Source organism: Haemaphysalis longicornis, unplaced genomic scaffold, assembly GCF_048455015.1.
Source record: "Haemaphysalis longicornis isolate Haplotype H1 unplaced genomic scaffold, Haemaphysalis longicornis Haplotype H1 scaffold_12, whole genome shotgun sequence".
Lineage (NCBI taxonomy): Eukaryota > Metazoa > Arthropoda > Arachnida > Ixodida > Ixodidae > Haemaphysalis > Haemaphysalis longicornis.
Window position 1 is genome coordinate 51,697,193 of NW_027526225.1, and position 274,161 is coordinate 51,971,353.

At 48.2% G+C, this 274,161-nt stretch overlaps 1 protein-coding gene across 1 annotated transcript; it reads left to right on the forward strand.

Annotated features, from left to right (window-relative positions):
• The first annotated feature begins 27,900 nt into the window (after positions 1 to 27,900).
• On the forward strand, positions 27,901 to 221,318 carry LOC144162644 (tyrosine-protein kinase SYK-like). Its single transcript, XM_077693264.1, has 18 exons — positions 27,901 to 27,985; positions 110,388 to 110,650; positions 130,831 to 131,030; positions 136,430 to 136,617; positions 142,642 to 142,777; positions 148,648 to 148,797; positions 156,252 to 156,470; positions 159,826 to 160,119; positions 172,471 to 172,728; positions 175,411 to 175,639; positions 176,321 to 176,440; positions 177,947 to 178,053; positions 185,556 to 185,622; positions 204,300 to 204,381; positions 205,083 to 205,284; positions 207,729 to 207,869; positions 211,045 to 211,157; positions 215,547 to 221,318. Exons 1-18 carry the CDS (start codon positions 27,975 to 27,977, stop codon positions 215,614 to 215,616), a joined length of 2,850 nt encoding a protein of 949 aa, XP_077549390.1. The 5' UTR covers positions 27,901 to 27,974; the 3' UTR covers positions 215,617 to 221,318.
• Positions 221,319 to 274,161: the final 52,843 nt, after the last annotated feature.

The window sequence follows — 274,161 nt, forward strand, 5'->3', positions numbered from 1 at the left end:
GAAAAAGTCATTGGCCAGGGACGTGCCCTTCAATTAGTTCTTCTGTGGTATTTCGAAAGCCGATTTGAAGTATTTTTATCTCGGACGTACCTCAGGGTAGGCCGAGTGCCTGCTCGAGGGTTTTGAGTGTAAGAAGCTTGTATTTGTCGACATCGCAGTCTAATGGTAATTGGTGAATCAGCCTTGGTTTTCAACAGCCGCCATAGCCATTGGTCTATCCTTTCGAGCGGGCATACGATGATGCCGGGCGGGTACGTTGGCGTCACAGCCAAATGAAAAACAGTGAAATTGCCATCATCTGCCTCATACAGAAGGCAGCTGTCATCTAGCTTAGCAAATACATTTAATGTTTTAAGACATTGAGCCTACCTTAATGTTGATCCTACCGACAGGCCAAGCAGCGCCAAACTAATTGTACGTCAAGCTGCGTGCACCGGTTGTCGACGTTTTGCCAAGTTGAAGGCCACAATGCTTTCGCTAGGCCCACTTTAAGTGAGTTACAGCCATGGAGACTTAGTGGAGTAGGTCTAGGATGCATGGTAAACGTGCATTCCAGGAAGTCTGGGTTCAATTTTGATTGTATTAAATTTCTACTAAAATATGTTTTACACTGAAATACTTTAGCTTTAGCTTTCAAGACCCCTTTCGCTTCTTGTATCCGACAAGAATTTCTTTTCAAATAAGGTGTATGTTATAACGTGTTCCTTGTTTATTGTTGAAATTTATTGTTTGCTATTATCAGTGGGGCGCACGATTGCGGCTTTAAACTTGGGTACCCTCGTCTGTGTAATGTTACTGTACCATTTTTTTGTAATCAATAATGAACTGAAATTGAAACTAAAGAATCCGCCTGCAGTTTTACGCCCAAATGGTCATTTCATGACATCGCACTAAGAGTCGGCAGTGCTGTTACGACCGAAAGATGGTAAATAGATACGCCATCAAGCACGCACCACGCCTCCGAAATAAAACGACAGACAGACAGACAAAGAGCTTCTATTTTTTGGTCCTGAGGAACTATGTTGGGATTGTAGTTGCGGGCCGCTCCCACGTAGGGACAGGAAGGCCGGGGCCCTCCGCCCCTTCGTAGGCCCTCTTGGCGGCCAACAGTTTTGAGGGCTTCCTCCCAATCCTCTTTGTACTTAAACACATAGTCGCGTATTGCAGAACATTGCCAGATGATGTGATTTAAGGAGCAATGCGCCTCTCCGCAGTCGGGACATGCGGGTCAATGTTGAACGCAAAATGACTAAACCTGCCCCGCGAAGGGAAGGACTTCGTCTGGAGCGTTCTCAAGGCCCACGACTCAAACCGAGTAAGCTTTGGATGAGGGGGTGGGTAGATCCTCCGAGAGAGAAGATAGTGAGTTACGACCTTGTGAAATGTTAGAAGCGGACCCCTGAACCTCTCGGCATCCCGGCGTCCCGAACCCCTGAACCTCTCGGCGCCGCGGTCAGATAATCCGCGCGCACTGTCATGGGCGAACTCGTTGGCGTTGGGAATGTTGGGATGGACTTTGGTCCCCATATGGGCCGGGGACCATTTGATTGTGTGATGTCCAGCGGCACCCTCGCGACCAAAGATTGCCGTAACATCCCGCGAGATCGATCCCGAGGCAAATGCTCTAACCGCAGCCCGCGAGTCCATAAAGATATTCGGACGCAATGGGTCCTTCATGGCCAAGCTGATGGCGATCTGCTCGGCCACCGCCACGGAGACTTTCCTGACCGAGGCAGAGTTGGGCATCCTGCCCCGGTGGCCTACGGCGACCACCACAATGCAATCAGAGCGGCCGTACTGAGCCGCGTCTACAAAAATCGCGAGCTCAGGACTACCTGCGACAGAGTTCAATAGAGATCGAGCCCGAGCCTTGTGGCGCCCTACACTTTACGTTCATTTACCGTCATTGGGCCACAGCCAATTGATTCCAGGATGCGCCTGCCGACCCGTGACTGTAGAGACGCACCCCCTGCGGCTTCAGTCTATTTTTTTCCGAGAGGGTGTTGTTGGTGCCCAGTTGCATGAGCTTTTCCGCGCTGGTGCTTACAGGCAAACCCAGGACACGTTTGATGCTTCTATGCATGAGTGTGTTGATTTTGCCCTCCTCAGATTTGGACCAGTCGCGAGCGCCGAGGCGACATAATTGATGCGGCTCATGAGAAACGCATGATAGAGCCGAAGGAGATTGCTCTCGCTGAACCATCCTAAGAGTTTCGAGGCCCTAAGATTAAGCCTGATAATGTGCTCTGTCTTGGAAATGATGTAGGCTATAGTCTGTGTATTATGGCCCTTGGATTCTAACAGAAGTCCGAGGACCCTGATGGAATCGACCCGAGGTATCGTTCGGCCGTCCCGTGTGGGCAGGCGATAGGGACCCACTCCAGTCGAGTAAGAGCCCTAACGCCCCGCGGGATTGGCCTGTAAAGCAAAAGCTTTGACTTGGCCGGCGAAAGGCTCAGCCCGATTCAGCTAAAAATCTTCTGCGATGTCCAAGGCGCTTGGGAGCGCCTGCTCCACAGCGGCGTCGGACCCGCCCATACGTCACAGGGTAATGTCGTCCGCGTATAGCGCATGGTTGGTGCCGCGCACTTTGGCGAGGCACTCCGAGAGGCCATTCATGGCGACATTAAGCAAGGAAGGAGAGAAAACAGCCCCTTGTGGGGTGCCCCTCGTACCCAGGGTGAATTCTCCGGATTTAATCTGACCAATTTTGTTGACAATGTATAGACTTAAAAACATCAAGTGTACTTGCTAAACAAGATGACAGCTGCCGTCTGTATAAGGCAGCTGATGGCAATTTGACTGTTTCCCATTTAGCTGTGATGCCAACGTACCCGCCTGCCATCATCGCATGCCAACTCAAAAGGATAGACCAAAGGCTATGGCGGCTGTTGCATACCAGGGCGGCCGTAGATCGGCGATCCCTAACGAAGCAGCTCACATGTGCGTGGAAACGATGACCCAGACCCATGCCTGAAACCGCCTCGAGTACGAACTTGTGCGAAATGTTGTCAAACGCTTTGGCGAAATCCAGGGCTAGGATACCCCCAATGTCCCTGGTGTAGTCATCTATGATTTGACGTTTGATCAGGAGCATTACATCCTGCGTGGACGATGCAGACCTAAAGCCCACCATGTTGTGGGGCAACAGTTCTTTTTTTTTTTTCAATCTACCGCGACACCAGATTGTAAATAGCGTGCTCGGCCACCTTGCCCAAGCAGGACGTGAGCGAGATCCGCCTCAAATTCTCGGGCTTGCCAGGTTTTGGGATGAGCACCACCGAGGCGGTCTTTCACGATTTGGGGACGAGTCCCGTTTCCCAGATTTTGTTGATCTCTTCGGTGAACTTACCGTTGGGCTTGCCATCCAGGTTACGTAAGAGCTTGTTGAAAATACCGTCCGGCCCCGGGGCGCAGCGTCCGTTTGTGCTCGAGGAGGACCTCCCAGATTTCAGATTCAGAGAACGGGGCCCCCCGGTAATGAGTATAATCCGCGTCCCCCGAGGGGCCCAGCGGGAGGTATGTGTCCACCAGCTCTTTAAGGACGGCCGCTTCCGACACTCCCTTTCTTTTTCGGCTCTGAACTTGCCCGTAAATGGCCAATTTTTGATTGCATTTAGTTTGCGAGTCGTCATTGCTTAAGGAGGTTCCACTTTCCCCCAACACGTACCTGCCCGTCAACCGAGGAACAGATCTCGTTCCACTCCTATTTGATCAGTTCCTCAGAGTAAGCCTCAATCTCTTGACTAAGCTTCGCGATCCTCTTTCGAAGCCTGCGATTCAGCCTCTGCGTGTTCCAGCGGGCAAGGATGGAATTTTTAGCCTCTAAGAGGTGTGCAAGGTGATCCTGTCCACCTTCAGATCTGTTTTGACAACCTTGGCCGCGGCTTTGGCATCCTCCTTAAGAAGTGGCTCAAGGAGGGCGCTACACAGGTGATGAGGCGCGCCGTAGTGGACGGCTTCGGAATAATTTGGACTACCTGGGAATCTTTAACACGCGCCGCAAACTATCGAACACACGGGCGTTTTTTGCTTTTCGCTTCCACTAGAGAAGCGGCCACCGCAGCCCGGAATCAAACCCACGTCCTCGGGTTCGGCAACACAACACCTTAGATTGTGTAGTTACTGCTTGGTTATGATCAATATAAGTGACGCCTTTGTCATTATTTAATGTAACAAATGTACGCATCCAACGAATCAAGTTTAGCTAGGGCAGGTGTTTGTTTTTTCTTCTACGTTTGTTATTGTGTACACGTGGAGAAACAAGCAAATATATGGTTCATTATTTGTTTTCGCCGAATACTTTTATTCTGTATGGTTTAAAAATTACCACCGGTTAGTGGATGGGCACACAATGGTTTGCTAGTCTGGCTGCCGTCGTCCGTTTATTAATCATTTCTCTCTCTGCCTCTTACTTTGCCACGAAGAAGGCAGCTCTGTCCAGGTAGTTGATTATGCCCTGGTAGGTCGGCGCAGTTGCCGCGGCCAAGGATGAGAAAATGGCACTTTCCTCTTGCAGTTTCTCGTTTTTTTCGCGAACTTCGGCGGCAGCTATAGCGAGGCCACTGCCATGGGGTCACTCAAAAGCGCCTGAATCCTGTTCTGGGATGAGCACTGGGCAACGTGCAAGAAGTGAATGAACTTAGACAAAGTTCGGAGAAAATTGCTCATCCGGCCGTTATACCAGCCTTCCACCACATTAGCAGTGCGAGGGCCTTGTGCACCGAACTGTCCCAAGATGTCTTTCACATTTGTGCTGGAGAGCCAAAAAACCGCCCACGCAGTTGGCGAACAGCCGCGCGTTGCCAAGTGGGCAAGTGATCGTCTTGATGTGATGAGATTTTTCGCAAATTCCAAACGGAATTCATTTGGCACGAACGGGCGGTGACGTACCTTCCCAAGCCATTCCTGCACCAGCAGGTTGTTCTTGCACGGGCTCCCCAGATCGAGCTCATCGCGTTTGGTGTTAAGCACCTTCTGAACTGTAAAGCGCAACCACGACTCTGAAAATAAAAGATAAAATAAATAAACGTAATAAACATGCACATGACGTCATGCTGGTATTAATAACCTGCTCGTGCTGAGCTCATTTGCGCTCCCAAATTGTTGCTTTTTAAAGCCTAATTTCGCTTGTACAATATAGGGATCGCTTTTAACGCCTCTTAAAACAGGAAGCGTGAGCTCGGTAATAATCTGTTGATGCGTCAGGCCCATTCAAAGATCGGGAAGAGGATTCAGATGTCATGTGCATGCTAGTGTGCGTGTTGGCGCATGTGTGTGGGTTTTACACGAGCAGCTCACGCGACGGGGAAGCTAACTGTATAAAAACACCCCAAAGAGCTACCTGTCATCCAAATAGCGCACTGTTCCCTGAATCAGGCTTTTCTAATACATTTATTGATGACGATAGTTTTGTATAGTTTCGCTCCGCTAAAACGACGGGCCCTGGATGTCGACGGGCGCGCGCGTTTTGAAAGGAGATAGCGCTTAGTAGGTGATGCCGCCTTCTTTTTCTGACCTAGCTTGTTTATCGTGGCTGCAGTAGTTTACAATCAGATGAAGTCCGAAATATCACGGGAACGTCTAGTGTCACATTTAAAATACTCGCAGTAACGCGCTCTCTGCGCCGCGCGTAGGAACAGCTGTCTGCGGTGATATGGCGCACGGGTAACTTCCGTTCTCGTTCTTAAGTTGTACAAGAGTATAGGACACATTTTATACCACTACCTCAGCGCCTAACGTTTAGGCTTCCCTTTCACGCGCCTCAGGATTCGTGATCGCACATATTTTCTTGGGTAAGTTGTTCAGTCCTGGGATCTCGTGTTGTACTGATCTTTTTTTTTTTTTTTTTGAAATCGTAACTAGCGATCGGGGCACCTCTAAAAGGTTGCGGAACGCTATAGTCTCCAAACTTACTTAAGCTTACTTCAGCGCGTAACACTGACTCCGCGTTTCTTCCCCCTCGTAAAGTAAAATAATTAAGTCTACGCCTATAGTATGCCCGACGACGCATGCATACCCTGTCAATTAGGTACTGCGTAAGCATTGTGTTAGTCATTTTACACAAACGAGGTGTTCTCGGAAATATTTACAGAAATGCAAAGTTACTGATGTCATCCCCCGTTCATCGAATGATATAAGGGAAACAACTTATACACCTACAAAACCTAAATATGTATATATTGTGACGTTACCAAGAAATGTGCGAGGTTTTTTCAGTAAGCAAAGTTCAAACCTGTGCTCCGCAACAATCAAGGAGTAAACACAAGCGTTGAACAAGCGCCAAACAAAGCGACATGCACGGCCGAGCGTCGTGAAATAGAATGGCGCGGCGTTTGCCAGGCGAGAATTTATTTCTCAGCGCTATTCTTTACCGAACCATTGAATTAGATCGAGAACATTGTTGATCAAAGAAGAAAATTCTAGGCTAGTGAGTACCGGGGAAAACCTCCCTATTAAAGAAAGTTCCCCGGCGCGGCACACGACAAAAGGAGAAAACCCTGCCTTAGCTCGAAGAATCTAAAACAGCCCGGCACGGCCAGGTGTTCTCAGCAATATACACACAAACAAGATCTCAGCAATATATACACAACTGACACGCACCTTATATACATCACAACTTATATTCGCAGACACGTTATAATTTCAACTGTTCGAAATTACGCCGCGACTAGAAGTTTCTCTTCCCGGGTGAGGGTGAACCTCTCGCCCTGTATGGGTCCGACCTCCGCAGGCACTCTACCGTGCGTCTCGGGTTATGGGTTTCTCAGACGGCTTGGCGGCCTGTTGGTTCTTCTACTTTGCCGTTGGGCTGGAGGTGATTTGTTACAGTTTGGGCCTCTCGGCTTGTTGAATTTATCGACTCGCCTTAGCCGCGTCAAAGGGTCCACAGTGAGTCAAAAGATTCAATATTGGGCCTTTTGACTCGTTGGATCTTCTGACTCTTTAGACCTTTTGACTCTGCCCTGCCCCCCCCTTGCCAAATACCTGCCTCTTCTTTCTCCCTATTTCACTCCTCACGCTCTTCTCTCTTCCTCTCTAGCTCCAACCATCAAGAGCGCAAAGGAGGTTCCTCGAATTCAATTTTCCCGCGTCCGCACTGCTCGCGCGCCTTCGGTTCGGACATTGCGCGCCTTTATTTATCTTTTGTTTTTTGTTCTGATTGGTGCCAGAATCATTTTGTAGTGTTTGCTTTCATCGCGTCTCTTCTGGACACCGTTTTTAACGCGTAGTTTTTGCATTTTCCATCGTAAAAACCAGTGCAACGAGAATTCAAGGAACGCTGCAATTCCGGTTATGTACGTTTATCTTAAGAAGTGCGCAAACTTCGCGAATCGGTGGGACGTACAAGTATAAGTACGGCTGTTTCCTTGAACAAAGCTCATTTGCGAGACAGCGCCATGTTTTGCGCAGGCCTTCGTTTTCTTTGGCACTGTTCTCACCGCGTACGTTTATTTTACCTCAAATACGCCTAGGGTATTCTTTCCGGTCTGTAATGTGGACATATGCGAACCATCCTAGCGCACTACGTGTTTTCGAAGTGTCCTGGTTTCATACGCTTCGGATTCGACCATTCCTTCATTCTGTCCGGGAGGACGAATTGAGTGGCAGGCAGGAGCATGGACGGACGGACGGACGAACCGACAGACAGACAGACAGACCGACAGACAGACAGACAGACAGACAGACAGACAGACAGACAGACAGACAGACAGACAGACAGACAGACAGACAGACAGACAGACAGGACCCACAGGCCGACGGACGGACCAATATTCTCCGGTTTAGCTAGCTCAACAAAGACTATCGTCTCGTATTTTCGCGACATCCAGGAGGACGCCTTGGACGGTCGTGGCGTGGCACGTGGCATTCCAATCCCCGCGCGTAATTCAGGCAGGACGATGCGAAGCGGAAGCGTGCGCCGCTCGGTACGTCTCGGCGGGATTTATTTAAGTGGTCAGGGGACGCGGAGCAGACACTAATCCATTTAAGCTCAGCAATCTGGAGGGGGGAAAGTGCAGAGGCGTTTGAATGAGATTCGGGCTGACGTGCCGAAACCCCGAGTAGCCCTAATTAAACCCCAAACCGGCAACGCTCCGCGTTTACTGTAGGTGGAAAAGTAGGTTTAAGTGGCGTCGGCGGACAGATGAAGGTTTTGAATTCCTTGCCGTATGTGATGGTTCTCCCACAGTAATCTATACATGTTGGAAATAGCTTAATTATTTTTACTGCGAAAATTTTGAAACTGCTGAAGACATAACTAACAGCGCACATAATTTTCGGCGTATATTTGTTCAATAATATTGTCGCAAGTCCGCCATTCTTTTATGATTAGCTTTAGAAGTTTTATGTTTATTGATCCCACAATGGCGGTGATTCCTCGTAAACTGCGTGAGCATACAACGAACCGCGCAGTTTCAGCAATTGATTACAACGATATTGAGGATTGGAGAATTATGTATTCCGAGCTAATTAGAGCCCAAAGGAATACATGAGGAGGAGGAGGCAAAACGTTTATTGAGAGGAAAAAAAAACTGTGGGCGAAGAATCACCAGAAGACAGAGGGGGATTTCCGGACACCATGCATGGCTTTCGCCCCCACTTGTCAACCCAGGATACCCTTTAACAAATTAAAGAAGAAGTGATTGACAACCTGATTACCACGCAAAAAAGCGTCATTCTTACCCTAGACGTCAAGGGAGCGTTTGACAATGTGTCGCATGCAGCCATACTCGAAAATCTCCAGGAAACTCAATGTGGAGAGAAAAGCCTATAACTATGTAAAGGACTTTTTATCCTCACGGATGGCAACTGTAAGCCTAGGAACCCTACAAAGCGGAAAATTCGACGTACAAGCAAAAGGAACACCCCAAGGCTCAGTGATCTCGCCTCTATTATTCAACCTTGCAATGATCAAATTACCAGAATCACTAAAAACTATCCCAGGGCTTCGACACGCTATCTATGCGGATGATATTACTTTCTGGACGACGACAGGGTCAACCGGCACACAACAGGATGCACTACAGGAAGCAGTAAACCACACGGAACAATACCTCAGGAATTGTGGCCTTTCCCTAGCTCCGGAGAAATCAGCACTTCTAATACTAAAGAAACGGACAAGAGGACGACGACCACCGGAGAACCTCGACCACGGAGTGACGCTTCATGGGGTCGTCATTTCAAAGGTGGACACGCTGACAGTCTTGGGACTTGTCTTCGCAAAGGACGGCGCGGGATCAGCCACTGTCCAAAAATGACAGTCTGCCCTCTCCCAGGTCACCCACCTGATCAAAAGAGTGACCAGCAAAAAGCACGGGCTAAAAGAAGAAGACACGATAAGAATGATCCAGGCAATAATCATAAGTCGAATAACCTACGGAACCCCTTACCTAGGACTGAAAACAGCAGAAAAAGAAAAATTAAACGTTTTAATTCAACAAACATACAAAATGGCGCTTGGATTACCGGCCAAAACCTCAACCGAAAAGCTCCTGCAACTAGGGGTGCATAATATGTGGGACGAACTGACAGAAGCGCACCAGGCAAGCCAACTGGAACGGCTCAAGCTTACAAAAACGGGCAGAGATACCTTGTGCCGCCTAAACTATCAGGGCCCAATAGAAACAGAAAACCAAAAGCAACGCATCCCCCTCGATTTAAGGACGCACATCGAAGTAGCAAGCATCCCACGAAACATGCACCCCGTCTACCACAAGAAGCGTCGCGAAGCCAGAGCGAAAGCACTCCACAGATCCTACAGAAATGATCAAAACTCAAGATACGTTGATGGGGCAGTGTATCCAAGCCAAATAAATAAACGAGCCCATACAATAAGCGTACTAGACTTCAAAGGTTCCCACCTATCATCGGCAACAATCAAGACGGGAGGCACGGACTCGGCGGAGGAGGCAGCGGTTGCGCTTGCCGTCACCACAGCGCCGGAAACCAAAGAGCGAATCAAAGTGCTCACGGTCTCTCAAGCAGCCTGCAGGAATTACCAAAAAGGACGAATTTCTAAAATGGCGCTTCGAATATTATCCAAGACTTTTCAAGCACGCCGAAACCCAATAGACATATACATCGTGTGGGCACCGGGGCACGAGTCCCTAGAAGGTAACGCAGCGGCCGACGCCGTAGCCCGAGACCTCTCACTCCGGGCAGTTGCCTTGACGGGAACACACGTCTTGCCCGGAGTGCCACACAGCCATCCCATCGCCAAACGAAGCAAAGACATCTTGGAACACCTCAGGCTTACAAGAAGGAAATACCCACCTCCACATTCAAAGCTCACCAGAGAAGAATCAACACAACTACGAAGACTTCAGACAAACTCCTTCCCACATGCCACACAATTGCATATGATGTACCCCACATCATACTGCTTCGAATGCCAGTTCTGCAGCGGAACGCCCAACACCCTATACCACATGGTGTGGGAGTGTAAGGGCGTCAAGGAACTACCGGAGGTCCGGGCGCCATCACCGGAGCAGTGGGAGGCCGTGCTGACCAGCGCGGTCCTGGAGAACCAGCGTGGTCTGGTGAACCGGGCTCTTCGTGCTGCGGCAGGCCATGGCATCCCGGACTAGGGACGCCAACCAAAGGGGGCGATCACCTCAAGACCAACGCAGGAGATCATCCTCCGCTCCTTTACCATTTATGGGAAATAAACGTTTATACTACTACTACTACTGGCGTCCTCAGTTCAGGAGGCCGCGCGCCGCCGCTGCTCGCGTGGCCCGCTGGATCAGGCTGAGCTGCTCCTGCATGTCCGAGCTGGTCAACGCGCATTCCCACTGCTCGGGGGAAGGGGAAGGGAGAGGAACAGGGTGTTGAGGGCACAGGAAGACGACGTGGGCAGTGGTGGCTGGAACTTGACAGTCTGGGCAGTTGTACTCGAAGCGTGAGGGGGAGATGTGGGAGAGGATGGTGGAGTTATAGTATGTGCCAGTTTATAGTCTGCACCAGATTCGTGATTCTTCGACGGACAGGGTAGTGTGGGGCGGAGGATATTTTCGGCGAGCGTGGCGGTAGTGGGATAAGATGTCGGTGAAGCAGGGTGGAAGAGGATGGATAGTGGCCGTCGTAGAGTCCGAGCCGCCTGGCCCTGTAGGGAACGCCCAGAAATGAAGCTCGCGGGCTGCAGCATGTGCTGCTTCATTCCCATGGAGTGAGGCGCGTTTCGGGGTCCACACGATTGTTATTGTAGGTAGGTCGCGAATGGCTTTCAGGAGCTTGAGCATCACCGGGGGTACTCTTCCCTGGAGGTAATATCGGCAGGCTTGTTGAGAGTCTGTGATTATGGTTAGGTGGGTGGTCGGCGTGTGAGTGGCCGCTGAGAGGGCAATGGCGGTGGCTTCAGCAGCGTTCGAAGAAAGATGAAAGACGTTAGCGGCGTTGAGAACGGTGCCCTCGTTGTCCGTGACATCTAGGGTCGAGCGGGGGTGTGATGGGGTTTGGGCGATGTCGCTATAGCGAGCATCCGGGGCTGAGGAGTACTTTCGTTCAAGGTGCTGCACTCTGGCTTTGCGTCGGCCTGGGTTGTATACGGGATGCATGTGACGTGGAATTGGTGCCACCTTGATATTGGTCCGGATATGGGGAGGGAGGGGGTTAAGCTCGTTATGAGGGTTTGGCGTGGGGTGGCCTAATGCCCTGAGGACAGTTCGGCCCGTAGGAGTGAGGGACAGGCGTGCCAATTGACTTGTCTGTTGTGCTTCGAGGAGTTCAGAGAGGGTGTTATGCAGCCCCAGTTGAAGCAATTTCTGTGTGGCGGCGAAAGCTGGGACGCCTAGAGCGATCTTGCAAGCCCGGCGAACGAGTGCATCCAGCTTGCTCTGTTCTTGAGGTTTGAGGCAGACGTAGGGGGTGCCGTATGTGAGGCGGCTTAGAAGTAGGGCGTGAACGAGACGGCAAGTGTCCTGTTCCCTCAGTCCATGTTGGTGTGTGCAGATTCGCCGGATGAGATGGATAAGTTGCGATATCGTGCCCTGCAGTTGTGGGAGGAGTGCTGCTCCAGACCCATCCACGTGAAAAGGCACGCCGAGAATTCGCAGGGGTTGAGGCTCAGCCGCCATTTCTTGTGCGACCACCGAAAAGCGTGTCAGAATGCCCGTTGGATCGTTTCTGCAGTCACGTTAGTAGCCTGTTGTCGGTCACCTGGTGGTGTAGCCAAGGTGGCCTGGTAGTGACGCAGGCTAGAGATGTGGGTAGTGAACGACCCATGTAGTTTCCTAAAGCCTCTGCCTCACCAACAAAGGTGAGTTTATGCATGCGGGCGGACCGACGCTGAAGGACAAGGTCATCCAAGTTGCTAACTTTCATACCTTCAGTCTTGTTAAAACTGTTGAAAGTTGGGCGAGTTGGTAATGATGCATATAAAAAAAAAGAACTTCGCGCAAGTTAACCGGGACACAAACACTTGAAGACAGCACAAGCGCAGACTCGCAACTGGTTTATTATTACACACATCAAAGCCTTAAATGCTCGAGTGCCCAATCGGCACGCCCCACATGCGTGACAGTTCTCGGCGCACTCAGCCGCACGTACAAAAAAACCGTAACAATAAAACCACAAAACAAACTTTAAGACGCACCAATGGCGAAAAACAACAAAGATAACCGCATTACACCTGGGTTAAACCCCCTCCCCCCCTCCCACCCCGAACACGCATGCCCAGAAGAGGCACCGAAATCGCGCTCGATGCGCATCTAAGTATGCGACTTCTCGACCAAGTAGAACGATAGACGGATGACTGATGCAATCGGAACCAGCTTTTATGATCTGGCTGGCTCTACAATTTCCCACGTTTGCTGGTTCTTATGTCGCAATGAGATCGCTGTGCGCTGAAACACAGGGACACAATCAGGAATGCATGCGCGGCAATGGGAAGACAAGTGGCTCAGGCCACGTTTTCCTTTTAAATAGTTATGTTCTTTAGGCCTGACATTTAAACAGCGTCTCGTTTGATTTGATTGATTGTAGGGTTTAACGCGCCGACGCAACGCAGGCGATGAGGCGCGCCGTAGTGGAGGGCTCCGGATTAATTTGGACCTCCAGGGGATCTTTGACGTGCGCCGAAATCTCGCACACACAGGCGTTTTTGCTTTTCGCCTCCATCAGAAAAGCGGCCGCCGCGGCCGGGAATCGAACCAGCGCCCTCGTGCTCAGCAGCGCAATGCCTTAGCCACTGAGCCACCGCGGCGGGTGCGTCTCGTTTGCCCAATGTATACTTTCCCACAGGCAAGTGGGATCAAATAAACGACCCCCGTAGCACACGGTAAAAACTTTTTTTGGTGATTAATACCACATGTTCCCTGCCGGTTTTTTTTCTCCTTTTTGTTCATTCTTGGGCAGATCTTACCCAAAGTATTAGGAGCCGAAAACACTACGGTAACGTTATAACGTCCTGCCACTTTTTTTATTTTCGGGTTTTCAAAGAGTGTGGTAAGGGTCTACGATTTAACTTTAAATTGCCTAGAGATCGAGTGCTCCAGTTTTTGAATTTACGGCTGACTTTCAGAGAAGGGCACGTGTGCTACAAGTACTCTCCGAGGTCTGTTAATGAACTTTTAAGCTTTGAGTCGGCGCACTCTACAGTTGTAAAGCAGGGCACTGCCCTTTCCTGCCTGAAGTCGGCCTTATCCAAATCCTGCGAGCATTCAATGGCCACCAGCGTCTTAGAGCAGGTGGAGAAGCTAACAAAATCTGCGTACCCTGATCATAAAATTTCCAGGGCCAGTGAAAAGCTGCTAAAGCGGGTTAAGTCTGACAACGAGGCTGAAATACCAAAAGAAAAACCCAAAAACTTCGCCGTGGTGTCCTATGTTCATAAGATGTCTCACGGAATGAAAAAAAAAAAAGTGGCAGGGCGGTATAACGTGAGCGTAGTTTTTTAGGCTCCTAAGAAGTTGGGTGATCTGTCCAAGAGTGAACAGGAGGAGGAGGAGGAAGAATAAACTTTATTTATGCGAGGCTTAGGTGCTGCTGTCTGGGCACCCGCCTGGGGGGGAGGGGTCCTCTATTCCGAGATACCCTGGCCTGCGCTGGCCACCCGGGCCCTCTCTACCAAGCTACGCTGGGGGGAGGGGTCGGAGCTGGTCAGTTGTGCAACCCACTGCTCGTGAGTAGGTTGGGGATTGGGAGTAAGGGACGGGGTTTGTTGACACCCCCATACCAGATGGGATAGAGTGCCAGGATGGGGGCAGTATTTGCAAGATGCGGGGTAGAGGGTGGGGTACATTGCATGGAGTAGGGTATTGTGGGGGTAAGAGTTTGTTTGTAGTCTCCGGAGTATTGTACCTTCGGTTCTGGATAGGTGTGGGTGGGGTGCTGGGTATTGTTGGCGCCCGCGCCGGTAGTGGGCGAGTATATCGGCGTAATTTCTCAGGGGCGTAGGCTTGAGGATGTTGTCATCTTGAAGTTTGTCACCCTCTCGGGAAACGGCCCGGTGTGTATGCGCGCGGGCGGCGGCGAGTGCCGACTTATTTCCTTTGAGGGTTTCGTGGCCAGGTGACCAGGCAATCTGTAGTTCAGGAAGTCGCTTAATTTGTTTTAGTATAGCCAATGCTGTAGGGATATTCGTCCAATCAAGAAATTGTGGCATGCAGCTCGGGAGTCTGTCAGTATAACTGTGTAGTTTTCGCAAGTGGTGGCGGCTAGGGCGATAGCAACTTCTTCGGCTGTGTCTATACATTTTGTAATGGTCGTGACTGCGGTTAACTCTTTTCCGTTGGCGTCGGTCACACTGGCAGCGTGGGCAGATTTGGGGGGGGGGGGGGGGTATGGAGAGGCTTCTGCATAGCGAGAGGCTTCTGCATAGCGAACACAGGGACACTGATTGTGTCCCTGGCTTTGAGCGCACAGCAATCTCATTGCGACATAAGAACCAGCAAACGCGGGAAATTGTAGAAGCCAGCCAGATCATAAAAGCTGGTTCCGATTGCATCAGTCATCCGTCTATCGTTCTACTTGGTCGAGAAGTCTCATACTTAGATGCGTATCGAGCGCGATTTCGGTGCCTCTTCCGGGCATGCGTGTTCGGGGTGGGAGGGGGGAGGGGGTTTAACCCAGGTGTAATGCGGTTATCTTTGTTGGTATTCGCCATTGGTGCATCTTAAAGTTTGTTTTGTGGTTTTATTGTTACAGTTTTTTTGTACGTGCGGCTGAGTGCGCCGAGAACTGTCACGCATGTGGGGCGTGCCGATTGGACACTCGAGCATTTAAGGCTTTGATGTGTGTAATAATAAACCAGTTGCGAGTCTGCGCTTGTGCTGTCTTCAAGTGTTTGTGTCCCGGTTAACTTGCGCGCCGTTTGTTTTTTGAGATTCAGTCTTTTATCGGGCATTTATGTTAACCAAGCGGAGGCATTTTTGTTTACAGCCCTGCGCACCGCTAACGAAAAGTTTACTTTTCGTTGAAAAATTTTTTGAAGAAAGTCTAAGTTGTTTTCTTACGTGTGATTGAAAGCAAAGGTGGTCTTTTTTGCACTTCTAAAACTAGACTAGCTACTTCATCAAGACTTTCGGAAACTCAAACGCTGCTCACGTGACTAACAAAGTCCTCACGACACTTAACTCTGCTGATGAGCTTTGATGCGACAGGATTTTGCTTCTCCCCGCACACGCTGTCTAGCATTGACCGCATTCGTGGTGCCAGGTAGGCTATTTTTATTTGCTGTTCACCCACATTTACTTATGATGAACCGTGATGATCATGCACTGAAACTGCGTGGACAACATTAAAAATTCGATGCCTCCGCATTGCTCGAGAGGCCAAAAAGACAGCAACAGGAACAACGATATCCGCTGTTGATTTCAATAGCTTTCATCAATCACAGTGGTACGAGAACCCGCCCTCTATAGGAAGTGCACTGTACAAGATAGCCACGCCCCAGCGGTTCTTCGCCCTCTGAAAGATTTTTCAACGCCAACACGGCTGGGAAACGCCGCAGCGGACAGTTCGAATTCAGACCTCACACGGACGAAAGGAACACCGAAAACAGTCTGTGAAACCATGCAAATGCAAAATGCGCTTGGCAGCAAAGAATTTATCCTGAAAACCACCACGAACCTAAAAACTAAAATCAAATGTATACTCAAAGAAGCTCCAATGGCGAGTGCAGACACCCCAAAGAAATAGAAACGGACGCTCCAACAAACAGTGTCATCACTCAAGGAGCAAACGTTTACGGAAAGCCACATGGAAGTTCACTTCTTTGATATGCGACAAGAGAGAGACAACCTTTAATAGAAAAGGATGACCACTGGTCACGATGGGGGAAAGGAATTGGGAGGGAGGGTAAGAGAAAATAAACAAATTAATGCTGGTCAAGAAAACATTTTGCCTTGTTTCTCCTGGGGGGACTACAAATTAGCCCCAGATCGGGGCGCTGCCTTTTGGTTCTTCCTGGCGATTCTTGGTTTTGTGTGGTCACAGTTTGGTTAAAGGTGGGTACGCATTTACGAATTGATAAGAACATTCACACAACACACTTTTTTTCCTGGTTAACATATAAAACTTGTTTGGCACACATTCGTCGGGGCTAGGCGACATGATAAAATAAACGATACAAACGACACGTAGATACGCTAAAAAAATTTAAGCGAAGCACCCTGGTCTGTATACATTAAACTGCTAACAGATGGTATAAATAAAACTGCTGAGAGACAGTCCTCTTGTATGCACACTGTGTTCTGATTTGTAGAAGATGAAGCTCCTGGCCCATACCGTCTCACTATCATCGTCATTGTAACTTAGTCATCGCCATTAAAGGGGTTCGTTCGGGGTCTCACGGCTCCGTTCCCGCAACGAGGTGGTCGCTCCGCAACCCGCTGCGCAGGCGTACAAAACGGCTTTTAAGAATGCAAAACATACTTTTTATCACCAGACACTACCGGCATTGCTATCTACAAATCCACAGAGATTTTGGAACGCTGTGAGCATGCGTAGTACAAAGCCTGTGACTTTGGAAACCGAAAATAGCGTTTTCGTTCCTCATGAACAACCATGTGTTCTTTTGAATAATGCCTTCGCTTTACCATTCACCTAAACTAAAGGAAACGCTCGGTCTTTCTAACGTTCGTTCAATTTTAGAGTACGTTTGTGTGGCTTGGGATCCAGACACTAAAATATGTACTAATGCGCTAGAAAGGGTTCAGAAACGAGCAGCGCGATTTGTGTCTGGTAACTATGATTTCACTAACCGCTCTTCGTGCATTCGCGAACATTTGGGTTGGCCTCTCCTGCAGGACAGACGCAAATTCTTAAGATTAAATCTATTTCATAATATTTATATTGGTGTCACTGGTTTAAATAAAGACGTGTACATTAAAGATCCCACTTATGTATCCTCTCGCCTAGATCACTCCCGCAAAGTATGCGAATACCGAAGTCGTATAAATACTTACAAAAACTCTTTCTTCCCGAAAACCACACACGAATGGAACAACCTACCAGAATATATTGTTTCCACCCCGCCACCCTCATTTCGAAATGCTCTATCACAATTTTTGTTGAAATGAAAGATGCCAATTTCTGTCGGCATTTCCGTTTGTGTTTTACTTTTCCTTGATTGCCTCGTGTTCGCAAGAATGTGTACACACTATATAAGCTGAGCATGCTGACTTGTTCTGTTATCGCTATTCATACCCTGTATTAAATTTCAAGTTTTATGTCTCATCCCCCCTACTGTAATGCCCAAATTTGGGCGCTGTAGGTACTCGAATAAATAAAATAAATAAACAATACACCGACATATTTTCGTGTTATGCCCGGTAAAAATTCTCAACAAATGGAGCCAATATCGATCGACTCGGTGGGGGTACTCAAATTGATGTTTAAACTCAAAGTTTCATCGTCGTCCGGAATTGACGGTATCAATTACAAAGTCCTGAAAAGTACTGACGGGTTTTCATCTATTATCTTGACTATTATTTTCACCCAGATATTACAGAGCGCCACACCGTCCGATGACTGGAAGGTCCTCACAGTGGTTGCGGTACACAAGACTGGTGACGTCATTGTGCGTTCAACTACCGACGCATATCTTTAGCCTCGATGCCCTGCAAACTGTTGGAAAGAGAGAGAGAAAACGTTTGCTGAAACATTAGGGACGGGGTATGGGAGAAAAAGAGTTAGGAGAGGTGGGTGGCCGTCCTAGTCCGATAGGTCGCGTGCCACGGCTGCTACCGTCGCCCGAGACATCAGCGCCTCCTGGTCTTCGAGCTAGCAGCTCTGCAACGTGCACTCCCACTGCTCAGGGGTATGGGATCTGGGTGGTAGAGAATTGGTGGGACACGTGCAGACGAGATGAGCTGTGGTGTAATTCTCATCGCATTGCGGGCAGTTAAGTGCGTAGTTACTAGGAGAGATGTGGTGGAGATGGGGGTGATTGTAATACGTGTTGGTTTAAAGTCGGCGCCAAATATTGGCGTCTGCGGTAGAAAGGGAAGGGTGAGGAGGGGGATAGGTAAGTCGGGTTGCTCTATAGTGCTAGAGGATGTCAGTGTAGGTTTGGGAGATTGGAGCACATAATTTATTCCAACCTTGTTAACTACAGGTAGTCCAATTCATTTTTCTCAGCCCATCAGCACGGTTTCCTAGAAAATTGCTCATGCGAAACCCAATCGATAGCTTTCATTATTGATTTGTCCAGAGGGGTGACGCAGGAAAACGAGGAAATCAGGTGTCTGGCTATCAAGATGTCACCGAAGCGCCTGCTGCGTGAGCCGTGCTCGTGGAGCAAGCTCCCACTGGCTGCGCTCGTGGCGCGCTTCTTTCAACACACTCCCGCGGCCACCAAGTTGAGCAGGGACTTGTTTCACAATATCATTCGCTGCACCGGTCGCCGTGTCTTAAGTCCCGATGACAGGCAGAGTGAACACGATTGCGAAACTCCCTCGCGTCCGGGCAAGCTGCTAGAAGGCAAGCTGCTAGAAGGCAGGCAGCGAATTGTCATTTAAAAACGCGACGTCTCTTAGCTGGCGGCTGAACTGTCGCCTCGTGAGCGAATTCAGGCGGAGGGAGGTGTCGCCAAAGACGCTCCGTGATGGTTTAAAGGTTCTGTGGTCGTATGCGCAGCTCGCTGCCAGTAGACAAGAGTTCCGGCAGGCCGAGTTTCTACGACAGGCACGTTGCTCTGCTTGGCCACAAATGCACCAGTGCTATTTGGCATGGCTCCGCTCGTTTTGACAGGCTTTTCAAATGCAACTGTGGCGACATTGTCCGTGCTCAGGATGGCGCTGTCATCTAAGCGTTTCAAATGCGTTCCGAGCACATTGAAAGCAGGCTTAGAATGGTCTCTAAATGACGAAAGGTTGGAGACTTCAAGTCCTGGCTCTTCATTGAGGATGGATACTTGATACTGGCAGTTTACTTTGCGGTCCCCAAGATCAAATGGTTGGATGGCGGGGTCGTTGGACGTGAAGTTTTCCGTTATGCCCTGGCTCCCGATGGCTTCCAGCCGGCATCTTCACGAGAAATCAATGTTTGCAGCTACGTCTTCCAGGGGCGATCCTCCGAGAGATAAATAGAGCGCGCTCGAGTGAGTGCTCGAAGGGGTTCGGTTGTCGAACAGCACACCTGGAATGGTCCAGCCCAGAACTGTCTCCACGGCTGTGAAAAAGGGAGAAATCCTAGAAACTTTTCCTGATGCCACTTTCCAATACGCGTCTGACCCGATCAACACGCTGACCTGGTTTTCTTTAAACATGGGTGCATGTCGGACATCAGCAGCAACGTGACCAGCGGCCGCCACGGCCGGGAATCGAACCTGCGTCCTTGGACTCAGCAGCACAACACCTTAACCACTGAGCCACCGCGGCGGGTTAGCAATATTTTATACCCCGAAACTCTGGGACGGTAACCTTTTTTCCCGGCAAGCCACGTAAGGTTGGTGTTCTATTCCGATCATCTCACAGAGCCAATATTAAGTTTGCTCTATGCACCAACATAATTACAACAGAATAGCGAGCTAAACACCGTAGAAGACAGGCACGTCATACACAGAAGCACACAAGAGCTCACGCTCACACCGCCACCATTAATATCGTAGGAAAGTTAGGCGACGATACAGTCAAGCCGCCCCGAATAGTACCAACACTCTCATTATCGGGCAGAATGCATTGCGCGAAAGTAATGCCAACTCAAAAAACGAAAAGAACGTTGACCCTGAAATCAATCAACGGCGTTGAAAACGCAGTGCCGAACACACATAGGACTCACCGCAGGAATGAAATAGATGCACACACATAGAAAGAAAACGAAATTGCCGCTACTCCATCCATTAGCGCCGCGACAAAGACTTGCAATAAACACACCAAAGTTCTGACACTACGTTTTTCGGAAACAAAAGCAGCAAACACCGCCGCTATCATTGAACATCCTTGTCACAACAGGGTTAGAACAGTCATCGCAATATGACAGGTGGTTTATTTTTTTTAATTGCCGAAGTTTGCTGTTCAGCATGGGGAAAAACTATGTGTACAGGTGCACTCCGGATTCCAGAAGGAATCTGAGCAGGGAGCAGGAGTCGATTAGTCGTCAGAGCTTTTCGGAGCTACAATCCGGACGTACATGTCCAGAGAAGAAGAAAGACGAATGTAAAGACTTGCAGGTGAGCCCGGTTTGCTACCCCGCACTTTGGGAGGGCGTTTCAGGGGATAAAACAGGGGGCAGGCGAAACGGAACTAAGCAAACCTCTGCTCACGCCAACCTCAAAGGCAACTTCTGTTGGTCCCCGGAGCCTCAAGGCACCAACGGGAACTATGAAACGAGCCCACTAGCCCTATGTTGCAGTGCACACTTCACAGAGAATAACAGCGCTTGTCTTGTGTCAATCATTCTTTCGTGCCGTTTAAGCGCTGTTATTCTCTGTCAAGTATGTACCAACAAGCCCGCACTACCACGCTTTTGCAGTACACACGGCATTTCCAGTGAGTGGCCGAGGACCTACGACTCCATGTGAGAACAGCGGTACACAAAAAAAAAAAAAAAAAAAAAACGTCGGACAAATAACATCCAACAATAGCACCGTTACAACACTATCATACACGCTTTCAAGAAATTAGCAACGGCAGTCAGGCAGGCACAGACATCCTCACTCCTATGCGGCCTGTACACGCTCCACATAAAACGGAACTAAGGTGGACCCGCACGCCACGACGATGAAGGGCATCATAGAGTGAAACACGCACGCTGAAAATGCCCCAGGGCGCGAAGCTCCAGATACCCATCCCACTGACCTCTGCCCCTCTACCCTGACTTGGAAAGGCTGGCTCACCCTCCACTCCAGCAAGAGAAGAAACTGAGAAAAAAAAATTCACAGCATATCCACGGGGTGAATGATGATGAGTGGGCGAAGCTCCTGAGGGGAAATCATCGGTAAAACCGTGACTCTTCAGTGAAAGTTCGCCCACTACATTTGTGTCCGAACGTAACGTCTAGAAAGTCTCGCTTAAACCGCGCGTCGGCACCTTGGGGCAGAGCCCTCCTGATGCGTTTTGCAGACGCCTCACGAGCTCTCACTGCATCGGGGTCTGCCTGCCGATACGCGCGCTTTCTCGCCGCTTCCCGTTCTCTGACGTTTTGGAGATCCTCTTCGCGCCGCAGCCGTGCCGCTTCGCGTACGGCAGGGTCCTCGCGCCGTTGCCGTGACGCTTGGGCCTCTCGTTCTCGAACGCTGGGATCTTGGCGGCGTCGTCACGCAGCCAGACGACACGCTTCGGCCTCCCGCTCTCGTACGGCAGAATCTTGGCGGCGGCGTCGCGCAGCTTCACGGAGCGCTTCTGCCTCGCGGGCTCGCACATCTGCAGCCTTATCCATCGGGCGACTCCGAGCGCGCGCCAACAGCGAACGGATTTTATTACAACGCTCCCCGCCATCTAGTAAACAATCCAAGAACTAAACTAGAGGTAGCCCCGCCATCTAGTAAACAATCCAAGCGCATCTTTTCATCATATACAAGTACCGCCATCTAGTAAACAATCCAAGAACTAAACTAGAGGTAGCCGCGCCATCTAGTAAACAATCCAAGAACTAAACTAGAGGTGGCTACATACATACGTCGAGGATGGACAGACCCACGCCTTAAGGAGCTTCGCCCCTAAAAAAACCTGAAGGAGCGGCAATATGATCATCACGGGCTGAGACAAAAATTACGCCATCTTCCCGTGGGGAACCATGAGGATGATGCGAAGCATCATAGGGGTCCCGTGTAGGTTCCATTGTGTTGCCGTTATGTTGTTTCGTTTATCGGAGCACGAATGAGAACGTAGTGTGAACCCCAATGTAGAGACAGAAAAATGTAGAGAAATGTAGAGACAGCGAAGAGACCGACACCCGCGTTACCTGACCGAACACCTCCTGGTTCTCATCTTTCTTTATTGCTTGCTCACGCTCCTAGCCCGCTGCCCGCCATCTTCGTCCTCTTCTCCGGTTGAGCTGCAAGGCGCGTGGCGCTTCCCGCCACAGCTTTTCCACGGGAAACTCAACATCCTCCTCTAAAGGTCGTAGAACACCAGTTGAGGGGCACGGGCCTGATCTGTTCCCCGAACAAGTCGGATTTACTGATCATCATCATCACCAGCCTGTCTACGCCCACTGCAGGGCAAAGGCCTCTCCCATTATTCTCCAATTACCTCGGTCCTGTGCCAACTGTGACCAATTTATCCCCGCAAACTTCTTGATCTCATCTGCCCATCTAACTTTCTGCCGCCCCCTGCAGCGCTTGCCTTCTCTAGGAATCCACTCTGTTACCCTTAATGACCAGCGGTTATCTTGCCTTCGCATTACATGCCCTGCCCAAGTCCATTTCTTCTTCTTAATTTCTACTAATATGTCTTTAACACCAGTTTGCTCCCTGACCCACTCCGCTCTCTTCTTGTCCCTTAATGTTACACCTATCATTTTCCGCTCCATTGCCCGCTGAGTCGTTCTCAATTTAAGTTGAACCCTCTTAGTGAGCCTCCAAGTTTCTGCCCCGTAGGTGAGTACCGGTAAGATGCAGCTGTCATACACTTTCTTCTTCAACGACAATGGTAGGCTGCTATTCATTATCTGATAATGTCTGCCATATGCACCCCACCCCATTCTGATTCTTCTAATTATCTCTGCCTCATGGTTGGGATCTGGGGTCACAACTTGGCCTAAGTATATATATTCGCTTACCACTTCCACTGCCTCGCCATCTATCTCAAACTGCTGTGCTGTCCCGAGGTTATTGATCATTACTTTGGTTTTCTGCATAATAATTTTCAGGCCCACGGTTCTACTCTGTTCGCCCAGTGCGGAAAGCATGCTTTGCAATTCGTCCCCCGAGTTACTTAGCAAGGCAACGTCATCAGCAAATCTGAGGTTACTGAGGTATTCTCCATTAACCCTTACTCCCACCTTTTCCCAATCCAACGTTCTGAATACTTCTTGTAAGCATGCTGTGAATAACATTGGAGAGATTGTGTCCCCTTGTGTGACACCCTTCCTTATAGGTATTTTACTGCTCTCCTTATGGAGGATGATGGTAGCTGTAGACCTATTATAGATATCCTCTAGTATTCTTACATAATGCTCATCTACCCCCTGGTTCCGTAATGCCTGAATGACTGCTAGGGTTTCGACCGAGTCAAATGCTTTCTCATAATCTATGAAGGCTATATATAGGGGTTGAGTATACTCAGCGCACTTCTCTATCACCTGATTGATCGTGTGAATATGGTCCATTGTTGAATAACCTTTACGGAACCCTGCTTGTTCTTTAGGTTGACTGAAATCTAAGGTTGCAGAGATTCGGTTAGCGATTACCTTGGTAAATACCTTGTAGACGACTGACAGTAAGCTGATCGGCCTGTAGTTTTTCAAGTCCTTCATGTCGCCTTTCTTATGGATTAGGATGATGTTCGCGTTCTTCCAAGATTCCGGTACCCTTGCGGTCATTAGGCATTGCGTATACAGGTTTGCCAGTTTTTCAAGTACAATTTCTCCGCCATCCTTCAAGAGGTCTGCTGTTATCTGATCCTCACCAGGTGCTTTGCCCCCTTTCATTTCTTTCAAAGCCTTCCTTACTTCTTCGGTCGTTACTGGTGGGATGTCTATCTCCTCTGAACTACTGTCTCGTTCGGCATTATCCTGTATGTCCCGGCTACTGTACAGATCCCTATAAAACTCCTCGGCGAGGAGTTTTATAGGGATTTACTGATAATCCCGCCGAAATCCAGACCGAAGCAGGAGAGCGACATCAGCCTGTGCACGAGCAACGGGCAGGCGATCCCGAAGATAGCGAAGATCACGGTGCTGGGGTTCCTGATCGAGCGCAACCGCCGGAACAACGACACGGTCACCCGACTGGTAGGCAAGGTAGCGGCCGCAACGCAGCTGATCAAGCGAGTGGCGAACAGAAGATCCGGGATGAGGGAGGACAGCCTGCTCAGACTTATCCAGTCCTTCGCGATAAGTCACGTCGCCTACGCGGCGTCCTTCCACAACTGGTTGGTTCAGGAGCGCAACCGCCTGAACGCGGCCATGAGGAAGGCGTACAAGGCAGCCATAGGCGTGCTCGACAGCGCGTGCACGGAGAAGCTCTCCCAGCTGGGAATACATAATACGCTGTAGGAGACCATGGAAGCCCAGCGGGTCGGCCAGATAGAGCGGCTCAAGGGTTCGCGAACGAGGAGGACCATTCTCGCCCGGCTCGGAATGGAGACAGTGGCCGGCAAGCAGGAAGAGCGCGAAGTCCCGGCGGCAGTCCGAAACGCCGTCCGAGTGTACCCGTTACCCAAGAAGATGGATCCGACCCACAACGCCGACAGAAGAGCGGCCAGAGCGAAGGCTGTGTTGGAACATCACCTGAACGTTCCGGGCACCAGATTCATCGACGCCGCGGAGTACGGCGACCACCGGTGCTTCGCGGCGGTAGTGATAGATGGGAAGACGGGAGTCACGGTGAACGCCGCGAGCATCGTCACGAGAGACGCGCAGCGAGTGGAAGAGCTGGCCATCGCGGACCCCGAGACGACAACGGTGCTTAGCGACTCAAAGAGTGCGGTGCGCAACTTCGCCAAGGGTTGGCTATGCTGTGGAGCAGTGCGGGTGCTTCGGGCGGGCGAACATCGGCGGACGCAAGGTGACAATCAAGTGGTTCCCCGTCCATGCGGGGAACAAGGTATTGGATCTCGCCACCAACCACAACGAGACGGCGAACGCAGTCGCGCGAGGATTAGCTGGCCGCGCGGCAGCAGTTGAATCGTCTGCAGAGTGGTGGACCGAGACGAAGGACAGGTACGATACCTTTCAGGGTATCACCAAATATTATAGAAATAGTAGGAGAGTGCTGGCACCACCTCACCCCGAGCTAACCAGGGAGGAAGCATCCACGTTCAGACAGCTGCAGACGAATTCAGTGATGACCCCGGTCGTCATGAAGCACATACAGCCAGAACTCTATACGGATGACACGTGCGTGTTGTGTAACAATGCTAGGACCTTGACCGCCCACTTACTGTGGGACTGTGAAGTGCGACCTAACGAGGCGGCAACCAGGACAGACCTACCGCCGTGGATCCAAGAAGCAGTGCGCAGTTGTGACAAGGACACTCAACTATCAGCCGTCCAGCAGGTCCTGGCAGCCCTCGAAAAGCAGCACCGGAGCGAAAGCTGCGGGGCGACGCCCTCCCTTACGGGGAAGCGGCGTCCAACCCCGTAGCGAGTAGCAAAGGGGTGGTCTGAGTAGGGTGACGTCGGGATCGACGAGTGACTACGTCCGGGCGCAGTGTACACACTGTGTCTGTTGCAGGCATTCAATAGTCTTCCTTCCTTCCTTCCTTCCTTCCTTCCTTCCTTCCTTCCTTCCTTCCTTCCTTCCTTCCTTCAGTTCGTCGTTTCCGTTGACGTTCAGCTTCACGTGCCTTCGTTGTATCAGTAGCTTCTTGACGTAGTTTGAGGCGCATTCGTAGCAGATGCTCCCGTCCTGGTTTGTAGCGCAGTGGGAAGAGCGCCACGTACCTCCCGTTGCGGCCGGAGAGTCGTGGTATCGAAACCGGGCGCCCCCTAACTATTTCTTTTTAAAGTGTACTGCGCTGACGTCAGGCCAAACGCTGACGGGGCTGAAGAGACGCGCATGCGCAGTAGAGTGCGGACGGCGGACAACAACAATGGAGGGAGGGACACAGCCCCGTGCATAGATGCTCCGCATCTATAAAACCTCAGCTAGCACGTCGCAGTAATGAGAAGAGTTAAAGGAGCCATGAAGACAAAATACAAGTTGGGTTTATTAGAAAGACTGCTTAGTCCTAATAACAATGATACCAATATCATCGCAATCTTCGAACAAATAACGGAGATATTAAAGAAAAGGTGTGAAGCAGTCGCGACCCCCTAGCCAATTTCCCGCAACTTTTCTATGACGTCACGGAACCTTGCTTGTGCGATTGGCGGCCGCCTAACTGACCTTTCACGACGACACATGACTGGAGGTCTGTAATGGGGCCTGTAGTTCCATTTGACCGCATCACTTGAATGCTAACGTGCAGCTAACGCATTGCAAATTATGTTCTATCGTTGGCCCGTATGACGTCATTCTTGCTCATAACAAGTCACTGTAGCGCCAAATTTGAAAGTTTTTAAATACTTCTTGCTTTTTTTTTCGTTAAAGAAACATCTTTTGTGGCTCTAATGGTTCTGAGTGAGATACTAAATCCTAGTTCTTTCAAATTAAACGAAGTTGTATTTTCTCTTCATGGCTCCTTTAAGAATACAGCAATTTCCTAAATTTTCCTGGCCTGTCATTGCGCCGCAAGTGTTCACGGCTTTCACTGTTTCACAAAATCTTTCACCCCAACCCCATTTTAGAAGGACAGCTTTTCACAAACCCCTCCTATATTTCGTCCTGTTTGGATCGTGGTGGGCCATCTAGTCGAACTAATCTTTATCCCGGCTCCTTCATTCCACGAACAAGCAGAGACTGGAACCACCTTCCCGGCACCATCCCCTCCATCACGGACGTAAATCCCTTCAAGGTCATCACCCATCAAGGAGTGCTTTGAATGCATTTTTTGCGCATTTTTGGTTCTTGTTAAACCCCACTCCTTTCTGTAATGCCTTCGGGCCCTGAAAGCAAATAAATGAAATGAAATGAGTCTGTGTTTTTTTTCTGTTTCCTTCTCTCTCACACCCACGTCCGCCACCGGGGAGCGCGACGTCGCCCCTATTCGTCTCCGTGCTAGTGTACTCTTCAACACGGTGGGCCATAATATGGCAAAGCATTATCGCCACCTGAACGAAAGTATACGGCTAAACTATAGGGACTAGCTGAAACCTTTTGGCCCTTCTCTCCTACGTGCTTGAGGGTAAAGTTATTTGAAATGGGTACCTAACTTCATGTAGTTACTTCGCGTGTATCGCAGTGATGGATTTGAATGGCAAGATTGTACAACCCCCAAATTTTCTATGTGTTATTCCGGTTGCTGTCTGTGGATGAAGTTGGCTTCTAAACAGTCGAAATTCACTGCACTCGGGTTTTAACGGCAACCCCAGCGAAGATTGAACCTTGGCGAGACGCAGTGGAACCAGGCCTCCTAATTAAAAAGCTCTTGAGAAACAAACAACTACGCGACATCTGAAATAAAACAAGCCCGTTTCAATGACACCGCTTCTTTTTCAGCGATTTCTTTCGAACGGGACACGTCCGCGTCCGTCCAGCAGAACCAGTCGACGTCGGGCGAAAGCGAAAGCGATTTTATCGAAATGTTGTTCGACTGTCGGCTGTACTTTTTCAGCGTCGGGCTGACAGCGGCGCGGGGGCCGTCCCCTCGACCGACGGGCGTCTGCTGGCCGCCGCGTGTTCGGGCCCGGCGCTGGGAGCCCGGATTGATCGCGAGGCGTTGCTAGGCGGCGGCGTGCAGAGCAGCGCCGTGGCGCGGTCGGACGGGGCGGTACGACGCCGGCGAGCTCATCGGCGGAGCGCCAAGCCCGGGAACCGGCGCGCCATGACCATCCGGTGAGTACGGGACACGCCCGAAGACAACGCCCTTTCTGTGGGACCCGCGGGGGGGCCCCGGTCCCGCCGCGCGCGCGCGGTCGCAGCTCGCCACTCGTGGCCGCCTGTTATCTCTCTAACGCTAACCTAACTGCCGCCGCGGCGACGTCGCGAGAAGATTTAATCCGGGCGCTGGCCGGCCGGCTATCCGCGATGTCGGACGTCCGGAACGGGGAGGCACCGCTTCTCCGACACCCCCGTCTCTTTTGCGACACCACTCGAGTTCTCGCCGCAATCTTAAGAAAAGTCTAGACTATAACTGGTTTATTGTGGGGACCTGTTAAGCGCGCCGCCAGAATGCGAAGGTTCGTTTGAATTAGGACGTTGACCGGGTCGTCGCGTAAAAAGGCAGGCGGAAAGGAAATGGCGTGGAACAGTGCACCCGGTCACTTACTTACACACTGTGAGGGTTGTCTGGCGTAGGAAATTGAGTGAATAGTCAATGCTGTGGTTAAAATATTATCAGGGATATTCTGTTGGCCTGCGAAACATCTTTTCTCGGCGAAATCTGAGTGACGCTTGCGGCTTCCCGCCATACTTCCGAATGCGTTCCCGAAGCCGGTCGCGATAGGGAAGTTTGTACCCGTTTTCCCCTTTCTTGGTCGTGCAACACGTTCATTTTTTAATTCTTCCAATCAAGGAAACCTGTTCCAGAGGGCGCAGCGATGAGATTATAGAAACTGCTGTGATACACTGCCTCGGTTTGGTTGTCAGACGACCGCGCTGGTCGCAATGTCTAATCATGCCTTTTTATAGGCCCCCTAATTGTGTATCGTTGTCGGACATTCGACAAGTTTCGGAAGTACGTCGTTATTACCGAGAGGCTTCCGTTGAAGTGCTTTAACCAGTACCCGACCGCCAAAACGCACTTGCGTCGTCAGCACTCGACGTAGCTGGTCATTTATGAATTTTGTTAGCTTGCCCCCCCAAAAATTTCAGCCTATATTTGGGTAATGCTCACGCGCAGCAGATTTCTAGGAACGTATATTGAAAAAAAAAATCCGGAGTGTCAAAACAACCACGAAAACAGTCATATACCGGATAAAATTGCGTCCAAAATATAATTGTTGACGCCTTGTAGGTACAGTGGTTGACCTTTCAGTAGCAGTGTCAAAGGCCTTCATTGTGTAACTTCCGCCAAGGCTATTCGGGCAATTTTGTACTAGAAACAGCGTAGGCTTACCACATGTATAAATAAAAAAAAAGGAATAGTGGGCAAAATACTAGATTTTCTGCTCTGATATAACGTAAGCAATATATGGTAGGTATGGAGCTTTTCTTTATCTATTTATTTTATATCGACAACGGTAGAAAGTGGTGATGTTTTCACGTAGTGATACAAAACGTTGATACAAAACGTTGTTTTGGAGAGAAAAAAGAAAGGCTGTCTAGTATTTTTTTCTTATGTCCTTTTGTTTTGTGGCTTATTACTCGTTAGGGGCGCGCGTTCTCTTACGCTACGAATATCTTGGGTCGCTATCTCCTTGCCCCGTTCCGCGTGCATTTCGCTGCAGCTAACGTAATTATCAACATATATTCTATCATGTCCGGTTTTCAAAAATAAAGTGTACCGAAGTTGTTATGGCATCACATTAAAAAAACTCAGCTGTATTAGAGTACTAGACAAAACCTTTGCAGTTATATAAAAGAGAATTCAATTTTTTTTAAATATTACCCGCACATTTACCAAGGTCGTCGGTCATTATTAACAGTGGCGGGATATGAATTGACCTCAAGTGATATGATGCTGGACCGATGCATGTCAACTAATTCAGAATTTTTTTTTTTTAATATCGCACCCGTTATTTTGCAGCGTCAATCTATTATAAAACAGAGCATGCGCGTTCATCTTCGAGGTTGGGAATTTATTGCGTGTTCACGCATCATAACACGCAGAGTAGAGTCACACACAACGTAATGATACCAATCGAAAAGCGCTCATGTAGCACAGCCGGACCTTAGTTTTTGATTCCGCGCAAAGGCTGCAAAAATGGAAGTAATCAGCTATATCCTGCACTATAGGCACTCCGAAAAGCTGTCTTGACTTCGCTTGATAACAAAACGAAACCTGCAATCAAAAGCAGCTTAGCCCGGCTGGATGGCCTGAATCACTTTTGATGGACGCCCCGCATCCTTGATTTTTACTTGGCTGCGGAAAAAAATTTCTCGATCCGCTCTATGACTGCAACGCCTCTGTGCTGTTCCGTTCTTATTTTGTGTGCCCCATGTTTGATTCGAGCGCACGTTTCAAAAAGGATAGGAGAAAAGCGTAGCAATGCGAAGGTTCACGATACAGCGGAGGCGTGATATTCGAAGTTCGTCTACACCTTGCAGATGCTACGGTATGCGGTGAAACTCTTGCAAGTGCGTTCAAATAAACTGGTGCTGGTATGCGTATTGCCGTTTTAAAACTGCGCGAAATTGCCCAGTGCGACAGTATGATACGCGTGAAATGTGAATTGTGTGTGGGGTACGGGGGGGGGGGGATATCGTGGGGGACCCGAGGTGTCGTACCACACTGTATTTTATTAATGACGCTGACCCCATTTCGACTAAGTATAAGAATGTAACCCCAAATGTCGCTGTTGCTATGTTGAATCCTCCCAGATGGAAATCGAAGCATTACCGCTGTTGTAATAAGATAATAATAATGAGAGAAGCGTGGCAATTTGAAGCACATTGTGCACAAAACTGAAATCAAAGTAGGAAAAGGTTTAATTAAAGCGCGTAAAATTTCCCTTTCAGCACACACTTTTCGGGATAAATCACTGAGGTGTAGCCGTCTGGCTCATCGCTGTTTCTTCAGAAGCCATTACTCTGGAGTTATTCAATGTAATAGGATAAGGATTTTGCACAGCTAAAGTTGGGGGCGAACGCTTGCATCGCGTGCCGTTTAAAGTACATTGCTTCACCGGGTTCCCGTATCATAGAAACTATCAACTTTAAACATTTGGACAGTGACGTTTCAGAGCTAATTACACACAAAAAAAAGCCATTTATATTTCCGTAAGTCGTTCTTGCAGTGTTCGTGTTTAGGCCAGTTTTCCGCTCAATGCGGTATAACATTTTTCTACAAATGTTTTACTGGCCAAAGCTGGTGCTGCGCGCGATCAAAAAGCATGTTGTAAACACCTCAAAACCACCACCATACCTTCGTCAAATAATGGTTCGGTGTCACTGTTTCAGCCTCTTTATTAGGGAGGAGCGCAGCCCTATTTTCGGAAAGAGCGTACATCATAGCACGGTAGAAGTCAGCATGTGTCTCTTTCAATGACACAGTTCAAGAAATGTCTGCAGCCACATCTGCAGAAACATCTGCAGCCACACCAGCCCCACGATTGCTGTTTCCAATTCATACTCCAAAAACTAGCTGCTAGGCAACTTTTGGAACAAGCCGTGACTTGAGTAAGAAAAGCCTCGTGTGGTTGCACAAAATTCTTATGCGCCCCCCTCCCCTTTTTGTGTCTCGCACAGCTAGTATTAGTTAGCTATACATTTGCAACACTCAGCATTTATTTTAGTGAGCAGCGCGTTGGCACCTTGTACAGGCGCATCGCGGCGGCGGCGGTGTCCGCGTACCTGAGCGAGTGAACGAGGCATGCCAGACTGAAAGAAAACGGAGGGGCAGCACTGGCGAAAGTGTGAGGGGGAGGGCGCACACGCTGCTACGGTGTCCTCTCCCAGCGCGTCGCCAGGGCTCAGTGTGTCTCACTGCCTCTCCCTCCCGCTTTCGCCATGCGTCTCCGCCGTGGAGCGCCCTCCCTGTCACACTTTCGCCAGTCGATCCTCCTCCATTTGTAGCTCATCAAAACCACGTGACATTCGCGCGGGAGGTTCGACCATGATTTGCAACGACATGCTCGGAGGCAGCTAAGCGCTGCGAACAAACGGCACAGTAGTGCGCGCCGCCGTGCGTTCGTTGATCACGTGATCGCTTCCCGAGCCGCACCAGATGTGCGCCGACACTGAGGAGACTGCAGTTCGCTCTGCGCACAAAGTTCGCCTCAGGGAGTACAGTAATCGTCATGTGATTTCTTAACGTTTCAATATATAGTTTCATTGAATAGCACATTTTATAGGACTACTTAATTACTTACTATGGCGTGTGCAGGGTCGAACGCTCATAGAAGGCATGCAGATGCAAGAAAGGTTGAATTGAACATATGTTGACAAGATAGAATTGTTACGTTGCCCTGTAAACGTGTGTTCGTGTGCGCTGTGTAAGCTGAAACCCCTTCAACGCCATCCACAGCAAAGCTGCACTTGAAGAAACTTCGCTTTGACGAATACTACGGTTAAATAAAAGTTTCTAAAATCATCTGCCTAATACTCATCTACTATAGCTTCACTCGAGCGAAATTTATCGTGAACCCATGTTTGTTAGTATTCCCTACAGTTGACTAAGTTCAACTGCTACCATAAAAGCTAGGACTCGTGTTGCATTTTGTGTCTTTTTTGTGTGAAGAAAGCAATCACTGCCGGTGTTTTATGTTGCCCGCAGAACCCGGCAACGAGCATCTTAGGACAAAGTAACTGAAAACAAGCACCACCACCACGCTGATTTGAATTTGAGATTGTCCGCGCACGGTTTTCAGGGAAAGGCCTGGAGTGAGCGGTTGAAAAACACTCCAGGGAAGAGGGAGATGCAGCGCTGATTACCCGCCTTTTTAATTCGATACGCCGTGGAAAAAGGAAGACCACGTGGGAAAGAAACAGCCGATGACAGGATACGGAGTTTCCAGTTTAATTGCCTCCTTTTGAAATTAGCAGAGCTGTCTAAAAATGTTACGGTTGTTTACGCTGCCTCGCTAACATAACTTACTTCCCCACCTGACACACAAAATAAAGTTGACGCTTCTTGTATTTCATTTTGACTGGGTAAATTCAAGTAAATCTAGCGTATTGACTTCTCTCACGGTGCATTATTTACTGCCAAAAAAAAAGAGCACTCCAGCGATTGAAAGCCTTTTGTTTGATTATTCAATAAATATGCGATATGGGGCAAGTCACGTGACATTTGTAACTGATATCGCGTCCGTTCAACATTATTCTGTGCTTTTATTTTTTTAGTGCTCTCTCTACAAACAAGCGGCAACCTGCTCGCCATTGTGGCTAAGCCTGGCACTACTGCCGTGGCAGTTGTTTATTTAATGGCGCTAGAGAATGCCCGTATATGAGGGATTTGGGCGTTTTTTTTTTTAAATATTCGGTTATAGTCAAAATTTCTCCACAACCCTTAGCGGCATCGACTCTAGTGTTAGTGTGCATGTTTGCAAGGAAAACTCCAGTTTGGAGAGAGAGAGAGAGAGAGAGAGAGAGAGAGAGAGAGAGAGAGAGAGAGAGAGAGAGAGAGAGAGAGAGAGAGAGAGAGAGAGAGAGAGAGAGAGAGAGCTTTTCAGCGTGAAATGGAAAGTCAGCCCTGCGTGGTAGTGTTTGCTAAAACAAATGGGAATGATCGCAGTGATGTGGGAAGAATGTGCAGATTGTGAAGACAACCGTGACATAGAAAACAAAAATAAAATATCAAAAACGAGGCGCAATGCTCGAGCTTAAATTTCTAGCATATTAAGATTTTGCGAACGCTGACTTGATACCGTCGGTTACAGCCGCCCTTCGTCATCGTCTTGTACTAGGCACTGGACAGATATATTCGGCTTACTGATTGGGTTAAATTCCGGCACCGACCGTTCGATAAAGACACCAAAATTGTTCTACGCCAGCTATCCACCTCTTCCAGCATCCTGCAATCTACCTGACAATAGATTCCAGCGTACAGGCGTGGAAATTATAGAGCGAGCGAAGAAACCACAAGCGGAAGTTGCAGAGAGGTTCCGGGTGGAGTGGCTCTACGCGGGGTGTTTTGGTTCCTCGTTCCGGGAAGCCGGCCAGTTTACATCCTCGACAGGGAGATAAAAACGAACGGCTGACTTTCTCGCGTGGCATGCCTTCGCCGAAAGCCGTCGTACGCAACCCCCGTACTAACTCGAGGTGGAGCCCAATGAGAGGGTTTTTCGTGCTTCATGGTAGGATTTTATAGGTACTGAGAGGAGCGAGCTTAGTTCATTGGCAGGGTCTTTACAACCAACTCTCACCGAAGCTTTTCCGGTTGTTTACTCACACAAGCATTTTTCCGCCTTACGGATAAGTAAGTTGTTTTGCGTCCGCCTGAAGTTGATCTTACGCCCTTTCTCTCTCGCCAGACGTCCTTGGACATTTTTTGACGTGCCTGTCGTTCATTTTCCTCTTCAGATAATTTCAAATGGCTTTGATGGAATGGCTTTGATGGATTGTACTGCCGATTGTCAGGCCACTTGAAAAAATTAAATTTGGAATGAAGAAATTTTACGTGGGTAAATAGTATTGAAGCATAGAATTGTTCGGATACAGTAACACGTCGCGAAAATACTATTTAATGAAAGATAGTATATTGCCGGCACCTTTTATGTACCTTTGTCAAAATTTATGCGAGAAGATGTTCTAAACAACATCTGGACTGAGGCCTTCTTTAACAGCCTAAATCTATATGTTTTACGGTCGAGCTAAACACGTCGAACGTTTCGTTTCTGACCTATTATTCGCGGCGAAAGGACGGAAAAATGACAAAACAAACAAAACGATTTCTTTCCCACACAATCTTCACAAGGCTAGGGAAAAACGCACAGATAATGGTGCGAAGTTAAACAACCTCCGGATTGGGAAAGTTTGCATTTTACTATCAAAACTCCTGAAATGCATCAAATTTTATACAGAACGCTCATGGAACAAGATTGACGGGAGCTTGCACCAAGATTATATTTTTACGCCCCGCTCCCCCAATTCGGATATCTTGGCTTGGCGTCCACGACGACAGTAGCTGGATGTAAAACCACATGAGTAGCAAACGGGGCGCTCGCGGTGGCGGCTACGCGTCACAAGAGTGTGCTGCATTAAGTGGATTGTGGAGTGTGTGGCGCACAAGTGTGTGGACCACTATTAAATTATCTCTGAACCTCCCCGCCCTTACCAATTCCGCCGTAAAGTTTCTCGACTCTGCCTTTTACATACACATTTTTATAATTTCCCTTCACAACGAAATACAGTCCTCCTCGCCCCCGCCCGCTCATCACGTCGCCTCTTTAACTCATTAAGTACACAGCGCCTACATGGGTCAATCAACGCTTTTAACAAATCTTTTTTACCTGCAGCCATAGAAGATTGGGATAACCTGCCCGAAACCATGGTCAACGAACGTGACCCCTTAAAATTCAAACAGTTAATCGAAGCATATTACAGTTGATTGATTGATTTTAGGATTTAACGCGCCGACGCAACGCAGGCGATGAGGCGCGCCGTAGTGGAGGGCTCCGGATTAATTTTGACCACCTGGGGATCTTTAACGTGCGCCGAAATCTCGTACACACGGGCATTTTTGCTTTTCGCCTCCATCAGAAAAGCGGCCGCCGCAGCCGGGAATCGAACCCGCGACCTCGTCCTCAGCAGCGCAACGCCTTAGCCACTGAGAAGCATATTACAGTTGTTGTAGTACCTTTTTTTATTGTTACAGTTACTTCATGTATATATGTATTTGCAAATGTTGCTGCCATCTCATTATGAACCTGCCTCACGTGTATGCCCGAACCATCGACCATCACCCATTGCGGAATTGGGTACTTGTCCTCCCCTTATGAAATACCCCGCAAAGGGCCCTGAAGGGTACAATGAATGATGATGATGAATAAAACTGCCAATAGAACTGCTAAGAACCTAATGAAAATCACTGAAGTCGGCGATAATCTTGAGAGATTTTTTGAAGATCTTATTTAACAACCTGTCTACCTCACAGCGACGCAAACAGATTCCAAGAACTCCCGGACCCTATTTTACGCACTATACATTTTTATAAGCGAATTCGCTGTGGTGGATTTGCGAGTTCATTTTCTTGGCGTAAAGGTAAAAAGACCGAAGAGAAAATGTAGGTGTGGCATAGAGATCGGGTACGTCAGCTGCGAAAGAAATCGATCACGCCGAAACGCAATGTGGCAACCCACGTACTTTGCGTAAAGTTGGCTTTGTCGCACGTGTACACCGTGTGTGGTGGTGCACGCTCTACAGGACGTTCGTCTGGTGTGCGCTCTCCGCGAGGCGATTGGCAGTGTTACAATGGTATTTCCGATTACTTCATCTACAGAATGCCTCCAGCATTGCTGCAGCGAACTGTTGCCACGTTTACACGTCATTTTCATCCGAGTCATCAAACAATGTATTCGATGTCTTTTGGGTGTTGTATATTCAGAGCAAGGTATTTCCTTCGTGTACTTCCAGAAGATGGACTTCATGTTTGAGCAAAGTTCTTACTTAAAGGTAACGTCTTGAAATCAAGTTGGGCCTGAGTTCAAGTTCAAATTGTGCTTTGGTCAAGCTCGATAAGTAATCTTAGGTAGATGCGACAACATCAGGTCGCGTCGAATTCCGTTTTGCTACGAACCTATGAAGCCACAAGAACTAAGTTCATAACTTTCATTAAAAATATATTCGTCAGTTCTTAATTTACAGTAGTTCTATAATTGAAAAGAAATACCGTAGAAATAGCCTTAATTTGTACATCAAAGCAAATCTAACCGGTGATAAAGCTGGTTGTATTTTAGCATTTCGCATACTTTCTCAGTGGTAGGCTTTCGCGCAGATACACAACTTCTGCGGGGGCGCATGCTCTACAGGATGTTTCGTGTGGTCACGTTGCGCAGCGACTACCCGAATTTGCAAAGGAATTTCTAATTACGATATAAAAAAACTCTCCCATCCAATTAGGCGAACATTCGGCGTAGTTTACGCGCAATTTTGGGGGGACCATTGAAGTTTCAGGCCAATCGGAAACAATATTTCATGTTGGCACTCTTCATAGCTATTAGAGCTCAGCTTGAATTAAGTGACTTGAACGTGCGATGTGTGTACGCTAAACGTGATGCAGTAAAGCCTTTAGTACAGACTCTGATGATGATGATGATTATGATGATGATGATGATGATGATGATGATGATGATGATGATGATGATGATGATGATGATGATTGCCTGAATTCACGTTCGCACGTTTATGGGTAGGCAATGGGTGATTCGTTCGGCCGAAGAGCAAGCGGATATGTGGGCACACGCTCGCGAGCGTAATTGCGAGAATGCTCGTCAGCCTAATCGTAAGCGTGCTTGGGAGTGTGATGCGTACACCGAAGTTCGTGAGCCTTAAGCGGAGGCCAATAAGCGATGAAGGCATGCCATGCACGAGCAAACGGCCGCCAAAGCCAGTGAGCATTCTCGCGAGCGTGCCCGTGTGCACGCTCCGGAGCGACAGTGGTGCGGATCCCGAGGTTGTGTAAATAGAAGCAACATTAAACGTAGATGTACTATAAGCTGCGTTTGATGAAGCTCTGCCTTAGCTATCGTTGCGCATGCGTGTTTACCATCAAGTTTCGCGTGTGTTTCCTTTTCGTTTGGGAAAGGGACGTTTGATTTTTTGATTCCACCGAGCTGTTTCTATGCCTATAACTACTGACTGCGATACTGCAAATTTATGATGGAGATCGACCCGAGAGTAAGACCCCTTTGAATCTGTTTGCACAGCGATGTGTCTCTGGCTGGTACACGCCAATGGACATGTCGCGCGGTTGGCTCAGAATATTGGACGCGACGCAAATGCTTTTGGCAGTGAGACTGCATCCAGCGCGCTCATTAAGGTTACGCGTATGCTTATATCTACGCTGCGAATCTATTACCCCCCTCCCCTATTTACCGACAGGACCACATGTTATGTTAAATAAGACAGCAACGTTTCGGCTCCATTTTTCTGGCTCTAATATGGGCGCAGCTTCGCAGAAAATTACAAGGCATGCCTTCAGTGACCGCTTAATTGATATTATTAGACACTCGATTTGTCTTCCACTTTGTTCAACACACCTCTCAGCTACAGTGTTCTCGTAATTATACAAATCGATTATGCATTTATGTTGCCAGCCCTAGGTTGGTATGCTTCTTGTGTGCAAACTCACTTTGGTGGCAGGTCACAGAAACGCGCGTTATATTCAGGAGCGGATTGCTAAACACTGATCCGCAATTTTTTTTCTTGTGTTTGGACGTGGATTTCAATATAGCAATTCGAATATGGTTGAGCAGTTGGGTTGAATTAGATTTAACCGTATGTAGGCATAAAAAAGTCTCAGTGTACTTGTGCTTCATCTCTCGAAAATTTGAGCCAATGTATACAGCAAACGTCCTAACACGTGTGTACATGTCTCAGAAACAAAAGTAGCTCTTTTTTTATATTTGTATCTAGATTAAAAATGCACTGCATAATGATTTACACCCTCAAAGGAATCTTTCACTCTTACAACTTTCACTCTTTCACCCTTACACCCTAGCAAAAAAAAAAAACGAACAAAGGAAAACACCCTTTAGACTGTTTTGTCATTTAAAACGCCTTTGCACCCTAGCAAGAACACAAAAATACACCCGTTCAAAGGGTGTTTCGTCGATTTTTACACCCGTTCAAAGGGTGTTTTTCTTTCCTTTTCAGTGTGTAAGGGTGTCAGTTGGAGACAAAAAGAGTGCAAATAATTTGACAGCGCATTCATCGAGACTCAAAAACAACGCAATTAATAAAACACCGACAGCTTCACCTGATATGCTTCGGAAAGCTAGTCTTCTCATCCGTACAACAAGTTTATATTTTTTGGTGACGCGCGAGACGTTAGTTGTAATTTTTTTGCTCCCAGAATTTCAGTCGCCACAAAAAAAAAATCAAAAAACAAAAAACACGTCGAAACCTTTCCGGCCGGAAGCGCACGCGGTTATTCTGTTTTCTTTCGGCCCGAGGCCGAGAACGCTTTTTAGGTCCATCAGGGCTGCCTCCGATCTGATAGAGTCAGCGCACGTCAAAAGGAGGACATCCGCCGGAAGCGTGGAATAATGCCAGGGATTCCCGCTTCCCTCGCGCTCCTTCGGAAAGACACTGTGCTCTACATAATGCATGTCCAAAGCCCCCGCGCTCGCAGCAGCGACGACTGCAAAAATAAAAAAAGAATCAGCGCTCGGGGGCAAAGAGAGATACCTCCCTCTGCATATTTACCGGAAAACATCTGAAGGGTATCCGCTCTCGTCCTGACAGGGCAAGAAAAGCTCTCAAAGGGATGAAATGTATTACACGGTGAGAGCCAAAGCGAGAGCAAGAAACGAGGTCTGGGGATAAAATTAGCCTCCGCGGGAAATCGCACGCCGCTATCCTCGAACGCAATAGCGCTGCTTCAGTTGAATGCGGGCACGCCTGAGGAAACCGATACTCGCAAAAAAGATGGAGCATCGCCGCAGAAGGAGGAGGAGGGAGAGATGGCCAGAAAAGAACCCATCAAAGGGCGAGGGTGCGCGGCGGGATTGCGGACGAGCTGGGCCATCATACGTGCTTAGATGGAACAACTGAAGCGTCCCTCGTGAGCGGCGCTCGGGCGCTGGAATCGTGTTCGCGTATAGGTCGGGCACAACGGAAATGAAAGATTTCGTCGAGATTGCGCTCTCCCGCACAAAGTGCCGCTCCGCGCAAACCAAATGAATTGTCGGCGTAGTTTCGTTTTCAGAAAGCTGCCTCCTTTGAGATGGAGTTTCCACAACATGACTGACACCGGAAGTTGCCGAGGCTTACCAGTGGGCCTCTGCAGCAAGTAGCTTAGAAGCAGGCATGGAGAAACAGCTTTCTGGTTTTGCCCTGTTCATGTACTATTATGAGCAATATAAAAGGGAACACAGGAACGCGTCGCAAACAGCCTCGAAGCAGACTCGGAGCGTTACGCGGATGGCGCTGTGAAAAACAGAGAGGGGGAAGGGAGGGCGCTCTTCCACTAACTGTTGGCACTCCCACCACGCTGGGATTTCTAAAAAGCAGCAACTTACGTCATTTCACCGATGATATAGTATCGTCGGAAAGCCGATAAGACGCACGGCGGAAATGGGAACAGTTGTTAGAACAGCGTCTCCCTTTCCACTTTCTTTCCGACGGCGGCCGCTGCGTATCACTCATAGCTGGGTCTGAGGCTGTTTTCCACGCGTTCATGTGTTCCCTTTCATATTGCTCATAATAGTACCTGCCTTCGTTATTTAGTATCCAAAGCACTGGGCTGCTGAATTCGACTTCGCTTATTTCATTTCCGCCCCTGGCGGATTCTTTTTAAGAGAAGTGGAAGACCGAACTCTAATCCCAAAAACAGAAGACGCTTGGAATCATTGGTAAATTTTTCTACAGCCCTCCAGGACAGCGTACCTCAGAGCCCAAGTGTAACTTTGGTGCCTAAACCTGATATTCAAGCCTTGCGAAATATCTACAGCTCTACACGTTGCACGGGAAACAGTTGTTACACACTTCGCTACAGCCATTTCTAGCCAGCTAAGACGCCTCCAATCTTCATCACCATGCACGGACGAATCGATCTTCTTAACGGCCGAGATTGAAAAGACGTCCAAACAGTAAGCTGAAACTGACCAATCAGTTTTCGGTAAAAGAAATATGATGCGCAGGTACACGAAAAGGATATTGAGGAGGATGGAGCGCCGGTCGATGAGGCGATGCGAAGGAACCTCTCTTCCGGGCGTTGATTGGCACTTCCGCACGCAATATGCTGCTTCGCGTTCAAAAACACACCAAAAAACTACTCCAAAAGTTCCCCTTCCCTCAACAAGCAAAAAGAAAAGGTTCACGAAATGGCGGAGTGTTGTCGATTGAAATGAGAGCAACGGGAGAAGAAGAAAGCGAGCACGAGAAATTTGTAAGGATGTACCAAAAGTTAATGCACCGAGAAAATGATAACATATGCATCCGCTTTCTGCATCTTTTTTTGCGGGGCCCTGAGATGCCGTGCTTTCGATGGACGAAAATGAAGCAATAACGTTCACCGCACGCGTAGCTGCGATGCGGAATTGAGTGTTGCGTTGAACGGGCTTTTGAAGCACCCGGCGAGGGTATATGTGAAATCGCTTCGAAAGGGAGCTTCGGGGGAGCCCCGCCCGCTACGACGCGCCTTCAACGTTGGGTCCCATGCAAATAGGCCTAGGGGAAATAGGGATCGGGGGAATTTCGAGCGGCCTCGCTGCATAAGAGAAGCTTCGCACCTTAGCCGCCTTCACTGCGCAGATAGGGGAAAATTGGACGGGTGTGTTTATACAAGAGCATAAGTAGGGATTAGTTACTTTATTTGCGTAGCAGCAGAAAACGTAGTCTCTTCTAGTTTTGCTTGCGCACCAAAATGCAATAAAGAAGGTTGAAAGTTTGGGCTACGTTGTAGGGTGATATTATATTAGTAAAGGGCAAACCAAATGAAAAGAAAAGAAAATTTTTTGAGCGTCAATTTCACATTTTGCTGTGTGTTCACGACGCCGGGACAGACCGTTACCAATAGCAGATACAATATATATATATATATATATATATATATATATATATATATATATATATATATATATATATATATATATATATATATATATATATATATATATATATATATATATATATATATATATATATATATATATTAGAGAGAGAGTGTTGTCGATATTTGAGAGAGAGAGCAATTTCGCGTTACCTGAAACACAGTTAACTCACGCATTTTCGAATGACCATCCTACTGTCTTTTCTGTTTACGTATTAGTATCTGGTTTTGTGGGAAGGCGTTTGGTGCAAACTGGATCATTTTAGATGTCGCCTGCGAACATTTGCAGACAATTACATAATAATACTCTCAAACTCCGCATCAGGTATCGCGATATTTCTTAAAGAAGTTACGGGGCGAGCATTTGACACACCATTCGCTATTAATATTCTGGAACTCCGCCTGAAAGTATCTTGCTATTCTTAAGGATGTTACAGCAATCTCGGAGATTGCGTTACGAAAGCAGCTTGGATCAAAAATAATGTAAAAGGAAGCCAACAAATTCGAAAGGCGTCTTATACAACAGCGCAGGTTTCAAATCGATAGCTCTGGAGCCGCTTCGTAGCCCGTACCCGCTCTGTCAAAGCTGCGAGGCCACTAAGGCCGCTTGTAAGGGTGACGAAATACCAACAGCCACTTGAAGCCGTAGAATACGCGTCGGTGAACGTCACATCGTTGCAGCATACGGTGAGCATTACTGTGATTGCTGTTTCCCTATTGCACGAGTAACTTGAAAATGTAGGAGAGGCATTCAAGTCTGCGCTGTGCACCATCGGCGGCCGTTTTACAAAATTACGGTCGACCTTCTGGGTGGCGTTATCCCACTCCAGAAATATCCAAATGTCATCTGTTGCGAAACTACGTCTTGGAACGCGACGTCTGCAAGCCCCTCCCGAATTTCACAATGGTTTTGTTGTTGTCTACTGGCACGAAATCTACAGTTTGAAGAAAGTGTAATGACCATTTCTGGAAGAAAGATGCTTAAAACGTGAAGCTTTCCTCGATAAAAATGCGAAGTACACAATAAAATCGGACAAAGATCGAGTCTACGACAACGTCCGGCTAACTGAAGATGCTGTTATGATTTTCTGTTAGTTTGTGATTGGGTCATCTGAATGTACTGATTCGGTTAGCTCGACGTTGTCGTCTATGTGGGCTTCCCATTGGTTAAGCGTGTGGCGTGATAACTGTTCCATCTGTGCACCTGGCTTCATCATCATCCTCATCATCATCGTCGTCGTCGTCATCGTCATCATCATCACTCAACCGTATGACGCGAAACAGCATTCGTCTACCACAGTGGAACCCGTTATGCACGTAAAGACATTCCATTGCTTATGCTGTTTGTAGTTGATGTGCCCCTGTCGAAACCCATTTTGTAAAGTGGGCTTTCTTGCAGTAACACTAGCCTTTAGGCAGTGCATTTTGGCGTTTCATCATCGCCACAGGTGAGGCATAGAAGCCTGCGCTCCAAAAATAATGAAAATGCTGCAGCTGAATTTCAATATTTGGATGCTTGTTACAGTAATGTAAAGCGTTTTGACAATAAAATCGCGAACTTTTCAGGGTTTCACAGGGTTAAGTGATTCCGTAATATAATAATTTTGTCGTCGCCTCGTTTGTAGTTTTTTTTTCCTTGTATATAGCAAAAGAAATGGCTATTTCTCGTACCAAGAGGCGATATCCTGGGTCACTTTGTGTTACATACCCCTTGGGTAGTTGCGCAACGCCGTGAACTGAAGAACTGTGACCCCACGTATCACAATTCCCGCTTTGGGAACAAAATTTCCTTCTTTCTTATTAACAGCGAAGCTGTTGATACCGGCCGTAATTCCTGCGTTGCGAAAAACTCTCGAACGCATACCCACTTAGCGAGATTGGCTAACATTGGCCGAAACTTTAGCGTTCGCCGTAATCGTGGCAATACGTACTAGACACAAGAAAAACAAGTAATGGCGGACGCCCCTGGTTAGTTCGTCCTCGGGTAGTCGTTCGCACGCGCTCGGTACCGTAGAAGAGACCCCGCGCGTGCGACGTCTAAAAGACTCTGCTTGGGAGACGTCACCGCGGCCGCTGCATCCTCTAGAAGCCATTATGGATACTTGGAGACATGGCTACAAGTGTGCCACTGTCCTTTCTGAGACGACTTGCAGATGCCGCCACCGACCCCTCGAGTCGATTACGAAGAGCTTGTGGAAGTCTACACAGCTGAGGATGACTTTGCATACACTCCTCGCCGCGAAGAAGACGACGACCTCTTCGATGCATGTGACGACGATTACTAGCGTACCAGCATATGACGACGACTGACATTTAATGATTACTAGCACCGCAACTATGCACATAAAAAATGATACTGAAACTTAATTATGTGTCCGCAAATTCTCAACTACAAAAGCTTCGCCATTCACGTCTTTCGGGTGAGCGCAAGGTTCGCAAATTTTTGCCACAGATTGCTTGAGCGAAATTTTGTAAACTGAGCAAAAATATTTCGAGTTTCAAGAGCCCCGCTCAAACAGCTAAAACTTATATTTTCTGTATCTTTCATATATATAGAAAATTATTACAATTATAATTTTCTCTTTTATTACAATTACCTGGAAGGACGTGAACTTACGGGGTAAAAAATTGTATGCACAGTTTGTTTCCACATAGAATGTCTTTCTTTGAATACATTTTGGCGCGACGTAACAATCAAAAAGGGTAATTTTTTTAGTATAAGCAAATAAGATATTCAAACGCAACTGTACTCCCTGCTTGTCTGCTACCTTCCCTCCCTCATAACTTAGAACAAAAGAAAACGAACCCTAAATTTATCCTTGAGTGAGCTGAATAACAACAACAGAAAGATTACGTATGAGAGGCATCGAATCCCAGCGAACGATTTAATCTTTGTTTTGCGCAAAATGTCACTCGCAGCACCACCTCCCAATCCTTTTTTATGCGGCTGGGGAAGCGCGGGTAATGGAGAGGGATTCTTCGGAACAGCCACCGTCACTGGGAAAAAAAACGCCTTTTGACTGTCGAAATCGCAAAGCTGCCAGCTACAGACCGAGGCGGTGTTCCAACGTGCGTCCTATAGGAACCGTAGATATCCCGGCCTTATTGCTTCCGCTATTTTTATTATCTCGTTCACATTGTGCGTAATTTTACCATATTCATCTCTAAGTGCGTACATTTTGCCTCTGCCGATAGCGAGCTTTCTCCTTGTTGCATTCAAGCATCCTCCTTTTTCCAACGTTTGCTCGGTGACCGCCTTGTTGGACGCAGAATGTCATTGGTTTTACTTCCGTTTATTAATTTTTACAGCACAGCTAATGCAATTTTATCCACCGCAGTCGACAATTTCACGTTCTAACGCTTCGCAATAAGCTCCTTTTTTTATTGAGTTCGTTTTCCAGATTGTTTGGTACACGCTACATCTCCAACAGCCACTGCTGACTCTTTGATTGCTGTTGTTAGGTTGTCATTTAAGGTGTCAGCGCTGCCCTCACTCTTGCCGTCTAAAACCTCGAATTTCTTCTGGAGGGTTGTTTTAAACTCCTGCGTCCTGTCACTGACTGACGTGATGCTGGTATTGTGACTTTTTACGAGCTTCCACCTTTCCTTTTTGAGACTTAGCCATGCTTTGCACTTTACCATCCTATGAGCACTGCGCTGAATCTTGCTTAGAACATCCGCGGCCAGCACAATACCTTGGTTGTCACTCAAAATGAAGTCAGTTTCGTTTTTTGCCATCCCGTCAAGACTTTTCCATTTCCATTTCCTACTCGTGTGTTTGCGGAAGAGTGTGTTCATTATTTTCAGGTTTAGATAAACTGCCAATTGCGCTTGTTGGTATATGTTCATGATTGGAAAAGCGCTGCTTAAAGAACGAAAACGAAGGAAGAGACACAAGGCGAAGTGCTACTAGGAACTGAATTTTATTTTGAAAAAAAAAATAAATAAATAAAACGAACATTATATACAAGGTACAATAATAAGAATGTGCGTCATCACCAAAAACGTTGATGACATTATTATATTTCAAACGTCAATACATTTGAACAAATGAAACATCGATAGCAGAAAGCAGCAAATAATCAGCAAATAACCACAAGTCACGGGTAATGAATACTAAAAAAAAACACAACCAAACCCCTCCCAAAAACGCAAACTCGATATCCGATAACTGTACAGATGGCTGGCTGACACAACTAGTCGCTCCTTTCCTAATGTGAAAAGCTTTGATTATCGCTCTTGTGGATCGCTTTGCGTGCCTATCAATGACGGCCGTGTCGCCTAATTTAGATTTACACTTTTTTTGTGCACTGCTTGCAGTGCAAAGCCAGGTGCGAGTACGGTGCCCCTTTCAAAGAGCTTTGATGTTCGCGCAGGCGAACGTTGAGGCATCGACCTGCCTGGTTAACGTAAACCTTCCCACATGTGAACGGAACCCTGTAGATAGCATCTTTCCTGCAATCTACAAACTTTGTGCCATGTTTAATGCCACAGCCACCTTTGTTTGCACCTTTGCTTTCTATCACCCTTTTTACTGATTGGCGAATTATTGCCAACTTGTTTTTTGGCGACATCACCACACGCACCCCATATAGTCACCCTACTTTCTTAAGTGGATGTGAAATGTTACGTAAGCATGATATATGTCCGCCCCCCTAGCCTGAGTACCTGCCCTAAGCAGCGCTAGTATTAAAGCAAGAGTGTAAAACATGGTTATATTAGTCCTTTTTGCTTTTTGGTATGATGACATGTCATCACCCCGCTTCAAAGGGGTAACCAATAGCAATCATCATCATCATCATCATCATCATCATCATCATCATCATCATCATCATCCCCTTCCTTTATTTTCCGCATCTTTTGCCCTGCTTTCTGCTTTTCTTATTCCCGCCTATGCTTCTCACTCGCCAATAGGACACACTCATCTGGATAAGCGGCTGCCCTAAGGCGGTCATCTGAGCGGCAACACTTCGCTCAATAAAATGTTTGAACGATTTTGTCAAAGCAGGAGGCAGCCACGTCGTTCTTTACTGACTTCGAATGATCCGAGTCATAACTCAGCATTGGCTTTATATATTTGCGCTGGTACACCAAGCGGATGGGGAAGAGCATAGACTGAATCGCAAGATCTAAAAACTGGATATCGCTTCGGTTTGGTAACTCAAAAGTTCTTGTTCCTTGTATACAGTGTAATCCCCCGTCAATACGTTTTTTAGCGCTCCTGGAAAACAAAAACTTCATAACCATGAAAATGCAACAGTGAGGAAACCTTCGAAAATGAACGAAAACAGTGTAGATTTGACTTGAAACCATATATTTCTGAAAATTTGACTTACGTACCTTAAAAAACTCGAGAATGTAGGATTGTGGCTTTTTGCGATTGCTGGAAAACACCACGCGTGGCAATGCAAGGTCCCTAGCGATGTCGACTCTCTTCCGCACTGGTTGCTTGTCTACTGCGTTTAGTACGTAAAGCTTTTCCTGAAAAAAAAGCGCCTCCCGTCTTCGCGACGCCATCAGAGGACGACAAAGTTCGCGGGTGCAAGTTCAACGGGGTTCTCAAATCTTCAAGCGCTCGATGACGACGAGAGCGCGTGCAATTCATGCGGTGGTGCTTTTATGGCAAACACGCACTTCCGACATTCCGAAATGAAACTTCCGTTGTAAGTGCAGTGATGATGGTGATAGCATAAGGTAGTAACATAGTGCCATCTAGTAGTGACGAATCGCACCGCGTGCGGCTTCATGCAGTCGGTTCCGTAGCGAGCCTGGCCAAGGCTCGTCAAACGTCCAAATGGCGGTCCACGCCATGTTGCCCGCGTGGGGTGGGAGTGTCAAATTGCGACGAATGATCCGGGAACGTACTCTGAGCCACGACGTAACAGTCAGGATTTTAATAAATGGGGCTCTATGTGAACTGCACCGGGACTAGACAAAAACAACGCAGCAGCCGGGAAAACGCAGCACTGAGGAACGTAAGAGCGGGTTTCTGGTGTATATATGTTCGTTTCTTTTTTTTTTTTCAAAACAAAATTCATTTGCTAGTAGCACTTCGTGTTGTGTCTCTTCCTTCGTCTTCATTTTTTCAGTAGCGCTTTCCCATTCATGAGTTTCAGGTTATTGCTTTCTGCAAATCCAACCAGTGCATCTCCTCGACTGTTATGGGTGCCCATTCCGAAATTTCCCGCTGGTTTTCCTTCAACTGTGTTTGCACGTACGCTTTTTGCGTTAAAGGGTCCTTGTAATAGGAGTTAGCAAAAGTAGGTGCAAACAGAATAGCAGAAAAATCAGTTGGAAATTTCGGAATAGGCACCCACAACAGTGATATTGTAATATTGTGAACTGGGCTGTTCCCTTATTCATTGCTGACTCGACGTCTTCGCAGAAACAATATGCGAAGGAATGAAGGAAGGAAGGAAGGAAGGAAGGAAGGAAGGAAGGAAGGAAGGAAGGAAGGGAGAAAAGGAAGGAAGGAAGGAAGGAAGTTAGGACAGGAGGGAGATAAGGAAGGAAGGAAGGAAGAAAAGGAAGGAAGGAAGGAAGGAAGGACAGGAGGGACAAAAGGAAGGGAGAAAAGGAAGGAAGGAAGGAAGGAAGGAAGGAAGGAAGGAAGGAAGGAAGGAAGGAAGGAAGGAAGGAAGGAAGGACGGGAGGGTGAAAACGAAGAGAGAAAAGGAAGGAAAGAGAAGGAAAGACAGGAGTGAGAAAAGGAAGGAAGGAAGGACAGGAGGGACAAAAGGAAGGGAGAAAAGGAAGGAAGGAAGGAAGGAAGGAAGGAAGGAAGGAAGGAAGGAAGGAAGGAAGGAAGGACGGGAGGGTGAAAACGAAGAGAGAAAAGGAAGGAAAGAGAAGGAAAGACAGGAGTGAGAAAAGGAAGGAAGGAAGGACAAGAGGGAGAAAAGGAACGGAGAAAAGGAAGGAAGGAAGGAAGGAAGGAAGGAAGGAAGGAAGGAAGGAAGGAAGGAACGAAGGAACGGAGGAAGGACAGCAGGTAGAAAAGGACGGGAGAAAAGGAAGGAAGTAAAGACAGGAGGGAGAAAAGGAAAGGAGAAAAGGAAAGAAGGAAGTAACGAAGGAAGGAAGGGAGAAAAGGGAAGAAGGAAGAAAGAAAGAAAGAAAGAAAAGGAGAACAAAAGAAATGAAGGTGGGAAGAAAGGAAGAGAAAAAATGACAAAAAAAGTAAGGAAGATGTAACGAAGGAAGGAAATGAAACATTGTTTGCAGAAGCTAAACACAAGAGCTGCGCATCCTTCCCTCGCGTGGGAAAAACGTGCGAGGCCGGAGCGTCATCCCAGCACGACGCGTTCTCGGCTGAAAAAAGGCGAGGAAAGGCCGGGTACCGCCGCGACTTGGCGTATAGCATTTTCGCGCCCCGTGTCAAGCCGGGGGGAATGCACTAACCGAATACACCGTGGCTAAGAAACTGCACGGCGGGGCGGCGGCGACAGCGGTCGGGGGCGGGCGTATCCCTCTCTGGGAACCAGGAACGGATCCGGGAAGGCGGAGGGAGGCATAGGGGGAGCTGAAGGCAGTGCGTCAAGCAGCGCCTTTTAAAACCCGCCGTTAGCGCACGCGGCGAGAACGCGGTCGTCACTTCGAGCCAGAAATGTGCCTCGCCGGGGCAACAACGGCATCAGCAGCACCGCAGGCGTCGCTACGGGTGCGTGCGAGAACGAACACCCCATAAGCAGCGATGCCTTCTATCGTCACCTCCGCAGTGTGGCCGGTGACGGTGCCTTTGCTCGTCTTTGCGACCCAATTGTACTTTCAAAAACGTTTTCCTATTTATGATTAAGACATTTCAGTGGGTAGGGAAAGCGTTTTGGCGGGGTACCAAACATCTCGCAAGGCTTGTAGTTCTAGGAGGCGTTTCGTCGGGGCTCGCGGTTCCCTCCTCAACGAGCTCGGCCCTTTTTCGCCAACGAGGTTTCTCCTTGGTTGAGTGACTGGCGACGGAGCGGCGAACGCGGCCACGCCGCCGCGCTGCGACCTACTTCGAAGCGCTGGCGCGCGCGCGCGCGCCAAGAAAAGGCCCCCGAGGCGCCAGGAGCTCCCTGCGCCTTTCCTTGTTTTCTTTGCGGGACGCGATTTTCTTGAAGAGGATGATGCTGGCTCTTCGCCCCTTGAAGCGCGAAGCGCAAGGTGGCTCTAACGCAGCCGAGCGAGCCCCGAAATTCTTGATTCTTCCCCGAAACCCCCCACCCCGCGCAACCTCCCCTTCTGCGTGCTCTTTTTTTTTCACCTCCACTTCACCGCTGTTCCCAACTACCCTGGGCGTGTGCTCCCCTTTTTACTTATTTATCCCGCCACGTCCCTGCGTTGTGTCGTTCTCTTCACCCTCCTCCCGCGACGGTGAAGCGACAGGTTTCTCGAACCACGTCTGACAAAATATAGCGCCAAGATATAATAACGTCGCACCCTTCTACAGAGCGAGAGAGGGAATAAACAGCGCACCACCCGCCGTGAAGGAAGCGACAGCATTCGCGGCGACACCGCGGGGGGGAAATAAAAAGTGGCGCGCTGCTAGCGTGACTGCGGAGACAAATACAAGCAGAAAGGTAAACGCGAACCGCGGCACAAAAGAGCGTCGTGGTGGTGGTGGTTCTGGGGAGTGTCGAAGTGACGAGCGTTGCTCCCAACGACGGTGCTGACTCGGGAAACAGCCGCTCCTCCTCCTCCTCCTCCTCCTTTTTCTCATTGAACTGGTTCGAACCAACATCTGCGCTCTTCTTCGTGACGCCTCTCGTGCCTTTTCGCCGTCTCTCGCTGCAGCCGGCCGGCGTAAAGGAATCCGACCGACGAGCGCGCTCGAGCTGATGCGAATGAGACCCGAGAGTAATTAGGGCCCATTCGGTGCTTTGAAACGGCCTCCTTTGTTCTCGGTCTTTTTTTTTTCTCTCTTCTCCATCCTAGAACTCTCCCTCTGGTTTCCCTGGGCCACCATTCGCGAAAGACGCATTTACAGACCAGAAAGGCTGATTTGGGGAAAATGTGAAAAGGACACAATCGTAGTGTTTAGCTGGCGTTTTTTTTTTCTTTAGAAAAAACAATCACGGAAACGTGCTAAGTAGACGCGGTTGGGTGCTGTGTAAGCCCACAAAATCCCCATCCGTGATTTGTGTCGTGATCAGCAAAGTTTACGTTTTAAGATACATTTAACAAGCTTCGGGGTTTTACGTTTTTGTTTCATCGGCGTGGTAAGCGTAGAATGAAGCAAGCGCGTCAACTTGGGATAATAACAGAAGCGGGGTAACTTGAGCACCACGATTTAGTTACATCTATCCATGACCCAGAAAAGTTTTGACTTCTCCATTTCGCTACCGTTGTAACCGTATAACATGCACCAAGTCTTATTGTTATTATTTGCTCCGACACTCCTATCGGTGAAGCTTTCGGGCAAAGTGTTTAAATAAGTGAATAAATATGAAGTAACTGGTTCGTTTGAGGAATTTTCGAAAATACGCGAAGAGTTACGGCAGCGACCTATTCTCTAGATTTGAATGAACGTTGCCTGTGCGCGTTTCACGTATGTATGTAGTGTGTATGTCTGTATGCATGTATGTATGCATTACGCATGCATATACTTGTGTATTCCTGCGTGCGCATGTGTACGTATGTGGTGAGTGAGTAAAACGCTTTATTACGAGAGGCCACGAGGCCTTGCGGGGAAGTTAGGATGGGGGAGGGGGAAGAGAAAGGGAAAGCTCACAATTCACACAATGTACACAGTTCCAGTCTTGGGGTCCTATTCACAAAATGCAATGCACAGTTCACACTATCGACGTTGATCGTGGATAGGTCTGGTCAGTCCGGGACAGTCTGTCAGACCGCTACACCAATTTGTAGAGACCGTTTTCAGGGGCGTACTGCGTGATTACTTCTATAGTAGCGGGATCGTTACGGACACGACTAACACACTCCAGTTCAGTCACGGGTGCAGGGCCTACAGTGAGGAGCTGAGGCGGTTACGGACGAATATAGGACAGAGCCAAACTAAATGGAAGAGATTTGGTATGCCATCACGATTACAGTGGGGACATCGGCGCAATTCAGAGCCTGCTGGGGCTGTGCACTTATGTATAATGCGTGGGGTATACGCTGCATTTGCGTGTACTTTATTGGCGAATACCTCGCGCGAACGCAAGAAGGGCTTGAGAGGTAAAGGATGCCAACCAGTATTTCATCTTGCAAACGTTTGCTGCTTTGTTTTATGAGGAGGCGTAGCTGGAGTTCCAATCTGCTTCGAAAGGGGTGAAGGGCGTAGCAAGCACCGTGGGAGGTGATTGTGGGCTCTCCCTGGCATCGTCGTAAGCCATGCGGTTGCCTTGTGTGCCGGAAGCATGTCCCGGAGTGCAAACAATGAGAATTTTGACGCTTTCCATTTGTAGGTCTGGTATCGTGGTCAGGAAATTTGTTGCCGTAGTGTTCGGAGAAAACTGGCGGTTGAATTCTCGGACAGCAACGCAGTAATCCATGATAATGCGATTTTTTCGTTCGGGAGGTGGACGGAGTAGTCATAAATTGGCCGGGTGACTGCCAGAATGCCCAGAAGTTCTACTACTTCTGCGAAACCGTATGTGTTGGAAATTTTCCCGGGTCCATTCAATTCCGGCAAGTGTGTAGATGTCCAGGCAATGGCCTCCGTCATTCAATTCAAAGACACGTCGATGTAAATGTCAACTTCGTCGCCTGCCTTGTCATTTGCGAGCGCGCGAACGCCTTGTTGGCGCACTGTTCGGTTACTGCACTGGATCGGGCGTCGAATTCCGGTGGAGGGCGCAGACACGGAGGGATTGCTGGTGGCGAATTGCTGCTTGCTGCTACAATAGTCGCTATTTAGGTGGTCCATTTCTGGAGTCTTTCCTTGTCGCGAATGGTCCAGATGATATTGGAAGCGTATTTTGGTTTCTTGGATGAGGTTAGTGGTGAGAGGCGAAGGGGAACTGCTTCGTGTAGAGCATCTACCCGGGTGAAGAAGGTGAGGGCGCTAATCAGACAGAGAAGGTGCCGATACATCTTGCGGAGAGCACCAACACGTGACTGTCGTAATTCATAAATTGGGAAGCCGTAAGTGAAACCTTTATGTGCCACGGCATGGGCGAGCTTGGTACAGGCTGCTTGGTGCGCCATATTCATTAGATATCATGGTATTTAGGCGTAAGGTGGAACGCCATGCTTTTCTAAGTGAGGCTATCCACTGTTTTTGGCTATTACAGCTGCTGACTGGAACACCCATCAGTCCGTGGTACCGTTACGATATTCAAGGAGAATATACCTTACTTGAAGGCAGATAATTTGTTCCTTGCACCACGTTTACCATCGACGCTGAGCAGTCCTGTCGTTGTGGGGGATAGCTATAGCTGGACCTAAGACAGCGTATGTTCTCAGCTCAGGGCTGCTGCTTGCAGCTCTGTTTGCATAGTTTCTTTTGAGTCATAATCGGTGGCTTCTGTCCACACCACAATATCCTCCGCATAAGGCGCGAACCGAGGGCAGTGTCCTGTGTTCAAGGGTTCGGGCAACGCGGTCCGTTACCAGATTAAACAGGAGAGGAGCTAAAATAGACCCCTGTGGAACTCCTCTACCCAGATACAACGTTGGGGCTGGCAGTTCTACCTGGATAGATGAGTCCCTCGAGTCATAAAAGAGGGTTAAGAGGGATCGGCCTATGTTGAAGAAAGCTGCGTATCCTGGCCTGAGCTTTTTGGCTAGAGAAGGCGAGGGCAAGTTCTGAAAGATTCCTGGTTGGCTGACATTATCAAATGCCTTGTTCATGTCTAAAGCGACGACGTAGTCCGGCAAGGCCTTGCGCGAGGTCCGATTAATAACCCTCCTGAACAGCCATAAATAGCCGGGGGTAGCAAAGTGGGGGCAGAAACCCGTAAGGGCGGGATAAAACTAATTTGTACCCTCCAAGTCGTGTATGGGTCGATCGTAAAGCATACGCTCGATAAGCTTACATATTACATGGGTAAAAGTGATTGGACGACGATTCTTAGGATAACGAGGATCTTTACCGGGCTTGGGTTATAGATGAATCACCGTTACCCTCAGGGAGTCAGATATCTCACCTGAGTCTCAGGTAGGGTTGGCCAGATGTAGTAGAGTATCGAGGCCTTGCGGGGGAAGGTTCTGGAAATCCTGCAATTAAATGTGATCGTGACCAGGAGCACATTTGGGCTTGCCTTGAGAAATGCCTACCTGCGGTCCGCCCAAGGCGAAAGAGGAGTCGCCTTCCGGCAGGGGTTGATCAATGTTAATGATCGGTAAAGGTGTGAGGGTTGGAGGGTCTGTGACGGTCTGAGGGAACAACATGCGAATGATGGTATCTTCCAGTTATGTGCAGTTTATTTAAAGACACATCTCATCCAGGATGGGGAGACGCACTTTCGCACGGCCGGCCATGTTGCGGAAGACGCCCCGAAGACGAGAGAGACCAAATTCATGTCCGAAATATTTACAGAAATTTTGCCAATTCTCATTCCGTAATGTGCCCTGACATTCGCGAATAATACGATAACGATGTTTCACCTGCATCAGGTGATGATGTCGTTTTCCTTGTGTACGATATCGTTTAGTTAGCCTTTCTGCCTCGCGGAGAAGTTGGAAGAATTGGTTATCAGGACAATCCACATCTGCCGTACTGGTTACTTTTTCAGCTGCGAGCGATCGTGCTTGTGTTAAGGAGGAGATGAATTGAATTGCGAGCGATATGAGGTCCAGCTTCTCTGACGGTAAACACGTGTAGTGCGGAGTTTCTTGCTGGCAATTTTGAGCATGATTGGGTCACTACCCCATGTGCTGTTAAACGAGTGCCATCTCTTCACCACACCGGGAGCAGCTAGGGTGGGGTCCGGTGTAGTATCTCTATGAGCGTAATAAAGGCCAATGAGGGGGGGGGGAGGGGCGCCATATTTGTTTCTTAGTTGAAGGGGGCTGTACTCAAGAGGTTGCTCTAAAAGCCTGCCTCGACGGTTTGTGGAGCAGTATACTAAAAAATTGTTGCGGGCATAAAGGTCTCCCCCCGATAATAATGGGACCGGTGAAACGTGGTGAAAAAGTTAGGGATCCAGCCATATTGGGTTGAGGAAAGGGCGCTCGACCTTGGTTTGTAGTAAACACATACTAGAAGCATCGGCTTGTGTCATGGTGGCGCAACAAGGACAATAACCAGTTCTCTGTCGCCATTGTATGCTTGGTCCCAACGGTGCTTGAAAGCGTGACAGGATTTGTGCACAAGTAGCGCAGATAAGTCTGGGGTAGGGCCGTGTGAGGCTTGAAAAAGTAAGATCTGAACAGCTGGTATAATCTAAAATTTTACAATCACCGCGTGTTTCCTGAGGCAGTAATGCCATAGGACGGAGGGTTTTCACCTGGAACTTCAGGAGCGGACCGGTTTGCGAGAAACTACGGCAAGTACATTGTAGTATGTTTTTATTAGGCGATAGAGCTGGGAGAGGAGGGGGGGGGGGGGGGGCATTGGACGGGTAAAGTTTTAGGGGCGTAGCACCTATGAGCTCGGGCTGTCGGCGTCTCCTCTCGTCACGGTAAATGAATTTCTCAAACGATGGCCAAAAAACAATTGTACAATGAATAAAACCAGTTAAAAAATAAACTATCATGATTTAAACTAATTTAAAATGCAAGTAACATAATTTAAACTAGTTTAAAATACAGGAATGATGATGATTTATTGCATTATTGACAAAAATTTGCTTAATTCCGTCTCGAAATGGGTTTCAAACGCAGATTTTTTCCGGTAAAGCATACTTCTTAGCACGCTACAGCGTGTGACACGAAGACAATTTACGGCCAGACTGTCTCTCATTTAATTGCTTAAACCCGGTTCTACGCAAGTGAGGGCGCCACCGCATCAGCAAGCGCGCGATTGCTCCTCCCACCGGCGCTTCTCCGGCGCCCAATCAGCGTGCGTCGTGTCACAAGAAAGAGGCAACGATGCGGGTTCGCTCCAGAAGCGCTCTTCGCTACGATTAGCAGCGATTAGCAGCGATTTTGCTCTGGGAACACCGGCGCACATTGCATGCTTCGCCCCTCCCCAGGTTTCACGTTAGTAGAGATGGCCCTGCATTTTTTCAATCGTTTAGTTTTGCTGGGAGGGGGCGTTGTGGTCTGGAGAGTTTCGAGTGTTTCATCACCTTTGCCCATGTACTGGCGCTGTTTCTTTAATAGTGGTCACCTGATCCTGAAGGGCAACTATTTCGCTGGACGCTTTCTGCCATTCTTTTTTGTTTCAAATATGATACTAGCATCGCTTTGACTAGGCATCCTGGGTAGTGCTAGTGGGTGGCTTTCGACGGCTCGTGCGTGAACGGATGCGGCGCGCTGTGCCAGAACTACTTGGCCCAGTGGAGGGCGATTGACTGCGCGTTGCGGTCGTTCGGAAGTCGGCCACATCTTTTTGTAACGTCGTCATGGCCGAGCCCGTTTCCGCGAGGCTGTGATGGAGCTGGGCATTTACAGAGATGTGAGCGTTGTTAGCGGCATCGTGAAACATTACCGCTGCATTTTCGGTTAACCAGCGTTGGAGGCACTGCGTCCTATTATTGAGGCAATGGCATGCCGAGGGATTCGTCTAATTCGAACTATGTCAAAGGGTTTCAACTGTAGTGTGTAGCGCTGCCGACTCATCCGATCAGTCTTTTTGGGTCTGCTCTTCTTCTTTAGTGGGATGCATTGCCATTTGTCGTCTTCGTCATTGCGGTTGTCCGTGACTGGTTCATCGAGAGAGAGAGAGAGAGAGAGAGAGAGAGAGAGAGAGAGAGAGAGAGAGAGAGAGGGAGAGGGAGAGGGAGGCAGCTTTAATGAAGAAGTTAGCCTCCAAAACGGCGGGGCTTGCTACTTCAGACTGGTTCCTCAAGGTCTTGCTTCTGTCCATCGTCGTCTTCAGCATCACCGCAGTTATCTGCTGCAGAAGCGTCCTCGTATGGGGGAGGTTGATTACGATGGACTGAACAGGCTCCGTGCTCGTATGCTGCCGGGGGCAGTAGCGGTGGCTAGTTCATTGTCGGCGACGGCGCGTCGTTGTTTGCTGAAACCGGAGGTGCATCCGTGCCGCCTGTTGTAGCCGCGACAGCTTCAGCATGTGGTGCGGTACTGGAGCGCACGAGTGGGAACTTTAGGCCTGATGGGCGTCCGGCTGTCTCGTAGGGGACTGTTTGTGGCGCTTGCGATGGTCTGATGGCCTTGGTGAGCGCAAACTTGGTATCAGTCGATGCAGCACATGATCACGAACACGGAGATACAAAACCAGCAGGCAAAAAAAAGGCTATTGTCACGCACAGGTCGAAAAAAAAACGGCCGGTTCACAATGTAGCGGCGCCACCTGCGTCATCTTCTCCTTCTCTTCCTGTACGTATGTCATCATCATCATCATCATCATCATCCCCACCACCAGCCTATCTAAGCCCACTGCACGGCAAAGGCCTGTCCCATTATTCTGTGACCAATTTATCCCCGCAAACTTCTTGATCTCATCTGCCCATATAACTTTCTGCCGCCCCCTGCAACGCTTGCCTTCTCTAGGGATCCACTCTGTTACCCTTATGGATCCTCTGTTACTCTGTTACCCTTCATTAAGGGCACGTATGTATGTTTTGCATATATATGCATGCACGCATGCATGCATTCTTGATGGTTTTTTTTAATTTTTCTTTTTTTGCTCAAGCGTGAACAAACAACTTGCGTTCATAGAAATACATAACAACTTTTAAAGTGCCCCGGCATGAAGGTTTCAGTTGAGGGCGGGATTCCCTTGAATTCAATCATCATGGGCTATTCAAACTTCTTACTATCTAACAACAGTACGGTGCCATTGAGAACATGCACTCCTATCCAACAAACACACTTGGATTGGTGATAACTTCGGTCAAATTCCGCGCTGTGTTTGACCTTACTGTACCGGTTCACCCTGGGACTTGTACAACCTGCCTGTGCAAATGAAACGGCTCATTCTTCAATCGCCTGAAACTTTTCTTCAACCCCGACGTGCATTTATGGCATACGCCATAGCCCACAAGGAGGTTATAAAGTGCCCTCATTACAAATGATATTCTGTGCCATTTTGAACTCGTTTCATTTCCCTTTTTGTAATAATTTTGTGCCATTGCTTGATCCTTTAAAATTCTGAGCGTTCTCTGTCGCAACTGGTTTCAAGAGACAATACATTTCATCAAAAATTAAAACCGGTTGATTTCCTGGGCCTCGAGGCCATGTTGCGAATTAGCGCGTTTAGCGGTGAGATTTCGCGACCACAAAGCATCTTTGCCGAATATTGCTACCACGCAAGCAACAACGAAAGGACTCAAAGTCGCTCAAAAAATCAGTTTTCCCTTGATGCGCTTTCGGAACTTCCGGGTATCTTTTGCTTGCCGAACGTGTCGTCGCAACAAATTTTACTGCTACTGCCTGTGCCCCGTTTCTCTGCAGCCATAAAGACGCTTGATGTCCTCCCTAACGACAGCAAAACGAAAGCAAAGTTTATGTTTTAAAGAATATGGATGAAGTAGCATCTGCTACGCTGAATAAATCACGGGGCCCCAATCTTTGCAGGCGATGGCTGTAGCTTCAACAGTGCTTCCAGGCATGAACGAACGAAAGTAAGCCTTTAATCAGCACCGCTTCAGGGTTCCTGCAAAATTAATCGGGCTCCGAAGCTGGGGGCCTTACAGTAAAGCGTTCCCTCCTTGGTACCCGGAAATACTGCCAAAGCTTCGCAATCGCCAGAATGGGGCTCAGTGATTGGCTCAACGCGGAAGACAATACATCTGCATTTTTTATTGCTTCCTTTTGCTTATGAAGGCGAAAGCACTCTATGGGAGGGTATCCAACCCGGCATTTCGTTTTGGTGTTCAGCAGAAACTGCTCCCCATAAACGGCTCCTATCTTCGTCGACACTGTCTTTAGAGAGGACAAAAGATAAATCTACATAATCCTTTGCGTCGTCGTCTTTGTCGGCGCAAGAAATAGGTAGAGAACCCCAAAAACTCGTGACGTCACATCCTCCTGGCGTGACTACAGCGCCACCACCACCCTTCAAAGCCCGAGACGTGGTCTCCTTCCGTTCGCGCCAGTGTCGTGACGTCACTTCCTGCATGGTCCGGCCGTCGTGCAATTCCCATTAGCAGAACACCAAGAAGGGGGGGGATCTTCGCTCGGGGCTATGCTAAACGTTGGCACAAAGGATCCTTGTTTTTATCGTTCTAGAGCTGTGGTTCAACGCAGTTATCAGATAACCCATTCACAGCTGTTATGGCTGAAAAGATATACCAACTAATAACGTGTCGACAGCGAAGGCGAATTTCCGGGCTTTGAGAAAATCAGAGGAAATGTTTTCAGTGTTATGAGAAAGCGTAAAGGTTAGCTACCGAGCATAGACATTGACATTCTGCTTGCTTAGTGACCCCAGAGTATAAGCACAGAGCATGTTTGTCGACCACCATCGAAGACGCGGGCCACGTCCGAAAACTTGTCGGTAGCAGGCTCTTAAATTATCATGTCTTCGACGTGTTTCGTAGCGCGCGCCTCAGAAATAAGACACCTTGCATTCCCAGCTCTTCCGAAGTACTTGGGTGTCTTCAGAGCTCATATCTGAGGACGAAAATACTCACCGAGCAACTAACTCCTCGGCGTCGTACGGACAGATAAGGTCCCCTTCGGAAACTACCGGCTGGACTTTGAAACGTAGCCTTCCGCAACCCTTCTTGAGTAACGATGGTAATAGTAACAATGTTAGTGTCTGGAAATTGGTTAGGACTTTGTCTGGAGTAACAAATCACGCATCCATGAATCCCACTTCCCTGGTTGCAGCACGACGACGACGGCTCAAGGTTAAAGACATCGACATTTTCCGACTTAAACTGTTTGGCGCTAACCCCAAGGCTGCAGTGCAGGCCGCTACATTTTGACCTGACGTTCGTTCGGTGGACTGGGTGTTGCGAAGCGATCTTCCTATGCGACTCAAAGCTAATCACAAGGGAGTCATCGCGTACAGATAAAGCCCTAAATTAAGTCTTCAAGAGCCAACCTAAAGTCACGCACTTGAGAGGGGCCCAGAAGCTTGGACCGCACCAGCCATCGGGATTTTGCTGCTTAAACTGCTCAGCACTAATCCGGAGGCAACAGTACAGGCCGCTACATTTTGAACTGACGTTCATTCGAAAGTCAGGGTTTCGCTAAGCGATCTCTTTATGCGAAGCAAAGCTAACCACAACAAAGTTACCACTTACAGAAGAAGCCGTAAACTGAGTGAGCAAGAGCCAATCCGAAGGGACGCGCTAGCGGAGAGGGGCCCGGCAGCCTGGAACGGCACCGGCCCCGCTGTCTCTGGGGGCGGCACGTGCGGCATTGTCCCATCGCGCTCGGCGGGCCGAACTTTCGTTGGACCGATGCCCCGACCTAGGACCTCTACAATTACGACGCGGCTGTTCCAGCGTCCCTAATTAAGAGAAAGGAACAGACCCAGTTGCGGAACAAGTCCACAATTACGACTCCCCGTCGGACAAATTGGTTTTTGAGGAAATCCCCGAGGTGGAATAGGATCTTCGGCAGGAACAAAGACGGCGGCACCGGCTATAATTGACCCGCGAGATTCAGCGCCGTCTTCTAGGGCCGCATTTCTTCCGCTGCAGACTCCTTACCACCGACAAGAGTCCTTGAGAAGGTCCTTCCTTTGTTGCCTCCTTTGTTGGTCCCACCCTCAAGGCGGACGAGTGTCGCCGGAAAGCTCGTGAATATCTCGCAGTTCTTTTGCCGACAGAAAAAAGGAAAGGTTATTCTGATTTTACCGAGTTGCCCCTCCAGTAATGAGGGATGGAGAAAAAAATGTGAAGCAAACTCTTGGGAGGAATTCTGCGATAGCGCGTGAGCACCCTTGCGCATCCGTCTCACTTAGACAGCGTCCTCTCAACCTTTCTTACGTGTCTCATTCACTGTAGTGAGATGCCGCCGCACTACGCGAAAACAATGCTAGAAAGTCGACTTTACAAAGAAGGAGTAACTGTGAGTGGGCATGAAACGCCCCTTCGAAGTGGGTGTTACTTCTTACGCTCATGCATTGCCGAGAAAACTCCCTTTTAGGAGCTGCATAAGCAGCTATACCAACTTGTGTAAGCACGTGGCCACTTTTAAAGCGAAGCTTTCAAAGCCTTACTGATGGCGACATTCGTCCGAGTGAAACTCGGAACAGGAAAGCCAACTTTACAAAAAGGTTTTTACAAAACTATGATTGTGATAGCGAGAGCCCATCAAACGCCTACAAAATAATAAAACAAAACTCTTCACGTGGTCGGAATCGAACCTCTGTTCCTCGTGTTGCCGATTGCGCTATTCTGGCATCGTCGAAGCAGTTCGGATTTAAAGCGAAGCTTTTGCGGTCTCACTGATGCGCGGACGAGATTTACAGATTGAACGACGAAGCGACGCACAGTCCTGCGCATCTGCGATAAAAGCTCACAACCCCAACGACAGCGAGCGACTCCCTCACGAATAATCCGAGTGCTTGAAGCATAGTTGTCGTTAGACGAAGGGGCGTCAGATATTTTTAAATATCTCCGTAAGACTCCATGCAAACCAGTGGAGTCCGGCACGTTACGTTATGGCCGAAACACTTTTCCAGGGAAACACAGCAAGAATTCAAACGTATTAAAACTGAAATCATCAAAAGGTCGTTTTTTGGCAGACAAAACAAAAAAAGGAACGGGAACATTACGTAATACATTCTGTTTATACAAACTGAAGAGAGAGAGAACCTTATTGAAACGATAGGACAGGCCTTCTGGAGAGTAACCTTTGCAGCGGGTGGCCATCCTATTCCGCTAGGCCGCGTGCTGCGGCTGCTATATTCGCCCGAAAGATCATGGCCTCCTGGCCTTCCAGCTCGCAGCTCTGCAACACGCCGTGACACCGCTCACTAAGAGCGTATTTAAGAATTTGTGGGTGGATCTGTACTGGTGGGCAATTCGTCCCTCCCTCTCTTGAACGTAAGGGTCGACCTAAGCGCACATCTTTGTTTAACTTCAGAAGTCTGCAACGCGACGTTTGTCACACGCTCCTCCTCCACCATTCCAACTGCGCCTAGCGGTCTAACTCTCTCGGTGGTCATGTTTGTTCTCTCTATCACCGCCATTGACAGCCTGTCGCTCCTTCAGTTGCCCACCAGTATCCCATTCCCATTCCTTCGCCTTTGCCGCCCACGCTAGTTGCAGATTCCATCTCCGACGAGTACACACTGTCTCGAGGGCCCCAAGACCCGTCGAGGCAGCGCAGCTAGCGCTCCGTGCTTCTACTTGTCTCCATGGCAACGCGTTCGGAGTTCAGGAGGCCCTTCGCGCGTTACCTCCACTCTCTCGTTATCTGCTCCGCCGTCACCACGTCTGGTTTCAGAGCGACGTGAAAATTAACACAACCTGGAAAATTTTGACGTGTCTCATCTATTGGTCGCGGCATAATAAACATGTTTTCCAGAGCCAATGGTGACGGTAGGGCCCCCTACTCGTTTGCGCTGCCTAGACAAGGTAGCTAGCACGGGGCCCCGCTGGCCGCCAGGGTCCTTTCCACGAACCGGCGCTGGGTTGAGAGGTCGGAGCTGTGGAGCAGGCCCACCACTAACGCCGTAGGTATGATTGGGAATGTGGGCGAGGGAAAGAGAGCGTCGGAACTCTACCACTAGTCTGTAAAGAAAAAAGGGCTTGGGGCAGAATTTGCATGAAGGGGTATAGGAAGCGAGGTAAACGGCATGGAGCAGGATACCGTTGGAGGTTACTTGGATGCGGCGGAAGAGAGTCGGCGTGGCTGGAGCTCTGAACATTGGGTTGAAAATACTTGTTGTGCAGAATTTCTTTCGTCACTCATCATCTCTTACTGTCACCATCACAGTAAATTTGGAAACGCTGTGATATATACTGAGCAGCATACTCGGTACGGCAGACACATTCTTGGATAATGTCAGATGATACATTTTTGCCGTTGGGTGGTTGTCGGTCCGGATCAGTGAATCATCGCAAGCCAGATGTCTCCAACACGAGACACGTAGTCTATTCCATTCAGTTTAATCGACATTGAAATCACCTACCGTCACCACAGGGCCAGTGTCATCGCAACTAACACACGCACAAAGAGCGCATGCCATGAACCTTTTTGACATCAACGTAGCTCATCGTAAGCGAATGCGAAATGCTTTGTAGCATGGGTGCTTTCTTAGCTTTGCTTTTGTGACGTTAGGGGTCGGCACATATGCTGCGGTCATTTTCTTTGCTTCTTCTTTGTAGTGCGCGGCGTTTTCAATCCAAAGACCCTCGAGTAGAACATGGAAACTCGGCGATATGCAGACACACGTTAAAAATTGTGTACCAGGCTTTTTTTTTCCCTTTCAGGGATTTTATTTCATTGCCAACAGTAAATTCGGCTCACAGCGTTTCTTCGGGAAGCTTCTTTCACACAGTGATGTTACTTTTTAAGCGAAAGCTTTTCTGGTGGGACCGATGGCGTCTGTCAAAAAATTGATGCGTTTCCACATAGACCGGTTGGTCGACCGAAAAGCTCTGATAACGTCTCTGGACACACGGCGCATGCGTGAAATCGGTATTCCATTGCGTCCAAACGTTTACTTGAAAATCGCGTAAGAGGAACGGTTTCAGATAACACAATACAATATAGTCCACTTATAACAATATCCACGTGCCAAGAAAATCCCATCGTTATAAGCGATGATTGTTATATGTGGGTTGCGAAATAAAAAGATGGAACAGAGCTCAAGACATTTCATTCGCATGCCATCAAGCTCGTACTACTACTAATTTGCGGAAAAGAAGCCGCAGTATGCCACCTTTATTTGCTGCGTGTGAAGCTAGCGCAAATCTTTTCCAAGAGCATCTATAGGTGCTTCACCTAGCTGAGGTAAATGGCCTTGGCGGAAACAAGGTCCCCGAGGGCCTGTGTCACGTATTAGACCTCCTACGAAGACACTACCCGAGTAGGCTGCGCAACCACGTCGAGTCGTCACTGTTGCACTTTTGGTGCACAATATAACCGGTTTCAATCGTTATATCCCATATCGTAGCACTGGAACATTGTAATGAGCGGTTTATTTTACCATAGAAAAAATACAAAAGTTGACGGTGCTGCAGCTGTTCGTCGTTATATCCGATATATTGTTATAAACGGTATCGTTATAAGGGAACTCGACTGTATACGCACCGATCGTGAAGAAGGAGTACAGTCGGTATGCATTTAGGTCGTTCGTAGATGCGTTTACTTAGTACGCAAAAAAAAAAAAAAAAATCGTCGCATGGGGTCGTTCTTCGATTGCGATTTGGGTCTTTTGAAGGTTCGACGATGGATTGGACGCACTTCCGGCGAAGGTCGGTCGCACTTTTAACGAAGCTTCTGACACACTTTTGACACAGTTGTTATGCCAGAAAGCTTTCGCGCTTCTCGTAACTTTTTTTTTTAAGAAGGGATGAGAATTTTGTAGGGTTAGTAAGTAAGCTTCGTGAAATGGTTGTACGGCTTCTCGCCAAATGCATCACACTCGCGTGTTCTTCTGAGTGCTCTCGCAATAGTGACAGAGGCTAGCCTACTTTATCCCTGCGTGAGTTGCATAATTCCTCTTTTGAAACAGCGAGGTACATAACGCTTTTGTAGCAGTTTCAGAGCGCCTGCTTTCCTGGTGATATCTGTAAAGCAGAAGAGAATGAAGGACAGCTGTATAAGCAGCCATCTTTAGCGTTAATTTTATTTGAACATCGTCTTCGAGTACGCCTTACAAAAAGCTCACTTGTTACACTTGGTATAAATATTAGGCAATAGTTGTATTGACAGAACCTTCGTCCGATGGAATCGAGCTAGAACGACTGATTGGGCGAAATTTTCGCCTTTGTATAAAGCATCTACACCGTTATCCCTATTGCTATGGGTTATTTATACAATGGGTTCTCTTTTATTTTTTTGCTTCTCCGTTCGCTCTCCAAAGTAAGTCGCATCTTGAGGGGCGGTAATGTATTTAATATGCATGTTACTGCCTTGTTGTGCTAAAAAATATTTAATGGCGTTCATGAATGCGAGTAAAGGTCAGCTAAAGGTTATAAGTGAGTGCGCTCAAATTTTGCGCAGCGCTGGCATTCGATAGTGACTTTTTGAAAAAGGAATAATTGCTTGTATAAAATGGTCTGATTACATTGTACTAAGCTAACGGCCACCCCCTCCCATTCTGTTATCCCCAGAATACTTAAAGCGTTTGGGTTGGTTTTTGAGTAAACGAGCTGTTTCGTTCCGGACATGAACCAAGATACTGCCGTAAGATTCACTGTGCGAAAATAGGGCCTTGAACGGCGTGTCCGATGATTTTGGTCAAGCAAGAACCTAGGCAATAAAATTTGGCAGCCTGATTTATTTCCTCCTTTTACTTGGAAGTGACGCAACACTCCGTAATAGGGAGATTGGGACGTGTTTCTTAATATATTTTATTGTGAGCCCAGTGCTCTAGCTGTTGAAGGGACAACGCGGCTGTGGCGAGTTTTGCAATACATGGACGGAAAACACTCAAACAACAAAACGGGAAGCGTTTTTCGCTAACGATTAATCTACGCACGATTGGCAGTTTTATGCTCATATAGTATTCTCTTTGTTTTTTAAAGACAAGAAGCTTCTGTACGGCAATTTTATTTTCAATTTAAACCGATTAGTACCGAGCTCGTTGTGGGGTCAACGGACTACGATGCTGAAAAACTTCCACTCGATCGAATTTTTCGTTCGATGATTTTAACTTATGAGAGGTTCCTATATTATTTTACCATAAAAAGAGGGGTGAGGTCACTTTACATCCCGGGGGTATACCATTTTATTTTTAGCGCTTCCGAGAGAAGGCATACTGAATAAGTGGAGTGTTGAACATCCCAGAAAGAGAACTAGGGTTGCCGTTGGCTCGTAATACAACGGGATTTGCAGATATATAAAGTATAAAAGCTGAATAGTTGTGAGAGCTTTAAGAAAAAGAATCAATGGACAAATTACGGCACAGTCCCATTTCTTTTCTGTAACTCTTTTTTGTTTGTTTGTTTTTTAGCCTACGCTTTTTTGTACGCTGCTTGGAGACTTCAGCAAGCAGCAGACGTCACCGGTGCGAGTTGAAAGAGAAAAGAGGCCACGAAAACAAAATGAACGCTTCGATAATTCAAACCATTGATTTATCCCATAATCATCATACCAATTTTATCGGAAACTTCAAACAAATAATGGATGTAATAATGAAAATAGATGAAGAAGATTTCGGCGTTCGTTAAAGATCCCCAGGTGGTCAAAATATATCCGGAGCCCGCCACTACGGCAGGCCTTATCGCCTGTGTAGCGTCGGTGCGTTAAACCCACAATCAAATGTATTTAAAGCTGTGATGACTCCCTAGCAACTTTCCGGTAACTTTTCTATGACGTCACAGAATCTTGTTTGTGCAATTGGCGGTCCCCGGCATGAGCCACCGCCAAGAAACGTGATTGGCTGATTGTAGAGGGGCTTGCGTTTTATCTGCACGTCAGCACGTCAGTGCTGACGTGCAGTTAGCACACTAATAACTGTGTCTTAGTGCTGGCTACGATGACGTCACTCTTGATAATAACGCATCCCTGTGACGTTAAACTTTTCGCGTTGTTTCGCTTAAAAAATTAACGAAGCTCACACTAACGCGTAAGACTGGAAGGTAGCGAAGCTGTACGCAACTTTCACTATCATCACGACGGTTTAAGTCCACGATTCAAGCCGATTTGCTTCTTCTTCGCTGTCGCCACTACCTTTCATTGTTCGTATAAGTGTGAGGTTTTTTTTTTTTTTTTTTGAAGTGATAATCATTGGTTATCACTTTGAAGGGGGCGTAAGCTATGACGCGTATTTCTCGTTCCGCGAAAGTGTTGCCACGATTCCGCCGAACGGTGGAGTTCTCTGTTCTTGCCAATCTTGCCCAACCTCCATAATGGTATACAATTGGCTTGACAAGTGTGCGCCAGGGACGTTGGGCGGTCGCCGCGAGGCACGCACACACGAGCGGTCGGCATTTTCGGGGTTCTTTTTTTAACTGCCGGGTGATCGCTAAAATCTTTGCCAATCTCCCTAAGTGGTATGGTTGGCAGACGTGCGCAGACGTGCGCAGGGGACGTTGGGCGGCCGTCGCGAAGCAGGCGCACACGAGCGCTCGGCATTTTCTTCGTCTTTTTTAACTGCCGGGAGGTCGCCGCTAGACCCGTGCGCTCGCTCGTGAATTTCTTGTTATTTTTAACTGCGGACACGAAAAATAACGATTTGCTAAACAGCTTCGTTGTTAAAACGTCTTTCATGGTTAAAGCATCTTTCGTGGCTAAGTAAAGAACTGAACCCTGGTTGTTTCAAATTAAACAAACCCGCGTTTTGTCTTCATCGCCCCTTTAAACGAAAAGCCAGCCACAACGATTGATTTTTGTTGGCGCCTGAGGAAACGAACGCCGCCGAATAGCGGTCAGAGCACAGTTGCTGTCGCAGCCCGAGGGGTGATCGAACAATCAACTGTTACCCGAAGAGGCGTTCCTCGTTCGATCGTTTGTCAAAGTGCGGCTTCGAGGTTTAAGCCATATAACAAGGAGTTTTCAGCTGTGCTGTTTAACCGTGAGTTGTTTACAGCGCCCTTTCTAATTTAGCGACCATCAGAAACTCAAGAACCGTACTCAGGCAAGTTTCGGTAGAACCTACCATAGCCCACTTGGTTCTCTTAACGCGTCTCGGGCTTTAATTGAATTGACAATGACTATTCCAAGAACTAGAAACCACTCGTGTAAAGCTTCATCGATATCGAAGCCATGCTGTTGACCGCCTCTTATTGGAGATCGAAAGGGGGAATTCATTTTTCTCCCTTCCTTTTTAAAATTGTTCCTCACAAATGGGAAGTCTGCGAATTCTCGTAAACTGAGGGTTTCGATGAGAAGGGCCACACAAAAGCCACTGCATCGGTCGAAAGAAAAAAAAAAACAACAACAAAGCGTTCCCTACCAATCTGGCTTCATGCCCGCAGTCCGATTCGTTGTAGCGGCCCACTTTTCACGGCGAATTTATCTCCACGAAGGAGGGACAAAACGTTGTTCTGACTCGAGTGACCCTTCTCAGACTGCGCTGCGGGAAAAAGAAAATTAATTTCCCTCGCTCCTTTCCGGCGTCTTTTGGCCGCGATGGTGCCCAGCCCCTTAGCCAGGGGCACATTGTTAGCCACCGTTCTCTGCGCCAGCGCCACTGCCTGGCCTCTTTTATGGTTTGGAAATAAAGGCAGCGCCGCCGGAGGGAAAGAAGCTTTTGAAAGCACCTCGAGTGGAAGGAACATTACCTCAGGCCGCTTTGTTGTGGGGCCGAAGAAGAACCCTCGTCGTCGTCGTCGTCGCCGAGAGACTCGTTTTATGGGACAGGAAAGTGAACGTGAATGGTGCGCTGCGCCTAAGTAGGAGGGCAGATGCTTACGCACCTGTTGACGTAAAGCATGGAGCGAGAAGGCGCTCAGCTGGCCGACTGAAGTGGGTCGTGATTGACGGGCCGATCAGTGCACCACGGGTATCCTAAGTGGGATAATAAGGGCGAGAAAGTACATACAACAACAAAAAGCAACGAAACGGGGAATGTTCGAATTTCGTATTCCAAACGGCGGTGAGGGTAATTTATTTCATTTTTTATGTATGCACGGAGATTATGGGTAATGAAAACACCTCCCTCATTCTCGGTATTTTGTCTGCGCTGTTTTTTCTAGCATTTCCATATTCCAGTTCTCACAATAAAAGAGGGAGGAGAAGGGGGACTTATACAAATTTAAATATGTATGTATAACTTATGGAGAGAGAGAATAATAAAACTTCGACGATTGTGGAAAAACATGAGACAAAACTTTGGGCATGGTTGCGGTTTCAGCCCTGTGCCAATGTTTAAATAAGGATACTTACCTTAGTCATATGTATGTACGTATGTATGTATGTATGTATGTATGTATGTATGTATGTATGTATGTATGTATGTATGTATGTATGTGCGTATGTATGGATGTATGTATGTATGTATGCATGTATGTGCGTGCGTCTGTATGTGCGTATGTATGTATGTATGTATGTATGTATGTATGTATGTATGTATGTATGTATGTACGTACGTCCACCATGACCCACTTTGACATTCACATTTTGATTTTAAAAGCTCCGCACTGAATAATTGACACCAAGTTGGGCTCTTCACCTACCAGCAAATGTTTTCTTCCGGCTGCCTCTTTTTTTTTCTTTTTTTTTTGACGGCCTGCGTAAAAAAAAAAAAATACCAGCTGCTACAACGCTTCAGCATCATCGATCAAGCAATCAAAATTCGCCATTAGCGCCGGGCAGTCTTTCCCCCTCCACGCGTCGAGCGAGATCGAAAGCTTCAGTGGCCGGCCGACAGCGTTCACTTACTCATCTACCCCGGTGTCAACATTTCCGCGCGCAAATTACTCCTCCACCCAAGCGGCGGCCGCACGGGGGTCTGTTTGGCGGCCGATATTAACAAGTCCTCTTCCGCGGGCCCGCTTTCCGCGCGTGCCGCGAGCGTAACTCTACACAGCGCCTCGCGACCATCGAAGCTGAAACCCCTTTTGGCGGCCGATGGGAGAAGGCACTTTGGCGTCCCTCGGTCGGAGCCCTTCTTGCGAAGCCGCCGTTCGGGCCAATTCTCGCGTACATTTGCCCCCGGGCGCCTCCTTGGTGTCGTCGCTCGTTGGGCCCGAGCGAAGAGCGATGAATAGCGGAGGGCGAAAAAGCCCCTACACGTGGCCCGAAAGAGAGTCAGCCAGGGGCTGCATTAAGAAATCAATCCCTGCGCGCTCGCACTTTGCAAGAAACGATCGGCGCCGCCGCCGCCGCCGCCAACGGCCTCCCTTTCGCCATTACACCGATAGACGTCGCCCGGCCAGAGCGGTTAGTCGTGCGGCTCGTGCCTCTAAGCCCCCTCTCCCTCCTCTTCCACCCTCCGTTCCCGCCTGACTGTGCGGACCCTTCGTTCAGCTCGGAGCGCCGTATTTTCTGCTTCCCCCATTACTTCCCATCGAGCTTGTCTCTTAATTCTCCTTTCCCCGTTCCCTTTCTCGGAGGGACCCCTTCTGTCTTTATTCTTGTTCTGTTTTTGTTTTTCTGCCACTGTCGATTAACTTTTTTTCTTGGGCTCTCCGCTTTTCGCCCTGAGTTTGTTTCGTAACTTCAATTTTTGTTTTGTCAACTCCAAGTCAGGAGAAGGATATGAAAAAAGTGAAGGTAGGGGGCGAACAAGAAAAAAAAGTGTTCCCGTTCTTTTTTATCAACGTCACAGCTTGCTCTACTTTGAAGAACTCCACCGTGTCTTGGGTAATTTAGAGGTAGTGAGAAGAGGCAAAATGGCTTAGTGGGTAAGGAGGTCAGCCGACCGGCGCTCTTGGCTTTCTCCGCTGAATGATGAAAGGGAAACAGCCTGGAAACGGTCCCGTAATTACGCGCTTACACTCCCCACCAGGCGTAGCAGAACAGAAACTAGGCTGTGTGACATCGCCCACCAATTAAAGACTCCCTCCCTCCCTCTGTCACTCACTCACTCACTCACTCACTCACTCACTCACTCACTCACTCACTCACTCACTCACTCACTCACTCACTCACTCACTCACTCACTCACTCACTCACTCACTCACTCACTCACTCACTCACTCACTCACTCACTCACTCACTCACTCACTCACTCACTCACTCACTCACTCACTCACTCACTCACTAGAACTGCGCTTACAAGCGGATGCGATTCACAAGAGAAGATTGCATCAGAGGTTCAGGAGTGTCTTTAATAACCACCCAGAAGAAATATAAATGGGGAGAACGAGCACAACATGCGAGTTAAGTAGGATAACTCTGGAGAATAGAATGACCAGTTTTACAACTTAAATAACTCGATAAACTACCCTGACCTCACTCAATGCGGGGAAATTTTGTTGTGATTGCAAGTGGAGAGGCTACTGTTAGAGTTAAAAAACAAACAAATAATACGTCGTTCAAAGGCCTGCGGTTATTAACATTCGTAATAGATCCAGTTGGAACCGAAGCACTGCTTTCTGTTGGTCGCATTGTGCAGATATTGGGGCGCCGTGAGCACAGAACGGCAGCATAGTCAGTGTCAACGTTACGGCTCTCGCAACTAACTACAAGGCACTGCATACGGGCAACTTGTTGGCGTCATGTCTTAGGTGATCGTCACGATGCCGTTTGGATAATATAAACCCACTTAATGTTTATTAACGACGCGAGAGCAACAGCAGGAACAACAGGGGAATGCATGCAGATTTGCAGAGCTCTGCGCTTATTCTGACGGCAGTCTCAACCGACGCCATAGCCGGAATGACTAGACGTTTAAAACTACCCTTACTACTACAGCGCTGCCTACGACAAGGGCTCCCTACGACAGCGCTACCGCATCGATGTGACGCCACGCTTTGAAGCTAGTTTGTTGGGCTAAGCGCTAGTAGTTAAAGATGACCCATGCGGATGCTGTGTGTTTGTATCCTCATTGCTATGTAGATAAGCCCGCACAGTAGCACATTAAGTCGCCTAATATGGTTACGAATTACCTTAGCCGATGCTCACGGCGAACTTTCGTGACGCTACAATCTCAGTCTCTGCTTTAGGTACAAGGGTGTTGTCAAAGTTTAGCTCTCCACCTCACTGCTTTCCGAAAAGTGAGGCTCTAACAAGGTTGCGGTAAAAAGTTGTCAACGCTATTTTGAGGGGTGCAATGGGAAAATAGGGCTGACGAAAATAATCCGAGCAGAAAGCAAAATGAGACATAATGACTCCGTACCACAACAACGCTTTATTTCACAAACACTCGAACGGTATGTCGAAGTTGCCAGTGAAGAGGGAGACGCAACCCTTCAGGGCATATAGGTACACCCACCACTGAAGACCGCATTTTCATACTGGCAGCTCATTGTGTTTATTATTGTCCAATGAAGCACAAGCTTGTGCCTCTGCCGGCTTCCCTAAGCTGAAAAAAAAAAAAAAAAACATTGTGAAGCAGACGAAACCAATGGCGTATCAGTTCACCTCAGCTAAACCAGAGTACGTATTATGATACCAATCAAAAGTGGCGGAATTAAGCTCCCCCAGAGTTTCCGGACTTCTTCAATCGCTTTCATCACGACCGAAAAAGCCGTGCTTAGGATGAAGGAGGCTTATGGCCAAGCAGTGATCGTCAGCTTGCGTAACCACCCTGCCGATCACGTGACGATAATGTAATCGAAACGGAGCTGTCTCAGTAATTGTACCCTCACTAATTGCACATTACAGTTATCGCGTCTGCCTTCATTGTCGAAACTGGTTCACGATAATCGAAAAAAGAAAACGCCAAGCACTGGCCCGTATTTAACCGGACCTAGGATATCAGCGGTTTTAGAAAAGGAAAAACAGGGCGTGACTGAGAGAATGTGCACGGTAAGCTTTCCGGTTCCTTTATTTTCGGGATAAAAATAATCATCAGGACACTGCGAAGAAACAGGCTCACCACGGTCAAACAAACAAACACAAGGCGGCGATGTCGAGACTTTTCTTATATCATGAGAAACTTGTCTGGAGGGTTTTCGACTTTATGCTTTTCCTCAGAAGCGATTCCAAGGCATGAAGTGAAAGCAATCTCTCGCACATAGCGTCACAGATCCGCGAACATTGTCGTTGTTTTTGTTGTCAGTTAACGGGCCTTGTGAGGTTTTCCGGCACTTCCTCAAAATAAAGTTTATCTCTCTCTCTCTCTCTCTTGCCGGCAAATGCTCCGCCCGATCAGCGCCTCTTTTCACAACTATACGGAGCTTTACATAGCCTTCCGTCCTTAAACAACTGCAGGACTAGGCGCCAGATGCCGCTCCTAGTGATCCAGTGCCCGTTAGGAAATATGATGTCCTCCAAAGGATACCGCGGGTCGGCTCTCTTTTAAAGTTCTGTAAACCAAACATCGCGCGCCGCCGCATGCCCAAGGGAGTGTCAATGACGAATTTCCCTACGTAGCCTAGCACACCAAACAATGGAGACGGTAGTGATGAGTTTCGTCTTGGCTTATAAAGCTACGCCAATGTACGCGCTGAATTCGTCCGGATGCGAAACACCAAGTGACTGAAAAGGACCCGCAAACAATTTCCCACAAAAGCCGTTAAAATTTAACACGTGGCTGCTGTGATTTCGCATTGTTCTCACCAATCATCTACTGACCACGGGGACGGGAACCAAAGAGAGTGCAACACACGCAGCTTTCAGCCCAGAATAGGTACGTCCGGTTCGAACAAACGGCCCTTCATAATCGCGTGTCAGCGAGGATTCGGCCCTGCCGGGGTCGGTCAGTCGGAACAAAGGGCGTCTCTGTTTATACGGAAGGACAGAAGGAGCGTCTGACGGCGACGGTCTGCGCGAGGCGTGGTGTTGACAGCCGAGTGGCGCTGCCGCATGACGCCAGCAAGTTGTACAACAGGCTTCAGCAGCCTTCGCAACGCGGACGCACTGGATCGTGATGGGAGCGAACACCAGCTGTGCACTACGTGAACGATAAGCTGTACTCCGTCGCGACGGCAGCTTTGTCCTTGGAGGAATGATTCCTGCTATACTCGGTGACAACTTAAGAACGGCACCAGAAGTTGCCGCTGTGCCTTATCACCGTAGCCTGATGTTTCTCCGCGCGGCGCAAGTAGGGCGTTACTGGACATATTTTGAACATGGCCTGGGCCGTTCCTGTGATTTTTTGGACTGAATATGCTTATAAACGACTCCAGTGACGACAAACAAACTGCGTGAGACAAGGCAGACGATATCACGCATTCATAGCAAACGCCTTTCAAAACGCGCGCGCACTGACGTCACGGGTCCGGCGCTTTGGCGGAGTGATACACTACATGAGGTGGTGCCGTTCTTGAGTTATAACCGAGTATAGCACACGCGCAACTTAAAGGGATCGTTGAGACAAAATGCAGCCATGTCGCATTTAAAAGAACTAGCTTCGGGCTACTTACTCAGCTTTGGTTTTGCCACGAAATACGTTTTTACCAGGAAAAAACGCAAAAAATGCACAAACGCTTCAAACTTGAAGCGCTCTAAAAACGCTAAAAACGCGGTTATTAGAAGAGGCCGGATTATATGCAAACGCCTATTTTGACCTCGCGCTCCCATCGCGCCACTTTGATACATCAGCACGAATTAGGGGTTAAAAAGGGCCTCAATGGTGCGTTTGTAGTGAGTATAAATGCCTCTGTTGGCGTTTGAGCCGAAATGCCTGTCAGTGCCTATAAATGCCTATTCTCAAAATCGGCGCCTGTGTGAACACTATTCAGTTTTAAGGTTCGCTTTTAAGCGCAGTTTGAGATGATTATTCATGTTACCAGGCAGCAGTCACTGCTCCGACCTCTGTGGAGTTCAACCTAGTCCTTCAGTTGAACCCACTAACCCCCGAAAAGTAACCGCTAGCAGAAGTAGAATGGGGCGCTCATTCTCAGTGGCAACAGGCACAATTATCAATCCAGAAATCTGGAGATGCTGGTGGTTTGATATTGTTCCCACAAGTTTCACATTTATTCCTATACTAAGGTCCGCATTCTCTCCAAATAGATTTCTTTAGACATGTGCCGCTGCATTGTCGTTTCTAGAAGCATACTCAAATACAACTGTATTTTCTACACGACGGTTGAGCGTCCAACACGCCTTTTTTAGCAGATCACTCCTATACTGAAGAGACAACGGCGAAACATCGCTGCGCAGCTGAATTTCTCTACGCCTCAAAATTCACACGTGCCAACAAGCTCAAAAACACGTTTTTCCACCCAAATATGTTCGGCTGCTGAACACCTTCTGAAATATTGTCTTCAAATGTGGAAGTGTGCTTGGTGGAACGTCTGGCCTAAACGATTCTGGTAATATGATTGTATATAAGAAAGTTACCAGACATGTACATGGCTGTTTTGATGTAGAGCGTGTTAATTTCTTGATAAGTCGTCTTGAACCTATTTTTGCGTCCGCGTTTGTTGTGTCGTAATTAAAGTGCGTGAGAAAAAGAAAGTAGCAATTTGTATTCAGTCTTCTCAGCTGTCATGTATTGTTTTTCGTGCCTATTTTCACTATACGAGGCGCTCGAGCAAGCGACAGCGGCCATTGAACACGAAAGCGAGCAGTGCGCTGGTTGAATGAAGCCAATCGAACGTACGTCACTTGTCCAACAGTATTATGAGACAATTGAGTGGCTATTGCAAATGGTTCGCGCCTGTGCGCCATCATAGGCAACAAAATGTTTTGTTTTCCTGTCATGCATACAAGCCGGGCACGTCTTCGTTTGAAATTTTGCGCATTTAGTAACAATTCATTTGTGCCAATATTTACGAAGTTGGAGGCCTGAACCGTTGTGTTTCCTGCTTATTTTTGGCACCTAAAACGCGCTTTCTTAATCCATAAAAATCCTGCCTCTAGTGATAAGCGTGTTAAGGATACGTTAGCATCCAAGTGATGCGATAACACGGAAATGCCGGCCCAGCTAAAATCGCGCGATCATGTTTCTTCATGGTGACTCCAGTCGGTGGTCGTCAATGTGAGCCTCAAAATTGTGACGTCAAAAAAAAAATCGCCGCAAAGTTGCTGAGGGTCGCAACTGCTTTATCTGTTTCCTTAATATCTAGATTATTTCTTCGGAGTTACAATAGTATGTCATTTTTATCCGGGCAAAGAGGTATTTTTAGCAAACCAGACGTGTGTTTGGACTTAATGGCTTCACTAAATGCGAACACAGCGAACAGTCGCTCAAGAACTTAAACTCTTCCCCTGTTAGTTGAGATCGTCCATCTCTCACTAAGACACCTGTTTATCGCTTGCATATGCATTAACATTCGCTGCTTTTATTTGATAAGCGCACGAAGATTTATTGTGTACACAATAGAAAAAACTAAGCTTATCAATAAAGACGCATTTATACCACCAATAAAGCTGTAATGAATTACGAAAATTGCGTTAACTGGACATACAGAGGAAGGAAGACAAACAATGAGCAAACTCACAGCTATTTATTTGAAGGAAAATAAGTTGCCTTAAATAGGCTTCTAACATAACATAAAACCATAAAAGCAGATAGTAAAAGCGATAACAACACCACAGTACTAAGATCCCGCCTACCTCATGCTGTCTAAAAAACAAAATTCATGGCTAAAAGGTGATAATGATGGTTGACGGATGCGCTCCTCGCGATTTTTTTAATGAAGTATGCTTCTGTAAGCTCACGCACCACAGTGTCACGGCTTCTATCAATAATAATAGTTTCTTTGAGGCGCGGCGTACAATCCCAATCACAGCAATAAATGGGGAAGTGTGATCCAGCTACTGCCGTTCGTTATTGATAAAAATCGTGTTCTCTGAGGCGATAATTATTGCAGTGTCCACTTTGCCCAACATATACCTTGTCACATGTGAGCGGTGTCTGGTAAACAATGCCAGTTTTGCTGCCCACGTAATTCATGGCATGTTTCTTCCTGCATGGATTAGGCTTCTCATTTTCGCTGATACGGCTGCACAACCCACCTAGCTTGCGTGGTGCGGAAAACACAATAAGCAACCGATATTTCGTAGAGACCCGCTCAAGGTTGTCAGCTACTTTGTGGGAGTACTCAAGTCTCGTTTTCTTTTCGGCTGTGACCTGAGGTTTGGCCCGCTTACGCTTAAGTTTTTCAAGCAACGCCTCTGATACAGCCGACAGTAGCGAATGAGGATACCCGGCATCTAATAGTCGAGAGACCTGGGCGTCAAAACTGGCTTGCGCACGATGGGTACAGGACTTTTGAATACAGGACTCCAAACACATCAAGGCAATCGCACGTTTTACAGTTTTTGAGTGAGCTGATTTAAAGCCTTTTGGTCGCACGGGGACAAAACATCCAACACACATGTTTTTCCGCTACGCAGAAGTCAATGTTTAAAAATGTAATGCTATGCCCTTTTTGCATTTCGTGCGTAAACTTCAAGCTGCCGCCCAAATAATTGGAGGTCTCTAATACTTCTGCAACGCTTTCGTGGTAACTCAGACCCTCGCGCCTTTGCAACACAATCAGGTAGTCGTCTACGTATCTAAAGATTTATTAGAGCACTTCATTGTCCATGGCTTTAGACGTGAACTCAGAGCGCAGACGTACATCTCTGAGCACAGAAACGCTAGAAGAATTCTTCCAACTGACCCTGCGTAGAAACACGACTGCCTCTTACTTTTCAATACAAACACACCCACACGCTGCAGTCAACGCAAAGTTAAATATTCAATTTTAGGTAATTTGGCTGCTGACAGCGATAATTATTATCCAACTTTGTGTCCCCCTGGCGACATGACTTATTTGCACGGGCGGTCTTCGCGGGACAACCAGTGCCTTATGTTAAGAAAACCATGACGTTTAATTTTGAACACTGGGTATTTATCTACCAGTACTTATATATCCATTCCTATATACCAGTAGAGTAACTCGCTTGTACTCAGTTTGCTTTACTTTAACCTATGGTCCCCACGGCGCCCCAGATTCCATATCTTGAAGAGGAAAGGTGACGTGCGTGGACTTCGAGATGCCCGTACGTTCTCCCCCGTTACTTGTCTGTTCAACGAAGACAGGCAAGCTTCACATTCTGCGATAAAGGCCACTTTATGATTTTGTCGCGGGCTGTTTTTTCGGCATTCCTCATTGATTATACACTCTACCAAGCCACCGCAAATTCCAATTTCGTCGATAAACGCAATGTGCAGGGGTTTTTGTTTGAGCGAACAATCGTTGGTCGAACGTCCAATACACTTGTTTGGTAGAAGAACTCCTGGCGCTAGAGGAAACACGGTAATAGCAATAACTGGCCTTGCCTCACACCACTTTTCGGCACAGTACCATTTGTGGCGCGGCCGCAAAAGCGACATCCCCGCCGTAGTAAATGGTTGGCTTTCCCCCACAACGATTCATAATGCGGCAAAGTACCCTTTACAGAGCGATCATCGGAGTTAAGCACTCTTGCGTAAAGCGCAATCTCTGGGATATTCGAGGGTAAGCTGTAACATCCACGACACTGTGCGCGATAATAACAGTGCGGTGAAGAAGACCCCACCGAAATTAAGAATGTCATGCTCCCTAAGGATTTGGCAAGGTTCCAGTGATCTGCGATACCTGAAATTGCTAAATGTTCTGATGTCTATTCGCAACGCTACGCAGTTGTAATTTCAAGTATTTGTAACCACGTTGCGTTTAGTACGGAGACCCAGATGATTTTTTTTGTAGTCCGCTCCTGGTCAAGCCGTCATATACGAATATATTGCCCACCTCACCTCTTGATATTTCGCACATTGTAAGTGAAACCGTTTTCGGCGAGTAAAGATGTTGTTTCCCCCCCTCCAAATCAATTCTCAACCACGGTGTTAATGTTAACCCGTCTAAGACATCCTTTGTACTCCTATATAACACAGCCTTACCTTTAATAGGTGCACCCCAGCTCCCTGTAATGCGCAGCAAAGAACGCGTTTGTAGATAACAGAATGAGCCACCAGCGTTGCCGTAAAAAGTTGTCGTCTGATTTCGCATCTACGCAAAGCCACCACCCACAAAAAAACATAGATACAAAAAAGCATGGTGCAATCTTCATATTTTGTGTAGATGTACTTGAACTACAAGGGAATCAAGTGGGCTTAAATGCAACTGCTGGGGCTACGTGAGATTAAATTACTCCGACGGGAAAACAGCCCCCGTCCTCCATTCACAATTTTGGAGAACAATTTATGCTTGGGGACTGACCTAAGCTCGTGTAATTAATTGGATTTCGTGCCTCGCGGACCGCTCTCGCCTACACGGTTCCCGCTTCATCGTTTCGATTTCTCTCTCGACAGCGCTTGGCCAGGTGACCCTGTTCCTACGGTGAGACAGTTATCAGAGCCCCAGAATCCTGCAGCTTCTCCCTTGACATATCTCGCCGCAAAAGAGAAGAAAGAAGCGCTCGACCTGGGCCTGTCCTTCATCAGTCCGCTCCTCTCGTAGCCGCCCGCATCTTTCCACCAGATTCTCCCCGTCCCATTTTTTGTCCGCCTTCAACGAACCTTTCTCCTATGCTCGTCTCCGTCTTTTTTTCTTCGTTTCTCACTCCGTTTCCCGCTCTTTTTTTTTCTTTCCCCCGGAGGCTCCTCCTTTCCCCGCCTTTCTCTAAGCCTTTCCTCCCAATTCACATCGCCTCCCCACCTCCGCCTCCCTGGCTTTCCTTTCACCCCGGCTAAGCCTGGCGTTCCCGTTCTTGTCTTTTCTCCGCGTTTCTCTCTTGTCCACTTTAATTCGCGCAGCCCGCTTTCTTTTGGTCGGGGCCGTGGGTGCACCTCCTAGTGAAGAGAAGGCCAGTGAGTCGCATTTAAGCCCTTCTTTTTGGCACGGCTTATTTTCGGAAAACTCTGAGATACGTAAGCAACGTTTTAGCTTTTGTTGATTCAGGTTACAAGAGAGCTGGTTATATTTAGTGGTGCCCAGTTGACGGTGGGGCAGGCCTTTTCGCCTGTGGGTCGTTCGTCGAACACGGCAGAGAGGACGCGGCGCCACAAGCAGCGGCAGCGACGGCGGCAGTGGAGCCAGCAGAGGCTTCTCGGGGCCGCAATTCGCGTCCATCGATCAACCTTTTATTTCCCGATTGCTCCGCGGAATCCCCTGCAAGAACGCCGCTGCCGGCTATTATGACCGAAGGGGCCGGGTATAGCGCACGCACGCACGCTCGCTCGCAGCGGACCCGGCGGGCAAAACACACTCGCTCCCTCTCGAGTGGAGAGAAAAGCGAGTCCGCGGGACGTTTTTCAAGATGAATCGCCGAGCGTTTCTTCTTGTTTGGCCTTCTCCGATGCTCTTTCATTTCTTTCTTGTCGTCTTTCTTTTCTTCTTTCCTCGATCGCGGTTCGAACGCGAGGTCGGTTCGATTGCGAAGCTGACTTTACTTGTTTTTGCCGGTTGTTTTTTTCCGAAGCAGGATTCCGCGATCGGTTTCGGCCAGTCTCCTGTTTTTTTTTTTCTCTCTCTCTCTCTCTCTCTCTCCCGCCTCCGCCCGCAGCTCTAATGGTGCTTTGTTGCGGTCCGACAAGTAATGCCAGCCGAGGAACGACAATGCGCCCGCGATGTTCGCACCGAAGCGCTCTCTGTGAAAAGCTTTCGGCATACTTGCGGACGGTATCGCAGTCAATACCGCTGCCATGGTCGCCAAATGGAAATCTCTTGCTTTTGTAAAAGCAATCGTCCCTCGTTCTTCTTTTCTTTATCTTTTTTTTTCTCCTCTTAAAGCACGTCCTCTCATTCCTTGCTTGCCTGCTTCGTTTTCGCGCTTGAATGTTTTTCTTGCAAACGACGATTTAGAGCAGAGACTTGTCGGACGCGGATGAATGTTCCCTTTTTTTGTTGGCATTCTGTTTTAGAACTAACCGTGCCAAAAATAGATTTAACGGGACGTTGGTATGATACGGGCAAGCTTAATTTCATTGAAGGATGCCGGCGATCTATACTTGGAACTAATAATTTTCTGCCCCAAAAATGATGTTGCATTTTTTTTTGTCGGGAATGGTGTTGGCGACTTTTTTTAAATACTTTTACTATTGTGACATCCATTTGCATGTGCGTACTATGGCCAGTAAAATCGACAGTTGGGCTAGTTGGTGTTGGTGAATCGTTAAGTAAAGTTAAGACAGGACGTCGGATGAGGAGGTGAGGAGTAGTGCCGTCGTGTGTATCTCCTCATCTTACGTTCTGTCTCTAGCGTTACCTAACGATGTGGATGGTCGCCTATAAGTTCGTCAATGTTCGAGGCACGTCATAGGTTAACCTGATACTATCTAAACATAGTTTCGTTTGTTCCTATCACCAAATATTTACTTTGAAAACAAAGACAGTTTGTTTTGTTACAGCCCAGTACTTAAAACAAATTCGAGGTCCGAGAGTGAAATCTGCTGCTATTGAGGCGAGCAGAGTGGCGTCGAAAAGTTTTTTCATCTTGGGAGTCCTCCTTGCACCAAGAAAAGAAACGCGGGACGCTCAATCCAATTTTCCGTTTCTTTTCCTTCCAATCTTAGTCCGTTAAAGGCAATCATCACTCATCTCGAAAGCGCGGCAACGTTCCAATTCAAACCGCTTCTTCTTCGGCTGCCTCCGTCCAGTCTCTCGAAGATATGCTATCTGTAATAACTCACGAACTTGAAGCGATTACACACGCGTGTGTTTCTTAACAATTTTTTTTTCCGCACGCTGAGTATTTCGATAATTACATCAAATGGCCCCAATCTGCACTCGTTCATGAGGAGTATGCGTTCATCGCTCCCTATTGCAATCATTTGTCATTTTCTAGGGAATCATTTCTTTCGGAGGGCTCTGTGCGCTTCCTTTCTAAATGTCCCAGCTTCCATCAAAATTAAAAACAACACACAATGATTTCTTTGGAACGTTGCGTCGGCCACTGAAAAAAGAACAAAGAATGAACGACGCTGTTGACATTGATTAACAGCTTGCTTACGATGCACTGCATGACAGTACAGCATTTGTTCAGCTTGATTGAACACGCCGTGGCGTTTCGGAGCAGTTCTTGCGTATAACCATCTTCCCGACCGAAACGAATGAGCGTTGGCCACTCGCGTCCCCTGACTATAACAATGTTCAAGGACATTGCTGTTCGCGTCTTAAGTGACCTTTTTTGCAGCCCAAGAGAATTTAGGACGTTGCTGTAGTTGTTTCTGCCGCAACACTACGAGCACTCATGGCATAGTGGGATCAGCACCTCAAGGCCGAACCTTCTCTCCACCAATTAGTGATCCATGACTGGTCGTCAGAACTAAAATGTCCCCGCAGAACATTGGAAGTAGTCAATACGACGAGCAAAAATAGGTCAACAGGTCCTCGGCGGGAGCCTTATCTTATGTGCAATTGTTTTCTGAGCAAATCGATAGTTGATGCTAAAAGGATTTACGGGCTGGCCGTTACTTTTGGCCTGCTTAAAATCATTGCTCTCACGCTTGTTTGTTCGCCTAGCATAAGTAATACCTTCACGATCATCATCATCATCGTCACTAGCAGCAGAAGCATATATTTTTGTCCGCTGCAAGACGCGGGCTTCTTTTATACACCTGCAAGCGTTCTGTATTGCAGTATCTTAATCCACCCTCGTCCCCCAATTTCCTTCCCTCATCCCTCAAGCAAGTTAATGCCCTTTATCAACCTCTAGCCCTCCCGTACCCATTCTGTTATCCTGGTGGTTTACCGGCTGTCACTACCGGGCCTTATGTGCCGCGCAGAATGGCACCTTTTTTAACAGCAAAACCTTTCTTAGTTGGACCAATGTCAAAAAACTAATGTGCCTCCCCATAGACCGGTTTGTCGACCGAATAGCTCTGTATAGATCTGTCGACACACGACGCAAGCGTGAAACCGGCATTCCATTGTGTCAAAAGGGTTACTTGAAAACCGCAAAAAAAAGGAACGCTTCTAGATAAGACAATATACGCATCGATCACGACGCAGAAGTACAATATTATACCTTTATTTTATATTATGTTCATATTATGTTTACATGATATGGCCATATCATATATGACCATAGTATGTTCCTGCTATCTTCAACGAATTGCCTGACGAATTGTTCTCTTCAACAACGCGGAAACACTTGCGTGCTGCTATGCTGGCATTAAAAACATGCTGAAGTATGTATGTGTATGCGGTGATTGGCAGCTATTTCTTTGTTCTCTAATTGTTTTCTTCTGATGAGGAAAATGCCACCCATGTAGCTGAAACCCATGCTGATTTATTGTATGTTTGTTTGTCTATTTGTCTTCGTCTTTTCTGTTTGTTGGTTGTTGTTTGCTTACCTTTTTTCTTTCCTCCATTTATTTTTCGTCTTCTCTCTTTTTCTCTTTTTTTTCTTCTTCTCTTTTTTTGTTTCCTTGTCTTTTTTTTTACCTTCCTATTCAGTTATTACTGTCAATGAGTGTTTTTTACAGAAGTTAAGGCCATTGCTGCCGGGCGACGCCGCATAAGCCCACCTGTAGGCTTTGGTGGCCCCATTTTTTGCTTCTGTATGTACTCCTTGATAATAAACAAATATTATTATTATTATTAACCCTTTATTTCTCAAACCACTTATCGGTATACATTTAGATGCTTCGTAGATGCATTTACTTAGTGCGCGAAAAATCGTCGCATTGCTTTGTTCTTCGTTTTCCCTTCGGGCCTTTGAAGACTTGTCGATCAACTGCACGCGCTTTTAGTGAAGATTTTGCCGCAGCTTTGACGTTGTTTTGTTGTTAAACAGCTTTCGCGCTTCTCTCAAATTTCTTTAGTAAGGGGTGGTAAAATGTTTCTCTTTTTTAGTTTGGTCTAAAATGTCACAATCGCAAGTGGTCTGCCTAGTTGACGACAAATCAAGAGTAAATAGGCTCAATCCAGCGCGTCTTCATTACATTGACCACGGGCAAGAATTTATACCAGCACATTGCTACACTCGGTCAGAAGTTCCTTTTATAGTCCTGTTGGTACGCCCTCCTCTTAGGGGAGTAGCACAATATACGCTCCTCTTTAATGCCTCCTTTGTTTGGCAATGCAAACGTGGCTACGTGCAGAGTGACAGTAACCGACAGCAGAAGAAAAAGAAGCAAAAGGAAAAGGGTAATCTCAATAATGAGAAGACAGATCCGGCAATTGTACCCTGGTGCTTTCGCAATACTACACCATAAAGAGTGCTTAAATGGTCCATGAAGTCGGAATATAACTTTGTTCAGTTTGAAGGACCTAGACATTGGTAGCCGATTCAGCTCCATTAAAGCCACCAAAGACATTTTTAACAAAAAAAAAACACAAGAAATGCTAAAAATTTGCAAATTTAGCGCTACAGTGACGTATCATGGGAATGAATGACGTCACATGGGCCAGCAGTAAAAACATAGTTGTCAATGCGTTAACTGCGCCAGCATTAAAGTCATACGATCAGACGAGAAACTAGAGGCCCTACTACGATCACCCAGTAATGATTCTTGGTGGTCGCTGAGGTCGTGGCTGGCGCCAATCACACAAACAGGATTCTGGGACGTCATATGGAAATCACCGAGATATGGCTGGTGAGCCGCCATTGTTCCTTAGGTGTTCCTCAATGTACCGATTATGTTTTTTGAAGTACGTGATAAACTGATATCGTTGTTATCAAGACGAAGGAGTTTCTTCCTTAACGAACCAAACTTGAATTTTCATTTTGTGGGCTCTTTAAGTGTCCTGGGAATTTTTTTAAATTGATCTTTACGCCTACGAAGAAGGTCGACAATTGTCGCGTTGTGCGCGTGTGGTGGTAATCGGAAAAGCGCTAACCGCGTGAAAGACGCAAGCCCAGGCACAGTGGGGGCGATGCACCCGATGTGACGAGCCGTTCAGAGCCCCGCCGGGAGGAGCAGTGCGGCAGGGATTGCGGCACGCAGTCGTCCGTCACCGCCGGCTACGGAGGGGTCCATCGGGCGAGAGGCCATCTTCCCGGGAGCCCGGCTTAGGCGAGCGGTGGCCGCACGCTAAGCTGATTAGGGCAGTGTCGCGGAGGAAAGACGTTGCATCAGCCACCCGCCGACCTCTGGGCGGCCCTGCGGTCAGGAAAATCACGACGTCGGCGGTGTCGCGCATGTGGAGGCTTTGATCCCATCCCTTTTCAATTTGGGAGACGCTGATTTATCGCTCCAAGTTGATGTTAAAAAATGAATAGCAAAAAAATGAATAGCAAGAGAAAAAAAGGGTAAAAATAATTTGAGGTTGGGAGAGCTTTGCCTGGGAAGACGCGTGACGTGGTACTTAGATGAAGAGAACGTTGCAAATAATTACAATGCATTTGCGCATGCGCGCACGCAGGCATACGCACACGCACACGCACACGGACACACGCGCGCGCGCACGCACGCACACACAGTGGTATCCATCGCTACAAAAAATATGTAATGCGGGGCTTTCCTCACTCTCGTCGAGAAAATGACAAAAAAGCTTTGTGTTGGGAATAGTAGGGAATAGTGCGGAAGTCTACGAAAAGCTACTGTGCCTTACTGCATTGAAATTACCTGCAGCAAACTGTACGAAACTTCAAAACTGCGGGGAGTTGCTGCTTTGAATAATCGCAGGTAGTGTTTTCTCTCGTTGGTTTTGTCACACCTGCGACATGACTGAGCCTCTAGCATTTTTTCTCGCTTTGTCTGATCGTGATTTATTGCTCCTTGTGACTTGTACACGGAGGTTGTGCGGAAGGTGTGGTAATTTTTGTGTGAATTTTCTTGTGCTCGGTGGGAATAATTGTCGTAAAATGTGCAACAGGGAAAACAAAGAAAAAATGAGAGCTCCAATAACAGTGTTTGCAATTTGTTACTGCAAACTTCGAAGAAAAAAAAACTTGAGTTCTTTTACTCTGTGGAGGTGGATGGCAAGCAAAGCATTTTAGGGCACCCCATTAAGGTTGCACAGAATGTAGGGGAAATGTACGAGCAGGCCTTATTTCGCTTGAACGTTGACGGCGGTCATCCTTGTAAAAATGACGCACACACGCACCTTTGTTTTGATTCTACTGACCTTGATAATTGTACCTATTGAAAAGCGGTCTAGTCAAAATGGGCATTCAAACGTTATAAGACGTATGAATAAATTAATGAATGAATGACTTTACTGCGTCTCTTTGACGCACTGAAGCGTATAAGCTTGACGTATAAATCATGTTTCGAATGGCGCGCGATTAAGGTGGCGAGTCTGGTGACCACGTGCTTACGCGCACATACCGTGACGCTTGTTTTTAAACGTTTCGCGCTATAGAGCAGGTCGCGCTAGAATGGCCCGTAGAGCATCGGGAGTTTTCGTTCCCAGACACCGAAAATAACCCAATCGCTAGCCATATAACCTTCGCCTAAAAGCCGATGACATCTAAGCACTTTTCATTGCTTCTAAATACGAAAGAGCGAGGGAATCGCCACCGACCACGCTTCGGTAACCGGCCGAAGCAAACGTTTTGTGGGCTTGCGAGAGCAGCGCGTCTCGTTTGTGGGTGAGAAAAAATACTTCTAAAAGCACTTTGTATTGGACGAATTTGGAACGGCATGTAATGGAAACTTCGCTTCACGTCGGTTGCCACCTATGTGTGAGAATCCTCTTTTTTTTTCTGTAGCGGACGCCGTGCCGGACGCCTCTTTTCTCTGTCGGTGGGTTATTTAGGGCTTTCGGTTTAATGATATTGATAATACGCAAAACATTAAGCAGCGGCAACTCATCCATTTGATCGCCCAACCATCGTGTGGCTGGTGAGCGTCTGGTTGCCGGCTGCCGACCAAATCCACCGCTGTTGCAAAGTACTGTTCTAGTATTATAGTGCTTGTAGTTCCGTTCGGTTATTTTAATGCTAAGATAGAGCTAACGCGCTACTACCTGCTCTTAGTATTCCCCTTGTTATGACACTGTTGACATCGTGTAGAGCGACATTTGGAAGTTTTTACCCTATTTTTATCTTTTGTTTTGTAAAAACAGTATACTTGCGTTTAAAAAGCTGAACACCACTTGCCGCGCACGCAACACATTCATTACCACCGCCGTCTTGAAATATTCAATAAGTCTTGTTGATTCCTACCATACGGCGACATGTTTGCGCTAAACATTACCGATGTTGATAAACTTGCTGCTATAAACGTGTTATGTAAAGTAAAGTGGCTCTCAACTCCTATAATTCGCAAATTACGGGGCAAGCCGAAAATAGCTCAACTAACAAGGCGTTTGACAGTGAGAGCAGGGTAACTAACACCTTCCGGGTTTTGCGGTGATGCTTTGTATAGGATGTTAAGTGTTTGTCATGTTAACCACCAGGTGAGCCCAACATAATGACGACGGAGCGGTGCAGACTCAGATATAAGGGTTGCGATTGTTGAACCCGTATTGTTGAACCCACCTTGGAGTTAGATAGTCTAATAACATTGGTGAGGTACTTACAAAAATTGTCACAAATAACTAGCAATTAAAGTTTTAGTAACCGCCTTTCTAAACCAACTGCAATGAAACTTCTGCTAAGTAATGAAAGCATTAATATTCTTTAGGTGAAATTGTAATCGCACAAAGTGCTATTAAGTGATTAAATAGGAACTTAGCTTGATCCTATTTTGAAAACTATCTCGATTTCAGGCATCGTTATCACTTGCTCGCAATCGTTATTACGTAGTGACCAACCATTTGTGTCAGAGTGCATGAACACAGTAGGGATTTCGCTGCCGCCCATAAATAATGTATATGTTTACGAATCTATATTACAGAAAACATGCACCACCTGGTAACAGTTCTTCTCCAGAGCATAAATAAGTACGGTTCATGCAAAAAGCAGCACATAGATCGAACAGACTTGGGCTGAAACGGCGGCTCGAACGAGGCATAACTAGAAGCGCCCAGGCGCGAATGAGAATCTAATTAGGGCATTCGGGAGTGGAGGCGCACATTTTCCGTTTCAGCCGCGCCAAAGTAGAAGGCTTTGAAAAAGTTACAAAACATTCCCACTTCTATGAAACTGAATGGCGGCGAAGCCCTTTGCCGATTAGGTAGTTGATTGGGTAATGAGAACCACTGGGGTGGGAACTTCTTGACGGTTCCGCCTCTTTTGGGCCGCATGGACACTAGGTCTGAATGCAGCCCAGCTTTCGCGCTATGAACTGTCAGTGCGTCTTGGGTGACGCCACTTCCGAACGCGTCTGTAACAAGTGAACTCACTTTCAGCCACGACGTCACTGATGGCGTCGTCCCCGACTGTGACATCACGTCCGCCGCTGAAGATTTGCAGCAGCCCTCCACCCTTAATGAGCACTGTTTGAGCAAGTAACATCGCAGCAAGCAACCTCGAGCAGGCGTTTTTCTCTGCGCTACTCCACCACGCTGCATGTGACGGACTGGGCCAAGTCACTTAACGTCATTGCCTTAATCTTATCGTTCGCCTTCAAGTTGGCTCTGCCGCATTGCGTCTGTGATGTCGTGGATGACGCATGTACAAAGTGTTTTGCCCAAAGATCCCGATATAGCTTCGTGTAGAAGTTGGCACGTATGCCGCACGCAGAACGCAGGATAAGAAATTCTCCTTGTAAGCTCACTTTCCCGCAGGAAGGATAAGCACGTGGCAAAGCACCCTTTACAGTGGTTTTGAGGAGAGCTCTTAACACAAGGAACAAAACAACGAACGCTGCTGATGAATACCGTTGGCGTGGAAGGCTGATAAATGGCGCCTGCGATGTTGCTCGTGCCTTAATACGAAACGATGCTTTCATCTGCGATCAGATGAATACCAATGCATCCTCCCACTGAATACAAAAATAAAACAGCTACAATTCTTTCTCGGCTTTATTTTCTCCTTGCCTGCTTCAGAGGGGTATCACAAGAAACTACCGGAATAGCCCTGGAATAATCGAAAGTAACCACGGCCATAGATTGCATCCAGAAAAAAACTAAAATATGCTATGAAAAAGTGCAAGAAGGACTCTCATTGGCATAGGAATTGTTCTCTTATTTTGTCTATTTACAAAAGGCTCTGGCAGCAGGAGTGTCGCAGGTGTTTATATCACAACATCCAAGGAAAAAAACAATCACCGGATCTGTTCATTGACACCTCTGCAATGAAGCTAAAAGAACTCCGTGTGAATGTACGTAGCGGCATTAAAGTAAGCGCAGCAGTAAGTCGATTTGAGGTCATCTGGTAAATTCGAATCTGACACCGATGCGCCCAGTGATGAGGTGACTTCCCCATCACTGCCAGTCCATCGCAGCTTCTGTATTTTTCTACAGCAAAGAAGGAAAAAAAGCCCTGAAAGACAGCCTCGCAGCTGCCGCGAGCAATGCCTCTTGTCAAACAGACCCCGCATTTTGCTTCTACACTTGGCTTCCTCCATTGCTAACGCGCCTACATTCATTCTCGTTGATTCACCGTGTTTCCCGCCGGCTCGTTACCCTTTTTGCTTCTCGCGTACCACTGACACAGCACTCGTCAAGACTGCGCCGGGGGAACTTCCGCAAGCAAATTTGCAAGCAGCGAGAAGGGCGCTCCGGAAGGAAGGAAGAGGGGCCCGCACAAACAAAGCAAACGCAGCCGGCCGCAGCAATCGACATTAGCGCCCGGGAGAGAGGGGTCGGGAGGAGGAGGAGGGGGGAGAGGAGAAGCAAAGCGACAAAGTCGCCACCGTTCGCGTATAATAAGCGTCCAAGATTACCGAGATTCCGGTTTTCGCGGGGAGTTGGTGAGGGGAGGGAACGTGATGCGCTGCAGCAAATGAGACCCGCGCGCGTCTGCAGCGAAGGATGCGGAGAAGAGGGGCAGAGCGAGGTTTCAGCGGCTCGGGATTTTTGGAAGGGCCGGCGCGCGGGTGGCCGAGGGGTGGGTCGGTCGGCGGGTGCGTGCTCACGCGGCAAGGCGCGTGATACCGTACGAGGGGGGCGAAGACAACAAAACCGAATTATAAAGACTGCACGACCAGGACTCGGAAGGAAGGAAGCGAAAGAAGGGGGTGGGGCTCGTCTCGTACGACGGAGTTTCGAACCTCGGTCTCCACCCTCCCTTCCGTTGTCGCTCTTTCTCTGCTGAAGCGCATCGACTCGCAGAGGGAGCGGCGCAGATGCGACCGCCCTGCACGCCGGCTGCGCTCGGCGTCACTTTGTAGATTAGGGAAAGCCTCCTGACGCAAGTGTCGCCCTCACCCTTCCAAGTGATTGGGAACAGCTGTTGGTCTTTGGGGGCATTTTTGTAGTTCACCTCAGACATTGAAAATGACGATACGGGGCCTATCCTTAGTGGGGCAGTAATAACTAGATGCACCCTTCTCTAGGGAGCGTTGCCTCGAATCCTCTCGCTCTGAGCTCCATCCAGCGGGGGAAGGGAGCAAAGAAGGGTCGAAGCCGCCGGATCGTCCTGATCTCCCTCTTTCCACGTATTTTCTTTCCCAGTGGTGTGCCGTTTCTTTTTCGTCGGTTCAGCTCAAGGAAGACTGCGCGTCTTGTAAGTGACTCGGCCCAAGTGGAGGTGACCTCGACAACTTGAAACGAGGCCACCCGTCCGAAAACGATCATTCCAAGGAGCGAAAGAAAAAAAAAAAGATTGTAAAGGGAGGTATTCTAGATGTCGAAATTAGTGCATTTCCTGGGCTAGGTTATTTTACGAAGTAATGGAAACCGTCGTAGCGGACTCGCCCCAACCTGAATCTTCTTCTTTTTCCTCTTCCGTGAACCGCTCCTTGGACGAGATCCCTGGAAAACGGAAAGGGACAGAGGAGAACTTGTCAAAGTGCGGAGAACAATCGGACACTGTTATTTTACTTCAGAAGAAAAAAGAGGAACGTCTTCCCTAACTGACCTTTACTCGGCTCGTCTTTCTAACTGATGATACGGGCAAACAGGCATCGACGAGAAGAAAAGAAGTCGAGTAAAAAGGTGCGCCCAGATAGGGGGCAGGAAGGAGTGCACGCCTAAGAAAAGAATCCGGGGAAATGGCTCGTGCTTCCATCCGGGGGAAAAAAAGGAAGGGGGTGACAGGGTTTGTTCTCTCCGCCTTTTCTTCGTCGCCTCCTTTCCGCTTCCTTTCCCCCGCCCGCTCTTTTCGGCCCTCTTTTTCCGCCCGAAGATGCTCGTCGCGCGGGGCTCGCGTGCGTTCCGCTTGGCCGGCGTCCTCCAAGGCCCGGTTCTGGCCCCCATGCGGGTCACGGCGCCGCTCCCCCCACCCTGACCACGGATCCGTCGGAGCGTTCCTATCGGAGCCGACCCAAGACCCGGCTGCCCCGTGGGACCCATTCGCGAGCCGCGTGGCTGTCTATTGTTCGCCAAAAGGTGCCGAGCTCGGGCCTGACCACCCGGAAACAGCTGACGTTGCGCGAAGACCCTGATTCGCGCCCAACAGCTGGGCGGCCGCCGCTCGAGCACGATCGGGCTTCTGCCGATGGAGCGGAAACTCGGCGGTCACACACGCACAGACACCAGGGAACGTCGACAGCTACACCGAAGCCTTGGACCGGGCATGTTCGGCGGGACACCATCGGGCAAACGAAGCACGCTGTGTCCGTGCGTCGTTTAACAGGACAAGAATCACGTTTAAGGGCATTTACGGAGTTCTACAGTATGCAACAGTGCAAACGAACTTACGGAAAATACTGCAGCGCCAGTCGTTGGTAGCTGCATTCACCATTTTAGGCGAAAAGAGCTGACTACGACGTGCGTCGGATGTGCCCTTGCCTCACGCGATGTGTTTTGTCAGGGTTTTTAGTAGACGGGGTCACCACAAAACGAAAGCTCAGAAATTGCCAGGGAACCTATAGCAGTGCCCCCTGATAAAAAACAGGCGCAGAGGGAATATACTTAATACAAGGCGACCGAAGCGAAGGAGGGTGCGATGGGTTCGTGTCAGCAGGACACAAGGCAGAACTTTGTCGATCGCTTCAGTAGAATCCATCTCTGCATTTGCGCAATGCGCCATTCATGCACTTCTTTATTTATTCGCATGAAAACCTTTCATTCGAAAAACCTTCCATTGACGGTGATGACACTCGTGAGACGAGAATCTAGGGTTCCTCGTCTCACGAGTTTCAACAACAGGAGCGTGCCCGTTTCTGCCATGCCAACGTGTGAAGGCGCCATTCAGTGTCCTTAACGGATTGTTTCAATTCTTGACGATCCGCTAAGGCAAGGACCGGCTCGAAAGATTTTTCGACTGCAACGTAACACCTTAGTGCAAAAAAAAAAAAAAACTACTCTAAGCCATTTAACACTCTAGGACAATTATTGTCGCAGTATAAGCTATTAGCACTCTAAAGCAGTTCAAGACTCCACTGATCGGTGCAACGGCCAGTGCAATGATCCAACCACACAATGTAGCACAACGACATCTCGGAGTACAGATTTTATGAGCTGCGGTGGGCTGCGCAAAATCTGGCGCCAAGGTTGAATTACTGCAATAGGAGATTGTACTCGTGCAGAAATATATATTTTTTTGCAGTCAGTTCTGTTAACTTATCCTACAACGGCGGGAAAGTTCATTCTTCCCACTAGGTGTAGTTCTTAAAGGGGCCGTGTAGACAAAATGCAGGTTTGGTTTATTCGAGAGATTGCCTCGTTAGAATAAAACTGACACAACTTTCAACGTAACTTTCACTCAAATAAGCTGCACAATGAGTTACACCGATAAAACCCGTTCGATACACTAGCTACTTTTTCGCACTGGACTTATGATGTATGGCAGTTCGAACCTATGAACATATGGCAGTTTGTAGAGATCGGCCGATCGCGCCAAAATCCAATGCGGATTAAACAGGTTAAACAGGGATGATAAGCTTGCAGAACGAGGTATTGGCGCATATTATTCTTATAGCAGTAAGAATGTTGGGATAAGCAACTGAATTTACAAACGGACACGTAAGCATAAGCACCAGTGCGTACGGGGCGCACTATGCTGGTTACAGCTGCAGAGCCGTCGAGCGCGTTGAGCTTGTCTGGCACTACACTTGCCAACTGGCGCGAGCGGTACTGCCACTTACGTGAACCTTCCTGTCGAGTCGTACGCAATATTTAACAACACGATTACTGTCAAAATTAACGATAAGTCAGGTGCAAGTGAAGTAAAAAAAACATGCCCGAACAGTGGTTCTTCGGCGGAATCGTTACGTCATCTATTAAAGGAGGCGGTAACCTAGCTAACAAAAAAAAATTTTTGTCTTGGGCGGCAGCTTAGTAAACATACCAACCCTTGCCTTCTAATCCCGCCTTGGAAACGTCGCTGTTGACGTCAAGCAACACACGATGCGGCAGGAGAATTGAAATTTTCGCTTAAAGTGTTGAATTTCTCAGTGAATAAAGGATCGTTTGCCACCGGATAAGCCTTGAGGGGACTATAAAGAACCAAATCGTTGGAACAAAACAAACAAAGAGGTCTCCTCGGCAGTGCTTCACTTCGGGACCTCTTTCTGTATTACTCCAATGTATCTGTGCACTATCATGAAATTAATAAAATTTGATTTGATTTGATTTAATTTGAAAGGAAAAACTTGTGTTTCCTTTTCATGTCCCCTCCAAGCAGTGCAGGTGGCTTTGGATGTATTAGTGCAGCTGGCTATAGATTCTAATGGTATCGCGTTGCGATGCGCTGATTTTTTTATTCTTGTTTTGGCCTTCTCTGTTATCTCTGCAGCGTTCTTTATATTTTGACGTACAGTCGGCCGGAAAAGTAACCGGACCACCGCTCACGCAGCCGGAGCGGCTGCTGCGGCGCACCGCGGCGCTGTTATCTCGCTGTGCTCGCTTACGACGAGAGTGGCACGCTTGACGCCAAACTTCCCCTCGCCCTCGTGCGGGTGCTTGCCACGCTTGATAAACTTCTAGTGCAGCGTTCGCCTTTAATCCAGCACATGGCGCAGTCGCGCTGCAGCGCACGGCCGCAGGGCCACAAACCGCGGCGCTAGGAAGGAACGAAAACCCGCTCTGCTTTTTGTACGCGGTTTATGTTCGCCTCATGCTGCCTATCACTGCCTGTAGGATGCGTCCACCGCCGCTGGATTTTGGATAAGACGGCACAGTGCACCGTACCGAAGGCTACCGTGACGTTCGTTTTTCCACGCCGGAGCGATGTTATAGTGTCGAAATTGCCTTTTCGGCATCATGTCCGGACGTGGGTTTAATACTACTTACAGGGAGACCTCTGAAGACCGATTTAATTAGCTAGTAGGATATTCTTTCGGTGACGAATTTTCTTTACAGGCGTACCGCCAGGATGAATGATTTCGAAGACGAATCGCAAAACATCAGATATTCCTGAAACTTTATTCATGAAATCTGACAGTACTGGCATTCAGCGGTCCTCAGTGGGGCGAAAAGTTGCCGGCTACAGCGACGACTTGGCCGACTCGCCTGGGCATGGAGTCGTACAGCGCCGCCACTATCTCGGGACGCCCGCGCAGCGCTTCCCACTCTTCCTTCACGGCGAGCCACAGCTGCTCCGCTGTGCCACCGCAAAGGCGTCGTGAGGCAAGCGTCTTCTTCAGCAGTCCCCATATGTTTTCGATGGGGTTGAGATCAGCCCCGTTAGGGGGCCATGACAGCTGAGGCACGCCACAGCGCTCCAGGAGTGCGCTCACACTGCGTGCTTTGTGCACGGGTCTCCTATCATGCTGGAGCAGGTAGCAGCCATCCTGGAACGGCCCGTCCAGGACGTACGGGATCAGGTGCTCGGTGAGGACTTCACAGTACCTCGCCCCGGTGAAGGAGCCCTCGATCCGCACGAGTGGGCCCAGGCCGTCCCGACTGATGGCACCCCAGACACTGACCGAGCAGCGGCCGCTGCTGAGCACGCTGTGGGTGTAGGCGGGGTTATACCTGAGAGTATGGGAGAGCAAGCATTAACATCTTTCGGGTCCAAAAGCGTGGAGCGTCCTCATTCCGTTGCGGAAATGAAATAAAGATGGAGGCTCAAATTACACAAAATTTAACATTTTACCCACACTGATATGGAATACGCGCGAATGAAACACTTAAATGGTAGTCAATGCTGTACCCATGTCAAGTCAGGTGGTAAGGGGAAAATGAGGTGGCATTCTCCAGACTACGACGCGTTGCAAACCATCCATATAGGTTATTGACAGGTTAATCTAACTTAACCCGCGATTCCTGTGAGCCGCAAGGGTGCCAGTTCATACCTGCTGTTCAACGGACGCCACACACGCTGCTGTTGGTCCCAGCGTGTGCAGAAGGTAGACTCATCCGTGAAAATCACCTCCCGCCACTCCTCTGCCGACCACTGCTCGAAAGCTCGGGCGAAGTTCAGTCGCTCCTCCCGCTGCTTCGTTGACAGGTGCGGTTTCTGAGCGGCAATGCAGTTCACGAGACCCGCCTCTCGCAATCTGCTCCCGATTGTGTCGCAGCAGCAACTGAGATCCAGAGCATCGCGGATCTCCCTGGAGTTGAGAAATGGGTCGACAACAGCGGCAGCAACAATCCATTCATCCTCTGCCAACGTGGTCACCCTCGGCCGCCCACTGCGCTGAGCATCACAAATTCTCCCATCTTCATCTGTATACGCTGTAAGAATGCGGCTCACCGATGTTCGGCTCCTACCGGTGCGGCGGCAGATTTCACGCTGAGGGACACCTTCGTGGTGAAGCCGGACGATCAGCCTTCTCTCCTCTATCGGCACTCGGGGTGGCATTCTGGCGAAGTAAAAAGCCCGATGCGACCGTTCGAGCTTTTAAAGGTTTTTTACGCTGCAACTGGCCAATGAGCAGTCCTGGTTCAATTTTTACATTTTATTTATTAGAATGGTGTAGGCCAGGCGCTTTACGGTGGGTTCTGCTTTACAGATATGGGTGCGCTCTGCTACACAGATATGGTGATGTCCTTCCATTGGCCAGTTGCAGCGTAAAAAACCTTTAAAAGCTCGAACGGTCGCATCGGGCTTTTTACTTCGCCAGAATGCCACCCCGAGTGCCGATAGAGGAGAGAAGGCTGATCGTCCGGCTTCACCACGAAGGTGTCCCTCAGTGTGAAATCTGCCGCCGCACCGGTAGGAGCCGAACATCGGTGAGCCGCATTCTTACAGCGTATAGAGATGAAGATGGGAGAATTTGTGATGCTCAGCGCAGTGGGCGGCCGAGGGTGACCACGTTGGCAGAGGATGAATGGATTGTTGCTGCCGCTGTTGTCGACCCATTTCTCAACTCCAGGGAGATCCGCGATGCTCTGGATCTCAGTTGCTGCTGCGACACAATCGGGAGCAGATTGCGAGAGGCGGGTCTCGTGAACTGCATTGCCGCTCAGAAACCGCACCTGTCAACGAAGCAGCGGGAGGAGCGACTGAACTTCGCCCGAGCTTTCGAGCAGTGGTCGGCAGAGGAGTGGCGGGAGGTGATTTTCACGGACGAGTCTACCTTCTGCACACGCTGGGACCAACAGCAGCGTGTGTGGCGTCCGTTGAACAGCAGGTATGAACTGGCACCCTTGCGGCTCACAGGAATCGCGGGTTAAGTTAGATTAACCTGTCAATAACCTATATGGATGGTTTGCAACGCGTCGTAGTCTGGAGAATGCCACCTCATTTTCCCCTTACCACCTGACTTGACATGGGTACAGCATTGACTACCATTTAAGTGTTTCATTCGCGCGTATTCCATATCAGTGTGGGTAAAATGTTAAATTTTGTGTAATTTGAGCCTCCATCTTTATTTCATTTCCGCAACGGAATGAGGACGCTCCACGCTTTTGGACCCGAAAGATGTTAATGCTTGCTCTCCCATACTCTCAGGTATAACCCCGCCTACACCCACAGCGTGCTCAGCAGCGGCCGCTGCTCGGTCAGTGTCTGGGGTGCCATCAGTCGGGACGGCCTGGGCCCACTCGTGCGGATCGAGGGCTCCTTCACCGGGGCGAGGTACTGTGAAGTCCTCACCGAGCACCTGATCCCGTACGTCCTGGACGGGCCGTTCCAGGATGGCTGCTACCTGCTCCAGCATGATAGGAGACCCGTGCACAAAGCACGCAGTGTGAGCGCACTCCTGGAGCGCTGTGGCGTGCCTCAGCTGCCATGGCCCCCTAACGGGGCTGATCTCAACCCCATCGAAAACATATGGGGACTGCTGAAGAAGACGCTTGCCTCACGACGCCTTTGCGGTGGCACAGCGGAGCAGCTGTGGCTCGCCGTGAAGGAAGAGTGGGAAGCGCTGCGCGGGCGTCCCGAGATAGTGGCGGCGCTGTACGACTCCATGCCCAGGCGAGTCGGCCAAGTCGTCGCTGTAGCCGGCAACTTTTCGCCCCACTGAGGACCGCTGAATGCCAGTACTGTCAGATTTCATGAATAAAGTTTCAGGAATATCTGATGTTTTGCGATTCGTCTTCGAAATCATTCATCCTGGCGGTACGCCTGTAAAGAAAATTCGTCACCGAAAGAATATCCTACTAGCTAATTAAATCGGTCTTCAGAGGTCTCCCTGTAAGTAGTATTAAACCCACGTCCGGACATGATGCCGAAAAGGCAATTTCGACACTATAACATCGCTCCGGCGTGGAAAAACGAACGTCACGGTAGCCTTCGGTACGGTGCACTGTGCCGTCTTATCCAAAATCCAGCGGCGGTGGACGCATCCTACAGGCAGTGATAGGCAGCATGAGGCGAACATAAACCGCGTACAAAAAGCAGAGCGGGTTTTCGTTCCTTCCTAGCGCCGCGGTTTGTGGCCCTGCGGCCGTGCGCTGCAGCGCGACTGCGCCATGTGCTGGATTAAAGGCGAACGCTGCACTAGAAATTTATCAAGCGTGGCAAGCACCCGCACGAGGGCGAGGGGAAGTTTGGCGTCAAGCGTGCCACTCTCGTCGTAAGCGAGCACAGCGAGATAACAGCGCCGCGGTGCGCCGCAGCAGCCGCTCCGGCTGCGTGAGTGGTGGTCCGGTTACTTTTCCGGCCGACTGTACGGTTAACTGCATAGTTTTCTTTTCGAGTTTTGTTTGTAGCTTTCTCTTGTATCTGTTTTTTATTGTTTTTGGTTAGCCTTATTACTGATGTCCCCGCGATCTCATACATTCATTCTTCCACCTAGTAGTTGTCCCAATCGGCCGTAGCAAGATCTGCGGCTAGCAGAGATGATATCACGAGTTTGCATTAAAGATCTCTCCCCCATCTCTCTCTTTCTCTATGTCACAGACAGACACGCCCGCACGCACACACACAGGCACACACTATACGTCATACATAACCGCAATGACTTAGCCGCCTCTCTGCTTAGGTCAAGGAAAAAGCTCGATAATGGGTCTTTATGGCCGTGTTTCTCTAAATGGCACTATGAAGAAAGGAAATGAGAAAATACGGAGCCATTCTACCCTGTGAAGGCGGATGACCAGTGGAGCTTTTTTAACACACGACATAAAGGTGATACAGAAATTAGGTATAAATCTACGGAGGTTGAACGCGGTTCAACCGAGTTTTCAGAAAGATAGCTCTGTTTTGGCGCCGAAAGCCTGCAGTCAGCGCGCACTCCTGTTCTACCGCAAGACGAAACGCAGACGCAGATGGTGCTGTCGCCGGCCTTGGCGCGAGCGCGTACTGAACTTGGATGCAGCCAGCATCCCCTCGTATCATTTTCTGATGACACGCGCTCTTACTCCATCCCCCGAACTCCCTCCCTGTACCCCTCCCAGTGAACGAACCACGGATTAGACGCTTTCACTGCGCAACCGCACGAGGCGCTGGTTAGGCCTTGCTTGAGTTGAAGGTCATACGGACGCTACGAGGAACGAGCCGATTTTTAGGTTTGACCTGGAGCAATGAGCTCCGCTTAAAAAGCGCCCAAATACACAAAACTCGCTTCGTTGTTTGTACTTACTATCTTGGCGTCTACGCACACAGAAATTTGGTGAACAGCGTTAAACCGCGCAGAATTGCACTGCGGCATTGCTCGTAACACAAGTATTGCCATATCAGCATGAGCGGCCGTTTGTCTTCTACACTTCAACTCCACAGAAGAACATGCCTTGTGTTGAGGCTACTTTCGGGTGAAGGTGTCGACAAGGAACCAGCTTACTACGCCCTGTGGACCGTGCCGTCGAAATGTCGTGTTCTTTTCGAGCACTTCCGCTTTCAAGGGCTGCCATCTTGACACTTTTAACGCGTAAGGATTTCGTAGAACACAGTTTGGCCGCGAACAATGAACAAACTTTACAGGCATAACCTAACATAAAGCGAAAAATGGACGTGCGCACAAAAGAATGCCGGTGTAACACAGCGATACCTAAGCGATCCTGCAGAATATCCCAATATTTACTGAAGCGACTGTTACAATTACGGTCGCTTTCATTTAGTTTCTTAGCCAATTCCTCTCGCCGATGAAGACTTTTACAAGTGAACGGTGATTCTTTTGGCATTAGTGTGCATTTCTGCTTATGCTGAATAAAAGAATAAGACACTTCCGCAAAAAAGAATTTTGTCTTAGCAGTTTTTGCTGGAAAACGGCACGACACTGTCAGGCAGGTACTACCGAGCAAGTTATGAATACGCGCTCTGCATCCAACATGCACTTACGTAATTAAAGCTAACAAGAAATCGGAGCAAAGAAAAAACAGTGGTTTTTGTCGCGATAACAATATTCCGGGAAGAAGCGCTGCTCATTACGTCGCGGCCATATTGCAAGCTCAGGTGAATTTGTTAATGATAACTGCCAGAAAGCTCTTCCAAGCGGAAACGTTCCTTCTTTCATTCTCGACACAATAGAAGAGGAAATGACAGCCGTTCCGCCTGACTCTACACTGCGCGTTGAAATCTTTCTTAATATCTCGCTTAGCTTGCTTGGGTAACAAGAATAACGCTGATGGGGCAATTAAACTCTGAAGAAACGCCGCTTCTTTTACACACTGCCGCTGAGTTAGGGCCTTTGTAGGGCCCCGAACAGACGGCCCTAAAAAGGCCCTGTGCAAAAACACCGCCTTGTGCTCATTAGAGATATTTTTTTTTCTTCAGCGGAGCGGAAGTTTAGTAAAAAAAGGAGATTCGAAATGCTGACATTTTGTCTAGCATACCATGCCATACTTATCTCCAACCTTTATGATATACAAAACTGCTTTGATTTGGAGGGTAAGTAATGGCCTCTTCAATCTAGAGATAGAGTGGAGATCAAACTTTATTCAGCGAAACAATTATTTAAAAATCGATTTGGGGATGTTTATTAATGAGTGACCGTGTGAATTATCTCTATCAAAAAAAAATGCCGGCCCATCTCCAATGACGTGAAACCTAGGCAGGCGCGAAGCATGCAGTGTGCAAGTGTATTCTTGGTGCCTTGGCGTTTCTGCCAACGGAGATGAAACCGTTGGGGGAGGGGGGGGGTAGAGGCATACAGCTTTGCTCTAAAAGCCTAATCTCTTTGAAGCACGAAGCGTTCTAGAGCAAGTGATTGGAAAACAAGTGTCCCGGCGTGTATATATATAGCGCAACGTGCAAACTATTGTCCCGGTGTTTTGGTGACGTCACTACATCGAAGATGACATGGCACGTCGACATGAGACGACGAAAGCCCCAGCCCCTAAGGGGCTTCACTCGCAATAATCGAGGCTTAACTAGATACGCACACCTTGATATGGCTTTAGCAGCCCGCCACATAGCATTTTTCGCACTTCCCTCGCACCCCGGACAAACCATGTTTCGCGTTCTAACCACCTCAGTGGTCTCGCTCGCTCGCTTTAGCAGTGCCATTGGCTGCTCCTTGCGTTGTGCGCCAGTGTGACGTCACTGTCACGCGTAATCCATCCTCTCCTTCCGCCCACTCGGCCCTGCACTCTCAGCACGCCCCATTCTACTATACTCGGTGACAGCTTGTAAAAACGGCACCGGAAGTTGCCGCTGTGCCTTATCACCGTAGCCGGATGTTTCTCCGCGCGGCGCAAGTAGGGCGTTACTGGGAATATTGTGAACATGGCGTGAGCCGTTCCCGTGATTTTTTGGACTTAATATGCTTATAAACGACTCCAGTGACGACAAACAAACCGCGTGAGACAAGGCAGACGATATCACGCATTCATAGCAAACCCCTTTCAAAACGCGCGCGCACTGACGTCACGGGTCCGGCGCTTTGGCGGAGTGATACACTACATGAGGTGGTGCCGTTCTTGAGTTGTAACCGAGTATACCCGTGCCGACGGCAGCGGGGTGCGTCGAGACGCACTGCGACGGGCGCGCCCGCAGCCTCTTTAACTTGACCTAAAGCCTGGCAACGGGGTGGGAAGCGATGCGAACGCAGCGCCGGATAGGCTCCCCTCTCCCTTACCGCACGCGTCCTCTGTTCTTCAAACGCCGACTGTATACGTAACATCGCGTCCGCTGACAATGGCAGAACAGCCATTTTGCGGTGGCCCGCTCGCTTGCCCTTCCGCGTGCTGCCGGCCTGAGCACTGTCCGCCGGGCAGCGCCGCTTCACGGAAACGATACGAGCGCTTGAACAGCCTTCGCACGGTGGTGGTCCCACGCCTCAATGTTTAACGTCCCTAGAACTCCTAGTAGTCACTACTACTTCCATTCGAAAGCGGCTGACCCGACAGGCAGGGTTACACAGACGGCGTTGGTTCTTCTCTCGCCGTGTGTCCGTGGCATGCCTATTTTACTGTTCGCGCAGTGACAAGGTAAACACATTTTCAGGAGAAAGCCTTAGATCTCTAGTTCATTAAAGCTCGCGAGGCACAATATATAATTGTCAGCTACGCAGAATCACCTAGAAAATCGGAGCGCGAGGTCCCAGCCGGGGATCGTGCAGGGAAAGGAAAGCAGCACGCGCCGGAGCAAGCTCGGAGGAGGACTCTGAGAAAGGGCTACTCCGGTTTAGTTTTGAACACGTGGGTATCTTTAACGTGCGCCGAAATCTCGTACACACGGCGTTTTTTTCTTTTCGCCCCCATTAACAAACCGGCCGCCGCCGCAGGGAATCGAACCCGCGTTCTTGTCGATGGGGGAGAACAGGGTGCTCTTGGCCATGGCTGAGAAAAACGATATTCGGAGGATGCTTTCCTGATGGCTTCTCAAGTGCTGCGAAGTTCGACGGGAAGTTCAGCAGCGTATCAACGGACGGAGCGACTAGGCTTTTTCGTACGATTCTAAGAAATTTCTAAACAATCCCCGTATTTCTTTTCCTTTTTTTTTTGTTTTGCTGCTATCTTCGGTATATCCCAAGCACTATGGTCGCATCGTGAAAGAACGAAATGTTACTTTCTTTGTCAGCAGCTTCGCGCTGATTGTAGACCTGCGTCAATGTTTTGAGTGCGTCGCATAAAATAGGGTGACGCGTTGCCTGACACCCGTTTTGTTTGTCAGCACGGTCGGCTCGTTTTTAGAAGCCTCGAAGATGTGGAAAAAACGTCCATTATACTCGTACTATGGTGTAACGTTACAAGATTTAAAAAGCAAATATTTCGCAACCCAGTTTATCCAAGTAATTTTCGCTATAACTTCAGGGTAAAGGTAACTTCTCTAAAAATGCTCTTGTGAAGTTAAAAAGCGCACAAGGAACACAAACACGCGATTGTTCGTGTTCTTCCTGTCCGTCCCTCGTTCCCTGTGCGCTTTTTAACTTCCCAGATGTGCCAACTAGCCCAACTTCAGGCATTGCTCCAAAAGCAGTCCTTTTTAACCACAGAGCTGGTGTGGGTCGGGCCTTTTCGTATGTCTGCTGTAGGTCGTGCGTCACGCAAAGGTAGAAGCAGGTGCCCACACACACCAGTAGAGGGCGCAGTGCTCTCGCGGCCTAGCAGAGACTGACCCTCAGACCCACCGGTAGAGGGCGCAGACGTTATATCAAGCCTTGAAGTGAAATAGAGAACGGTAGGCCCTTTGGCCTCAGGTGCGCATAGAAAAACAACTAAAGAAGCTGTGCACGGAGATATAGGCTGGGCTTCGTTTGAAGTTCGAGAAGCGCCGAGTAAAATGTGTTTTGAGAGGAGGTTTAGAGCAATGGATCGGCGTAGGTGGCCAGCTAAGGTGTTTAGGTACCTATGCTTGAAAAGCGTGGACACGCAGTGGCTAGGGATGACTAGAAGGCTAACGATGAAATACCTAAAGAACAGTGGAGAATGCAAAACAGCCAAGGTAACCAAAAAAGAGCCAAGGCAGATAGAGACGAATAAATGGAGAGAGAAAATTGAATCTAAAACGTCGTTAGAGATGTACAGGGCTGAGAAATTGGAAATCATAAAGGAAAATTTCTGCAATCATTCCCTGGGCAGTGCTTTGATTTTTGAGGCTAGAGCAAGTTGCCTGCGAACTAAGAGTTTTGTGGGGAAGTATTCACAAAATGATGGGGTATGCGTGGTCTGCGGAAAAGAAACAGAAATTATGCGGCACACAGCATTAGAATGCGAGGGTATCCATCCAAATCTACATGAGTAAAATATTCGGCTTCCAGAAGCCTTAGGATTTAAGGGTAGCACAGAGGAAGTTAACTACAAGGCTTTCGAGGCGACGAAAAGAAGATTAGAAAGTTGGTGGACGAAAAGCAGAGAGGGGAATATTGCCTAGGACAGTTACCACCTGTAACAGGAAAAAAAATATTTTGTTCCTGCAGAGCTAGTATTAAACCAAGAGTATAAAACATAGGTATATTGGTAAGATGACACGTCATTACCCCGCTAGAAAGGGGAAATCAATAACAATCATCATCATCATCATCAAGGGGTTCCTCTCCGTTCCTCCCGCTAGGGGAGAGAGAGGAAAGGGAGCCTTCCGCTGCTGACTTCTGGCTGCCGACTCCTTTGCGCGAACCGTAAAATCTGCGCGGCGGCGGCACTGCCGTTCTCGGCGAGCGCCCGCTGGCGTTCGAGCCGATACAAGAGAACCACAGCTGCGCTGTTTCAGCAGTTTTCACACTAGATGAAACTAGGCTTAATTTTTTTATTCTGCAGTGTATAACTTGATTGCCACGAAGACCCCAGCTACCATGCACTGGCTACGCCTCATTGGCGGTTAGGCGCTTCGTTGGTACTTTGATCTTACGCCGTCTCAGAGGGGGTTCCGCTGCTGTCCAAATGTTTTCTAGGCGTCGGCTGTTCATCGTCCACAGTAAATCCTCAACGCTGGCGAAGGCCCTAGACCTTTTCCTTAGGTGTCTTTATATTCTATCAATACATGCGTATTAGGGCTGCAGTCACAAAGCAGGAATATTTCGATGCAAAAAGAAATAAAATAAAGAGTTCCGTGGTCTCAGCCTATGCAAGAGGAAGAGGAGCAATAGATTTATTGGCGTTGAGCGAAAGCCTGTTTTTCGATTCCGACAATTGGTCGCTATGGTGGGCTGAATCGTTACAAATTTTGCTGGTAGCACAAGACGAAACACGAGGGTGACAGGGCGAGGGCTGTTCTTGTCACCAGCGTGTTTCGTTTTCGTCTTCTCCCGCAGAATCATTCCTTCGTATGCTATCAACCAGCTAGCCAGCAACCAAACAGTAATCAAACTATTTCTTCAGCAGACGCCGAAGCGAGAGAAGTACGAAGTACCAGGCTGAACATCACGTCAACTCAAGTCTTCCCAACACGATCGAACGTTAACCGGGTACTTTAAAATCGCGTCTTGTCGTCCCTAAGCAGTATGCGGATCAAATAAAACCCGCGACAGTGTACTTAGAAGTCTGCAATGTCAGAGTATGAAGCTCATACAGATGTGGGTCTGGAATGGACTCCGGTAAACGCGCCGTGGTTGCATCTATAAATACACAACCTCCATCCGCCGTTAAGACTCATTAGTGAGCCTCCCACAGCCGTTCGCTGCTGTCAGAATCGCGAATGAGGATCGTCACAATGACCCGGAGGAGACGGCGGACACATCTCTGTCGAGGTTGCTATAAAAAAAATATGTTTAAGAGGAGTTGGGGAAGGGGGGATTTTATCGTGAAGCACGCTTCAGTGTCGTGCCGTAAGTGCGATATCCGCGGGGACCAAGCAAAGCGGCTCTCTTACTCGGATACTGCGTTACTATCCTCGTAGCTGCTTTCTTTTGAAGCGAAGCTTTCAGCCTGTCACTGATGTCGTCTGTCGTCCACCCAAGATGCACTGCAAGAAAGCCAACTTTTTCTGTCGATGTTGATGACCGTGGGTGAAGTAAAGAAAAATTACAGCTCTTCCAGTGTTGCGAATCGAACCTACGTCCTTCGCGTTATAAAAGTTATAAAGCCGACGCCTATCTGATTGCGCCACTCTGGCATGGTTGAGGCAGTTTTGATTTGATATGGACATGCAAAATTAGGCAGAAAATGCAGCCCTCCGTCCAACGACGACGACGAAAGCCAACTTTATCTGACGATGATGATGATCGTGGGTGACGTGAAAAAATTACAGCTCTTCCAGTGTTGCGAATCGAACCTACGTCCTTCGCGTTATAAAAGTTATAAAGCCGACGCCTATCTGATTGCGCCACTCTGGCATGGTTGAGGCAGTTTTGATTTGATATGGACATGCAAAATTAGGCAGAAAATGCAGCCCTCCGTCCAACGACGACGACGAAAGCCAACTTTATCTGACGATGATGATGATCGTGGGTGACGTGAAAAAATATATATAAAACGCTTCCCTCAACAGCAATAAATCATCATAAATAAATAGCCTCTGCTTTCTTCTGGGCTTGCTAGTTCTAAAATCTTCGCGCTCCCACATTGTTGTCGTTTCGACAGAGAAGTAGTGCTTTTTTATCTATCTTTCGGTTGGTGTTGTTGTCCGGTAGAGAGTGACTCTCTCGGTGCTAATTGTATATCTGTTTTGCACAATTTCACCCTTCACGGATCCTTTGAAGCGAAACGCAACCTCAGTTGCCACAGAACGCGCGTCATTTCCAAAAAAGCGACACCCTGTCTCGCACGGAGCGCCAACACAACACAACACAAACACAGCACAAATTTTTACTCCACAGCAAGCGCATGAAGCGTTATATCAAATTACCGCGACTATCGCTTCAGTTACTTACAATACGCACGCGTTGAAGCAGCGCAAAGAAGCGCTGACTATTTACCTGATAATGATGCACATCTGTACCTGTCTTGCCTCCTTTATGATTAATGCGAAGACGCACACGAAACTTCAAATCATTCCCGCGCGCCCAAAGTTAGGCTTCTGCTTCCTGGAAAACTAACGATCATTCCACGCCGACCCGAACGACGCATTTTTCAGCTCAGAGTGCAAAACGGTGTAAAAATGAGAACTCTCGCTGCCTCCGCAACCATGAATATTGTCGGCTGAAAACCGTAGGCAACACCTGACAGGTTGATTTATGCGCTCGAGTTACCGGCCCCACTAAATATCGCAGCGTGCGCGCTATTCCGAGCCAGAAAATCATCAAGAATGTATCTCATCTTCCGGAAAGCGCGTTCTTCTCGCCTCCTGCCGCTCGCATCGCTCACGCAAGTGTTCAGGCGTTTTCGTCTAGCTAGCGCACGCTCACGCCACGACTCTAACCGTTGCGTGCGTAGGTAAGTCCCCCGGAATTTCCTTACAAACACTCTTTTCGTATAATATTTCTTGTACCCCGCAGCGATATTTCACGATAACAATCAAAGCTGCTTTCTCAAGAGAACGAAGGCGAAGCTTCCTCACATGCAACCTGAGTTACAAGTCCAAAATCCGCACTGATGACGCAATCTGGTCTACGTCGGCTTCATAGTGCGAAAAACCCAGGTTCGACTCCGACCACAGGAAGTCTTTCTTTTTTTCTTTCATTTCTCGAAACGCTTGATGCGCCTTCGCTTATCATTATCTTTCTTTAGTGAAACTGTCAGCCTTTCCTTAATTGGGTGCGCTGTTAGAATATACGGGGAGTCTACTCAAGAGAGCCAACAACCCCACCGAATTTACAGGGCACAGGTGACGAAGGGGGTGGCCGTCTGATGTGCGGATTTCGCCGACCGGAGCGGTAACAATGAGTCAGAGCCTTGAACGAAAACAACACAAAGACTTATATTTGGACAGGCAAAACACTGTACAAGCACGAGGACATGTAACGTTAACGAGAGACAACTTAGACCGAATACAAATGCGGGAAACAGTTCAAATACAAAAGGTACAATCAGGAGCGTTAACAAATAGATATTACGAAGTAGGGCAGTTAACTAAAAAGAAAACGAACAGTTCGATGCATATGAGAGACAGAGTCCCACAATATTCCCCGCCCGGGCCGGACGATGCACCGCTATCGGAGGCGATTCGGCTACCTGTGAAGCGTGGCTTCCTCGTGATCGTCCGAAACGATCACGGTGATTCGAGACCCGGGAGTACGTTGGAGTCCTCCAGGGCACGGGTCGCCGATGGTGTGGTGCACAAACTGGCAGGGGCCGTTGTCACATCACGACGTCCAAACGTAGCTGGTTTGCTTAGGCGCGGCTTCTCTTTTCATAACTGTGCCGGCGCGGAGAGAAAGGGCACAACACAGAACGCGCCCGCCGCCGGCGAGCGAACAACTTCCCTCTTTCTCCCTTCTGGAATCATCGGCACGCCTTAGCTCTGGCAAAGCTACGCTCGCCCCCTCGAAAGAACTCGAAGCTTCGGTGAAAGCTGAGCGGCGGAGCTTTTATTTTGGTATTTTCTTGCCGGCGAGCCGGCGAGTGGTCGGGGTTACCGCCTCTTCGTTCGAGAGAGTTCCAGTGTTTTCTCGGGGCGAATAGAACCGAAACTGAATGAATCGGACGACTGTAACAAGAATTAGGCGCTGTACAATAACATAAAAAAACTATACGGTACTCTTGGACGTCGTACGCTCGAGTTTGTGACAGAAACCCATTGTGTAAAGTTGACTTTCCTGCAGTGCGTTTTACTCGGAAAAACGACGCCATAAGTAAAACATAAAAAGCTTCGTTTAAGAAAATCTTCTCCTTGCAGAGATTTTTTTTTAACAAGAAACTTCAGCGATGACAAGTGCGCTCGAAGGCTCAAATACAAAACAAAACATAAAGCACGCCAAGTTCACTGAAACAATTTCACGCTAGCGGGGAGGAGCGCTTCGTGATTTACACCAGCCGCGGACGTACTCCCACCAACAGGTGGGCTCGACGTGACGTGGCCGAGGAGCTCGGAGATAAGGTGTGACGTCCGCTACCGGGCGTTTCCGTAACATACGGCTGGCGGCGCCCGTAGAGAGAGAGAGCCCGCACGAAATCCGTATTTGCCGAAGCAGCCCGAACGGCTGCGTGCCACGGTGAGATAAGCGTTAAAGCGGCCCCCCGAGCGAACGCTTTCTAATAAAAAGGCCTCCTTACTTTAAAGACGGCGCTCTAGACGGGTAGGAAAACTATTTCGGTCCTTCAACGGCCCAAGCGGGAAAGGCGTCACTGAGAGCCCGATCGAAGAATCCGAACTTTCACCGAGGAAAAGGGTAGAACGAAGAGTGGCGCTTGGGTGCGATGTTCCCAAGCCTTCTTATTCTGAGGGTGTCGACGGGCCGCCGGATACTCTAGGCGCTGCGAGCTGGTCGCGGTGGCTTTGTTGACGCTGGGCGCAAATGGCTTCCCGTGGCGGCGGCGGCGGCGTCAACACCATCGCCAGTGTTCCGTTTTCGGCGGAAAATGTTGCCGCCTCTTAACTTTGTCTCTTTCCTGTCGCGGCGGCAGATCGCAGGAAACGGCGCGTCGTTGCGAGAGGAAGTGGCCCGTTCGACAGCAGCGGCCCTCGTTTTCGGAAGCGAAACGGCGCCCCTCATATCTTCACCTGAGAGTCGAGGGGTTAATCCCCGTAGCCCACTCGGTCTTGACCCTACCGCTCTCCTTGTTTGAGGGGGTCCTTGAGGCTCCCTGGAGAGCTGCCAAGGAGGGTGTTTATGCTGTTGGTCCCCGGTGTCCAAGAGGCGTTAGACGCTGCTAACGGGGCATGCGTCGGCAATGGTAGATTCTAATTTATTGCGGGTGAAGAGGAACGTTACACCGCTGTTTCAAGGGTGAAAAAAAAAAAAAAACTGCACGTAAAAGACAAGACAATAAGGACGGATGCAGGACAGGGCGTCCTGTCTCTTCCTTATTGTCTTGTCTTTTACGCGCAGTTTTTTTCACCCTTGAAATGAGGCACCAACTAGCCCTGAGATTACACCGCTGCTTTACATGAGCTCAAACTTCGTCAATAAAAATAACTTGTTTTAACAGCGTTAGCTTTTAAATCAACAACTTGCTGGCCGTAGTGTGTGGCGCCTGACGCCTTAAAATACCAACAAAACGCTGAACGCTCGTGCGCGCGTGCCTCGCGGCGACCGCCGAGCGTCCCCGGCACGCGCAGTAGCTATAGCAAAAAAAAAAACTGGCGAAAACCCCGAGGTGCGTCTCTCGTTGCCTAAAAGCAGCAACGCCAGAGCTGGCCCAACACCTGCTCCACGGAAGGTCGACGCAACTTCAGGAACCCCGCGCATGCGCCGTGCACGTACGCGCCGCCACTGCGCCCCAGCTACCATCAAGCGCTACCGGGCATGTAATGCTTGGCATGAGGAACACGTCGATATTGATGCATACGATGATGACTACTGCTAGCACAGTGCAATAGCGACAACGGAACATGTACATAAACAACTTCAAACTTGCACAAATGCGTGGTGATGTGTCCTTCAGTGCTCACGTAGAAAGAACCCCTGCAGCTTCGCTATGGTTCAAGCCTTGCGCGACTTAACGCAAGCTTGGTCAGTTTTTTCGGTCTACCATTAAGCAAGTACTAAAGAGCGTGAGTTGAGATACGGCGAATTAAATACGTCTTTTTCTGGTGGCAACATCAATGTACAACTTTCGAGAATGTTAGCAAATGTTAGTGATGTTGGGGTAAGTGAGAATTGGGGATGCTATTGAGAATGCTGGGGACTTTAGTGGGAATGATCTCCGCCGTGTGTGCTATACGAACCCACGAGACTATTGCATTATTTTTAGTATCTAAATGGGCTTAGTGCTTCACAAGCGTGTCTTTTTCCGCATCCATTCGTGTGTAATCTGAAAAGTGCTAATAATGTTTTGCTCCGTTGTTCCTTTTAAAGACGGTAGTATTTCTTGGGCTACTTAAAGTCGGAAATTTTGGTCTATGTCTGTCAGTCTGTCCCTATAGATTCAGCCACCCGGGCAGAAGGTGAAGGTATTTTGGAACGGCGAGTTTACATAGGCAAAAACTTTTGCAAACCACTAAACCTGCAAACACACTTCATACCTGCCAGCATTGTTCAGCAAACAAATTTCACCATCTTCCCGTAGGGGAACCCTGAGTAGTATGCGAAGCAGCCATGGGGTTGGCTCAAGTTCCCATTAGTTTTCAGTTCGATTGCTGCGTTGCGGGAGGAGAATGAGGGGAGCGGAGCGCGCGCGCGCGTCATTTAAACCACGGAGCTACAGTGCACCCCCAGCCGAGTATGCAGCGGCTACCGTCGCGTCTCTAACCCTACGCTGCTTCACATTATCGCGCGTGGAACCGCAGGTGTTGCCATTCGTTGCGCAATCCCGGATAGGAGAGGAGCTTCGGAAAGGAGAGGAGCGTCGGAGAGGAGAGAAGGAATGCCTCGCATACTACTCAGGGTTCCCCTACGGGAAGATGACGACGGTGGCTGAACGCGAAGCTATCTCGGGATGGATTCTTTGGTTGGCCAATTCCTGCCACAATCATCATCAGCGGTGCCTGGCCGCGCATGCGCAGTGGGGGTGTGGACGCCGCACAACGGCGCCCACTCAACGGCGGAGGGAACAGGCTCGACCATAAGCTGCTTCGCATCTAAAAAGAAAACATTAGGCACATTTGAGGGAAGTGATATTTGCAGTGTTCTTTTAATGAAAATAATGGTTGCTTGGTTACACGCACGAAATAAATCATTTATACATTTTATACAAATAGAGGAAATAAAAAATTACGCGTTGGAAACAACGTTTTGACCCCAAAATACTAAAAAGCGCTTGCGACTAACCCTAGTACTCTTGGTGGCACTCCAAGAAGTTTAACAGTAACGAAAGGTCCCAGTAGATTGCGCGCGAGTAGTAGAACGCGAGAAAATTGACTTGAACAAACTTCCGCCGTGTTTATCGTGGGAAGAACGATACGTGAGCGAAAGAGCGTGACAGGCAGGTAGGAAAGAGAAAAAAATGCGATTACGCTGCATGGGTGGCAAAAGACTATCGTCTTTCGTCGATAGTTACAACAAAGCGAGCAGATACGCGGCCAAATTTTTAGTACCTGCATTTCTGTTAATACGCCAAATGTGTCCGAGGGGGCCCGTAACAGGCAGCATTTTGAAATACATGACTAACATCATAAATAAATGAAGTTAGTAACTAAAATCACGAGTCATGACGGATAGACAGACAGACAGACAGACAGACAGACAGACATCGGGGAGGTGAGTTATGGGCCCATGATACCGCTCTGTGTGACGAGACCCCCTTGCACACCCTCCCCCGACAGGGCTGGCAGCAGCACCGGTGGCGTGACGCTGGCGGCCGAGCCGTGCTGCGAGGGCGACGAGGGGGGCGACGGCGGCGAGCCGCTCGAAGAGGCCGCCTGCTTCTACGGCGCCGTGAGCCGCGAGACGGCCGAGTGGATCCTGTGGGAGCGCGGATGCGCCGACGGCCTCTACCTGCTGCGCCGCAGCGGGCCCGACTACGTGCTCTCCCTCTGCTTCGACCGCAGCGTGCTGCACTACCGCATACGCAGGCTGGCCGGGGCAGGTGAGTCCGCCGCTGTCCGCTACGACGCTACGAACGCCTCCATGGCCACGAGGCCTGCACATATTACGTCCTACAGGTTTAGACTGCTGAGATCGAAATGAGTGGTAAAATATTCTCAATATTCTCATAAAATGCGTGCACTTGACATGGTCGATCCTCGAGCCTCCTGGGCATTTATTTTTTTCACTGCGACCTGAGTGGCGTTTTTCACAATAAGCACCACATATGCCTGTTCGAATACCAAAGTTGCAGCTTCCTGTCTTCTAGAATATCTGATATGATATGCTCGCGTTGAAGCCAGTGATTGAGAAACTCTACTGCTGCGTCCCAGCCGAAAGTGGGCTTCGAAAATACCCCGACCACTCGTGCCAAACTCACCCTCCTCACCACTTCACGCCTACCATCGCTTTACTGCGTGCCCCTTTGCCTCATTATGCCCGCCTGGAACGCAGGTGTCACAGAGCTGCGTTCACCTTTTAACATGTGCGAATTACGGGTTTTTATTTCGAGGACAATTCAAGAGGATAGATGGATAGATCCATGCACGCACATTAAGCGGTGTGTCACTGGCGCTTAGAAAAGTCTGGGATTATTTTCATAAATGCGCACGCGTTTAAATATTACAACAATTGTTCAAGTTACCTTTTTCTCCCTTTTTACGAAAATGGGCATGTCGTGGCTTCCTTACCGTCGCCCTGGTATACAGAGAGTCATTTTACTTTACCGATGCCCCGACACTGCGTCAAAATTAACTGGAAGTCAGTTTCCTATTACAGGCTTCACAAATTCCTTGGCGGTATTACCGACAGAGGCGTTGCATGGAGCGTACATTTGTCTGTTCTAAAAAAAGAAACTCACCAACATTGCCCACAAATTCCCATTTCTTACTAGGAAGACGTGGGGAACATGTACAAGAGGAATGCTGCAGCTGTACTCTGCGCTTTTTTAGGAGTCCTGCGTTAAAACTTGCCAGTGATTTCCAATATATGCTTCACTGGCATTCGGGTAATACAAAGCACCCTTGCGAGGCTCTGCATACTTGTATTGGTTTTCCGCCTCTTACATCAGCTGTGGGCACCATTTGCATTGCTCAAGACCACCCGATAGCAACTTATTTGGCTACCTAGGCGCTACGTCTGTACATTAGGCTTCTCACAGGCTGCCATCTCAGCATTTGGCGCAGCTCCCTCATGGTGAACCACGATCTACGTTTTCAGCCATTGTCACAGCGCACAGGGGTGAAATACCGTCGATTTTTACTGATTCAATGCAAGCCGTTCGAGACCTCCGGAAGGTACTTCATCAAGTGCCCATATACCAAACCACCCACGCGAAGGCTGCGACGCTTAGCTTCAGAGTGAAGATTACTTGGGCCCGGAGGACGTCGACCCCTGGACAGCAGCAGACGGATGCGATGACTCGTATACCTCCCACGAAGCATCCACTGCCCTTATTTCCAGTCCACGCAACTTCAAAGTTGGTCACCGACAAAGAAGGCCTTCGGCGCTCTGCCCGCGCACTTATTCCACTGTGTGAATCAAACCTCCCTGGTTGAAGAAAGTGGTTATCGCCGACCAAAGGTTTAGTTAAAAAGGCTAAAAAGACGTTTCGGCTTCCATACGGAAGCCTTATTCACTGCCTTATTCACTCCACCCCGAAACGTCTTTTTAAAATTTTAACTAAACCTTTGGTCGGCGATAACCACTTTCTTCAACTATGTATCTTTCACCCGACCACACGAGTTTTCGTCAAACCTTAGATTTCAAACCTCCCTGGTGAGCGCACCCGCCGTGAGGAGGTGGCGCTACGAAGGATTCGCGTCGGGGCTGCTCTTACACCAGCTCTCACCCACACATGGCCCCCGGATCGACGTGCTCCGTTTGGCCGGACATGTCCATTTTGCTTCACGTCGGCATCGAACGCAGAACTTCACCATCTTCTATGGACTTGCCGTGGTCTCAAACGTTCCCGACAGCAAGTACTAAATAGCGTGGGACTCAACCTACGCCGTCCACCGACTACAGACGCTGGCTCTTTGGGCCGTATCACCGGACTTCCCCAGTGAAAACTTCCTGTTTGGGTACATTTAGGCTCGCTCGCCCCCACCGTTTCAAGCTGCAGAGCAAACTTTCGTAATTAAAAAAAAAAAAAAGGTACGCCCCTGCGGTTACACGGTGCTCCCCGCTTTGGTGCCTGACACAACCTGAGATCCAGCTCATCGTTCCGGGCATTGAAAAAAAAAAAAAGCCGACTTGCCACCACTGGCCCTTCAACAGCTTACTATGTTGGTACGGCATGAATGCTACAAGGACCGGAAACATATTACACGGATGCATCAGTTATGTCATCCTGCTCACCAACACTTTAATTACAACGCGATTCCATGTTGCCCATGCCACAAGCTCGACAGCTACAGAAGTTGCAGCCATTCGTGGGTCTCTTCATCCCGTTATTGGAGCGACTCCTCAAACGTGGGCTATATCCTCGTGCTCTAATGCCGCCTTAGAAAGCTTACGCGCAGCCCTGCGCTGCGGCCTCCTCCACCACCTGGTGACGGAAATTAGAAAAAAATACCATCAGGCTGTCACAGATGGCCATGACATAATATTCTAGTGGTTTCCAGGTCAATGCAGAATCATCAGCAACGTATTGGTGGATAAGGCTTCTCGTATAGGCTACTACATAGAACGCAGCGTCCTGCTTCCGCACTCAAGTACCGATGCCGCGAGGACGCTTCATTCCTCTTCACGTAAGATTGCCATGAAGGAATGAAACACACCGAACATTTCGAATCCCCTTCTCTATATCCAAGAACCCCTTCTAAAGCACCGTCGTCGGTGTAGGCTGTCTCGACCCCACTCGACTTTTCTGTGTAGACTGTGGTTGGGAGTAGCCTTCTCAAAAGCCTACTCCTTCCTCATCGGGATGGCCAGGAGCGCCCACTGCGATGCCTGTGTGGCGGAAGAGACAATAGAGCATGTGCTGCGTCGCTGTTCCGAATACACGTCGGAGAGAAGCGTGCTTGCCCCCGCGCTCAACCGATAGGGCAGTCTACCATTTTCAGCGGAGAATATCTTGGGTCATCGGTCTCTTCCATCGACTTCGCAGAAGGTGACAAAAGCCCTTATACGCTTCCTGATCGATATGAGTGTACACGAACGATTGTAGTGCCTACAACGGCACTAGAGTGCCCTCCCTCCCTTTCCTATTCCTTCCTCTTCCTATGTACTCTTCGTTATTCCCCTGAACCCCACTCCCCCAGTGCAAAGTAGCCAACCGGGATCTGCACTTGGTTAGCCTCGCTGCCTTTCTGTCCCTTTTTCTCCTCCTCTAGCCTGGAAACGATAGCCTGACCTAGTGTCACTATATAAGGCACTAGCCTGACCCTAAAGCAACCAGGCCGTAGACGCCTGTTTGCAGGTGGAAACATTTCTAAAAAAATGTCGAGAAAAGTGGAAAAAAGGCGGTTGAGATGCGTTGGAGTTACCTGAGTCGGTCCGTTTTCTCTGCTGCAGAGACGTCGCTGAACGAAGGGCGGGAATGCGCACCGGGTGAAAACTGCTCGGGGTCTTGTAACAAACAATCCATGCGTCATATGACAGGAGGGCTGAACCGTCATTTCCAAAGTTTATTTCAAAAAGGCCCTATGAATGCTGGTTGTAACGCGCATAGCATTCTAGCTGCCCGTGACGTCACCACCGACATTCCTACCTAGTGACGTCCCACGCAGCTACTCTGGGTAAGCTCATCAAAGCTTTGCTAAAACTAACTCACTCTTCGAAACTGATGCGGTGAAGCTAGATCTGGGGCGGTATTCTCGTAACTGTCCTTTTTGAAAACGTCCCTTTTGCGTCCCTTTCATAGTGACGTACTTCCGGTTAAGCAGTGGGCCTTTGATTCAAATGCCGTAACTGTTCTTGCAAACGCATTTTAAAGAACTGAAACCGTATCAGAGTATCTTTTATGTGTTTATTGTTCGGCGAGTGAACCAACAATAAGGCGACGAAAAATCGTCTGCTCCAAATCGTCTGCTCCCAGTAGCCACGGCTCATAGCTCCGCCGTGCTTGCATGGCGTCACATTCAGGTGTTCGCGTTTAGCCAATCAGGGCTCGCTCAAAAGGGACACTTCAAAGGGACACAAAAGGGACAAAACACGGGAATGCCGCCCCTGGGCATGACGCGCTGTAGTGGAGGTCTCCGGATTAATTTTGACGACCTGGAGATCTTCAACGGGCGCCATAATCTCGACACCCGGGCGTTTTCGCTTTTCACCTCTATCTGAAGAGCAGCCACCATGGCCAGAATAAAACCCGCGCCCTTGGGCTTAGCTGCGCAATGGCCTAGCCACTGAGGCACCGCAGCAGGTCTATTCGCGTTATTTTTTCAATACACGAGGTTCACTACAATGCGGGCCAGCTCTTGGAGAAGGCGCTCCGGATTACAATGTCTTACAAAATACAAGCACTTGATTATCAGGCGGAAATATCCAAGCGTGCTTAGAATTAAAGAAAGGGTAAATAAATTGAAAACCAGGTCAAAACAACGTTAACTTGCAATAAAAGTAACAGTAGCAATGATGGCAACTAAATATCACTAAAACGGCACTAAAATATGGTGAAAAAATAAACTGGCCCATTCCATTCCAGTTTATTAAAACCGCTCAATATTAACCCAAGGAATCATTGGAATATTGAATGGCAACAAGAAGAACTTAAGAGCACACATTCAAGTGGGTAAAAAGAGTTCACAAAAATTTCCGGCCCACTTTTCCACAAACTACTACACCTCGCGGGTTCATAAACACAGATTTTCATTATACTTTCAAGCGTTTGCCCCTACAAATAGTCATACATGTAAATACAACCTGCCAGCAGACAACTTCGACCAGTATGTAAAAGACTTCGCCATAACAAAAGACCGAATACAACAACACTCTATGTCAGTAGAGTAATTTGTCCATAAGAAAACCCGAAATAATAAAGAATACTGAAACGTCAAAAAATATTGAAGAAATCACAGTCCTTATTTAATTAATTCATTTATTTTTATTTAAATGGTGGAGGAAAGTCGGCCTAAATTCGTAGATTATGGTGCGAGAATTTATACGCATCATTCTCGCAACTAGCAGGGTTTAATAAGGCAAAAAAATGCCAGAAACGTGAAAACAGATGTCGACGCCCCGTTCGCTTTTGGGCACTACGGTTTGGTGACATCACAAAAGTTGTGAACGGTGAGAGCTCATTGGACAAGCAGCTCTAAAAGTTTTCGTGAACTAAACCGTCCTCCGGTGATTGGGCCCGTGAAATAAATGCAAATAAGAGCTTTTCGTGAGCACATCTTATTTTAACAACACAACTAGAGCTTTTACACAATGTGCGAGGCAGGCTGCTTCCGTCACAGTTCAGTCAGTGCCATCATGCTTTCAGTTTCATTTTGAAAAAGCATTGGTGTGCAATTAGCGAAGTCAATAACGTACCACGGAGAACGCCCGAGCTTGTGCAAGCATTATCCCCAGCAGGAAAGGGCAAAAGTATGCGCTGCAGGTGGTTAAAGGAGCCATGAAGACAAAATACAAGTTTGGTTCATTAGAAAGACTTCTCTGTCCTGATAACAATAACACCGATTTCATCGCAAACTTCGAAAAAATGACGGATATATTAAAGAAAGCGTGTGGAGCATTCGCGACTCGCTAGCCAGTTTCCGGCAACTTTTCTATGACGTCACAGAATCTTGTTTCGGCGATTGACGGTGGCCGAGCTAATGAATCTCCAGGACACAAGACTAAACAATTGTAGTGGAGCCGCTAGTTGCGCTTGATCGAGTAACTTGAATGCTAACGTACAGCTAACACACTGAAAATTATGTTTTAGTGCTTGCCCATATGACGTCACTCGTGCCCATAACACCTCACTGTGGCGCGGAATTTGAAAGTTCTTAAGCATTTCGTGCGTTTTTATCGGTCAAAAAGCGTCTTTCGTGGCCGGAATGGAGCTGAGTGAGGTACTAAAGCCTAGCTCTTTAAAGTTAAACAAAGTTGTATTTCCTCTTCATGGACCCTTTCAGCGACCTGCCTGAGCATGCAGTCTCTTGTTCTCCGCGCGCGGATGTGGCTATTGGTAAAGCGTGGCCTCTCGCAGTTCGAACCTTATTGCCTGATAAAGGTACTTACGTCGGGTGGTTAGCTGGCCGCTCCACCCTTGTGCTCTTCCGTTCGCCGTGAGCCCTTGTTGATAATCCGTAAAGCGTGTGTCGCTCTTTCATTCTTATGTTCGGGACAGTGGAAGCGCGAGCAACGACGATGGCGACGACTACTCGACACGGCTACCGGGAAGAGAGTGTTTATTTCACGCTACGTTCGCGCGAGGGGAGATATTATGAGGTGGCTGTGGTCGCCAGAAGAGGTGAGGTGAAGGCGCCCTTCTGAGCGGCGGCAGCTGGAACGCCGCGCTTGATATTCGAAACGGCGCTTGTCACTTCAGGCACGGCCGTGCTTCAGGCACGGCCGCTCGATGGAAACTAGTTTCCATCGAGCGGCCGTGCTTCAGGAGAGGCTTCGCCCGCAGACGGCTGTCCTGAGAATCCGGCATAGGCGGGTACGCCGAAATCTCGAGAATTTAAAAGCATTTCTCATTCCGTCGAAGATACATAATCAAAGTCCAAGCCTCCCTCCTCAGCCAGAGAAACGGTATCGGGATCGGCCATGGCTTGGAGACGTAAAAGCTACCGTTGCCAGTGTGAGCTAAAGCTCCTAGCACCAACCGTTTAGGCTATAGACCACACCGGTCCCTGATATCTGCGCCAGGGTTGCGTCACAAAAAATGAAAGGTAAACGGGAGAGAGAGAAGTGCCAGCCATATTTACTGACTTCTCGGCAAATAACGCATTGTCGCCCGTCTAACAAAAGCCGGGAGAGCTATGAAAAATATCATGTTAAAGTTCAAACAAAATTCCATTCAGCCTTTTTTGTGCCTTATGTGTCGTATGGGCCCAACGGGGCATTACTTGGGGGAAATGAGTGGAAAGCTGACGAAACACGCAATATTGCAAAAAAGAAAAATTGAGACAACAAAAGTGACATTGGAATACCGTAAGAACACGAGAAGTATATACGACAATTGTAAAATACAGCGCTAAACATTGTATCCAAAAACAAACATGGAAAAAGTGACAAGAAATATGGTATTGTACAAGCAAGAACACAGATTTACAGCCTAGAAAGGATAAACGTGATAAAAACAAGTTACAGAGTATTTTTCGTCGTGCGAGGAGTGCGGTTTGTAAAGAAGAGGCGTGTGTTTGTTCCGCTAGGCTATAGCTTGGTAAAGAATTCCATTCATTCATAGCTAATACAAGGGGTGAGCATAGATATTTTTTTTTGTTCGGGCGAAAGTTGGGCTTAGTTGTGACAGTAATATTTAACAATATTACCCCTCAAATTATTCAATGCAAAGTTACACATACATACAGGTACAGAATCAGCGGAAAATATCGCAAGAATATTCCGGAGAGAATGATCTTGAGTAATTATCTAATGTGTCTATGTCAAGTAGTTACGTTGTGTAATTATATAATGTGTCTAAGGTAAGAAAAGACCTCGTGTAATTAACTCGTGTAATTAACTTGAATTTTTACATAGCTCATTACATTGGAAATCTAAACATTTAGATTCAAAGGTTTTTTTAAAAGCGGAAGTGTTTTTTTTTTCCTCACTGATGGCGACCATACGCGAAAACAGGAAATCCAACTTCACACAATAGGAAGGCACCTGCTGATGATGTGCTTCCGCAAAGCACACCAAGCGCCTAAAAAAAGAAGGATGTTTGCCGTGTTCGGAATACAGCCTGGACCCCTTGGGTTATGAAACCGACGTTTATCCGATTCCACCATTCCGACACGGTCTAAGCAGTTTGGACTTTGGACTTTGACTTTCACTCAGGTTGCATGGGAGCAATCTTCGCGTTTTAACCATTCTTCTCTTAAGTAAGGAGCTTTGGTTTCGAACCGGTTGAATCATGGTGTCAATAGAAGCGCCTCTTTTGATTGTATGAGCTCCGTTAATTAAGAAGTCCACTGCGTCGTTATTCGCGTTAAGATTTGAAGCAGTGGCTGTAGTCGCTAATCTGGCGAACGTACAGCATACTGAAATGCAGTGCTGGCACGTGCGCATTTTTCTGACTAGTAACTGTAGCGAAGAAGCTAATCAACGCATGCGCATTAAAAAAAACACAGCAAAGTTCATTCGACTCTGGTGGAAGCATTTAGCAGCAGTAATAACGGAAATTTTAAAATTAGGTTAGGAATGGGAGGACAATATAAATCTGAATCGTACGTACCGAACTCTTTCTATCTGCATAACATTATCAGCATAAGGCAAATAAATGAAAGAAGCTAGGGAACCTGTTTGCTCGGATTCCATTATTCTATCTTCGAGCTTTCGCCCCGCTCCAGCTCGTTCAATATTCGAGACGCGGACATTATTTGCGCCCTCATTTCCCGCTCTTGCCCGGTGAACTTCCGGGGCCTTTCACAGCCAGGAATTACTGTGAAGCGAGGTGCAGGAACTCGCGCTAGCTTTCTAAAACGCAAAGGTTGTGCTTAAATCGAAATCCAGGAGTATAAATGCAAATTGGGAGGCAACGCTTTTGGCCACTAAATATCGCGATGACAGCTTTCAGCGCGAGAGGTCCCTGAAAAAGCAGGGCTGCATGCACGAGTGTTTTTTGCGTAAACATTAGTGTTGTGGTAATAAATCTGGGAGTTGTTTGCGCTCGTGTCGAGTGCAGCTGTACTGTACATTTTAGCTTCTGCAACTTTTTAATCGCCTTTCGTAGCAGGAACGCATCCTCCTCTATAGCCAGATTCAAGTTAATTTAGTAAGAACGGTAACAGCACATGTACTATAATCCTCCGCCGTGGGGACAAACCAGTGACGTCAAAGTGCGCGACCTTTGAGAAAACGAGCTTCATGCTCGAGAAGATTTGCTTGTCCCACCGAATCTGGCTTTAATATTTTACACTCGCTAGTGCACAAAGTTTCTTAGTGTTCTTTTTTGCACCTATTTTTGCTTTGTGCTCGCCCAGATACCTTTATTACGGGGTTAGCGCCGTGTGATGGAACAGTGATAAGCAGTTATCATTGCTGTTCTCAAATTGAAACCAGTATAGCAAAACAAAAATAATAACGCGAAAGAAATTGGCCTATTGAGCGAGAAAGGTGGCGGCGGCGCCGTCACTGACTGCGACGCATTCCACAGGGCGTGACAAAAAAAAAAAGGGCCGGCGTATTTGTTCACTTCACTCCAAATGTTCCCGAAAGGGGATATTCTTCATTTATTATTTATTTAGCATACCGTTAGTCCGGAGGTCTTTAAAGGGGTGGGGTTGCAGCACAGAGTATAAGAACAAGAAAATGTACATTGTACACAGTGTACGCAAATTGTACGTCAGTGTAGTCAAATTGAACGTACCTGAATAAAACACCAGTGCAAACTTAAGAGTAATATTTTGTTGCAAGCGAATTCAAACAGTTTCATAGCTTCCACAATGCACAGAATTTTGTTTACGACATCAGTCGCTTCAGCTTGTCCTGAAGCTGCGCGTTACGTGTCGCTCTGAATAACGGTTATTGGTGGCGTGTTCTGTTCATTTATTGCTCTGGGGAAAAAGATTTGGTATCTGCATCTATGTGCAGTTGAGATATACGGACAATTATGTTCATATGGGCCTTGTTGTGGGAGTACATATTTAGTGGTTTTTATTTTAAAATGCTTTTTCCGGGGTACGAAAAGGTACATTCGTGTGTCCCGGTGGCGTCGGTCAGCTAGGAAGGGTAATTTACGTATTTGCAACATTTCTGTAACAGACTTACTTCGAGAGTAACGACACAAAATAAATCGGGCTGCTCTTTGTTGGACTGTTTCAATCCTATTGAATAATCTTGGTTCATAAGAGCCCCATATGATATTAGCATTTTCGTATGTCGGTCTTATTACATATAAAGAGGCAGTTAGTTTGGCGTCATTCGAAGCGAGCTTTAGCTTCATACGCAAGAACCGGAGATTAATTTTTGCTGTCCAACACATATTTTTAACGTGTTCCTTCGAACTAACATCACTTCAAATCATCATCATCATCATCATCATCATCAGTATCATCATTATCGTCACCATATCTATGCCCACTGCAGGGCAAAGATATCTCCCATTAATCTCCAATTAGCCCGGTCCTGTGCTAGCTGCGACCAATTTATCCCCGCAAACTTGATCTAATCTTCCCATCTAACCTTCTGCCGCCCCCTGCAACGCTTGCCTTCTCTAGGGATCCACTCTGTTACCCTTAATGACCAACGGTTATCTTGCCTTCGCATTACATGCCCTGCCCACGTCCATTTCTTCTTCTTAATTTCTACTAATATGTCTTTAACACCAGTTTGCTCCCTGACCCACTCCGCTCTCTTCTTGTCCCTTAATGTTACACCTATCATCTTAGGTTCCATTTTTCGCTGAGTCGTCCTCAATTTAAGTTGAACCCTCTTAGTGAGCCTCCAAGTTTCTGCCCCGTAAGTAGCACCGGTAAGATGCAGCTGTCATACACTTTCTTCTTCAGCGACAATGGTAGGCTGCTATTCATTATCTGAGAATGTCTGCCATATGCACCCCACCCCATTCTGATCCTTCTAATTATCTCTGCCTCATGGTTGGGATCTGGGGTCACAACTTGGCCTAAGTAGATATATTCGCTTACCACTTCCACTGCCTCACCACCTATCTCAAACTGCTGTGCTGTCCCGAGTTTATCGATCATTACTTTAGTTTTCTGCGTAATAATTTTCAGGCCCACGATTCTACTCTGTTTGTCCAGTGCAGGAAGCATGCTTTGCTATTCGTCCCCCGAGTTACTTAGCAAGGCAGCGTCATCAGCAAATCTGAGGTTACTGAGGAATTCTCCATTAACCCTTACACCCACCTGTTCCCAATCCAGCGTTCTGAATACTTCTTGTAAGCATGCTGTGAATAACATTGGAGAGATTGCGTCTGCTTGTCTGACACCCTTCCTTATAGGTATTTTACTGCTCTCCTTATGGAGGATGATGGTAGCTGTGGACCCATAGTAGATATCCTCTAGTATTCTTACATAATGCTCATCTACCCCCTGGTTCCGTAATGCCTGAATGACTGCTAGGGTTTCGACCGAGTCAAATGCTTTCTCATAATCTATGAAGGCTATATATAGGGGTTCAGTATACTCAGCGCACTTCTCTATCACCTGATTGATCGTGTGAATATGGTCCATTGTTGAATAGCATTTACTAAACCCTGCTTGTTCTTTAGGTTGACTGAAATCTAAGGTTGCAGAAATTCTGTTAGCGATTACCCTGGTAAATATCTTGTAGACCACTGACTGTAAGCTGACCGGCCTCTAAGTTTTCAAGTCCTTCATGTCACCTTTCTTATGGATTAGTATGATGTTCGCGTTCTTCCAAGATTCCGGTACACTCGCGGTCATTAGGCATTACTTGTACAGGTAGTCCAGTTTTACTAGTACAATTTGCCCACCATCATTCAAGAGTTCTGCTGTTATCTGGTCTTCACCAGGTGCCTTGCCCCCCGTATTTCTTTAAAAGCCTTCCTTACTTCTTCTGTCGTTACTGGTGGGATGCCTATCTCCTCTGAACTGCTTTCTCGTTCAGTATTATCCTGGAGGTCCCAGCTACTGTACAAATCTGTGTAGAACTCCTCGGCTTCTATGACTATTTTATCCATTTTTGTGATGACATTCCTGGCTTGTCTTTAAGTGCATACATCTGATTTTTCCCCACGCCAAGACGCCTCTTCACTGTTTTAAGCCTGCCTCCGTTCTTTACAGCATATTCGATCCTCTTCATATTATACTTCCGTGTGTCAGCTGTCTTACGCTTATTGATTAACTTCGAAAGCTCCGCTAGTTCTAATCTGTCGGCTGGGGTGGAGATTGTTATGATTTGCCATTTCCCCGCAACCTGATGCATCCACTCGCTCTAAAGGGCCGGCCCGTAATATCTATCTATTCTATCTACCATTTATGCAGGGGCTAGTATTTCATTTGTTATCTGAACCACGAAGCAGTCATGTCATTTTTCATAAAGGAACACTGCGAATATCACCTGTGTAATGGTGTTTTTCCTCAGATATCCGCAATGTTTTATTTTGGCTGAACAATCTTGACAAGTATGAACTTTGTCACCAGACCAAGATGTGTAGAAACAACTGTGGGTCTATAAACGTTTCGTTCAACTTCTGCACTGCATTTTCTTGGGCGGCTAAATAAAGGGACAGACAGACACAGACCGACAGACAGATGGACAGACCTAAATTCCGCGTTCGAGTAGCCCAAGAAAGTAGTGCGGCGTTTAGTTTAACACTCCGCAGCTGTGGCTGGGCGTTTGCTCCAAAACTCGCGATTTTACACCTAGGCTACCGAGACAGAGCAGTGCTGCTCATTAAGTAGTTGCCTAAAAGAATAGAAGTGTAGAAAGGGAACTAGTACCTGGCGCTGTATTATAATGTTATACAGGAAATGCCAGGCTTGTTTCCCCTGGATAACAGAATGCCAGAACGGAATGTCGCGTGAGCCAGGGGCATCTCCGCGGAGCACGGAGGTTCCCACAACACAGGCATACCCGTTCGGAAAACTGTATATTAATTATTTTGCATTCAGAACTGATGTGAACGGCTTAGGTGCCCTCGGAGAGTTTTTAAAGAAAAGCTTTCCACCTTTACCAGCCAACGGTTTCGTCGTATGCGCCACCAGATACTCCTAATTAGGCTAAATAACTTACTAAGGCTTGACGTAGGGCTAGTTGGGTACACATTACCCCAACTAAAGAACAGCGCAGGGACGAGCACGGGAGAGCGATCTAGTTTGCCACTTCTTCCACCCTTGTCCCTGCGCTGTTTTTTAGTGATAACAGGCTACATTAAACTACTCGCACCGCTAGGCCTCGAACCTGGACTTAAAGAGAAGCGGAGCAAGAGCCCGTCGTCTTAGCGACTAAGCTACACCCACACGTGGAGACAGGGGAGACAGGGGAGACAGAAGCTGCTTTTGATTCAGTGGTTGGGGAGGGGGAAGGTGGTTTCTGGCTGGAATCATAGGTAACAGATGGCAGAATCTCTGGTTTCACTCTTTGTAGAGCCACGTGTATGAATTCAAGTGACGTCGCTTGGGCAATTGGTGTGGTTGTCGTTTAAAGCTTTGCTTTCCAACCCCATTCACAGCGCGGATTGGAGCCAACTTCTTTGTTTACCTGTCAAGTTAAGTTTGTCATTCGTAGGTTTTAAATAATAGCCGGAGAATTGTGTTAGGATATCTATAATTTATTTTTACTCTTGAGCTGGATGACAACAGGGCCTCTTCTATGTGGCCATAATTCTGTTACCTATATCTGACGCACGCTACGGCGCACGCTGCAAGCCGGCGAAATAATTGTTCTCCCCCTAGCAAATTCGCTGCTCAAATGACTCTGCTGTCGCATTAAGAGGCTGCTCGACCACTTGAGAGCCACCATAAAGGTGTCAATGAGTCTAAGAAAACTGGCTGAGGCGGACCAGAACTGTACACTCACCACCCTAAACCTGTAACGAGTGTTAGATGTGCCGAACTCCTTTATCTTTAAGACCCCGTGATTACCTTTCTAATTGCCGATATTAACTGTTCGGGTCCATCGACGAAAAATACCAAGAATACCAGAGCTGATAAAAAGTGGCGTTGATTCCCGCAAACAGAGCAATTTTTGTTTTCTTTTGTCCGGTTGTCCGGCAGGCGGGATCAGACGCGGGACCTTAACGGACGGTCATTCTGTTTTACGACCTCTATCAAAGCGGCGTAGCGGCCGTACAAGTGCTGTACAAATACGCGTTTCCAAGCACTTCCCTGACATCGGCACATCGCATCTCGTTATTTCGGCGACACTACCGATGTGGCTGTGGCCAGACGTGCCATTCTGGTTTGTCGGTTATAATCCCGCTATTATGGAACCCCGAAGCGGCAGGCCCATTTGTGCGTGAACATCGTGTTGTACGGAAGCGGTCTTTAATGACTAGTATTGGCGGTAAGCGCTGAGAAATAAGCCTGACCTTGAGAGTCGAAAAGCGTTCGTTGTTGACATAACATTGTTGCTTTCAGCACACGAGCTTCCAGTTTTTCTGACGACGCAACAATGGCATAGAGGGGATTGTCTGCGGCGTAAAAAAAATCTAACGCCCACTTTGAAAGAATCATGAAAAGCGATGCAGCTGCAAAGTCCACAATCCAATCAGCCTAAGTCCGACTGAGCTAAGCGAATGTGATGTTATAATTTCGTATCTATTAGTCCTTGACTGGGTCATTTGAATATGCTGATTCGGTTAGCTCGGCCCTGTCGTTGATTTGTGCTTCCAAATGGATAGTACTATGATCAAACGTGCCATCTCTGCAACTATTAGAGAATGCTTTCATCATCTTCAGCAGCAGCAGCAGCATCATAATCATCATCATCATCATAACTCAACCGTATGAGACTAAACTTCATTCGTCTGCCACAACGTCATGCCACAACCCCTGTTAAGCATGCAGCGACATTCCATTATTTACGCGGTGTGTGACTGATGTGCCCTTTGCGAAAACCAACGTTGTAAAGTTGGCTTTCCAGCAGCAAGTTTGGCTTTTCTGCAGTGCGTTTTATCGCATTAAAAACTTCGCTTTAAAAAAAACAGCTAAGACAGGTGCCGATACCGTTTAAAGCGATTTAGGCTCTCTCATAGGGCCAGCGGCTAGTTCAGTAGCTTAGGCGCAAATATCTGGTGGGAAATAAGTGTCTGCCGCGGAGCCTCTCAAAAGAGGCCGCTCCATTCGCAAACAAGTGAGCTCACGGGAAGACAATTGCTTTAATTTTATCTCCTGTACATCTCCTTCTTTCGGTGTGTCACATTCACGTATGCCGTGGTGTCTCAAAACCTGCACTTCTTTTGTACCCTAGGTCTATACCCTGTTGTGTCTTTCCCGTTCTTCTCGCTACTATCTCTTGTTTTCCAAGCAACTCGCCTTCCTTGGACGACACTTGAGCACCCCTTGTATTTGCGTGATGAGTTCCTGGCAAATCTTAGCTACGACCCTGTGTGTATCGTCAGAGAAGCGTATGGCCCACCTCACCAAGTAAATACACGTTTGCTTAACTTTCTAGACAGAATCTGACCGCAGAAAAAATAGTTTGCTACTTTGCGAATCTGGTGCAAGTGACACCTTACACCTCGCCCCCCCCCCCCCCCCCATCACACGGCGCGAGTTAAATGTCATCAAATTTATCCCCGCTTCTTGATCTCACCTGCCGTCCAACTTTCTGCTACCCCCTGCCACTCTTGCCTTCTCTAGGGATCCACTCTGTTACCCTTAATGACCAACGGTTATCTTGCCTTCGCATTACATGCACTGCCCACGTCCATTTCTACTGAATTTCTAGTAATATGTCCTTAACACGCGTTTGTTCGCTGACCCCGGGGGACAGGAAGGCAACGAAACCGCACACTCTCAGGCTCGAGATCTTACCCTCCGAGCTGGAGTGGCGCCCGACCCATCCCACGGGGCTAGGTCATCCAGAGACTGTCTCCTTAACTATACCGATATTACGGAACATTACCGCCTTTGCCGCCGAAAGCTAGCACCCCCGCACCCGGGATAAACAACAGCCCAAGAGCAAGACTGGAGGCTCATACAAACAAACACATACCCACACCCAACCCGCCTGCACCTAATCCACCCAACACAAGTCCCATCCCCGAGCTGTACCCTCTGCACAGCCCCACCCCACATTCTGTGGGCCTGCCCCCAAAACCCTATCCCCGAATCACCACATCTGAGCAGCGGAGAGAAGCACTGGCATCCCACGACAGGGAGGTATAGACCTCCCTGATCGCAAGGGCCGCCTCGGTCGTCGTTGGGCTGATAACAACGACCACCAACTTCTCACGCTAAAGACCAGCTCAGTTGAATAAAGTTTTTTTCGCTCTCTCTCTTGTCCCTTAATGTTAAACCTATCATCTTCCGTTCATTGCCCGCTGAGTCGTCCTCAATTAAACTTGAACCCTCTTAGTCAGCAACCAAGTTTCTGGCCCGTAGGTGAGCCCGTAGGTAGGATGCAGCTGTCACACACTTTCTTCTTCAGGGACAATGGTAAGCTGCCGTTGGATGCCTGAGGATGCCGTTGGATCTGAGGATGCCTGCCGAATGCACTCCACCCCATTCTTACTCTTCTAATTATCTCTGTCTTGTGGTTGGGATCCGGGGTCATTACTTGGCCTTAGTAGATATACTCGCTTACCACTTCCACTGCCTCACCACCTATCTGAAAACTGCTGTGCACTCCCTAGGCTATTGAGCATTACTTTACTTTTATGCTAAGGAATTTTCCGGCCCACGATTCTATTATGCTTGCCTAGTGCGGGAATCATGCTTTGCGATTCGTCCCCCGAGTTACTTACCAAGGCAACGTCATCAGGGTGCTAAGAGCTAGATGTAATTTCAGCCTAAGGTATTATGCTTGTTTGGTGTATACATTATGAAGATGTTGAACGTAACTGTCCAGAACTAGCGTACGATCTTTTCTAGCACCTTACGAAGCGCCTTGAGTGTGTTGATTCGCTTGTCCCGTTGTCCCAGCGCTTCAATTCTTTGTAATGTTCTACCAACATGCCCAGACCAGAACCCTCGTGTTCGGCATTGGAATTCTGTTTTAGCCGGAATGACATTTTTGTGCAGGGGCAATCATTCTGAGGATTATATTTTGGACTAAGTACTTGAGCGGCTTCCCTTACTTTTACAAATCGTGTTCTGTCGACGTAGTCGTAATGACAATAATTTTTCGCTGTACGTGCAATGTTTTTCGAACTGGGACACGGTGCGCATCCATCTGCCCCCTACATAACTCGAAGCGTAAAGACTCCGAAACAGCGCCAGCAGGCGTATAAAAAGTGAGAAAGAAAAAACACAAATGCGTCGCTGTGTTTTTACTCCAAGTATAGGCGCTTACGCTAGCAACGACAACTTGAATAGATCCACAACGACAGCTCTAGAATTACAGCTATGCGATTTGTAAACGGTGGTCGTCCTCCGAGTTTTTTTCTGGTGTTTATATGACTAACTCCGCGGAAATGTCGAAACTTGTATCAATTTTGGTTTCGCCTCTCAGAGGAGCCATGACGACAAAATACAACTTCAATTAATATGAAAGAACTTGGCTTACGTACCTCACTCAGTTCCACTCCAGCCACAAAAGCTGTTCTTCAACCGAAAAAAAAAAACGCAAGAAGTATTGAAAAAATACATTTTGCGCTACAGTGGCGTGTTAGGGGCAACAGTGACATCATATGGGCCCCCACAAAAGCGTACTTTTTAGCGTGGTAACTGCACATTAGCATTCAAATGGTGCGGTCAAACGAAACTAGACGCCCCATTACAATCATCCAGTCATGTATCCCAGCTGTGGTTTAGGTAGACGGCCGCCGTTCACCCAAACCATATTCTCTGACGTCCTAGGAAAGTTGCGGGACAGTGGCTAGGGAGTAACTACTGCTTCACATGTTTTCTTAATATCTCCATTATTTGTTTGAAGTTTGCGATAAAATTGGTACGATTGTTATCTGGACAAAAGAGTCTTTCGAATGAACCAAACTTTCTCCTCATGTCTCCTTTAAGCGTTAGAACAGGCCCCGACATCTGAATACAAATCTCTTTGTTATCAGCGATGGTGCGATTTCCCCTCGCCTCAGAAGTTGGGGAGTCTGGCTTCGATCTTTCAAACTTCCGTAGAGAGATAATATTTTGTACCTGTGATTGGCAGCAGCGCATGCGCAACGTTACTGACGATGGACAAACGGCAATAGACACACTTTTAGAAAAAGTACTCCACTGTAATAAAGTATTGAGAATCGTGTGGTAGCAATAACATTTTGAGAAAATATTTTCCCTACGCTATTAATTTTTCAGTGTACTAACGTGACAGGCACTTCGTACACTATAGACGCCAGGAAAGGCGCTATGACGACGTGGTATAGAGATGTTAAAACAGCAGCGACAACGGACTGGTCGTGGTTTCACATATACGCTATTTTTCGCATTTAGCGACCATTCAACCTAACAGTTTAGTCTCTTTTTTTCTTCGGCAGCAGAGACAGCGGCATCCTTATCCCACAACACACCGTGGCGAAACTTCGGTCAGCCTCGGCGAGTTTGTATGCAACTCGGTACCCCCTCTTTCGATGGCAGAACTCTGATAACAGCTTAACAAACACTCACTGTCAAGGCAGTGTATAACCAAGTGTCCACAAACAGCCTTGGGACCATTGCGAGCACGTTCCGTTCGTCGAGGCAGCGACTGGTTGACCTGACGTGGGTATTTTCCGCGGAGTAAAGGTAGCGGTATACGCAGGATTTCGTATAAACGTGGAGAGGAAAGGCCAACAGAAGAAAGGCAGGAGGAGAACACGACAAGGCGGGAAAATTAAGTTTCAAAATCGATGCCCGATTCTAAGCAAAAAGCAGCAGCTTCATGACAACGGGGAGTACTCTACATGCACTGCCGACCTTCAGACTGTTTTCATTTCTGCTTTTCTTCGCAGAGATCGCAGACCGGCGGCGGAATGCCGTGTAGAGAGCAGACGTCGAAGCCGCCCGGGACAATGGCTCAGGTCTTGCGACAGAAAAGAGTTATTGGTAGTCATTTTTTTGGCGGCAGGCAGAGTCAGTGACCTCGTCTACTCGCCACCCCCCAACTATTCCCCCTATCCCAATGACAGAAAATGTTTGAGGGCAAAGCAATGGCCCCAAGCATTCTTTTATGTTCCCGCAAGTGTAAAGTTTACGAATGAACAACAATTTCACAAAAGGGAGCGAAAATACCACGAAAATATTTTTCTTTTCAAGGAGGGGGGGGGGGGGGGGGGGAGCTAAAAAAGGGGATTTTTGTTAGCCACGAAACCTACTGCCCAGAAAATTTGGATTGATTTCTTGTTCTTGTTTTCTGGAGAGTTGGAAAGACCCTTAAGTTGTTATATTTCTCGGTCTCCTTAAAGTTCCGCAATAAACTATGCATGTACGGCGCCACAATGTTTGTTTTCCCTTACCTTTTCGGCTCCGTTCTCAAGTCTTCCTAGCCGAACGATTTCGAGACTTTCCCGTATGAGCCTTGGAGTAGTGCTGAAAGCTTCTGCGCATTCTTCAGCCAATGGTAGAAGGACGGGTGGCTTTCGTAAATCTTTTCTATCGTACCCGCCTGTTGTTATTACAAAGCGTTCGAACCGTAGTTTCAAACGTCACCAGTTTGCTACAAGGTTTCGTGATCCATTGATCCCACGTTGATTCATTTCAGGTGGCGCTGCGCTCCCAATATCAAACAAAAGAGAGAGAGAGAGAGAATTGATTTTCTTTTGGGGTTAGCTCTAGTGGAAAGTGCAACCGGCTACTCCGAACTTTGGAGCATTGAAATGGTACTGTTTCAAATCCTGGTTGCTCCCGCGATTTGTCGTGTACGGTATATGCACGGTTTAAGTCACGCACAACCCCCCACTGATTTGCCACAAGGAGGGCTCCTAAATATTTTTTTTGCTCTGTGACGTAAGGAACGGTTCTAAACCACTCTGTTACATTAACGATTTGAGATAATGCCCTTATAGTGCAATATCATGTAAAACAAGCTCCAAGCGAACATTCTTAAATGCGAATGTAAGTATGCTATCTTGGCAGCGAGTGTCATTACAGTCATTCCCCTCACCAGGGACGGTGACAAATGGGTGTACAGATGCGCATACTAGCACATCATGACCCCAATGACCCTGTTGGGAAGCAGCACTGTAGTCTCACAAGGGAAATTGTCACCAGACATGAATGTCTACTGTGGAAGATTTAATATCCCACAAGCAAAGCAATTCATAATGACACGCATACTTAATCGCATGGCATACTTAAAAGCATGGCGGCAATGTCCCTTTTGGGGGCAAGTACTGCTGCCTACAGGAGACACGGTTGCTTGACATACATGTCCCTCGTGGGACATTAAATGTCCCACAAGCGACATTCATGTGTGCTCCATTACCTGTAATCACAAACTACCTACTTGCCAAATGCCTTAGCTGAAAGTGCTAACCCAGATTCATTTGTGTGGTCTTCTCAGGCGTGGAACTGTGCGGCCTCCCGGGCCAGCAGTTCCGGGACCCATGGGCGCTCCTCGAAGGCGTACAGGGTCTCGCCACCCGTCCCTCGCTGCCCTGCAACCGCGCCCGGGACGCCATGCTGCCGCCCACACATTGGGGCCTCTCGGACGACACCGTGCGGGCCTTCATGCTCCTCAAGGCGCGACACTGGGGCATGGACGTAAGCTCCGCCCCCTTGGCGTCTTCCCCAACTCTCTCTCGAAGGCCCGTGGTATCTCGGTGACCAGGAAGACGCGCACAGATGCTGTTTAGAAAGCCAGGCTGCTTTAGTTCTTACAAGAGGGAAAACATCTCTAATTATTTTATCGCGTTGCCGCGCTTCAAGTAAGGGTTTTTTGTCTGTAACGTCAATGCACTACCGTAAAGTCCCGGAGTAGGTATTGCGCGAAGTATATAAGTATATATAGCGAATCAGAAGAGGAAAGGAGGGGTTTGGAAAAAGTAAGACAGAAATAAGGGTCGGCAGTCAAGAAAACCTCCGAAAGCAAAGAGGAGAACGTGGTAGGTCATTGAAACAGATAAAGAATTTCGAAAGACAGAAAGAAAGTGTGTTTACAAATTCTTTATCTGCTTCAATGACCTACCACATTCTCCCCATTTGCTTTGTCTTTCCAAATTATGTATCTGTTTCAATGACCTACAACATTCTCCCCTTTGCTTTCCTTAGCATTCTTGACTGCCGATCCTTATTTCTGTATTATTTTCAACGAGCGCTTCATTTCCCATTCTTAACAGAAGGCTTCATTGAACTGACTATCGCGCATGTTCTGTGCTATCGAGGGCCTCGCGAAAAGAAAAAGCACGGGGTGACATTTTTGATCCACAGGGAGATAGCAGGGAACGTGGAAGAGTTCTTCGGTATTAACGAAATGGTTGGAGTCGTTGTGGTCAAGGTCAACAATGGATACAGGTTAAATATAATACAAGCCTATGCACCAACAGCCAGCTACGAGGATGAGGCCGTCGGATAGTTTCTACGAAGACGTCGAGTCAGCAGTGAATAAGGGAACAGCACATTTCACAATTGCAATGGGATACGTTAACGCAAAAGTAGGTGCAAACAGAACGGGAGGAAAATCAGTGGGAAGTTGTAGAATAGGCACCCCCCGCAGTCGAGGAGATATACTGGTGGGATTGTCGGACAGAAATAACTTACAATTAATGAACACATTATTCTGCAAAATAAAGGATAGGAAATGGGCATGGAAAGGCACAAACGGTAAACCAAAAACGAAATTCACTTTATTTTAAGTGACAGCCCAGGTATTGTGCGAAACATGGAGGCGCTAAGCAAGATTTGGTGCACCGAGCCACGGTGTAAGATATAGTTTTAGGTGTGGACACAGCAGCCCAAAAATCTGTCAAATAGAGTTGGTGGCGCCGTGGCGCCGCGCGTGGACCTTTGATTGAAAGGACATCTGGTGGCAGAACTCTTAACTAAGCTTCGAAGCGACCGAGGCTTCAAGTGACTTGAACAACGACTGTCCAAAGCCAGGTGGTTCGCAGGCACCAACGGCAGCGTTGTTTGAGCTCACCGTGTGAGCTCACACAACGCGACCTTAACGCGTAATTTATTGCATTGTTTAAACAGCTGCGAGATTTCGGGCGTCCTAAGTTCATTAGGACGCGCGCGCAGCTCCTCATAACATTGGACACCGGCAGTGAGCTTGACAACATCGATTCGTCTCCGCTGCTTCGTGCATGGGCTTACCCCAGTTGTGCAACGTCATTTACGACGAAGAATTATCAGCGTACTCGCTGCCAGTTCAATCCATTTCACAAACTGCGTACTTTCTTTGTATGTCGGGACGTTGTTCGGACAGCGGACGCTTTCTTTTGCCGCTGCTTGTACGGAGTAGCTTGGGGGGCTGTAGCCAACGGTAAAGTCGACGGCACTGCATCGTTTGCGAGCGCGCACCTCTTCAACATTCAGTAGTTACATCCCCTCGAAGCACAAAAAAGAACGCTTTCGCGTCACCGCACTCTCAGAAAAATGCTGACCGCAAGTAGCATCATTTTCTGCTGGGCATGGCTGCAGAGCACGCATTCATTCGTTTAGAATCGCAGGTAACTTTAATTACTGTCATGTTTTTTTTTTGCCATCCGTTGCAGTACGTACTCAATAAAACATTTGCACCCCATTTTTTCTTTGCGCAAGCTTAAAAAGCGCAGCATAAAGTCTCATTTGTATGAGCGCTGAGCGCTACCGCGGCACACATTGCCTGCGGTTTAGTGTTTTATACCTTCTTTTGATTGTTACCGACTCAAAATACATGCTTAGAAAACGTTGAAACACTGGGGCGAGCGCAAAGGCTTTCGCACGGCTTTCTTCAAATTATCGTCTGCACCCCCGGCCGGCGGAACCAGCCAAGCTGCGGCGAGCAGAAATCCAGCAGACGACCGGTTACGGAAGTTGCCGAGAAGGCCCGACAAGGAGCCGAAGAGATCCGAACACCTCCGAGTGAGCGGCGCTCGGGCAGCTTCTTTTCTCTGCCGCTGGAGGGCGCTGCAATCAACGGTCTCAGCGGCGCCAGTTTGGCGACTTTATCAAAACGAAGAGCACACGTTCGTTTTGTAAGCTGTGTCCTCACCTAATAATATATCTTACACCGTGCACCGAGCCTAGGATGCTTAGGTGCAAAGGTTGAATCTCTCCCTCTCTCTCTCTCTCTGTCTCTCCCTCCCTCCCTCCCTCCCTCTCTCTCTCTCTCTCTCTGTCTCTCTCTCTCTCTCTCTCTCTCTCTCTCTCTCAAAAGAGACAAAAGGAAACTTGTGAAAAGTGAGACACCTAGCATAGATTCAGTCATAGCCAGAATGCAGGATTTTAAAATAACGTTTCAAAACGAATTCGGGCTTTTAACCTGGCGTGCAGACATGCTAAACGACAACCTAACAACGATAACGAAAACATTACTGACACAGGTTACAGGTTTTGCTTCAGTTTAGATTTCCGTAATATGTTTCGTTTTATTACGCAAACGCAGTGAAAATGTGTATGCCAGTGAACGCGAGAGCCTGCTACACCTATTAGCTACAAGCGAATGAATATACAACAGCTATCGGCATAAGTCTGGGATTACTAGCGCAGTGCGCTCCGCTGCCGGGGTGGCCGTTAACTTTATTGATGGCAAGCCGGTGCGGCGGCACTATTTTCTACTTCACGTGAGCGTCGCCATCTCCACAAAGCCCTCTTCGGAGTGGCCTTCGGGGGCGTCACATAGATGCAAAGCCAATAAAAAAAATTCCTCCTAGCGCCATTTTTTTATGGGGACGCCTCGACGGAGCTCAGAATAAGGCCTTGGTTCACTTTGAGCGCTCCGGACCGAGATTTTTGATGTTCAAAAAATGGAATGTAGACGGGAGAAACATACGTCAGCTTTATTGATTGTCTTCTAAGCAAACAAGCATCCTGGGACGTGAAAAAAAAGTCAGATGAGCCACTAAGCCTATGGTCTTTCGGATCAAACAAAAAGTTACTCACATGCAAAGTTGAAGTCTTTAAGCGTCGAAGCAGCGGCTAGGCTACGGGGCGAGCCATGGCAGAGTGGTTGGGATGAATTATAAGATCTGAACTCGTTTTCGACGTGATGTGTAATCTCGAACACAGCGGCGTTTACGTTTCAACAGCACAGCTGTTTAAGCTTTTAGTTGCGCAGTCGAGCGTTACCAGAAACTCAGAGCAACCGAGCGCACGTGAGTATGCGCCTCGTGGGGAGCGCCCGACGTCAGCCAGCGTGACATGCGACAACACTGCCCAGCGTTCGTGGCGTGATCTCTTGCGTGCTGCTCCTCCTCGCCAGTTCACGTGCGTTCGCTCCTGAAGTGACAGCACAGGCGCCACGTTGGCGCTACAGACACCGAGTTCGCGAAGCCGATTGCCACGGTTCAGCCGTCGCGGTGGCTCAGTGGCTAAGGCGTTGCGCTGCTGAGCACGAGGTTTTGGGTTCGATTCGCGGCTGCGGCGGCCGCTTTTCTGATGGAGGCGAAAAGCAAAAACGCCCGTGTGTACGAGATTTCGGCGCACGTTAAAGATCTCCGGGTGGTCAAAATTAATCCGGAGCCCTCCACTACGGCGCGCCTCAGCGTCTGCATTGCGTCGGCGCGTTAAACCTATATCAATCAATCAATCAATCAATCAATCAATCAATCAATCAATCAATCAATCAATCAATCAATCAATCAATCAATCAATCAATCAATCGATTGCCGCGGTTCGAAGGGCGTGCTAACGTGGTTCACCTTGGGAGAGATGTGAAAGCCTGCGGACAAAATGATCTGGACTTGCAGTGATGGAGAACTTTGAGCGTCAAGTTCGGAAATTCACGTGGGCTTCAACAGCCGGAGCTCCGTTGAAGAGGGAGGGGCCCCTAACTCTGCTGTTTCTCCAGCCCTGCACCACCAATGGAAGTGCACCTAAAGGTCTCCTTCACCTGCAATTTTCCGTCCTTTACAACCCTTTAATGAAATAGAAATCGTCCCGAAAAACAACTTTTTTTTTTTTTACATAAATGACCTCCTTTATAGAAGGCATCGACTGTTCCTTTTAGGAGCCTGTCCATGGTTTGGGTGGAAACCTTTTTATCAACCCTCATCCCCCATGTGGTTTCCAGCCGAGCGCATTGCAAAATATTATAAATGCGCATTCATGTCTATAACGCGTTTGTCCGTCTGCAACACTTGATTTTTCACACTCCTGCCGTATCAAAAAATGTCATTAATATAAAACCTTAAGGACTTCATGCTTTGGCGCGAAAAAGTCTTCCCAGCAACCTATTTATGCTAGTTTTTAACGGTGCTCGGCGAACAGCGCTTGACCTGGTTACCCGGCGTCTATAATGAGGTATTTTTCAAAAGCCCCCAGAGCCGTCACACTTTTATACCGAACTGCTTATGCTTACCCCCCAAAAGTTCTTGCCAGCATCTTGTTGCTTAAGTAGCGAAGCCGGCTTTAAAGTGCCTCGGTAGAGAGATAAAATGTATTTATTGATACTTACGAAATAAATATATTCACTTGATTTTATTTGATTAGAGGTTTTTAGAGCGCCCTACGGCTCTACACTTTAACGTCAGACTGTTCATATTGTCCCTGTAAAATCTCCCCAGCAGTGCATTTCTGAATAGTGGTGAAAGGCGCTCAGCATATAGAAGTGCGGTTTATACCCTTGCGCATTTTCCGACTTTCCACACTCGGGAATTTCTGGACCGTTTTTCAGCGGAGCTGTTGTAGGTCGACCCTTTTTGTCCGTCTGCTGTAGGTCGGGCGTCACGCAGGGGTAGCAGCAGGTTTCCAGACCCACCGATAGATGTCGCAGTGGCCTCGCCGAAGCGGGTTTAGCGGGAAGGGGAGGGAAGGGAGCCTCCCGCCGGTGATGTTTGGCTGGCGATTCCTTTGCGCTAGCCATTCATTGTATTCTTTCAACGACGACGCTGCCGTTCTGGGGCGAGAACCGCCCGTTGACATTCGAGCTGACACTAGAGAACCACATTTCCCCGCTTTCAACAAATTCCACTACTGGTCGAACTGAGTTTAATTTTTTCGTCTTCCCCCTGTAACTGCAGGAGCAGCAGCTGGATGGCGCCCCACCGGCCCAGGGAGGGGTGCAGCCCGAGAGAGCCGGTCCGGGAGACCTGAGGTCGCTGCTCAGCAAGACCCTGCACGAGATCCAACCCTGGTTCCACGGCCGCCTTAGTCGCGCTGACGCCGAGAGGCGCCTGCAGGACGCCGGTCACCTCGACGGACGCTTCCTGTGAGTGCCTCACTCGCCTGCAGCGACAGGCGGCCTTAGTTGGCTTTTCTCCTGTTCCCCTCCGTCGTAACGCCAACTATCGCCATCGCCGCCGATTTGTCGGAAATATCTAGGTTCGACGAAACGTTGTCTGCTGAGGTATTGTTTGAAGAAACGAAATCTCTAGGATAGAGATTGTGTAATTACATTTACCTGATGCGCTATGTTTTTATCTTTCCACTCCTTCTTGGGCGTAACTCTGTCCTGCAGTATTGTCTAAATAAATAAATAAATAAATAATAAAGCAGTCACTGACCAAATAAAAAAGTTTGAAGACGTTTCGATATTAGAGCGGTTTCCTTGTTGACAATTCTACGACGAATGTTTAACGAATCAAGAAATTTTCTAAACTGTTCTATTAACTATATAAAATGCCAATCTAGGAGAATGGTGCGCATTCGTTTAGCGCATCCGTTTACCACATATGGTACCAGGGTGTAATCCCTACCAGTGTTGAGGAGTTACCACTCCGGAATTGGAATTTCATCTTTTCGAGATGCCGGAATGGAATGAGGATAACGCTTCGAGGAATGGAATAGAAATGTTTTTAAGCGCTTTTTGACTTGAATGGAATGACAATGAAATGGTTGTGATTTTTAGACAGCACGTCACCATCGCTGGTGGCCCCTTCCGGCTACTTAATTAATCTGAGATAGCATTTTAGAAGCTTGCTCATACTCCAAGTTGCAAGCACTGTTTTCCAGGACTTTGCTTAACGCACACTACACCCTTTTATTATCCTTGTTAGCACCTTGCACTGTACAAAACAGGAATTTATAGTACCCAGTCACTCACACGCGTGCAGTTAAGTGGGCGCGTAAAGGAACAGGGTCATTGAAAGACATTTGTAGAAGCTGGACCAGAAAGAAATGTTCGAAGGTAGGGGTACCACGGGAGCACCAGATCTTTCATATTGTTCTTCAATGGTGCTGGCTGCCTTTGGAATTTTAGAACAACGCTTATAGCCTTGATCGTTCATCTCAAGTACATACTAGGTCGCGGGTTTGATTCCCGGCCGCGGCGGCCGCTTTCGGCGCACGTTAAAGATCCCCAGGTGGTCAAAATTAATCCGTAGCCCTCCACTACGGCGCGCCTCATCGCCGACGTTGCGTCGGCGCGTTAAACCCTACAATCAATCAATCAATCAATCAAGTACATGCTTCATGAAACTGATTCGTTGCGTGAGCGTTACTGAATTATCCTTTCTCACACATTTTCTCTCTGCCCACAGTGGGCAACAGCCCATTTTTATTATTGCGTTTCGCTAACTAAAAAAAGAGTGGTCATTGGAGCTACACTGAGTGGTCTGCGAGGAAATGTTTTGATACCTTGTGAGCACGTTTAGTTCCACGTATGTATTAAAAACGATTTACTGAAGCTTTGCAGGTTGTAGTAGTGATTGGTGATGCAACCATTAGCTCTTAGTCGCTGGGGCGAAGTCCGCCCATGCCGCGGACCGCTGGTTGCCCACGACAAAATGCCTCGAACAGATTAACACGGTTTTTCCTCCGTTCGGCGTGAATCGTCAAGTCGAGCCGGTGGCGCTGTTAGGGCGAATCTTAGTGCTTTGGTAGGCTTTTTGACGCATAGCATTCTTTGTCGGCGCCATGAACAATTGTCCGTGGCGCCGACGGCAGGCGGGTGTCTCAGCGGCAGGCGCAGTGAGTCCAGGCCACTGGGCGGGGAGAAGCATCGAGAAGAAGGGAAGGAGGAGGGTGGGGAGATTAAAGGGGCTCAGCAACACCTCCAATAAACACGTTCACCCTTTCCTTTATGTCTGGAAACATTGTGGAAGCTACAGTTATTGCCAGCTCGGAGCCGCAATGCATGCGTGATTTGCTCGCCGCAGCAGATGCGCCTTTTGTTTCTGCTTTGCTTTTGTGGCTTTCTTTTAAAGTGGCTACCGGATGCGCTTATCGCTGCAACCGAAAGGAAGCCGGCCAATAGCCGATAATCCATTCCAATGACGTCATTAAACCGGGAAAGAGTGAAAAATGTTTTTAGCAAGCTTCACAGTTACCTGATATTTTTGGCTGAGGTAGCCTGTGACCCCCTATCCTAAGCCCTGAATGTGTTTGTTCAGGGCGTTCTCAAAGCAATTAGGATTTAGAAAAAAATAGTTGAAAAAAGTGTTGCAGGGTCTCTTAGGAGTTAAAAAGGTGAACGGCACCCAGCCGAAGCCGTGGTGTTTCTCACCGCAAGCTGACACTGCGCAACCTTCCAGCTAACAATATAAAGCATGCGTTCATGAAAAAAACGAGTCCGCTTGGCATCCTCCTCACACCCTCCATACCCGGCGTGCAATGAGCAGGCTTGTAACTTGCAAGTCCACTTTGTGCCCACCTTCGGGAATACGGCGCCGACCTGTCGACCGTATGTCCGACTGTTGCAGTGGGAGAACGGGGCTCCATCAACGTTCAAATGTTAACAACGCCGGTGCTCTCCGCTTGCCTTCCCGTTGCCCTCACCCTCCACAGACTATGCGATAGAGTAACATAAAAAACACGCCAACAAAGAAAAGACCGTGGGTGATTTTCTCCTCGATTCTCCCCGACGTTCTGGTACTGGCCCCGGCCCTTCGCGCCACCTGCTAGGCCTCGCCGATACCGTCGAGCAGTTATGCAAACGTACACTGCTCGGGCAGAAAGACGGCAGTCGATATCGCAGTTCAACACTTTATTCATGTTGCGAAAATGCGACCAAGCACAAACTCAACGTGCGGCGATAAGCTCTGATGTAGGACACGGCATAGCAAAAGTTCACATCAAACACGTTACACGTAGTTGTACAGCTTTTTGCACGACACCAGCGCTGTTGTCAAGATTGACTTCCCGCTTTACGAACGAGTGTTTCACCTTTAGCTATCACGAAGCAAAATCACTTCTTGCTGCGATTCGTCCCTGTGGATGGGGCATCCCCTCTTCAGTGGTCTTCAGAACGCTGACACATTATTTCTGCTATGCTACGACGGGCGCGCGATCCCTGCGGCTTCTCTAGCCCATCGCTACCGCCATTGCTCCGCCAGCAGCGGCGTCCGTTATTTCGTTGTCGCGCCGGGAAGAGGCAGAGAGGGAAATACAGTGAGAGGAAGAGGAGTGTTTTGCTTGCCCCGCGGCGCTGCGACTTGGAGCGGATAAGTTAAACCGGAACCAGCAAAAAGTAACCTCGGACTGGTTATACACGCTTTCCCCGTGCATCCCGTTGGTTTTGTTGCTCAATTTATTAGTTGTCTAAGTGAGATATGCGCGTATTGAATGTGTCTGTATTTCATGCTGCACGCTCAGCCGATCCACATTGTCACGCGTAGCTTTTTACTAGGTTATGCATGGCCAGTTAGTAAAAGCACTAAGTACTTAGTGGATACTGTGACAAGGAACTGGTTAGTGCTCTGTTACTAAGCGTCAGGATCTTTTTTTGAGATTGAACGTGGATACCTCGCGTTACGAATTTTGTTTATTTATTTATTTATTTATTTATTTATTTATTTATTTATTTTCAAGGGGTGACGGTACATTCACATATTAGGAGGAGGGCAAGAGGCTACAGCCTGACGAGGCCCTTCCTAACAAAGTATAGCTTGCACCGAAGTCGGGAGCAGCACGCATCACAAAATCAAATGAAAAGAAAAAAAAATAGATATTATATTTCCTCATATCATGTAGAAAAGGAAGAACATAGCTAGCATAATTTTCGAAGCCCAACAAGAAAGAAAACGCTATCGTAAAATAAATAAAAACATACACACACACACACACACTATACACTAACAATTTTACCGCATTAATTTACAAATCAGCAGAAAAATAAAAAAGCGTTACATGCACACGTTTAGTAGAGCCAAACAGCTCAATTTAAAGTGAAAACACGACAAGAAAGACAAGTTTAATACAGAAATTTAGTGGACTTAAGCATGAAAAAACAAGCATTATTAAAGTAAAAAACACAAACGTAACACTGTTTCCACGAAAATTATACTGTCTGCTAAGGCATTGTAAACTGGACATATCATTGTAACAATACCTGAAGCTTATGTTTTTGGAACAGTTTTATGGACTTAAACTCTTTAATAAGCTTTTCAATCTCCTCATTATTATTTAATCAGACGTCAATCCGATTACTTCATTCCGACACGGTCGAAGCAGTGTGGAATTAGAAAGGAGTGCATGAACCTGCAAAGTTTTGCAGAAAAATCATGCATAACTCGGTCTAACGACGACGATGGCGAATAGTCAAAGCCGTTGAGATCGAAAGTCGAAACTGCTTGTGCTCAAAGTCAAAGTTGAAAGCCGGAACCGTCTGCGAGCCAAAGTCTGAACTCGGACGAAAACCAAGAAACCCCCGACGAGAAAGCTTCGCATTCTGCCATCATCGTCGTTAGACGGAGGGGTGCGTGATTTTTCCGTAGTGTATTGCACTAGTCTTTAAGGGATGAGACTGAATTCTCAGTTTATTGTCGAATGTCGCTTAGCAGGTTATGCGCCATCTGCACGAAAGAATGTCAGGGGGATACGCGGATGATGATAGGGCTAGAAATTTTAGTGAACCTCACCTTCATAGACCACTCCATACTGCTATTTCGGTTTCTGCATCTGAGGAGACATAAATCTGATAAAAACTGTGATTGATACTGAGTCATAGGAATCGGTAAAACACGAAAGTGAAATGCGCAGCGAAATCTGCAGCTGATCATGATTTGCGGGCCGGCTGCTGTCGTGTGGGTGTGCTTGGCGTGCGAGGTCCTGCTGGCTGGTCGCTTCGGCGAAGGTGCACTGGTATCATTTTCTTCAAGAATATGTCGTCAGTGAAATCTTGGTGCACCCCGGGATAAAACACTATCTTGTTAAAATATAAAACCGGAAAACGAACAACCCGAAATATAACGTACTCTTTAGTTCTAAAGGTTGCTTCCCCGCAAGAAGACCCTGTGTGCAGAAGTGTACCCTTTACAGGCCGCTAGCTTCGTTGTATCGGCGTCACTTCCGTGACGGATATGACGTCACTGAAATCTTCGTGTGTGTATCCACTCATAAAACACTTTCGTGTTAAAAAGTCACGCGTCTTTGTGGCATGAGGTGTTCTACAGCGCGAGTGCGTTGAGAAACGAACGCGCCGGTGTGCGTGTCAGCACGCGGTGACCACCAGAGTCGCACGCCTTTGAAAACATAGGTTTAGACCTAGAGCCTATACGACTCATCACTTGGATATGCATTTCATATATCAGTTAATTATAGGCTAATGAAACACTTTCGTGTTAAAAAAAAGAATGGTCACGTATCTGCTCAGTTCGCTAAAAATGTCATCGAAAGACTGTAGTGTTCTGCCATCGCTTCCACGGAAATGCCGCTTTGCTCTGCCCCGCCCACCTGTCAGTCTTTCCCCCTCCCGCCTCGTCCCACCCATGATAAGCACGGTACAGGTATGGTCCAGCCAATTCAATTTTAAGCTCGTTCTAGAGGGCGTGTTCTTGCGCGCAACTCTACTGGAAGCTGTCGTTACTGCTGGACTTCTTGTTATGCTGCCTGGGGGGGCTAGTTTCGCGCGCTGGGGCTTTTTGTAATTTTAGGTTAAAACTTTTCTTTTCAAGGCCTATGTTTTGTTTTTCATCGCAAAAATCTATAAGCCATATGTTTTTAGTTAAAGGAAACTTGCACATATCGCTTATGTATTGATGCCCGGCCTCAAATGCGCTTAATATTGCGTTTTCACTCAAACATGTTGACAAGTGTCAACACTGCCACCAGATTTAGTAGTTTGTAAATGTTTTTCCTGTATAAGAATTTTTTAAACTTTCGGCCGGGCGGCTGGATCGAGGGATAGACAGACAGAGCAACATTTTAGCGTTTGAGTCGCCCAAAAAGGACGACCCTCTTTAAATTTCTGCAACGTAATTGAATAACGATGCCTGGTGAAGTTTGAAAGTTTGAAAGCTTAACCGTTTTTTTTTTGTCATCTTTAACGCGACACGCCATCCTCTCCCACTCGCAGGGTGCGCGAGCGCGACGACAGCAGCTACGCGCTCTGCCTCAGCCACGGTGGATCGGTGAAGCACTACAAGGTGGACGTCACGCCCAGCGGAGAGTTCGCCATCCAGGATGGTCAGCGGTTCCCCAGCATCATGTCGGTACGTGAAAGGAAAAAAAAAAAACAAGCGCGCTGCGCACTTTGAGTTTGGTGGCCTAAAACCGTGTGTTATCACTGCGAGTACTTCGACTTGCACAGAAGCGGATAGCAACTGATGACCTGACGTAGTTCGGAGGGCCTATTGCCTAAAACGTCCAACCGGCGGGGCCCATACCACCGAAACTTTGCTAATTGGGCTGCACACAGAGACGACGAGCCCCATACGGAGCGACTAACGCACTTTACTGCCCCCTCCCCTTATAAGTACGATTGGCCCAATCCACAAGGTACTCTACACAGAGGCTTAGTCAACGCGCGAAGACCCGTGCTGCGAACGGCCCGCTATTTCTTTTCCAGTATTTAAAGTTTTGAAGTGCGATATCCTTTCATTGTGCGATGAAAGCATCGTTAGCTGTGGAACAAGCGCTTAGGGAACTATAAAACTCCAAATCTTCCGAATAAAATAAACTAATATTTTTTTTATGCATGGCCCCTTTAAGCCTTTTAAGCGTGGAACGCGATTGTATTGCCGTACTCGGGCAACAAGGATGAATATGTAGCGCGCCCAGCGCAGATGTTCTTACGACAGCTCATCCATCACACGTATTCGCACTTACCACCAACGGTGGCGCCGCTGCGCGCCTTTTTTCTGAAGCTGTTTGCAGATGATCGGCGTCCCTGGCGAAGGCAGCCGCAGCGTTCGGAAACGTGGGGATTGAGAACGCGAAACCAAAAAGCAGTCGAATGTGCTGTGTACAGCAGAATAGAAATTGCTGTGCCGGGAAAAGCCAGCGTTCATACGTTTCCTAGAGATATAAAAGCCCGAAAGGTTTGGATAACTATGCTCCGCATTGGAAAATGTGTCAGCAACACAATGGTGTTTGCAGTAGTCACTTCACGAAAGCTGACTTCTTCGGGAGCTGTATCCGTAAGTTTAGTTCGCTCTCTAGTTATTGATGGTGTGTTTTTCGTGAAGTTGCGTGTGTCGTTTATTAATAGATGGTCTGCAGCCACTGAAACCGCGGTTGAAGAAAGGCGCCGTGCCGCCACATAACATTCTATATGTGCACGCACGAGAAGAAAGTAAAGCCAAGAACCAACAGGAGAACGTCATTGCTCCTTTATTAACGTGCTGGTTTCTTTTAATAAATGCTGCATTCCAGTTGCATTTCGTGCTTTGTTGGGTTGTTTGTGCTTCGTTATCCTTTTGGCATTTTTGTGATTACTGTTTTGAACTTGCTACTTTTTTTTCTTTCTCAAACCCCCCACAAGAATGGGCGATGTAGGTATTTCTAATAAATAAATAAATTTGTTACTGCGGCATCGTCGCTTCCGACAGCGCGCTGAAAGCACAGCACGGCTGATGTAACAGGCCCTGCCTTAGAGGCGTAAGCGTTTGATATTTAGTTTCGGTATTTTTATTATTACCAGTAACCTGAATAAACGCCATTGGATCTTTCCTTGTAAAAACAGCCCACAAAATTATAATTTACTCGGATTATTCGCACTTAACCCGACACAATTGCGCAGGTGGCAATAACAAAACGCTGTGCTCGGTTGCGTCTACCGAGCTCTGCTTGGCGCCTAATAAATATTCGTAAAGTGTGCTTGAATAATTTTACGAGCATGGATGGAAGTGTAGCATCATTTACCGAACCTGCAATGCCAAGAAACGTTCACGCAGTGCGGTTGGCTGGTGACGCCATTCGGCTGCAGGCCCAATCCCTCGATGCTCAGCATGTCATCGGTGGCCTCCCTGATGCCGCAAAACACTGTGTGGCTGGCATTATAAACTGCTTCGCCTTCGACAAAGCACCTTCGTTTCTCATGGGCAAGGGAAAAGATGGTCTGAAGAGACACTAATGGGCCCGGATCGGCTTTTTCCCCCAGACGCGCGCGCTTACGCTACGTCCCGATCATCGTCCCGTCCTCCATTTTGGATACCCCGTCGAGCCACCTATATTCGCTGGAAAGTGCGAATATCGAAAGTGAGCGAGCGCGTGCTACGTCGCGTATAACCTGAGCTGACGTCGTTGTATCTCCTACGCCTTCGAGGGGTGAAAACTTTCCGCAGCTACTTGCGCGCAATCTTTTGGGGCCGTGCCCATACGGGTTTCAGTAAGAGCCGCAAGGTGGCGCCACTAGATTTTTTGTTCACAGCCAACACCGTCGACGACGCCAACTTTTCTCATCCACAAGGCTCTTAATTCTCTGCGCTAAAAAAAAATCAAAACTAGTGTGTACGCTAAAATATGCGCTTGCTAGCAAGCACATAGTACCATCAACTTGTTTTTTCGGGTTCAGTTGCTGCGGCGACGTTTCTTTTCTGCTTCGATCAAGCTGCTGGAAGCTATTGTGCCCAGAAAGGAAGTACACTGGATAGCAGAGCGAACAGCGAGAACGAGCGCGCCAAACCGGTTGAAGGAGAGCGCATTTCGAAAATTCATTTTTTGATGAAACGACGCTGGGCTATCATGCCTCCGTCGCGTAATTGTACCCCTGGCATTCGCTATTAATTTAAACTCTCAAATGATTTCGCGAGATTTCTCGGAGTTACACTTCCGCTTTTACGTACCAACCTTCATTTTCTTTTTTGAACGATGCACGATGCAGTGCAGAGGCAGATATTCTGCGCGAGCTCATAAAAACATAAAAACAGATTCCGCTCAGCAGAACAAAAAAAGGGGGACTCCACGCCGACAATGCCGCTTTTTAATGCTCAAAATGGCACTTTTATAGCTCGGATAGCTCGCGGAGAAAAAATGAAATGTTCCCCGGGGGATGAACGCAATTCTTCATTTTTCTTTTCTTTATTCCCTTTTTCATTCGAAGTGCGAGTGCCTTATCTCTACTCGTTTCCTCGTCTAGAACATTTGAGCGAAACGGTCGAGCGGCGGCCTTAAAACAATTCTGCGATGCGTGTTCTTTTCCGACGAACGCCCGGTACAAGATGGAGAATTCATTACGTAGGTAAAAGCGCTTTCTTCCGGCCGCCGCCCGCTTTCTTCGCGCCCGGCGCACACACGCCGCCCTAGTGCGCGTTCGTCTTCTTTGCTTCCCGCTTATGGTCCGCATGACGCGTTATTTGCAACGAGATAGGGCGAGTGCTAGAAACGCCCTTCTGCAATGCGAAATAGTCTCTGGCACCGTAGTTATATTAACAGCTCGCCTTGAGAGAGAACAAAAAGGACAGGAAAGACAAAAACAAAGCGGAGGTTAAAAGCGAGTCACTAAACGCAAAATGCTCTTTTAAAGGGATGCGGGAGTCTGGAAGATTAACGAACAGCTTTTGCATTCATCACCCAAGAACGAGCCTCAGATGACAAATGCGGAGGATATATTCTGACGGCGCATAAAATATGCACAATAAACTCAGTTATTTAGTTTTTTTTTTTTTTTGTAATTTCAAATGCACTAGTGGAAGTAATAGTGTCAATAGTAGTAGTCATATCAGAACGTTTACTGGAAAAATGAGAACCACTGGTGGCGATAGAAAAAAATATGGAGCGGGGGTGGGGGGATGGAAGGTCAATATTTTTTTTTATTGTAGGGTTTAACGCGCCGACGCAACGCAGGCGATAAGGCGCGCCGTAGTGGAGGGCTCCGGATTAATTTGGACCACCTGGGGATCTTTAACGTCTGCCGAAATCTCGTACACACGGGCGTTTTTGCTTTTCGCCTCCATCAGAAAAGCGGCCGCCGCGGCCGGGAATCGAACCCGCGACCTCGTGCTCAGCAGCGCAACGCCTCAGCCACTGAGCCACCGCGGTGGGTGGAAGGTCAATAAGTGCAGGGAGTTTCTAAAGGCTCAGTTGGATGAGTGCAAAATGAATGGATCAGTTTGTGGTAACTCAAGTGGGACTGGACAGTTAGAGCCGCTCGATAAATAGCCGCTCGATACGAGTATATCCGGTGAAAGTCCCGCTCCAAGCACTCCTGCTAGACCGCTTTTAATTGAGCATACTGCAATTTGAGTTACTACCTTTTCGTCAATTTATTGCATAAAGCGCTTTCAACTGTTCGCCTTTCTGGCCATAACGCGACTTGATCGTTATGATTGTTTTTGTTTTGATTTTCTTTTATGACAGCCAGAACTGCTCACTTTTAATCCACGGGTGCTTTTGATGTTAACGCCCCGCACAAACGTCAGCAGCGGCCGCTGTAATGGATTAGGGAGTTATCGATGGCTTACGTCCCGCAAGTGAGCTCGCTTGCGCGCGCGGCATAAACAGCTGCGTACTAATGGGCAAAATTAGGCTTACTCGCCGGCATCTGCCGCGCGCGTATTGCCGGGCATGTGCAACCACGCGCAGTACAACGCGTGGTCCGCGGAAAACCCCACGCCATAAATAGCGGAGCGAGGAGAGTTGCGTAGCGATGCCGCACAAGCCACAAGCTAGATGACCTCCTGTTCCCCACGGGACCGGACGCCATCCGACGGGAGGTCTTCCAGCACCTAGTCAACTTCCTGGTTACAACAGGACTAGCGCTGCGTTTGTAGCCATCGAGTCATGGTCTAAACGAACGCGATATAGACTATCTCCCACTCTCCTACCGCTCTTCTCTTCCCCTTCTCTCTTCCTATCCTTTGAAGCCCCAATCCCCTTCCCTGGACTGGGTCGTATGAGGGTGAACTCCCCGGTGAGTTCAACAATATCCCCAGGCCTTTTCTCTTCCCTCCTTTGTTAATAAATTACCCCCCCCCCCCCTTCTCGCGTTCGCTAAACACGCAGGGGTGCGAAAGCGCGAGTGGCCCCATTCTTGAAAGCGAAAGCTTTTGAGCGCCCATTTGCACGAAAAAAAAAAAAAGAAATGTCGTATTCTTTGCCGTTCTTATTATCCGGTACATGAAGTGGTCGCCGCTGTAAAGATAAAATTTTAAAAATCTGCAGAAATTTAGAGAATCATCTACTAATAGGTAGCCTTATTTCGCTCGTCTAGGGTAAGAGATGTTTACAGCCAGATACGGCTATCAGTAGCAAAAGACGTTGAATTATTGTGTCCTTTTCAAATTTTCTTTTGTTTCTTCTCGCCAATGATGTTTTTTTTTTTGCACTTTTAATCTGCACCTCAGTTTTGTTAGGAGATATAAACATCCATGTTTTTTTGTCCGATCATTTTTGTGAACATTTTATTTTTTTCTGCTTATTTATTTCTTGAATTTTCACAATTCTGTCCGTCGAGTTATCTCTATTTGCGCTATTATAACGATTGCAGGTGGAGCTTCAGCCAAATCTGCATTTTTGTGGAAACGCAGGGCGTTACACGGTCCTGGCTGTGGGGTACTCGGCAAATAATGCTAGGCATTAAAACAGAACAATTAAGTTTGTATGGCATCTGAACCGGGCCTGTAGTACAGCAGGATTAAAGTGCGTTACACTGCCTCCGGACGCTCCCAGCGGTACAAAGTTAAGCCACTGCGTGCCGCGTAGCAAGTGCACGTGATTACACGTGTGCAGAACACGGTCACCCCAACCACGCAGGACTCTGATTCTATGGAAGCTGTCGACTGTATCACCAGTCTGCCTGCCGAAATATTTGTCACCAATAAATGGAAAATGAAGGACCATTATTTCGGCACTTCTGAGCCCGAGGAAGCGTGTTCGATCTTGGGACCAGTGCTTGCTTTTTAGGAGCAGGTGAACAGCGGGAACGCCCGAGTGTCAAGGTTTGGGCAAACGTTAGAGGCCCCTGCTGGAGGTCTGAAGTAATTAATGTGGAGCCCTTCATTGCACCGTGCCTCATAATCAATCAATCCTAGTTCTGCGCGCATATAAAACTGGTTGGCAGTTTGAATCGTTCTCCAAGAAAGAGCCTGGCGTGTAAAGGGGCAGTAGCATTCAGTTAAAGCGTCGGTGCCTGTGTGCGCAGTTGATCAGCCACTACACGCTGTTCAGCGACGGCCTCTGGTGCCCGCTGACGGAGGCGTGCGTGCGGCCCGACTGCCAGCTGGCCGCCAAGACGGAGGCGCGCAGGAGGACAGGCATCCTCAACCGGCTCGTCGCCAGCATCACTCCCCAGGTGAGGCGGCCTCCCCTCTCCGTCCTCCCGGAAGTAAAATTCATACGCGGAAATAGATCCCGCACATCCATCATCCATCCTCCTCCGAAGGTGCGGAATTTCTGCTCTTGACATTGATGCAATTACAAGGCCTTTAAGCCAGTCCACTGAATGGAAACGAATACGCACCGCCTTTTTGTATTCCGTATCGTGTGTGTCGCCTTCTCTCGGACAATAAGAGCTCGCTCGAAGACACTAAAACGGGCATGAAAAAAAAAAGCGACTCAGAATCCCTTTTTGGAACTGCGTTGGTACCCTTGCGCACGGATGAACCCAAAGGCGAAAATAAAAAAGGCAGAGAAAACAAATCAGATAAAAGGCTGTGCCAAACCAACATATATGCATTCTTCGCTGCAAACTATATACGTCTAAAAGAAACGCTTGTCCCGTTTCTCCTATTCTGGTAAAGACGTTAGTCTTCGTTGGGCTACTTAAACGCAAAAATGGTGGTCTATCTGTCGGTCTGTTCTAGGCCACTTGGCGAAAAGCTAAACAGATTGTTGAACACAAATTTTGGGCGATATTATGACCACACTTTAAGAAGTCCCCGTAGACCGTTTTCACCATAGCGCTCCAGAATGACCGATTGAAGACGTTTGTGTAGGCAAAACATTTCCAAACTACTAAATTCTGTCGCAATGTTCATACTTGTCAACATTGTTGAGCAAAACGAAAACATTAGCGTATTTGAGGGAAACCATCAAAACACAAATCATATATGCAGCCTTCTTTTAAATAAAAATGCGTGGCTGCTAGGTTTTTGCGATACCAAATTAAAAAAAAATACGCATTGAAAAAAAATGTTTTGACCCAAAATACAAATAGGGCTCCCACAACACTAGCCATCTTGGCGACATTCCTAGAAGTTTCACAGTGATGACAGGTTCGAGTAAATGGCTTGCGAGCAGTGGAACGTGCTAAAATGAAATTAACTGAATTATTAACTGAATTGAATTAACCTCCACCGTGTTTATCCTGGGAGTTGCGAGACGGGAGGACAAACGCGTGACAGCTGGACGGGGAGAGAAGAGAGACATTTACGCGGCAGCAAAGGCACAAGACTATGTTAATAGGCTGTAGATTTGTGTGAGTTGTTATTCTATGCTCCCAGAAAGTTGCGAAACATGCAACCATGCGAAACATGTGAAACATGCGAAAGTTCTACTGTGTCTCGTGTCGTCTCTCCTCAGTCTGTCTTTTTGCGCAAGTGTAGTACAACTAGTACAACGGGACTATCGTCTTTCGATGACATTTACAACAAAGTCATCAGATACGTGGCCGATTTTTTAGGTGCGACTGCATCTCATTCACTCTCCTTGTCCCTCCATACGGCGTTGTTGTTGTCCGTCCACACCCTCCCCCATTCTCCTCTCCGCGCGAGCTGCGCTCTCCGCCGCTCACCCCCTCTCCTCTCCGATAGCGAACACTCTCTCGCGAGAGTCATTGGATTGGATTCGATTGGATTGGCTTGGCTTGGATTGGATTGGATTGGATTTGGATTGGATTGGATTAAAGTAGATTGTGTTGGATTGTGTTGCGTCATAGCCACGCCACGTTGCGTCATAGCCGCGGCAGGGGGTTCACGGCACGTTTCACGCGATGGGAGAATCAACCTAACGGAAACAACAACGGAACCCCCTTTGCGTCGCATCTACACAGGGGTTCCCGCGAGGGGAGGTGGGAGAAATTTTTTTTTCCTTCACTCGTACGTGCGCGCTGTACTCGCCCAGTTTTTCCTTCTGTTGCATTGTTTAACGGTGACTGAGTTCAACTTACAGGCAGGTTGACGATGCGACCTCCGTGTTCGTCATGCAGCTGCGAACAACAAACACGCAAGGCGCAAAGCTTTTGATGGAGTCTCTGGCTTCCTTACGATTCTCTCGTCATGCGACGCGGTGGCATAATGCCGGACCTAGTATCAATTTGCTGTTACTTCTTGGTGAATGGGCGGGCGATCTTAAGGCCACACTCTAAGAAGTCCCCGCAGGGTGCCTTCACCACAGCGCTCCAGAATGACCGATTGATGCGACCAACTGTGCAAATTCGACGAATGACGTGGCCGAGCATTCGATTTGAATGGAAAAGGGCATCTGTGCAGGAACATTGCAACAGAATCTACACCTGGGCTAGTTGGTATCCGTCCATCCTAAACAGCGCTTAACAACACAACGACGAAAAGAGGGGACACAAGACAGCGCTGTCTTGTGTTCCCTCTTCCTCGTCATTGTGTTGTTAAGCGCTGTTTAGGATGGAAGGCACATTGCGCTATGCAAAACGCCGTTCACGCCTTGCGTGTTGTCCCTGCGCAAGTGCACTTTTTCAGTCAGATCTTCGCCATTCGCACACTTTGCCCACTTGGTGCCTTCCATTGGCCATTCTGGAGCGCTGGGGTGTCGACCCTCTACGGAGACTTCTAGACTGCACGGCACACTTCGCGCACGTAGGCTGTCAATGTAGAGAGCGCTGAGGAACAGCGCTCAAACGTGGCGACATCATTCATTCTGGCTGGCGGGACGCTCAGACGGAGAAATTAGATGCACCGAAACGAACGATCGCCCTACGCCCGCTGTTGGCTCACTCACAACGCATCAGCTTGACTTGCCCACTCAGCTCCCTTCTGTAAAGAGGGTTTTTACGGAAATTCGCATGCGCTGAACTGTGGGCTTAAGTATAACACCAAACTGTGGCGTAGGATGGCCGATCAAGCTCACCCGTTCTCAGCCAAAGTTTCCTCCAAAAAGATGCGCTTTTAACAATCCCACTGCCAACAGCAAACTGCCTGAGTTTGGAGGACATACAGCATGTAAGGTACCCCGACTCTCGAGAGACGAAGAAGGTAGAGGAGGAGAGGGAAGAGGTAGAGCGAAATATAATTAAGTGATAAAGTAGCACAGTCAGCCGGACTGGATGCGTGAGGCCTGACGAGAGTGAAGCCCATCTGCCACGTGTCAGATCAAGCACGTTTATTAAGCACAAATCTGGGCTAGTTAGTTTCAGCGTAATGTTGGTTTCTGCGACAGATTTAAATTTCAAACGCACGCATGCACGCACACGCACACAAACGCAGAAAAACCCGTAAACATACACATGCGCACGCTCGCACAAGCGCGCACACGCATAAAGTATTTATGCCCCTCAACCCACTGAACCCGTCTGCTAAAAGTTGCCAACGTTTCAGGTGAAACCGTTGCTGCATGGTTTCGCCGTCCCGGTTTTCACTTGCGTGCGTTGTGCTAACACCTGTCTTGGGGCAGCGGAGACCCCTGAAGAAGAACTAACCAACCCATCCCCAGAGAATAATAGTGCGCGCGAAGTTTGTCACCACATCAGTATAAACCAAACAAAAACTCAGAATCCTAGCCAGACCGCTAACCATACTCAAACCTCTCCTGAATCAACCCAAACCAAGTTACCCGAACCCAAATCGATCCCCCAACCCACTGGCTGGGCTTGACCCGATCTTAAAAGAAAACCACGCATGCACGCACGCACGCACGCACGCACGCACGCACGCACGCACGCAGGCACCGGATAAAGAGACACCCCTCAACACACAAAGAATCCCCTCATCACATGCTGATTCACTTCCTCTGGCATGTCTGCTTTCAAATCAGCCGCTAATTTCCTGGCATGCAGCCCGGCCTATCAAGGGCAGCGTATGTGCCAACGGCGTTGCGGAAAACAGGGACATAAGTCTGCAGCGCGCCCATTTCAAATTAGCCGCAAATCTCCAGGCGTGCAGTGCGACCTAGCAACGGCGGCGTCCGTGACAACGACGCACCACAAGGATCACCTCCAACGCTTTGCGTATGAACACCGTGTTTGAATTGCGCGGTAGGATAGACGTCGGCTTCATAACGCGAGGGGCGACGCACGTTCAATTCCAACCACGGCTAGCGTTTTTTTCTTGAGGCACTTGGTTTCTTGGAACACGATCACGAGCTTCCTTGACACAAGTCAGTGAATACAATCTTCGCTTAAAAAACGTCGGCGGGGGAAGAACTGGTCAATGGAAGTTGTGAATGTTTTATGAATAATGCAAGCATACATTCTGCCCAAAACAATTCAACGACGGCGTGATGAGGGAAGGCGTGCAAAATAAATGCCCAACCCTCACGCCCAAACGGAAAAAGGGCATCGTAAGAGTATGTTGGGTGTGTCCTTGTAAAAAAACGCCTATGTCGCTCATGCATCGGTCTCTAAATCCAGACGACGCTTTTCTTCCCTGTCGTGTAGCTCGAAGCCAGCTCGTACTTTCGTGGTAGAATGAACACACGCAACTGTCAATTTGTTCGCTCGCTTTGAAAGCGTGGCACGAACGCCCAAGTGTACGCTGAATCGGGCTGCAGGCGGTGATTATGCAGTCCCCCTAATTCCGTGCTGAGCTGAACGCATTTGCCTACGAGGCGTCGGCAATACGGGGACCCCTTCCGCATTCACCACCGAAGCCGTCGTCGGTGAAGTTCGCATGCCATAATTATTCATGGATCGCGAAAGAACTCTCGTCGATGTGCCGGGAAAAGGCCGCGTCTGGCCTGTTCCCGCGAGACCCACCCCTTCCACACTGTCCGCAACAGTCTCCGGCACTTCGCGACGTGGCCGGCGTCAAAGCCAGTCCTTCTCATTTCCTTTTGAAAGTGACGGCGTACTCCTAGCTTCTTTTCACATTCGCGAATTACCCCGACTCCCGCTTTCTCTTTTGCGTAATCGACGCGTTAGCGCGTTGTTGGCGCGCTCGCTGATGAACGCACGCGTGCTCGGAGTACTGAAAAGACGTCGACTAAGTTGACACTCAGCTGCCGAAATAATGGCTCACAGCCAGTCCATTTTGCGTCTGAACGTCGTAAGACACACGCAGGCAAACATTTTATACCATTTCGGTGGCTCAGTGGCTAAGGAGTTGCGCTGCTGAAAACGAGGTCGCGGGTTCGATTCCCGGCCGCGACGGCCGCTTTTCTGCTACAGGCGAAAAGCAAAAACGCCCGTGTGTACGAGATTTCGGCGCACGTTAAAGATCCCCAGGTGGTCAAAATTAATCCGGAGCCCTCCACTACGGCGCGCCTCATCGCCTGCGTTGCGTCGGCGCGTTAAACCCTACAATCAATAAATCAATCAATGAATCAATGAATCACTGAATCAATGAATCAATCAATGAATCGATCAATCAATCAATGAATCAATCAATCAATCAATCAATCAATCAATCAATCAATCAATCAATCAATCAATCAATCAATCAATCAATACCATTTCGTTTTCATTTCCCTCAACCAACCAATGAATGATTTGTCCATAAAAGTGGTAGAAGAAGGAACAGCTTAGTAAGAACCCAAGGCAAACACTTTCGTAAGGAAAATACAACTCAATTGCAACCACAGTTAATAAAAGAATACTAATAATAACCCACCTTAAAAGGCGCTGCATTAGTAAAAATGTACATAGGCATCGCAAAGGTAGCCAATTAGTTAGAAAAGACAATGTGTTCTAATATTTTGCTCGGAGCAGTTGGAACGTTTGACTGGAGTTATTCAAAAACAATTGCATAATGTCATTTGCAATAAAGGTGAATAAATGACAAAAATATACTAATATTACGAGATGATACAAGCATCACTTTTGGCAGTGCATAAATAAAGGGTTGAATGCCATTCGAACTCGAGACACCAAATATGCGTAATGCACTTTCCAAATTTTCGTTCCAAACAGTGACAATGCGCTGTGAAGCCCGTTTCATAATTTTTTGGGGGCTCGCAAACGTGAAAATAAGGTACGTTTGTTCGCGAGCGGCTCTTAGCTCGCCTTTGACTAGCTTACGTGACACCTTTGAAAAAAGTATAAACTGCTGCTGCGAATCGCGGCAGACTTTGACTGATTGTCTCGTACTATTTAGAGTGATCGTGTTTTTTACCGCTGCCACCTCGTTTAGTGTTTACTCTGTTCGTTGATGGAACGAGTTCTTGCGTGACTTGGGATAGAACTGACAGCGCTTACTGTTTCCTCCTAAAATGGGTAAGAGGCACCCGCTGCTTGCGAAGCAGTTTCCATGGCATAAGCGGCAATCCTAACAATCGATGATGGCCGTGAGCCCGGCACCACAAAAGCCAGCATAGACAGACCCGGACAATGACCGAGACGATGGCGCAACGCTATCGACGCCATTCTCCGTTCGCTCTGTTTCAATAACGTATTATGAGCGCAGCGCGCAATCGCGATGCACGTTATGTTTCTTCCCCATATCAGGCGCTCTTGTGACTCGGGAAAGTTCGCATACATACTGACCGACCAACTGTGTGCCAGTGCGCGCTTTGGTCTTGCACGTAACAGAAGCGTCTTAATCGTTGGCCGTTGTTTATCAAGCACAAACTATCAATACATCGTTTCAACGGACGACAAATTAAATGCTAGTCGATTATTTCAAGATTTCGAAATTATATCAACCGCTCCTCATCCGTGTGATTACAGAACTTCAGACGCCCACACCCACAATGTGACCCTTCTCCTAAAAGTCCCGTTTGGCAATCACGCACTGATACCGTCATTTATCATTTACTAGAGGCATGTCCTCGCTTGGCTCGTGATCGACGTCAACTCGTCGCTTTTCATGACCCCCGGAAAAAATATCCGATAGCGCTTGAAAAGAGTTTGGAGTGGCACCTCACTACTTGAAAGAGTTTAGCAATTTGTTCTAGAATATGGTCTCTATAAGGATTACTGGTGCCTGAACGACGGCCCTTTCTTCAATGCGTCCTCCTCTCGAAGAAATCTACGTGAATGTGCCAAAACTGGAACGCAGTTGTAATGCCACGCTGAACAACAGTTGTAATCAATTATAGTGTCGCGCTGAACTCATTCTGTATGTTTAGCCTTTTCTGTGTTTGTCCAGTGTCACTTAAAAGACCTTTTCGAGTTACAATGCCACTCGGTGTGTTTTGAAGAACTCCCACGCACTACGCCAGCAGTAATTATGACTTTTCTATAATTCATGTGTTTGCAGTGCCATCACTCCGCCAGGGCTTCTTTAAGCGCAAGACTATAGACTGAGAGACTCCAGTGACAATCACTGAACTTGAACGTTTCGTGACCTAACGCAGGGCATGCCTGTTTTCTGTCTCAACATTTCTCCTTCCTGTGCCTTTTCTTTGGCCATTTTTCCTTCCCCTCGTGCAGGATAGAAAACTAGGCTCCAGCCACGTTAGCTTTCTTGCCTTCCTTCTACCTCTCCCCTTTCTCATTAAATCCTACCAATCAATCCGTTACTGTAGCAAAATCTCCCGATAGTTCTTAGTAGCGGGAAGCTGACGGCGGTCTGCAGTATCGCGCTGCCTGATTCCTTTCGGGCATCTAGCAGCTACCCCAGTTATATGAACGGGAGACTCCTGGCTGCTCTTGACGAGGCGCTCTGTTCTGCTACACAGCAAGCGATGGAGCGGTCACGGACCATGCCCCGGCTGCGCGCCCCGTCCCGGATGTCGTGTTCTTCGCCGCCTCAGCAGCACGCGATGACGAGCAGTCCGTCCTCGGGGGCCGCCTCGTCGGGCCGGCGACCGGGAAGCAGACTGCACAAGGCCTCCAGCTTCGACCACCTGCTGCCCGGATTCATCAGCTTCCTCTTCTCGGGAGACGGAGACCGAAAGGCGAGCCTACACCGACGCGCTCTTCACTCGCTCTGTGTTGTTACAGTTAGCTTCGTGTTACAGCGACAATGGGAGGATACCATGGTTTTGCACCATGCCCCCCTCCTTCGTGTTGTGGAAACTGCCTGTAAAGCTTGGTTCACTGCAAGGAGTTACATACAAGGGGAAAGCCAACCTGTGACTGAACATGGGCTGAATGTAAATGTGACCGTTTCAACAAGTTGTGATTGTATGTGAAATGTTCTACAACAAGATTAAGACGAAAATTGCACCAATAATAATGTCCTTAAAGGGGCCATGCACACAATATACAAGTATGTTTTATTCGAAAGATTTGGCGTTTTATAGTGCCCTAAGCGCTTGTTCGATAAGAAACGATGCTTTACTCACTGAGAAATTGAATATTTTCCGACAAAATTTCAATTTTAACTCGAAATCTTGTGTTTGCGTGACATCGCCAATGACGTATTAGGAGCAGGGCCTTACAACTAAATGCAGACTGCTGGCCAGCGCCGCTACCATCTCACAGGCGCCTGTTTAATTATCTTGCTATCGCACACTTTCATAGATGGCGCTGAAAAAGTATCAAAGAGACTGGGACTTAGGATGAGTAATATACTAAAATATAATCAAATGGGGGGGGGGAGTAAACAGGAGTGCAAGGGCAAGAGGGAGGAGAAGCGATGGGAGTTTAAACCCGGGGGTGGGAGGGGGGATAACCCATTAAGTTAGGGAAGGGTTGGGCAAACAAGTCGAATAACATAGGCAAGTCGGTTGGTGACAACCGACGTCTCGGTACAAAGGGAGGGTAGCTAATCATCATCATTATCATCATCATCATCATCGGTGTTAGTGTTTTATCTTGCTTATCGCCCACCTTCTTAGATGGCGCTGCAATACTGCTCAACTGCCAGTGTTCGCACTTTGCTTCTGGCCGGACTTCTGCACCTGCCGAATTTTTTTCACGGTTCATACAAAACGTTTCCTAAAACTTCAGCTATGACTCGACAAACATGGTCACGTAAGCGACCGTGCCGCTTGTATCAGTTATTCAGACAAGTCCAGCGCGTCCGACGGCTGTGTTAGCGGTGCCAGCCGGCAAAGTGCCGCATTAACTGCTTCGGTGTTCACGTGTTCGTTCGTAACTTTCATTGCTCATCCAACAATTCTTACTGCTATAAAAAGAATGTGCCCTACATTTAAGCGCAAATAGCTCCTTCAGCAAGCTTATAAGTAACTGGGAAACAGCGCTTTAAACGAGGACAGCGAAGAAGAAGACACAGACACTAGCGCTGATCTGTGTCTAGTGTCTGTGTCTTCTTCTTCGCTGTTCTCGTTTAAAGCGCTGTTTCCCAGTTTAAATATGAACCAACTAGCCCAAACCCAAACTTAAGCTTATAAGCCCTGCATAATTTGCGTTTGCTTTTGCCGGCCTCAGCCAATCGCACAGCAGGGCCCATGACATCGTAGGTTCTGTTGCGGGAAATGAGCTAGTGGGTCGCATGGCCATTCCCTTTTCCCCAATTATGTAGCATATTTAAGCGAAGTTTACGTTAAAACTGGTGTCAGTATGATTCTCACGACCCAATAATTCGATTTAACAAAACTTGTGTTTCGTCTGGATGGCTTCTTTTATTAATGTTGTGTTTACCACAACACTCCGCGTACCCATGCGTTATTATGAGATTTGCCAAGAAGCTACATGTACAAGAAACGCGATTTATGTAAGAACATTTAAGAGCAATAGCAACCAACTGTTGCGGTGGCTTGTAATTGAGATGTCATCGGATGCTGAGTATCTATTGCCTACCTTTTTATGCTATTGATCCTAATTCGCATTTTTCGGTAGCTCTTCACGTTCATTTTTTTCTCGTAAAAGTAATGGAAGTAAGTTTAAAATGTTCCCCATGCTTGCTTCAGCAAAGCGCGCTTGAATTACCATGAACTGTTTTCAGAAAATCAAATACGCCTACTAACCGGTGCAGCAACAAACCTAAACCAAAACGACATTTTCGATGTTACATCGCTCCGTTCGAAACGTTACGCATGTAATGCCGATTTATTCAAATTAGTAATAAAATCGTAACTTTGGCGACGTCGTAAAGCGACATTAATCGTTCGGTCACCACGATTGGTCATTCAGATGTGTTGTGTGTGGCACGTGCGAAGGAATATCTCATCAAAGGAAGAGTAGTGCAACCTTTTTCACACTAATGCACCCAGAGCCTGCCCCATAACGTATGTCGGTGAGTCGGCTTCCCTACAATGCAGAAAGAATGGGCCAATTACTGCGATCAAAGCGATAAAACGGGCCAATGATGACACCCAAGGTAATATTTGACTACAAAAATGTAACCTGCACTGTGACATCGCGCAATACAAGCATGACGCTTTGAAGTGCACGATACCACAGCGCAGATCACATTTTTCGATGCAAATCTTATGTCGGGCCTTTTTATTTGCCACATTTGTTCCTGCAGACTTCGCGATTGGTCATTTTACGTTAGTGTGGCAAAGCCGATCCTCGGCCTTCTCTTTAGAGTGTGTGTGCGGGAGTTATACGAGGTTTAGGCGACCCTGTTCTCGTAATGCTACATGACCTCGGTAACCGTTCGTGGGTGCGCAGTGTCAAAAAACCCCACGCACAAGTTCGACTCGATATGGAGCCATGCTTCAGTTACATGTCATTCCGAATTTGTTCCTCACAAAGTCTTTTTCGAAGTATTTCACTGCGCCAACAAACCAGACGCCCTGCTCTTGCAAGGACACGAGACCTAATTTGCTTCGGGCAGGGATCGAAGCGTTCTTGGCGGCGCTCCCGTCCAACGGCGCCGCTAATTGGTCTGGTCGATTGCCAAATTGCGATCAGTGACGCTGGTGAAGTAAAACTGAGACACAAACCGAAAGAAACTCTTGACAACTTAAAAAACTTTAAAACAACAAACAAGACGTTTCGGCTTCCCAACGGAAGCCTTGTTCACATTGCATTGTGAACAAGGCTTCCGTTGCGAAGCCGAAACGTCTTGTTTGTTGTTTTAAAGTTTTTTTAAAGTTGTCTGCAATGTGAACAAGGCTTCCGTTGCGAAGCCGAAACGTCTTGTTTGTTGTTTTACAGTTTTTTAAAGTTGTCAAGAGTTTCTTTTGGTTTGTGTCTCTGTTTTTACTTCAACATGTCTCTCGACCAGACGGGCTTCCGTCAAACCATCGATTTCAGTGACGCTGGTGCTACCGTCGGCGCCGCGAAACCGCACGAGGCGCTTGCTTGACCTTGGTTGAGCTTGAAAGTCAGAGGGACACTACCAGGCGGCTCCGCGGTCCGTACCTGGCGCAGTAACCTTCGCTGTCAAATGCGCAGACGCTGAGCCGGCGCAAGAGTTCCAGCGGCGGCAAGCGGCTCCCCGAGCTGGAGCAGACGCTTCCCCGCCGGGTGCCCTCGGTACCGTCCGAGTACTCATGCGAGCGGCCCGTCCCAGCCCCGAGACACTCGCTCGCACGGAGGGACTACCAGGACGACCCCGTCTACGCCAACCGGCAGGCCTTGCTGCGGAGGGCAGCGGCCCAGTGCCCCTCAGCCGCCGAAGAGACGGCGCCTCCCGCCGCCGCCGCCGTCACCACGGAGGAGGAAGCGCCCGAGGAGGAGAAGGAGGAGGTCAGTTTTTTTTATTTATTTAAATACCTTAAGAGCACAGAAGGCATTACATAAGGGGAGATACATACAAGAGGTTATTAAAGCACACGTAAAACAACATGTCAGGGAGTAATACTAGTATTCAAACTCACCAATAACACAAGCAACATTGCTAATAACACAGTAACTAATAAACACAGTAAGCAGTCCGCCATAACAGGAAACATATTTCAAGAAATAGCAATAAATATTCTCTACGCAAGCGTTACACATTAAATGTCAATGGTGGCTACAAATTATTGTCAACTTCTAAGTAAGTAAGTACTGAAGATTGGAAAAGGGAGGGTTCAGTAATAGCGACGATGTTTGAGGGCAGCGTATTCCACTCGTTTATGGATAACAGCAGAGGTAAAAATTGATATTTCTTAGTGCGTGAGTGTATTGGATTGACCTTATGTGCAGTTAAGAGGGTCCTGCTACTGCTTCGCACAGATTGAGTCCGCGATGAACTGCACGGGCTCAGTGTAGCGAATAGGTCGGCGTACTCATTCGCGAAAACACTCATTTGTACTCAAATTCATTAGCAGTGAGTAAGATGATGAGTGAGTACAGACGTGAGTACAGACGGCCAATGTAACGCGATCTTACCTGCGGCAACAAGGCCTGAGTATCTCGAGTGACAAGTGCGCGCTGGTTGCATTTACCCGCAAGCCCATGTTTCGATATTCCATCAAGATCAATGGGAGGTTGGTTCCCTGCTCCAGGCATCACAAATTTCTTGGTGTAATCATCGACAGGGACATTTCCTGGAGCGCACATGTTTCTTTCCTTAAGAAGAAACTTACCACCATTGCCCAGATATTCAGATTTCTTGCTGGAAAGACGTGGGGAACATCGGTAAGAGGAATGCTGCAACTGTACTCCGCACTTTTTTTAGGCGCCTTGCGTTACAGCTTGCCAGCAATTTCCAACACTTGTACCACTAACCTGCGGGTAATACAGAGCGTCCAAGCGCAGGCTCTGCGCACGTGTCTTGGTTTGCCGCGTTGTGCATCAACAGTGGGCACCATTTGCATCGCACAGGAACACCCAATAGCAACGTACGTGGCTACTGAAACACTACGCCTGTACATCAGGCTCCTCACGAGGCTGCCTTCTCACCATCTGGCGCAGCTTCCTCAAAGTAGACCACGATCTACCTTTTCAGCCATTATCACAACGCACAGGGCTGAAATCCCTTCAAGGTACGCCCCTGCGGCAACACCGACCTCCCCGTTGTGGTGCCTGGCACAACCTGAGATTCGTTCCGGGAATTCGAAAAAAAGCCCACTTGTCATCATTGGCCCTTCAACAGCTTACGCTGCTGTTACTGCATGAACGGTACAACGACCGGAAACATGTGTACACAGATGGCTCCGTAACGTCATCCAGTTCGGCAGGTGCAGTGTTTGTGCCAGCAGATTTTGCAACAACTCGTTTCCGTATTGGCCATACCACGAGCTCGACAGCTACAGAACTTGCAGCCATTCGTCAGGCTCTTGACCATATCATCGGAGCTACTCCTCAAAATTGGGCGATCTTTTCGGATTCCAAGGCTGCCTTACAGAACTTACGCGCAGCCCTGCGCTACGGCCCCCTACACCAACTGGTGACAGAGATAAGAGAAAAATTCCATCAAGCCATCACAGCCGGCCATGACGTAATTTTCCAGTGGCTTCCAGGTCACTGCGGAGTCATCGGTAACGTGCTGGCGGATGAAACTGCCCGTACAGGCCATGAGAGCGACCGCACCATTCTACTTCCGCTTTCAAGAACCGATGCCGCCAGGACGCTTCGCTCCCTTGCACGCAAGATTACCATGCAGCAATGGAATACACCGGACTTTTCGAATCCCCGACTGTATATTCAGGATCCCCTTCTTCGGCGCCGTATTCCGTATGGGCTGTCTCGACCCCAGTCAACTTTACTTTGTAGACTGTGGTTGGGAGTGACCTTCACTAAAGCCTACTCCTTCCTCATCGGGATGGCCAGCAGCGCACACTGTGACGCCTGCGGGGCGGAAGAGACTATAGAACATGTGCTGTGTCGCTGCCCCGAATACTCGTCGGAGAGGAGCGTGCTTGCCACCGCGCTGAGCCGATTGGACAATCGACCATTTACGGTGGAAACTATTTTAAGTCATCGGCCTTCACCATCGACCTCGCAGAAGGCGACGAAAGCCCTTTTACGTTTCCTGAGTGAAACGAACTTGCTTGAAAGACTATAGTGCCCGAAACGGGACTAGAGTGCGCGCTTTCCCACTCCTATCTCTTCCTCTTCTCCCCCCCCCCCTTTTTATTCCCTGAACCCCATTCCCCCAGTGCAGGGTAGCAAACCGGGCTCTACACCTGGTTGACCTCCCGGCCTTTCCGTTCTTTTTTTCTTCTTCTTCTTCTTCTTCTCGCAAATACAGTACTGATGAGTACTACTCGCCCGTGCATGTACTCTTGAGTACACGTACTCACGAGTACTGGACTCATGAGACTGGTACGCGCGAGTACAAACTCCTAAGTTCGACCATGCGCCCAAGTAGCGACGAGTGTAACGCATTTCGCGGCGCCCCTTAAGGGAATGTAAAATGTGGTGTATGGCGAAAACTGCGGCTCTTCCCATTGCCTCTTCCACGGTGTTTCCGCTCTGAGAAATCTCTCGTCACGGGGTTGCCATAGCCTAAATCCGGGCAAGCATGGGCGCTTTCGCTGCACTTTCTTCCTTCAAATTGTTGTGTAGGAGGGGTGCGGGAGGCTGCCTGCATCTACAGCGCACGCTGAATGCACTCTTTCTCGGTCATCGGAATCGCTGAATAGACAAGCTTTCGCCTGTTTGAGATAGGCAAAATGGTGAAAAGGTAACCAGGCGAACCAAATGGTACGAGCTGGGAGCACTGTCAGGCCCCGCCTTAGTCGGGTGCATAGACCTAGTGCAGCGCGTGAATGCAAGTGATTGATTGTGTGAACACATTAGTAGAAACACGTTTGAATAGGAGTAAATGTGGGCATAGGTTGAGTAGAAGTGGTTAAAGACTGAGTAGGAGTACTCATAAGGAATAATGAGTTTGAGCACAAGTGAGTACGATGCTAAATGAGTGTGTGATGAGTGAGTACGAGTGATTTTGAGTAGAGCCGAGCTTTTGAGTCGGAGTTTCAGTGAGCACAGCGGGAAGGGGGAAAATGTGATTGAGTTCGGGTGAGTTCTTTCTGTTTTGTCGACCTATGGTGGAGGTTTGGCAACGTCGCCTTTATAAAATTGCTTGACGCATCAGCCGGTTTCCAATGGGAGCGGTAGGAACGCCTGAGCCGTGTCTGCCGGCGCGCACCATATCACGGATCAGTGGAATCTATAATTCATACCACAAGCTAGCTGCAGCACTGTGGGGGCTACACTGTTGTCCCCCTCAGGGCGCCTAACTCACCGCGAAAGAAGCGACAAAAGGCGCCGGGGCCTTGCGGTGCCACTTGCCGAGAGGGGAGAAGGAAATGTCCTTTCAGGACCCCTTCACGGCGAGTTAGGCGCCCTCAGTGGGCCCACTATTGATAACAATGTAGCCTCCACAGTGCTGCAGCTAGCTTAGGGTATGAACTATAGGCGTCCTAGGGGACCTGAACCTGGAGGCGTAGGACCGCCACCTTGCGAAGGCTGTACAAACCTTTTAAATCGTTTCGTATATTTTCCGTGTAGTGGTGCTGCCCGGCGGGCACTGATAGGGTGCCTCGATGCCAGCCCTTTGAACGGTCATGTGCCGCCGATAATCGCTCAAAGTGCTCAACGCATAGCTGTTTTCGTTTACCACAACACCCAGCAACTTGAAATAAGTTAGATGGTTCAAAATTTCCGAGTACACCGCTGTGCGGCGAAGATTATTGCGCGGTCTAGCTACAGTGATCCAAAATGATGCAAAGTCTATTACTTGTATTCACTGGCAAGGCGCGCATGCAGGCAATCGTGTGAGTGCGCCGTCACTCGTTACGTCGGGCTCCGCGGGATGGTGATACTTGTCCGTGTTAAAGGAGTACTGACACCAAATTTTGACACCTAAAAAATGATATAATTGGCTTCAGTAGTTTGTACAGATGCCTCACGGAAATTTTTGCAGCGATCCGAGGCCGGAATCACATCTAAAATCGATTTTGATTGTCCCGGCCGCGAGCTTCCACAAATCGGCAGCACTAGCGAAATCGCTTTCGGCGTGACGAAACATCGGCCTGCGTGTCTGGCCGGTTCAGGGTGACGTCATATAGTCGTTTTCGGAACCGGAAACGATATCCTGCGCTGCTGTTGTCGGTGGTATTCGTTTGGGCAGGAGACGTGGGTGTAGCTGTGTGAGCAATGCTTGTAAACTTTGCGTGTTCGACGTCTTTGCTCTTCAGTTCGTTGCCGGCGCATGGTGTTCGGCACTTGTGCCGAAAACTGCGCGATGTCGACGGGCACCGCGGCGACGCGGCGGTGCGCGTCGCCGAGCTCGCCCAAGTTGTGCTATGGCAAGCTCGCGGTATGCGAAGTACTGCTCGTGGAAGCCTGTCCGAGCAAATCGACGACGACGCCAATATGCATTATTTTCCACGCGACGACATGCAGCGCTAAACGTGGACAGAGTTCGTGTGCGGCGGCGGCCGCAAGAGCTGTCGCCCAAGACAGCGGGCTCGGCGTTGCTCTGGTCAGCTTGGGTGTTGGGAACTTTAGGCTTAGTATCGTGGCGACTATTTGATCGCTGGTATCTGTACAACTGCGAATGACTATCCCTTACACAACTTTTCACCACACTATCATCCCCCTTTTTCGCATATCAAGCTTTATTTTGGCAATAATTTACGTTTCAGCGATCGATGACCAAGACATCTGCCGCGGCCTGTTTTGATTCTAGCGCGCAGGTGGCGCCATCTTTCGGCCGCTCGCCGCACCGCGGTGCCGGCAGTGCTGGGTCGGAGCGCCGAACCTCCGCTTCCGGTCAGCGTAGGCTTACCATCGCGGCAAATATCTGAACGCCACTTTTAAATTCAGCGCTGATAACAACTCCTACCACAATTTTCAACACACTAACATCTACTTTCTCGCATGTGGAGCTTCTTTTTCGCGATCAGAATGATTACAAGAGTGGCGACAAGCTGTTGCTATCACGGTCTGCGCCAGTTCGAGCCGCAGTGATATTAAAAAACGGACGACGGCGAAGACATCGCCGGCCTAATCGCCTGGCTAAATACAGTTGTTCTGTCTGTCGGGTGGCAGCGACTCATCCGAGTCTGACGATTCAGACGACATGTCGACTGCGCGGGCGAGTGCGGACCATGTGCAATCGTAGCAGACGATGCGGCGAACGCATGGAGGAAAGAAAAACGTCCCTGACGTCACGGGTGAGACCGTGACGTAAGGCTGGCCCGCTTGCAGGCTGGCTTTCGAACGGCTATTTTCCCGCGCGGCGACCAAATTTGAAATTGGTTGCAATAAACGTGCTATAATTAATTCTGTGTTGGTGGCTGACGGCTTTCGGTTCGATTTTCGTAATTACTGGGCCAATTACTGGGCCAATAGACACGAAAGCGAGAAATTTCGTGTCAGTACTCCTTTAAGCACACGACTATGTTGCACGTTAACAAACTCTACCTCACCGAACGCAAAGTATTGCCTTGAGTCCAATGTGAGTGCAATTAATAACATCTCTCTTGACACCACCGTTGAGAATCGGGTTGAAACGGAGCAGACGACGCACGCCGGCGTATCTTTTTTTTCTTCGGCGTGCGGGCGCAGTGACCATGTCACCCGTACAGCGAAGCTGTTATCAAACCGGAAACAGCAGAGGAGAATGGGGAAGAGTGCTGGGCTCAGCGGGCTCACCGACATGCCGGGTGCGGCCTCACAAATGAGACGTCAGCGCCTCTCCTAACCTTTTCTTTCCTCCATGGCAGAGACCCAAGCCGCGCCATGTCCGTGCCGCATCAGCAATGTCTCTGACCCTTTCCAGTGTTGCCAAGCGAAGAAATCGACAGCTAAACTTTTCAACAAATACCCTACCACCTATACGTGTCTCCACCCTGTACGGCGGAGACGCGTGAATCCAGTCACCCTAAACAGTACTCAGGCTGGCAGTGCGCGGAAAGGCCAGCGAGTGGGGAAACGTAGGAGAGAGCAACAGGAAAGTGGCTGTTTCGCCATTTCCAGCTGACGTGATAAGCAATGTTATACGGGCGGGGTTGCGTTCGGGGACTCCCTAGTCTTTCCTCTTTGCTACGCCAGGGGTCAGAGCAGGTATTACTGGTAGTACAGTGCGCTTGCATCAGGTGTCAGCATAGGCCTTTAAAACAAGTTTGCTCCGCCTCCTCATGGAGAGATACATCGGTGCGGAGGCTTCATTATAAAAAAAAGGGGCCGGAGCACAATGAATGTTCTTTTCCATTCAACCGCTTGCCGAATAATCCGGCACTTTCGTCTCTTCAAGGTGGTGTCTCGTTCGCACTGGGTTACTGGGTTACATAACTGGGTTACATAACTCCCCCGAGTGTTAATCTGTCTTCTCTGTGACGAAAACGGCTATAGGCAGCGATTAACCACGAGCAGCAATAGCAGACTTCTAAACCCCAAAATATTGCTCTTGTTTGATTAACGAAGAATCAAAATTTGTGCAGCACTCCACGGAACACTCACACCAACAATTATGGCACGGCTATTATGGGAATACAGATGAAGTGCTAATATTCATAAGGTTTCATAACCAAGTTGATATAAAAAAAAAACAAGATCATGACCAGGACGATCCGCATTGACGTATATACAATATTCACGGACAGTTATACCAATATTCAACACTGTAACAGTGGTCCCCCTAAATGTAATGATAGTTAATGAGGCTACCACATACGGACACATTTCGCTGTCAAATAGACGTGCATTTAGATCTAATGAAAAAAAAACTTCCAGGCGTTGACACCCGTCATCAGCAAGAAATGCCAACGCGTTCCATTTGAACCCCACTCTTGAAAAGTTAGGCTGCTTTATAACAGCGTAAAAAGATGTACATGCCTTTAAGCCTGCACGACATTGCGTCCTATGTCAGTTCTCTCTGCATTGATGCCAACATGCCTCCTGTGACTGGTGTTCCTGAATTGCCGCCCAAGTCGTGTCATCGGCTGGTGTGGCTGAGTGTACTCCTGATATAGGCCGGGTTTGCAATGGGAGTTAAGCCGTCGGGTGCTCCTCCACAACGTCTGCGAAAAATACATAACGTACCTAACACCTTGTGTAACTATGGAAGTACCGAGCAGTTCTTGGGCAGGTCCTCTGAACTGCCCGCATTAGGGGCAAAAGTCTCGCTTCGCTGGCCTTGGGAACGTCCTCTGGCCGGCGTTCGGGCAAAAGTCCCATTACGCCGCTCTTGGGCAAGTCCTCTGAGCGGTGTCTTGGGCGAAAGTCCTGTTGCTCCATCCTTGGGCAAGTCCTCTGGATGGAGCTCCAGGCAGAAGCCCCGCTGTGCCACACATGGGCAGGTCCTCTGCGTGGCACTTCGGGCAAAAGTCCCGCTTGGCCACTCTTGGGCAAGTCCTCTGAGTGGCCTCGCGGGCAGAAGTCCCCTAATGCGGTGCTTCCTGGAAGGAGAGCTGGTATTGTGGATTTGTGCAGGAGAGCGGGGCCTTGGAAGCTGTCTTCCAGTGACGGGCGCCGCCGCAAGTGTTGCAGGCGCCGTCCCCAGGAATTGAGCTAGAAGCGCTGCGGGAGAACGTTGGGCCTTATGTCCGCTGAATACCTCTGGCGGGCTATACGGCTCCTGTAGAGAGGTTGCTTCTTCAGATGAGAGAGGGCGGGGGAACTTGTACATCGAAGCTCGTGAGTGTGGCGAACTGGGATGTGCCTCCCCACAGGTCCATTCCCTTAGGGTCAGTCAGAGGCGTTTGCGCACCAGGCCATCCGGGCAGATGGTTGAGTGGCACTGCGGGAAACCGCTAGTGCCAACGGGTACCTTTGACGGTTCGAACGGTGGGAGCTGTGGGGAGGCACAGACCTCCGCTGGACTCAGAACCTGTGAGAATCACGAGCTTCGATGTGTAAGCCCCGACGTGTGGGGAATCCATCATGCCCCTCCTAGAGGAGACGTATACCTGTCAGTGGGGGAGGTCGCGCAAACACCGAGAACAGCCGACGACGGATAAAATCGTACACGCCAACCAACATCCCCTCCGCGTAACTGGCTCATGCTGGTGGAATGTGACACCGGCAGCGTCCGCCACTGGTGAGTGTAGCCAACTAGGCTTGCGTTGCCTGTAGATCACAAGATCAGCTCCCCTTCCGGCACTTTGCAGGTGGCCGCTGCAAAGTGCCAATTTTTTGTCATGGTGACCACAAAACAAAAGAAATGCATTTGGTTAAACAGTTCTTTTACTCGCCTTTTTGCTGCTGTTTTAAATGTAGAAATTTGAAAGCCTGTACCAACAGGGGCTAAAGCCACTGACTGGGAATGATGAGATCAAAAATTTTCCGCACTGCCAAGTTTGTATGATGTGTTGAATGAAAAATATGCAAACACCAGTTTTAAATTTTTGACCGATACATCGGCTATTGGTTGAGGGCCGATCCCTGCAAGGAGTGCCACGGCATATTGGTCGGGAGCAGTGCGACGCCCGAAACGCCTTTAGTTATCCTCGTACCTTTCGCTGCCTGTGTCGATGGCCAGCACTCGTAGGTGGCCGGCCAGCCGGGTTAGCAGGTTATGATCGACGTAATAGATAGTTGATTGATTGTAGGGTTTAACGCGCCGACGCAACGCAGGCGATGAGGCGCGCCGTAGTGGAGGGCTCCGGATTAATTTTGACCACCTGGGGATCTTTAACGTGCGCCGAAATCTCGTACACACGGGCGTTTTTGCTTTTCGCCTCCATCAGAAAAGCGGCCGCCGCGGCCGGGAATCGAACCCGCGACCTCGTGCTCAGCAGCGCAACGCCTTAGTCACTGAGCCACCGCGGCGGGTCGTAATAGATAGTGGCTGCGGCTACATCCGTGTTACATGTTACAGTTTGCCGTGCAAAGGTGTGACCGTTTCAGTCAGATCTAAAGTTCCCGTAGCTTTAGGGGCGAAACCCCCTAACGGCTGGGGCTGTCATCATCTCATGACGTCATCTCATGTCATCGTCGATGTAGTCACGGCACTAAAACACCGGGACATTCGTTTACGCCTCGCACTACAAAGTAACGCGTACGAAAAGGACACACATCGAGACACTCGTTTTCCAACGACTCGCGCTAGAACGCTTCGTTCTTCAAGCAAAGTTCTATTCCTCTACCCCAAAACGACTTCATCTACGTGGGCAAGAACGCCAAGGCGCCAAGAATACACTTATACACTGCATGCTTCGCCCCTCCCAAGGTTTCCCTTTAGTCGAGATGACCCGGGATTTCTTTAAATTGCATTGAAATGACGCTTTAGTTAAGTAAATACGAAAGAAACGATACCCTTAAACATACATACGCCCACGCACAACAGTAATTTGAGAGCCAAAATTAACCAAACAGGTATATATATTTTTATCTATATATTAGCTGCTCATAGCCACCATCGTAGCAAAAACCAAGCTACCCGCGAAAGGTGACACAAAAATAACGTAGACATCACCAATGCAGCATATATTAAGTTGTATAGCTGAAACTTTAATAAACAAGCATATTAAGAGCCATACATTCAAACCGTTTTTCTTCCAACTCTTGTATACCTGGATATTATCTTACTCACATCTTTTAAAATTTGGTCACCCAGTAAAATCTTGAAACTCAGGTAGATTTCTACGTCGTCTGTTTCGACAACTTTAGCCCTATGGTCTGAAACACTCCAGAACGACTACTTTGCCGGCCTTTCCTGCCATTCCCGAGTGCATTCGTTTCGGGTCACCTCAAAATAAACGTTAACTATCTCATGGTCCCTTACTTTTCTTAGTGTCGTTAGTAAAGAAACGCGCGACATCAAAAACAAGCATAGGCAAAAAAATATCTTAAGTAATAAAGCACTAAACAAGCACTCATTTGGCTGCACAATAAAATTATTAGCCTAGCGAAAGTAATAAAGAAAGACATACAAGTGCCGGAATTGTAAACATTAGCTTGGATAGGCATTTTAACAGCGAAGGAAGGAAGGAATAGTACAGGAAAGGCAGGGAGGTTAACCAGAATACTGTCCGGTTGGCTACCCTACTCAGGGGGGAGGGGAAATGAAAGGGAAAGAAAGGACAGCGGTACATATTAAAGGAGAAAATGAGAGAAAGAAAAGTAGAAAAAACACAAGGCGTGACCAGGGAACTAGAAAGGCGGTACAAACAACGCACACAACCAGAAAATGCACAAAACTAATACGGTCCACTGATAAAATGGGCGAACTAAGGGCACTGCACTATAGTAATGTCCCTACAATCGTTCAGACAGGCCCGTGTCCTTCAAAAAGAGCAGTAGGGCTTTTATAGCATTTGTTGCTTGTTGTCAGTCGTAATGTATGCGGTGTGCGGCGTCCTAAAAAAAACCCGGATCATACTTGCTTCCCCCGTTTTCCGCGCACTTCAGCACGAGCCTTACGAGGAGCGCACGGCGTCGTCCAGGCTTGCGCAGGGCGTTCGCAAAAAATACCAAAATTACCGTTCACGTGCGTGCGCGCCTCAAGGGGGGAGCTCAAGACAACGCACGTTACAGACGCCCAATTCACGAAGCTAATTACCGCCTGTTGTAGAGCGTGCTGACGAGTTTCACTTTGGGAGAAATGGGAATGACGGAACAAAACAATCCGGGCCCGCCATTACTGCATGAAGAAGATGACGTCATAAATGGATATGACTATGACAACTACTACCGCTGTGAAAAGCGACGACGGAGCGTGTAAATAAACAAATTCGAACCTAATGCAAAGCGTCATGGTGTGTCCTTCAGGGCTTACGTAGAAAGAAATCCTCCGGCTTCACTATGGTGTGAGCCTTGCGCGACTTAGCGGAAGCTTCGGTAATTTTTTTTCCGGTAGTTTAGTTACAAATACTAGGCACTGTTTTCAAGATCAAGAGAACCAAAATAAAAGTGTGCGTGTATGTACGCCTTTCTCAGGGTTGACTTACGTCAATACTCAAGAGAAACACAATTCACAGAGTGAAACAGCCATTTTTGGTTCCCTTCGTAGGTTGTTTTTTCTTTAGAGGAATTTTGTATCATTGAACCTGCAGCATAAGTTAACCTGATCTTAATATTTTACTAAATAACGTAAGCTTAACAGGAAGTCTGAATGAACAAACATGATACTCATTCAAATGCTGCACTAAAACCGTGCTAGAGTTACTGCGTCTTAATAGAATGATAGCCCTTTCTTCGCGCTGGTTTTGCGCACCTAAGCATTTCTTGCTTTGGTTCACTCGCATTGGGGGGTCGCAAAGTATTTCAGCCAAAAATTACTGCTCTGGGCCCATATGACAACTTGGAAATTCGCTCAAAAGATTTTTCTCTCTTTCCCGGTCTTGACGTACTTCGACGGCCCGAATTACGTCACTGAGGCCATGTAGCCGCTGTTGGCCGGTTTTCCTTCAGTTGCAGCGATGAACGCTTTTCGATAGCAACTTTAAAAATAAGGCCACAAAAACAAAGCAGAAACGGAAGGCGTATATGGCGCGATGAGCAAATCACGCAGTGCCGCTCCGTGCTGGCGATAACTGTAGCTTTCGGAGTGCTTCCAGGCACGAAGGAAAGCGTGAAAGCGTTTATCGAAAGTGTTGCAGGGTCCCTTTAATATCTGGATTGTTTGTTTGAAGCTTGCGCCCAGTCGAAAAAGACGACAGGAAACATTTCTGTAGTTTTGTCGTATTTTCGCGTGTCGTACTGTCGTCTTGTCGTATTCTTGTCGTGTCGGAATTCTGGTGTTCTTTCGTGTGTCCCATTCCTGTCCTGATTTTGATGTTCCGTCATGCCCTATTACAGTCTTGTGATCCTGATGTTCCATCAGTAGTTACACGTGTTTTGATTGTTATTGCCCATTGACAAGAATAGCGTAAATGGCAGCAGTTCTGTTGTGACTACAGGAATGTTTGTCGTTGAGAAAATTGACTTTGTCGTTACTACAGAAATGTGTGTCGTAACAACAGATGCAGCTGTCGTAACAACAGGACTTCTGTTGTCACAACAAAGTTTTTTTGTCGTACGACAGGAATTCTTGTTATGTTTTTGCCGCATTCCTGTTGTGATTTTAGACGAGGCGATAAAATTGGTATCACTGTTATCGGGACAAAGCAGTGTCGAATGAACGAATCTTGTGTTTGGTCTTCATTGTCCCTTTGAAACGAATCTCCGCTGCTTGTCTCGTTGACACTCATTGCACTGTTGCAACCGCCTTCCCAGCTGGCGCCGCTGATCGAGCTCGAGAGCCCGCCGGCTGGCCCGACATCGTTGTCGTCTTCCCCGGCAGCGGCGGCGATGCCCTCGGGGACGTGCCACCTCCTCCCGGCGGGCATCGCCGGCCCGTGCCGCCGCAGCGCCTCTTCTCCGAGCGTGGGCACGCGGGCCCTGGTGCTGTCCGACCTGGACTCGTTCCCGCAGCCCGTGCCGCTGCCCGACGAAGCCCGGAGCCCTTCACCCACGCTCATACTCTTCTCCGAGGTACGCCGCTTCCGCTGCTCCTGCTGATGATCTGATCGCGGCGTTTAGCGAGCATTCTAAGAAAAAAGGGTGTGCTAGTTTCTCCCTTAACGGTGAAACAGGGATGCATCATATATTGCTCACCAAGAGTTGGAAAGATTCTCCCTTCAAGAGTGAGGAGTGCGTTTCTCCGCCTAGAAGTGGAGGAAGATTTCCCCCTTTCGTGCGGTAATTGTGAAACGTTCCGACGTTGGCGGCGCTACTCGAGCAAGGATTGTTATGAGAGAAAGGCCCAGCGAGCTGATCGGTTTGATGATCGAGGAGGCACAAATGGGTAGGTTACTGTGGTTGTGTGCGCTTAAAATGCGCTAGAATAACCAATAGATCATCTACCAATCACCAGAACTGCGGTTAGCAAGCCACGGCGCCATCCGCATGCGCGACTTGTTCAATTCGTCCCGAGAGGAGCTCCGCCTTCGCTTTCAGAGCGAACACCCCGCAGTTCACAGAGAAGAGCCACAGAACAGTCGCAATGACTGCATTCAGACTGCCGCCTTTATTTCCCACAGGCTGTTCCCCGAAGCACGAGATCACAAACATCCTATGCAGTGGTTTGGTAACAACTAGTTGTTGTTATTCGCTTACCATTGTCAGATGGAATGAGGGGTTGCACAGAGGTGCTTGCCCCAGAGCGTTTCCTTGATACAACCTATGCCTCGACACGCAGATCATCTGCAATCGTGCATCTCAGCGCAAAGCCGGCGCAGGCGGCGCGAAAAATGGATCCAGGAAGGAAAGAATGAACGGATCCGCCGCATCCGTCGGAGTGAAGACACCACTGCACAAAATAACGCGCAGATGATACAGCTCGCCATCTAGCGAGCTCGAAATAAACCAATCGTAAATGTATAAAAATGACCAGTTGATGACGCTAAAAAATGGTGGTTGCGGAGTGGCAGCTACTAAGCATTACTATCAGTGGGCACTTACATCAAGGCGTTTTCTCTAGAATAGCTCAAATAACAAAAACTAGCAAGTGTAGAAAAACAGTACGGCGCGTATGCATGATTAATAACACTCATTGCTTTGCTTTCGCCCTTGTAGCGAAGGGCACACCATCTGGTCTAGCAAGCGTTTTGGTACACCAGTGGGAATATTATCTCTATGGCGGGAATGCTGTCGAACGTGGGCCTTTTGCTGTTGGTAACTGATGCATTAATATGCTGCGGTTCGTGCTCATTGATGAATAAAGGGGCAGTTTAGTACGATCGCTGCCCTCTTTTACCCGTGAGCGTCAGCAGAAAGCGTCCACTAATGCGGTGGTAACGTTGAGCAGGGCGCAGGTGAGTCGCACTCAGGAATCTTGCACTGGCGCCCACAAAATGTGCGCCAAACACACGGCTGGCGAGCCGTGCGTTTGCGTGGCGAGCACATGGTGATAAAAAAGACAGTGAGAGGGCAAGTAAGGAGCACATAGCAGGGGTGGTGTTGCACAGAGTCGTCGTGTACGGTCGATCGTCGAAAGCCACTGTGCAACCAAGAACGGTTTCGTTACCGACATCGGCTATTTCCTCCCCTGTTTTGTTGTTTGGTATAGATCGTACAGAGGGCGCTACATGTATTGAGCTAAAGGGAGAAACTCGTTGGGCTGGGGGAGAAAACTCGACATTTCCTCCCATTTTCTACCTTTTGTTCTTTGGGTGGGGATTCACCGGGTTTCCGCAGCCAGTGAAAAAACCTGCTGCAACAACTCGCGTAATTCCTTGGAGGCTATTTTTTTATGATTTTAGTGTGGGTCGCGTTCGTAATACTCATGCGTACGCTGAACAATAATACCAGGTCCTAAATTTAGCTTCGGGATAACGAAAAATCTTGGTGTTGCTTAGTAAAATACAGTAAAATAGTTTATTTTCCATAAATTTTGCAAGGTTATGGGGGAGGAGAGGAAGAAAGTTGCACATAAGCAACTTGACTAGTCCTTACAACCCATGCAAAAGGCCGCGTTGAGACCCCCTTATCAAATAACCTATGTGATAACAGCGATTTGGGCGTGCAACGCATAAAGAAAAGTGCTTTTAGGCGGCCAAAGCTTCTGTCTAGCGTATAGTGCAAACAATACTGCTCTCTCCAGCGAGAACGAAAAATGAGCACATTCACTCCGCACAGATAGTTAACCAGCGAAGCTGGAATGTGCGGCTGTTGTTTCCCGTATGAAGTAACGTGCAGCCGGTTGTCGCCATTTCCCGCCGTTTTCGCTTTATCTGTGCTTGATGCAGGAGTTCGCTGCTTGTGCGCTCTTCTAAGAGAGAGATCAACTCAGCGAACCCCTCTTGCCTTACTTGTAACTCCTCTCCACTCCAACCTCAGTTTTTCACACATGCTCGTCTGGCTGCGCCGCAGGAGTTTTGTGCGTACATAGGACCGCCACATTTTTCTTTCGCTATGGGAATACAAGGGTTCGCTTTGGAAATGCGGTGCAGTAAAACTGATAAAGGTCCACATCACCAGTCGTCGGATTGCTCATTATCTTGTGGGAACGTGCGGAATTCCGCATTGGGGAATATTACGTCACCTACCTACAGGCGGAATATGTTGAGATTTTCTCGTTGAGTCCATTTAGGAAGGCTTACGCAATGAAAAAAATCACTTTGTGCAACTGAACCTCGAGCGCGCGTGCGTGCGTGTCCGCCGTGCCATCTCCAGTGCGGCGACCTTGAGGACGGCCCGTACGAAGAGATCGACTCGGCGGGCAGCCTGTCGGACTCGGCCACCCTGCCGGGCTCGGACAGCGGAGGGAGCAGCCCGGCGAGCGGGCGACTCATCGACGCCCAGGACAACACGGCGCCGCCGCCCAAGGACAAGGATGACTCGGGCAGCACGCCCACCTCCCCCGACCGGTACCTGCCCCCGGCCGCCGCTGCAAGCGCAGACGGTGCGTCTCTCTCTCTCTCTCTCTCTCTCTCTCTCTCTCTCTCTCTCTCTCTCTCTCTCTCTCTCTCTCTCTCTCTCTCTCTCTCTCTCTCTCTCTCTCTCTCTCTCTCTCTCTCTCTCTCTCTCATTCTCCATTTCCGGGTAGTTCTGAGCAGTCACTGCGCAGTCCAGGCCTGCTCTTTCAGTCAAACTTCACTTGGAAAAGAATACGGCGCTGCACTGCACCTGTCTTGTTGCTCTCTTTTTCGGGTTCGTTTTTGCGTTATCCTAGTTTTCAGTACCTGATCCAGAGGTGTAGTTGGGGCAGCCAGAAGGGGCGAGGACGACGACGACGGGGATGCTGCTGATGATAATGATGCTGATTGATCTTTGTGTATACGGGTTCGCCATATCTGGACCACACGGGTGGTGTGTGCGGCTCGTTTTGCAGGGCATGCCCGGATAACATTCTGGCATGGCCTTAAAACAGCCACGACTGTTCTTGTTGAAATGAATGATCAGGTATACAGCAGTGCAGTTGACAGTAAATTTTGTTTCTGATCAAGGCGTCACCGCTTCCACGCTATGTGTACAAGCCCAACTGTGAGCGTTCACTGCTTCTCGGGAGCTGCCCCGTCTAAGCCAAGTAACCTTGTGTCAAATTTGCCACCAAAATGTCGGCGCCCTCCCGCCCTCTTTGCAGGCACTCTGAAGCCGTGGCTGTCGAAGGAAGAGTCGGAGTCGGCGTACCAGGCCATGAAGCGTTTCGTCAGTGGGCCCATGACCCTCGACCCCAAGCTAATCGCCCTCAAGGACAGAATCGGTTAGAACTCTACGCCCTTTCACCTCGCGAACACTGCTTCGCTTAAAAGCAGCCGAGTCGGCTAATGGTGGCCACAACTCTGCAGAGTGCTACAGAAAACTCCCATGACCAGCGCTAGGGAATCGTGGTGCTTACTTCTCAAGTAGAGCAGTAGGCAACTACGTCCTAAATTGTTTCTTTGTATCATGGGCTAAGGCGCAAAAGCATTCAGGAACAAAACCCCGAGTGACCGGGACGCAGTCCAGAGGAGCGCCAAAAACTGCTGCATCTTGCCGGCCGGCGGTGTACACGTGAAGGCCGGCGGGAGCGGCTGTGTCGCGTCTGACACCACGCTCTCTCCCCTTGCTCCCCGTTTCCTCTGCTTCGGCGCGCCTTCTCCCCTCCCTGCGGCACCGCGCTCTCTCCATACCCGGTTTTCTGCTCGCGCACGTGTTCTGTTCGCGAAAAATATCCTGAATCTCACCTATACATCCCTGGCGAGGGTGCGATTCGTGGAGGAAGATACTAAGAGGATTAAAAGTTCAAATCCCCTTCGTATAACGACGACGATTGTGGAAACACGAGCGAAAATCAGCTGGCGAAGTTTCAAAGTCAAAGCTGCTGCAGTCAAAATCACAGTGTCAACGATCAAAGTGCAAACCGCTTGCGAGTTGAAGTCCACACACAGACTACAGCAGACGAATCGTCGTCGTCCGAAATCCCAGCCGCAAAATCCCAAAGCCAGAGTCCACTTCGACTTAGCCAAAGTCCAAAACCAACGGCCGCGCAACGAACCCAAAGGAAATTCTGCGCGACCCGAGTGCGATGATGGCGCGATCGGATAGAAGTCCGCTACATAACGCAAGGACCGAGGTTCGGTTACGACTGCGGGAAGCGTTTATTTTTAATCATCATTATCAACATACGACTTTCCATTCCATAAAGTTGGCTTTTCTTCAGCGCATTTTTGTTGCGGTACCACTGTCATTGAGGCCGAGAAAGCTTCTCTTTCAAAAGTAAACTGTTCAGTTGTAGGTACGTCCATCTCAGAGCTCAGCTGGTTGGTTTGTTTGAAAAATTGCCTATTTAATTCACGATTACTGATGCTAGTATTTATAAACGATGCGTCTCTTTTTCTGCTTTTTCCTGCGTTACTTGGCGAGGCAAAAAATCAACGAACAAATCCACTGTTCCAACTGAGAGGAGCGTGAGTGTTGCTGCATGTCGAGTAACCGTATGAGCAAGTGAAGCGTTGGGACACGCAGCTTTTAGCATTCAGATGTGATACTGTTAGAGTAATTATTATTACCGTTACTACTTCTTTCCTGTGTCGCCATTTGCGCGTTTTTTATGCCGAATGCCTCGCTCAAGTGGCAGGCAGGGCTGCACCACAGGGCAAGTAAACGCATATCTGTAAAGAACACTTTCAATTTACCCTGTTCCAGGACCCGCTGCTATATCGGCAACAGGAGGAACGAAGGATGCAAAGTAACCTCGATCTGTGCTGCGCGTTTTTTCGTGTCGTAGGCGTGGGCAACTTCGGCGAAGTGCATCGTGCGCTGTTCGGCAGCGGTCCCGTCGACGTCCAGATTGCCGTCAAGAGGCTTAGAGACACGCTCGTCGGCGACCACCGGGTGAGTGGCGCAGTGCAGTGCATCACAAGGACTCTTCTTAGTCGGGTCTCGGAGGGTGTACCGCGCACACACGCCACGCACGCATGTATATATGGCATGAAAAGGCAGCAGTAAAAAGCAGCAAGGAAAGCGCAGCAGGCCGACCTCCATGCAGTCTCCTCTCCTATGCTTACTGTCCAAGAGATACGACTTCGTGCGGCGACCGCCGCGGTTCGCACCGCTCAGTTTGCGCCCACCCCAAGGCCCCAGCTTATTTAGTGACGCTAGCCCCAACCGCCGTGCAACAGCGTGAAACGTGATGCCGGGATGCCGCGAACACCGCCGACGACCGAGCTGCTTGCATCAAAGCATCAAGGTTGCGACATGTACAATCCAAAACAATATGTGCGTAAATATACCCTGGCCCACAATTTGTCTTCAGCAAAACCTAACTAAGAAGTAAAAAAATTGATTTGAACACCTGAAATAATGTTTATTTACTTATTTGTTTATTGTACACGTTTTTTTGGATACTGGCTTTATAGTTAGCGCACAAACATTTCCAAATGGCAACAACGGGTGAAGCTGGTCGCGGCTTTTGCTTTGCAGATACTTTCAGTTTCATGCGCTGAACTTCTCCATTTCGACTACACTTTTGCACGCCGTGGTACAACAACAACTCACCCCATCACCCGCGCAACGGCCATTCCTAGACAAAAACGTTGTCAGAGGCTATTCAGCGCAAAACAACCCGACGAAATCGACATTTATACTGATGCCAGCCTGACACCACCAAATGTTGGAACTGCCTGGGTTTCCCCAGATGACCGAACCATTATAGGAACCCGACACTCCAAAATTCCTGTAACACCCACGGAAGCGGAACTACTCGCCATTACCCATGCTCTTGACTACTTGATGTACGACCACCATCAACCTATACCAAAAAAGATCCGAATATTAACCGATTGCTACGAAGCATTTCAAGAACTTCGACGACCATTTTCAACGCACCCTTCCGTAAATCAAATTATTCGGCAAACAATGACCCTACAACTGCATGGCATTCAAGTCCGCATAGACTGGACTCCTGGCCATGATTTGGCGGCACCGGGGAATCAGGCAGCCCACGAAGCTGCGCAGGAGGCTTGCTCTTTCCTATCCTCCGCTGACCTCGCCGTCGCCCAGCCTTCAGACCTTCCTGAATGCTTGGACACGACCGAAAATATCAGCGTACCCCCCGCCATTCGCATACACCGGTACAAACACGAAAAGAAACTCCGACTCAAGCAACTTACGCCGAAGGATCACGTTTCCAACAGACCTTCCCTTACAAGAACCCAAGAAATATTTATTAACAAATTCTATACAGATGCATCATTTTCACCGGAAACAATTCGCAAATGGTACTACCCCCACATCAACCCAAAATGTCCATACTGTCAGCAAGCCGTCACAGCTGATTTGCACCACCTGGTCTGGATATGCCCCAAATTCTCTCGATACCGGAATTTCACTTCCCCAAACCCAGATCCCTCAACCCGTATCGATCCCCTCACATTAGATGAACACACCCTTAACCTTATAATACGGTTCGCCACTAAGAGCGGTCTAGCGCGAGTTATATAGCGATGGCCTACACCAGTGAATGGACCATTCAATGCTGAACAATTGTCCTGTGAAAAACTGATGCCGCCTCCCGAAGACCACGAACTCATACGAGCCCCCTTCAACCATGAATCCTCCCCTCCCAACTCCCCCACAGGGCCTCCGGTCTTCCCTTTTTGAATAAAAGATTTAACAACCACAACACTCCAAATGGCAATCACCCGCCGCCGCCGTCTTCTTCCTTCTTCTCTTAAAGAGTCTCCTCTACATGGTTACTTGCCAAGAGATACAACTGTACCCAGAAAAGGCGCGAAAAGAGCGTCTGCTCTTTGGCTGCCGAGTGCGCAGGTGCTCTACGCAGACAGGAAGTACATAGCTGTGACTGGCTGGGCCTGCAAAATGCAGTTCACCGCTTCCGGTCACGTTCGCCGCCGCGCGTTCGACATCTAGATCGGGTAGGTCGTATTTACGACGCCGGCGGCGGAGCGGCTGCCACCGGGCGTCGTCCGCCGCTTTTAGATGCGAAGCATCCCATGCTCGGGGCTGTGTCCCTCCCTCCCTCGTTGTCGTTGTCCGCCGTCCGCACTGTACTGCGCGTGCGCGTCTCTTCAGCCCCGTCAGCGTTTGGGCTGACGTCAGCTCAGTCCACTATAAAAAGAAATAGTTAGGCGGCGCCCGGTTTCGATCCCACGACTCTCTGGCCGCAACGGGAGGTACGTGACACTCTTCCCACTGCGCTACAAACCGAGACAGGAGCATGTGCTACGAACGCGCCTTATGTCCTTCACTCTATCAAACTACGTCAAGAAGATACTGATAGAACGAAGGCACGCGAAGCTGAACGTCAACGGAAACGACGAACTGAAAACTAATGGGAACTTCAGTCGACCCCATGGCTGCTTCGCATACTACTCAGGATTCCCCTACGGGAAGATGGTGTAATTTTTTTGCGCCGACATTTCGCTGCATGGAGGTCGGCCTTAGGCAAGTAGCTTGTCTGTTTCGCAGGAATACAAAAATTCTTGAGCTTTAGAAAGCAGAAAAAATGGCAAGGAATCGTTGACAAGACATCGGGGTGGGCTCCTCTCCAAGAGGCTTGTGTTTAGGCTTTCGAGGCTTTAACAATCAAACTACGGAGGCGGTGCATTATTCATATATGTATGTATGTATGTATGTATATTTGTGTGTGTGTATGTATGTATGTATGTATGTATGTATGTATGTATGTATGTAGGGAGCAATAAAATTTGGAAGATGGTAGAGAACACAAGAAAACTTCGAACAAGGTAGAAACCGCGATTGTTGCCAACGTTTCAGCAAAAAGACTTGCCTTCGTCAGGGCAAGTATGTATGTATGTATGTATGTATGTATGTATGTATGTATGTATGCATGTATGTATGCACGTATGTGCAGTCTTTGTGAAAATTTTGTGGGCCACGCGACCGTGGCCGGAGCAGGCACACGGCCACGCAGCGGCGCTCCGGCTGCCGCTTCAGCGGGTAGCGCGGCTAAAGAGAGCGAGGGGAACTTTCGCCCTTGCCTTTGTTGTGTGGCTAGCGCGACAAGAGCAGTGCATGGCACTTCTTTTCAGCGCAGGCACTTCGCGCCGGACACACGAAGGCAAGAGCGAAAGTTCCCCTCGGTCTCTTTAGCCGCGCTACCAGCCGATAACGGCAGCCGGAGCGCCGCTCCATGGCCACGTGCCTGCTCCGGCCACGGTCGCCGTGGCCCACAAAATTTTGACAAAGACTGTATGTATGTATGCACGTATGTATGTATGTATGTAAAATTGATGGATGGATGGATGGATGGATGGATGGATGGATGGATGGATGGATGGATGGATGTTGTATGCACATATATATGTATGTATGGATGTATGTATGTATGTATGTATGTGTGTATGTATGTATGTATGTATGTATGTATGTATGTATGTATGTATGTATGTATGTATGTATGGATGGATGGATGGATGGATGGATGTTTGTGTGTATGCACATATGGATGTACGTGTGTACGTATGTATGTATGTATGTATGTGTTCGTATGTATGCGTGTATGTATGTATGTGTATGTATGTACGTATAGATAGATGAATGTGTGTATCTATATATGGATGCACATATGGATGCATGTATGTGTGTATGTATGTATGTACGTATTGATGTTTAAATGGATGGATGGATGGATGGATGGATGGATGGATGGATGTTTGTGTGTATGCACATATGGATGTACGTGTGTACGTATGTATGTATGTATGTATGTATGTATGTATGTATGTATGTATGTATGTATGTATGTATGTATGTACGTGTTCGTATGTATGCGTGTATGTATGTATGTGTATGTATGTATGTACGTATAGATAGATGAATGTGTGTATCTATATATGTCATCATCATCATCATCATCACCAGCCTATCTACGCCCACTGCAGGGCAAAGGCCTCTCCCATTATTCTCCAATTATCTCGGTCTCGGTATATCTCGGTATATGTATGTATGCACATATGGATGCATGTATGTGTGTATGTATGTATGTACGTATTGATGTTTAAATGGATGGATGGATGGATGGATGGATGGATGGATGGATGGATGGATGGATGGATGGATGGATGGATGGATGGATGGATGGATGGATGGATGGATGTTCTATCTATGTATATATGTACGCACATGTAGATGTATGGATGCATGTATGCACATATGTATGTATGAATGGATGGACGGATGGATGTGTGTATGCACATATGGATGTACATGCGTACGTATGTATATGTATCTATGTTTGTTTGTATGTATGTGTTCGTATGTATGCATGTATGTGTGTACAATGCCACCTGTATAAACATTGCCTAACGCGTCGTGCACTTTTCAATGGGAAGGGTACGGACACTTAGTTCAGGCGCTCATCCGCTATGTGGCGCGCGCCGGCGGACATCTCGCATTACGTCACTGCCCGGCAGTAGCGAACGCTACACCCACTTCTACGACGTGTGTCTGTCAGCTTGCCTGTTGGGTTGCAAGAGCCATTTCGCTCACATCTTAGCTGCGACGGGGCGCTAGTTCTGGGGCAATGGGGATATCGTTCAACGTGGCGCTCGCTTCATACTTGCTGCATTTTTCCAAAGATAACTGACGGAGGCGGAACTGAAAGAGTGTAAGAACATATCAATTGTCAGGTAAACAAATAGCGAGCAGAAAAACGGTATTTTCGGATGGTGAATTCATTATTTTAAAAATGTTATTTTCTCTGGACGATTTAGGGAAGAAAAAATTGCGTGGACAATTTTTTGTTCAGGCGCTCACTTCTACCATTACTTTTTTATAAATATCAAGTGCTTGTAAATTTCAGAAGATTATATAAAACAAACGGATAAGCAGCTACGGGCGCTTCTACAGTACAGTCCTCAATTTTAAAAGTGCGAACCGATGCGGAGTGCGAACAAAGGGGACAAAACAAGACCAAAATGCGGAGGGCCACTAAGAAAATTTGGAGGCCCCTGATCCCAGTAGATAAGCGCGCAAAGCCGGCATCAGCCCACGCATAGTTTCATACTAATATACACTAGAGGGAAATCTGGTGTCACTGTCTACGGGAGCCTCGATTCGGCGAGCGTTCCGTCATGTACCGGGCAGGCACGTTCCACTTGTCCTTAGCATGGCTCATGAACAGGCTGAAAAGTTGGCTCTGGATGCAAAAAGCAACAATATTACTGTAGAAGGTTCATCAAATTTGTTTTGTTAGTATAAAACTAAACCTCCAGAAAGATTAATTTGTCAGTATAATTATGTAGAAGCTTCATGCACGATGAACAAGAAAAAATTTACCCTTTTTATTGATTTTGGCTTCGAGAGAAAAAAAGAAGCCATATGGCTATCAAAGCCAAGTAGGTGAGGAACGTCGCTAAAGGTAATGGTGCCGCCCACGGCGGCCCGCGACTGCAGCGACAGATTTCCGTCTAATATGTATTACCGTATTTATTCGTGTAATGATCGCACTATTTTTCTAAAAATATGATGCAAAGTTAGGGGTACGATCATTACACCAGGTAAATTTTTTCGGGAAAAAGTTTGAGCGCAGAAAATGCAAGTTTGCAAATCAGAATGTTTACGATAGGTCTCATTAACATAATAAAAATAACAAATAAAAACATAATAAAAACTCCACTGATTACCGAATTACCACCGAGTGATGCAAAATGCATTGTTTTCATTACGGAACGCGCCGGAATTATAGAATTACGCAACGAGTTTGCTGTGATGTGAGAACAGGTCGTCCAATAAGTGGCTGCTCCTGTCACAGTGCGAGACATCAAGACACGGCTGCCGACGCAGCAAGCCGAGCGCGTTTTTTATGTTTTGTGATTACAATAAGTGCATTAAGTGAGAGTTTCTTCCGCACCAATAATGAACTCATGCACGCTTGCCGATATCGGTAATACCATCAAATCCGCGGCAATAACGTAGCCATGTCCGCTTTGAAAGAGGAGGAAACTCACGAAAGCAGGACCATCGTCGTCTAGACTTGGCACACATCGACGTATGGCTGCGGCAAGTTCAGGGTGCGATCATTGCGCGGGAAATAGAAAAAGTCATATTTTGACGACGAACTTTAGGGGTGCGATCATTACGCAAGTGTGATCATTATGCGAGTAAATACGGTAGTATGAAACTCTATGAGCCTAGGGCAGCACAAGCGACTTTGCTCCGTAACAAAGGCGGTTTTATCAGCGACAGACCAAGACAGACAGGCATGGTGAAAAACAAGAAGGCGTAGGAGCGCTGCCTGGGGAACGCTAAACAAACTTTCAACTATTTTGCATAGTTTCCGAGAAGCGGCGCTGGCCAGCGGACATGAAAGCGCGCAGGAAGGCTACGGAGCGGGAAAGGGTAGGAGAGAGCAGCAGGAGAGTGGCTGTTCGGACATTTATTTTTTTCTCACGCGTTAGGATTATACAGGCGGCGTTGGTATGTATGAATGTGTATGTATGTATGTATGTGTGCATGAGTATGTATGTATGAATGAATGGATGGATGGATGGATGGATGGATGGATGTGTGTGTATGTATGTGCGTATGTACATATGGATGTACGTGTACGTATGTATGTATATATATATATGTGTGTATGTATGTATGTATGTATGTATGTATGTATGTATGTATGTATGTATGTATGCATGTATGTATGCATGCATGTATGTAGGTGTTGCGAAACTCCAACACGGGAAGCTTAAAGGACGAGTTTAATGGCGACGCAGCCTCGCCGAGAAGCTGTTCCAAAAACGATGATGATAAAGGCTCGAGTGTGGGAGATGACGGTGTGGTGCTCGCATGTGACACGCTGATATAATTTTCTATATTCGGGTACAACTTAAGAACGGCAACGGAAGTTGCCTCTGTGCTTCATCAAAGCATCCGGTTGTTACTCCGGATGTTAGGCGTTGATAAGGTTTGCAACATTTCCTAAATACTTACTAAAACAGAATTTTCTGCGTTCTTTAAATTTTACTTCCCGTACAATTAGTTTTTTGGGGAAAATGACAAACTGTGGTGAAAATGCGTTAGGATTAAGAAGACGTAAAATGTCTGCCTTGCGCTGACGCGAGGGATGCTAACCGCTTCAAAAAGGAGACACAAAAATGATTTTGCCATGAGCTCTCGGCTCGCGTAGTGCGCTAACGACAGCTTTTGCCTTTATATTGCACAGATTTAGGTTTCCTAGTTCTGGAATAAAGAAATGCAAGTGTTTCAGGCGACTATGCACTTACGCAGACTGCATATACGTTAAAATTGGCCGTCCTCAGTCCCGGCAACAATTAGTAGTATAACTGCAGCCAGGATTTCATGACTGCTCGTTACTGCAAGGGTCTACAGTGGGCCCAATGTTACTGTTGACGCAGGAGGAGATCATGAATGAAGCCCAGACCATGGCCCAGCTCGACCACCCTCACATCGTGCGCCTCATTGGTAAGTGGCACTTCTTTCGTGCCATGACTTCCCTTTTCTAGCGCGTGTAATAGTGAAGCGGTGTTTTTAGGTTATTGTAAGCGGCCTAAATATGCCGTCAGCACGAAGTTCGCGTTCGTCGTTGTCGCTGGTCACACGCTCCACGCACCTAGGTTGACCATCACTTTTCTCGGTGACCTTGAGGGTCACCGAAAAACAATCGGAGCCCCTTTGTTAAAGGAGCCATGAAGACAAAATACAAGTTGGGTTTATTAGAAAGACTGCTTAGTCCCGATAACAATTATACCAATATCGTCGTAATCTTCGAACAAATAACGGAGATATTAAAGAAAACGTGTGAAGCAGTCGCGACCCCCTAGCCAATTTCCCGCAACTTTTCTATGACGTCACGGAACTGCGTTTGTGCGATTGGCGGCCGCCTAACTGACCTGTCGCGACGACACACGACTGGGCGTCTGTAATGTGGCCTCTAGTTCCATTTGACCGCATCACTTGAATGCTAACGTGCAGTTAACGCACTGAAAATTATGTTTTATTGCTGGCCCGTATGACGTCATTCTTGCTCATAACACGTCACTGTGGCGCAAAATTTGAAAGTTTTTAAATACTTCTTGATTTTTTCTCGTTAAAAAACATCTTTTGTGGCTGTAATGGAGCTGAGTGAGATATTGAATTCTAGTTCTTTCAAATTAAGCGAACTTGTATTTTGTCCTCATGGCTCCTTTAGGGGGAGCATGTTTGAAACACGAAGCTTTCTCCCGTGCTACATGAGTCGAAGTCAAAGTAAAAAATCAAAGTGCTTCTACCCTGTCGGAGTGGCACAATCGGATAGACGTCGACTTCGCAACGCGAGGGACCCAGGTTCAACTCAGACCAAGGGAGGCGTTTTGATCTTGAGGCTCTTGATGGGCCTTCGCTCATTATCATCACCGTTTCGTGAAGCCCATTTTTGGATGTAGGCTTTCCTGCAGTGCGTTCTGGCATGACATCGCACGCCATCAGTGAGGCATAGAAAGCTTCGCTTCAAAATTTATGCACCGTTTCACTCTGTAAAAGTGGATAACCAGTGAAGCTGAAGACCGGACTCTACACGGCGTCCCCGCAATGATAACAGAAAAGAAGTGACATTAAAATGGTCACCGGTACCTCCACTCCGAGGAGGCGGAGGAAACTAGAGACGGAAGCGCTTGGAACGCCGACGGAGAGAGGGCGGTGCGGGCCTAGACAAAAATTTACGCCCTATCTCCTTAACCTCGTGCCTGGGTAAGGTATACGAACGAGTTGTGGCCAACCGACTCACCAATTACATGGAGGACAACGATATTTTCCCGAACAGCATGATCGGCTTCAGACGACATCTCTCAACGCAAGATGCCTTCCTTTTACTCAAAAAAGAAGTACTGGACAAAAAAGTCCCTGGGGAAAACCTGGTACTAGCCCTCGACTTAAAGGGGGCTTTTGATAATGTCACCCACCGAGCCATACTAGATTCTCTGACCAAAATGGGCTGTGGCGAAAGAATCTACAATTACGTCGCGGCCTTCCTTGAAAACAGGACAGCGACGATCGGCCTGGGGGAACTACGAACAGATCCGTTCCAGCAGGGAAACATCGGTACCCCACAGGGATCTATCATATCCCCCCTCTTATTCAACGTCACCATGATTAAAATCGCCAAACAACTACACGTGATTCACGCAGACGACATTACCCTATGGGCAAACCGAGGCTCCCTACAAGAAAAGGCGCAAAATCTTCGAAATGCAGTGAATTTGATATCGAAGCTTGCTTTGGAGAACGGCCTAAAATGCGCTCCAGAAAAGTCGGAATTCCTACGAATCCACTGCACCACAGAAATGACCAAAAACACCCCAGTACAACTATATATAGGAACAGCGCCCATACCAGAGAGGAGGCAAATAAGAATACTCGGGATGCACCTGCAAGGAAATGCTCGAGCGGACACCACCATAACGCAACTGCGCGCTAAATCTTCCCAACTGGCACGCATAATCAAGCGGCTAACAAACAACCGGAATGGAATGAGGGAAGAAGACACCGTCCGAATAGTACAAGCAATGATTATCCCTCGTATCGGCTACAGTCTACCATTTCAAAATCTCACAAAGTCGGACGAAGAGCACATCAACGCCATAATCCGCACAGCGTTCAAAGCTGCCCTCAACCTACCCCAGTTCACCTCCAATGAGAAGCTCACTCACCTGGGGCTCACGAACACCATAGAAGAGATAAAACACGCTACCCTTCAAGCACAACGAATACGACTAGAAAAGTCCCGCACGGGGAGGGCGATCCTATGGCAAGTAGGCGATCCACCTGATCGCAGACGCCAAGAGCAGGAAACAGACCTAAACCCTGAACAACGATCCCACATAAAAGCGCTGCCCCTTCCAAAAAACATGCATCCTAATATCCACGTAGAAAGAAGAAAGGCCAGGGTCAATTTCCTGCAAGAAAAATTCGAACATCACGATAATACGGTGTACGTCGATGCAGCGAAGTATGACGAAGAAACGGCGGCATTAGTGGTGACCACCCCTGAAGGGGGCGTCATAGACTGCATCACCATGCGAAACACCACCACAAAGCACGCGGAGACCGGAGCCCTCCTTCTCGCGATTCGCTGGGGAGAACGAAATGGCCGCGGCCTCAACATCATCACCGATTCGCAAGCGGCTGTGCGAATGCTAGCGGCAGGAAGAATACCACTTGCACTTAGAAAGGTACTTCCGGAATCCCTCGAGAAAGTTCACAACATTACGTGGACCCCCGGACACGAGGGACTGCCGTGTAACGAGGCGGCGAACAGGCGAGCGTGCGACTTCACTCACCACCCCCCTGTGACTGACGCCTTACGATACCCAAGCACCACTACGTACGGGGAATACCTACAAAATACCAGAAAAGAGCGGGCTACATATCCAATCCCGCATCGCGAACTAACAGCAAGTGAAGCCCAGATGCTACGTAAGATTCAAACGAACACCTTCATACATAAATCTCGCTGGGCGAAGATTTTCCAACAACGGCACCCTGACTACACAGAAGACTGCAGGCTATGCGGAGAGACTGCTACCCTCTTCCATGCCACGTGGGCCTGCCCACACCTCTGGGCAGGGGCCGAACACCAAAAGAACCCGCCACTGACTTCCCGTGAATCATGGGAGGCCGCCCTCGCCAGCCCCGACTTGCAGATCCAAAGGGACCTAATCAGCCGGGCGAAGACGGGAGCAGAAGCCACTGGAGCCCTGGACAAAGGGTTCCACCTATGATTCTTTCATTCTATTCTCCCCTTCCCCTTTCCTCCATCTTTACTTCAATAAAGTTTATTCAGTCAGTCAGTGGCCGGCGCGGGTCGCACAGTGGCAATCCTTTGAGAAATCTTTTGTTTGTGTTGGCGCTCTTTGCCCATGTCGGCCTTGCGCCAATAAAATCAAACCATCATCATCGAGAAATCTTTGTTATCTACTAGACATTATACGACTGTTGAAAATGGTTCCTATTTATGAGCAGTCCCCCCAAAGTGTATATCCAAGTGTCGAGGGGCATAAGCTTGTTGGTCTCAGTCAACCTTTGCTCTTGAAAGTGGTGCCTGTTATTAACTAATTTCCGCTAATGGATATCGTAGTGATCAGGCGTATAAGCTTGTCTCTACATCCTTTTTGGTCTTGAAAATAGTGCATATTAATAACTGATATACCGAAACGCATATCCACATGATGAGCCGTATAGGCTTGAAGTCTAAACCAATGTTTTTAAAGGCGTGTGACTCTGGTGATCACCGTATGCTGACACGCATACCGGAGTGTTCGTTTCCCAACGCACTCGCGCTGTAGAACGCCTTATGCCACAAAGACGCGTGACTTTTTAACACGAAAGTGTTTTATGTCTGGATACACGAATATTTCAGTGACGTCATATCCGTCATGGAAATCGCGCCAGTAGAACGAAGCAAGTGGCCTGTAAAGTATGCACCCCTGCACACGGGGTCTTTATGCGGGGAAACAACCTTCAGTACTAAATAGCACGTTATATACTTAGGGTTGTTCGTTTTCGGGTTTTAATTTGTTACACGAAAGTGCCTTATGCCATGATACACCAAGACTTCACTTACGGCCTATCTGTCACGGAAATGACGCCCGTACACCTTTGCTGAAGCGACGCGCCAGAAGGACGTCGCTCACCAAGCACACCCACAAGACAGCCGCCGACCCGCAAATCATGCTCATTTCGCCGCAGATTTCGCTGCACACTTCCCTTTCGTGTTTTACCGATTCCTATGACAGAGGGATCAACCACAGTTTTTGTTCAGAGACAATAAAAAACATACGGAGCCATAGTCATATATGTTTCGCTTAAAGCTGCTGCTATGTCCGCTTGGGGAAAGAAAAGCTATACCCGGTTTAGGACGGCTGTAGACTGTCCTATATACGGCGTGACGTCCGCCCTCGTTCTAAATCTCAGCGGAGGGTGCCACTCGACGAGTACCGCAGATTTTTCTGCGTTCTCGTCCAATGCCTGCAATGGGGTATTAGACAAGGAAGGAAGGAAGGTTGTAGAAGGAAGGCAGGAAAGTTAACCTGGCTAGAGCCTAGTTTGCTATCCTGCACGTGGGAAAGGAAAAATGGGCAAAAAACAGAAAGAAAAAGAAAAGAAGAAAAGTTGGACCAGACACGCATGCCCAGCGCTGAAGCACTGACACTGATTGACAGACAACGCCCCACGAAAATTAATGTAGAATGTTTTCGCGCTATATCACGTGTGTTCGCGCAGCCACACCGCTTGCCATTTTTTTTCCCGTGTGCGCCGCTTGGTCCTTGGCTATCTTGTTTGCCGACAGCGCCACTGTGAATATTTCGCGTAACTTAAGCCATTAGTTCAATTTATTTGTTGGAAATACAAGTGACCACAAGATCATTTAGAAAGTATGGGTGTCGGTGCTAATTAAATTCTTTTAACCCTATACATCTCTTTTTTCTGAACTCGGCCATCTTTTCCGTACTGGCGCTACCTAGCTTCTTACCGCCTTGTCTTATGCAGCCCCGGCTCCGGAGCATTCATTCGGGCCCGCGTGCGTGTCTATCACGCTCCAAACATGGATGGTGCGCATGCGTCCACGCTAATCGCGGCTACTGCAAACTCAAGAAAAGAAAAACGTTTTTTTTTCTTTCTGGTGCGTGCTTCCGCTGACAAGTAACGAAATTGGCTGGGGTCAAGGCTAAACAACAAATGATCTGTGAGAGACTCAAAACCGCCGGCTCCTTGTGCCGTGATGGTTGAAGGTTTAGGAATGCGTCATCGGCGGAATTCCGGCGTTTGGAGCGGAAGCACGCTGTGTCGAAAACTACGCCCACCTCCCCTGACTTAACGTCGTGAACAGTGATGTTAATGGCGAAGCTTCTAGGCGTTCCCTAATCACAAGGATGAGCTTCTTATAACTTCTCAAAGCCAGCAGCTGAATTCCTGTTCGCGCCAATTCAATTTTGTCGTGTTCCGTTGCTCGCGCAATTTTCTGGTACCTTTTCTCACTTTTAAACATGGAACAGTGCCACGAGGCGGCGCCGCGAGTGGTTTTTTTTTTTTTTTCATGGCGTATGGTTTTTACTTGAAATCAAATTAAAAGAACAACCTAAATATAAATCATGCCTTGCCTCAAATATGCCCAATACTTTTCTTTGCTCGACAATGTTGACAAGCGTAACACTGCTACCAGATTTAGTATTCTAGAAAAGCTTTGTATCTAACTTGCTGTATGTGTGCTTGGCGCTTGCTCTCTTCTTCGCTGGGCGACAGCTTTCCACATCACTGAGACCACCGTACCACATTTCGTCTCATGAAAGTCTCGACCAAGAACGACTTGGCTGTTAAAAGATGTCGCCACGTGGCGCGCGTGGCGTGGCATGCTAGAGTAAAAGCAATAGTCTGCGTCGGCTCTTTGGGGAAATACTTGTAGAACGAATCGTGCGCGCCACTGAGAGCCATACTCCACCAAGGAGGAAAGGAAACCACAAGGGATCATCATAGGCAAACCAAGGCATCTCATAACTACAAAATTGGCCGCGTATCTGCTCCTTTCGTTGCAAATGTCGTCAAAAGACGATAGTCTTTGTAGACATTTGCCAAGGAAATGCCCCCCTTTGCTTTCCCGCTCACCTCTCATACTGTTCCTGTACCGTCGCGCTCATTCCAAGGTAAACACACTAAAGGTTTGCGCAAGGCGATTTGAATTTACCGCGTTCCACTGCTACAGGCCTGGTTCCTCGATGCCACCGCTTCAGTACGGCGGAGACGCGCGTGAATGGAGGCGGCCAACATGAAGGTTTATAGAGCCGCGTGGCCGTGCTCCACGTGCGTTCCAAGCAGAACGTGAAACCTAGCTAGTGGAACCTTTCGTTGCTGTTGCCGCGTGATTTTTCATATGCCGCCAGGAGGCGGCGGTTTTCTGTAGTAGATGTAGAATATCATGTGCTATCGAAAAACCAAGCATCCATGAATTAATAAAGGAACACTGTAAATATCCCTTGTGTACTAATTTCCTGTCTCATATTTGCGTAATGTCTTGTTCTTGTTCAACAAAGTTGACAAGTATGAACATATAAACCGGGCTTGGACGCTCACATTTGGCTGTGAATATATAAGACTATTGCGCAGTGTTCATTTTACTTTGGCCGGGTGGCTGAATCGAGTTACAGACGGACAGACAGACGGACAGACAGACACAGACAGGCCAAAATTTCTGGGTTTAAGTATCCCAAGAAAGGCTATCGTCTTTAAAAAGAAACAGATTCGTTGTAACGCACCAGTAGAGGATCTGCAACTGACCGTCCTGAATTTTTTACAGCAGAGCTGTTTAAGCTTTTGGTTGTGCCGTCCATGAACAGAAATACCGAGCGCACGTAAGCGTGCGTCTCGTGACGAGCGCCCGGCGTCGTCCAGGCTTGCGCGTGGGCTTGCGCCACTTGATGGGCTCTCAAATAGAAAAGAAAAAATACCCAGCACACCTAATATTTTTTTCTCGTGCGCCTCGTGACGGACGGCCGGGATCATCCAGCTTCACCTTCAAAAACACTCTGCCCAGCGTTCGAGGCGTGACCTCTCACGTACTCTTCTCTTCGCCAGTTCACGGCGAGTTCGCGAAGCTGCCGCCGGTTCTAGCGCGTGCTAACGCGGTCCACTTTGTGAGAGATGTGAAATCCTGCTGACGAAACGATCAAGGCCTGCCAGACTAGGAGGCCTTTCAGCGGCAAGCTCGGAGGTTCATGTGGGGTGCAACAGCGTGGTCTCCGACAAAGGGAGCGGTGCAACCACCTCCGCTGTTTCTCCAGCCTTGCACCACTAATGCAAGATGCGCCATTTTTTTTAACACAGAAGCCTTCAATGCGCCATTGAGCGAAAAACCTCCTTTGTCCTTGCCCGTTACACAAAACTAAAACCAGTTCCACCCAGTGTGAAATCTGCTGCAACAGCGGAGTTAAGGGTTCTCTTTACGAAGATTCCTTTTCGCTTTGGCTTCTGTGTTTCTTGCAATCTTAGAGTCGTCGTAACGGATAATTGTCACATAAATTGTTTCCTCGTGGTTTTGGTAAACCAACAATTACTGCCGTTTTCTGAAACCATACTCCCTGCGAGATGGCCACGTATTGAAAGCAGTTCGTGATTGTGTAATGTGAAGTAACTAATTCTGAGAAGTAAATGAAACTCGGCATAATGCTACAGTCGTCTTAGCGGCTTGATGTAATATACTTTGTTTTGCCATAGTTTCGACAACACCAGAGCTAGAGCGTTTTCTGTTATTTTACTCCCCCCGTAGATGGTCATGCTTCACTGCGCACCAGATAATGTGAAAAAAGCCAGCTTACTAAAACCAAGCCTACACCGATTCTTCTAACGTCGGCTTCACCTCTAAACACAAATGTATTGCTGAGAAGGCCTTTTAGGGGTGAACTACTTTAGGGGCTCGGGCTCTCGGCGTCTCCTGTCGTCGTCGATGTCAGCATCTTATGTAGTCACGGTACTAAAATTCCGGGACACTCGTTTTCCAACGCCTGGCGCTAAAACGTAACGCGTACTAAAAGAAAATTGTATAATGAATAAAACCGGTTCAAGAAAAACTAAAATGATCTAAAGATTTGTGGAACACTCCTTGTCCACTTCACTTTAGCAATCATCAAGCACAACGAGAAGCTATTTGTAGACGGGTTATAATTTGTGTTACCTACCGGCTCTCGACGCTAGGCCTGATCACGTCGGGTGGCCGGTCGGAGCAAGAAAACGCGTACTTACCACGTGCCGGAGCCTCATTGATCACCGACGACAAGCCCCCAGGGCGAGGCGCGGGCATTGCACTGCGCTCGCGTCGACCCCTGCCACTAGCCCAAACTGGGGCAGATGGGGCATGCAAATTGCTTAAATCTGGTTCAACGCAGTAGAGGGCGCCAACGCTTCAGCAGGCGCGCGATAGCTCCTCCCACCGGTGCTTTTCTGGAGACCAATCACCGCGCGCCGTGTGGCAAGAAAGATACAATCTTTGAATACACTTATACTCTGCATGCTTCGCCCCTCCTCAGAATTCGCGTTAGTGGAGAGGCCCGTTTTTTAAGGTGCAATATAAACTTCATACTTCATCCTTTTAAGGTGCAAAATAAACTTCAAACTTCAAGCCGTCTTATATCAAATTATGTGGGCCAAGTACGACAGTGTTTTATGCCGGGGTACACAACCTCACCGACGTCATATCCGTCACGGAAATGACATCACCAGAAAAAGTTCCATAGACGCGGCGGCGCTAGGATTCGACCCCACGATCACTCTGGTCGCAACGGCAGGTGTGAAACGCTCTGCCAACTGGGCCATGAGGTCAAGCCCACATGGCTGTACGAATGCGCTTAATGTCCTTCCCTCTAACATTTACATTCAGATGGTGCTGCCGTCTAGGAGAGGTGACACCAAGTAGTGCGTCATGACGCTAATGAACGACGATAATTCGTGCCTCGATAGGGTAGAGTATAGCAGCATAAGCTGCTGCGTTTTTCCGTCCGCCGAACTCTGCGAACCGAGCTACGAACTCGGCCTCTCGCGTTCCACAAGCTGAGCTTGTCGCAACGCAAGCGTCTGGCGTAGACGCCACGAAGCAGGACCAATGTGGTCGCGTGTTTGCCTAAGTGACCCGCCAGCAGGTCGTCGCTCGCCAACCACACCCAGAAGAGTGCTGCCGACCCGCAAATCATGCGCCTTTCATTGTAGCGGACCGTGACTTCACCAAACGATTCGCTGACAACCCGTTCGGTTTAGTTCGCACGGTTTGCGAGCGCCGGGGGTTTCATCGGGTTTACGCAATGCTCCTTGCATGTGCCATACCGACGATATATACGTAGCGATGTGCAAGTTCATATCGATGCACAATAAGTATTCAACTGCTCGTGTGAAAGCTTATCTCACTTTTGTGTTTTATCGATTCCTATGAAAGAAGGATCAACCACACTTTTTTTCGATACTGGGACAAGTTTTTGAGCGGCGGATAAATCTGCTCCGGAACGAGCGTGAAACGACACCAGCAGCCACTGTCGTCAAAGTCAGCGCTAGAACAGTTCGGCTGTTAAAAAACGCATTTTATTTATTTAGCCCGGATTTGAACCCGGTTGTCCAAAGTAGAAGCCGAATGCGTCAACGAGAGCTCGCTTGTGTACTAGCTGATACGTTGTGAATTGTAAACGCTGCGCTAAGCTGACATGAACGAAGGACAGCGAGACACGAGATGCGCGCATACGAAAGCGCAGCTGTCAGCTGGCTTGAGTTTGCAACCCTTTCTGAAAACATGGAAGCGGAAACAAAGAAAGGTAAAACGCACAAAACCAGCGGGGAAAAAACCTGGTCTGTGTTCAATTCTTGATCATTCCAATTGTCCCCTTGTTCTCTCTTGGTCACGCCCAGAGCTCGTCACAGGCGCTCGCCTCCCATTCTCTCTCACTCACACCCACACGAGGCGCGTCTATCTGCGCAAGTTGAATTTCCTTGTTTCCGAGAAGCACTGATGGCTGGCTGACGCATGCGCCGTGGTTCCCGAAAAGCTCCAGTCAGTTCTCTGGTCGTTCTGCTGTGGAAGCGTGCCAACATTGCTATACCTCCGAACTGTGTTCGCATTCACATTCCTTTCAACGGTAGGCGCTTGTAGCTTCGCACATGCGTTCTTCTTCTCTCGCAGCCGCTCGTTGATGCCCTTTTCAGTTTGTCCTATGTAAGACCTCCCACAGTCCAACGGAATTGTGCAGACCACTTTTCAATTGCACCTGACAAAAGGGTTCCTGCCTGTAACCTCACAGCGTTGGTGCTCGGCGTCATACTTGTCCACTAGCTTGCGCAGTCCCTTCAGCTTGTGTGGAGCCGAGAAGACCACTTTCCCATCGCATCTGTCCGCAACATTTTTTCAGCCCGTGCGAGATTTTGTGATTGTATGGGATAACCGCTCGTGGTCTTGTCTTCCTTGTTGTCTCGCTGGTGGCTCTTTTCAGGCATTTCTCCGCCCCGCCCAGAATGAGCGGTTTTGGAAGTCTGCTTTCCCTGAGCCGCCCGACCTGTCCACTCAGGCTTTCTTTTGCGGCGTGGTGGCACGATATTGACAGCCCCTGTATAATGCACACTGTGTATTTTCCTCGTTTTACCATTTTTGAATGCTCTGAGTCGTGTGGGAGCTGTTTCTCCTGGCTTATTGCTTTCAACACGCGTGGTCATCGTGAAGTATGAGGCTGATGTCCAAGAGCTGGAGGCGCTGGTCCTCTGGCAGCTCGTGCGTGAATTCGAGCCCTCCATGGGCTTTTCTGAAGGCTTGCAAAACCTCCCTTCAAAACCTTCGGCCAGTTCTCCGCACGGGAAGCAGATGAGGAAGTCGTCCACGTATCGGTAGCAGCTCGTGAGACAGCCGCGAGAGAATAGGAGAGGCTAGCGTTTAGGAACGGTTTGTCTTCATCAGCGTATCGTTCAGGAGTTCTTCAGCCTTTTGGCGGGGCGGCTGAATCAAGCGGCAGACAGACAGACCAACATTCTCGCGTTTAGATAGCCCAACAAGTGTTTGTGAAGTCGATAATAAATTCCCGCCTGTAAAGCGTGCTTTTCTATAAAGATGACCGGTTTAGTTACGGAACAAATGTGTACAGTTAAGAAAACACGGGAATATGAATTACTACGTATGACCCTAAGGAAAACGTCAGAATCAATGCATCGTTGCAGAATTCAAGTCACATTAGCAGTTCACTTGCGAGGTCGGACCGATTTCGCTTAGCTAATTCAACAGTTCTGCTTGGCCAATTCAACCGTATTACAAAAGAAAATTGGCGCAGCTTGCCCTAGTGGTCCAAGGCTGGAGAAACAGCAGCGCTGGCAGCTGCTGTTTCTCTATCCTTGGACCACCAAACATACTGTTTGGCGCCTGTATATGTGTGTGTGTCTACTTCGTCTGCTTAACGGCCCTTTTATTCTTTCCAACAAGCATGAACCAACTAGTTTAGCAAGTTTTGTTCGGCCCCTCTCCCTTCGTCAGGGACACGGCTATTCCATCAGCATCAGCAGCAGCAGCAGCCCACTAGGTACACTGCAGGGCGTAGGCCTCTCCCTACTACCTTCAAACACTCCTGTCCCGCGCCGGTCGAGTCCATTCTTTGCCTCCGAATTTCCTTATTTCGTCCCCCCATCGAGCTATTGGCCGGCCTCTTTTTCTATACCCGCCTCTTGGTGTCCACTCTGTCACCCTGGTAGTCCACCGATTGTCATTTCGCCTAATTACGTGGCCAGAAAAAGTACGATGAAATCTTCTACTCTAGTCTGTTCTCTGATCCAGGAAGCTCGTTTCATGTGTCTAAGTGCTACTACGAGCATTATTCGTTCCGTGGCCCATTGAGCGGACCTAAGCTCGCTTTCAAGTCGTCTAGTAAGGCGCCAAGCTTCCGCTCCATATGTCATTACCTCACATTTGTTTCAGAACTTCCCGCTGAGAGTCCTTCACGATTGACAGGCCCGGATCGTTTATTCCGCAGGCTTTTGCATCTCTCCCAAACTGGACCGCATTAGCACGCGCTAGAAAACCTCCCGCCGAGTCCAAAGCGAACGCCCGGGATAGGAACCTGAAGGAAAGGCTGTGCGCCCGGATTGCGATGATAGTTCAACAGGATAGACGCTATTTACATAACGCAAGGGACCCAGGTTTGATTCCGACCACGGGGAACGTTTTTTTTTTCTCTCCGATTGGCTGCACAGGTATTTTTCCCCACCGCTGCTAACCCGTACCTGTTGGACCTTTGAGGTGGTCCAGTGGTTAGGTTGCTGGTTCCACGAAGTAAAAATGTCGGATTTGATTTCCAGGACCACCTTAACCACATTTTCTTTTTCTTGGGGCTTCCGGATTTTTCCGTCTACGCCGGACAGATTGGTGTCGGCCTAAGCACCTCTGCTGCTAAAATGGACTCCGACTTTTGTGGTTGCGTTTGTAAATCATAAGCAATAGGCCCGCGCACAAGCTTGCGCGTGTCTAGAGAACACGAATTCCGCCATTGTCGTTAGGCTGCCAGAGAAGACCATCAAGAACGACACGCTCGTCAAGCAGCAAAGCGGACCAAGAGCATTGAGAATTACATTCCGTGTTTCCGAAAAACAACAGCACATCCATTTGACCAACGATGCTGCAGATCATGGGTGGAAAGAGTAGCTGCACCAGTGTTTTTCTCTAACTATGGTACTGAAACCCTCCGGATCAATTTATCGCGATGAATGAATACGCCGAGGGGCGCACTGCGCCTGCGCAGTGGAGCAGAGTGACATCGGCGGCGGAGCAGCAGCGTGAGACCGGGTGAGCGGCTCGGCAGCAGGGTGTTCAAAAGTTCATAAGTTCGCGTGTGTGGATGGTGCGGCGATACGTACGGGCAAAACGAAACGTGCGTCAGCACGGACGAACCCTGACCAGCAACGGACACCGAGGTGTTGCAAATGTTCGGCCGTTCGTTCGTTCGTTCACTCGCTCGCTCGTTTGTTCGTTCGTTCACTCTCTCGTTCGCTCGTTCGTTTATTTGTTTGTTTGTTTGTTTGTTTGTTTGTTTGTTTGTTTGTTTGTTTGTTTGTTTACAATCCAGCGACAGCCCGCACAGCGGACAATATAAGCGCTGGGAATATATAAAATACACTAGTAATACATCAAACACATACAAATGAAACATAGAACACTGACTACAATGCAGCAGTATAAGACAAAATATCATAACTAGTAATCATGTTCATCTTCAGCATGATACAGTTAAGGGACAACCAATAATAGGCACCAACATATAAGTACTTAGTAAATGATGAAGCTTAGAAAAAAATAATGCCACAAGGAACCATCAATAGCAAATGAAGGTGTCAAGAAAACTTCAATAAATAGCTCCGTCTAATGCACTTGGAACGGTTCTGCAGCACATTATCCCAAAAATTTTTTTATATCAAAAGATCAATACAGCGGTGCTACAAGCGGCGTAATACGGCAACTCCGCAAGCAGCCGTACGTCAGCTAACGCCCACCGTGTGAAAAGAGCCGCCAATTATGAAAAGTGATAGCCTGAGTCTCCAGGCTTCATTAATTGCGCCGGCGTCCTCTCATCGATGATCTCAGAACACCACGATAAGGGCATGCCGGTATTTCAGAAGGATTTTCTTGGAGAGAAATTCAAGTTCTTGAAATATCTGAAAAGCTTGCGCAGCGAACCAAATCTCCCAAGCTAATTAAATAGCACTTAAATCTTCATTTGGCCATTTTCTAATCAACACAGAAGCTCGTTAGAGCATGGGTGGCATTTCGAGGGGCTTGAAGTGCTCCTACCCGCGTAGCTTCCCAGTGCTGTGCCATTTCTCTCTTACTTCTTTACTTTGAAGATCAAGAAGCTGTGCGCTAACAAAAAAAGTTGCCTCCATTTTATAAAGAATATGCGTTCCCTTTACTCCTGAGCGGCTAACAAGAAACAAAGGCTGTCGTCAGCTTTCGGGAAAAAAGCAAGGAAAACGGTAGCTCAAATTTGGCTCCTGCGTGCAGGGCTTTACTTCCTAAGCCTTACCCGCTAGGTATTAACGACGCAGCTCTTCATCCCCCTCCACCCCCGCCCAAAACGCTGGCTTTCAGCGCTTCTTGTCGGCGAACAGCTTTACGGATCGGTGCACCTCCGTGTCGAAGGCCCTTCCCCACGACGTTCGGCGTGTGCTTGCTTGGTGCTCCGTTCATCGAGGGCAAAAAAAAACGAAATTCGCCGTTCGTCAACCTCGGTGATTTCGTCGCTGGCCGTTTGCGTCATTGCCCCTGAAGCCCGAACTGCAGCGAGAGTGTTTTTGTTCTTGTGTTTTTTGTTCTTGGCGGTATTGTTGGGCGCTCTTTCGAAGCCAGGCTCGCGTCTATTATTCATCCGCTCTGAGCCCGAGCCGCGCGCCAATCGCGCCGGTAATTGCAAGAGCCCCCAGTCCAAGCCGCCTGCCGGCGACCGGGCTCCGGAGGAGAGACGCGCGGCGTTACGCAGCAAACGCAATCAATGCTCGGCCTTCCAACGCCTTTTTTTTTTTTCTATTCGCTAACCGGCATGGACGACAGAATTTTTTTTTTTTCCGGTGAATAATAAATTGGTGTAGCGGTGGTTTCGTCGGGCGTTCTACTTTTTGCCTGTGGTATGCGGGAGATTCACTCTGTATTTGGTTGCGCTGTAGACTTTGAAGGGACCAAGCCGCCAGCCGTGGTTTCGGGACAATTTATTGTTGTGGACTCGTTATGCGGGGCCTGACAGCGGATATATCCCCGCTGAGTAGCGCTGGCATACCGCTAGGGAATGCGAGAAAGAGAACCCGGCGTTCTTCGCATAGCGTGCGCGAGGGCCATTTCAAAGCGTACGCTTTTTAACGTGCAGTTTGTACCGGCGCTTGTTATTGCGCCCAGTGAAATTAATGGTACGCTTTGCTCGTTACGGAAGCGTTCCATTTTTCTTCTTAATTAGGCTTAGCTTGACTGTGTGCAATAGCTCGAGGTACGTGTAATTTGAGCGAGCGACCGTTTGGCAAGTTCTCTGTTACGTTTAAGAGACAATGACGGCACTAAGCACGATGGAATGGAGGCAGAAGCGTTGATTTTTTGGATGGTAAAGGGGGGAAGGTTATTACACGTGTAAATAACGTACAAAAGGTGAATGCTTGCAGGCTAAGGCTTTGGAGACCACGAAGGACACTAAGAGTACTCGAGTAGATATGGAAACGCATCGAAAAATACAGTTGTGAATCCTGTGTAGCGCAACACCGAACTGCACTGCTGTGCCTGCAATAAACATGAATTTTGCGAGGCATATAGTTTGAATGCGTATATTCACCGCTTTTTGTGTGTGGATCTCAAAAAAGCATGCACCTGACGAATCCAGAAGATGCAACTCACCGGCGAACTGGGCTGACGACTATAAAAATTCACCGCTCATTGCAATACTTCGTAAAGCAACTTTTGGGTGCAGCTGTTGGTACGTTTTAATTTTGCGATACAGCCAGGCGAAGAATTTGATCGTGACTAAGAGAACGCCGTGATGAGTAGCGCTGCTGCCGATGGCAATGATTTGTACGGAAAACTGAGGGGACTGTGGCGCGACTGCCTCACTAATTGCGGTGGGGGGAATTCGGGGAGGCGCCGCGGCGCACTTCACTGCAGTCGCTGTACACAAACCTCGATGAACGGGTAACACTGCGCTTCTATGTGGCCATCTCTTAGCTGCCGCCGGCAGACTTCCGCTCGCGCAGCGTTGCGTTTCCTCTGCAGCCGTAGCTATGCAAACTCTACACGCAACTAAAGTTACGGCTATGGTCAAGCGGTGGGCTCCGCGATAGACCTCCCAGAATTTCCCCCTCGCGCTCTCCCCACTGCCATTGTGAACCCCTCTTTGCTGAGCTTCGCGTTCGCTATCATCTTTCTCTGTGCCAATGGATCATTCTCTCGATTACACCGACGGCGACAGATAACCCATGAACGGGCGCGTAACAGCTAGGCTCAGTAAAACTTGTCACAGACAGGACAATGACAAGTCAGGAAGTTGCTCTTGTTGGTTCATCTCCCTCTATTCGTGTACGGAGGAGTAAAAAGAGGTCGGAGGTCGGACTCTGTACATATCTGGCCGAGTACCAGATGATTGGAGGGCCGACAGAATCAAGCCTCTCTATAAGTCTGGTAAAAAGCAACTCATCTCGTATTATCGTCCCATTTCATTAACGTCAACTACCTGTAAGCTTCTAAAACACATCATTCATACGCATATCTCTGAGTTTCTTAGTAAGCATGACATCCTAACAAAACACCAGCAAGGACTCAGAAAAGGGTATTCAACCTGTACTCAACTTGTCGAGACAATACATGATTTTGCAACTTCAATTAACAATGGGACGCAAACTGATGCCATCTTTATAGACTTTGCAAAAGCGTTTGACAAAGTCTCACACAATAAATTACTTTCTAAATTAGAGAAAACCCATAAAAATCCGCGCCTAATAAAATGGAAAGCAGACTACCTGATAAACCGTAAACAATTTGTTGTTTTTAACGAATACTGTTCAGAAGAGGCAACTGTTGACTCTGGTGTTCCACAAGGTACTGTTCTGGGAACCCCTTTGTTTCTCATTTTCATCAATGATATTGTGAATGAAGTTCCTGTTAAAATCAAGTTGTACGTTGATGGCTGTGTCATATATTCTGAGATATCCAATGTAACTGATCAAAACGTTCTATATAGTGCATTTCATAAAATTGTTGAGTGGTGCGATTTATGGCAAATGTCAGTTAACTTTGATAAAACAGTATTCATGCGAATAACCCACAAAAAAAAAGCCCTTACTATTTAATTATTCCACCGCAAGCTTCACCCTTTCTGAGGTAACTAAAATTAAGTATCTTGGCCTTTGGATTACCAATGACCTTAACTGGACTAAACATATTAACTCTGTAATTACTAACTCTAACCGAAAACTATTTTGTCTTCGAAGAGCTTTAAAACATTCTAATTCCGCGGTGCGGACTCTAGTGTACAAAACTATCATTCGCCCAATGTTAGAATATGGAGTGATTGTTTGGGACCCCTTCACTAAAACTAAAATAACTAAATTGGAAAATGTGCAGAAAAAGGCAGTTCGCTTTATCTTTACCAGCTTTGGACGCACCTCTATAACGAAACCCTTACATCGTGCCAATGAGCCTTCACTTACCGAAAGAAATCGTTTAATACAACTAAAATTTCTTTACCAGTTAATTAAATGGCATTACAAGCTTGATGTTTCCGATATCATTTCATTTTCATGTGGATACGCCACCCGCCAAAGGCATCAATTAACAATAACCCCTTTTCGGTCGCGAAATAACTGCTTCAAATATTCCTTTTTCCCGCTCAGTGGAAAACTCAGCGGGAATGAACTAAGTAATAACCAAGTCATGGAGCCGTCCTTAACGTTGTTTGCAGCAAATTTGACCTGATTATTCATATCTTGCTGTTGTATTTGTTTGTTTGTTTTTTGTTGTTGTTTTCTTGTATTAGTCTAGAGTGCCAACATTGTAAAAAGATTGTCTGTAACCACCCTGCTAAAATCCCTGTAATGAGGATTGCAGTATCAATCAATCAATAAATAAAAATAATCTTTACTACTACCTTTCGGACGATGTTATCGTTCCCCGGGCCTCACTACATCATTTCGGTGAATTACCACCAATACTCCCGACGAACGTGCTTACTCAGCGTCAGTTGTTACCTGCAAAAAGTGGTGCATATTGCCGCGTGCTGTACCCTCTAGTTTGTTTGTGCGCTTTATTGCCAGCGTCTGGCCCCGCCCAGCTATCTTATCTAAATTAGAAGTGAAGCCCGCGTTTCCGTCTCTTTCTTTGCAGGCTATCTAATATCGCCTGTCGTCACTAGCATGCCCGTCTATGATCGCCAATGTCGTAGATATGATTCTGGTTTTTGAAGGATTAACGTCCAAGGATAAATGTTCGTAAGGCAAAAGCCGCGGCATTCGGTTCACTCACGCCCGTCTGCGCATGTCACGTGGTTTACTGCTCTGTCGCCGCTTGTGCATTCTTTGCATTCTTAGCGGAGCACGAGTTCGCTCCAATCAACTTTTGTTCTCTGAAGAAACCTGTGTCATCCTTCACTACATGACCGTATCTTCGGGATTGCTACCCCGCTTTGCACTGGGGCCCACCCTGTTTCTATTTGATAAATGGGTAGATATGATCGGCAGTGTGTTTTACTGCGAATTTGATACATGTGCCGTTCAAGCTGCTCTTGGTTCCCTAAACCTGTTCTAGTCAGCTGATGACCAATACCTATAGTGTACGGGAGCGATCAGTAAGTGCACAACACTAACTCTCCTCTGTCTAGAGTAACTGCTCGCTATACGATTATACGAACTATTCACGGCACTTGAAAAGCCCATATACAATTACGCCATGCATTGAGGTTACGCTAACTTGTGTTTAAAATTAACAGGCTTTAAATTCTGACACCTGCATGTTTCGTTTCTGTATAAAATGATTTTAATACTGAGTGCAACGTTGGGAACCCAGAGTTCAAGCGTTCGGAAATTCTTAACTGGGTCGGCTCTCATACTTGTGCAATTACAGCGTGTTGTTTTTTCTTGCTTTGCAGGTGTTTCTCAGGGCCAGTCGCTGATGCTGGTAATGGAACTAGCGCCGTTGGGCCCGCTCAACCGTTTCCTCAGGCTCAACAGGTGAGAAGCTCAGCCTCCCAACTACGCTATCCCAAGTACACGCGTTTGAAGTCGGCAAACTTGCACAGTGAATGAAAAAAGACTAAAGGACAAAACAAGACATAACATGAACACACTTATATCTGAGCTTGCTAGATTCTCTCTGGTTGTGCCAGGTGGCACACGACATATATATTATTGATGGTCCAGTAGTGGCATGAGCTCATAAGCGCGCGTTACAGTCGCTGTATTGCGTAAATGCATGAAGCCGAAAACCAAATCGTCTGAACGGTGAGTGCAATCATACTGCCGCGTAAGTGTTGTGTGTGCGTTCCCGCTTATGTGAGTGTGTGTTTGTGCGTGTGCTTTTGCGTGTGTGTATGCGTTTGCGTGCCCACGTGGTTCACCTTTTTCCCTATCAAATGGAATAGCAAGCCCAGCTCTCTTCTAGGGTGACAAATGTGAATGTGTCATTAGTCTGTCTGTCTGTCTGTCTGTCTGTCTGTCTGTCTGTCTGTCTGTCTGTCTGTCTGTGATTTTCCCGTTAGATTTGTTCAAAGTAGTACTGCGCTCTCGTTTCCTAATTTATCTCCCATATTTCTGTTGCTCCCTAGCGTGCGACAGCAGCGCCTTACGCTGTCACCGTGCACTTGAGCGAGCGAAACGTTTCCCGCCGCTGCCGCCTTGCATCGGCGTCTCTCTCCCCCCCTTGTCCCTTACAGCTCCCAGCTCCGGCAGGAAGGCGTGAGCCGCGTGCTGTCGCTGGCGTCGCAGGTGTGCGGCGCCATGGCGTACCTCGAGGCGCGGCAGCTGGTGCACCGAGACCTGGCGGCGCGAAACGTCCTCCTGGTCAACGACCGCTTCGCCAAGGTCTCCGACTTCGGCATGACAAGAGCCCTTGGCTCCGGCAAGGACTACTACAAGGTACGCCAACCCCCAACTATTGCAAGGTCAGGAATAGCGCGTCTTAGTGGAACCTAAAGAACGGTTAATATGTAATCTAGAGATGTAGACATGCAATCTGCAGATGTAATCTGGAGATAATCTGGAGGTGGCGCACGGCTGCACCGACGACTGGGAAAGCTGTCCAGTCTCGGCTGATAGGTGGCTGAACCGCGGAGTAATCACGAGAAGAATTCGCATTAGGCTTAGCACACGGCTACACATCGACTGGGTTCTTAGGTCTGGTAGTGCGTCCCTAAAGGCGCTTAGGGGAGATTACAGCAGTAATCAGCACAATCAGCACATACAGCAGATTACAGCACAAGACTTGGCATAAGTTGCAGGCTCATAGTCATCATTTGTTTATATTCATCATTTATTTATATCATCATTTATTTATAGTCTATTTATATAAACGGAGAAACGAACGTCTCTCCTATATACTTTAAACTGCCCCGATAATACGCTCTCAGAACGCTATCTTTGCCTCCAAACTTTCTTCTCCTACACCTCCGATGTGTGTATACGTCAACTTTGAGCTAGAAGGGGTCACACGGCGGGAAACGACTGCACGCTGCAGATTATGCATACATCCTAAAAAACCTGAATTCAGATATGTAAATAGTAATGACAAGAGCCACTAGCCTTGGTGGCCATTCGGGCAGCATTCCTTAATATAATGGACAGTGGCTAGGTTTGGCCCATGAAGTGGAGAACATGCAGTGCACCCTCGCCGTGCTCCCCTAGGTAGCATAAACTTTGAACTTTGAATCAATACTGCGATCTCCTCTTCGTTCCTCTTCAAAAGAGGGGTACGCGAAGTGGTCCGACCCTTGGCTTTCTAGTTTCTCCAGTCCTGGAACAGTACGAGGGCAGTCCGAGGGCTTCTTAGGACCTGAGGTCTCGTAGTAATACACGGAGAAATCGAGCGCAAGAGTGCGCCTAGGCGAGCTCATGGAAGGTCCGGGACCGTTAATTCAGCAGGTCCACGGTTCCTTCTGACCGCCTTCTCACGAGTGAAGAGGAAGTGGTCGTTCTGGTTATAATGACTTTTGCGTACGCGCCCGTATGAACGGACACATTTACTTGGAGCTAGGTGTCCTTCATACTGCATAGCGGAACAAATCAAGCGAGTGCCTTAAAGAGGCCATGAAGACAAAATACAAGCTCGGTTGGTTAAAACGACTACGTTATCACGATAACCATGACTGTAATTACAAAGCAAATACGTGAAGCAGCGGCCACTCCCCAGCTACTTTCTGGCAACTGTTCCATGACGTCACACAATATTGTTTGTGCGATTGGCGGCCGTCATCCTAAGCCATTGCCAAAATACATGACTGGGTGATTGTAGTGGAGCCTCTAGTTCAATTTGATCGCGTCACTGGAGTGCTGACGAGCACTTGCGACTGTTTTCACGGCTGCCTCGTATGCCTTCACTCCTTAGAACACATCACTATAGCGCGAAATTTAAAAGTTCTTTATATTCTTCTCCCTTTTTTTCTGTTAAAAAATGAAGGAAGCTCACTCTAACGCGTAAGACGAAGGTAGCGAAGCTGTACTCAACCTTCCCGACCACCACGAAGGTTTAAGTCCATGATTGCAACCGATTTGCTTCTTCTCCACTGCCGCAACCACCTTTACTCCATCATTCTTGCTATAAGTGTGAGCTTCTTTCATTTTTTTTTTTGGAAGTGATAATCATTGGACGTCACCTTGGAGCGGCGTACGCTATGACGTCCTGTCTCGTCCCGAGAAAGTGTTGCCACGATTAAACGAACGCTGGAGTCTTTCTTGTTCCGAGCAAGTGTTGCCCCGATTACGGCGAACGCTGGAGTTTTTTTTTTCTTGCTAATCTTGACCAATCTCCCTAAGTGGGTGTGCTTGGCTTGACAAACGTGCGCCGGGTACGCTGGGCGTTCGTCGCGAGGAACGCACACACGAGGGCTCGACATGCTCCATCATTGTTGCTATAAGTGTGATCTTTTTTCATTTGTTTTGAAGTGATAATTATTTTGGATGTGATAATCACCTCGGAGGACCACACGCCATGACCTGCCTTTCTCGTTCCGAGCAAGTGTTACAACGATTACTCGAACGCTGGAGTGTTTCTCGTTCCGAGAAAGTTCTGCCATGATTACGGCGAACGCTGTTTTTTTTTTGTTTTTTTTTTGCCAATCTTGGCCAATCTTGGCAATACTGCCGCGAGGCCCACGCTCGCGTGCGGGCGTTCGGCAATTTTTTGGTATTTTTAGCTGCGGACACTAAATATTACGATTAGCTAAACAGCTTCGCTGCTAAAAACGCCTTTCGTGGCTGGAACGGAGCTGAGTGAGGTACCAAGGGTACTTCTTTCAAACTGAACAAAGTTGTATTTCGTCTTCACGGCCCCTTTAATGTCCCGCTCACACCGGGCACTCCCGCAGGCGCAGGCGGCCGGCAAGTGGCCGCTCAAGTGGTACGCCCCCGAGTGCATCTACTTCTTCAAGTTCAGCACCAAGTCGGACGTCTGGAGCTTCGGCGTCACCCTCTGGGAGGCCATGTCCTACGGCGAGCGACCGTACCAGGTGCGCATGCGCGGGTGGTCGGCAGCCCACGTCTTCGCTGTTTTCCTTTTAGTTTTCTGCAAACACCCAGAGACGAAAGAAACCAAAAAACGGACAAAGATAAATAGTAGCTGTTACTTATCACCAAACCCGTACCGACCCCAAAAGATTTACGATATCGTTAGCTCATTTATGGGGAGTACGCGAAAACGTTTAGCCTCGCTTGATAGGAGGAGTTTGCGAGATGTATCCGCTCTTTGTTCCCCGCTCAAGATTCAGAGTGTACTCTGCGGATGGAAAATGATTGCTAGATTGAAAGCCACTAGTTCCGTCCGAGCACATGCTTACGTTCTCGTAAGATAGAAATGAGCAACAATTGTCCGACATGTGTTTGAAGCAAAGGAGGAAGAGCCTTTTCGCCCCCTTCTGACGGCGGCTATTAGTCCTTGGGCTCCGGCAGCGTCCTCGGCCATTTAAATAACCAGAATCTGCACATCCGTGTTGAAGTTGCGCAGAACGGTATCCCACTGCTCCTCGGTCTTAATTAATAACGAAGCAGCGAACGGATTCTTCTTCTGCAGGGGACATTCCCAAATGTGTGCCCTGGGTCTGCCCTGTCCGTGCATTGCTTACATTCTCAGGCGTAGAGCCCGGGGTAACAGTGACTGTACATGACCGAATTAGGGAATGTACAATCTGTAAGAGGCCGCATGCTACAGACTGCCATGTGTTGAGAGTACACTGAGCGGGGGGACATTTCACCTGTGACAATCTCTAATGACCAATTATGTCCCTGCACGGGGCCATGCTGTCCCTCCCCAACCCAGCACGCGAGAGATGCTCAGACGTTTCCTCGACGTGATCGACTCGTCTGACCAAACATCGAGCCGCGTGGTGAGTGTCTCGTTACCGGGAAGAGAACAGCGTGCAGGCGTCCTGACGATTTGGATCTTTCTCCGATCTTTGAACCCGACCAGAATTCTCAGTGCCTCGGACGAGATCCGTCCCTTTGCAAAATTTCGTGTTAAAGTTTTGAGGCGCTGACCATAAGTTAAGCTTTCCGTTAACCTGTTTTAAAGAACTACCAGATCTTAACGCAACGTCGCGCACAATCTCCACGCTTGATTTCCATTCCATGTCGATGCAGGTTCGCATTTACTCTTCACTTTGCAGGAAAATCATTACAGGACAATTTCAACTGTTGTGTTCTGCGCAGAGATTTAGTCCATCTGTAATGCCACTATTTCGTACTGAGCCGTACTGAGGAAGCTGTCTTTCAAAGTGTGTCGGGACAGCATATGCGCAACCACGCCTGGGCCCCGTTGGGCCACGCTGGTTTTCCTCGCTAGTCCAAAAGCCAGAGAACTCCAACATTTAACTATACACTGTCCAATGCTGAGCTCCCAAGGGGCATTCACTGTAATGATAAAATTTAACATCCACCTCAAATACAGACGCGTACAGCTATAAAAAAGAGAAATACCGCTTTCTCACAAACTTCACAGCCGAACAAAATTTCCCCGTGATCATGCTGCACTTAAAGTGGATGTCAAATTTTCCCCTCGTAGAAACTCACTCCACATTGGGAAATTTCCCTAAACAGGCCGATTAGGTGTTAACTGTGTTTACCTTACTTTTCTTTTCCCAACATCTTGTGTTATGTGGGCATAGGACGGGATAACAACTTCACTTGCCCAATCAATTCATCTCAGATCGCATTTCAGATAGAAATTCAATTATTTCTTATCGAAGACAGGCGGTACAAAGGACAGGGTGTAACGGGAGACAGGACATGTGGTTGTTTGCTTTAGCACTTATCGGTAAAACAACCACAGCAGTGTTCAAGCATCATCGCTATGAGCGACGCCAATCTGGTATCAAAGCTGCGCTGCCACTTACTGAGACATTTTTTTTTCTGGAATGGGCCTGTAATAGATCCGGCAGGAATTTTAGCGAGAAAGCCTTAAAGCGACATTGTTGTCCGGTACATAAAATGGACACTAACAAAAATCACTAACAAAAACACTAACAAAAACTTGGGAAGTTGTGTCGATGTGCAAATGTGGGTTAATTTCGTTAGAGCAGATAAATTGGGTTGAAAAGAAAATTGGGCACATTGGAGTACCTATGAAATCAACCCCGAGCCCACCGAGTAGAAGCTGAGTGCTTTACCAGCGGCGGCACAATAATTAGCCTACGTTGCATGCGTTGCTGACGTCGTATCACGTGACAGGTGAACGTGGCGGCTGGTGAGTATAAAAGGTGCACCTCAGCCAAGGAAAACTTTGATTCTGAGGAAGCTGTGGCACGAATTGTAACCGGTGTACCTGTTGAAGTAAATAGCTCCACAATACCAATAAACACCACCTTAGAAAGAGACGCAGACATACTGTAGCAGTAAAGAAACCTTTGATAACTATTTCCAGGAAAAGCCATAATTGTGTAAATCATTTGACAGTGCACTCTAAATATATTTACACCGTTCTCGTGTATAATTAACGCCCTTACACCGTTTTTAAAAACGGAAAAATACCACTTAGAAGGTGTAATTTACGATAAATGACCATTTGGAAGGGTGTATTCTTGTGTTTGTGCAAAGGTGGGGGGGGGGGAATTATAAAGGACAAAATACCCTTAAGGATGTTTTCCTTCGGGTTTTGCTAGTGTGTAAGGGTAGTAGTTATAGGCAGTGATTTACAGTGTGTGTTTTACAAGCAGTGCTTTACACTTTCACCCTAGCAAAAACAAAAACATTGTTTAAGGGTATCTTACCGTTTATAAAAACTTTGCACCCCAGAAAAAACACAGGAATACACCTTCCAAATGGCGTTTTACCAATAATTACACCCTTATTACAGTGTACAGTCTAAAATGATTTACATCCTTAAGGGTGATTTTTGCCCGTAACTAAAACATTTACACCCTAGCAAAACGCAAGAAAAGCACCTTTAAAGGGGTGTTACAAACGACAAAACACCCTTTAATATGACGCTCGTATTGCGTTTTAGCCAGGGTTTAAGGGTGTCAGCTACACTTACACCCTTTAATAGTGTTTTCTTGTGTTTTTAGGGTCTAAGCGTCTTAGTTACTGACAGTGAGGATACCCCTTAAGGCTGTAAATCATTTTATAGTGTCGGCTTCCCAGAATTCTTGGCGCCTCCTTTTCCCCGGTTAATGTCGGAGTCTGTGGGCGCAGGGACTGGCGGGCCAAAGCATTCTGGCCATGCTGGAGAGCGGCAAGCGACTGGAACGGCCGGACGACTGCCCCGACCACATCTACGAGCTGATGCAGTCCTGCTGGAAGTACAAGTACGTCACACTGCTATTATTCCGAGAAAGCGCCCGAACACATTGCGCACAGACTCCTCGTTTATGATATCGTACACCTTGTTCGTTGAAAGAGCTGTGCTTTGACTGCGTCGGGCTGAAAATACGAGGTTTTGAACAGAGAAACAGCAAAAAAAAAATGCGCCCATGCACACGGCGAAGCTGTAATCAACGAAGCTGTACATGGTTGGAAAAGCGCTAGCTACCAACTAGCCCAACAACAAGCTTTACTCAACGAAGCTGTAACGTGCGGCCTGTGTAACTGTGTTTACTGGTGGGTTCTGCTGCCGCCTATGCGCCGTTCCTATTCGCCAGTGTCGGTAAGTGGGGTGTGTAGGTGCGTACGTCGTCCATAAACCCAGCTAACATCTCTATCCTTACTTCAGACTCCTCTCCTACCTTGAGCTTTCGTGCATGTGCGTGTTTGCGCCGGACGAGTTTTCTGCATATACGGGACCACCGGATTTTTCCTATCCCCTAACCGCATAAAGCTTCGCGTGTCCAGCGTTACCTCCACACCACACTGTAGAATGATTTATACCCCTAAGGTGTATATCACTGTCTATAACTAACAGCCTTACACCCTAGCAAAAAAAAAACAAAAAAAACATCCTTTACCGGGACACTCCAACACCTACAATAAATGCTCCCACTTTTTCCTTCGCGTTTGGGAGCACTGCGAAAGCTATAGCTATCGCCAGCACGGAGCGGCACGGCGTGATTTACTCGTCGCAGCAGATGCGCGTTCCGTTTCTGCTTTGCTTTGTGGCTTTTTTTAAGCGTTCATTGCTGCCACTGAAGTGGAGCCGGCCAAAAGCCGCTACATCACTGCAATGACGTAACTCGAGCTGTCGAAAAACGCCAAGACCGGGAAAGAGAAAAAAAAATCTTTTGAGCTAGTTTCCAAGCTATACGGTGAGCATAGAGTCTTAATTTTGGCTGAGGTGCCTTGCGACCCCCACCTAAGTACTAGAGGTGTTGGTTGAATACTCCCTGCAAGTATTTAAGATTTCGAAAAAAGTTTAAAAAGGGTTGGTCGCTTAAGGATATTTTGCCGTTTATACCACCCTTACACCCTGGCCAAAACACGAGGATACCGTTTAAGGGCTGTGTTATCATTAATTAAACCATTTTAAAGGGCGTTTTTATTTGTGTTATGATAGGGTGCAAGAGCGTTAACAAAAAAAGTGTCAATAATTTTACAGTGTAGTTTTATTAAGAAAAACGGTCACCCTATACACCGTGAAAGCAAGACCGCCATTCAAAATGTACGAAAAAAATGTAAGTTGAGAATTATGGTCAGCAAGCGTTATGAAGTTTTAAACCCTCATCAGCAAATAGAAAAGATAAGATGACAGAACAAACGGTTTTCTAGTTACGGGGCATAAACGTTCAGTACCCGACTTCAGACGCCAGAAAGTCTGCGAATACCCAGCTTCAAGAATTTCCTTTTTCTTATATTAAAAGGAGCAGAGCTGGCGCACTGTTCAGAACCATTCCATCCGACAAACAAATCTGAGAACCGGCAGTAGAGTCTTACTTCCGCATTTATTGCTAGCGTCTGAATATTGCAGACCAATTTCAGCTTAGATATATCTCCCACTCAGGATTTGTTTATCCGAAGGCGTGTCCTGATTGCTGATATAACTTTTTAGTATGTTACAACACAAAAGATGGTAAGAGGGAGCACTGGAATCCTTATAGTGAAATGCAGTACAGAACAGAATGTCGTGCTCGAACAGATGCATTTTTGAACATTTTTGCATCTGGGTTTCTTCTTATCCATTATTTCTCGGTGGCAGAAATATCTTTTATTCTTTTTCAGCCTTCCGGAGTCTGTACAGACCCGTGACCCTAATATTTGACGAAACGTTTCCTGTGAAGTTCAGAAACTTTCTCGGAAAGACTTCCACAATGCATTTGTACAGATCTCTCTGTTTGCCTCTTCATAAACTGGTGCTTTGCTGCTGTAGGACTTCACTGAAACACTTCCGCGACAGCTTTGTGTAGTTCTGTGTGTTTGTTTATTAGCTAAAGTGCTGCTTGGCTGCAGCAGTGATGACATGAAAAGGGATCCCCACGCTGTTTTTACAGATATTTCTGGCCATACCTAACAACGATTGTCGTTGTGAAATAAAATTCACCTTCAAATAAAAACAGCTCAATTGCAGAGCAGAGGAGCGCCTATACTAACCACCAGCCAACGTTCTATCTATATTGACGATTTATTTGCGTTCACTGCTGTTAGTACGTCCAGGCAATCTCCCCGCAAAACAGACGAATTCTGTGTAATCTGTTTTTGCTTATTGATTTTCCTGACGTACAAGTATAAGTCGGTTGTTTCCTGTGCTATAATTCAGTTGCAAGTCAGTGCCGTATTTGTCTTTGTCTTTTTTGTTGTTGTTGTTGTTTTTGCCACTAATGTGCACCAACCTATTCAGTTTAGCACCTCCACCTTTGTGACTCAAACATTATAAAGTGTTCAATGAACGCAGTAAAAGCATTGATTTACTTGTGAAGAATTTCTAACTTTCAAATTTTTGCGTGGTTTTACGTCCCGTAGCTACACCTATAGCCTCTCAAGCGGTGAGGGCTATGAATAAGTGTACACCATACGGTTATCTTTAAAGGAGTACTGACACGAAATTTTTGTTACGTTTTTTTTTTGCTGCTATGCGTGCCTACCAGCCCACTAATCATAGAATGACAGATAAGGCGGTCGAGCGCAGCGTAAACATTCATTTACGGCGTCGTTTATTCGTGCCAGTTTCGGTTTCGACAAAAAAAACGCCGAGCGGCCGTCATGACAGCATGTATGACATGGCGTCACCATTCTTGCCGTATCGCTGCCTCTCTGGAAGCGCGCGCAAGCGAGCGCACGCGCGCGCCCAGACCGGCCGAGGTCTTCGCCGTCCCCACAGGCCCGGGCAGCATGACGTCAGTCCCAAAACCATGACGTGTACACACGCCCGAGCTGCGCGCGCCAACCACAGCCAGCGCGTCGTCTTCGTCACGGGAGCCCCGACGTCGGCAGTTTGGGGCATGTAGCAGATGATGTCACGTCGGCCCGCTCTGGGCTTTCTCGTGCGGGCGAAGATTAAAATGGATTTTAAATATGTTTCGCTGAACGGTTGCTGTTGAAACTTGCTGGGAGATATCTCCTGATAAAAAGGAAGCGTTTTACATAGTTATCTCAGCTTTGAAATTTCGTGTCAGTACTCCTTTAACATGCGCTCAAAAATCGACTCATGGGAGCTATCTTTTTTCGCCTCCATTAGTAAAACAACCCCTATAGCCTCTCAAGCGGTGAGGGCTATTAGTAAGTGTACACCATACGGGTATCTTTAACATGCGCTCAAAAATCGACTCATGGCAGCGATCGTTTTTCGCCTCCATTAGTAAAACAACCGTCGAGGCCGAGATAAAACTTTCGTCCTGTGGCTCAGTGTTTGCTCAGCAACGCAACTTGTACTTCCGAGTTTCCTCGCTATTGCCAGTCGATTGATTGATTGATTGATTGATTGATTGATTGATTGATTGATTGATTGATTGATTGATTGATTGATTGATTGATTGATTGATTGATTGATTGATTGATTGATTGATTGATTGATTGATTGATTGATTGATTGATTGATTGATTGATTGACTTGTGAATTATATTTTGATCGTCTCGTCACTCGTATAGGCGAAAAAAGCTGCTGTAAAATTCTTTCTTGGTACGGCTTAAGTAAGTCGTTCCTGTACATCTTGAAGCAGGACCTTACTGTAGCAAACGGCGTTTGCTCAACGCTCCATGGCTTGCCGAGCTCGCTGAGGAGTTCGGTTAGTGAGGAGGTGATAAGAAATCTGCCCCCTTCTTGCCCTCAGGTAGAGCGGGGCAGACATTGCAAGAGAATACTTAATAGCAAAAAAATGGGAGGGCATATATTTGGATGTATTTGGAATGGAGCGAGCCCATTTGGGGAAGGTTAAAGTTAAAGTAGAAAAAGCAAGTGTTCGTTTGGGGACCGAAGCCACCACCTTCGGATGACGCTCCCGACGCCTTACCGACTCGGCTACGTGGAAGGCTACATTACAGGTCATTTCCTGGATATTTTATTCAAAGTGGAGAAACGTGCTAGTTGGTGGATATAAATGGATGGAACTTAAGCGCGAACTGACTCAGAAACAAGGAAGGAAAACGACACGAGCGCTTGTAGTTCCTTTTCTTCTCCCTGTGTCAGTTCGCGCTTACGTTTCGCGCACGGATATTTATGTTACTGTATTCGGTGCTTCGGCGTGGTAGCCAGCGCCAGTGGTGATGACGACGGGCAAGTTTATGCAGTGCTGGGACACTGAACACTCATGATGCTCCATGCTTCCGCACAGGCCCGACGAAAGGCCCACGTTCACCGAAATCAGCGCCACACTGCGGGAGGCCCTGGACGACAGCACCTGAGCGCGCTGTCCGTGACCTCGTCAAAAAGAGGGCCCGGAGGTCCACGGCGGATAGAACGATCCCGCCGACAGCCAATCCGAAGCGCCAGTGGCTCGGCCCGCTGCTGTACCTCAGGACACCGATCTGTGATGTTTTTACCGCACGGCAGAACTCGGACGAATACCGGCGCACAAGCCGACACATGCTCACAAATGCTTCCGTCACTCTTCGAGGTATCGGCCCCGTGTTCAAACTAACAAAATACAATGGAAAGCTAATTCCAGCAGCAGCGTTCTCGAACGCGCTGACTACGCCCAATGAAGGAAAGCAATCGGGTTTTTCGTGCGTGTCGTTGAGAGCGGCAAATGTTCACTATATGAGAGAAACATCTTCGTGTAGTCATTCCCTTGGTCATCTTCATAAATGTTTGCCGGCCAGTTTTGATGAGGAAATGGCCAGCACAGATTTAGTCGCTTTGTGTTCGTCATCTCACGTCTGTACGCCGAGGTTGGCGATTCATATCGCTTCGTGCCAGTCTGTATAGCGCGAAAAATTTGCTTTTAAACTTGAACTGCTAAAAAGAAGAACATTTTCTTTCAAAAACTAAAAATATAGTGCAGTCTTGCAGTGGAAGAGGCAAAAAGGATGAAAAAAAGACAGACCAGCAGATGTTAAAAGTTCACGCTCTTAGAGCACAGACTGACTCAAAAAAGACGACAAACTCTGCAAAACTTGAAACTCTCTACATTGAAGGTTCTCGTGGGTAGCATGGTATTATTGTTTTCTAACTCCGGTTTGCATTGCGTACTTTGGTAGCCATATTTCGTTATGCTTTCAAAATATAAGCCGATGTAACAGACTTGCTGGCTACCGACCTTAATACGTCACTGATGATCTTTCACACATATTTAGCGCGTTTTTTTTTTTTTTTTCAATCGAGGTGACCCGTTGAACTCAAATACGCGCGCAATGGCTGCTTTTGCATAAAGAAGCAAATTTGTGACGAAGGCGGTAGTTATTTGTGTTGAGGTGCATTACAAACTTTCTCTCCTCAAGGGCGTATATTAGTGAAGATTAAATGGAGCTCCCGTTAAGGTTAAGAAAGAGTGCAAAAAAGTTTGCATACTTTCTTGAAGCGGGTGCGTATAGGCCTCAATCTGAAAACAACACTACGTATCGTAAACCAAGTGAGACGGCAGCGGAATCACCGCAAAATATCGCAGTAGTCGTTTCTTGTTCGAAGCAGAATGAGTTTAAGGAGCAACGTTAAAAGTAAAACATTTTTTGCCGCATAAAGCACCCGTGAATAATTTAAAGCTTCAATCTTCGTCGCTATTGAATCGTACGTCATTTCATTCATTCAGCCGTCCGATCTGGGTGTCGACGTTTTTATGTGGAACCTATGTGGAACTTATTAGGTTAAATTTTGAAGTTTTGTTCAAAGCTCGACATTTCAAGATTCCGATTTTTCTTGCTTCATAGGCAAATATCTGTTAGATTCACATCTTTCCGTCAACCTTAGAACTGTGCGCGCAATTATTGAGTGGTTATACGAATAATTTGCTAATTATTGAACGCATAATGATAGAAGATGCTGCTGAACTCCTATGAAGTGTAGAACGCAAACAAATTTTATTTATTTATTTATTTATTTATTTATTTATTTATTTATTTATTTATTTATTTATTTATTTATTTATTTATTTATTTATTCATTTATTTATTTATTTATTTATTTATCACATACTGCGGACCAAGCATGCTCCATATGTGTTGTGTAAATTTCACAGCTTGTTGTTACTGTAGCTGGCCATCAAACGGTTTCCATTGCCTTCTAACGTCTCTGCCCCACAGCATATATTTATTTCCTTGTGTTTGAAATTTATTTCCAGTTTTTTTTTTTGTGCCAACAGCGAAAACCAAGCTTATATTGACTGAAATACAGTTACTTTAATTAATTTCATTCAGATTAGGTTCATTATTTTGCGGCAAACAGTGTCTAGTACGGTCCATAAGATAAATCCCGAGTCCTAACTTGAGAGCTATTATTTTTGCATATGTGTTGCGTTTGAATAGGACAACTAAAACTCCGTTCGGTGTTTTTAAGCGTATAAAAAGTGCAAAAAAGTAAGTAGTGCATCGTTCTCGTTCCAACATTAGCCTAAGGTCACCAAGACATTTTGGGGTCATTTAACGGTAAAATCTGCATCCATTCCGTTATTATACCGGACAAGAAACACGTTATAGACTAACAGCGCATTGAAGTTCTGCCACACTTGGACACCATATTTCCGGCCACTTTGCGCCACTCTGCCGCGCAAGGCAAGAATTCCGTTTTGCGCCGCTATGTTGAGGGCTTCGCTCACATTCAAAGCAGAATAGGCTGTGAGGTATATTTGAGTCAAGAGAAAGAGCCAAGAGAGCCCTTGATGAGGAAAAGAACGCGATTGCTTGGACTTGGATCGGCGATTTACTGCAAGCGAATAATATTTTATTATGAGGTGTAACGCTCCTATGGTTCACAGACGATGAGGCTCGCCGCAGTAGAGGGCTCCGGACTACCTTTACCACCTGGAAACCTTTAACGTCCGCTGAAATCACGAACACAAGGGCGTGTTTGCTCTTCTCCCAGGTGAATATCATTGGGTAGGCGCTCTAATACACCACGTTTTTCGGCGAGACAACTTACCTCAACAGATTCATGAAAAGGGATGACCTTTTAGCCGTCAGCCATCCTGGTTCGGGGATTTCTACCAGTAGTAGCAACTTTCCGGCTTTGGTTGAGCAGAGTCACCGGAGTAGATCAATAGGCAGCGCTGAATGAACAGGAGAAAATACGTAAGTACCTTCCTGCACACGAGTTCAAGCGCGGGCAGCAATAGTTTCTTAAGCGTAAACTACAGGTCGCGCCCCAGCCGCCGACAATGCGACTACGACGCAGCGATGCCGTTAAAAGCATTAAGAAAGCCCAAAGAATGGCGTAAGGGTTTGATACGACCGCCGTACGCTTCTCTGCTGTTCTGTTATGAGCCAATTAGTGAACACTCTGCCACTGGAGCACTGGCGGGATTGTCCTGGGTGCAACTAATCCGCCTATGGCGAATTTCGATTCCGCCACTTGAGATTGCCAGTACTAGGACTTCGCCAGAACTCCAGGACCTCATTCTCCCAGTCCTGGCGTAGGACTAGTAACGGCCCCGGACGGTTACCATTCCCGGACTAGCACAGTCCTTAACTATGCCTGTCCTGGCGTAGGACTAATAACAGTCCTGGGGCGGTATTCTTGAGTTTTGTCCCTTTTGCGGCCCCTTCAAAAGTGTCCCTTTTGCGAGCCCTGTCTGGCTAAAAGCAAACAACCGGAAGTGACATAACGCAAGCGCGGCAAACCTACTGCCAACGCTTACTGCTTAACCGGAAGTACGTCACGATGAAAGGGACGCAAAAGGGACGTTTTCAAAAGGGACAGTTACGAGAATACCGCCCCTGGACTGTTACCACCCAAGGACTAGCATAGTTCTGAACTATGCCGGTCCTCGAATAGGACTAGCAACGGCCCTGGACTGTTACCGCTCCTGTACTAGCATAGTCTTGAACTAAGCCGGCCCTGGCATAAGACTAGTAGCGGTCCTGGACAGTTCCCAGTCCAGGACTAGCATAGTCGTAAGCTGGGCCAGTCCTGGCATAGTCGAGGATTTCGCCCGGAATCTGGGGCAGGGGGAATTTGCAGCGCACCTTGCCCTTGTCCTGGCGGCTCTGAAGAGTACTTCAGCCCCTTCGCGCTGTGCGCCAGGGGCCTCGCGTGCGCCCACGGCCCGGTCCGGGTCGCCTTCTAGATTGCCATCACCCCTGCAGCTGAGACGACAGCGCCTGCCGCAGCTGTAGCATCTATGCATCGCAACGGAGTTTGGGCCGGCCTCTCCCGGCTGGCCTGTTGCTCTCCTGCCGCTTCATGTGTTAGCGCTCTAGTGGTGGTAGCAGGCGAGAGAGCCCCCGCCCTCTCGAGTTTGTTGTTGAGGCCAGCGAGTAGTTTGGTGGTGTTGTTCTGTGCTGTCGTTCGCGGTCGTAAAGGGTGCCTCTGCGCGCCGCTGGGGCCACTGGGCAGCCTAGAGCTTCTTTTCCCCCCGGAAGTGTGCACGCGGTGCTGTTGTGACGCAGTAATGCGTTACTTCGGAGAGGTGAGAAAAAATCGTGGAGAGACGAAGGAGTGCAAAGCTAGAAAATTACCAGTCACCACTAGAAGTGCTAGTTGTTTGGGCGTGATTTGTGTGCTCCAGGACGCAACTTCTTTGCTGTTTGTGCCAACGGGTACTGCTTTGAATCTACCTGTTGTGGTCTGCATCATTTTGTCCTTGAATGCGTATAATTTGCCTGACCTGAGACCTCGACTTTTGCTGCGGCGTGCAAACTTTAGTTCGTTGGCAGTGCTGCCGGTTGATCACGATTCCTCAAATCTCTCACGTGGATATGCAGAAGTTTTCTCGTCAGAATATACGGCTAAGTGCACAAGCGCATATCTGCGGCACTGGCTAATATGAAAAGGCGGGGGCATGTTTTCACATTTTTATGGGTTTCTCAATGGTCATTTGTGTGTGCTTTCAAGTCCTTCATAGTCGGACATTCCTTTTTTCGCCAACTGAAAAAATGCCACAATTTAAAAGGGAGAAAATGTTTGTGCAAAATATACTGCTCAAAAATTCAAGCCAGAGGTGCTCGTTTTATTTTTACACTTTTGGCGGGATATTTCCTCCAAAAACAAATATGCGCTTAGTTAAATGTGTCCATAAGTTTTGTACAATACTAATTTTATGAACTTCCTTCAGGTAACCTTAGGCGTGAAGGGACAGTCGAATTCATGCGATTGATTTGTCTAAGTGAGAAGGTCGCCATAAACTTATTTTGAATGCTTGTTCACCATTCATTACGCAATTCATGTTGTCAGAGTGGATGCAGCAGACGCACATTGGTAAAAAACTGCACTCTGCTCAAACCCTGGTGTTCTACAATAAACTGTAAAGCGAACATATTCTTAAAATCATTCAAGAGAAACCGTCTTTAGGCCAGTATAAACTTGAAATTCCCTTTTTCCTGTGGGTGGGGTGGGGGCGATGTTAACAAGCCGAAGTTACACTTAGACTATGAGGCACGCTGTAGTTGAGAGCTAGGGATCAATTCCCACGACCTGGGGTTGTTTAACGTGTGCCAAATTATCGACACACGGGTTTGGTGGAAAATTGAAGGTAACTACTAACACTGCGTGTTTTGAACGTAACCAGTTTTTCCGAGAATTTAACGAATACCTCACCTCTCTCTTACTCAGCTTTGCAACCTTTGGTTCCCGACTTCTGAGTGAACAGTTCCTAGTTAGCCACACCGCTTCACACCAGTCGTTACCAGCCGCTTTGCATTGTTTTGTTGGCTGATTTTGCGAAGACAAAGGCGAACCCCGGCGCAGTCCACTGGCCCCAGCCAGCGCAAGTCCCCCGCTTGCAGTCAGGTCGATGCTACGGCGCTCCTTAGGTGAATAGCGTTTAGTTGACAGAGTAGCTCTTGGCACGCAGTACTCGGTCTGCTGTGATAACACACTGTGTGTACAATACTGTAACAGCCGGAGAACGGCCCTCGTTGTATAGCGAACGTTTTTACACTGGTGCAGTGGTTTGTGTGTGTCTGAGTGAACAGTGTACATATGTACATAAGTGGAAATAAAACAGCTATAATTCTTGCCACTGCCTCTGTGCTTCCTTCTTTTCAAGATAACGTGTTGCTGGGCGTGTTGGTTTAGGTTCACGAACATACTGAGTGGCGCAAATACACAAAACACAAGAAAGGAGGCACGGAGAGGCGCTACACTTCCAACAGTGTAATAGCAACGACAGCAACGTACATTTATACATACATCCCGGCACGCACAATAGACGTGCACACAGCGTCAGCGCAAGAATTTATCTAAAAACCGCCCCTCAGCTTTGAACAATACCACCGAAGTATCACTAACGCAGTTCCTTCCCTTCAATCTTATGCGATGCGCCTCGAGCAGTTCTCGGGCCTTCTTGCTTTGTCTCGAAAAATCGTGGCTCACAGTTTGTGCAGGAATCACAATTTGTTGTCAAATGTGCGCCATTACTACACTTCAGATTTTGCGCATGCTCCCTGAGGGGGTCGTTCAAACATCTCCAAGTTTGGACGATGCAGGACTTTCAACAGGTGAGGGGGATTTCGTAAACCACCCCTTAAGCGCGATCAATGAACGGCTTCTCATGTCGTTTTTCACAGGCCCTATCAACCTCAGCCTCTATCAATATCAATCTGAGCTACCCCTCAAAGCCCTGAAGATCGAACGGCGGACCCTCCTTAGCAGTCGTCAAAAGAATGTCGCCAGTGTTGAAAGCGAACCAGCAGATGGCATTAGCCAGCAGATGGCAAGATATTGCACCTTGTGTAAAGCTATTTCGTCGGGATAGTTTTGCCTGTTTCGCGAAAACAAAACCACCGGCAAACTGTCCTTGTGCAGACTACTCAACAACGTACTGGAGCACATTGCACATAATGCAGAGTGGAGGTGGCACGCTATAGTCAACAAGGTGCCCCAGCTAAATTGACAAACGGCTTGACTGCTCATGGTCCCATGCACCGGAGAAAACAAACAATGTGGCTGCGAGTGGATGTTATTCTGTAAATGAGACAATGCGGGAATAGTAAGCAGTACATCCCGCCGCCCCCTTTCCTTTCCGCTCCATGTTTACTTAAGAAGTTATCGTAATTGATGCGGATGTGTCTTTGCTCGATCATCACAGAAATGCGACGAGGTGGAGGGGTCATCACACGCACCCAAATTACACCCACCTTGAAGTGATGTGGAAAGGGCTCAGTGGCATGAAAACGTGTGTGCGCTGGGCCCATTTTTTCGCGGAAGGTTGTGCGTGACTTGACATCATCTATTCTTTTTTTCTCATGTTTCAATGCCAGGAACCAAGAAAGTTAATAATCGCCAGGAAAATTCAGCCCATCTGTGCGAAATTTTTTCAAACGAGATTTTTTTTTTGCGTTTCTTGCGATTACAGCTTCTGCAGCACTGAAATATTATTATATACCTTCCTCTACTTCAAACTTACAAATAGGCAGCTTGCCACCGGCACGGAAAGAAATTGGGGGAGAGCATAAAGCCGCCGCATCCTCATACGCCACAAGTAGCCAGGATGGCCAACGCAAGGCATAGCAGGCGTGCTACGCCACGGCATTTTCTTATCACAGTTTTTGCGAAGAAAGCCGGTGTGCGACCACTTATAATACTTTAAACTTGCACAATATGGACATAGAAAGCATTGATTGATTGATTGATTGATTGATTGATTGATTGATTGATTGATTGATTGATTGATTGATTGATTGATTGATTGATTGATTGATTGATTGATTGATTGATTGATTGATTGATTGATTGATTGATTAATTGATTGTAGGGTTCAACGCGCTGACGCAACGCAGGCGATGAGGCGCGCCGTAGTGGAGGGCTCCGGATTAATTTTCGACCACCTGGGGATCTTTAACGGGCGTTTTTGCTTTTCGCCTCCATCAGACACAGAAAACAACGTGAGCTCGTTTTAGGATTCGAACCCAGGAACCAGAATTTCGTTTCGGAGGGGGCCGGAGCCAGGAAAAAAGGGAAAAAAAGTAAAAAGAAACACAACGCAAACAAAAGCTAACAATTAATAAAAGAACTTTGTCATTCATTGGGGGCACACTATAAGCGACTCAGTAATAATCTTAACGGCATAGCAAAATCGCTGACCGTGTTGGCAGCGAGAGCGGGAACACGCCCACTTGTCGCACCCAACTCGTCACAGGAAAGCTGGTCATAGGTGAAGGAACGAAGGATGATAATACAGTGCATGAAAGGCAGGGAGGTTAACCAGGTGACAGCCCGATTGGCTACCTTACGCATGAGAAGTGGGGAAGGAGGGACTTAAAGAGAAAGAAAGGGTATTAAAGAAACGGGGAATAAAGCATCAGGAGTAAGAAAAGAAAAAGACAAGTAGCTACAACAACAATACCACGGGTGATAATATCATAACACTGAAAAGGTAAACTCACCAAATGACGAATAAAAAATGGTAAACGGTGTCTCTACAATCGTTCAGACGAGCATGTGTCCTTTAAAAAGCGAAGTAATGCTTTTGTGGCTTTCTGAGACTGTGATGGTTAACGCCAGTGACACAAAACAGTCTACACAGTTAATGGCTGGTTGTCGAGTTCCCGCAGTGAGGTTGACAGGTGCAGTCTCTGCGTTGGAAACCGGACACAGTGACGCAGGGGGTGTTCTATTGTTTCGTCCGTGGCACACACGTCACAAGCAGCGCTGTCATCCATGCCGATAGTGAAGGAGTAATCTTTGGTGAAAGCAACTCCTACTCACAGGCGGCACAGTAGGGTTGCATCTGAGCGTGGCATGCTAATGGGTAAGTGGCGCTGCAGGTCGGGGTCGAGCAAGTACAGGCGGGAGTTTAAAAACTCCGGCGTATTCAAAAGAGTAAGCGTGATTTTGCCGGCGATGGAGCGCAGTGACCGTGTAGCATCATGGCGCGATAACGGGATGTCCGCAAATTGGGCACTTCCATGGGCATAATGAGCCGCTTTGTCTGCATATTAATTTCCAGGAATGCCGCTGTGGCTTGGGAGCCAATGAAAAATAATATTGTGTGTATGACTTACTAGAAGTCATTCTCTTGGCGAATCTCGGCCACAGGCTGCTCGTATACGGGCCGCGGCGAAGAGAAGACTGCAGACACTGGAGAGCTGGCCTAGAGTCTTGCTTTAGGTACAGAATTCTTGCTTTAGGTACAGAAGAGCCTCGTTAATAGCTGTAAGGTCGGATGCAGTTGACATTGTTAAATTGGACAGCTCGAAGTGAATGCCTACATATCTGGCGGGCACCATTACAGCTCCCGCAGAACTGGAGTTCGTTACCGAACCATAAATGTGAATCCGGTCGTTGTAGGTTTCATGTAAAAAGTGCATAGAGAGCTTTTGAGGACCTCGTGGTGGCATATCCGCTTTCTTGGTTATTCCCGGGATGGTTAGATGCACTTCTGGCTTCGAGAGGCATTAAAGGGGTAATGATGGTCGTGCCGCAGTTGTGTATCCTGAGGGGAGGCTCTCGCAGTGAGCAGCGACTATCTTAGAAAAGGACGCCCGTGGCCTCGTTGACGGCAGGGATGCAAGGTGGTGATGAGGCAGCAGAGTGAGATGTCTAATATGAGCCCAAAGTGCATCCACTGCCACGTAGGTCGTTGTCGCATGAACTGATCAGCGGGTATGCCGTTCCAGGTGTTTCCTTTCTTCTTTTTTTTTGTATTTTCTTCTTTTCTTTTTCTTTTATTTGCGTTTTTTCAGTGGGCAAAACTCGGGTGGCTTCAACCTGATGAGTATTCGCATTGACCTCGTCGTAGTTTCCGGACTGGTTTCTCCTCTTTTTTTCCCCCTTTTTGTAGAAAGTGTCTAATGACTGGTTTTAACTTTACCTTCGCCGCCCTCTTCTTATTTTATTTCTCGTTACGGAAAAATTCCTCCCATATATTTTTGCTCTTGGGGTCAGCCTTTCAGTCTTATCTTCAGCTTCGATGTCCATTCCGTTATCCCATCCTTTTTTATCAAACATTTTTTTCTACATTGTCTCTTGAAGCTGCTTTACCACATCATTCGATAACATTGCGCGAAAAGCTCGGCTTTAAATTATGGGTGGGTGGCTCGATTAACCTCCCGATTAGTCGATTAAAGCCGTAGTCGCGATTAATTTTTTAACCGGTCAATCGGTTAAAGTCATGGGAGAAAACTGAAATATGAGTGTAAGAGTGGTGCAAGCGCATTGAGGTTATATTCGTGTTCGATTAACCCGACTCGCGTCATAACAGGAAACGATGCAAGCATGTTCCGAGATGATAGTTATGAAAACCGCAAGCTGATAGCCAAGACAGACAGGAAAATGGCTACTTTGATTACAAATATATACAGTACAAAAAGCGGCGAGCGGGCACCTACAACGTTTGGCCGTTCTTTAAACTAACTATGTTGCAAATAAACTACGATCCATCGGCGCCCCCTGCAATTGCAATGAGTTTCGTTGTTCCTGATTCTAGAAAAGTAACGCGGTGAGTAGCGTCTCACCCGAATCACCATCATGATGATGACCTGCTTACCTCATCTGGAATGCCTGTGAACAGGCTGATGAGCATAGTGATCCTATTTTTATTATTATAATGAATAATATCATTTGGCCAATTTTTTCTGAACCAATTCAATTGATTAATCTATCAATTACCCAAAAATTAGCCAATTAATCAGGTTGAAATTTTTAACCGGCACCCAGCCCTACTCTTTAGATCACTCTTCGCATCAATTGATGTCGGCGTACATATTCGCCGCCCTCTGTGAAATAACACATTTTTATGTTTTTTCATTCGTTCCGAACGAATGAAGGAACATCTAGGTTAGGTCAAGTCAGGTTAGGTTAGGTTCCAGTTTGCGGTTTCTGATAGTTCCTTATGTTGCTACACCCGTTGCAAATATTCCCCTTTACCGCTTCGAGCAATATCGTAGGACTTAACGACGTGATATTTTCGTGTTTCGGGACGGTTGCTATATATTTGATGATAGGTCAATAGTGTCGACACTCTGCCTAGCAACGCGGAACAAACGCTGTGAAAGCTGGCGAACGCGAGTGCGAGTGGAGTTTTACTGCGTGTATAACTGCTCCCAGGCAATAGGACCATAAGGGGCCCAGCCCCCCCCCCCCCCCACCTCCCCCTTTCCGGGAAAATGAAAACGTTCCGTCATGGATGGAGGGTTTCCGCAGTCTGGCAGGCGATCATCATCAGGTAGCCCCACTCGCTGGCATTGCTTGCCATATCGCATGCGCTGCGGCTGCAGACGAAGCTCCATGCTAGCGGCGCCAAATGTAGCGTGTATCACACTCGGGGAATCCACCACAGACGGCAGCGCGGCTACGGCGCCTAAATTAGAGGCAGGCGAGAGACAAGGAGAACTGACGGAAATCCTCAAAGGGGTTTTCAAGCAAAGCTTTCTAGCTCTAACAGCCAACGGTTCTTTCGTGGCGCGCGGGACTGCTAACCCCCAACGCGGCGGATTCGGCGGCGGGGGAGGTGGGGGGAGAGGGAGGGTTTCACTTACTGAGCACACTGTAGAAGGCGCTGCGAATACAATTTCCCCAGCGTTCCCCACGTGCCGGAGCTGCTCACCTCGGCGGTCGCGTCGGCAGGACCATTCAGTCGGCTTTGTCGTCTGCTTTAGCGGCGGTTGTTTTGGGACTGTTTTGGAGCAGCTTCGCGTCCATCGCGCACTTCCTTCGCACGACTTAACCTGTTCAGCAGCACCTCCTGGGTAACCCGTACCCGACGGAATTATATGGTCGTACGGCAAAGATACCGTAAAGATTGGTTTCCAGAGCGGGGAAACAAAATATAGAGACCCCATACAGACATTTGCCTGCTGGAGAAACGCTAGAGAAACGCACTGCTTGACACGAATAAGACTCCGTTTTCCAAATTGGGGAATACCAATTCGGTTGTATTTTAACAGGTATTACATAAGGCGAAAGGAGCAACTGGTTCTGATAAACAGCGATAATAAAAGTTCCCTCAGCTTTTTCGCAATTCTCAAACTTACTAAACTAACTACTTTAAATCGGTCTAAATGGGAATCACTAAGCTCACATGCCGAATTGTTTCGGTGTCCGCGCCTGTGTCGCGCGGTGATGTATCCCGGGCTAGCACATCGGGATGGCCAGGTTCGGCTGTCTGACCCTTTGAATGACGCTTCTCGCCATTTTCTTTCTGCCAACGCACGTGCGCGCTACAGCGGCGGCGTCCGCCGCTCTAGCCCGGCCGTGGCCGAGGCTGCTGCTGCGTCCGGGACGCCGCCCCCGCGAATTCCACGTAACGGCAGCCAGAATCTCTGGTTTCACTCTTTGTAGAGCCACGTGTGTGGATTCAAGTGACGTGGCATGGGCAGTTGTTGTGGGTGTCGTTTAAAGCTTTGCTTTCCAACCACCTCCACAGCGTCGATTCGAGACAATTTGTTTTATCCGCACCACCCTTGCTTTTGCTTCCAGGGGTCCCTCGTTTGTTCACGGCCAAAGCCATTTGGCTCGGCCACAAAGGGCTAGACGATGTTTGTCTAGGCCACGGTGTGCAAATGTATTCTTACACCGTGGTCGAGGCTAGCTGAGAAGAGCCCGGTCCCCTTGGCTCCTGTTCCTCTGGGCATCGCTGCATCGAGTCTCTCGGCATCGTCTTCCCGTGTCAGTTTTTAAGTCTTCGAATGGCGTCATTAGTGTCTCTATAGATAAGGAACCCTCAGCTAGTGACATTAGGCGTCATGCTCCTTGTCCGGCCGTCCCATTGGACGGCCGGCTTTCCTCGTGACCCATGACGTGACTGTGAGCACACACTTGGCTGCCGACGATCGAGCGAAATGGCGCCTGCTCGCCGGCTGCTCGCGGGTTTACACGATTCCCTCTCTCCGAAGCGTCTCACACCTGAACAGACCTAAACCACCGTTAGTTGCTGCGCGCGCGCTCCTTAACTCCTCTCCAACCTGGCTTTCTTTTCGCGCATGTGTATGAGGTTGCGCTGAACGACTTTTCTGTGCACACAGGGGCTGCCGGATTGTCATTTCACCGAGACATACAAAGCCTCGCTACGAAATAACGGATAGACCTGATGCAAGAGAAGATTTTTGACAAAAAAAGGACACTGCAGAACTCAAACCAACGCCGTTGCCGCCAGAAGCTGTGGCACTGCGGAGTCCTAGCAGCCGGCGTCTCAAGCAATTGCTCAATGAAATAACGGGAGTGTTGAATCACTAGTAGATGCCTCTTTTCTGTACACAGAAGGTGTGGGGATTGTACATATCTCGCAAGGTAATGTAACATGCCCACGTGGCGCGAAACATGCGCATACAAACCGGCACGTAAGTTAAAACGTGGATTAGACAACGCAAAAAAGTCAATCAATCATTATCCGACACCCTATAAACGGGGAGTTTCGTCCCTAAGAATCAGTCATGAAGTAACACCCCGAAGCAGCGGCAGTCAGCCAAATGTATTTTCGGTTCGTGTAAGAGAGGGCCAAGGTAGCATGGCAGTCTAAAGAGATCCCAAGTAAGCAAGGCAACAGTAACTTCAAAAAGGCTGATACACGGATATTTTAGAACAAAGCCAGAAGAGGTAGTATAGTTGTATTAAAAATGTTTGCTTTTATGGCGAACTTTGTATTCCGGGGGGAAGGGGGAGGAGGAGACTGTGTCTGCAGTTCACATGTCAGCGAATGACAACGCAAGAGCAAGATGTGCTGTATCCAACCAGAAACCGCTGAATGTGACTCTGCAGCATATTCCGCTGTATGCAAACAAACAGGACACCCGCTGTCAGTAGGGTCTGCCCGACCCGCTCTTTCTCCTAATAGAAGCATACTATAGTGGAATTGCCGTAGGTTCTCTCAAACCGGCCCGCTCCTCAAGTCCCAGGTTAAAACGCTCCGTCCAATGATATTACTGCCTCAGGAAACATGTGGTCCTTGTGAAATTTTAGATTATGCCACCTTTACAGATACTACTATTCCAAGCCATACCCGCTACCCACATGGCCCGACCCCAGGGTTAGCTGTGGTACTTGTTCACAAATTCTGCCACGCTTTCCAGCACCGTTGGGACCAAGCACACAATGGCGACAGAGAAGTTGTTATTGTCCTTGTAGCGCCACCAGGAGGCACACCGATGCTTCTTGTGTGTGTTTACTACGAGCCAAGCTGGAGTTCCCTTTCCTCAACACAATACGGCTGGATCCCATATCTTTTTTCACCAAGTTTCACCGGTCCCGTCATTATCGGGGCAGACTTTATCGCTCGCAACACTCTTTGGGGCTACTTCCTCCGCAAACCGTCGAGGCCGGTTTTAGAGTGAACTCTTGAGTACAGCCCCCGTCAACTAAGACAGAGAAGAAGAGAGAGAAGGCTCTTTATTTAAAAAAGCAGAGAGTTTTGCCGGCGTTTGCAATCGCCTACATGCTTCTCTGCTAGGAGTCGCGGATGTAGGGAAAACCGGCCATGAAAGAGATGGGCAGAAAAAAAAAAAAACACTGGCGTTGCTTGACGTGCTTAAAGGACTATTTTGTAGATTGTGTCACAGAACTCACAATTTTGAAATGTGACCAATGTCCTCCAACAACAGGCTAACTGCCAAAAAAGAGGGTGAGAAACACCGCCTCTTGCCTTCACATTTCCTTGCTTTGCCATTTTCTTGTTATGAAATGTTTGTATGGGGGAACAAGATACACATGGACACCTCAAAAACGCAAAGGCTTAAAAAAATCATTGCAGCCATTACGAGGATCTTAAAGCTCCAGGGAGGGAGACTAAGAATTTAGGAGTGCAGAAGGCTGCTACTCCCTACATTTGAAGTTATGAAAACATCTATGTAAAGCTTAAAAGCAGCACAAGCAACAAAGCAGCAAGTGCGCTGAGACACCTGCAGCACAAAGGGCATGCTCCATACTGCAAAACACGAGAGAAGTACAAATTCTAAAACCCCGGCTACACTATAGTCCGAATGACATTTAAACTAAAGGTCATTTGATTCAAATGGGCTGCTTCGAATGCCATTCAGAATCCGCCATGCTCCACGACAATTTCGATGGCATTTGAAAGCTTTAACAATCGCTCGCCGTGCTGCATGGCGCTGCTGCTGTCGAGTTCTGTTTTTACACAATTATGCAACAATCCAATTTAGCGGCAGTCTTCCGCATTAAAAAGACATCAAATTATAAATAACGCAAGCTTTGACACGGTTTTTGCGTAACTCTGAATCGCAATCGAGGGTTTTCGTGCTATCTGGAAACACTGGTTTGTCCCTTGCTCGCACTGATGCTGAGAGTACGAAATTATTGCACCTTGACATCACGATTTAAGTGAACGAGAAGTAAACAGACCCACAATTAAGAATATTTTGTTTGTTTTAAGTACGCCAGTATTGTAATTGTTTACGCTGACTTGGAATGATGTGCACGAGAGTGCTAGAAATGGCATTTGAGAGCCCAAATGCCTTTCTGGGTGCTCGTTTGGCTCGAATGTCATTTGAGCCGAATGGAAAACCCAGTGGAGTAGCACAACTTCGCATTTGAGTCAAACGGCATTTGGTTCAAATGACATTCGGACGCTAGTGCAGCAGGGGCATAACACAAACTGTTCAGTAAAATGTATTGGGCACGTTGGTACACAGTTCTTTAAAAGTCAAGTCCGAAGCACAGGACAAATACTGGTAGGAAAACCGCTTGCTTGCAACTAAGTTCATTGAACGCATCGTCCCAAATAAACCCCTTTTCATAGTAGGCCGCACAATGGTAACGAAGGAATCCGCGAAGTTTCTAAATATCTAAGTTCATTGCCACACAGGAGCACAGATTCACTGTGTGCCCCTTTTCTTGGTGTAATAAGCATCCAAGAGCTCCCAAATAAGTGCTTTTGCTTCTTTCCAGAAGTCAAACTTAACCCTTAACCCAAAAAAGGATTGTACTTGCATGATTCATAATGAGTGGGTACATGCCAAGAGCCTTGTCGCCAAGAGACAAGTAGGATATCGACTTCTCTAGAGGAGAACGGCACATCATAGATCACCCCCTAACCCCTGGGCACAAACTGCTTGGTGTGCTTGTTCTTGCGCTTATCTTTTGCTTTTAGGCTTGATAGCAATTTGCCTCCACGTTCAATCTACGCTTCACTGAAAAACTTTCACACTTTTTAAAGTTATTCAAAAAGACTAACTACATTTAATACTCTGCAGCAATTTCTGCACTCCGTTTAGTTTTTTCCTTCAACAGTACATGTTATAGGTTAAGTGAGAGCATGAAGCCCTAAATAATGCTTACCGTTATAGTTATCGAGATCACACTTAATACTGATGGAAAAGAAACCAAAGTTTCACTACAAAACTACAAAGGGCACCACTGCCTTTCTATGTGTCTCAGTTTCATCGTGTTTTTAGTGGCCACAAGAAAAAAATTTGAACCATTTGTATAATTGAATTCAAGTTAACATATTCAATTTCCGTACCCCTATTTTTTTTAATGCTCATGTCCTTCGATTTTGCACAAAACGTCTGAAGTTTCTGATGCACTGCACGGGCTTTTCTGCACAAATTACGAGCGATGTAGTAAAGCTGACGCTAGTATTCTAAATTTTTTCCACTATTGCTGGTTTGTTATACACTTCTTTTTTCATTTTCTTTTATGTTGACAAAAATCTTCAGTTTGATTTTTTTCCAACCCTATTTATGAAAACATTATAACAACTGGTGTTAGAAAGGGCGCTCAATTATTTACATTTTTTGCCACTGCACAATGTGCCTAAGCAATACGTTTGGCATAAAAACATGTTTTCCGAGAGCCATAAAAACTGGTAAATTTTCTGGAGTAACCAAAGACGAGATCAACTCTTCTGTCAGCTTCCCCGCATCACTCTGAATTTGTGCACAGAAGCCCCTCTAGTGCATAAGAAAGTTGAGAATAAGTTTGCATTATACAAAGAACATACAAATAAATAGGGATGGGGAAACTAATTATTGTGGCATGTCCCATCAAGGCTGGTGTGGTGACGGCTTGGCCGACCCCGAGTTAGGCGTCATGATCTATTACCTTGAAGGACGCATCATCAGCGTGCAGGGGCCGTCAAACGCAACTTACCTGCATTCAGCCTCAGCAACTCCGTCCTCGTGAAGAAAAGATTGAACTTGACTTATCATCTTATCACCCCCGCAAACCTTCGGGACGAAATTTTATAAGCGTGTCATGACGACCCGTCTTCCGTACATCTCGGCACAGCACGCATCACAGGAAAAATAAGGCGAAGTGCTACTGGCCCCGCCTTACATCCCACGTCTCCCACTACGTCCGGAGTTGACGTGGCTGCTAGCGACGAAAAACGCCGCCGACGAGACCTGCCGGACTTCTGCAGCCGATTGTCGTCCCATCGAGGCCCTTCCAACAGATTGGGGTGGACCTTTTGGCCCCGTTCCCTACGTCACGATCCGAGAACAAGTGGATCGTCGCAGCGACAGAATGTGACGCGCTACGCAGAGACCACCGCTCTTCCAAGGGTGACTGCACAAGAAGTCGCCAAGTTCTTCATAAACCAAGTAGTGCTGCGACATGGAGCCCCTGAAGTCCTGATCACGGACCGCGGAACGGCCTTCACTGCGGAGCTCATGCAAGGAATCTTACCCTACAGCTACACGGATCACCCGAAGACGACAGCGTGTTACCCTCAGACGAACGGACTAACCGAACGCCTGAGCAAGACAATGGCCGATATGGTGTCTATGTACGTCGACGTTGAGCATAAAACACGGCACGAAATACTCCCTTATGTCACGTTCGCATACGATACAGCTGTCCAGGAAACTATGAGGATGACTCCGTTCGAGCTTGTCTACGGTCGACAGCCGGCGGCGATGCTCAACGCCATGCTGCCACACGTAGATGGCGACGACCTCAACGCGGACGTCCAAGGATGCCTACAGCGCGCGGAGGAGGCGTTGCAGCTTGTTCGCGTACGTACTGGGGACCAGTAGCTGCCGGATGCTGGACGCTATGCAACCTCCCACGCCAAGGCGCCGAGTATCACCCAGGTGATCTTGTGTGGGTTTCGACTCCTATTCAACCTACCGTGTTCTACGACGTGTTCGCCAACGTATCTACGACGTCATATCCGACAATGATTCCGGCACATCACGACAACGCACGTTGAAGTCGTTCACTTGGTTCGCCTCAAGCCTTACTACGCAAGATAACGAAACTTTTGTTTGTTCGGAAGTGTTTTATTTTAGCACCAGGTCGATGCACTCTTAAAGGGTGGTAGTGCCGCAAACCATGCACTGGGTTCGTTTATGTATGTGTTTTGTTCCACCGCCCGGCCACGGCTGACTGTGCTCTCTGTGCGCTAAACGAAGCGCGGGTTTCTTTTTTTTCTTTTCTGTGCCGTACGGGTCACCTCGTTTGATAGTGAGAGTGTTTTGCCCTGTCGTTACCTAACTCCACGTAATTCGACGGTTCGATCAAAAATCACGCCGAAAGATAAATGCTCGCCAAGCAGACGCCCGGATTCGGTTTACCGACACTCGCCTGCGCAGGTCACTTCGTTGACTGGTGCTTCACCGACTGTGTAGTCTGAGTTGTTAGGAGAGCACACATTCGCTCCAATTAACTTGCTTTTCCTTCAAGACAGCATGGTCGACTTTGGCTGCGTGACAATATCATCATCGGATGCCATCCATGGGCGACGTAAGATAGAAGATCAGGTTGGACTGAAAAATAAAAGTACATTTCATCTACACTAAACAAGGAATAACCGTTCTCAGCTAAACAATAGCGGTTCAGATTAACATGGATACACACATTGTGTTGAGTTCGATGGAAGCACTTAGTGAGTCTTTTACAGAGTTTTCCTTCTTACATTGCATTGTGGGGTGGTTGCTTTACGAATAAGACTGAAAGTCATCACAACAGACGATGACGAAGAAATGCGATGACACAGGACGAGCGCTTCTCTTGTTGTCCATTGTTTCTTTGTCCTCATCGTTATGTGCTATTAGTGTCATCATGCATAAGCAACAGGTCCAAACCATCACCATACTCGCGCCTTAGGAATGCAGGATATGTTGTCAGAATCTTTCATTGTTTCTGCAACCGGAACGTTCATGGTCACTAACGGTTTTGGTGTCGCAGCCGCAGCCCCTGGTGTTGTATCTATGCCTGTGCGCAAAGCCTCTTCCCCGCTTCGGAACGACCGTGATAGTGGCACTCGGGGCTGACGTGATGCTTATTCTACTTGGGTATGCAGTCGAAGTGTAACCCGCATTTATCGCACACATAGAGACGCATAGAAAAATGGGCAGGTCGATTCGTTGATTCACTACTCCTTTAGAGTATGGATGAAAAATGCCCTCCAAAAGCAGTCGATCGTGACACTACCACTTTAATTTTGAACCGCGCAGCGGGAACTACAAACTCGCTCTTTGCGCATTGCTGCGCATTTTACCCTGCGAGCGCGCAAGTTCGTTATAACGTTAGCCGCTGTTTTTTTCTCGGCCCATGTTGGGGACAAACAGCTGAGGGGTGTCCCGTCGGCCGTTGAGAGTCCGCGCGCGACCGACACGGAACCCAACTGAGAGCTGATGAGAGGCCTCCCTGCGAATCACTGGCAGCTTCCTCCGGGTCTTTCTGTGCGGCAGCCCTGCGCCCACGAGCCTGGCGGGAAGAACGCCCAGGCCGGCGGAGAGGAGATCCGAGTTTGTGCGACCATCGTCTCCGCAGCCTGAAAACAGGCGGCCGGGAAAGATATTGGAGGGTCCAAATGTAGCGAGTGAGCACTTTGATCTCATTTAATTTCATTTGTTTCAGCCTCAAGGCCAGTCGCACTACAGAGGGGAGTAGAAAAGAAAAAAATACAAAAAAATAGAAGGCACGATGCAAAGATATCATTTAACACTGATGTGACAGGTTGGCACCAAACAAGAGTACTTAGTGGCGACAATAGTGACTAAAAAACACAAAATATTGGAAACCAGCAGCAAAACAGGAAACAAGCTGCACAAGACTTCTGAGCCTTTCTCTATTTCCAGCGCCTTTCTAGTGACTTTTTCTTGTTTTTTTTTGTATAATTTTCAGCGGTGCCTTGGAAAGAGTGTGACCTTCTGCGGCCTTTCTAGGGCCTCCAGAGGAGGACAGTGACGTATAGGTTTCCGGAAAGATTGTGTGCTGGCGTAGTGTCCAGGCCATTTTACTGCTAGGCAAGACCAGGCTGTAGTGTTTGTTTATGTTTTAACGGTTTAACTGTCTCATTGCCTGAGAAACCAGAGATATTGTCTAGTGCACGAAATGGCCACTGCTGCAAGGGCCTCCACATTCGAAGTCCAGTGCGTTGCTACCACACTGCCTTGCCACGTTGCTAGCAGCAGGAGAAAAGCTCGACTAGTGCGTTGGGCGCTGCACGTCATACCGCGGGACAGGTAAACGGGACGGCACGTGAGTGGAACAGGAGAATACTGGTCATGAAGAATTCGGACTCGGGGAAAGCTGGGGCGTGGAAGGTCGACAGTCTGCCTATCAAGGCCAGTCACCCCGAGAGACGAAGGAACGGCTAAAAACGAAAAAAGAGCCGGAAACACCATGTGGCAGAAGAGAAGTTGTTGATAGGTGTCACAAGGGGAGGCCTTAATGCTATTACCTTCGAAGCACGCAAGCAGACTGAAACGGAATTTATCTCTGCTTTTGGAGCGTCACTTCGGCAGTTGGCAAATGCCTCTGCTATCATCCCCTGTAAGGAAAAGAATACAATGTCCAGTTCGCTCTTTCTCTTAGTTCAAGGGTATAGATGAATTGTATATCCCCTTTCCACATTAGTAAGGCAACAGATCAGAGGCCACCTTCCTCTTTTTGGAACGGACTCGATGTCCTCCAATAGCTTTTTGCAACAGCCAAACAATGTTTTCATTGGTGGTGGTTTACGCAGCGCTTGATGGTTATCCGCTCGCTTTGGCTCGACTTGGGCGAAACGAGGCCGCCTCGTGCCGTCCTCGGATTGCACCTACCCTCGCGGGCGTGCTCACTCTCGTGGCTCGGCTGGCGGTGGCTCGTCCGGGCGACCAGGCCCTGCCTCGGGAGGCGCCACTCGAGACGCAATTCGCCGGAGGACCTGGCTGGGCACGAACATGAGCGCATCCTTCCCGCCCATGCGCTCTCCCGCCGTCGGCAGATCTGGCTCAGTGAGCAGGCGGTCTCCGTCTCGAACCCTCCAGCAGCGGGGGCAAACGTAGGCCTCCGATGACACGGGACGTTGCCGCGAGCTGCATCAAAAGGATATCCTCCAGCCTCGCTTATTTTCCAATCTAGAGCAGACCGGTAACTGCGGCAGCTATGAACCACGGAAGCGGAAGAGGAAGCATTGGCGCCGCCAAGCGAGTAACGGAGGATCGCCGTCAGCTTAGACTAGGTGCAGTTGGAGAAGTGGCAGAACCCGTAACGCCTTTTGTAACCACGACCTGCAATGGCGTAGTGCTGTAGCTCAACTGTAAAGTGCGTTGCTCTGCGCGCTTCGCCTGCTCACCTGCGACCGGGCGAAACCGACAGAGCAGGGAAAAAGGAAAGTTTTTTGCACAAAAAGCCCGCTCAAGAGATGTTACAAACAGCCCGGTTTGTATTTCGCGCGTTCGTTTTTCGCACATGCCATCGTGGCCTCCGCGATCGGCTACCGGCGGCGCGCCGTTGCTCCGGCCGTCCCATTCGGCCGGAGAGAGCGTAATTTCAAGGGGCCGTTTCGGCACTTTCCGCCGCAGCGCGGCGCGCGGAGCCGATGGTTGAAAGCAGCAGCCGTCCGTGCTGGCCCGGTCCGCGAAATGGCTTTTGACAACTTTTGCGCTCCGTATGGCAAAAATAAACGGCCATAGCTGCTTTTAGGAATGGAAAGTAATAATACAGCGCCTGGTAATGCCTTTATGTCAGCTACGGTGGCGACAAGACGGGTTTATTTCACATGCGCTGCCCCGCACTACGCTCCACGGAACCTACTCGCAAGAAGATGCAAACGAATAAAAAATGACGCAAGGCCTGCAAAGACGCAAATGTCGCTAGAACGATTCCTCATCGACGCCTCCTCAACCGTTACGAAACGTAGATTATACGCCAGACGTATCCCTCTGATGACTAAGACATTGTCGAAATAGAAGGTGACACAACCGCGACGCACCTACATTGAGGATCGCACAGCTTAAAATAAAATGCATTCGCATTCCTGCAAGTAAGCAAAGTGTCTCTGTGAACGTTTTTAAGGGGAAGTGTTACGGGCTAGGCTCCGATCAGTAGCTGCGAACGTCGACAGGGTGCGTAGAAAAAGTCGCGTTGACAGCGTGTATCTTGCGGCAAAGCCAACTTTCTGGCGTTTGCTCTGTATTTGTCGATCTCATCTCGGTCCTAAAAAAATCAAAGAAATGGGTCGCCAGGGCGGTTGCATCATTACGCTGTGCTTCATTTAATCGTCATAATTAGTTTACAGTGACGTTATAAATGTTACCAAAGTCCCGTCTGCTCTACATGGCCCTGTGGAGAGTATATGGATACAAAAAACGGCTGTAACTTTTGTTTTATCAAAACTATCGGGAAACAAATATGACAATTGTTAGCGGAAACGACTCGAACATTACGCCAGGTTTTATCTGCTTTTCACATTAAGTAGTTCACAGCTGAAGTTGGAATTCCCGTCTGCTGTCAATACATTTACGTGAGGGAAACGAACAGCTTCGTATGGTTGTCCAGTTTCATTAAACAAATTGACTAAGGAGTATGCCGTATACGTTCAATCACAAATTACAAACAATATTTGTTTCATGCACTTCTTCGATTGCACCCTGCTGGTCCGGCCGCTGGTCAGCTTTCACACAGCGAAGAACGGCAGTAAACTGTATTTTTTTTTTTAAATATACGCAGTAGTTTTATTCACAAATGTAGGATCTCAGGGCGTGTGCCTGACATAAGCAGAAAATATTTCAGTGCGGTAAAAAATTTGATATTTATGCTTATAATTTCAAATCACGTTGCAGTGCCCTGGATGTTAGTTTCTTGCACGATGGGGCCTGGTAGGTGACCGTTGCAGCAACATGGCACGCCAACTGCAAACTTGTTCTCATCACCCCAAATAACTATTTATAATAACTCTATAAATAATTTCCGAGAAAGTACTGCGTACCACTCCGTATGCTCGCTCCACGCTTGAAACATGGTCAACTTTTCGTTGATCGCTGGCACACCTTTGCTTCAGTTAAGTAAGTTTCTCTAAGCTGCTGAGACAAGCCGACTTCATAAAATCATTGTCAAGAATCTTATTTCATCAAAACAAAACGCCCGCAGGGGAGGCAAGAGGAATTACGACAGCGAAAAGACCCAGCCGCGCAATCTCCGCCAAGCCATTCAGGGGAGCCGGTGCGAGCGGCCGAACCATCGGCTAACACCGCCACCTCGCGGCACGTTGCGGAGTGAGCCGCATTACATTTTTTTGCTGGGGGACGCGCCGAATGGGACGGCCGGAGCAACGGCGCGCCGCCGGCAGCCGATCGCGGAGGCCGTGATGCCATGATAGTAGTTCGCGTCGCGTCTGACAGATGGCACCACCAGTCCACGGCGCGCGCGCCGCTCGTGGGACCTTGCTCTCGGTGGTTGCACTCAATCTCTGCAAGCGGTAGCGTCAACATCCCCCTCGCGAGGGGCACGATCAAATGCAGAGCATTTCCGGGGGCGCACGACGTTAAGTAGTTTGCGTTACGTTAATGTTGTTGCACTTGTGGCAACTGCTGACGAGAGAGCGCTCGTCAGCAGTCAGAGAAAGCTGGGAGCGCTCGTCAGCAGTAATTTGAATGAGTCAAGGATATAAGGCGCGTCCGTAGCCTCCCAATCTGTGTCGGCTTTGTGGCGCAGTGGGTTAAGCACCATGTACATTGCGTTCCGCCCGCAGGGTCGAGGGATCGAAACCTGGCGCCGGATGGTACTTTTTTTTATATGTAGTAGGGAGGGGTGCGGTGCGGACTACGGACGCCAACGCGGGTGACATCGTGAGTTACTGAAATGCTCTGCATTCAAAAGATGTCCAATAAAGATCCTCCGCAAAGACCGGCGCTTCTTTTCCCTCTGTGAAGCCTTATCGGAGCAGGTACTAGCAGGTCCACTTCTTCACAGGGCAGTTGCGACAGTATGAGTGATGGCGACCGACACTGCGATATTGAGACCGATGATGGAGATGGCGGCTAGGGCAGCAGTGCCATGTGGGGGCGTGTCGGCGAAGAATAAGGAAGCGTCGCGTGGGGCATTCACTGCCCTGGCTATACTGGTGAAGAGGCGCGAGCAAACACTGAGAACGCTGTTTTCTACCGGGAGAAGCCTTTCACCGTGCACGCGACACTTGTGCTGCCCTATCGAACAAGATGGATCTGGAGGGGTAACAAGTAAAAGTCATACTCACGCATTTTCAGGCTGCTCCTGGTCTTCTCTCTGGCTGTAAATCAATAGCAGAAAAGCGTCGGTCTACTTTAACAGCGCTGAAAACACTCAGGCTGCGAAGTTACTGCACTTTAAACCTTCGCGAAGTATGCGCTCAAGTCGAGTTAATTTTGACGCTTATTTGGTAGGCATTTTTGTTTCTTTTTTCACAGTGCCAGGAAAGCTTCTCATGGGTGGTATGTTTAGGGTTCTTTCCTATTTCTTTAGCCCACCACACGTGGCATCACGCTGCCCCATTCTTCAATTTCATTGAAAGGCTTTCTTGGGTTACTTAAAAGCGAAAACTTTGGGCTGCCTGCCTGCCTGTCTGTCTACCTTTCGTTCAATTCAGCCCCTCTGCCAAAATTAAAAGAATATTTGAACGAAGCGTTCATATAATCGAAAAATTATCAGCGGCTTAGCTCGGCTATGCCAAGATATACGCAGCATGAGCTAAGGTTCAGCTGGTTATTCTTATGTTTCCTGGTTGTCTAGGATTACCTGATTATCGTGCTTACTGCTCCTAAAACGATTTCCAATCGAATCCAATCCAGTTCAGTCAGGTCCAGTCCAGTCACTGCTCCTCGCGCATGCGCAGCAAGGCTCTCCAGTAGCCACGCGAAACGGCTATCAAGCGGCTCCGGCGCAGCGTCAGACTTGGCTACTGCGCAACGGAGGCGCACAGCTGGGCACGCTCCGGCGTCAATGCGTCTGCCGTGGCTATGACGTGACTCCTCTGGAATGCGCAGACCGGCGAATGTGCAGACCCAATTCTCTACACACCCGTACTCCAATTGGATTGGATTTCCAATCAAATCCAATACAATCCAATTTAATCCAATCCAATTCAATCAAATCCAATCCAATGCTCATCGCGCTTGCACAGCACGGCCCTTAAGGGTCCACGCGAAACTTCTCAACCTTGGCAAGTGTAGCTTACGCTACAAAAGGTGTAAATGCGCTAGGGAAGACGCCATACCATCGCAGAAGCCTCCAAATACGCGTGGTACGTCAGTGCTGCGCCACTTCTTGTGGACCTCTCTCTGTGTGGCGTCTTCCTGAGCGCAGTTCACACCTTTTTATTATATTCACCAGTTCGCCCAACAAGAAGTCCTAAAATGCAAGCGTTCATATAGGCAGAACATTTTCCTACCAACTGAATCTCGGACCCCACTTCATACTTTTCTGGAGTGCTCAGCGAAAATACAATATCAGACATGTGCCAAACAACACATCAACACGTAGCTGATATTTTTATTGTTCTCTTGGTTATTATTGTTGGCTGCGAATTGAATAACAAGCAACCCAAAATTCGAGGATACCAAAGAACAAAGTGGACACAGCAGAGTACACTCTGCACTCCAATGTGATGAAAGGAAGGCCTTTTCCTGAAACGTTACTAAATTCCATTTCTAAATGTTTTTCACGCGTTCCTGTGGCTTTACCTGCCCTACATTTCACCATCATCATTATCACCCTGGTTGTGTCTAAAGCAGGGCAAAGAACTCTCCAAAAGATCTCCAGCCATGTCTATCTAGTGCTAGCTGAGTCCGTCCTTTTAAACAACATTTAGTGGCTACATCTCTATATCGACTCCTTGGCCGACCCTTATTGCGTTTATGGTCTATTTGCAGCCACTGCGTCAAACGGACGGTCCACCTGTTGTCCTTCATTCGCATGATGTGACCCACCCACGACCATTTTGTTCGCTTAATTTGAGCTAGCACGTCTTCCGCCTGTATTTGTTCCCTATTCCACGCCGCTGTTTTCTTATCCCTCAGCACGATCCCTAGCGTTCTTCTTCCCATAGCCCATTAAGACGACCTAAGTTCCATTTCAAGTCGTTTAATGAGAACCCAAGTTTCTACCAACTACGTCATTGCTGAAAGAACGCACTGAAAGAAGTGAAAGAACCCTAGTCATTTTACTGCTAGGCAAGACCAGGCTTCAGCGTTTGTTCATTTTTAAAAGCTTATGGTCAAAATTTTGTCAATTTAAAAATTATGTCATCTAATATGGTACACATAAAAAGAGTGCTAACTGCAAAACACTGCGTTTCAGACAGGAACACGGGTGACGCAAACGGCTTGTGAAGATTGATGTTTTCGGAACCTAGGGTGGAAGAAAAGGCAGTCATTAGCGACGGCCGGACGTGACGTCAGTGATGGAACGGAAGTGGGCGTTATATATATATGGAGAAGATCGAGCATGCTGTCAAGAATGGAGGTGGCCTGAAAGCAGTGAAGAGGCTTCTTTTAGGCATGATGAAAAATCAGATGTATGCACTTAAAGACAAGCAAGGCAATGTCATCACAAATGGGGATAAAAAAGTCATAGTAGCCGAGGAGTTCTACAGAGATCTGTACAGTAGCCGGGACATCCAGGACAATACCGAACGAGAAAGTAGTTCAGATGAGACAGACATCCCCCCAGTAACTACAGAATTAGTAAGGGAGGCTTTGAAAGAAATGCAGGGGGGCAAAGCACCTGGTGAATATCAGATAACAGCAGACCTCTTGAAGATGGCGGGCAAATTGTACTAGTAAACCTGGCAAACCTGTAAACGCAATGCCTAATGATCGCGAGTGTACCGGAAACTTGGAAGAACGCGAACATCATTCTAATCCATAAGAAAGGTGACATGAAGGGCTTGAAAAATTACAGGCCGATCAGCTTACTGTCAATCGTCTACAAGGTACTTACAAAGGTAATCACCAACAGAATTTTTGCGCGCAGATTTCAGTAAACCTGAAGAACAAGCAGGGTTTTGTAAAGGCTTTTACCGTATGTACCAACAATGTCCCATTTCACACGATCAATCAGGTGATAGAGAAGTGCGCGGAATATACTCAACCCCTATACATAGCCTTCATAGATTATGAAAAAGCATTTGACTCGGTCGAAACCTCAGCAGTCATTCAGGCATGACGGAAACGGGGTGTAGACGAGAATTATGTAAGAATACTAGAGGATATCTGCAATGGGCCCACAGCTACCATCGTTTTCCATAACGAGAGCAGTAAAATACCTACAAGGAAGGGCGTCAGACAAGGATGATGATGATGGTTGGATGTTTATGGCGCAAGGCCAACTGGGGCAAAGAGCGCCAAAACAATAGTCATATATGAGGGGTGAAACCTTAAACACTAAGTAAAGTCAGCAAAAACAAAAGTAAAATCACAAAACGACAATGAGCATGGCTGGTGACAATCTCTTCAATGTTATTCACAGCATGTTTACAAGAAGTATTCAGACCATTGGATTGGGAACAGATGGGAGTAAGGATTAATGGAGAATTCCTCAGTAACCTCAGATTTGCTGATGACGCTGCCTTGCTATGCAACTCGGGGAATGAACTGCAAAGCATGCTTACCGCACTGGACAGAGTAGAACCGTGGGCCTGAAAATTAATATGACGAAAACTAAAGTAATGATAAATAAACTCGGGAAAGCACGGCAGTTTGAGATAGGTGGCGAGGCAGTGGAAGTGGTAACTGAATATATCTACTTAGGCCAAGTTGTGACCCCGGACCCCAACCATGAGGCAGAGATAATTAGAACGATAAGAATGGGGTGGAGTGCATTCAGCAGGAATTCTCAGATAATGAATGGCAGCCTACCATTGTCCCTGAAGAAGAAAGTGTGTGACAGCTGCATCCTACCGGTGCTCACCTACGCGGCAGAAACTTCGAGGCTCACTAAGAGGGTTCAAATTAAATTGAGGATAACTCAGTGAACAATGGAACGGAAGATGATAGGTGTAACATTAAGGGACAAGAAGAGAGCGGAGTGGGTCAGTGAACAAACGCGGGTTAAGGACATATTACTAGAAATTAAGAAGAAATGGACGTGGGCAGGGCATGTAATGCGAAGGCAAAATAACCGTTGGTCACTAGGGGTAGCAGAGTGGATCCCTAGAGAAGGCAAGCGTAGCAGGGGGCGGCAGAAAGTTAGATGGGCACATCAGATCAAGACGTGTGCGGGGATAAATTTGTCGCAGTTAGCTCAGTACCAGGATAATTGGAGGTCAATGGGACAGGCCGTTGCCCTGCAGTGGGTGTAGGTAGGCTAGTGATGATTATATATCTACATCCACTGCAGGGCAAAGGCCTCTCCCATTAATCTCCAATTATCCCGGTCCTGGGCTGACTGCGATATATATATATATATATATATATATATATATATATATATATATATATATATATATATATATATATATATATATATATATATATATAGAAATAAGGGTTGGCAGTCCAGAAAACCTCGGAAAGCAAAGGGGAGGTTGTGGTAGGTCATTGAAACAGATAAAGAATTTGGAAAGAAAGAAAGAAAGCGGAGAAAAAACGCCCGCCAGGTGGGATCCGAACCCACGACCTCCAGAATACCGGTCTGGTGCGATAACCACTACGCTACCGACGGGGCGATTTTCCCCCCCGCTTTCGGGGGGGGGGGGGGGGGGAGTCGCCCCGCCGGTAGCGTAGTGGTTATCGCACCAGATATATATATATATATATCAAGGTTGCAGTCGTCATTGCCAGTGCTATTCGGCTGTTTCCGAAATATTTAATAGTTCCGAATAACGTGTGTTTGTCATGTTTCTTTCTTTGCTACAGTGATAAATAAGCGAAAATATAAGTCCAGAAAAAATCCGCCGTTTTTTCCAGGAGCGGGAGTCGAGTCGAATCCACATCTCCGCATAACGCGTGCGGTGCACTTAACAATTATGCTATCCCACAGCGGCTCCTCTCTCGACTTTATATATATATATATATATATATATATATATATATATATATATATATATATATATATAAATATAAATACACAGAGAGAGAGAGAGAGAGAGAGAGAGAGAGAGAGAGAGAGAGAGAGACGAACAATAGGATGGGGTGAAGCGATCTATTTACATTTTTACATGGCGGCCATTACAGATCTCGCGCAGGCTACGCCCTCCCACATCTTCCTGGTGGGCATATCGAACAGTCAACGCAAGAAGGACGGGACAAAAGAAGAATTAACGACGACACAGCGTCTTGCGCTGCCTGTTCGATATGGTCACTATGAACCAACTAGCCCAACTTGCCATTCTTCTGCAGTACATTTCCTGGTGGGCCATGGCGCCATGGGGATTAACCGCAGCATCCCGGGATATACGTCGAGGCTACAGAGCCCGAACGGCAGGCTCGTTTTATCGGTGCTCAAAAGAATAGCGCACGCAGTGACATCACACATGTCACGTGGGTGCTCCGTGCAGCGAAGCGTTTGGAAACACGCTCCCGGGCGTAATATTATCAGGGCGTGTATATGGGCGTGTTGGTGGACATAACTGGTACACGCAGAGAGCAGTATTGCGCTAACGTCGTCTCGTTGGGCGCAACAAGTGTGTACTTACGCAGCCTGTCCTGCTGCTGCCTCGGCTGGAAACAACATCCCCGTGGAAGAAAGCGACATTGACCAAGTCAGGACATAATAAATGGAAAGGCATGTCGTTGGCGATCAATCGGCTTCCAATCTAGACATCCACGTTCGCTTACCCTCCTTGGCTTGCAATGGGCGCATGGGTTCCCCTTGTTAGAAAAACTTAACAAAGTGCAAACAATGAACCTCACACGAAGTTGGGGGCTTCTGCAGCGATGCTCCGTAATAATGCAGCCACGTTACAATGCTCATGTCAATGAAAAACTGTCTCTGCTCACGGGGGTCAACAATATCTACGGCGACTTCATGCATGTCTTTAACAACATTGTTTAGAAACAAAGGATTTTGTGTACCTTGCGCCTGACGGTACTTCTGGTTCCTCTTCGCTGCCTTTCGGCCACCCCGGTGCCCACGTGCTGATGGCATACCTGTGAATCGACCAAGCGAACATTATGGTGTCGCGTAGCGTGGCGGCTAGTTTGTACCAGTGTGGTTAGCCATGCTTTGCACGCAGTTGTGTGCATGCTTTGCGGCAAGCTCGTGACCGCACGGGTCATTTTATGCCGTGCCTTGAGAGCGGAGAAGCATTGTAAGGTCCACTCATGAGGTCAGTGGCCAGGTGCTCCTGCCTCGCGTGTGAGAGGATGGATCCCCGACACTGCCGACACTGCGCTGTGGCCGTCGTCAATTCGCTGCGGCGCGTTCGGGAGACGGCTTGTCTGGATGGAGGAATGCCGCGGGAGTAATCCCGTTTAAGAATGCAGACGGCCCCGCCAAGTTCCGAGAATTTTTGACGTAGCGGACAACGAAGGGGTTATTGTCGTCTGACCGCACAGCGGCGGCGGCTTTTCGGCGAGATCTTATTGTCGCGCGCCACCGTCGGAACGGCTGCTTTTCGGTAGCCGCCGCTTTTGACCGCCAACCTTCGGAGGCACGTGTACTCGCCGCCGCGTTTTAAATGCAGAGCATTTCTTTAAAGGGGTCCTGAAATACCTTCCGCCGATGCATGGATGTACATGTACCCAAATAAAGCAATGTATTTGCAATCTCCTCCCGCAAGAATTTTGTTAAAGCGATGAGTATTAGCTGAGAAATCGTAAATCAAAAACCGCGCATTATCGTCGCTCCGCGTTTCCTCCTCCTTTCGACTTACTCTCCGCTGTTGACGGCGCGAAAGCCTTGCCTCCCATGATGCTGCGCTCCGCAGCGGTGACGTACTTCCGCTATTGCGCTGCTCAAACTGTCGTCTGCTACGGGCAAGCTTTGTTGACACCATGAATCCAGCACTGCGCTCAAGGCTGGAAAAGCGAACGAAAAATCTGGCCGCATGTATGCGGCGGCCTGGCCTTGCCCTTTCGCGGTGTACGTTACTGGCGGCACATGACTTTTTATCGGCGGCGAACTCGCAGCCGCACGGGGAGGGTCGTGCGCTCGTTCCCTTGATGCACCGCGCACTGTTTATCCAAAAAGCGCCGTATCAGATGTGGCCCCGCTGGTGCCGGGTCTTATTTTGCGGCGGTGGTAATTCCTGCCGGCGGCATGTGAAAAAGTAATAGTATGTTAAACCGATACAGAACCCGTGCACAAAATGCTTCAATCATGCGACCAGTTTAGCTTGGGGCGACGCGTGGTGGAGAGCGGCAACGTTGGCAAAACATGCTCCGTCGCGGCTCTGAGCTTTCTAGCGCTGGAGCGAGCGCCATTTCTTTAACAATCTCAAACATCGGTTGCCTTGGCAACAAGGCACAAACCACTCCAGAAGTCAGTAACGGTTGCGTGATCCCGGTTCAGCTTGGGGCCCCACTTCGCGACATGTGGGCACTGCAGGCGTACCACTCACGCCCATTGGGAAGTCGAGATGCGTTTGGCATTACAAGAGGCGATGGTGTGTGTGTTGTGGACGCCTTTGTTTCGCGATGAAATGCGACGTTGTGCTTCTGCGGGTGGATAGTGCTTCCTATGGTCTGGATTATCTTTCTCGAGCGACGTACGACTCAACCTCGCATGGGGTATGTGCAGTGTGCGTGGGTAAAAGCCATCGGCTTGTGCGCCAGAGTTAAGTGACTTGCTGTTCGTTCCCGCAAACCGCGCGCGAGGTGAGTACCGAATTTACGACGGGCAGGAAGCAACCCATCCTCTGTCAATCGTGGTTCAGACTTTCAACGCATGTTGTGACGTTGTGTTCGTTAGAAACGCATCTCTGGATTGTTTTAAAGTTGAATAAAATGTATGCATCAAACCCGGGCATTCGGCTCAGGGCGTTCTCTGCGATTGCACGAAAGAAGTGCCACGGGGCTTCAGCGCTTTCTTTATGGAACGTACTCAGGTAAGAGAATATCCATGTCGTGTTATGGCCGTGTTGCATTCAATACAAACGGTTAAGCGTTTGTTTTACATTTGTTTCGTTTGTCGTAAAATGCCCAAGCACTCCGGCACTCCGCTGGCAGATCAGCCGGCGAGCCGACGCTGAGCAGACGACTCATCTCTTTGCCGGAAGTGCGTGAAAAAGCCGCCCAATAGCAGGATGTCTAGCTCATGACGAACATCTGGGAATCGATGATGTAGACATGTGAAGATGGCGGCGTCCAAAAACACGAAGGAAAGGGTGAGAAAAAAACGACAAACTTTGCAACAAAAGTGTGAGCTTTCCGCTGCGCGTAAAAGAGTAATACTTGGCACAGAGGACGTTGACGACCCAATCTAACGGTTGCGATAGTTCATTTAGTGTGCTCAAAATGCCTTTCAGGGCCCCTTTAACTCACAATGTCAAACGTTCTAGGCGTCCGTAGTAGTCCGCATCGCTCGCAGGTGCGCCCTCTCGGATCGATCGTGGCGGGATAAAGGCGGGTGTCGGTGAGGCTATAGAACGCACTCATCGCCGCGTCTCTCGAAAGGCCCCGCTCCTCCTCGCCTACTCTCCGCTCGCATCGCGAGCTCTCTCCGCGGTCGGTTCGCGCCCAACAGGTGGGGGCGCGCGCGTCGCGGGATCAACAACATCTGTGGCGTGATCGTGACGTCAGCATCGCGCGCGCGTGGCGCGATCGTGGCGTGATAAAGGCGGGTGTCGGCGAGGCTGGAATGCACTCATCGCCGCGCTCTCTCGTCAGCAGTTGCCACAAGTGCAACAACATTAACGTAACGCAAACTACTTAACGTCGTGCGCCCCCGGAAATGCTCTGCATTTGATCGTGCCCCTCGCGAGGGGGATGTTTCTTCCATCAGGAAAACGGCTACCGCTGGCGGGAATCGAACCCGCGTCCTCGGGCACAGCATTTCTTCCACCCGTCGTCTTGTCATCATTCACTCAGTTAGGACGGTGACGCTGCTGAGCCCAGAAACGGCCGCCAAAGGGCTGCGCCCTAAAATAACAGCTTCAAAATAACATTTAAAGTGGCAATCGAATGCGTTCATCGCTGAAACTTAAGGAAAGCCGGCAAATAGCCTCTTTTCGCTCGCCCGCGTACAGGCTTTCGCCCCGAAGTTGGTGGCAACTTATTGAATATTCGGCAATTGGCTGAGTGACAGCTGTCTACGTGAATTTCGGCCCTCCCTAACGTGTGTACGAAAGCTATAGAGGGGCGTGCCCGAGAGAGAAAGTAATACCAGAGTGCTATAAGGCCGAACTTGGCCGCAAAACAACGTTCTTGTCTGAGCTCTCAGCTAGGCAGTTCCCGGCGAGACAAGGAGTCTCGACCGCTGAAACTAGGTTGGGATTTGTGAGCCCCCTAGGCGAGAGGTAGACTGGAGGATCGCGTCGGAAGTTTAGGGTATAACTGTTCACCGGGCAACTAGACGGGTCCTGCGGCGGGAATAGAGTCCCGGCCGTCGTTTCTCGAGCGGTTTGTGTACGCTCCGAGCATAGGAGAGTTTGACGGAGTTGAGGCTCAATAGTGACTTTTGTGCACTTGGGGCTATAGCAACTGGAGTTTGAAGTTTTTGTTACTCATGTACCCAGTTACTCTGATGTAAATAGTTGTATGTAAACTCTTCGTTTCCCTTCATTAAATACAAACGCCTCGAGTTCATCCATTCCGCTACCTTCTCCAAGAACTTCAACACCATCGCCCTGCGAGCCTCCTGCCAAATCAACCGGAGCCCGGGCGATTGGGTTCCTGATCGGCAGCGGACTTCAGGGAAACGAACATTTACAATCTTTACTGCCAAGTTCATCCGTTCCCTTTCTCGCGCGTGGGTATGCAGAGTGAGAGGAAAAGAGTGCAACCAGGTCGTCCGTAACGGGATGTTTCCAGACAGAACCGCGCAGCAAGGTAAACATCTCCACACCAAACCCCAGGGAAGTGGATTCCAAGACTCTCGACCGCACACGTCACTTTATTTTCTATCCTTAATGATCCCGTACGCGTCAGGTTATGAAAAGTTCGAGTTTCACAGGACAGGAACCCTGTAGGAACTATATATATATATATATATATTGTGGGGTTCTACGTTTCACACACTAGTGATTTCCCACCCCGCAGCCATCCGCGCTCAGCAAACATGCCTTGCGAGCGCCGGCTGCGGACGGGTCCGTTGTTTGCGGAGACAGACAAAGGCAGGAGGCGGCGAGGGCAAAACATCAATGGCAGCATTTATTGCAAAGTGCAAATCAAATACACTGCATACAGACTAATCGTAGGCCATAACGGTAACATTGGGAGCGAGGCATTAAACAACGCTAGAGATCGAGATGGTTCGACTCACCGATTGCATACCGGAGCAGCGGAGCGCTGCTCGTGCGAGCGCGGGTGCAGTCTCCCAGCTCGTCCGGACGCGTCCTTTGTGGCGCGTTCCCCCAGCTCAGGACCAGCGCGCCGAAACGTCCGCGCGCTACCGGATCCCCAAGACAAGAGAGCGTCCCCTCGTCATGCTACGTCCCACCAGACTTCGCCTTACGGTGGCGCTAGTATCGAGGAAGAACTGGTTCTCGGGTAAGGCAGAGGGGAAAAGGGTCAACGCTTCCACCAGGGCGAAAACAAACCGTCCGGTCACTGGCGCCCTCCCGTATGGTTCCCGTCGCGTGAGCGAGGCGCATGTGCACGCCGGCCGCGACGGGAAGCTAGCCAGAAAAGGGGTTCGCGTGAAAGTCGCGATCCCCACATCCCTCCCTCCTAAATTCCTTGCGTACGCCGGTGAGAGCTGACTACAGGACTAGAGGCGACGAAAAGTTCGTTCGTCGATTAAATCGTTAGTCACTGTATCGTGTTGCCTACGCCGGCTTCCACTCGTCCAATGCCACCGCTGGTAGTGTACCAGCAGGCCCGGTCGTCGCCCGCTGATGTCTGCAGGCGGATAGCTCCGGGAAGAATCGCACCAGCCAACCCAAGCAAGCGTTGCTCAAGTGGCGGCACATCCGTGATGGCCCGTGGCCGCCGAGGGACCAGACTGCCGACTCTCTCAGCCAGGCTGGTGACGGCATGCCGCACCGTACCCCTTCAGCAGGCTCGGCAGCTCGTCCGGAACAGTAGACAGCAGCATAATCACGCTCCGTCATGTGGTCCAAGCCGGGGTGGCTTAGCTGCACAAAGAAACTCCCCGCACCTTCAGTGTACGGCAGAAAAAATAGCTCTCCGATCGCACCGCCTTTGTGGCGCGATCCTAACGACAACTGCCGAGTTGTCAGCATTGCCATCGCTCTGTTAATGTTAACAAAGCCCAATAAATAGTCCAAACCCTACAGCGTATAGGGCAGGACAAACAGGCTGCAGTAGCCCTTTAATCCCATTCATCACGTGGTTCGATGTCGAATATCACAATTGCCATGGCATCGGCATAACTACCTGCTTGTCAACGTCAACAAAGCACGCCAAAGTGTCCTAACGCTGCAACGTGCAGGGTAGAGAGAATATCAACTCGATTGCATCAACAACGTGACACAATCTGACGGTCCAACTGCCAAGTTTGTCAGCAATGCAACCGCTCTGGAAATGTCAACAGAGCTAGAACCTGTTCTAACCCTATACGGTACAGGGCACAAAGAACACACACGGTCGCATCGACCGCCCGGCGCGATGCTTAACCACACAAATGCGAAAGCAGTATTTGCTCGCATCAGTAACACTTCGTTCATACACATGAACGCGGAAACAGTACTTGCTCCCAGCGACAGCCCTATGTTCACACACATGAACGCCGTTTGCGTAAAAATGCTGAAATACGTTTCAACACAGTGGCGCGTAGTTTACGTGAACAGAGCTTGGTCTCTCGAGCCGAACAAGAAGGCTCCTGCGACGTTACAATCAGCGGGCGCAAAGTTTGCCTCGCGTAATTCTCCCCGTCAGTGGAAGAGGGATGAGGCCCCCCTTCAGTCCCGTCGCCCGCGTGGCGCGACAACAAAAACAACTACGCTGCGGAAAGCAGTTTTTCAAGCAGCGAGGGGTCAAAGCAAGTCTTTCCTGAGGCGGGAGAGATTCCTTTCTCTCGCGCGAGGCAATCAACAAAAGGGAGGGAGCGCGACGTGCCCCCCTCGCATTGTTCCCAAGGTCGTGCCTTCGTCTGGGAGGACCGGCTGCGAAAGCCTTCGGGTCACTCACTTCGGCAAACGACCCGCATCCAACAACACACCAAAATAAAACAGACCAAACGAAAGAAACCCTGAACGTGCCCGTACGTGCAGCCGTGAGGAGACATCTGCTTTTTAGGGTCCTACACGCTCGCTGCAACACAAGCAGCTTATGAGCGAGCGGCGCCTACCGCATTCCGCGGTATCGGAGCGCCCATGCCAGGCTGCAATACCAGCTAGCCTTTTGCGGCACACGTGGCCCAGCCACACGGCTCCCAGAGCCTCGACTCCCGGAGTCGACAAAACGAAAGAAAACTCGGACCCAAATTGCAGCTTCCGTACACACTCACTTCGGGCTGACACAACGGCGCGGGCTCCCGGCCTCGCGTGGATGCAAACTCGGAAACCCCCGTTTCCATAAACAACAACGTCCCGACAAAAATTCGGCGACCACGTGTTAACTGGCAGCGATGTCCTGCCATATACACGATTGCTGCAAACTCGGCGCTTAACCAATTAAAAACGCCGCAGCAATAAATAATTCGCCTCACTCTCAGAAAAGTTCGCCTCTGCTAATAACTCGCTCCAATCAGTTAGGCCTGAAGTCTGTTTGTGCTCGGATCGTCCGACGCCAGAACAAAGGATGCTACCGTGCCTCCTGCTCGTCTCCGCAAACAAGGCCCCACGTTGGGCGCCAGATGTGGGGTTCTACGTTTCACACACTAGTGATTTCCCACCCCGCAGCCATCCGCGCTCAGCAAACATGCCTTGCGAGCGCCGGCTGCGGACGGGTCCGTTGTTTGCGGAGACAGACAAAGGCAGGAGGCGGCGAGGGCAAAACATCAATGGCAGCATTTATTGCAAAGTGCAAATCAAATACACTGCATACAGACTAATCGTAGGCCATAACGGTAACATTGGGAGCGAGGCATTAAACAACGCTAGAGATCGAGATGGTTCGACTCACCGATTGCATACCGGAGCAGCGGAGCGCTGCTCGTGCGAGCGCGGGTGCAGTCTCCCAGCTCGTCCGGACGCGTCCTTTGTGGCGCGTTCCCCCAGCTCAGGACCAGCGCGCCGAAACGTCCGCGCGCTACCGGATCCCCAAGACAAGAGAGCGTCCCCTCGTCATGCTACGTCCCACCAGACTTCGCCTTACGGTGGCGCTAGTATCGAGGAAGAACTGGTTCTCGGGTAAGGCAGAGGGGAAAAGGGTCAACGCTTCCACCAGGGCGAAAACAAACCGTCCGGTCACTGGCGCCCTCCCGTATGGTTCCCGTCGCGTGAGCGAGGCGCATGTGCACGCCGGCCGCGACGGGAAGCTAGCCAGAAAAGGGGTTCGCGTGAAAGTCGCGATCCCCACAATATATATATATATATATAATAGGGTTTGGAGATGAGCACTCGTTAGGAAATACAGAAAGAAATGCCGGCAGTCTACAACGCCAAAGAAGTCATAGGGGAATGGTTAGGCAATTTTTACCGTTAGTGACGTTACATTATTTTTTTATTATTATTAATTACGTGAGAAAGAAAGAAAGAAAAACACACGCCCAGAGTGGGGACCGAACCCACGCCTTTCGATTAGATCTCGAATGCCTTGCCGAATTGGTAAGGCATTCGAGATCTAATCGAAAGGCGTGGGTTCGGTCCCCACTCTGGGCGTGTGTTTTTCTTTCTTTCTTTCTCACGTAATAATTAATAATAAAAAAATAATGTAACGTCACTAACGTTAAAAATTGCCTAACCATTCCCCTTGCCTTCTTTGGCGTTGTAGACTGCCGGCATTTATTTCTATATATATATATATATATATATATATATATATATATATATATATATATATATATATATATATATATATATATATATATATAGAAATAAGGGTTGGCAGTCGAGAAAAACCTCGGAAAGCAAAGGGGAGGATGTGGTAGATCATTGAAACAGATTAAGAATTTGGAAAGAAAGAAAGAAAGTGAAGAAAAAATGCCCGCCAGGTGGGATCCGAACCCACGACCTCCAGAATACCGGTCTGGTGCGATAATACCGGTCTGGTGCGATATCGCACCAGACCGGTATTCTGGAGGTCGTGGGTTCGGATCCCACCTGGCGGGCATTTTTTCTTCACTTTCTTTCTTTCTTTCCAAATTCTTAATCTGTTTCAATGATCTACCACATCCTCCCCTTTGCTTTCCGAGGTTTTTCTCGACTGCCAACCCTTATTTCTGTGTTATTTTCAACGAGCCCCTCATTTTCCTATTCTGATTCGCTACATGCATAGCGAGGGCCTCTGTTCTGGCAGTCTTGTTGCCAAAGGGAGCTTAAGAGGGTTCAAAGCTGGTCGACCACTCTGGACATGTCGTAGACACTCGAGTCACGACCCGGGGGTTAAAAAGAAGGCCCCCTTCACCCCGATTAGTCCGAATGGCGCTGGCTACCACCCCCAAGCACAGGAAACAAACATACCTAACATAAATACCCCAGAAAGTGAATGGGAAAATCGCCCCGCCGGTAGCGTAGTGGTTATCGCACCAGACCGGTATTCTGGAGGTCGTGGGTTCGGATCCCACCTGGCGGGCATTTTTTCTTCACTTTCTTTCTTTCTTTCCAAATTCTTAATCTGTTTCAATGATCTACCACATCCTCCCCTTTGCTTTCCGAGGTTTTTCTCGACTGCCAACCCTTATTTCTGTGTTATTTTCAACGAGCCCCTCATTTTCCTATTCTGATTCGCTATATATATATATATATATATATATATATATATATATATATATACACATAGGAGCTCACGTACTTTGCTCGAACCCAACATCGGTGGATTTGGTCGCCGCTGATGGCTGCAAGCGCAATGTAACCAGGGGCTTTATTCTCGACTGCACAAATTCCCAGGGAACTGGGAATTAGCCGGAAGTCTTTTCTGATTGGCTTTCAATTTTGGAGACGTGCTTCCGGTTGACAAAGTGGTTATGTGTGCTTTCGTCATTTTGACGTTTCATGACGTTTACCGTCACCACTTCTAAAGTTTGCCTTCTCTTTACTGAAAAGCAATAATTCGTGGCCGGCAATGAAAAGCACCGGACATGACAACGTAAGCCTATCTTTGCTATTCAGCAACAATACTGCTTGTAATAGGCGCCCTTTCTGTAATAGGCCGAGAAGGCGTGACGTAATGTAAACAGTTGGCGGGAACAATCAGGTCACACCTTGGCAACTTCAGCCTGCGTAAAAGTGACGTAATGTTACGTAACAGCTTGAAAATGGCGGCTGCTTTTGCCGCGAAATAGGGCAAAACATTTCACCGACCTTCGGCGCCGCAAAATGTCCGTGAATTTGTAGCAGGCGCAGTTTCGCATGACGCGCGGTTTAAAGCATGTTTTCTACCGAAAGAAATAATAGTTTCGACTTTTTCCAAGTCAGCGATCACGGAGCATACAAATAACGTGCAGTATTTTTCATTCATGTTTGGCAATAAAATAAAAATTATTTGTTTGGCATAACCGCAACATAAGAGGGCAGTACAAGCCTCTCTATGACAAAGAGAACCGAATGCAAGGCATTTGTCCAAACTCCTCCTAGTAAGCTGCTGGGTCACATGAACGAAATCAATAGAAAAAAATAAAGAAAAGTGACTCTTGTTCATTACAGCGCTGATTGAAGTTGTGCTTGATGAATGAATGAATCGGCGACATCGGTACGCCCTGGGTGTCATACAAGCGATGCATCCTTTGAAACTTATTAATCACCTTCGGCCAACGCTGTAGAGAACGTCATACATGGCGTCATATACGTCCGGTTTACATATACGTCCGGTTTACTATATGGAGCAGACTCTTAGCTGCGCCGAATTAACCGCTAGCAGGCCCTACACCACGACGCGCTACGTGCATGACCGTAGTGCACCGAAATGAAATCACTCGCTCCATACGGCTGTCAGACGCGACTCTGGAGAGGTGGTGTTCTTAGCTGACCTTGTTAAGATGCGAAAACGCACCTCCGTCCTCTTTACGCTACGCTGGGGTGCTGCTCTTCCAGTGGCTGCATTTAGCGTACTAGCAGCGCCAAAGACACACAACGCGGACAGAGGCTCGAGCACTAGGCTGACCACTGCAAGCTCATAAATCCGGCGGGCTCAGTCGGGGTACCGCCAGTACCGCCGACTCGGAGAAGGAGAACTCACCGTGGGTGTTGCCTCAGACAGGGGAATTCGCGTCCTGGTTGGTTGGTTGGTTGGAGCCAAAACAGGAATGGCACTTACTTACTGTGGAGGATTGGCCCAGTCTGATTGTGGTTTCATTGTTGAAGAAGCTTACGAATTCAAACTGAGGGAAAATAGAAGTAGGATAATACTGGGTAAACTGATGCTAACAATTTGAGAACCTAAAAAAACAAAAATTCAATACTGCTGTAACAACAGGTATTTTAATAAAGTACTAAAAAATTGGTTGATGTGATTGGCTAATAAGGCAAGCGACCTGACTCGGCAATAAAAGGGTGAATAACGCGACAAACATCACCGTTGCACCAACCAAGCCCGACTGCCCCAAATGACAATAAATCAGGCACCGACAAGGCGAGACCCGGGCGTCGGAGGGGAACCTCCAGGTAACGATTTCGGAGGGGGGAGAATCGCCGGCAAAACAACCGGAACTGGTCAATTGTTTCCTCCTCTTGACAGAAGCCGCACATGGCCGATGACGCTAAGCGTGTGCGGTATAGAGAAAAATTCAAATTAGGCGTTCGGCAGCGAAGGCAAGTCAGTGTGACCTCGCACAGTCGAGACTGCGCAAGGTCACACTTCCTATAGTACCGTAGATGCCTAATGTCAGGACAGCCAGAGATGCTGTCTGGTGGTAAGCTGTCCAGCGAACTGTACCTTCGAAACCTATAGTTGCAACAACGTAGGCTATCGGGGGCACAGTATCAACCAGAGGGCCATTCAGTGCTACTCCTGCATGCCAGGTAATCGGCGGTTTCGTTGAGTTCAAAACCTCTGCGCCCTGGTACCTAGACCAGACGTATTTCCCGGAAATGTGCCGATATAAACATGGACAGCGATCGGCAACGTAGAATAACGGTTGGAGAAGACAAAGCAAAGCAGACCGAAAAAGAATTCGTCACAAAAGAATCTGTCACTCTTCGTTGAGTTTATCACCTGAAAATGTTCTTCGTTGAGTCTTCGAAGAGCGAGCGCGATTCCCAAACATTCTGCCAAATATATTGATGTGGAATTCGGAAGACGCAGAGGGAATCCCCAGTCGAGCGCAGGTGAAAATATACCTGCACCAGCTTTTTTGTCCCGAACAGAAGCATCTGTGGCTACAACCACATTGTGTCGGGATCCCTTCTAGGTGGTTTTCTAAAAGGCCAGATATCGTCCTCTCCAGCGAGCACTTGGCATTGTAGGGGCAGATGTTGTCAAAATCAATGGCCTCCATCGCATTGCGATAGTCAAACGTTGGTGCAGATAACATGTTGATATTTAAGGGGCGAGTACGGACTGGACGAACACCACTTGTGGACGCTTGTACGTGGGCTATGACTGCAAAAAAGGACGCTGGGGAGTGTACAAAGACGATTTGTGATCGTGATATAGGGAATTCCATTGCCCGAAAGTATATGCCTCTACTGACAACACCTTGAAGCGAGAAATCAGACGAAGGATTCCAGCCTCCCAGTACAAAACTCGAATGGGGACGTACCTTGGCAATCCCAAACGCAATCTCAAAGCTTGTCTTTCTAAAGTAATCAATGGTCGGAGCTTGTAAGAGGGATAACTGGAAAAAAGGATGCAGCCGAATTCAAGAATAGGGCGTACGTACAGGCGATAGAGCGTAAGGAGGACGTCTCTGCGCATACCCGACTTCTTATTGAAAGATCTTTTTAGCAGCGAAACCGCTCTCCCCCCTTTCACCGCAATGAAGTCAATATGAGGACGCCAATTCAGAGTGCTCTCATATATAACTCCTAGATATTTCAGAGAGGTAACCTGCGGTATTATTTTCTGTCGGTATGTCAGACCGATCGAAACTGGGTCTTGCACCGGGAATGCCAAGAGGGCACACTTGTCGACATTTACAAATAGGCAGAGGCCGTCCAGCCATGATTCTAAGGTCGACAGATAAAGCTGCCCTGACTGGAACAAGGCATGTATATTACTTGAAGAGCTAAACAATGCCATGTCGTCAGCATACAAGATACGACTGTACGCCCGCAATAACAGGAACCTCGCTGAGTAGCACATTAAGTAAAACAGGAGTACAGAAGTCGCGGCTGATATTTGAGCATTGCTTTGAAAACCACTGCTAATGATACAACCTAGCACAATTTTTCACCGCACTAACATCCACTTTCACCAATGTGGAATTACTTTTCCACGACTAGTGCGATTTTAAAAAATTGGCCGCGTATCTGCCCCTTTCGTTGCAAATGCCGTCAAAAGACGATAGCCTTTATCGGCTTTTGCGAAGTAAATGCCTCCCTTCGCTTTCCCGCTCACCTCTCATGTTGTTCCTGTTGTGTCGCGCTCCTCCCAAGGTAAAGACGCCAAAGCTTTGCTTAAATAATTTTAAATTTCCCGCGTTCCACTGCTCCAAACCGGGTGTCTCGATGCGAACGCTGCCGTACGGCGAAGACGCGCGTTAATCGAGGTGCCCTACTTCAGCGTTTATAGAACCGCGTTTCCCTACTCCACGTGCGTTGCAAGCAGAACGTGGAACCTATCTAGTGGAACCTTGCGTAACTGTTGCCGGTTGATTTCTTAAAATGGCGCCAGAAGCTAAAGTGGCGCGGGGCACAGCAGGCGACGGCGGATTGAATTCTTTTTCTGCAGTTGATGAAGTATTTAATTTCGCAAAAGTCAAGCATGTTTGATTTTTTTATTTTTTTATAAAGGAACACTGCAAATATCACTTCTGTATTGATTTGTTGTCTCATATTTGCGTAATGTCTTGTTCTTCTTCAACAATGTTGACAAGTATGAACATTACACCGGACATAGACGGGTAGATTTAGCTGTGACTATATAAGACTATTGCGCAGGCATTGTTTTGCTTCGGCCGGGTGGCTGAATCGAGTCATAGACAGACGGACAGACAGACATACAGACAGACCAACATTTCTTAGTTTAAGTAGTCCAAGAAAGACTATCGTCTTTAAAAAAATTGGGCCCATCTCCCCGCGAGGGGGACTCGAGTAAATGCGTCGCATAGGGGGTGGGTGTATTGCATTAACGTTTAGTGTTTGGGGAGTTGGTGGTAGTGAATGCGTTGTATCAGCAGCTTCTTGACGTAGTTTGAATGAGTCAAGGATATAAGGCGCGTTCGTAGCCTCCCATTCTGTGTCGGCTTTGTGGCGCAGTGCATAGAGCACCGTGTTCATTGCGTTCCGCCCGCAGGGGCGAGGGATCGAAACCAGGCGCGGGATAGTATTTTTTTTATATAGTGTGAATGAGTCAAGGATATAAGGCGCGTTCGTAGCCTCCCATTCTGTGTCGGCTTTGTGGCGCAGTGGGTAGAGCACCATGTACATTGCGTTCCGCCCGCAGGGCCGAGGGATCGAAACCAGGCGCCGGATAGTATTTTTTTTATATAGTGTAGGGGGAGGGGTGCGGACAACGACGGTGCGGACTACGACTACGGACGTCAACGCGGGTGACATCGTGAGTTACTGAAATGCTCTGCATTTAAAACGCGACAAGTTGTAGCTGCCGCGACCTGCGACGGTTCGAGCTGCTCCGTCGGCCATGCATGCGGGCAGGGCACGGCGAGCGTGCACGTGCGGGGCGTTTCTGCGAGCAGTAAACGCTTCATGATTTCCTACTTTGCACATTTTTTGCAAACAAGGGAAACCTAGAATCTTATCTCGGAGACCATCGTTGATCTCTTGTTGATCGGGGAAACGCGAAATTGTTGATCGGGGAAACGAGCCGCAGCCTCCGCTCCGGGGACATGCGTCATACACCACCACGCGCAAGTTGTTTGCGGAGAACGTACCACAGTTGATACGGTTATAAAGTCCCCATTAGGTCAAACTGCGCTTGACGCACTGAGAATTAACTTCGAACGACGGAAATTAACACGAAAATATTTTTAGAACGCCCTTCCTAAGCGAAGTGTCACGTGCTGCAAGCCAAGTACGTAGCGAGATACGAACCGTGATCCTACAAGTGACGTCAAAACAACCGCAGAGCCGGCCTCTCCACTGGTGGGCCTCGCGGTCAATTGAGCCACAAGCCAATTAAGATGAGCAGAAGCAGAGAAAACAGCGCTGAAATTTTATTGGAGTACTCGTATACATGTCATGGTTAGCCAACCTGTATACGGCCTGTCGTAGTAGTCTTGCGGATGATTGGTAGACTACACCGAACTTTTTCGAATTTTATTATTCTTTGGTTTGGGAACATTACTGACCACTTCATCAGTGGGGGAGAGCCTGCGCCTTTGTGCCAATGAGGAGGACTGGCCTACCTCCATCTCATCCGAGTACTCAACACAAGCGGACGACATTTATGGAGGCACGGGGAACTGTCCTTCTAGCTCAGTAGTAGTAGTAGTACGAAACTTTAATGAGGCTTATAAAGTAGGAGTGGTTCCCTAGTCCGGGAATCCAAGTGATGACCAGGCGACCGACGCCCTAGATGCCAGTAGTTGTTGGACGTCCAAGTGGTCGCTGGTAATCAGGTTCTCCCACAGCTCATGGATGGGGAGGGGGGAAGGAAAGGGTGGGAGGTCAGGGTTATGCGCACACTCTAATAAAGCGTGGACAAGTGTGCCAGGCTTAGAGCAAAAAATTACGCCCACCTCCCCTCGCGGGAACCCTGGTGTGATGCGACGCTGAGGCGGGCTCAAGCGCAAGCGGAGAGCAACCGTCGACCGAAAGGCCGCCAGAGAGCGCCACACCGGTTATATGCGCAGCGCGCCCGAAGAAGAGGAGACCGCGGAGAGAGAGAGTACTGCCCATGCGCAGCACCGCGCGCAGCGCCGCCCACCGGCGGAGTGAGAGCGCGCTGAGCCGCACACCCGCAGATGTTGAGAGAGAGTGCTCGCTCTCACCTGGGCACGCGCCGGCGCCAGTGCGTCTGCCGCGGCTATGACGCAACACAATCCAACACAATCCACTTTAATCCAAATCCAATCCAATCCAAGCCAAGCCAAGCCAAGCCAATCCAATCCAATCCAATCCAATGCCCCTCGCGAGAGAGTGTTCGCTATCGGAGAGGAGAGGGGAGTGCGGACGCCGACGACGGACGTACGCAGGAAGGATAGGGCCGCCGACAAGAGATGCTCTCAGCGTCGCATCTAAAAGTGCATTGGGCGGAAAATAGGGAAACGTGTGGTGTAAGCGAATTGGATGGACGATGGTATTCGTTTGGATGCGACGAAGAGTCGTTTCTTCTGATTTGGACAGCTTGGAGTGAGGTTGAGGGAATTGTTGTCTGTCGAGTCGATAATACTGCGTAATGTCCTGAAATGTAGCCAATGGTGTGGACTCCGCTTGTTCTTCTGGGGCCTGGGAGGAGAGTGCGCAGGCTTGATGATGGGCAATAGTATTTATTGCCCGTCAATGTACAGTGGGCGGGTGTCCAGACGAGGGCGACGTTTCTTTGTGGATTATGTTGAGAGAGGAGGCGGAAAGTTGGTGGGCCCACCCTCCCCGCCAACAAGCAGCTTCGGAGTCGGTTAAGATGACCGCGCTCAATTGGTGTAAATAAGTGCGAGTGCGATCGCCAGTTCTTCGGCAATCTGCGCGGATGTCCTTTTAATTGAAGCACAGGTTATAAGGGCCGATTTGGTGGTGACGGTTGCAACCTTGTGCTGCCCACCTGGATACGAGCTAGCGTCTGTATACACGACGTCCAGACGGTTCTCATAGATGTTCTCGTGGGCTTGACTCCGTGTTTGTCTTCTGACCGGGTGGAGATCGGGGTGCAGGTTCTTTGGTATTGGTCGAACCCGTACAGCAGATCTCCGAGCCACGGGGAGGACAAGAAGAGCAGGAGGAGATGCTGGGTGCGCGAGCAGTGGGTGTTTTAGTAAACCAAGGCCTGCACGTGTTTGAGTGAGCGGGACACGTTGGCTGGCAAGGTGGCCTTCAATTAATTCTGGAACAGTATTATGAAGCCCCAGTTGTAGAAGCCGCTGAGTAGAGGTGTTCATAGGCAGGCCCAATGCTTGTTTCGATGCCTTGCGTATGAGCTTGACAAAGGCGTCCAAGTCTCCTTTGGTGAGGCAGAGGTATGGAGCAACGTAGGTAACTCTAAACATCATAAGTGCTCGAATCAGTCTAATCATATCTTGTTCTTTCAGGCCCCGATGGCGGTTAGAGATGCGTCGGAGAATGTGCGTAACTTGAGTGAATGTCTTGGATAATTTGGATAAGGTCAGATCGTTCCGCGTATTCGCTTGTATGGTGAGACCGAGAATTTTTATTGAAGAGCTGGGTTTGATATCCTAACCGTCCAAATGTAAGGATATGGGCTCAATAGCTCGAGCAGGTGAGTGCTTGCGCACAATTATAATTCTGACTTATGAGCTGTCCATTGAAGACCCACTGACAATGCGTAAGACTGCACAATGTCAGTGGCTTCTTGGAGAGCATCTTGTATGTTTCCTATAGAGTCAGTATCTGTCCATGTGGTGATATCATCTGCATATAGAGCATGATGTATCTTGGCGATGGCATCCAGTTGTTGGGCAAGTCGAGTAAGGCCAGATTGAACAGAAGTGGGGACAATACGTAACCTTGCGGCGTGCGTCGATATACAAGCAATATAGGATCCGACGTGAGGTCGCCAACTTTCAGGATAGCCTGGCGTTGGGTTAACAAATCTGAAATGTAGGAGTAGACGCGATGGCCATATCCAGTCTGATTGAGCCGGGAGAGAATAGCTGAATGTAAAACGTTATCGAAGGCGCCTTTAAGGTGAAGTACTAGGATGGTCCTGGGAGAATTACGGGGAGCCGGCGCCAAGACTTCTTCCTTCAAACGAAGGAGAATGTCGTGGGTACTGAGGTGTTTGCGGAACCCATACATGGTATTGGGGAATAGGCCTCAGTCCTCCAGAAATTGTTGAAGACGTCTCAGTATAAGCCACTCTACCAGCTTGCCCACACAGGATGTGAGGGCTATCGGGCGCAAGTTCTCCAGATGAGGTGACTTGTTGGGCTTTGGTATGAAGCGTAGCTCCACGGTTTTCCATTGGGGAGGAAGGCGACCAGATGACCAGTTGGTATTAATGTGGTGAAGTAGATGATCTAGGCAGTTGCCGTCCAGGTTTGCCAGAATCCTGTAAGTTACTTGGTCTGATCCGAGAGCGCTATTCTTCTTGCATTCTGAGAGAGCTGATTCAAATTCGTAAATGTGGAAGTCCCTGTCGAGTAGGTCATTCGGCAGGCCTGAGTATGGGGGTGAAAAAAAGTTATTGCTGGTGTTGAGGTATCGATCTGTTAAGGTTAGTAGAAGGGCTTTTGGGGAGCCTTGAAACGAATGTATCGTCCGAACTAACTTATAAAACAGCGCTATAAACAGGACTACAGAAAGGGCACACGTACAGGGCGCTGACTAACAACTGAGTTTATTGTCACTGAACGGGCAATAAATACGGAAAGAAAGTGACACGTGAGAAAAGAAATAACAACTGAAGAAAAAAATACTATAAAACTATCAGATTCACAAAGTACAGTGATCTTCATTACTAACGCAATCGTAGCAACTAGCACGCCTACGATTGTGTTAGTAATGAAGATCACTGTACTTTGTGAATCTGATAGTTTTATAGTAATTTTTTTTTCTTCAGTTGTTATTTCTTTCCTCACGTGTCACTTTCTTTCCGTATTTATTGCCCGTTCAGTGACAATAAACTCAGTTGTTAGTCAGCGCCCGCTGTCCAACATGTACCAACTGGCCCGCCTTCAATCTGTGTATCGTCCGAATCATGTTTCGTCAGGATTCACTCTTGCTAGTTAGGGGGCCGATCAGATGTCTGAGTAAGCGCCTAGTTCTACGTGTGGTTAGGATCCCTTGAAGACTATCACATAGTTGAAGCCGATTTTCTTTGAAGCCTCTTGCTTGTGGAGAATTCATGTTGGGTACGGACGAGGGGTACGCTTTGTATGCCGATAACTTGGCTGCTATTGCTGTCTCTTGCAACACTATGACATCAGATGCCGATTGGGCGTTTTGAACCAAGTGGTTAATGTGTTGTCGCAATGCTCCCCGCTTAGATCTGTACCCCCGACAGTTCCATTGCCATGTGTAGTATCGATGCTTATCTCTGTTCGGGTGCATACTATCCGATGTATTGACATGAAACTTCTTGGATGGTCGCACTATTGTGTGGCCCTTCGGTGCTGGTAAATATGGATGGATGTACGAGCCCAGTTGGGTTGTTCTGCACTTGCACCAAGCTGTATCACAGGGTGGTAACCTTCCCTCTGATCATTTCTCTGAATTTAGCGAGGGCTCCGGCCAGGGTGGTAACGCTGTGATTTAGCTTGTCGAAACGCTGGTCGAGTTTCTTTTCTAATTTCGCTTCAAGAGCGTATAGGGCCTGTTGTCCTGTTGGCTGCTGGTCAACGGTTTCCTGGGAACGTCTTTTAGGGGGAGAAGGGTTGGATTCCGAGGATTGGGAATGCTGTGTTGTGGGCGGCCTTACGGTAGTCGTCGTGGGGGTGCAGCTACTTTTAAGTTGTGCGAGTTCAGCTCGAAGCTGTCTGTTCTCCGCCATAACCTGCTCTAATGTGGCTCGTATGCTATTTGGTTCAGCAGAGGTGGTGTCGGGGGGTGTTTGTGAGGGCAGTGCGAATGTATGCGCTCCTGAATTTCTCATGTGGGAGGCCTTAGCTGCCCAGCTCACCTGTGAGGTTGCCGCTGGGGTCCTGGTGCCGCTCTGGTCTCTTAGTTGAGCCGCCCCGCCCTTGTCGGAGCCTCGTTTCTTTAAGAGGGAGCGAGACTGTCGTTGGGCTTGAGCACGGTTGTCGTCTCGCCTTGGTACTGTGTTTGAAGGTGTCTGAGCGCGGGACAGCCTTGGGAAGGAGGCGGAGCGATCTCGTTGCAGCCTGGCGTCCCTCGCGTCGCGGCTGTGTTCTCGTTCTCTTCGCCAGTGGCTTTGTTTTGCAATGAACGCAGGGCGGTAACGTTTCTTGCACTGTTTGTCCCCGGTGACGTGGTCCTTTCCACATAGGGCGCACTTGACTGTACACACATGCTCGTCCATGGGGTTCGAAAGACCGCAGGAGCTGCAAAAGGCTCGATCCGGACAGGGGCAAACGTCCATTCGATGCCCAAGCCTTCCGCATGACGAGCAGACTTCGTGCTTCCTCTTGTGATTATAGCACCGATATTCCGCTCCCTGGTAGTACACAAAATAAGGAACTCTGTCACCGGAAAATGCAATAATGACAGAGTTGGTGCGGCCCATGCGCCGTGCATGCAGGGCGGTAGAGTTTCTAGAGTAGACGACGCTCTTGATGATGTCCTCCGCTGAGTCATATGCGCGGCGATGTTATGGATTACACCTTTGACCGAGCCATCGGGTGTCGCGACGTAATACCGTCTAGAGTATGAGGCTTCGCCCATCTTGAGTTTCTCTATGCCCGCATATCGCTCGGTTCTGGCGAGGAGTGGGGTGCCCACCACGAGGATGCTCTGCTCGGGATTAGCCCGGAGAAGATCTTCAGTGGCTGTTTCTGGCTCCAGACCGGCAGCTAGCAAGATGCTGTCTCTCAGCGTGGCGTCACTAACTCGTGCCACGTTCAAGCCGTCCCGAGGACGGATGACGATTTTGATGTCATCCTTGGGTAGTTTGGGGCACCGAGGGCGTCGGGATTTTGTGGGGTGGACTCTATGCGTGGTAGCTTGCGCTGTAGTGTTGTTCCTTGCGGGTGTGGAATCAGCTGGTCCGGTAGTATTCTGCTGCAGGTGGTGTAGGTCTCGACCACGCGTGCGCCGGTGGCATTGAAGCCACCCAGTAAAGTCTTCATACCCGTCGGTGGTGATGACTTCGCCTTCTACTGTAGTCACCATCCGTAAAGCTCAATCGTCTATTTGTTGCGACGTAGAAAGAGCCCTAGCTGCAACCACGCTTGCAGCTAGCCGCTGGGCCTGCTCGCGCCACCGCCTGTAGTTCTGCCCAGAGCTCTGGTTCTGCCATAGCACGTGCGACCTCGCTGCCGCCTCGCCGAGGCTTAGCGAAGCTGCAGTGTAAAAGCCGTGCTTTCGGTGGTGCTGTAAAGGCCTCGAAGGGTCCTACTTGGTGCTGTTTGGCCTCCCCGGGTGCACGAAGCCATCACGAAGGTCATACGATGATCTGGCAAGCGATGCTTTGTGGGGATCCGACGCTTGTTCTTGAAAACACGGAGCCGATGTGAAGCTCGACCACTCCGCTCTGAAACGGCACGTGCCCTCTCCTTTACTTTGAAAAAAAAAAAAAACGTTATTCCGCCTCCTCAGCAAATTCCAGCGCTACAGCCTGCTTCCTGCAAAGGGCGCTCCGCCTTCAGCTTACTTTTTCGAAGAAGAAGCTCGCTTTACAGAAGCTCACTGGTGGGCTGCTTTGCTTCAAGGCACACGTGTACTGCGTGATGTTACAGCAGCGACGGCAGTCAATGGTTTGTTACTGGGATTAGCTAAACCCTGGATGTGCAGAGAGCGTGTGTGTGACACCACGCATGCGCTGTCGCTATCAGAGCGCATGCAACACCCTGCCATATATGACCTAAATAGCAGAACTCTTTTGCTAGTTTGGAATTTGTGGGACACGATTCTGAAATACCCCGCTAATTCGCCGCCTTGAACAGCACAAGTATCACAGCGAAGCCGTCTACGCGTCGCATCGACTCGAAAAACTTTTCCTATTCAGTTTCTCGCAACTGCTTGTATACCTCCCAATCTATTGCACGTATCCTCAAAAGAAATCACGCTGAAATTGGCCGCTAAGACGCTTCTATCATTACTCTGATTTTTATTTATTTGTCATATAGCTCGTTACCTCACAGTGAAGTCGTAAACGGTGCACAATTCCTGTCTCATGCCAATACATGACCATTTTCGGGGCGAGTGTGGTTACAGAAAAAAGCTGCAACTGTTGTTTTATCAAAACTATCAAAATAATATTATATGACAATTGGTCACTAAGAAGACTAATATTACGCCAAGTTTTATCAACTTCACAGTGAAGTAGTAAATATCATTGCAAGGAGAATTGGCTGTCCAGCTTGGCTACGCAACGCGAGAGAGAGAGAGAGTAAACATGTTTATTGCGAAAAGCAATGGGCAGGAGTCCTCAGTCCAAGACCCCTTGAGCTAGCCTCAACAGCCTTCAACACCAGCAGGAGCTGGTCATTGAGGTCGGAGCTGGTCAGAGCTCTTTCCCAAAGCTCGCGAAGGCAGTATGTGCATAGCCTATGGCGAATTAAGGCGATGGGCTATCATGTCTGGTGATTCCGAAGGCAACGAAGAGGAAGACGAAGCTCGGTGTCTGGCTGAGACTCGCGAGCTACTGTCTAGCTAGAGGTCCTCGATCATTGCCAAATATATTTTCCTTCTTGTTGTGGAGTTAGTGTCCGCATGGCCACCCCTTGTACCAACTCCGACTACCGCAAGTGAAGAAAATTCCCACGATGAAAAACGAGGAGCAGGACGAGTGTTGCACGTCCTTTGGTGCCAAGCTCATTCCGGAAACCAAGGACGCGCGGAAGGCACGAAAGAGCATGCCGGAGCACTCCTGAACAGCCTGGGCTTGCATTGTGCCGCACCTTCATCCTCCCATGGGGCCTTCGTTCCTGGAGAGCGGCTGCATGCCGAGCGGCCCAAGAGAGACCAATGTGGCCCTGACGCAGGCCTTCGCTCCCCACGGCCACTAGCTAGGCCTACCCTGCGGGTCGTTCGAGTCTCGGCGGGTGGCGCTGGCGGTGGCGGTGTCCGTTGCCCTGGTCTGCTCCCTACGCGAGGTAGAGTGGCACAGTCAAGATGACGGAACTGGGGTGGTATTCTCGTAACTGTCCCTTTTGAAAACGTCCCTTTTGCGTCCCTTTCATCGTGGCGTACTACCGGTTAAGCAGTGGGCGGCGTTAGCAGTAGGTTTGCCACGCTTGCGTTACGTCACTTCCGGTTGTTTGCTTTTAGCCAATCAGGGCTTGCCAAAAGGGACACTTTTGAAAGGGACAAAACTCGAGAATACCGCCCCTGGACATGTAGGGCGAAAGGGATGCCGGGGAAACAACGGCACCAACCCCATTGGAGGAGCCGCTATTTGCAGAATCCACGAACTCGCTATCAAATCCACTATCCCACACCATGCCCCTAATGCAGCAAAATTAAGTGCCGAGAAACAATCTACGGTGGCATCGCGGCTGCTGCCGCCTCCCTCGATCGTCAGTGAACCAGGGAGGCCATCTACGCACCATCGGTTCTCATTACCTTATCTCGGTAAAAGCCACGACGACACTACAGCGGGAAACAACCTGTTAGCCACAGCGAAGCAGAAAGATTCGGCGGTGTATAAGTTGAGCGTGAAGGGGGGAAAGGAGCCCCACCCCGGGTTGTCCCGGACAACGGGAGAGGAACCACTAGACCAGCACCGGGCCCCGCAAGGCTTCTTAGGGGAACCGACTGCAAAGGGAACGAGACAGTTCTTTCGATTGGACCGGAAAACTTGGGCGCAAGCGATGCAAGGCTCTGCAGAAGCGCAAGCCTGTGGTCTACTAGTGTTTGAACGAAGATGGCGCGTTGCACCAAATGACGATGGCGTTGCACCAGACATGATGGCCAATCGCCTTAATTCGCCATAGGTTATGCAGCTACTACCTGGGTGCGTAGCCAAGGTGGACAGGCAAGTATCCTTGCGACAATATTGTGAAATTGGCGTCTGCTGTCATTTTATACACAAGCGTCAATGGAGTGAAGCGTCAATGGAGTCATGCTTCTATGGCCTTTTATACACGGGCTTCTATGGCCCATGGAGTGAAGCAGACAGCCCTCCTCATAGTATTCCCTAGAATAAAACTCTTGTTCTTCAAAGTTTCATTCAGCTAATTAACTAGGAAGTATGCACAAAACATGTTCCTTTGCAAGTTGTGCACAGCTTACAAATGCGTTTTGTTTCGTTAAATTTCATCCGGAGCAGATTTGAAATCTGATTGCATATACGACAAGAGGAGCTCAATATTTACAAGCTGTGAAAATTTCAGCCTCCTTTAAGGTAAAACACGCCACAGGTGGAAGGGCTGGTAATTTTTTTTTATTTGCTCTGAATTGTGTCGTGTTCTCCTGCTGACAAGTTGAGTATGATGTGCAGTGAGTAAATTTCTCTCGCTGAAAGTTTACGGTGCGTGATTTGGCATTCAATCACAAAGACAGCATGGGCTTATGTGCTATGCACGCATGGAATGTTGTGTGAAAGAAGCACGCATTGCTGCTTGTGAAGCGTTGTTCAGAACCCCGCTACAGGTATTTAGTACTTAGTGGGTTTCAGTCCTTCACTCATTTATTCATACTGCAGGCCAGGATGCTGGCCCATGGAGGAGGGCAATGCATAACGCGGGAAGAACAAAGAGCAGGGGGGTGAAAAAGGGGCTCTACACCCCCGCCCCCTGCCAGCCTAGCTGCCCAGCAAAATTGCCCCGCCCCCTAGCACTCTCTCCCTTCCCCGTCAATACAATGGGTTTGCCCCCCTCACGACAAAATCCTGATGACGCCCATGCTATAGCATGTTACAAACATGACTAAATGCTAGCCTAGTACAGTAACAACAATACTTAAGAACCATATACGATATGCCACACTTCGGCAGAATTTTAGTACACGAACAGCATTCAGACCACGGTCACAGATTTCTTTTGGTTGTCCCTTCCAGTTCTTGAACTCCAAGTAATTCATCCTCCACACATTCATTGCTTCGTGCGTGCAGCGTCCGTCGCAACACGCGCTGCAACAGCTAGTGTGTACGCCCCAGCTTATTAAGACTTGCTCAATACGCCACGGCGGATATGCCTCTGCTGGTACATAGCACTTTGCTACAATAACATAGAAACAACTGTACGGCATCCATACCTCGGCAAAACTGGGTGCCACTGATCACTCCCACATACACAGAAAAGTATATTTTTCCTCTTGCGCTACCAGTTGTCCTCACTCCCACTCACTCTCACTATGCACCCTCCACCACTTGCAAGCACGTTCACCACTCGTCGTGATCACTCGCACTCACGCTCACCGCTGGCCGTCACCACTCGCACTCACGCTCATCACTCGCCATTACCACCATTACCATTTGCACTCACTCACGCTCACCATTTGCCGTCAACGCTCACACTCACTCGCGCTCGCGCTCACCACTCGTCGTCTCCCCTCACACACCAGCGTGTGCAGCAGACCCTCCATGCATCATGAAACCGAACAGTATTAGTGCATTACGGTGTCAGAAGGCCATCCAGATCATATTCCCAAATCAACACATCACCAGAGAATTAATTCTAGAGTGCCCCATAGCAGGAGCTCAGCGACGGCATATTTCTGAAGCTAAAAGCGATCCCGCAAATAACAACCATCACAGCGAGTGGCTCCTGCGACGAGTTGCCAACAGCCAGCACAAGCGCAATAGTGGCGCTCACCGCGGTAAGCCCCGCAAATGGCACGAGTAGCACGAGTGCAATTGTAAGTGGTGAGCGGGGCTCACGGTTAGTGGCACTTGCACTCACGAGTGGCAAGTGGGGCTCCCCACGAGTTGCTCTCGGACTCGCGAGTGGCGAGCGGGGCTGTTCACGAATGGCACTCGCACTCGCGAGTGGTGAGCGGGCCTCACTGCGTGTGGGGCTCGCACTCACTCGCACTCTCACTCACCAGTTTAAAACGATGGCGAGGCTCACTCACCACTCATGAAGGGCCCTTCAGGAGGGTGCGGAGGGGAGAGCGACTTGGAATTCGTGCAGATATGGGTCGTGCAGACGGGGGATAGCGTGCCGTGCTGCCAGGCGAGAATGCAATCACCCAGAAAAGCCAGTAGTGCAGGCCCTCAATGGCGAGGGAGCGCTCAACGAAGACTTTGCGGTGGCGGACAATGAGGTACACGAAGACTGAAGAAGGCACTGTACAAATAAAGCACTAATATAGCTTACTTTGCGTATGATTTGGTCTTCTGCTGACGAGCGCCACAGACGAACACAGCTCTGCTGCGACATCAGGCTTGCACCGTTGTGCAAGCTGGCTTTGAACTTTTTTTTCCCCCACAGTCGAGTGAAAAATAAAACAGAGATATTGACCGGGCTTCATATAAAATTACGGACAAATTTGCTCTAACTTTTGGGGTGATTAATTATAACCAGCGAAGCCTGTTATCATTTCCTCATTTCCGTGAAGACAGAACACAACTTAACTCACTCATATCTATTCCGGTCATGAAAGATTTTTTTTAACTGGCAAAACACGAGGACTATTAAAACCTTTTAAATTTCGCACTACACGATTGTCAATGGTGACGTAATGAGGAAAAAAGACTAAATACATAGTTTACCCGTATGTTAATTGCACATTAGTGTTTACCTTATACGATCAAGCAAAGGCAAAGGCCCCACTATGACTGCACAGCGGTGGCTTTGATCGGCAGTCACCAATCCTAGGACTCTGTGACGTCATAAAGACCTTGCCAAAAAGGCACTTGGCCACTCCTTCGTCTGTTTTCTTCTATGTTTATACTAAATGTGTGCAGCTTGCGATGAAACTGGCATCGTTCCAGTGTTTTGAATAAACCGAACTTGTGTTCTGTTTTCTGGGCCCCTTTAATGATGACACGCGACGGAATATTGTGCCATGCGAGCGGCTGCAGGATAATTTAAACCAATTGAGTATCTTCGTCCCAATCTCAAATGCCGTACATACAGGCATTTTTTCGCCCTTACCAGTGAAAAGGTCCGCCATGGTCGGCGGCAAAATCCACAGCCCAGCATGGGCAATGAGACCATAGCTTTGAAATGTTGGGAGGAGTTACGGGGAAAGCAATCACACAATTTAGACGAGGACTGGAAGTGGGAGTGCGAACAATGCTTTAAGGGCATGTGGAGCGCCGAAGAACTCGGACGAGCAGAATGGACAGACCGCTATCATTCAATGAGTATTGTACGCCGAGTTCAAATTTGGGAACATTCTACCAGGATAGGTGCAGGTCTTGCGATGCGGCGATCATGTGACAACATGTCGCATGACGTGTGGGACAGTGCGTTGGATGAGATTTTAAACCGTGTTTTTGGCACGTCCCTGCCGCCAAAAGTGCACCAAGTTGAAAGGTTCGAATAACCAGGAACCGCTTGCTCGAAGCCCAATAAGACAGACTTATTCGCAGTCTAATCTTATTGGCAGATTTATTTGGAGTTTTATATTTCGTAGACTTAATGATTTAAAAACGCACAAGTAAACCAAAAAGTGGCCCACACAGTAACCACTTCGGAGAAGGCTGCCCGAAATTGTGCACGGGACATTTCGGAGATGCAAAAAAGTTTTTATTAGCTATCTCAACAGCAACAGGTACAAAATCCAGTCAAAAACTGCTGGAAAAAGACAACAAAGAAAAAAAAAAAAACTCGGGGTGAGGGGGGAGGGGAATGGGGGGGAAAGGAGCAAAACAAACGAAACTCAACAAACAGGGACCCGCGTGTGCGGAGTGGTGTGCATCACTCTACTGGCTCGCCAAATACCGCCCTCCCCCAATCCTTGAAAAAGTGGGGGAGGGGCGGCGCCATCTATCCAAGGATTGCTTGACTAGAACCTTCAACAAAAGCCCGCCACTACTAAAGCCGTACTCTGGAACCCCACAAGCGTCAGGGCAGTGGCCACTTTCAATAGCGTCCAACTGCGACGGTGCACTGTTGAGCTACCCGACTCCGACCACCACAACCGGCAACACATGCTGCGGCGTCTCCAAATAACGACCAACAGCACAAACACCGCTACGCACGCACTGTGAAAGCAAGGCAACAGTGCTTATCGTATTGCGTGACCAATCATCTATGGCGATTTCGCAACGCATGCACGTCCTGTGACCTCGGTACCTATTAAGACACTGCCCACATCAGCAGATCCAAACAAACGACCTTGACTTTGCAATAGCACCAATATTCTGACAGATCGGGGGGAATTTCTGGAGGCACGGAGCAACAACGTGTGCAGTCACCACAAAAACCATGCCCGCTGAGTAAGCATTGCACCTTGCGTAAAACAAGCCGCCGGTCGGGCTAGTTTTGCCGGTTTCCCCAAAACAAAACCACCCGCAAACTGTCTCCTTGTACAGACTACTCAACACAGTATGGGAGTGCATTTCACATGATGCAGAGTGGAGGTGTCGCAGTAGTCAGCAATGCATCTTAGCTAAATCGGTGAACGGCTTGGCTGCCCATGGTCTAATGCACCATAGGGGAAAAAAAAAAGAACAATGTGGCTGCGAGTGGATGTTATTCTGAAAGTGAGACTATGTGACATACTACATCTCAAGCTTTTCAACAGATGTAATTCGATAACAAAACTGCATCGCAAAATCGGAGCAAATGCTACATTGTGGTGACACTCAAATACGAAAGTGTTGCAACGCCTTTGCGTCGAAATTGATGGCTCCAGCCTTCGGAGGCAACAAGCTGCGTCACCAGTCTACGAGAACCGACGAGGTAGAAGTGTTTGTGCCATGCAGCTCTACACTCAGTGACGGTAAAAAAAACATGTGCATCCTTGCCACCTCATCGAGAGCCTCAAAGAACTGAAGGAGCACTTATCCGTTTCCACCAATTCTATTCTTACAGAAGTACCACTAGTGCAGACAGGGAGAACCAACTACACGTCGCAATGCTCATTTGTGTTGATTATGCAAGTATGTTGCCTTAATTTATTTCTTAGCTGCTCCTTAGCTTGAAAATGTATCTGTGCCGAGGCTGTGCTCATCAGGTTTACAAGAAACAGCACCAGTCATGCTTGATAAGAAGGCAGCTTCTGCTGTGTTCATAGGTAAAACATGACTGTGCCTTCCTGCAGCACAAATTAGAGAACAGAATAAAAATTTGCACTGAGTGACCTATACTTACACGGTGCACAGAAAACAAATGAGTGACCTGTAGGCTTGCTTAAAATGAAAGGCTGAATAAGCCATGTACTGCCCATTGCGAGGAATGAAACTAGCTTTTGCGAAATTTGCCAGCTCAAAAAGTTTCGTTATTGCTCAAATTCCAGACCGATTTGGTTTGCAAAGGCAAGGCGGCATAGTGTCAAAACTGTGAGGATGACAACAGCTTTCTAGGAAGCAGCCAAAAGCCCCAAATACAGAATAAATAAAAAAACAGGTGTCTTCAGTGCCTCGTATGATACACATTACTTCATTGAATAGTACAAGTTGTGCCGACATCCGTAATTCCGACTGGGCTGCTGTGCGCAAAGATGTTGCTTCTACAGCGAAACCCCAATTATAAGAGCACAGATCTTGCGACGTCCTAGATTTAATGACAGAGTGACGCAATCCGGGGATACTTCTCAGAATAAATGTACAAATGCATCGTTCATACACTGCTAGCCAATCACATGCCGC

What these genes read in the sequence shown, in the direction of transcription:
- LOC144162644 (XM_077693264.1), top strand. An exon ending in CGCCGCTGCAAGCGCAGACG is followed by an intron (nt 175,640 to 176,320) that starts GTGCGTCTCTCT and finishes CCCTCTTTGCAG; the next exon opens with GCACTCTGAAGCCGTGGCTG. An exon ending in ACGGCGAGCGACCGTACCAG is followed by an intron (nt 207,870 to 211,044) that starts GTGCGCATGCGC and finishes CTGTGGGCGCAG; the next exon opens with GGACTGGCGGGCCAAAGCAT.